Source organism: Grus americana, chromosome 1 (assembly GCF_028858705.1).
Source record: "Grus americana isolate bGruAme1 chromosome 1, bGruAme1.mat, whole genome shotgun sequence".
NCBI lineage: Eukaryota > Metazoa > Chordata > Aves > Gruiformes > Gruidae > Grus > Grus americana.
Window position 1 is genome coordinate 119,884,102 of NC_072852.1, and position 244,271 is coordinate 120,128,372.

The 244,271-nt window shown below is 41.0% G+C and overlaps 8 protein-coding genes and 1 long non-coding RNA gene across 28 annotated transcripts; 4 read left to right on the forward strand and 5 right to left on the reverse strand.

Moving 5' to 3' along the window:
* Window positions 1-3,191: 3,191 nt before the first annotated feature.
* On the reverse strand, window positions 3,192-11,627 carry PSMG1 (proteasome assembly chaperone 1). Its single transcript, XM_054809193.1, has 7 exons — window positions 11,444-11,627; window positions 11,217-11,326; window positions 9,732-9,883; window positions 9,295-9,357; window positions 6,595-6,793; window positions 5,542-5,678; window positions 3,192-4,453 (listed from the first exon to the last, which is right to left on the reverse strand). Exons 1-7 carry the CDS (start codon window positions 11,572-11,574, stop codon window positions 4,379-4,381), a joined length of 867 nt encoding a protein of 288 aa, XP_054665168.1. The 5' UTR covers window positions 11,575-11,627; the 3' UTR covers window positions 3,192-4,378.
* Window positions 11,628-12,314: 687 nt separating this feature from the next.
* BRWD1 (bromodomain and WD repeat domain containing 1) lies at window positions 12,315-74,913 on the reverse strand. 6 transcript variants are annotated; one of them, XM_054812777.1, is made up of 41 exons: window positions 74,509-74,913; window positions 74,266-74,324; window positions 74,025-74,054; window positions 73,788-73,847; window positions 70,448-70,598; window positions 69,100-69,198; window positions 68,377-68,537; window positions 67,529-67,750; window positions 65,476-65,576; window positions 63,847-63,917; window positions 62,585-62,685; window positions 61,178-61,218; window positions 59,503-59,601; window positions 57,923-58,073; window positions 57,209-57,343; window positions 55,683-55,811; window positions 54,141-54,366; window positions 53,519-53,704; window positions 52,594-52,777; window positions 51,672-51,762; window positions 50,603-50,743; window positions 48,517-48,602; window positions 47,432-47,627; window positions 46,308-46,424; window positions 46,080-46,187; window positions 45,579-45,703; window positions 45,386-45,468; window positions 44,826-44,937; window positions 38,973-39,034; window positions 35,009-35,164; window positions 34,598-34,718; window positions 32,870-32,995; window positions 32,118-32,193; window positions 30,945-30,989; window positions 30,169-30,315; window positions 28,889-29,041; window positions 28,450-28,619; window positions 26,556-26,791; window positions 25,199-25,390; window positions 23,757-24,734; window positions 12,315-16,036 (listed from the first exon to the last, which is right to left on the reverse strand). In XM_054812777.1, exons 1-41 carry the CDS (start codon window positions 74,573-74,575, stop codon window positions 14,886-14,888), a joined length of 6,945 nt encoding a protein of 2,314 aa, XP_054668752.1. In that variant the 5' UTR covers window positions 74,576-74,913; the 3' UTR covers window positions 12,315-14,885. The 6 variants fall into 6 exon arrangements, with proteins under 6 accessions (XP_054668752.1, XP_054668753.1, XP_054668754.1 ...); XM_054812778.1 differs by lacking the exon at window positions 28,889-29,041; XM_054812779.1 differs by lacking the exons at window positions 12,315-16,036; window positions 23,757-24,734; window positions 25,199-25,390; window positions 26,556-26,791; window positions 28,450-28,619 and having other exon boundaries at window positions 29,010-29,719.
* A 4,246-nt stretch (window positions 74,914-79,159) lies between these two features.
* Window positions 79,160-87,622, reverse strand: HMGN1 (high mobility group nucleosome binding domain 1). Its single transcript, XM_054812789.1, has 6 exons — window positions 87,297-87,622; window positions 86,798-86,830; window positions 86,660-86,689; window positions 86,486-86,536; window positions 82,582-82,713; window positions 79,160-80,047 (listed from the first exon to the last, which is right to left on the reverse strand). The coding sequence occupies exons 1-6, from the start codon at window positions 87,309-87,311 to the stop codon at window positions 80,000-80,002; spliced, it is 309 nt and encodes a 102-aa protein (XP_054668764.1). The 5' UTR covers window positions 87,312-87,622; the 3' UTR covers window positions 79,160-79,999.
* A 133-nt stretch (window positions 87,623-87,755) lies between these two features.
* GET1 (guided entry of tail-anchored proteins factor 1) lies at window positions 87,756-95,806 on the forward strand. Of its 2 annotated transcripts, none has more exons than XM_054812787.1 (5): window positions 87,756-88,000; window positions 90,053-90,218; window positions 91,632-91,699; window positions 92,537-92,651; window positions 94,158-95,806. In XM_054812787.1, exons 1-5 carry the CDS (start codon window positions 87,911-87,913, stop codon window positions 94,229-94,231), a joined length of 513 nt encoding a protein of 170 aa, XP_054668762.1. In that variant the 5' UTR covers window positions 87,756-87,910; the 3' UTR covers window positions 94,232-95,806. The 2 variants fall into 2 exon arrangements, with proteins under 2 accessions (XP_054668762.1, XP_054668763.1); XM_054812788.1 differs by lacking the exon at window positions 87,756-88,000 and adding an exon at window positions 88,095-88,224.
* A 1,345-nt stretch (window positions 95,807-97,151) lies between these two features.
* On the reverse strand, window positions 97,152-111,346 carry LCA5L (lebercilin LCA5 like). Its single transcript, XM_054812785.1, has 7 exons — window positions 111,040-111,346; window positions 107,382-107,898; window positions 105,756-105,893; window positions 103,719-103,812; window positions 100,046-100,158; window positions 99,615-99,747; window positions 97,152-97,986 (listed from the first exon to the last, which is right to left on the reverse strand). Exons 2-7 carry the CDS (start codon window positions 107,826-107,828, stop codon window positions 97,406-97,408), a joined length of 1,506 nt encoding a protein of 501 aa, XP_054668760.1. The 5' UTR covers window positions 107,829-107,898; window positions 111,040-111,346; the 3' UTR covers window positions 97,152-97,405.
* Window positions 111,347-117,319: 5,973 nt separating this feature from the next.
* On the forward strand, window positions 117,320-147,915 carry SH3BGR (SH3 domain binding glutamate rich protein). Its single transcript, XM_054812786.1, has 7 exons — window positions 117,320-117,502; window positions 125,260-125,445; window positions 132,811-132,891; window positions 139,588-139,701; window positions 144,241-144,270; window positions 146,283-146,390; window positions 147,419-147,915. Exons 1-6 carry the CDS (start codon window positions 117,458-117,460, stop codon window positions 146,346-146,348), a joined length of 522 nt encoding a protein of 173 aa, XP_054668761.1. The 5' UTR covers window positions 117,320-117,457; the 3' UTR covers window positions 146,349-146,390; window positions 147,419-147,915.
* Window positions 147,916-150,902: 2,987 nt separating this feature from the next.
* Window positions 150,903-188,210, forward strand: B3GALT5 (beta-1,3-galactosyltransferase 5). Of its 11 annotated transcripts, none has more exons than XM_054820317.1 (5): window positions 150,903-151,037; window positions 159,589-159,656; window positions 159,773-159,917; window positions 182,361-182,553; window positions 182,988-188,210. In XM_054820317.1, exons 4-5 carry the CDS (start codon window positions 182,461-182,463, stop codon window positions 183,939-183,941), a joined length of 1,047 nt encoding a protein of 348 aa, XP_054676292.1. In that variant the 5' UTR covers window positions 150,903-151,037; window positions 159,589-159,656; window positions 159,773-159,917; window positions 182,361-182,460; the 3' UTR covers window positions 183,942-188,210. The 11 variants fall into 11 exon arrangements, with proteins under 11 accessions (XP_054676292.1, XP_054676263.1, XP_054676272.1 ...); XM_054820288.1 differs by having other exon boundaries at window positions 182,364-182,553; XM_054820297.1 differs by lacking the exon at window positions 159,773-159,917 and having other exon boundaries at window positions 182,364-182,553.
* A 657-nt stretch (window positions 188,211-188,867) lies between these two features.
* On the reverse strand, window positions 188,868-196,930 carry LOC129204423 (uncharacterized). Of its 2 annotated transcripts, none has more exons than XR_008576376.1 (4): window positions 196,749-196,930; window positions 195,918-196,064; window positions 195,407-195,503; window positions 188,868-191,729 (listed from the first exon to the last, which is right to left on the reverse strand). It is a non-coding gene; the product is annotated as an uncharacterized LOC129204423 (long non-coding RNA). The 2 variants fall into 2 exon arrangements; XR_008576377.1 differs by having other exon boundaries at window positions 195,407-195,506.
* An 89-nt stretch (window positions 196,931-197,019) lies between these two features.
* On the forward strand, window positions 197,020-231,247 carry IGSF5 (immunoglobulin superfamily member 5). Of its 3 annotated transcripts, XM_054820259.1 has the most exons (9): window positions 197,020-197,218; window positions 199,951-200,153; window positions 209,131-209,451; window positions 210,499-210,807; window positions 217,274-217,405; window positions 217,919-217,943; window positions 221,084-221,196; window positions 222,255-222,331; window positions 230,544-231,247. In XM_054820259.1, the coding sequence occupies exons 2-9, from the start codon at window positions 200,096-200,098 to the stop codon at window positions 230,610-230,612; spliced, it is 1,104 nt and encodes a 367-aa protein (XP_054676234.1). In that variant the 5' UTR covers window positions 197,020-197,218; window positions 199,951-200,095; the 3' UTR covers window positions 230,613-231,247. The 3 variants fall into 3 exon arrangements, with proteins under 3 accessions (XP_054676234.1, XP_054676246.1, XP_054676252.1); XM_054820271.1 differs by lacking the exon at window positions 217,274-217,405 and having other exon boundaries at window positions 197,026-197,218; XM_054820277.1 differs by lacking the exon at window positions 217,919-217,943 and having other exon boundaries at window positions 197,026-197,218; window positions 230,544-230,613.
* The last annotated feature ends 13,024 nt before the right edge of the window (window positions 231,248-244,271 follow it).

Consider the following 244,271-nt stretch of genomic DNA (forward strand, 5'->3'; position numbering starts at 1 on the left):
CTCTGCAACAAGCCTTGTAGGAGATTAAATTCATGTTCATAAAGATAAAAAATGTGCTTACCACAACACCTGAGTATAAGTCTACTTTTAAAAACCCCACAGATTGTATTATTTTTTGTTTTAAAAAAAAGCACTAAATTTCAATAGTTGTTAGAAGTAAATATTCCTCACATACACTCTCATGCAGCTCATAGAGAAGTGGAAGAACATAAAAAAGTAAAAACTATAAGGGCAGGTGCTGAATCACCTTTTCTACTGAATCCACCCACTATTGCAGAGCATCTCTCCTTGCACATGGCACTATCAGGTTATCTCAAACGCGCTTGCTTCCTGCCACTTGGGAAAAAAACCCCAACCACCTCATGGAGCCACGCTGGGCACTCTTAATTCTAGTTTCAGGTTGAAGAGTTTTGCACCAGCACTTTATAAGTAATGAACAGAAGAACTGCTTGTTTCTGACAGCATCTGCAGGGCTTCTTGCAAGTGTCCTCCAGGGTTTAAGGGTGCAAATAGCCAGGCACAGTATTTTGTACTTGCTCACTGTGCTTATTCTGCACAAAAAATACCTTTTCCAATCCAATGTGGAAGCGAGTTAAGCGGACTAGCACAAAGGCATTCTTTGTGACCCGCGAGAACATTACTCGGAGCCAGCAGGGAACAGTGAACCCGCCTTACACCCTACTTTTATTTCACAACCACCATTTCAAACCCTAATTTTATAGGATGATCAGCGCTAATTTTTTTTCTACTGTGCTCTCAGCTTTTACGTATGGGCTGCCTCTGTTCTCATCCAGCCTTCCAGCTACCACCTTTCTACCCACAGGTTTACTCTTTTAAGCAAGGCTGTGCGTTCACCCTTCATCTGTTTGGCAATCCAACCGCTGCCTTTAGTGATTGTGACTCTATTACATTCGTTCCCCCTTTTGTTAATTCCCTATGAAACAGCAGATTGGCTTTAAAGTCTAGAGAGCTGATGGAAAAAAGACATCTTTCATTTCTCTTCATGAAAAGGGATCCAAATCAGACCTAACAGAAGAATTCAAATATCAACCCTGAACATAAGCAATACAGAGGGTTTAGCGTATGAAAGCACCCTGTAATCCTCTGATTAAAACACATGGGAAGAACCCACGGTCTTTTCAGTAAATGCTTAAGAAACTGCCCTTTGAAGGTCCATCACCATCCTTACAAAACATTTTCTACTTTAAAGCAATTACCCAGCAAGTACCTAACATGCCACACGAAGGACATTCAAACATTTGGTTATATAATTATTTGAAAGTTAAAAACTTGAGACTATAGCCTGCCACTCAACCTGTAACTTTCTTCCACGTCAATACTGTTGCAGGTCTCTGGTGTTCTTCCCTCACTGAAGACATCTCAGGATACCTTGCTATCAAAGCAAATGCTTTGTGTTTTTATCCCTGCGACTTAATGGTTTCCCACAGTATTTATTATACGGAATTCTCAAGTGCTATTCTAGGATATCTGTCAACAGCATCTCAGTGTTTCCTATAAAGTAAGAAAGTCTTACCTCAAAGCTCTGATCTCATTCGGCTAGCTAGAGGTGCCTATTGATGCTGGTTGCTGTTACGTGCAGCAGCTGTCAAAAATATTTAAAGAAAAAAAAATGCAGATCTGATTGCACTGAAAAAAATCATGAATCTCTCCGACTCCCATTCTTAGCTCACTTAGATTTTTCAGTATTTTAGGCACAAAATAGAACACTTAAAAAATCAGAAACATCTGAGGTTGAACAAAATGCTTTTTTTTTTAAAAAAAAAAAAAAATCTTTCTCATTGCTTGCATTTCAAACATTTTCAGGTTTCACTGTAATAATTCAATGTCTAGTTTCATCATCCTGATCCAACCCTGCTCTTTCAGCTCATCTTGTGAGTGCTCAACATGTCAGCAAGTCAGGCCGTAGGTACCTCAGCTTGTTCATCCAAAAAATACACAGATACAAGCTGCATGTTAAATTGTCATTGGCTTGCCTACCATTACAAAAGAAACTCTTGCCTGAAGTTGAGGCAGAAGCAAATTCCTCCTCTTTGCTCCTTTACTTGCTTGCCTCAGTTATCGCACCCTCCAACACGGAAAAGAAATGAAATCACCAATCTCATCCTGAGCTTCCTCCTCTCCTCATTGCCGTAATTGAGTGCCGCCCTTCCTCAGGGCAGTTTTATCCAGGGAAAAGCACCTAACACTGTAATTAAAGATGCAAACGTCATCAGGCACTGGCTGGGGACTGAATTCCAGGATTTTCCTAAATTTTGCCTACTTGACTTCCCAAATGTTTTAATGCAGTTTTTGGCATAGAAATTGTAAAATTACATGTCATAAGTGAGGTTCTTCTTCTGAAGCTGTGGCAACAAAGCAGAGTTTGCAGGGTGGAGCTCGATATTTGCTGCCAGTACGAGAAGGCTGGAGTCTAGGAAGAGTCAGATTGCTTGCTAGAGCCATGCAGTAAGAGGAGACCTTCACATAGGAAGACAGAAGAGATGTGCATCGTGCCTTGGCTTCAACAGTGAATTGACGGAAGAATAAAGCTTCTTTCTACCTCATTTCTGCTGTGCAGTGGGAACACAGAGGTACATGAACAAGGTTCAGGGAGTAATCTTACTGGATAGGAGGCAGGCAGTCACTGAAAGCAACCTTTGGGACGTGAGCTCCAACATCCACTGCTTTAGTGCTACAAAAGGCTCGGGCTCCAAGGGGAGGAACATTCGGGCTCATGCCTCTGTGCACAGTGCCACTGCTTCTGCTGATGGCACACAGGAAGGAGAAATCATGCAGGAAGGAGAACTGGTGCATCATGTCAAATAGAGAAGGAACACAGTGGGATAGAGGAGTGCTCGGGAAGCAGACATGGGCATAATGTTTTCATGCTGGATTTTCAAAAGACCGCACGAATTTTATTACTGGAGAGTAATAAAAATTTCCAAACCCAGAAGTTTGTGTGAAGCCAGGAGTTACTTTCTTCAGGGATGCTGACTAAGCTGACTGCTTTCAAACCTGAAGGGATGACAGTTCTGTTAAAGTAAAACACTGTTCAAAAACATCCACTGGGCATCCAGTGCAAGTCAAAGTTAAACTTAGTAGAGAACTTCGAAGTTGTTACCCTTTTGTTCCAAAAGGATAAGCTACATGCAATTTAGAGAACTCTACGCAGTGACACCACCAGCGAATTACCTGGTAGCAACAGAAATATTACCTTTAATGCCATTTTCTTAAACAAAATGTTAACTTAAACAGAGGATATATACAAGACAGAATTGCATGCCAATCCTAATAAATATTTTAAATACATTGCTGAAATTGTTAGCAACTTTCAGAGAATTTTTTGAGACACTTTAAAGCTTGAACTTTTACTTTCCTCTAAAAATCACATACTCTGCGTCAGAGACCTTGTACTATTCCTACTGTTGCCAGCAACTCAGAGTTTTAAAGCGGATAGATTAGATCTGTTTGCCCTGGCGGATCCAGCTGAAGCAGTTTGCGAGCCTACCAGCCCGTTTCACCAGGAGAGGTCGGAGATCTGACAGCTGGGAATGCTCCTGCGCCTTTACAGCACACACTCAGGGTCTGAATCTGGAACTGCTAACAAAAGTGAGCTCTCAGCAAGGCACTGCAAACGGGAGCTGCGAGCTCTCTTCCTGCCACATCCGCAGGCAGCAGCATCCTCAATGCCTGTGACGATCTACTCAGTGAATCCAAGTCACAGCCCGGCCGTGCAGTTCAGCTCCACATTCTTGCCTCCTACTAACTTGTAAAGCAAGCTTAAGATTATTTGCCACTAGTAAGTCTTTTAAAGATACTGACCATACTTTACTTACTATATTTTGTATCACCACATATATAAAACAAGGTACGTGCACACGTACATATATATGCATCATTCATACATACACACACACATAAAATTATATATATTTATGTATGTAAAAAGATGCAGAGCATGTTTTCTCCATCACAGATAAATCTTTAAAGAGGACTGAATATTAGGAAAACTTTTGCGTCTCAAAGTAAAAAATAGGTGTTCTCATTTGATACAGACAGAATTCCTTAACTGCATTTCCTCTTTTACATATAAAAGGTACACATTTAGATAACACAATCCCTTTGGGAGGAGAAAAAGAAAGTGCTTTTCATATTCAAGATATCTTTCCTAAAATCGCTCCAGAAGAAAGTCTCCCAAGCCATGCAGAAGAAACATATGTGTTTGTAGTCATGAATTTGAAAGTAACCAAAATGAGTGCAGAAGTAAAAATCTACTGGAGTTTATTCCACTTGTAAGGAAACAACTACAATTCCAAAATGTCCTCTACAGAAGAAACCAGAGTTTAGGAACATGCAGTCTGTGTCATAAACGTCCTCTTTAGATATAGATATTATTGTGAGTTTCATTGGTTGTCAGTAACTTCTTCAAAATCTTTGTGCTTTCAGATACATCCTAGGAAAAGGAAGAGATGATGAGCATTAGCTACATTGCTGGTAAGAAAACAAAAGAAGCCTAACTGTCCTCTATTCCAATTTGTATTACTCTGAATATCAGTTTGATTAAAATGTTAACTGTGAGCAAAACTCTTGCGAATGAAAGTATCAGAGACCTGCTAAAGGCTCCATGTGAATTTGCAGTTCAACCACAGAGTGGGATTTGTTAATTTGCATTCCTCCTCACTTGTGTATGAGGAAGAGTCTGCACATTTGCTGCTGTTTTCCTTCAGTTTAAACATTTATGCACTAGTCTGCTTGACTTATTTAGCAGACCAGTATAAGCTGTGATGAAAACTGACTTGCAATTCCCATATTGAAAGATGAAATAAATAACTTCAGTACACACAAACCTCTTCTGTCAGATTTAAATCTAAGTTCAATTGGCAAAACTGAGGAAAGTGTTTTGAACCGTCTATACTTCAATTAAAAACGTTTCAGAAAGAAGCAAAACATACACTTTAGTAGCTATAATGCCATGATTTCAGAGCTGCTTGATTACTGCAAGACTGTTAAGAATCATCTTTAGAAATTCAGCCTTTTAATTCCAGAAAGAAGTTACAGATCAAAACAAATTTCTTAAGAAGCTTTGATGTAAATTTCTTAAGAAGCTTTTCACTAGAAGACAGGTAGATACAGAGCTAGAACAGAGCCATCCTGCATATGAATGTAGAATGTTAAAAAAAAAAATACTCAAAGGTTTTAACAGGACATGCTTCCAAAGAAAACCGCACCGTAAACAATGACAAGAAATTACTCCCTGATACACTAATACCACTACAAAAGCCTGAAAAGTCACAATGAAGTTTTGAGGGAAGCTGTAGATTCATTGTTTCTAAGCAACTTATAAACAGATGTAAATGGTTACAGCAGGTGCTATACGAGAAATCGTTGTCCTCTACCAATAAAATCTGTACATTTCCGTAAATTACATACATCAGCCTTTTCAGGTGGAATCCTCATAGGGGCAGATCAACAGCAGAATGCAAGAGATGAAAGACTAAAATAGACCAAATCTCCCATTAATTTTTAAATATGAAATCTTACCTTGACTAAACTCTTCAGGATTTTAGAAGAAAGCAGAGGCTTGAACGCTTCAATTGTAACTGTGTCCAGTTTGATGACATCAGTGTAACACTGATACAACACTGCAGGAATATGCCATACTTGACAATAACTCAAAACTAAATACGCGTGAAAAGAAAACGTGTGTTACATTCAGCAGAGAAGGAATCTCAGGTTCTGTGTATAAAATCACATTTGTTCTGGTCAGAATTTCAAAAGCATGAAAGTTTATAAATTAACTACTCAGGATCCTGACTGCTAGACCAGTCATCCCTCATCCCTCAAGTACACAAGAAAATAAACCACCAAAAAGTACGAAATGCAGTTGGTTTTTCTTCCTGGCAAATACCTTAACTGGAAACTGTATATTATTGGTAAACAAAAATAATATGAGTTTCTGTAAAATAAAAAAAACCAACCCAAACCCCTAAAACCCAACCAAACATAAAAACTCAAAACAAAATGCAAATGAGATACTTCTTTTCTAGAAAAATCATCCACTTTTAGCTCCTGCCAGACAAGTTTTTCCCTCATGATGCTACCACTAGTTTGGTACTCTATAATGAAAAGCCTTGGGGTTTTATCATATTACATAATAAAACTGTATCTATCTTTTACATGAAGTCGATCAGTAGCACTGTGAAACCCACTTTACCTGTAATATGCAGAAAGGACTTTAAGAGCCTCAGTTTGGATGCTCAGGTGAAAATAATTCTTAATAAAACATATTTAGTTCATAAGTAAAACGCTCAAAAAACCCAATATACAAGACACTTTGTGAGGCTATACTCAAGAATTTGCTAGTACTTGTCCTGCACATAAGGGGTAAAAGGATTTGTGGGTGGTTTTGAAATTTGTCCCTATTTTACAAGGCACCACATAAGACGTCAAACTGTTGGGAATTAATTTTCAAAAAACTAACTTGTTAGCCACTTCACACAATTAAGTAAAAATTCTAATTGCAATGGGATGCTCTTTAAAGTGAATTTTGTGTTGATACCAGCAGCCTCATAAATAATTGGAATTGCAAAATACCAGCAGCCGGAAGATCTCGCACAATGTTAGGTTGTTCCAGCAGTGGGCAGCAGACCTGCTCTTTGAATTCTTTTGTCTTCAAGGCTTTCAGGAATGGAGATGGAAGTGTTAAAGTGGATTCCTGAGTTTTATAATCAGCTACAGGACACGTTGAAAGAATGGTTACTTGCAAGCTCTCCTTTCGCATACAGCCAAAAACCTGAAATAAAAATGTTAATACATAAGCAAAATTTATCTTCTCACAATAGCAGTGTAAAAACACAAAGATTCATTTCAATTTCAGTGCAGATGGCAAACGGCACTTTAATTCAGGTTTGCAGGACTAACTAAAATTTGAATCATAACCTTCAGGTAGAACCTTCACGTGCATTGCTCTTGGGATGGAGATAAAAAAAGCAGCTAATTTATTTACCAAGTCTATTGATTTTCTTGAGAGGCTTTAGGTTTTCAGCACTTTCTGTTCACCTGCAAATAAATTAAGACTTACATTTTTACTAATGATGATTGTAGAAAGAAAAAGGACTCCAAATAAAACCAAGCTGCTTATGACAGGAAGTCAACCTGCTAAGCTGCAAGACATCTGAGATTGAAATCGTGCTCCCCAGATGTTCTACAGTACTTAAAAAGAGTCTTAATTTTAAATACTCAGATTTTATTTAATTATATTCAAGTTGAATTGAGGATTGTGAAAGATAACCTTAATTTTTCTACAGTTTTCCTCAAATTCAAAGAAACAAGTTTCAAAAACATTGTACAAAACATACTTTTGGATCCGTCACATGTCGTCACAAAACACCACCATGCTGCACAGCCTTCTGTTGTTTTTAAGAACGTATGCCAAAACGAGGAGAAGCACGATAAACATGCACCTTCCCTTTACACTGTCCTCTTCAGACTTATGATGAATAAGGAAATAGGGAATTTGGTAAACATTACAGAAACCTCTCTGTTTCTATATATGGTACCAATCAGAGAAGGGAAGCTGACTGTTCCCTCACATCAGCGTGTTACCACTGTAATATAAAACTGACATAACTTTTCAGAAGCACACATATTTTCAATTTACAGTATATTTACTTTGTTGGAAACACTGGCTGGTGTGCATTACTGTGACACTTTAGTCTGTATGTTCTCACTTTGTCAGTGATCACTTCCTGAGAAAACACATACAGAAGTAAAAATCTCACTCATGGAGACTGTGAAGATGCTCAGTGAATCAGAATTTATGAAGCATACAGAACAGGTCTGTAACTCACACTAAAAGCAGCAGATTACCAGCACAACATTTCTGCTGCATGTTTAAAAATACCAATAACCATGAAGTTTAAAAATGCTCAACAACATTGACTTGGGAAAACTGTACACTCCCACTGTTCATGAGTGCCCGCATTTGAAATAACACATATGTGCAAACAGCTGGAAAAACACAAATGGAGAAGACAGCAAAACCACAACCATCTTCTCTTTTGTAATCTTGGTTTAAATGAAGTGCAGGAATGCATGGCATACAGCAAAACCAAAGTGGTTTAGGTCTTAGGGTTTCTAAACTTTGAAGTGAACCATTACCTCCCACCCAAGTGAAATAAACTCTTCAACAGGCCATGGAGCTAAAAAAGACTAGTTTTCTACCAACTTGGGTCTGAAATCCCTGTATCATTCAGTGAAGTTACCCCAGTTTTCCACCCTCTTTGCCTTCCCGTCATCTCTCTGGCTCCCTCACACTGCTCATATGCTTCTCCTTTACAACCAAGTAATCCTTCTCATGCACTGGCTGGGCAACCTGACAGGGTAGACCGAGCAGGTATCACTCAGCTCAGGCTGAGGACTTGCTCTCAGCCAACATGCCACTTCTCATCTCACTCTTTGAACCTCTAGCCACAGCCTTACACAACCTCAGTGTTAACATAATAGCTTTAGAACCTCTGCTTGTTCATCAGATCAGCAGAGATTTAAAGGAAGGCAGGTTAGCAGACAGACACAAGACAAAATAAGCCATACTTCCCTGAGGCTAAGCAGTGACCCAAATCCGTACAGAAAATAAACAGCCAGAACATTGTCCCCTGGCTTTATCTTATTAAAATCAACGTGATGGTATTTGGAGGGACCTGAACGACCCAGCAGCATTCCTGTACCTGAATGATGCTGGGGTAAGGCACTTAGCATATGAAGCCTACGAACCAATGGGACAGATACTGCTTTGGAGGCACCTTCCTGTAGAGTTCCTCTTTGTGAAATGAACAGAACACACCTGTTACTAAAGATACACCTGTTATGAAACTCATGATGGATGGTGTCTGGTGATCCTTTGGCAGTCACACTAATGCAGACATGTTGCTATTTTTTAAGGAAGGATTCTCCCAGAGCTGAAATGCATGTGAAATAAGCCATAGAAAGTTTAAGACAAACAGGAAAAAGGTTCAGAAATTAGTTAAGGGCAACAAAATTGAAACTGTCCAAAAGAATTATTTGCACAGTTGGTAAGTTACAGTAGATACAACTAGCAGCATCTAGAACAGAATTTCACAGAATCTGCAGATAGTAAATTTGTTCATTTGTTGGATATTTAAGAAAAGAAAGCCACGGGGAAATCAGTTGTTTACAACGCTGTCGTGTTTAGAATATCAGAGAGGAAGAGACACTTACACTAAGATCCCCACCCCTAAGACTTCATTGCTCAATTTGCTGTCTTGCCAGTTTTACCTTTTCAAGCCACTGGAACTGTTGATCCTCAGCAACGTAGCAACTACACTGGCACAACAAAACCTTAAAAAAAAAAAAAGTTGCGTATATGGTTTAAAGAGCACAACAACAGCTCACAATCATGTGTAAAGATGATGTGACTGCAGCCAACAATTTGTTCATCTTTCTTGGGCTTCTTCAACTCTATTTCAGCAAGAATTTTTCATTCACAACTGATGTGAAGCAATCGGGTTGTCATACATCATCTTTGTACTGAACTTCATGTGCCACAACCTCAAATAGTTTTAGCAGGTGAAACAACCCTTCAGACTTTTGATGAGATTAATCCACAATACGGCAGCCTTAGTGCTTCATTTGCCCTGGGCGGGGGTGGATGAAGGTTGCTCTCTTTTCCAGAAAGCTAAAAATATAGAGGAATTCATGCATAAGCCACTTACTGTTGGATCTGATATTAATCGGTAGAACAAACAGAAAGAATCTGTTGGGAGGACATTCGTTGTGTTGGATGTTCGACACCACTCATTCCACAGCTTCACAACTCCAACTACTTCCCAACATACAGAATCCAGAATAAAAGAAGACAGGAAAGCTGCAAAAAACCAATACATACTGTTAATTTATAAAGAATAAAATCCCTGTTCTATAAATAAATACCCAAAATTAATTATTTGTTTATTTGCAATCTCAAGTTAAAAAAAGGTAATAACTTATTTTTATCAACATACATTTATTGATCAAATCCACCAAAGATCAAGAATATGAATAACCTCACCTTATTAAGACTTAAAAGCAGTTCTATCTATAGAGAACCCTAACATCAAAAACATGTATTCTTAGGAATTACATCACTATGGTCACCTTTGATTCCTTTAGTATACGCTAAGGATGTAAATATTACATCTCTAATATTTCTTGACACACCAGAAATAACAGATTTTTCAAAAAAAAAAAAAATTAAAAATTACTAAACTAGCAAGGTAGAACTATTACACTGGCTTTTGGAAGCAGTGACAAGAGTATGCATGACTTAGTGGTAAAAAGACATCTGAAATCAAATGTTTGTAAATCAAATTCCTGTCAAAAGTTACTGTTAAACAGAAGACAGATCTAAAATATCTATAACTATTTTTCAAAGAAAAAATCTGAACAAATAAAAAACAAATTAGCCAAGTTAACTTCGATATCGTCTAAATGTCATCTAAATGTGATTCAAATGTAAGGAAGACTTAAAACTTTATATCCACAGTGAAACAGCTGTTAAAACCTCAAGACCTTGTTAAGTGTGTGTGGGAAGGGAAGATGACGTTTCAAGACTCTAGGCCTAATGAGTATATAACCACCTCAAAAGAAGGTATTTTGAACAAGCAAGAATTAGAATGTGAAAAAGGGACTGGCTGATTAAGGAAAAAAGTAAAAAAATAAAAATCACTGTTCATTAGAAATTAAAGAAACTACAGCTTATTGACCCATAATTTTACATCTTTGACAGATCCTTATTTCAAAACACTAAACTGCACTGAGAAACTTGCTACTATTAAAAGGAAACTTTTGCCAATTAACAAACAATCCAGGAAAATCTACCAAACACAAGTGAGAGAAGTGAAAAGGGGGGCTATCCCAGCTAAAATCCAAACCACACTTTTCTTCTACCCTTCAACTGAAAATATATTACTTTACCATGATCTGACAGGAGGAACAAGCAGCTGTGCTTTACATGTACAGACTAACTTTGACTTTCTCCGGACGGCTCAGGGTTAAAGCTCTGCTCCCCAAATGAAGAGCTGGACACCCCTACGGACCATTCTCACGGCAGAGACCGACGTTAAAATAGACTGTGGCAAAGGCAGCGTCCTGTGCCACACTGGCAGCAGCAGCAGCACTTCAGTCTCAGAGGGTTTGTTTTCGCAGCTCGCACCACCTACCTGCAGCGTTATGTCCTATCGCTACTATGAACTTGGAGCACACGAACGGCTCGTCGGCAGAGCTTCCCGCAGACGCGCCCGACTTCAAGGTCCAGAGGACGTCGATCTCCCTGGCAAAAGAGGCGGAGGGCAGTGGAGCAGCGATCCCCCCACCCCACCGGGCCCAGGCCCGGGCCGCACCATCAGCGGCGGGGAGAGCGGCCGGGGTGCCCCGTTCGGGCCGGTACCTTTTCTTCTCCAGCTCCCTGCGGATCTCCCGGTCCTCGGGCGTCTCCTCGCGGGCCTCCTCCGCCGACTCCTCATCGTCCACGCCGGCGCGGGACGGCGCCACCACCACCTCCCCGAAGAAGGTCGCCATCACCGCCGCCCCGCCACTCACCCCGCCGGGCAGAGCGCCTGCGCGCCGAGACACTCTGGTTCGCCGGCACCACCGAGTTCCGCTCCGCCTGCTGGCGCTCTGGCCTCGCAGACCATAGAGCGGCCGCCCGAAACAGCCGCTTCGACTGCCAGGCCCCCGGAGAAGACCGCCCGCCCACTGCACCCCCCGTCCCAGCCCCCGGCAGCAGGAGGCTCCGCTTTACGGGGCGGGGGAGCCCCGCTCCCTCCCCCGGCCGCAGGTCTTCCCCTGCCCCCGCCGAAGCGGCGAGGGCCCCGCGGCGGCCCAGCACAGGTCAGCGTAGGATGGAGCAGCCCGGAGCAGAACCACCCTTCCCGGCCCCAGGGCAGCGGTCCGGGGCACGGGGATGCGTGAGAGGTCGGGGGATAGCACATGGCACGTATGGCACATGTGAAGCACAAATACATCAAGGTTAAACATACGTGTGCAAATAAGAGTACAGTGACAGTTCTGAGAGTAGCTTTACTTTGGCCCACTTCTACGTGCACATCATAGAACTCTTTAATATTGAAAAATTTGAATCTCCTACGTGATGTCCTGCACGTCTAGTTATTTTCCTCTGGTCATGCTGCCCATTAGCCTAGTCACAATCCCAGATTCAGGTCCTGCTTAAAAGAAACCAACCAAACACTCCCCCCCAAAAAAACCCACCCAAAACCCAAACCCAAAAACCCAACAGCTTACACATGCATCACATGAAGCAGCTTTATTTAAAGATACTACTTTTACAGGTCTACTAAATCACTTCCCTGAGTACGGCTAGACCAAATAAAGAATGCTGAAGGAATAAAGTTACCAGGAAGATGGAAGAACTGCTTTCTGCAAGGCTTACATCAGCCAGTTCTGATAAAAGCTCATTTAAATAAATAAAAAAATAAAATTCAAACTCTTAGAGGGTGTAAGAGTAACAAAAGTCCCTTTCCAGTTTAATTGTGTCTCCTCCTACTGGCTCTTTGCAACCTGACTGTATGTAGAAAATTAGGAAATACAAACCAGCATTTGCTTTGCTTAGAAAATAAAATAAGCCAGTAATTCCCCTCTTGGATTTATCAATACAGAGGCCAGAACCTTCTCCCAGCTTTTGGGGTCACCACAAACACATAGTGCATGAGGGCAGTGTGACAGAGAGCACAGCATCTGAAACAGGGCGAGAAAGAAAACCATATTTTTAAATCTAAGCCTGAATTACAAATACAAACCTACCGGCCCAATTTTAGCTATTTAAACTTAAGATTAATAAAAACTCTGACTTTCACTTAAGAGCTATTATACCAATATTTATTCCTATACTGGAGTTTATACTCCATAGAACATTGATCATAAGCAACTGCTGAACAATGTATTAATTTTATGGATAATATAAAAATACCAGTTGACTTACTCCCTTTTAACAAAATTGCCCCTAAAAGGTAAGATACACAAAGCCACCTCGAAGTTTCATCACTAAACATAACCATGTGCATATTTTAGAAACCAACTTAAAGAATTCAGATAAACACGTATCTTAAATTTACAAAATTCTACCATATCATATTAATTAAAGACTATGCTCTAAATAAAGAGAATTCCCGGGGCAAGAATGATATAAACTAGGTTATTCTTGGACTTCATATAGAGGTTTTAAGGGGAGAAAGAAAAAAATAAACTATTTCTCTATACTGAGATACCATTCTAGATAGCAAAATGATGTGATGGTAAATACATCTTTTGGCACATGATGTCAGCAATGTTGTTGTTGGAGAAGTGGTTCTCACTGACTGCTGGTAAGCGGCATGTGGGAGTCCCTTTTCCATTACTGCACTTCCCTTTGTCCAAGCAGTTCTGCCATTAATGACTGTGATTGTGCAGCTGCACTAACTTTTTTTTTTCTCCCTAAAAACCCTTCCAGATGGTGCTACCAGTCCAATCTGCTGGAAAACTAATTCACAAACTTGCTATTTCAGTTAAAATAAGCTGGGTTAGGATAAATCTAATATTCTAACATATCTCCTTTTGAACGAGATCAGGAATCACCAAGTCTTACTAAGTGTGAGAAAGGGAACCAGCAGAGCAGGGGGAGGAAACGTATAGTGGAGAGTGGCGAAGGAGTGGAGATCACCAAGCGCCCGATGCTGGACTGAAGGCAGCGATAGTGGGGCTTCCACCAGCCCAGCTCCAGGGAAAAGCAAGGTGACAGTTGAGAGGTGCTGCGCCTTCTCCAAGTTGATATGGGGCCAACCACGAATTTACACATTTTTCCTGGAGAAACTGTCTCCTCTATCTTCTACGCAAGAATTATTTCTTGTCAGCAACAGCCACTTCAAACATTTCGAAAACAGGAGATGCACTGCAATAATCAGAAACTGATAAGGTTTAATTCAGTAAGTCTAACATTAAAGCACTTAAAAGTTTAAATATGGAAGAACAACAGAAATGTAGCAAAAAGGTCTGGAATGTAAGGATCCTGCACCTCAAGCTTTTCACGCATAAAGAAAACAGAACAAGTGTTTTGATTGTTTTTCTATTTTATAAAGAAAACACACAAAAACCCTTAGGCCCAAGAGTTCACCTGCATTTCATATTCCTAAGTTTACAGTATAGAAGTCACATTAATGAAGATAGTACTACCTGTCAGCATAAACCCTCTCTCCACCAGCACCAATATGCCTTTTTAACTGACAAATACGCTTTTTCACTGGTAACTGGTTCTAGTTGCATGTTATCAATAATGGAAGTACAGAGCATTTAACATCTGTACTAATACAAGTTGTAAAGTTACTAGCCTAGTGACCGTTCATTACTCTTTTGATGCAATGCTAGCATCCACCAGATTTTTATAGTGTATAGTATGATTTATAAGCCTGTTACTATTGTATATGATTTCATACAGCATTAGAGGCGTTTGAAATCTGTTCTTGAACGTCGTTATGACCTAGGTAGTATTCCATTGCAGCACCCATAACAATAATACTCAACATACTGCTATTAACCTGTTGCGCAGTGTTTTAACATTTTTTAACTCTTGTTATATGTAATAAAATACCAGTAAAGACAAAAAATTGCCCCTATAATGAGGCACATTTTGGCATCTGTGCTAAATGCTGCTACATGGGCAGGCAAGTGCAAGTCAAAATATGAAAAGGAGAAAGTCATCATCTAATCACATTCATAACTTTTTCATAGAAAAATATAAATATATTCCCTGAAATGTAGGACAAAGAAGAGCCAGCATCCATCATGAGTTCTAGTGCTATTACCATAAAAAAAATGTGGGCTGGCTTTTCCTTTTAAGGTTACGTTTCACAATCTATATCATCTAAACTTCTGTCATAGTCGTCGTCGTCGCAATCATCGTATCTCACAGTCCGTCTACCACCGTTCCGAGTTCTTATCTTAGAACGCCGATTAGCTCTTCTATATTTGGTGTAATCCAAATCTTCAGAGTCATTTTCTTGGTTAGGTTTCCAACGTTTCCTTCGCTGGGGTCTTCTGGAAGGCTTAGGTGAGTTGGAATTGGTAATTTCTTTTCTAACGACTTCCAATTTCCTTTTCCTCTTTCTTGTTTCTGTGGCATCACTATAGATACTGTTATCGGTTCCAGAGTCTGAATCAGAAGAACAATTGAAACTGGCTTTTGAACTTCCTGCAGTCCCAGGTGCTTCCACGTTCTCTGACACTGAGCTTTTTTCATCTTTCTTCCCCCCTGTTTCCAATTCTGCTGTTTCTTTGAAGTCATCCAATAATTTTGATCTTTTGAAAGAAGCTCTAGATTTTTTATTTGATGGTTCTCTGATATTTTTAGTTTTTTGTTTTGCTAGGTCAGAATCTACCTCCTCTTCAGAGTTGCTCATACGATGGTTGGGGGCTGAAGTCGACTGACTAGAACTTGCCCAGTTTCTCCCATTTTCCATCTTGTGGTTTGTGGAATTCTCCTCTGAAGAGTCATATTCGAGATTTTTAAGAGCTGCAGCACAGACTGCTTTGCCTGCCTGCTTGGGGTTATCATCATTCTGCTTTTGAGTCACTTTTATCTCTGCCTCAGATGCTGTTTTTTCATTCTCAGACTCACTAATGTATTTTCTTTTAAGACTAGATGATTCAGGGCAGGACACGTTTTTTCTGCCAGAAAGCTGTTCTTTCTCATTTTCAGACTTGAAGCAAGCATCCATCTCCCAGTTGCCCATCAGTTTCTTCCTAGATACTGCAGACACATTGCCATGAAGCTGCCTTCTGTTCTTTTTTACTGTGTAAACACTTTCTGAGCTTGATAATTCTTCCTTTGTATCGCTCATTATCTTAATCTTATTAGCTGCCAAAGTGGCACATCTGCGTGGATTTTTCTTCTCAGTCACATTAGACAGCTTTATGTGTTTCTTGTAGTTAATGATACATGTCCTGCTCCTGAGCACTTTTGCACTTTGTCCAGTCTCCTCAGATGTTGATTCTACAAAATATAGATTTAAAAATTCTTTTTAGTAACTTACATTCCTGAAATAATTATTTTATGAAGAACAAACACTACTGCCTTTAATAAAATACACAAAAGCTTTTTTTTTTTTAATGTCATGTGCAATTTATCTTAAGCCTTTAATAAAAATACCATCGGCCAGTCCCAGGCATACTTTTAACTCTCAGGATTACTCTATTGTGTTGAGATAATGAAAGGGTTTGAAAGTAACATTCTTTAGCATCACTCTAGTCATTAACTTAGAAATTACAAATTACCTAACTTAGCAAACACATGCTTTCATATTACTAATACTTCTATCTTTAGAAGCTATCATATTCGTACTAGAATGAACTTTCAAAATGAATTATTACACATTTTAGACCTTTTTATTCTAAAAAAAAAAAAAAAGAGATTAAAATATTGTATATATCCACAAGCCCCAGATGGATCTCACAATTTTGAATTGTTTCACATACATAGAAAACATTTAGACTGTTCAGTTCCTTAGTAACTTAAACAGTAAGACTGCTTCCAACAGTGAATCTTCTATTCGGTATTTTTATTTTTAATATAGTGCTTGCTTCTTATGTTGGGTTTTAAAACAAATATTTGATCTGTAAATAATGTGAACAATGCTACGAAGATCAACAGTTTAAACTTTTACCGTCTAAATAAAACAGAATTACTCATAGGTATCAATAAAAATTAAAAGTAGAAGTTCTTGAAGTAAGTTTATTTGCATAGACTTGATAAAAAACAACAAAATTTTGCTACTTTTGCAGAAATGCATTTTGTAAAGTTAGCTTTCCAAAGATTGTTGTCTGTCTTCAATTTCTTTATAGCTGTTACTGATTTTATGAGCAAAATGGATAAACTTATGCACCATTAAAGCCCTTACATTACATTAGCCTATTATCTCCTGATAACAGCCAATTTTGTTCTAGCTTAGACTCATTACTTTCAATGATTCTCCAGCTGTACTTAGCAAACAGAGGGAAAAATCACAGCACCTGCTGTATATTTGCAGAACACTAGGCAACTAAATTTTTTTTCAAGTAGAAGTTTGGGGAAACGAGAAGTTTCTAGAGGGCATGCTCTCTTGACTTCCTTTACAGAGAGATGAAACCAGCTTGTCTTGCTAACTTTGTAGAGACTGTTTGAACTGCTAAAGGCCAAATGCCTTCTGAGAATGACAGCCACCCAGACCGGGAACGCTAGCCTGCGACTTAAAAGTCAAGTAAGGTTCAATTCCTTGCTCCTTCTGGCCAGCTTAACCAGACACATTAGCACTGCAAGTCATTTGTACTCTCTTGTTCCCCAACTCCTCATCTGTGAGGTAAGGATAGGGCAACATTTTTCCTAAATTCTGACAAGAACAAATGCAATGAAGATTAATTCCACAAAGTAAAAAGTTATGGAGGACAGATTCAAACGTCCAGCTTGAGTACCAATATTAAAATTCTCTTCAGAGACCAAGGCTGGTCATTTTATCAATGTAAATCTTTTTAGGTACTATTCAAGTATATTCCTATTTTGACATTTCCAAAGGCTAATTAATTTACTGTCTTTTCTAACAGTTTCCAGAAATTATACATGAATACTACTGCTGTTACTATTTGTACTTTGTGATTTTACAGTCAAAACATAATACATAATGCTATATAAAAGGTGAACTAATTCACAGATTAAAAAAAATATGAAGAGCTAATGCTTAAATTATACACTGGCCTCCAATACTATCAAGTAGACACGTACACAACACATGGCTGCTGCTCATAGCTGCTATGAGGTAAGCCTGAACAGGCAGGAGCAAAGAACTTTAACATGGTAAATTACACTCAAAATAGGAAAATACTGTAAGTAAATGTAATGATACATCATAACATACTAGTGGTGGCAAACAACAGCACACAAGTTACTAGTGCAAAGAGACATTTTGACCAGCTAGTAAGTGTGGAAATGTATAACCCAACCCTAGGATTAAGATTCCCCTACATTTGGTTTGAGCTATACTTGCATTCTAGAAGGGCAGTTTGGAAAGGTGGAAAAGATTGCCCAGCCTTAATGCTGAGTGCTAACTTAATCCCCTTTGGCCATCTGAAGAAATAAATGTTTAAAACTTAAAGACATCACCTGGAACTATTCCAAGAAAGGCAGCTTAAAAAAAAAATAAATACAATGCACACAATGATTTTAGCTAGTTTTTCACAGAGATAGGTGCTTAGCTGTTTATAGATGCATGTTTTGTGGAAAAAACCCTTTATCATAATAAACAGATTATGAAGTATTTTCAAAATTTCAGCAGCTAATTCGTAAGATGGAATGCAAGACTGAAGCATAAAGGATTCCAGGCTTTCTGCAACACACTACCAGAATATTAAATCTATACTTTGTATACAAAATCTTAAATTGGAAGTAAATTTGTATGAAGCTCATCTTATTTTTTAATTAAAGCTTAATGAAACTACACAATGAACTTCCTGAATTAAGTGCTGCAAAGGTACAAACAGATTGCCCAGGCAGGCAGAGGGAGGATTAAATAAACTCCACTTACCAACAAAAACTGGGAGAACATTTAAAAGAATGGCACCAAGATATGAAGGCCTTGCCCATCAAGTTTACCATTGTGACAAGCGGTCCTGGAGCTCATGCCATCAAACTCTAAACATGGAAGTCCAGGCTGCAACACCAGGTAGAATACCCAGCCGTCCCTCGAGTCAGTTTATCTGCAGGATGCGCTACAGTCCACAAAGTATTTCCCAACCCCTATTGACCAGCTACTCAATTTATGTGGAAACTTTGCTTTAGGTTTTTTTAACATATACAAAACCATACTATGTATCTATAACATATTATACAAAATTTAGTATGCATTACAGTACTAAACTATATTTTATATAGTGTGTGTAAATATATATATAAAAAATACGTACTAAAAAACCCCCCAAAATTTCCACATAAATTGCTTAGCATATATAGTTATATATAAAAAGAACATATATTTATTTGAAAATAGATACTATATAAATACATATATGCCTATATGTATGTATTTAAATAAAAGCATGTATGTACTCCAGCAGTACCTAACAAAAACTTTTAGAAGTACAAACAAGTTTAGCTTCCTATTTACAGTTAACTATCGGACTCTTTAGAAAAGAATGATACATGCATCAGTTTGGCAAACCACAGTAAAATAGGCTGTGCTAACAGTACATCTGTTGTAGCATCTATTCACTGTTGAGGAGAAAAAAATGAGCTGGAAAGGGCACCTGCTAATTTAAAAATAATTGACTACCTGCGGCAATATCTCAAATTAGATTAAAGATTAAACTGAAATGGAAAATAAATATTGTGTTTTACCATAAACATTGTCCAAAGCTAGCTATCAGTTCACATACAGGACAACTCATGTTTCAACAAAAAAACAGGGGGAATAACTCACAACGTAAAGAAAACTAAATGCCCAAAAGTTACTTGCCTATAAGGAACACTGTGTAGGACAATGATGTATTCCACTTTCACATAAAAGAAGCCTCAAACTTGGCCCTATGTCTTTAACCATCCTGGTTCTGAACAAACTGGAAACATTAAGTTTCTTACTAAGTTAACAGTATAGTGAACCCTCTCGGCAGATGACTGTACAACGAGACCCAAACAATTCAAGTATTCATGACTGTATTTTATCCTTACTGACTTTTAAAGAGCACATTTCATGGCCTTGTAAAAATGTAATGATACTTGCTCTTGCTCCATACTTACCTTAAGGATTTCCTTTAGATGGGGTGTCTTAATTTGATTTAAGAGTTTTACAAGGGCATCAGCTTAAAAATTTTGGTCAAACAAAAAACTGACATTCTACTGTGTGTGCACCTCAACATTTGGGTGGTTATACAGGGCAGAGGATGTTAAACATTTTGTATGAAGTAAGACTGTTCCATAATAAATGAACCCTCCTTAAAGCAAAAAGATGGATATTAAAGTAAAAAATGTAACATTTATTTTCTTACTGATTCTCATTAATATCTTTGATAATGCTATTTGATTGTTAAGCAAAAGCAGCCCTAGGCAACTGATAATACATATTGATACTTGCCAGTGTCTGGCTCCAACTGCACATGGAAAACAGCACTGAATTTGCTTTTATGATTGGCAGTTTTACATAGTGGATAAACACTGATTGCTAAAGAAACTATGGACAAAGTAAAAGGATGATAATTATAAAAGAATGAGAATTAACAACAACAACAAAAATCCTCCAAAAAGTTTAAGAGATAAAATGTACGAGGAGTTTTACTCCATGTTAGAGCTAGAAGACAAATTAGCATTTCACACCCATGGGCATAAAAAGTACACTACAGCAGAAGCTACAGCTTAACTAGTGTTAAAGAATTGGCAAGGAAAGAGAAACCAGATTTTCATCAAGCTTTAAACCACTACAATATAAATAGTTAGAACATCCACATTGCATTCAAATGACAAGCTAAAGAGACCAAAAGCTCAATGTTGGCTACCCAGTGTGACAGCTTCCACATATTTCAGGGGAAATGTTTACACAAAAAGTGTAAGGAAAATTAAAATAATTAACCAGTCTTGTTTTCCCCTTAAAAATGAGGCGTTAGACAAGCTTGGTAAGGGAAATGTTACCAATTGCCTAATCCAAAAGCTACAAATTCCCACTAGATGAAGTATTTGTACAAATACCTTGCCTTTTTGCTGTATTAGAAGTCTCTTCAAATCTTCTGAAAGTAATGGTACAAGTCTCCAAAATCAAAACAAAAAACCAACAAAACCCTCAAAACAAAAAAAAGTTTTATATTTGATTCAAGAGTTGACATATGAAATACATTCAAGTAAGATTTTCAATTCTATAAAGCTATTAAAAGATTTTTTTTTCCCCTCCCAATTTCCTGAAGTTTTAGAAAGTGACTATGGCAACATAGTTCTGACAAGTCTAGAGTTCAAGAGCCAATTACAGAACTCAGCAGCTCTGTATTGCTGCTCCTCAGATCCATCTGGCATCCTTTCACATTGCTCATGTTAAAACACTAAGAAATGTCTTCAGTATGTTTAGCAGCAACAAATACTAAGATCTTTTTAGTACAAAAGAAATAAGTATTCCTTGTGGAAAACTGTCAAGGCAGATTCATCTTAAGGGACAATCATTTTCTTCTCTTCTTAAACTGCTACATTACAAACACATATCAAAGCCACTACCTGAGAGGGCACAAAAATGTGAAACGATCAAACTTACAAGGCTGTTAAAAATTTACTCAGTCTGGAAGGGGAAAAAAAAAAAAAAAAAGATGCTGTCAAAAATAATCCTTTCCCCCACATTTTTTGGCAAGGCAGAATTCAGTTGACACTGAACACTGGAAAGGAAGCAGCTTGGACAGAAAGATTTTACTCTTTTATAATGCAGTACTGAAGATGGCTCTTTCTTTTCTCAATTGCCAAATCAAGTGATGTAGGAAGTAACTGAAAACACTGATAAGATTTTTTGCTCCAAAACATAACAGTCTTCAACTCTGATCAACTATTATGTGAGGCAGAAAAGCTTAATTCTGTTTTGTATGCTTGGTATGGAAAAGAACCAGCCAAGCCCCTTTAGCTTGAGTACCTTTTTTTTTTTTTTTTTAATTCCCTTAAAGCCTTTTGGTAACTGTTTGCAGGGCACTAAATTACTGTAAACCCACGTGTTAAGGCTAAACAATGCAGACTGTTTTGTTTGAGGGAGGTGGGTGAGGAAGACCGCTGGGAAAGATTAGTCTTTGCAGCATAATAGTAAAGCAAAAGCTATATAATGAAGTCTTGAAAATAAAAAGAAAGGCTATGTAAAAGTGTGTGCAACAGTTCACATGGTACAATCCTGTACACCGAACATATTCATTTTCCTTTTTAGGAAACCTGCAAGTCATGACACCTCTCAAAGCCTGAAAAATTTGCTTTACTCACTATAAAGCATACTGACAACTTGTACTTGAGGAAAGTTAGATATAGAAAAAGCTAATGATCCAACTGCATCTGTTGCCACTTAATGGTTATTCTCTCAAGTCAACTCTTTTAAGAGTGCTTAAGATCTTTCAGAAGGTTTTTAGGGGTTTTTTTTTGAAAAAAACCACAAACCACCCAAAAACTAAAAAACAAACCCACCAAAATCCCCAACCACAGTTAAAATTCCTAAGGAGTTTTTAGAGGTTCATAATCTGGTCTCTGTGATTCAGTGACAGGTTTGGAAGGATTAGACCAAACACCAACCTCTGAACAGTCCTTCAAATTCTAAGCCAGGACCAATCCCCTAACAATATGAAGACACATAATGTACAGAACTTGTTTTAATTAATCTTAGTATCATTCTAATACACTTAAAAAACCCTGAATCTCCAAATTATAATGTATCAGCCAGCACACACAAACAATTGAGTGACAGACAAAATTACAGAAAAAAGAAACAACCAAAAAGCAAAGAACTAAACGTTTTGAAACAAGTGGAATGGTAAATCTTCCTTCTACAATCATTTGGAACTTCTGCCCTTCAGTTGGCTATTGTTAACTGCTTTACAGAGATCTCATGGAACATCTGATCAGTATGATAATATAGTTAAAGCAGTGACATGGTGCTTCAATTAGATACAACATTGCTTAGACACCCATGAACCTATGAAACTAAAGCAAGCAAGGAATAGGAGGGTCACCATGGTATTGGTAACAGCACCCCCCTCCCCACAACCTCTACACCCAAACCGCTGTATGTTAAGTCTGGGAAAAGCCAGCCATGCATCAGACCACTACCAATACAGCAGCAAAATGCCTCTCTCTTAAGGACACTACACGTCACTGACAGAAAAAAAATCCAAAAATGAAATCAAGTTACAAGTTCCAGTGTGCAACCTGGAAGTAAGAATAATTAAACCACATTTCAACCAAATTAATTTTGAAAGACTATAAATAAAAATAAAGTTACTTGAAGTGAAAATAGTTGTTTTAAGTCTGCTTTAGCACAGAAAATTTCAACAGAAAATTAAGATAATCTAAAGAAAGAACTATTACTTTACCCACAAACTCAAGGTAACAGGAGTACAAAACCAGAGGGTTTTCGTTACTGAAAGTCTCAAAACAAGGAGCATGCCAAAGAAAGATAATGTACTGCTCCTTTTGAGATTGTATACCATAGAACTTTGTTCACAGCATCCTTGTGAACATTGCTTAGTTTTGTGCCAACAACCTGAAAGCCAGTGTTTCTCAAATTTGACAGTCACAACACGCATGCACAGCAATATTACTTCAGAATAGGTATTTTAGCGTTAGTCACTATATACTGCTACATAGATAAGCAAGGGCAAGTTAAATATGGAAAGAACAATCATTATTTAATGACGTTTTTCACAGAGAAATGTATCACCTGAATTGCACAAGAACGGCCAGCGTTCAGTCTGAATTCTAAATACCACAGAACTACACCAAACTGTAATAGTTTTCTCTCAGTGCTGTGTTTGGTAACCTCCCAGTTCCAAACATGTCTAGACTTCTAGACATAGTCATCATCTTACCTTACAGTTCTCCTTCCCCCATTTATAGTTATTTTAGAACAGGGAATACTATTACACTTTGTATAGTCCAAATCCTCCCTGCCATTATCCATTCATTAATGTTACATTGTCTCCTTCATCTAGTCAGTATCAAGAGTGAGATGCATTAACTTTAAAAATTTTACCTTTTCTAATGACTTTTGTTTTTCCCTTTCTCTTCCTCTTTTTCGCTTTTGAAGAAGTTTCACAATAATTACTGTTATTGGAATCGGTCTCAGATTCTGTTTCGGAAGAGTGAATGAAGCTGGCACCAGGTCCAGATTTTGAACTCCCTGCAATTCTAGTTTGCACCGAGCTCTCCGAGACAAAACTTCTCCCATCCTCTCTGTCTTCTGCTTCAGATTCTGCTGTGTCCTCTAAATCACTTAAGACTTTTGCTTTTTTTAAAGGAGCAGCAAGCTGCAGACCAGTTGCTTTTCTGCCATTCTGTCTGTCTGATTCAGAATCCACTTCATCCTCAGAGTTGCTCACTGCAGGCTTATTATGTGCAGATGTTGACTGGTCAGAAATTTTTTCACTACTCCCATCCTCTGAATTACAGCTTTTGGAGTCCTCCTCTGAATCTAGGGTGGGACTTTTTATTTTGGGAGATACAGACTGGACTGTCCCACGTAACTGTTTATGACCATTGCTTTGCCAGGTTTTCTTCTTCATCTCTGTGTCTGTCTCAGAATCCGAAGTTCCATTTTCAGATTCGCTAACAAATTTTCTTCGTGCAACAGATGAACCAGGTTGAGAAAGAGTTTTCCTCTTGGTAAGCTGCTCTTCTAGTTCTTTTTCACTTTCAGACTTTAAGCCTACATCATCCTCAGACCCCTCCAGTAACATTCGCCTGGCTGCGGCCGAGGCGTTTCGGTGAGGCAGTTTTCTATTCTTGCATCCAATGCCAATACTTTCTGAGCTTGAAACCTCTTCCTCCACATCACTCATTAGCCTTAACTTATTAGCAGCCACAGCAGCACTTCTGCGTGGAGTTTTTCTATGTCTACCAGTACTATTACTGAGCGACTCAGATGTCGCCACTGAAGTATTTTCAGAGTCACTTCCATATAACTTTTTCCTGACAGTTTTTCTTGTATTCCCATTCTCCTGAAGAAGTGTTCCTGTAAAAAGAAAGGAGATATTAAAATATAAAAATAGCACCTTCTTAAGTCTTGTCAAATGTGGAACAGGTTCAACCCACAGACGTGGCAAATGAAATATACTCCTAGTAGTAGTTATGTGCTTCTGTTGTCTGCCAGGAGAAATTATTTAGCTATATCATAAATATCGGATTCATTCTTTGATAAAGTTAGGAACTTCTTTACGAATTATTGCTTTTACTTATATTTAAGATGTAAAATGTTGCAAGACATTCCCAATAGGCTCTTGGTTTCTGTCCTCCTCCCCTAAGTACTGAAAAATAATCTTTTAAAAATTGAGTGTAGAATTTTGAAAGCTTCAAAACCACCACCAATCAAAAAATAGTATTTTATGTATACAACAATTTAAAAAATACTATTTAGTTATATATACACACACACGATTGTGTTATTTGCTGTTCACAAGAAAACTACTCAAATCTTACCTATTTGTTTTCTCTGAGCAGCTCGATTTCTAGTTATCCTACGATTGCTATTCTTTCTTCTACATACACCATTGTGCAGTGGAGGTGACATAACAGCCGCAGAGCTTTCTTTGCTGTCTTCCGAGCTACTTGTAGACGATGAAGATGAAGAGGAAGTAGATGAAGAAACCAAAGAACGTTCTATTTCGCTATCTGTTAAAGAAAATAATAATTGTCAATTAGAATTCTAAACATCGTTAGCTTTCAGTTAAGAGCTACATTTTGCTGATTGAGGCAATCTTCAAAGTTTCCTTATGATATTATCTTACAATACATTATCATGCCTTAAAGTCTTACATGTACGAAATTGACAGCTCTACAAAACATACCATTCCATATTTATACTGTGTTCAGTGATAGGAAGCTTCTTTAACCTGTATTTAAATTTCAAGTAAAATAACAGAGCTGTTTCCAAATAACAGAATTAAGAGAAAAGCATGTTAAAAACCAACACAAAACTTATTCTGACAGATCTCTTTTACCAGGGCTTGCATTCTTATTCATTGAATGCAGCTGAATTTTTGTCAAGGTGAGGTGTAGGGGAAGAAGGAAAAGACAGGAACGCTTTTATATCTCTGAACTTCTGTCATTTGCTAATTTTGGATTAATATCTTAAAGGTAACACATATGGGTGTATAACCTTTATTTTATATAGTACCATTTATCAAACACTGCATTTTCCTCTCAAATAAGAGACAACCATTCACTACAACCTCTCTCCTAGAACAGCTGCTCAAAATGAAGAAATTCTATTGTTCTATTTGGTAAGACTTAAGAGCATCCAGTAAGCATGTAGTTAGCAGGTCAACTTTTTATCATCATCAATCTTACTCAACTCAGCTTTGTTGTGAATCCCCATATAAAAGCTACAAAAAAGAATACCATCCACTTGACTGCAAAATGGATATACAACCAAGATGCACTGCCTCTAAAAAGCAAATTATCCTATTGATAGATTTCCACTTAGGTGCAAGCTTTTTCATTAATAGAAGTTAAGTAAACTTACTGCATTCTATGGGATTTTAAAGCAGAAATGTCTATGTTTAGTACACAGATCTTTTTATAACCTTCAATAATGTAGTAAGTGACCAAAATTCATTAAAATATACAAAATTCTGTATTCCACAAAAAAACCAAACCACCCTTGCACTGAAATCTTGTCTAAAAAAAAATTTCATCTTAAAAACGCAAGCCTCATTTTACAATTCATAATGCAATTGCAAATTACAGCAATTATAAAGGAAAGGAAACATTAGTGGACAATTCATAGATAAGACCAAGATGAAAATCCTCATCTGAAACAGAATCCATTTCTGACCTGATGATAATGCAGAACGATTTGTTAGTGTTGTGGATCTAGCTTTTCCATTCCTTTCAAAGGATGCCAGGCATGCAGAATCAGAGGATTCACCCGAGGAACTATGGTTGTAATTGCTAGCATTCATTTTATGGCTTGCAACACAGGCGGCTCTGCTTGAGGTAGGTTGAGTAAAAGAATCTTCCTGGTCAGATTCAATTTTTGCCTGAGACTTTAATGGTTTCTGCTTCAAATTTCTAGTGAAAGGGGAAAGAAGTAAAAGCAACACAGGTTGTAGAACTATGAGAAATAATGGCAATTACATATTTAACAATACTTCTCACTGAAAGCTTAACTAACTGTATGCCATACGATTTTAGATTTATGGAAGGGTAGTTAGATTTGTGAGCTAACATCGTGTGGGACAATTTTAACTTTGCCAAAGATAAGCATTACGTACTTTCATTAAAATCACAGTCTACACTTCTAGTGAAGTTATACAAGAGGAGACATTCTTTCTCTGCTCTGAGAAACAAAGACATTAATACCGAATGCCTTCTAGACAAGAACGTCCTCTTATCGTTTACCAGGAAATTGCAACAGCAGCCTCAATTGCTGTTGAATTCCCAGTCTCTTGTTAATTGCATATAAGCCTCAAACTAAGTGCTATGCACACTAACATTATTCCACAATAAACTGAGTTCCAAAGACACAAAGAAGGTGTATCTTTAGAGAAAGTTTACTGTCTAAAATAAAATGCATGTTTGTAAAGAAATTCACCAATTCTATTCTTCCTTACTATACATGCTAGAGTGCTACATGCAGTCCTGATAAATCACTTTTCACATTTAGAACTACTATTTTGTCAGTTGCTTGCTTAGAGTTGCAGGTTTTCAGGTACTCATCTAGGCACACAAAATGTATATGCTCATTTTGCTAGTCCCAAATCTCAGTCCTGCTGAGCACCACTGACTTGTAAACAAGCCACATACAATTCTTCAGATACAAGCAGAAGTGTCATTTGAAGTGAAAATTTCTGCCTATCCTGATATATGTGTGTTTATTTCTCTGGGAAGAAATGAGAACCCAAGCAATAGCAATACTCCCAGTAAAGCTTAAAACTCATTATCAGGTATACCTGGAGTTTAATCCAACACATATGCATACTAGAATTTGAAAATGTAGAAGCAATCCACTGAAATTTTAAGACAAGAAAACCAAACATGGCAAAAAATGTATTCTTAGATTTTTTTTTTTTTCTTCTTAAAACTCTTACTCCTATTCTTTCACTGCCAGAGAAGGCTGGACAGTAGCAGAAATGTATAAGCTCAGTTTCAACAATTTACCATGTTTAGCTTTTGGTTTTTTGTCTCACTTCATCCCATATGCAAATTAAGAATATGGGAGTTAATCATGACAACCAGCAGTTGTGTCGAAAGCTTGTTTTCCTTCAAAAGAGAAAAGGCATATCTAGCTACCAACAGAATACTACAGTAAGTGAAATTTTCTATGAATTCCATAGGGCTGACTTTCTTCTGCACATGATAAATGACATAATATATGCAGCTTTGTAACCTTTGTAACATACACAGCAAGTAAATCTGTTTCATTCCTCATTATTTCAGTCAGACTAAATATTGATTTCCTGACTGAAATATTTAAAAAAACCACAAAAGCAAAAAACCCAGCCTTTTCTACTCTCCAGTCCCTTCGCTGCTTCACAGCCAGTTTTATACTACAAAAAAACCCCCACCTTTTTTTGTGTCTTTCCTACTGCAAGAGAAGTAATTACAAAAGGTCCTACTGGAGTTAGCTAACCATTTAATAAACTAATTGTTGTCTTCTTGATAGACTAAATATGACAGTGAATATTAGTCAGCTGTGATATATCTCTACATCTTCATAATTTGGTTACCTGAGCATTTTGGTAGGATGCTGCATTGAGCTTTGATTATGAAATCTTCTGGTATACCTCTGGTTTCTTCGTAGTTTTTCATTCTGTTTCTGACCATTTTTGAAATCTGAAACAATTCTTCTTATTTTCTCTTCAAATAGTGCTGACAATCTCAAGGTCATACTATAAATCTAGGTAAGGAAGTGGCTTATATTAAAAACAGAACCTTTCATCCAAGAATAACATTTCTAAAATTAAAAACTGTACAGAAAAGAAAAAGCATGGCACACAATGTAACACTAGATAAACAAGAAATGAACATATCAAATATTTTTGTCACACTTCTCCCCACTATCTATCCAACCAGCAGCTTTATCAAAAGTACTGATAAACAAACTGATTCCAAAATAATACCTCATTTCATTAAGACAAGCATAAACCCCCCAATATTAACAGCTACCTTTGACTTTTTGTTTGGAGTATAAGATTTTGCATTACTAAATATTAGTCTTATATCTTTGCACAGTTCCATTGGAGTGTCATAGTTTCCAGCTTCCAGAGTTTCTTTCACTGTACCAAAGTCCATTGGAGTGTCTATAATATGTCTGTAGTCCTAGACAAAACCCATGGAAAAAGATTCAAGAAGGTAAGAAGGGAAAACAACACTTGAGTTTTATTTCTATAATTTAAGGGCAACTAAGATGACTACAGATTATCTTAACCATCAACTGGAAACAGAAGCGCCTACAAGAACAGACAACACCACTTTTGCTGTGACTAGTTTAAAATCTCTGCTACATTCCCATAGAAACTCTTGCTCATTTTGAAGGCATTGTTCAGAATTTCTGAAGATCATGAGTTGATACAATGTCACATGCTTACACATGCAGATTTCCAGTTTTAATTCTCCTGAGTTTCCTCAATAAAAACTACCCAGTAACAATAACATGCATATCAACGTTTTTATTGTTAATCAAAATGAGAAATGAGACTGCTGTAAATCGTCATATAATCCTTTCCCTCATGCATTTTACTATGAGAAACAAACTGTTCTGGTTTAAAAAAAAAAAACCCACCACAAACAAAACACCAAACCAAAACCAAATCAAAACACCTCTATATTTCTCTCCTGTTAATGAGTTTTAGAGAACCTCAAGGTGTTTTTAAAACTCAAGATATGAAGTCCATAGGAAAACAGTTGCATGCTTGTTAAGAAGATTTTTTTCCTTGAAAGTTTGTTAGGTTTTCAGACAAAAAGAGACCAAAGAGGTAGCAAGAATACCACGAACAGCTAAAAGAAAGAAAAGGAACAAATCAAGTTCATAGCTCTGGCCCAGTGAACAAGTTTTATGGAAGAAACTAGTTTTAATTAAGAACATAGGAATTTATCTAAAATTATTTCCCCATGAGGGACAGTAAGAAAACAAGCAAAAAAAAAAAATTTGAGTGGTTTCAAACCATATTTAAGGTATCAGGATATTTGTAGACACCACCACTAGTCTACAATTGTTTTGTGTTCTGCGTCAGTATTTTGACGGATGTTACCTTGATGCAGTAGAGCATACAGGTCATAGTACTAAGCACAGAGCAAAGCAAATTTCTTTTGATGGTTTGGGACTAAAGCCATAAAAAGAACAAATAGTTCCAAGAGCAATGTGGAGATCTTATTATGGTACCAAATGCTAAAAGAAAAAAAACAAATAATATTTATATCTTACAAGGTTAATAAGAACAACTTACAGGATATTGATCCAAATCAACTGGCTGCCTGAAAGGTTCAGAATCTTCACACTGGAAAATTAAATTCACAAGTTCCATACACTGCTTCTTCCAACAGTTTTCATCATAGCCAGTTTTCACACTTTTTCCTTTTTTTAAGCCTCGTCCCTTGGGAAAAAAATTAGAAAAAAGCATTACTGAAATATAGTAAGAAAAACTAAACCTGAAAATATGTCTGGAATTATTTCTGCAGCAGTAAAATGCACTTCCAAACATATTGTTTTATAACAAAATGGGCATTATACTACTACCAGATTTCTTCCTAACCTCTATTAATAAACTCAGACAGATTATAAGATTTTCTTTTACTATCTTTCAAGGTTGTTTTAAATACTAAATAACTAAGGCACACAAAAATATACCTTCTGATACTAAATTATTCTCAAAAGATTTGAGTAGTATCCATCACTCAAAATATTTATTCCCCAGCATCTCAGCTGAATAATGCTTTTATTTCAGTATCATACAGATAACTGAAAACTGTTACACTGAACAGCACTGGTATCAAACTCGTAAGATTTTCCTAGACAACTCTACAGAAAGAGTATACAAGCATTAAAACAGCAAAGAGCCATTTAAACAAAGCTTTTACTTAATACCATCAGAAAAAATCTGTTCTATGATCATTATAAAACCAAGCATCACTCCCACAGAATTTCAATACAGTCTGTTGACTAATTTTTCCTGCCAGACCTGATTTAGGTATACATATATATGGTAAAGATTAGCCAACTCACTTTTCTTCTTCTATATGATGTTCTTGGAAGACATTTTTCATCATCCTGCACAAAATAAAAATCAATCATTTTAAAAGTTATGTATGAAAAAATAGGTAGTGGGTGCTCAAAATGTCATTAGATTTGATACTCTGGTAAAAATAGATTTTTTAATTCTAATTTCTCTCAATAAGACAGAAGATGAGCATATCAAAAAATACAACACAGCATTGGAGAAGACTTGGAAAGCAAGATCCTAGACACCACCACTCAAGATTCTCAACTCCAACTCTTAATACAAAGCAAAAGCCACCACCAGAAACTGCAACGAGAAGATAGCCATAAGCTTTGAATCTCAATGACTAAAGATTATCAGTAATTCAATTCACTGATAATAAATGTCATTAAACTTTCTGATTTTTGCTCGTCCTGAGTTTAGGAAAAGACATCTTGTGATCAAGTTACTTGTGGTAAAAATGCCACGTTATAAACCAAAACATGAAAAAGACATCTGTTTGGGCAGTTTTAGGTACACTATTAATAAACATACAGCACTGCAGAGAGCATCCACTGCATAACAACAGTGCATATTTACCTCTATCAGATTTAAGATAAGTGCACTTTATTAAATTCTCAATGAGGCATGCAAATCTGATGCATGATTCATATTGTGGTATACAGAGAAATTGAGAGCCAAAGCATCACTGAAATAATTGTACAACTTGTCAGCTTTTAGCATTTATGACTATAAGAATGACAATTTTGACCTTAGAAATAGCCAGATGCATATCATTAGAAATACAATGAAAGATAAATATCATGTACTCTTGAAATATTTATATTACATTACTGCACATTAACATGCTTCAGAAATACAGCGCCACTCACAAAACACGGAAGAATTGTTCTAGTTGATGGCACACAGTCATAGTACAAAATGCATATTCGTTATACTTCTTAACAAATATTGACAACTCAATATTATTTTAATAAAGCATCTCCTCACACCATTCCCCACATTCATAATGTATTCCATGTTTATATTAGCTATGTAAATGTATAAATACACACAGACATATCTATAAAAAACAATTGAGCAATTTTACCAAAAATATTTAAAGGCTGGACATTATTGGAATTGTCCACAAAAAACAACCACTGGACACTATTGGAATTATTCACAAAAAAGCTTACCAGATCAGCATCAAGACAATCTTGTTCATCATCTGTTGTGCTACATAGTTCAAAAATGTTTGTACAGTCCTGATCACTGTAATGCAATTAAATCTCTGTTACTGGAATAGCAAAAACATAGCTATTGTTTCCTAGATTAAACCCAGCCACAACCAAAAGCTACACATAGTTACTGTCTTCCAGTTTAAGAAATATGAAAAAAATAAAAAAATTTGAAAAAATCACAAGACAATTATGATATTAACAAAGTAACATTACATCTGAAAAACTGCAATACTGTGCATTTCAGAAGAAATGAGGGGAGGAGGGGGAAATTAGCATTAGGGATTTGAAAGGGGCCTTCACGCCTGCTCTACCTGCAGGAAGACTGTCTGCCTTAACTTCTTTCAAAAATAAACCTCTCAACTGAACTAAGCCAGACAAGCTACAACAGCAACTTCTACACGTGTGCTAGACAGCACAGAACTTACTTTCACAGGTTGAGCTGCTTTCACGTCAAGTGACATTTTGATACTATAAATACCAGTGAATGCTACTAAGGGAAAAAAGTTAAAGTCTCTATGCTGAACATTTATTTCTCCAGTTAAGATAATACTCAAAAGGAATTATACAACTGTCCTGCAGTGTATTGAAAAATAGTAAGAAATCAAAAGAAGCAGGATTCACAACAAAGGAATATTAAGATGTGTATACTCTCCCCCTGTTTAAGAGCACAAGTATTCAAGTACTGTTTAGACTAAAATGCCACTTACTTGATAAACTTTAGGAGCTGGGTAGTGATCTTTTTTGCAGCTCTAGCAATAGCGCTCCCAGGTTCATTGAAGGTCCTAGCATTGCTTTCAATATATCTTACTTCCCAAACCAATGCAGAGATTCTCCTTGAAATTAAAAAAAAAATTGCAACTTTAATACTAAGATGAAAAGCTTAAAAACTGCCCAAATTATACCTTAGTAATTTTCTGTTCACATTAGATTGATAGATGTCCTTTAAGTCTCATTACACCACTCTCAAACTTTTAATTCACATGGAAAACTGAAGTATATGTGTATGTATACGTATATGCACACACACTCAAGGAAGTAAAACCAACAATGCACATCTTTGCTCACTCGTTTTCAAACTCATTATTGATAATTCATCTTCAGAAAGTTCGTGCAATTCTAGCACGCTTTGGTTTCATTCTTAAAATTCAGTTAATACACATAGCCAAGTAAGCACTAGCATTTGTTACCACGAAATTATCAAATCACACTGAAATAATACTGAGGATTGTGGATTCCCCAGATTCTTTAAAAACACATGCATTTTTTAAAAAGCTTACATTTGATCTTATTCAAAAATGAGGGGAAAAAGTACTATTTAACCACCACTGTAAATTATAACATTTATTCTGGAATGAGAAGTTGCTCATCACAAAACCGTGTCAAATGGAACACAAGTTGTGTAGTACCTTCGCAATTCTTAACAAATAAACACAAGTCACAAGCAATTAAAAAAGAGTGACAAGAACCTTGGTCTAATTATACTGTTAAAGATATCTCAGCTATGATGTTCTTTTCTGTCTTCCCTTGAATACCTTGCTTTGAGTACCAGTCCAAGCAGTGCCCTCTGCAAGACGACCAATTTGTAGAAACTGCTACAAATTAAAATTGTAACTTGATAGAAATGAGCTAGCACAACTATGCAATTTCATTTTGATGATTCATTTTTCCAATTCCTTGTAATTGTGAAGCAGAGATACCCCAAGTTTGCAGCTCTTCACCCAAACTATTCTCAAAGACATTACTTCAGTCTTATGTAGGAGGAAAACAACTATTAATGTCTTTTCACTGTATTTACAGACACACTGAATGCAAGTCCAGATGAAGAACACCCTTAAATTTCTTTTAGAGCTATGGATAACCAGTACATCCAGCAAATCAGAACTTTATCATCGCTACACTTCAGTTTCTTCCCTCCTTCTCTACCGTAAGTTTTTATCATTTAAAACGCCAGTGGTAATATTTAACATTTTACCTCCGTGTTTAAGCCCATTTCTGAAAGTTTTAAGTGCTTAAGAGCTTAACCCTCTTCAAGTTCAAAGTAACTGAAACACAGCACTTCGAGATCTGAATTAAGTCTTCAGCAATGAAGCAACTTCATTTTAAAAAAAAATATTTACTAATTTCAAATAGCAAATTTCTCAAAGAAAGAATGTCAGTGTTTATTGTAACTCTGAAAACAGTACCAATGTAGGCTGAAACCAATTTTCTTAAGAGCTAAGAAACTTAATAAAAATTAATATAATGTTGCAGTTAACAAGCATCAGATCCCTGCTACAAAACACCAGTAATGCTGAATTCAGGTACTGGACTATAGGTTTTCAGAATGTTTGTAAAAGTAATAATTGTTCTTACTAAAAATGTACACACTTTCTACACTTTACACAACGTAAAAACTCAAGGCCTCATTTTCCCTTGTTTCTACTGCTAGTACTAACCTGTAAAATCGGTTAGCCAGTCTTGTCCGAATAGTGTTCAGGTCTGTTGGATAAGCAATCACAGTACAGTACTTGGGATAGGTACACAGGTCAACTGGACCAGCAAAAGCTGCTGAAATGTCTGTTAAGAAACAGGAAGATTAATTAAACTATTTTAAGGCTTGTATGCAGAAAGCAATTGAACACCTGGCACAATTTTTATGTGTAATTATTCTTGATAAAACCTATGATGTAGAAAAATATAAAAATCTCAGTACAGACAAACAGAAAGCTGCTCACATTTTTTATGTGCAGATGTACAGTACTTCTGTATCATAAGGAATTTTTAAAGGATGCCACAGATATTCCAGGGACCTGCTTATAAATGTAATGTTAGGAGAAGACTACCTAAAGCTTAGATTACATGCTCACCAAGAGTCAGAAGCTGATCAATACCACTGATAATCCGTTCACATGCTTCATCACGAGATCTCATCCCCCACTCTCCTTCTTGGGGTTTGTATAGTAGCTTCTCCACCTCTTCAAAAGTCACGGAAACACTAGCTCCTAATTCTTCAGGCTGATCGACTGACGAGTGATAGCAAATAGGAAAGGGTAAGAAGTAAAACCATAAAACAAGATAAACTGTTAAGTACTCATGATTATTAAACACCCATGTGCTCATAACCAACAAAAAAAAATGTCTTAAAGTGGAGTTCGATGCTGGGACTATGGGGAAAAGTAGTACACAAAATGCCTACAACAGCAGGGATATCCTTTATTTGCCTTTTCTAGAGTTCCAGAAGACACTTTCATCTCTAGAGCACTAGACTTAAAGGACTTGAACTCAGAAGAGTTGTTTATATATTTGTTTTAAATGCACACCCTAAACTTCATAGGATTGTAACTTAGTTTAATGAAACAATTTGTGCCCTCGACCTTTAAACATGTGCAAGATAGGCGATATACTTTGTGACATCCTTCCTGGTATTAACAGCTGTGGTCTTTTGGACATTTTAAAAAATATTTGTTTTTAACATGGCAGATTAATCATTTCAAAGCAATAGGAAGCAGTAGAAATAAGAAGCTGCAGTGTATGGTTCTGTGAAGAGAGTCACGCTTCCAAAGACTAATGCAAACTGGTTAATGCAGAATGATTAAGTAGATACTGTATTATCCCTGGATGTCTTTCCCCCTCAACTCCACAGATTGTTTTTAGTACACCTGCAGTTTCTGCACGTTCATTCTTTTTGAAAAGCTATGTTCCTCATTTAATTTGAGCACTTGAAAAGGAACAAGCACATGAAGGCTCCTGATCAGACACTGTGGGTAGGCAACATCACTTCTTTGTGCTGATTAGGACAACGGCAATTAGCAGATAAACTACTTATTAGCAGATAAATTAAACTGTATAAAGCATGTAGGCTTATAGCTAGAAACTAACAGTAATAACTTCTATTAGCGTCCAAGAGTCTGTCCATTAAAAAATTAAAGTAAAAAAAAGGATAGGCTCCTTGTCAGTGCTACGATGACTGTAATCCATGAATGTGTTGCATACAAATTCTAAAATACATCTCAGCAATAAGTACTGCAGAGAAAAAAACCAAACAACCAAGCTTTAGTGGGGGATCTCCTAAGTTTACAAAAATAACTATTTTTTCGTTCACCTGAACAGGGTTAGTCTTAATAACCCAAAGTCATTTCTACGTCATCGTTCATTATTGCATTGACAGAGCCCTAACAGTATTTTTTACCCACTGAAATAATACTAAAGATGAAGCAGTTCTTCAAGAAACAAATGGATAAAATACAAAAAGGTGCTAGGAAAAGCTGAAGGGGCAGAGGTGGCTCACTCAGATGATCCTTCTAACGCATCTTCAAGCCGAAACAAATTCTGCAACCAAACTTGCTGAGAACAACACTAAGAGAAAGCAGCAAGTAATGATTCTGTTCTTACACAGGGTTGTCTCAGTAACTCCTCACTTGGTATCTGGTGTTCCATTGCATAAGTGCTCAAGAGGGATTTTTCTCCTGCAGGAGTAACAACTAAAGCAGAACGACAGACTAAAACAAAACTCTCTCCTTCTCAACAAGCATGTAAAGATCTGTCCTTTGTGTTCTTTGCAGCACCCTGGTGCATGGGACACAGAAGACTTGTCATAACTCCTGGCATGTTACATATAGATATATAGATACAGAATGACCATATCGTCTAATCTTCAGGAGTAAATGGGTTACAGAAAGCTGAACCCCCCAGAAGGAGCATTGCAGTACGTACAGTACAGGTACAGACAGTTAATATATACAACAGCCAGTCCACACCAATACTGGTTTAGTGAGCAGGCTGCTGACAACTGAACTTTCAGGTCTATATGCAACAGCTTTTCCTGGTCTTGACAGCTTTCTCCCTGACAAGAGTTTGACATCCGACACTGGATCTTGATAATCATGAGACAAAACTTATGCTTGCAGCATACAAAAGGTAACAAAGTAAAGTTGTGACCTGCTGGTTAGTCCAACTTCAGTGCTGTTCTTCTCCAATACATCTATCTTAGTAAACTGAATGAAGAAGAAATATTTTGAGAGAAGAGTTGCAAACGCAAGGTGCAATTTCAGTTTGATCTGTAAGTCATTCAATTGAAGAAAGGAAGATAAAGCAAAAGAGAAGGGGTTTAACCCGTTTTATACTATATTGTTAACATAATAATGCTTTCTATAAATGAACAAAACCTTTCTGCAAGGGCTTTACTTCCCTAGAGTGGTATTTTCTGCCTGCAAAGAAAGGTAGAAAATAAGGAGTTACGGATTGTTTTTCAGACAATTTTTGTTCCTCCTTTATCCTAGTGGCTGCTGTGGTATTTATCCTTGACCTGTTCAGAGGATGTTCTTCTCAATTCTTTGACCTTGTCCACAAAAGACACTAGCGTTTTTTTGGTTTTGGTGGGGTTTTTTTTCCTGTCCCTTCCCAGTTTTTCTACAGTAAAGTCGTAGCTCCTCAGATCAATCAAACCTTAAGCTCTTAAAATGGCAAAGTAACGACTTACTAGACGCATGTAATACTATCCAGATTTAAACTGGCATCTGTAGGATGTCTCTGTCATTACATTGCAAGTACAGCAGTTTCAAGAATGCTAGTTCCTTTACGCTATCAAACAAGTGCTTGAGAACACTATATTTCAATCCATAGGAGGAGGAAGTGATGACTACTACATTGATAAAAACAGCAACTAAAACCATAGTACATAGCGTTCAGAAGAAATTGATACAATTTGTCTGGTTAACAAAATAAATCCTGACTTAAGGTCACATGTAAGGCTTGTGAGCCTCTAACATAACATGACAGTCTCTCAGTGACACATATGGGATGCATTAACCTGTTCACAACGAATAAGAAAAGCTTCTGTGTATTAGAAGACAACAGACATTGGTGACAAGAAAATGGAATGTTTCAGTTAAATCTCTGTGTGTGTGTAAAATGAAAATCCTGCTGGTTGTTTTCTATAAACGGAAATGAATAAAGATTCCAATTTCACATTTTGATTTCAGACCATTTTGCAGAATTTGTCATCACAAGATATAATTGAAGCAACCAGCTAACACTTTGAAGATTAGACAGTCCGGTGGCTACTGAGAACATACACGTGTACAATATACTCATATTTAAGAAAAAAATAGAGCATAACCTTTGTTTCCTAGACACCAGAAAGGCTCATTAAGAAAAACTGGTATCTTTTTGACAGTTTTTTCAGTAACTAGTCTCTCAGTAATTCACAAACTTTCCTCCCTCCACCCAGCTGGTACTGACTGACAAGCACTGGAAAACTGAATAGAGTACGACAAACCAGGAATCCAATTGTTTCATTTAGAGTTAATTTAGATTTAAACTTTTTAAAATGCTGGTTTAAAACTATATGCAGTATGGATTTGCTGGCTGGAAATTATTTTACACATATTCTTCCCCCATCCCCTTATACTATAACGTATTATAACAAGCAATTTTTTTTGAAACTTGACATGTTTTTGACCTTGACATTTGGAAGTAGCACGTTTTATTGCATAAGCCAGAGCTACACATTTCAAGCATTTCCTTCAAAATTGCTCTGGAAGATGCAAAGGGAAAAAACAAGGTATTTCACCAAATCTGAGGTAAGACTGTCTTTAAGAACTTTCTTGCTTAGATGCACAAAACCACCCTGCTGACTTTCTCTGTAATTTAAAGGATAACTATTACCATATCAGTTCCATCTGCTAATCAGATATGCACAATGCATACTGTACTCGGATGACTTATTGGCAAGAATTGCAAGAAAGATAGGAATCATCTAAGGTCCACTACGAAGGAACTGGAAAGGAGGAGAAGCACATTAACTGTTTTATTAAGTGAGTTTCTACTTACCATTATCAGGAACTGGTTCCATATCCCATGGGCTAAGCTTTTCAATTTCACCATTGTCCCATCTGATTCATCAAGGTAAAAAATAATAATTTAAAGTTATCTCGACTCAGAAGTATTCCCTCCAAGCATATTTAAATCACATATATTTTTAGGTATTAATAAAATATACTGTATAAACATGTATATAAACAAAAGCATTAGGTAACCATGAGCTGTCACAGTGCAAAAACGAAACATTCCTCTTAATGAATTTCAAATTAAAATTGTGTTCCTGATTTTGGCTATAGGCAACTTACCCAATATAAAAAAAAAATCAATTTTACAAAGCTTGTATACCAAGAAGTTCCAGAAGTAAGTCATACGCTTGGAAAAATGAAATAACAACATCAAGGGGAAGATACGAGAAAAAAAACACAGGGGAGAGGATTTTTTTGCTAACCACAACAGTAGCTGTGCAAGTCTGTGGAATGTTTCAGAGAAAGGAAAAACAGTAAATGAGGTATTTGGTATATTAACATTTCATTATATAATGCATACCACATTAAGGCAAAGAAAAGAGTAAGTGTAAAATGAAGAAACTAAAGTTAAGTAAGGACCAAGAGGAAGCAAAGGCAAACATAGTTGATATTGATAGTGTGTATATTCACTCTGATACTTAACTATTAGGTATGAATATCATTTTGAGATCTCTCCAAATCCTACCACATTTGGGCAGATTTTTACATGTTTTTAACACCCCAGAAAATACCAACAAATTTTGATATTTCAAAGATAAGAAATGCTAGAGCTTAACACTTTACTGGTCCAGCCAGACCAGAAGTCTTTGAAACTATTATTGGGAGATGCTATTTATGGAAACTTTATGATCCTATACAAGTCCATTCTATTTGTACTTAGTTCTTTGGTATCTGCTTATTTTTGTCTAATACCTTTTTGAACCTGCTAATACTGTTTCCACAGCCTCCTGTGTAAATGTATTTCCAAAATTCACTACCCCCAATGTTAAAAAACCCAAATCTTGTTAAACAACTCCCTTATAGATTTCAACACATACCTCTAGTTCTGTCATTACAGAATTTGGTGAATATTAATTCTCTATTCACTCTGCCTATCACCTTTATGATTTTGGGAATTATGAACATACCCCTTTCACCCTTCTCTTCCACCTGAAGTGTCACATTTTTTTAGTCTTAATCCACAAAGCATCTGATACATAATCATTTTAGTTGCCCTTCTCCATACCTTTCCCAAAGTCATTATGTCTTCCTTTAGATACCGAGACCCAAAATGCATTAAGACATCAGCACACCACAGGGCTAGAAAGCAGTGAACAATACTCTTTTGTCCTTGATATTCTTTCTGATGGTGCCCAACATCTTGTTAGCTGTTGTAGCTGCCACTGCACATGCAGCTGACGCTTTGAGAACTGTCAATGACTACCTTAGCATTTCTGTCTTCAGCTGAATCTATGAATGAGCTCAATGTCATATAAGCACAAATAAGTCCATTGTTCCCTCAGATGTCCTACCTAACATTTATCTGCACTGAAAATTATCTGGCACTTTTTTAGCCAGTCAGTTTTATGAGGTCCTTCTGAACTTCTTACCTTTAGGGTAGTATTTGACTACTACCTGAAATAACTTGGGATATTTACAGACCTTGGGTATTTCACTGTGCACACCCTCCAAGAGGCTTAAAAGGCCACCGAGTAAAGCTAGTTCCAGCACCACTTCCTAGGGGAGCCCAACTACTCCAGCCTGAAATACGATCATTAACAACCACTATTTTGCACCCTATCCTTTAACTAATTTTCAACTTAGAAGTATTTGCTCCAATCCTATGTCATCTTAGTTTCTTTAACATCTCCTGAAGAGAAATCCTGTCAAGGGCTTCTTAAAAAAAATAAAAAGAAAAATCCAAATATACCCTGTCCACTGTCCATTTTATTCATGTGCTTACTAACAAAGTCACAGACCTTCAAAAGGGGTAGAGAGGCAGAACTTCCCTGTTCAGATGCAGTGCTAGCTCCTTCTTAGAGCTGGGTTTATCCTTATGCTCAATGGTGTTATTCTTTATTATAGGCATCTGTCAGAAACTGAAGTCAAATTATCAGTCTATAGTTCCCCAATTTCCCTCCAGAGCCTTTTCTGTTGGCAGGAGTTACAATAGCAATCTGCCAGTCCTCTAGTACAGGGTCCATCTGTAGGACAGTTTTCAACTTTGCCAGGAGTTTCCTATCAGAGTTCTTCAAATGCCTAGGTGAATGCTGTCTACTTCTTATGACTTAATAAACTTTGCTATTTGGTATAATACCTCCCGTGCATTTATGTCAAACAAACTGAAAACTGAGATGATCATACTCACATTATTTTATTACTAAAACTCTGCTCAGGCAAGAGCACCTCTCTATTATTTTGGATTACTCATTGACTTAGGAAAACTTGGATCCATCCACATTCAGCCTGTTAGATGGTTACGAACTAACAGAGTTCTGAAGGCTCTGAAGATTCATTTACTGAGTTCTGCTCCCCAGTTTACAATACCTCAGTTGTTGGTATTCATGAATGTATATACTACTTCATAGTGTTGCGTGAAAGACTTATCAATACAGTTTAGTACAGGTTAAACCCCATTTTAGTTCCACTTATGCTCCATTCATCCATATAATGCAACTTAATAATACATAAATCTGTTTCTAACACAAGTATCTGTTTTTGTCTGGCCAATAAAATAACAAAACGTTCAATTTATACATCTTCTATTTATTTATTATCTATGCAACAGTGATGGTGATAATTTGAGATGATTCCTAAGTGTGTGACAACCTGGTTACCGATAAGACTTTTGATTAAGTTACATGGCAATTACTCCCCTTCACGTCATTCAAATGTAGTTTCCCACACTCTCCATCACTGAGTGTTCTGAAGCCAACTTTCAAAGGTGGTTTCTGGTATAAAATAAAAAGCACTTCTATTCCAATAAAGCTCTTTGTCTCAGAAGTGGTGAAGAACAACTGCAGATCCTCAAAGTCAGCTGGATTAGCAAAATTCTACAATCTCAAAAAGCACCATAACCCAAATCCTGAGTGAAGAAGAGATACAGCATGTTGCAGTTTTTACAAGAGTCACAACCATTTGCGTTTAGATGTTTTTTTCTCATTTAAACAGATGTAATTTAAAAAATTTAAAAATCTTTTTGCATCCAATGTATAAAGCATATGAATGCAAATTAGGAAGGTACTGCTGCTGAATTCTTGGATAGACAAGATTTAGGATTCTTGAACAAAGGATTGTATTTACAAAAAGAGCTAAGGACCCAGCCAAGTTACAAAACCTAACTATACCCGCAAAACACTGGAGACATTTTCACATTCATATCTTAGGAATCTTCTCTAGAAGAGTTGTTTGCGAGTCAAAGTAGAACAGAGTCACATTCTCTACAAAAGCAGCACATATCTTTAAAGAGATCTCTTTGGAAAGTGCTCTTTAAAGAACACTGCATTCCTTACCTGTTCAATTATTAAGCTAAATTCAAAGCAGCTCTAGACTTCCCTCAGTTAAAGGCTGGTGCATTAAAATACTGAAATATCCTTTAGCGTTCACAGGAAATCCTTTAGCGTCTAGGAAATTGGCTATCAACTCTTTTTTGTAACTGGAAGCCTGATTTTGAACTGGTCAAGAAAACAACCAAAAACCCCATCTAAACTTACTCTTAAGGAACAACTGTGGTAACATAACCAACCATATGAAAGGTATAACATATGGAAGGTAGCATATATTCCCCATAGTAGCATATCAAAGGGTTTGAGCTATCCAACAGACAAAATTCAGTACTTTGAAATAAAATTTAGTTGTATTTTCACACTAGTATCTGCACTCAGTAGACTTTCAATCCGCACCTCATTTTACAAAACAAGGGAAAATATACTAGCCAGTAACTTGATATTTTTACGTCTCCTGCAGGAGATACGCTCCAACTGTATTATCCCTCATGCCTGGGACATGAGTAATATGTCAGTGAGCATCCAGCACCATTTTAGTTTGTCAAGATCTTCTCTTTAGGTAAGAGAAGAGTCCGAAGGAGAATGAAATGAGGGCAAGAAATCAATGTACAGATAGTCTGCATTTCAGTTTTTCATCTGTACATATTTTCTCATTGTGAGCAATTAAGCAACTGTCAGAAAGAAAAAACAAGTATTTGCTCATACTGACAGATGCTTTGTATGTGGAGCAGTCTTAGCTTTATTAGTCAGGAATGTGAAGAAGTAATTTAAGGTCAGATGATCTGTTGTAGAGACTTAAAGTTGATGACACTTTTACTTAGGGCACATCAAGAGTGTCAGTTTGCTAACTGTAGATGTAGAAGCAAAAGCGAAAATTCACTTGCCAAAAGCATACAGGCAAGAACTTCAATCTGGAAGTTACTTACACCCTTCCACTAAGGAAAAAAATCAGCAGGACAGATGACAAGTAGATGAAACAAGGAACCAAAATACATAACACAATCTTGGCAGTCTCACAGAATTGTCTATTAGCTACAAGTACTTCCTTTCTTTGGGATGAGTGACAGGTTCAAAAGCCTCTGAGTGAAGGGAAAAAAAAAGCCCTCTAACAATGAAACTGAATATCAAATATACTGTAAAAGACATGGGAAGAACCTCTGGTCATGACAGAAATAGGAATATTATGTATTCGCTGATTATTTTCCTTACAGTCCTCCCTTGCTGAGGGACTACAAAGCAAGATCCCAGAACCATTCCAGACAACTTGGACAGGACAAGGACAATATCTTGATTCTGAACACTGAGGTCCAGAGTTATCTTTGTTCACCTTTCTTCTCTTTTGCGTGAAGGACGTCTTTGTTGATATAAAAGAAGGTGCACAGGAACACCACTTCCATCAAACCGTCATGGGGGGATAGCAGGGAGTCATTTTTCAGACTATGCCTTGGTAAAGAAGGTATGGGTCCAACTAACTTGTTACCAGTTTGACTCAGATGTTCCTGGCCTTTCCTGTTTAAGCAGTTATTTTTTTTCTACTGTAATACCCTTGATTTGCTCAATTTGCCATGTTTTGAACAATGCACTTGATATTATGTGCCTTCATCTAAGCAGTATTATCTCCTGACAAGTAGACTGGTCAAAGGGATTTGTCTGTTACAGATAACACAGGGTTATGTTATCTAACAGTTATCTAGCTACATATCACCCAAAGAGGAAATCAGAAGGTGAAATTTTAAGTGGGATCTACACAATAGGGAATATGGCAGAATACCACTGGGCAGTGAAGAGACTCAAGTTCTGTCTTCACATTCATGTGCCAAGCACGAAGAGAGCAACATTTGGAAACATCCTCTACAGGAGTCTCAACTGATAGCATGAGATCATCTTACACGTACACTTGCTCTTGTGGACTATAATGTGAAAGACAGAAGCGTGAGAACTTGACGCACAAGGATCATGTCAGCAACAGAAGAGATTCAGCATGCCCCATCCAAAACCAATTATCAATGAAGAATAAAAAAAAAAACCAAACACAACCAACCAAAAACAAACTGGAATTTGCATTGCTTGCTTTGTGGAAGAGATTCAGCACTAATCATTACAGAAAATGATTAGCAAATGATGTGAAAGAGGTCAATAACTTCTTTTATCATATTACTATTCACTAAAAGTTGCCACAAGTCATTACATATTTACCTAGTGCTAGATTAGCAACTTGAAACCATTAAGAAGTGATAATGGAACCAGTAAAATAATTTGAACAATTTACACATTCTCATACCAATAAGCCAGCTATGTAAGAGGCAATCCACACTACTAACATTAGAAATGTAAAATCTTTTTATACTTACTTAACGCTGTAACACTGAAAGTGACTATCTGGATATTGAGGCTGATATGGTTCTTGACCCAACACTGTTCCAAACCACCATGCATCATCAATAATGGATCGGAACCTATCAGCTAAAGCAAGAAAAGTCTGCTCAGACATTCTACTAAGAAGAGTTACTTAACTGTGCTTCCACATCCAATTAGAAAAACTTTTGATCAATGTATTTCAGTTTAAAGTTCTAAATTCACTGATACTCAATAACACGAGACAACTTATTATACCAAAAAAATACAAGTGCTAAAGTCTAAATAAGTTTGCCACTTAGCTATAAAATAAGAAACAGGAACACTAGAGTCTCAATATAGGTTTTGAAGACCGTATCTTAGATCTATGGTAATCCCTCCAAAAAGCTTAGTACAGCAGTTGTTAGGCCTAAATTTCAAATGGGCAGAGGGACGTTACCGACCAGGGAGACCTCTGAAGTTACAAGCAAGTAGCATCTAGCATATTCAGCAATTAGCCAAGGACAAATTAACAATTTCAAAATTGTTTAGTCAAATACTTAGAAAACAAACTTACAAGCTTGCCAGTTCCTTTGCCGTGCTTCATCATAGAACTGACGTAATATAAGGAAGTCGATAACATCTGGCATATCATGGTATCTAGATAAGAGAAATAATCCCTTTCACGTATGCGGCTTAGGGCGTTAGGAAGAAGCTTAAGAAGAAACATATTTGTAAATACTTTTCAGAAAAATAAAAGATGCACATACCTGATGGAAAATGATTTGTCTGTATGTTTTCCAGTGGCATGATCTATAAAGGCAAGCTTGAGGCAACATAATGTGGGAGGACCAACTTCATATCTAATTCCAACAATTTTTACCAATTCCTGATCCTACAGGTAAGAACAGTTTCAGCAAGTATTACCTTCTGGACTATGCACAAAACTATTAATTTAACATTAGTTAACCAAGCACATGAAATGTACCCACATCCAAAAAGCCAATAATATTGAAACTGTACTTGAGATTTCAACAGAATGCAGTCTGGCAGACTTGGCAATTTTAACATAGGTATTTATATTTGGGCTTCCCGCAGGTAACGCTGAAGATGCTCTGGTAATTGAAGACACTTTCCCCTATTATTACCATAGGGAAACATTACGGGAAATGGCATAACCTCATAAGTCAATATTTTGCAAACAGTGTAATACAACTCGTCATTCACAGACTAGTAGTATTGAACCCACAGTACCTTCAATGCAGACCTACCCTAAGGACGACTTTTCTCCATGGCTCCTTGTGTGGATTCAGTTCATAAATGTTATTTCTTCTAACTGCTTCAATGTAAGCTTCATGTCCTTGTCGGAAATATATTACCTAAAGAAAATCACAAACAAACCAAAAAACCACCCAAACAATAAAAGTTATCCTATATTTAGTAACTATAATAATGTTAGTTAACACAAGCGTTTAAAGATTTTTAATCAGTATTCCTACCTCGTCGCCCATCTGAGGAACAAAAGGGGATCTTCGAAGAGCTGTGTCTGTTATCCAAATGGGAGGATGCAAATCATATGACAATTCCATGTTTGCTGGTTGTGTTGGAGCATTAGCCTTCACATTTAAGAAAGAGCAAAATTAGACATAATGGATATATTGCTGACATGACATCAAAACAACTCATTCCATTTTAATTTGGCAGACAAAAAGCTTAACTTATAAGAGACTAATGTACATTTCTAAAATGTATTAACAAAATTCCTCCAAGGCTTTGCTCGAGTTGTAACTGTATAGGTAGCACTAATATTAAGCATTCCTTCCCTATATGAAGATTTGAGTGAACAAGATTAACTGTTATGCAGGTCTTAAGAGAAACAAGGTTTTATAATTTAGATGGCAGTCTCACTGCCCAATTTAAAAAAAAATATCAAGCTGCAAGAAACTATCTGAAGATGAAAAATTATGAGAAATATTGCACAGCAAATATTCATATTAAAACAATTGAAAAAAATGTAATTTTGAGAATACTTGGAAGAAAGTGAATGGATGGAGAGAAAAACACACCAAAGTTACCCCAAGCACTAAAAAAAACCTCTTTGCCCTTTTATGGCAGAAAACAGCAAATAATAGCTATTGTAACTTAAAAAAGGATAATTATTTAAATTAACTTTAAAAATTCACTAAAAAGTCATTATTGTAACTTATAAAAAATTAAAAATTCAATCCAAGCATAAATGGCCACCATAAATACAGTGACTATTTGCCCTAAGTTTTCAAAAAGATATGTTACTTCAAAGGAGACAGTTTAACAGGGTTTTAGTCTAATATTCAGTAAGCTTATTTAATAAATCACATTTCCCCTTTGATACCAGCAACCTTGAGCACCCTTTTTATTTGAAAAGTGAAAATGACTTCACTTGGAATGCAGATTCTTCCATACAAATCAGCAGATACCTTGTATTTGGAATGGTCTCTAATTAATTAAGGGTACACTGTATGTAGTGATACCAATATCCTTGTCCAATGGCAATAACAATTGCTTTAACAGTTTCCAGTGAAGTGGTCTGAAAACCTAAGAGAGAATTCTATTAAAGAGTGAGTAGAAGAAATTAACTGTATACCTCCTCCTGCTTTTTTGGTTTGGGCTTTTTTCTCCTTTTTCTTCTTCTTCTCTTTGGAGGAGATGTTTTCTCTGCTGACATTTCATCTTCTGAAGTACTGCAGTATCTGACAGCTTTCCGTCGAGAAGTCCGTACGGGAGGCTGTAGGTTAATCCCTGCATCAGCGATCCAGTCAGAGTATCTGCTTGAGGAATCACTGTCCATAGTGGATGGGTTAGGGAAAATACAAACGTAAAACCAAGTCATTAATATTTCAGAATGCTAAGTTCTCTTAGACAAGTATCTAAAGATACAGAGTGCTGTTGAAAGCACTATCAAAAGAACTAAAATTACTTTGACCTGTTGTAACAATTACTTCACTTGATGTTTAACATAATTTTTTGGGAACACAGTAATTCAAAACATGTTTTTTTAAAAACTCAAGTCTGGTGAATTCTAAAACCAGTATTTTTATTCAAGAAAATTGTGCAATGAAATTCTGGACTAGTTAAGAGCCCTGCCTAAAGAACACATTAGCCAAACACTACTTAAATTCTTTAAAGACAGTTATACAAATTTCACAGGTACACATCTGCTTTTTTTATATATCTCTCTTTCTCTCTTTCTGTAATTTTTAGTTCCACTACTATAGAGTTCTAGAAAGAACACATAAAAAAGCACTGTGATTAAAATTATCTATAACTTTAGTTCTAAATAAAACTATAACCTTATCAAAATTAAGTTTTTTTCAAACATTTTTAAAAAGCAAGCAACTGACTGTTGCTGCATTATTAAAAAACAAAACCAAACAAAAATCCCCACCCCTCAAAAAGCCAACAGAACAAAATACACTATAAAAACCGTTCCAAACTATCTTCTCTCTCGTTGCCATCTAGCAAAAAAGCAAAAGGATTTAAAACCACATTAAAAGCCAGAAATGTTTTGGTGAAATTGAACACTAAATAACATTGCAATGTGTCAGTACAGTACCCCACAAAATATTATTATATATGAAGGACAATAGAACTTTCATACAACTTTTAACTTGCCAAAATTCAAGTATAACTCATTACAGTAAAAGCTGGAGTCCATTTGTTCGCTTTTACCTAGAACTATTACTGTTGCTTTTCTTGTCACTTCTCCACTCTTCCTCTTCATCAGATGAACCAGAGCCCTCACTTTCTTCGGCTTCCTGAATTTAAACATATGCAAAGTCAATCCAAAACATTCTCACAGCACATGTTTTAAGGGTTTGAAACATAAAACACATTCTCTATTCATGTCTGCATATTATCAAGTTAGGAAGAAATCTGGTAGAAAGAGTTGTTAAAATCGAAATGGAAGTAGTTCTTTTTTGTAGCTGTTTTTGACTTACCTATTAACCTCAGGAGTGCACTATTAATCATTAGCTTCTGTACATTCACTCACATTTTATTAGCCACATGTGGATCCACCTGCTGTAGCCACTCTTCACAAAGCAACACTTCTATCCCCCTACCATATGACAGTTTTTTTTTTTCTAGTCTAAGTTCACCTTGTTGATGAGAACAAAGTGGTAGGCGATTTTGATTCCTTCAAATTCCACACTCATGATGCTCTAATTAGGTCACGTAAAGTACACAATAAAATCTAGCTCACTAGAACACAAAGGAAGGATTTAAAGATTGCAAAGGGAGCAAATCAAGGAAAACTATCACATCTCCCATTTGCACACAAGTAGATTCTGTTACGGGAGTAGCATATCTATGATTTTTTTTTTCTCATTAGTTATGCAAGTTAGAATCAGGTGATTTTTCTGATTTTAGTATCAGCTGATTGACCAAGTATTAATTGGGAGTGGTATTCATGCCTGTATTTAAATACAAAATTAAACAGTCAAGATACCATCAAAATATATAACTTAAATAATTTCCTGATTATTGTTCAACAATTTATTTGCATTAACTTCATGTTTTAAAAGTGTTTTCCATAACTGAAATGACTAAGTATAATACATTGCTCATGTCTCAAGTTGTATGTTGTCAAGCAAAAAAAAACCAAAAAAAAACCCCCAAGATTTAACTTGCAACTTCAAGTTCGATTAATTCAAACATTATTGAACTGATTATTTGTTTGTCATTTTCAGAGTAACAAAGTTAACAGTCTTCCCCCTAAGACCTGTTCATACAATGTACAGGATGGACAATACTTGCTAAGTCATTTCTTATCTTTTATTGCTTCTTAAAAAATATGGAAGTATACATAGTATTTACAGGATAGTGTGCATAACTCTTCTATTTGCACTTGGTGTGCTTTGAATTTGTCAGGTGCCAGAAGTCTCCTGTCAACTCCCCTTCCACCCTATGCCCAAAATAAGGAAAACCTGAACTTTTCATTGAAGTGATTTATTGTTTTTAAACACATAGGAATTCTTTATCAAGAAGCTAGGAGAAGAGAGTCCATTTCCAAAGAATATAATTCTTCATCTTACTTAGATAATTATCCTATCTCCCCAACATCCCCCATTTTGTTCACCATTCTTCCTTAACAAAGTAAGTGACTAGTCCAACAAGTCCAACCTTCTTTACTCCTTCCAGTTCTTCCCCCTTCCCCAGTTTGGGACTATCTCCTTGCGTGCAAGGCAAGACAACTGCAGTCCAAGCAGTCCTACCACTGATTTACAGCATCTGATAACACAGCTGTCAAAAGTCTGGCTACCCAAAGCAAAGTCCTGTTTCACCCCAAGCCAGGACTCAGCCAGGATAAACAGACTCTGTGGAAGAATCGCATTACCAGGCTGTAACAACGCTTTATCAAGAACCTTCAAAATTTCCAGTTTTAAGCGTGTGCACAAATTTGGAAGGTTTTCGCAGAGAAACTGCAACACACATCTAAAATACAAACTTCACTTTAAGCCAATCTTGGCATTGTACATCAGTTTTTTGCCTTGGGTTGTGGATTTGGTTTAGAAGGTTCTCAGCAAAACCAGTTCAGCCATTTATAAGATGACAGGAAAGATTGCCATTATTAAAGCAACAGATAACTAGGTTTGAGAAGTGCTAACCATAATGATGCTTACAGAAGTTCTTTCCCTGGAAAAACGGAGGTTTTTTGTTTACTTGTTTGTTTTAAGAGAGAAAAGGCACATTTGTATGAAACTTCATTTATTGCTGAGGAACTCAAGTTCAAAATACAGAACTCAAGAGAACTTACCTGCTCTATCAAGCCAAAGCAGTTATCTCTTTCCTCATCAGAAGACTCCAGTTGTTCAATGTTATTCCGTGTTCGGTAATTGCGGTATTTCCGTCTATGCAGTCTACGCTTAGATTGTATTAATGAAGACTCAGAGTCACTCTAAATTATATAAGAAGTGAAAAAAAGAAGTTACATAAAATTATATATGTGGCAAATTTTTAAGGGGGCAAAAAGGGGGCTAAAAGCACTGCTGAATGTAAAAACAACCTCATCACATCACAGCCTGATCACGTCAAAACTCCTTTTCACAGGAAACAATTTTCCTGTAAGCCATTAGTTTTAAATTTGCTGTTCCCAATTTTAGTAGTCGTTCTAAGAAATCGGTCTTTATAAGCTACTGTAAGTGATGGGTCTATTCACATTACCTGATAAATATATTTACAGAATCAAGACATTAACTGCCTACAATGTGCAATTCTGAGGAACAGAAATTCTCAACTCTCCCCAGTGAAGGGGATCACACAGCAGAATTCTTTCATCACATTGTTTTGTACTGCAAGGTACAGCGAATCAGGCTGCTATCTTATAAACACTGTACAGTAACCAATTTTTCCTTCTTACTGATCTCTTCTAAAAAAATAATAAAAAAAAATTCAAAAAGAGGCAAGTCTGAAAAAGTTGCCCCATACACAAAACATTGTCATCAAGAGTAAAATGACAAGGGAATAGCAATATAGTCTGTAATTCTTCAAATACAGGACCTTGAATGCTCTCACTTGCACCTGAATGCTTTAGCATGGACTTAAAACTGCCTTTGAAACTTTAACTGCAGTAAGACTAGAATGGCCTGAAATCAAGCCTGCCTTTAAAAATTACTACCAAATACCTTAGATGGAAGGAGGCAAGACTGAAAGAAAAAAAGAATTCTACGTATTCATAAAAATAAATCAAACCTTGTCCTGCAATAAGTGGAAGCTGAATCAGCAGGAACCTGTGAAGACCTTCAGAAATACCTACTTTCATTTTTTTTAAACCATGACTTGTCCCTGGACACAGAATGCCCATTTTCCTAGAAGCTGCTGCATACCTTTTCCAATGACTCGAATGATTTTTTCTTCTCTGTCGCATAAAGATCTCTCTCTTCTTCCCCTTTTGCAATTCGATATTCTTCCTGCTTCCTAAAAGAAAGTAATGAAAATCTAATTCTATATATGTTTTCACAATGTTGAAAAGTTAAATGATCTGTTCTCTTTACAGGATCTATCTAAAAAACTCTAACACCTAATTCCATTACATTATTAATTTCAGATGTTACTGCTCAAACACCTATAACATATGTCCTTTCATTTCCAGATAGAGTAAAATATTGGCTATTAAGAAAGTCTTCCTTGCAAATATCAGAATATAAAAAACTTTTCAGCTCCATTTTTAATCCACATTTTTCCCTTTGCAATCATTCTACCTCCCAAAACCATGAAAACTGTTTAAAAACTTCAGAGATATGGCAGCACATATGGCTGCACCATTAAAAAGAAATTATTTTGCTATTGATATTAATTATCACAGATGCATACTGATAGCACATTTGAAAGCAGCTAACTCTTTTAGCACTTGAAGTGCTCAGCGCTGCTTCTGATCAAAACACATCACCCCCACAAGGTCTCACAAAAGCACAATCTCTCAGAACTCTTTCATGAAAGTGAATTTAACCTATATCCCTTTATTTTGGAAAAAAGAACAATCTAGGCAATCTAGCTGTCCTTTAAGATGACTTAAAATATTGAAACATGGGAAAATCATTCCCTATTAAACTGGAGAAACTTCCATTTATTTTTGTTGAATAGATTTTACAATTAGAAGGTTTTAAGCACAGCTGACTATAACACTGAACTATTCCAATTTGCACCACATATCAGTTTTAGCTTAGGTCTAATAGCACTAGGTTTAGAAAAAACAAGAAGATGTGTTCTCTCTAGTCGTATCTGCAGCCCAGTAAGCTGTCTACAGACCTGAGTAGGCTTGGTGGTATTTCTGGTACAACAACTCTTCGTTTCCAAGCCTGAAGGTCTCGCTCAGTAGCCATCTGACTTCGTGGCGCATTTTGATGCATCTGACGCACACCTTCAACTTGCCCACTACGTCGTAGACCAATATTGGGAGGAGACTGGATGTCGAAACTTGGTCTTCTAAAAGCTAAAATACACAAACAAAAATATTTTTTCCAAACTACACAGAACTGGAACCTTGTTTCTTCTTACAACAAGATAAAAAAAATTAACACTTTACGTATTTTTATCTCCATGAGTGTAAATACATGACTAGTTATTACCTTCAGGAAATTATCTGTCCTGTAGAAAATAAAGTGAGATTACATATATACTTTTAAAATGGCTATTTCTTCTACTATTTTAATACAGTGAAAGAAAGTATAACGTGACAGAGGTGTTTTTCTGAACTGTTTCAGGCAGCTCTGAGGCTAGTGAAGCTCTAAAAAGCGCTTTTCCTGGAGCTGAGCTTACATAATTAAAACCTACAAGGACACAGATCAGAAGAGTGCCTGGTTTAAATCTGTAAAGAAGGGAGAGGGGCACCCAGTTAGAATAATGGTAATAAACTTTTTTTGCAAACTGTAGAGGAGAATAAATGTAGTTCCTATAAACCTTAGAGTACTCTACAAATATTATTAAATATGTAGCACTCTGCAAGAATACAATTAATGCTCTTTAAATTACAAAACAGTCTTTCACTTTTCCTTTTAATCACAGGAGTAGCAGTGTTTTAATGAGTAAGATGATTTTCACCAGATATCACTTTGTTAAGGGAATCTTCATCCCCAAAACAACATTAAAGTTAAATCCTGTTTGAAAAATTTCACACAGCATAGTCAAAATGGAGACAGAACAATTACCTAAGAGTTTATCAACAAGTACTAACCTCTTCTAGGTGTTCCTTCCCCATTATGTGGGCCAGTTGAAGCCAATTCTTGATCAGCTCCAGTCCTTTGATCTTGTTGTAGTTGTAATTGTCTAATCATGCCATCAAGAATGCTGGGCTCCAAGCCTTGTTCATCCTGATCAACTGTTTGTTGGCCTATAACTTGTTCAACCACTTCTCCATCGCCTTGCAAGTGTAATACAAATAAAATGAATGGGTTCAGTTAACTAAGTGACTATAGCAAATGATTTAATCTCATTGTTCACATCACAGTGAGACATGTTCGACAACTAAATACAATGAAAACCATTCATGATTCCAACTGCTTATTCAAGACAGATTTACAGAGTCTACAACTCAACACAGTTTGTGCATATCAGTGCAGAAAAGAAAAGAATTAAGACATCCGTTTGAACAACTGATTTTCTTTTTTTTCCTTGTTTAAAATTGTATTCACTGCTGGACCTTTCGACATCTTAGTGAACATAAATACACGACAGCTAGCATGTGAGAAAACAAAGGCATTTTTAAATCATCTATGTCCTATCTACTCTGTTGTCATCCAGAATTACTACAGTAACTCTAACTTCTGGATGTAGGTCTTTACTGATGCTGTTCTTACTTGTTGCTACATATCCAAGTTGAGGAATCAAATGCTCATCTGCACAGTTCTCTCTTCCTGGCACCAATCTTTGATACTTTGTTGGATGAGGGTTTCCATCCACATCTACTAAGAAGGGAGGGGGCATGAGATGAGGAGCCTGTTGAGTTTGCTCATCTAGGACGTAATTGTTAGAGTCTCGAATAAGTGGACGATAGTCAGTGTGGAAGAACATCTGATCAGGAATCTAGAAAGAAATGAAGTTTTTTTGTTATCAATTTGAAAAAAAAAAAAGAATATGCTAAAGAACAGAGAAGAACAAATAAATATCTAAAAATCTCCTTAAAGGTAAAAGAAAGGCCAAGTTCCCAATAAGAAGAGTTATGCATAGCTACAATTAACCTGTATGGGTTCTGCAGTACTCACTTTTGACAGTGCTTTTGCAGGCAACAAAATGCTTTTAGAAAACAATAATCTGAGGCAACTTAAAGCAGAAGCACTGCTTTACACTTACAATTAAAAATCTTTATGTCTCATTCTATTTCCTCCCCCTCCCACAATTAAGAAAAGTTTCCTTGGTGTCCATGCAAGGAAATACTTGTCTAAAGTTCAACATAAGCTCTCAAATTGAAATTCTTTCTTAATCATGCAATGTCCACCAGAATCTTTTTCTGCAACTGAAACAGTCTGTTAAATCCATGCAGCTGAAGGAAAACGGTTACACAAGTATTAGATCACAGTCAGAATCTGTGCTCCTAGCAATGATAAGCAAGATGAAGAGACTAAGTTTCAATTTCAGCTAAGAATGTACAGCAAGAAAAAATAATTTTTTAAAATGACAAACATGGAATTACCATTGCAACTTTAAAAAAATTGAGGGGGAAGTGAAGAAAAGCATAGGCCAGAACTGCACTTTTGAGAGCTATTTTGAAAAAACAGAAACACATATTTATCAAAACAAAAAGGAAACAGGCTGATAGATTCAAAAAAGCAAAACACATATCCCATGCACATTTTTCTAACATTTCAAAATCCATAGTGTTGGATAAGTATTTACTTTTGCTTATTTTAATCAAAATACGACAGTGAATTTGGGTTTGAATAAGGAAAGACCTAAAGAACTGCAACTTCTAATAACTGAAACAAACCAACAAATTATTCTTAACATATAAACAGTCTGCTTTTTTTGTTAAGTAGGTACTAGCACAATAAATTTTGTGATACGTTCCCATCTTTAAACATTAAGCTGTTTTCAGAAATCAGAAATGAAAGTAATTTTGAGGTTGCACAACTAACATGCAAATTAGCTGGCTGGAAGATGAAAAGGTATTCCAGAAAAGTTCTTGGGAATTACTCCCAAGGGAATGTTAAGACATTGGTTGTTTCTGCTATGCCAGGACCATACAGTACAAGAGAATTCACGGACATCAAGGAATCCGTTATATTTAGATCCCATAACCATACAAAACTCTTTTTTACATATGATGTTTTAGAGGAACAAATGTAACTAATCTAATATCAGTTAGAAGCTTGAATAAATAATTCTAATAAAAAGGAACTTACCTTTTCATAAGGCCTGCTACAGCCAAAACCAAATATCAATAGATGCCCATGAGAATCTGTACATGCAAAATGCTGCCCGTCTGGTGAAAATTTACAGTCAAAAACAGCACCGTGTCCTTGGCCTTCAATCTAGATTGAAGGAAAGAAACTCAAGACTTTGACCAATTTTTATTTTTATTTTTTTTTTAGCAAACAATGCAGCATCAGAAATTACTCTATCAAAAGCAGCCATGCATCTCTTAAACACCTCCATTAGAACACAAACAATCTCATTACTTCAGTTCATTTCTTTGAATTTAAGTCCCGAATCATACAGTTTGAAAAGATGCACCAAAGGGTATGGAAACTTACTGTTAAAGAAAAAAACAATTAAAAAAAAAGTTTTTTGAGGCTTTTTAGCTGTTAGTACACTGCTTAAAAGCAAATTGCAGCTTAAAAGTAAATTGCAGCTAATATATACTGATTCTGTTAAACCACTTTCAAGAAAAGCACAGGGAATCCTAAAGCTAATGAAAAAAAATATCACTTCACTATTGACTGTAACCAGGAAAAAAAAAAAAAAGATTAAAAAATTAATATGAACATTGGATCATAATTTAAGTCTCAGAAAATAACCTAAAGTGCTAATCATGAACTGTCAAACAGAGTGAGTATCATGGAAGCTCTTGAGAAGAACTGTGCCAATCCACTAACGCTTATGATAATAATAGTATAATTTTTAAGACAGTTGAGAATACAACTATTTGTCCAGAAGACTCTTGAAATGATGGTCTAAAGCAGGACCCTTCAGTCTTTTAGATGGCACCTCATCTCAATTAAGGAAAACAGTTACTCTGAGTTGCAAGAAGATCTTTAGTAACAACGAGTGGAAAAGCCCTGGTGTCAGCTATTCAGAACACCTCACAGACCGAGAAGTCCTTATCAACAGGTGAAGTCTGAAGACCTCAGACATTGACCATGATGAAAGCAAAGTCCTGCTCTGCTCCCCCATACCTCACCTTCCTCACACCCAACTGCAAATTCTCACAATTCATCTTGCCTCAGAAGCTAACAAAGACCTCCCTGACCGAATTCAACTTGGAAGCTCTACAGGAAAGTAGCAGCGGAAGGAAGTGGGGAACACTTTTGCAGAAGATCAGTGCACTGAGTCAGCTTAGTAAAAGGCCCAGTGTGAGGCACCTGATCCAGGGCAGCAAATGGAAGTGGGCCGCTGGGAGCAGACAAGGGAGGCAACCCTAGCTCTCCTTTTCTTCCACATTAAACTATTAAAACTGGCTCCTGGTCACTTTGCACTTACGGTTAGAATAACCAAGAAATTCAAAGGTAAAAGCTCTAGAGAAAAAACAAATTTTGATGGTTTGGGTTTTTTTGGTGGGTTTTTGTTGTTTGGGTTTTGGTGTTTTGTTTGGTTTTCTACCCAAAAGTTGCAGGGGGTGTGCGTGTTGATGACAATTCCCTAAACTAGTATATGAACACACTGCTGTGTGTTGAGAAAAAAAAATAATTGAGTTTAGAAAAGGTCTTACCATGTTAAAATAATGCTTTGTTTTCGTGCCTTTGGTAATGTCCCATATAAAGATGTTGCCATCGTGACCCGCAGACAGCATTATCCTGGAATCAAAAGGATGGGTCTCCAAGACAAATACTTCATCTGCATGCCCCTAGAATTTAAAATTGCACATCATGTGCAAACAAAAGGACATAAATCAACATCAATAGGTTATTTACCGTAGAGCCTAAAGCACTATCCTCATACTCAGACTTTTGGAAAATCAGACCCCTACAAGCTGCCTCCAAAAATACACGGACTTTTACAAATTTCACAGTGTATCTATCTGGACTGCTACCTGTGGCACATAAGTAGGGCAAAACCTCAAGCAGCCAGAAAGACTTTTTCATTCTAAGTTTAATAATTTCCTAGATCCAAGCAAGAACTCTAGAAATATGGAGCTTTTGCCACAGGACAGTGAATTATTCCATGGGAAGTATGTTACTGTGCAAAAATTTTTTATTTATTCCACAGAAGAGGTAAGTTCAACACAGCAGCTAGGGCAAGGATTGTTCAAATGCAGGAGGAAGCAGCTAGTTTTGGTTAAAAAAAATCCAAGAAACACTACACTTAGATTGTCATTCATATAGAGCTTTCAGGACTAATCAGATCTAATTATGAACTCGGCATGCACATGTCATCGCAATTCTAGGAAGACCACCTACTTCAAAAAGCAAGTAAGATTACATACCACCAAGTCATGAAGCAATTGTCCTGTACAGGAATTCCAAACTTTGAGCAGATGATTATTCACAGCCGTAACAACATAGTTATCATTTTGGTTCCAAGCTATCATGGTTACTTTAGGCTTCATAAATTTGTCTTCTTCCGAACACATGTCACTATTTTAAAGAGTTGAACAGGCAGAAGATATTTTTAATTAGCACATTTCAATTTCAAAATACAACAAATAACCTGTTTTCCCACGTTAATAATCAGATGAGAGAAGGGAAGTTAAGAATTAAATTTGGTTTGAAACTTTTTCCATAAGCTTCGTTCCTTTTGGAGCAAGCAACTATAAAGCAAATCTGGATTTCTAGCACATATATTTCACAGGACATGACAACCTCTTTTCCATTTGAGATGCAAGGCAAAAAGGCTTTCCATTTTCATGGAGCCTTGTCTCTTCCACAATTAGAGTCTTAACATAATTCCTTTAAAAATTTGGACTTTTACAGTCAAAAGCTTTCCACCTAACTCTGTTTCAGAAGCTAACCTATACGTTAACTAAGCATTTTTTTCTGATTCCCAATATAAATGTATTAAAGATAATATTTTGTATTAACCTCAATCAATTTCTTCATTTCTCTCCCCAAAATACGTTCACAGGATACTGTAACAACCCCACTCGGCATCTCAGTCAACTGAAGGAATAAGCTTTCTTTGAAACACACCTTCACACAGTATTATCTATATTCCACATCAACTAGTAGCCTCTTTTACAAAGACACTTTCTCAATTATACACAACTATAACTGTACATATTAACCCAGAAAGATGCCACAGTCATATCTCAAATATTAATACCTCCTCCTTTCTTAGTAAAACCACTTTTTTTTTCTCCCCATGGCTGCATCACAAGAGCTTGTGATCACCCTCCAATCAACTAGTATACCCAAGGTTTGTTTTTTGTGTTTGGTGTTCCCCCCTCTCATTTATCACCTACAAATTCATTTCTGCTTAGTGTCAACAAAAGTAGACTGAGCATTCTGTACTACTGTAATTCATCCATCCTCCAGGTTTATCCAGTGCCATGTAATATCCTGATCTTCATCTGTAATGACACTATACAAACTGTGTGCCACCAGCATATTTCATTAATATGCTTTTAAAAAGAATCAAAATAGTCAGCAAGATCAGTCCCTGAAACTCACCTATTACCTGTCATGACCTTTCCTGGAAAGAGGTTATCATCTATCTTATTTTTACTAATCTAAAAATGTTTCTTCTGTGACATGTCAAGTGTGTGACTGAAATCCAGATACAGAAGATCTATTGCACTTTTTGTTAATTTTTTCCTTAACAAAGGAAGTGTAATTAATCTGGCACAGTGTACACTTGAAAACTATATAAATATTTATGCATTTATTCAAGCACAGACTAAAATTTAGCAAGTTACTACATCACCAGAACACTCATTTCACCCCACCCAAACAGCACACCACTTCATCACAATATTGCTAAGGTTTGCCTGTAAGTGTGCTTGATGAGTTTTTCAAACTTTCTGACTTTACAGAACAGATCAAAAAAAAAAGACAACACTTCACCTACCCTGGTAATCGATCAGACATATCCAACAAAATACTCCTCCATTCTGCTTGCTCAAAACGCCAGATACGAGCTGTTCCATCTCTACTGCCACTTATGAACCTTGAAAAAGTTTTAGAAGGTAGTTAATTCATCTTCAAAAGACTTTGCTTTAAAGTATATTCAGAGTTACACACCATCACAATTTAAAACAATACAATGGAAGACTGATAGAAGTGAAATCTTCAATTCGTGTGTGAAAGAATTCTATACAGTTACCTGTCCCTTAACTTTCTTTCCAGAAGCCCAGGAAAGAGAGTTTTTCTGAACTGAAAAAACTGAATATAAGTTGTCAAAACACATAGAACAGAGGAGCAAGTTTCAAAGTTAGACTCAATTCACAACTTTATCCTGAACTCCTTCTCAATTACAATACTTTAATGACGTATTGTAAGTAATCCATTCTGAAATTGTAGAGTATCAGATATGGAAGTAGAGGCACGAACAGCTCAGCACAGCAAAACCTGAGATGTTCCCACCCAGAGCTGTGCATAAAAGAGAAGACCACCAGTGATTTACTTTAAGATACCAAGGTGCAAACCTCGGCAGTTCAGGCTTCCATTTCATGAACTGCTGAACTATCAATACAGCAGAATGGAAAGTCCTGGAGAGAGGAACTGAAACATTCTAAGACATCCAAAGATAATCTCCCTAGTCCATGAATCACAACCCTGAGAAAGACAGCTGACATACCTCCCACAGAAAAAGCTTGTGTGCTAGGTGTATCATGATTGTGCTCTAATTTCATAGAATCATAGAATGGTTTGGGTCATTTGCTATGATTCATTTTAATAATAATTCTACATCTCAAACATCTTACATGTTTGAAGTGTCACCAAGTGAAAGACCAGAAGTTTTGCCTTTTTTGTTTTGTACTGCCTTGAAAAGTAATCCATGCAGGCAACGTAGATGGATGAGTGCAACATGATGGCCTCAAAGACAAGTATAATTGTAGAAAACACATTTAAAAGGAAAACTACAACTTTCTAACTGAGTGTAGATTATTAGTGTTCTTAGTCACAGTTATCTGGCTTTCAAGAAGAGAAAAAATTCAATAAAAATAAAGCTGCAACTTATGGCTGCAGATAAAGTCTACCCTGAAGGCTAAATTCCACATCTTCATTGACTCTATTATGTACTGGAAGTATGGGTGAAGTTTTACAAATGGAATTTACACAATGCTTCGCCCCCCAAATCAGCTGTAAAATTCTGTTAAATACATCTCCTTAGAAAAAAAAGTAGGCTAGAAAAAAAAGTGAAAAGTATTAAAACTTATTTTAGACCATTTGCATTGCATTTCCCTATTTCCTATTTTGATCCAATACCTCCTGAAACTGAAAGGAAAGGAGAGGGAAGAGAAGTTTTATGAAGCCACGAATACATTGGGCATGTTAAAAAGTGGTAACATTCCTCCAGGTAAATAAAATCCCAGCCAGTCCAAAGATACTGGCTAACAAAGATTAACAGAAAGCTGAGACAGCTGAAACTTAACTATGCTCTCCTGGATTAGTCCATATTTCCCCTCTGAGTTCTAAATAAGTAGCATTTTCTTGCTGGAAACCTAAGGTGAGAACAATAATACATTCTTAATTCCAAAATAATGTATTGTTTTTTCACATTTGAGCATCTTTCAACATACCTATCACCACTGTTAGAAAACTGAATGCTGTCAACTTTGTCCTGTAAGAAAAAGTATAGTTTGTTAGAAATTATATTTTTAAACAGGAAATACGGTTTTGACAAATGGGAGTTTAGTAAAAGCTGAAACAATGAAAAACCTGCACATTGTATAATTTCTAACAGTTTTAACTGCAAGGTCAACCAAGTCCAACAAATACTTATCAGAACTCGCTAACCATGTGTTTAAATGTGTTTAAAATGCAAGTTTTAAAAAAAAAGTCCCGATTAAATATGGACTGACAGATGAAATAACTGTCCATTAATAAATTGGCAGTCAACTAACTCATATTTAAATATTTCCAATATCCTAAGCCAACTACAAGCAAGACGAATCTCTTATTCCCACTCCTACCTACACATTCCTTAAAGAAATACACAATTAGTTACTCATTTTTATCACAATAAAAACTACAGGAAAAATAGCACACTCAGACCAGTGTATCTGCAGAGCTGAATGCCTTCTCTACATACAAAATATGCATTGGTCAAGTGTTACCACAATGACATAAATTGTTAAAGTCAGATTCAGTATTAGAAAAAACATACCAAGGCAAACAAAATGAAGATGATGAGTATTTTAAGACCTGACTTTAAAAGACCTTTAAGAGTTAAACTAAACCTAAATTCTCTATAGTAAAACTACAGTTTCTTTGTGCATCAAGTGCTGAAAAAAAATGATTCAATCTTCAGCACATGAACATAAGCCAAGTTTCCCTTAGATTCCTTGGAAAACAGAGTCTGCTAGACTAAGGTACACAAATTAAAAATGAGAGTATTTTATCTAAGAAGTTCTTTTCCTAACAGGTATCAGTTATAGCAAGAAAGCAAGTAAAGACAGACAGCACACATTACATAAAGCACATGGGGAAACAACACTAAACCAGCAAGCTGACTTATTAGTTAGAAGTATGAAGTAGTTTACACAGCCACTGAAGATGTGAATAAAGGTCAAGTGAACAGAAGTAAAATTCTGGAAACTCAGTCCCATTTAAAGATTTAACAAAAGTTGTGAAATGATAAATAACTTGAGTAATGAAATCCACATTCTCAGCCTATCTACTTCCTGTACACAGCACAAAATATGTGGCTAGGCACACTTGCATCAGAGGGAAGCAAACGAGCAAATCACATGCTTTAAAATTAGCGAAATATGACATCCAGTTGAAAAGACAGAATTCTAAATATCATCTTGATACATTTCAGCCTTTAAAGGGGTCAAGTCATATTGGAATGATTGGCTGAAATTCTGCCCAAATTCTAAAAATACCCAATAGAAGAACACTGCTACAAACCCGCTTACAACATTAACTTGCAACTTCAATACTGCCGGAAGTGACTAATTATTAGATTTAACAATCTTACTTACAGCATGACTTTCCAATTCAGCTATTTTCTCAGGTGTTTCAGAGCCAAAAAAATACATCCTGATGACATGGTCAGTGCTTCCAGTTGCTAAAAACATACCACCTGTAAAAATCAAGCAATAATTAAGCTACTGTATAAGAAATTAAAATAGATCACCAACGTTTCTTAGATGCCTAGTTTAAAAAAAAAATCTGAAGAGTGTCATTTTTTTATGCTCTTCCACTGACATGCAGATGTGTAAGGAAATCCCTCTCTTGCCCCAGAAAGCGCTCTCAGCCATAGTAAAAATAAATAGCCATATTCAGTGTAACAAAATTTTAAAAAATATATAACTAGGCAAATGCTGAAACATCAAACACTACTAATTGCACACAAAAGTTTTGATTGTGGGGAATATGGCTAGTTATCATCAGAATTATCTAGATGACTCTTTCACTATAGCATACGTCTCATTTGTGGCATGTGAATTACTTCAAAACTGGGTAAGAGCACAAGTAAACCAGCATTTAGCTGTGGTGGCAGCAATACTAAAATCTGCCTCTTGGCACCTGTAAGTGCTGTCAAAAAAAAAAAACAACAAACAAATAAAACCTCAATAAAACCCCAAACCCAAACATAGCCCAGGGCTATGTCCTGGCAGCGTTAACAAGCTTCACTTTGATTTGTATTTTATTTCTGAAATTCTCAAGTTTTTTCTAATGTTCACGATGTCTAGTAGTGGTAAGCCTTCCCACAAGTCACCCACGTGATTAGAATGAAAAAAGACTACAAGGCAGGAGTGAAGTACATTTATAGACACATTTGTGGATCCTTAAGAAAGGAGGGATCTTAATGACTATCCCTGCATACAACTGGCACAGAATCAGGAGCTCCTACTATTGGCAGTAACCACTTCCACTGCTGTTGACTGTGGTATCTTAGAGAACCAATTCTGCAAATCCCTGACATTATACTAAGGGATTACACAAAAATAAAAATCCAGAAAAGACGGATAGAAAGTAAACAAGCATCAGGTGACTTTTCCTTCTGTAAAATCACCAACGGCAAAAGGAAAATAATATGACTTAGTTCAATAGTCTTTCACTGTTAGCTAAAGCAAGTCATGTTATTTATGTCATAGGCTAACAATACACATATATACAATTAATTACTACATAGCTAGTTTTGTATGTTTTAAAGCTGTCACAACCAGAGTATTATAATAACTATTTATGAAGAAAGAACAGAAATCACAATGTTAAAGTCAACGTGTACATGACTTACCTACACTGAATGAAGAACAAAGCATCTGAACCCCTGGTCTAGGTTTCTCTGTGAATTTCACTGGCCGATTGCTTAAAAAGAAGAGATGCTTGAAACACGACATGCCACGCAAAACTTTCGCTTTTATCTATATTTCAGAACATGAAGTATGTTTCTTCAAACCTCTATGTAACAGGTACTTCTTAAATATATACAGTAACATCTGTAAATCTTGTGCAGGAGGATGAGCAATAAGGTTTACTTTTTAAAATTGCAGTACACACATATATAAATTATATTTGAAGCTCACACAGCTTATGACTTTTTCTGCAAGATGCTATTACGTAGTAAGGATAATATGACATGCCAAAGAATGCTTATTTTCTCTCATCCTTCGGTAAGTATGATTTACCCCCTCCACAACATATCCACGAAGTACTGAACTCTTGCCCTCACATTACAAACCACCAACAGTACATGAAATAAGGCCTACCAAATACCATTACTGCAGAATGCTGTGCAAAATCATAATTTTACAAAAGTAAATAAAAGTTTTGCAACACTGTGCACACAGTGATTTAAAAAACTGGTTTCCTGTTCTGCAAGTCATGTACATACTCTTCCAGTTGACACGGACAGAATCTCAAAGAAAGCAGCTACTAAGAACTACATTAAGGAGAAATCCAGCAATTGCCAATTATAAGCATTAGAAGTTTCTATGCATTATTCTGCTGCTTTTCTGTTTGTTTTCTGTTTATCAAAGGAAATGTTGAGACCTTCAGTGTAAGAATATTTCTCATGTTTGTATGATATACAGCACAGAGATTCAAATCCTAAGAAAGCTGCTTTGAGACCTACCAGTGCTTAAACCAATTTATGTCCATGCTTAAACTAATTTAAACAATGTTTATACCTCATATAGCCCTCTAAATTAATTTTAGAAGGACAATAACTAAGGATCCAGTTTAAACACTCTCCTCCTATAACTTACAGCCCTAAAAGCTTCTTTGGATGAAACTATGCCTTTGATAGTTTTTCCTGCAATTCTACTACCTTAAGATCACAAGGTTGAATTAAAAAGCAAAATAATCTTCTGCTAAAGGACTTCTTTTTTAAAATAGTTGCTCTAATGTAAAATGGATCATTTTATACCAATTACCATTATATGGCACAACACTAGATAGAGACTGATCATCCCGGATCTTTTCTTTCCAATTTTTTTTTTTTTTTAAGAAATAAACAGCAATCACATATAAAACACTTAAAGACTATCCTGAACATACTCTGCATGCAAGTTCTGTAAGAGACATCCTAAAACTACAGGACTGTTGAAAACTCAACACAAACAAAAAGCTTTATTATACTCTTCCAACATATTTATGATTGCAGCAATTCTAGTTGTCCTACATTTGTACTTTTAGTGTAGTAAGAAGTTAATATGTTTTCCCAACTAATTTCCCAGGACAACAGAATAACATAAATTTGTGAAGGATATAGTTAGGGATAGTGCTTTAAAATAGTTACCTAATAGATTATTTCCACATTTTTATTATCATACAAAAAACCAAACTTTTTTAGCCAGTTAAAAGCACTCAACTTATTTTAATCAAGCCTAGTATGGCATAGTTAATCAGCAACCCCTTTACGTACTTGAATTTCATGGAATCCGTATCCCATTGCCAAAAGCAAACAGTTCCATCTGCACCAGTAGAGACCATGTATCGCATGGAGCCTTTCACCATTGGACTAAACTAAAGAGAAGAAAGTAAAATCAGACACATACAAAAAGAGGTATTTAAAAACTGTTTACGAACTTCCAAAAACATTCATGTAAAACCTTGATTCACTTTGGATTTTTCAACTAAAGCTTCTAAAGGAGTTGTTGATAACTGTCATTTTTAATGTTTACAAAATAAAATCTATGGTTTAAAAGAAGTTTGTGGTCTATGTTTCAATTATTGCATTATATAAAACCAATTCATTCACTGCTTTGTTTTTGAAGTCTTAACTAGCCACAGTCATTCACTAAAAATTTTGTCAGTGAATGAACTAATGAGTAGACTGAAAAAAATGGAAGGAAGTTTCATTAGACAGGCTTACTTTTTAAATTCTATAATTAAACAGAGCATCAGTTACGAGATAGTCCATGTAATCCAGCATCACATATGAATTTATAGAAAGTCCTCACACATGCTTAAGACATGGATTTATTGCTGTGCACAGAGCAAGCCTTCAGAAAACTTTACAGAACACAAGTTGATTAAATCGTTCATCAATTACTACTACTACCGTTGGAAACAGCCATATAAATTGCACATATTACAATTATAGCATTATTAAGAACACTTAAAAAAATAATAATCCACCATACTACAATAAAAGAAACACCACAAATAAGTGTTTTGCCATTAAAAAAAGTAAAAAAACCACAGTAAATGCCACAGAAACTCTGCAAATAAGATGATTACTCTCAGAGGCAGCATTTTTGTGAAAACTGCAAAAATACTTTTTGTACTGAACTTCACAGGCTGGCAGGTAGCCACTCTTCACCCCCCAACATAAGCCTGCGTGTCTCACTGGCAAACACAGCAAATTGGGACAACGAGCTACTAGTTCATCTGTTAAATAAGGAATTACAAAGGCCAAAATGAGACCAAATCCAAAGGACTACCAATAGCACATAAAGTATCAGAACACCTTCAAATTTAAATACACAACATATTACACTAAACATCTTTGCACTTTTGAAATAACTGATATTTTTGAGATTAAGACAAATACCCATATCACAGAAGTTGTAAGAATCACATACTGGATCAGCACACTCACCCACATAAACCAGCATATCACATCTCTAGTAACAGACAATAGGAGGACATGATATTTCCCAGAAATTCTCTTTGGTTCCAACAGGTCAAATATTACAGGTAGTGATCTTTTTTAAGTGAAGGATTCCTGTTGCTATCTTCAGTTAAATACTCAGGAATTTCAGGGAAGCAAGGAACATTTTTTTTTAATTTTTTTTTTTTTAAAGTAGGTTTCTCCTGTGGTTTTGACTAATTTTTTACATCAATATTTAAATGTTCAGATTTTAATATGCCCACAGGAAGTCACACAGAAATAATTTCAGACATGTGAAAACCACAGTGACAGGCACAGTGAAAGTTATTTGCTATTCATGTGTCAGCCTTCATGGGAAACAGGCCATCAGTTCCTTGCACTTGGACATGAGAAAGAAAGATGTACACTTGGCAAGTTACTACTTAACCTGGTGACAGCAACCAAAAAGTACTTTTCTCCACAAACAGAAAACGAAGTACTAATCTTCCTTTTCAAGAAGCTATAACACAAAGATAGAAGCCTCTGTTGGTGTAGAGCATTCATGTAGCTATGTTTCTCAATTTCAGTATGTAAGCAAGGAAACTGGATATTTACCAATATGATAACTAGCTAATCTTAGGGTATCCCATCAATCTAAATCCTACTACTAAAACAGACTCTTAACTTTTCAAATCAGGTGCTTCAGCATCTTTTTTTGCCCAAATTATTTCTTGTTTTCTACTATTTGATGAAAATACCTTCAAACATTCCATACCACACTGTCAAGTGAAACTTATCTTTGAGTTTTGTGGACTGGCTGCTTCTTACAATCTGTTTACAGTATTTATGCTTCAATATATAGAAACACTTTAAAAAAACATACCTGTAATGAGGTAATGGACCCTGTGTGTCCATGGAGGACCGCAACTGGTGCACAAGTTCTCAGACACCACACTCTGATCATTTTATCACAGCTTCCAGCTGCAATCATAGTGTTTTCATAATTGACAGCCATATCTGAAATCTCTGCTGAATGTCCACGCAATGTGGCAAATAACCTGCCATTATGAGTTGACCAAATCTTTACCAAACAGTCATCTGAGCCCTAGAAAGAAATATTTATTATGCTCAGCAAGGATTTTCAAAGACATGCAGATAAACGTTTTAGGTTTCCTTTAAAGAACCTAACCATGTTTTTCCATGGCTTGGTAAATTACACTTCTGTTTAAAACTATGTAGGCTACTTAAGCTGAAAGAAATAAAGTCATACAACCAACATTAAAAAAACCAAGGTGGTCACTCATAGTTCAGGATTACACTGCAATCACCATAGATCTATACCATATAATGCAAAAAGTTTGGAGCAAGTTTGAGGTGATTCCTTACAGTAATGGCAAGGGCCAATGAAAGCACTGTCTGTAAAAGCAATCTCCCCTCTGCCACTTCATAAAGAATATGAAAAATGCTTAACATTGAACTACATCACTGAATAAAGCTCCTACATCAATGTTAACACCCAACCAGATATTAAGTACAACAATTTCTTACATGCTTCTGACCTTTAATTACATCAAATTGTTCTACTTAAGCCCAGTGATGGAGCTAATCAGCTACATTTTAACACTACTGATATCCACCTCCAGAAGTTTTAGCATAACATGCATTTCAAAGTTATTTTCCTTGCATCCATCTAGCACTATTTTCAGATTTGGATCTATTTCATCAACTTACCGTAAATATTCTATGTCCAGTCCTATCAAATGCAACGCAATATACAGAAGAAAGATGGCCAAGAATCCGTCTGTGCATCTTCACATGCTGATACATACTTCCTGGAAATGAAGTACTGAACTTTGCATATCCAGTTAATTGTCTTGCTCGATATACTTCCACTAGAACACAAAGAAAACAAAGAGTGAATGTACTGATGTTTAAAACAGGTCTATTCTAAACCATGATTTTATTTAACTTCCATTAATATATTACTTAGGGAGTTTCTAAAAGTGACTTTCAGATTTCATAAAGTCAGGGGGTTTTGTATTTGCAATTTTTGTATGTATAAAACCAAGACTATTTTAAACTTGCTCCAGTTGAAGTTTCAGTCTCTAAATATCATGAGCTAAATGTTATCTTTATTTTCCCACGGCTTTCTATACCCTCAATCATACAAGAGCCCTTCTATCCAAAGGAGAATGATTTGTATTTTCCATAGGTTTATCTACTTAATACAGGGCTTTATAAAAGATAAAGATGTCATCTAGAGGTTACTGTCTCACTAGTGCTATGAGCAGACCTTTGTACCCAATACATAACTCCACTGAAGTCATATGAAGTTATCCAGATAAGCCTCCAGATCCAGTTTTGAGGTGCATTTTTCAGTGTCATAGCAAGGCCAGAATCAAGATACACTGCTGCTGCTGCGAGCAAAGGATATGAGCGTTGAAAAGAGCTTACCAAGATTAGGTGGTGTGCCATAGTTCACAGGAATTTCAGGAGGTCTTCCTCTATGAAGAGCAGCAAATGCAGAGCCCTTCCAAACAGTGTTCCTGCAATCTTTAAAACCAATTGGTTGAAGTTCATTGTAAGTACAAGTTAAAAATGCTAAGAAAGCTGCAGATCCAAAACATGGTAAAGAACATACCCATAGGTGGTCTCAAACACAGTATTAAAACAACTAAAAAAATAGGAACACCAAACATCCCAAAACTTTTCATGAACAGTGTACCATCAGAGGAGAGAAAAAAATCCATTTATTATAGTAACAGAAGAGGAAAAGAAACCCCAACACAACCAACCACCAAACTCTGAAATTAGTCCTAAATGGTCATGCCCCTGCATTCCTGTAACACAAAACTAACTTTTCAACTGAATTTTTCCTACTCATTCTCAATGCAAAGCATTTAAGATTTTTAACATTTTCATGATATTTATTCATAAATATTATAAATATTTATTGACTATTTATTAGTATGAAATTATGTAACTAGATGATCTCAAGAGGTCACTTCCCACACGACAATTCTGCGATTCATAAAAAAAATCCCACACTGAGTTATTTTGACAGACTCATGCTGAAATAATTGCAATCCTGATTTTCAGGATAGAACAGTCACTGTCATTCAGTGTGCGTCCTTTAAAGCAGTTAGGACAGACAACTGAAAACATAGTAGTATCCAATAAACCAGTCCCACATCGTAGCATCTAGCTACCCAACAGAACTTCATACAAATACATGAACACTCCCCTCCCAGAAACAGAAGAGGTAAGTCCAAAGCTAAAAATCTACTTTATCAAATAAAGTATGTGCTTATGGATTTCCAACCATTCCCTTTAAGTTACAGGCAAGGACTTTCTTCCTGCATATGTACAGATTCACAAGTACTAATTCTGATGCCATTTGCATTAACCAAGAAAACTTTCTGAAAACTGGTGTTAGAGTAATACAGCTACACATGCAAAACCAACATGGGCCAATATGCTACTGGGAGTGTCGGGAGATGTTAGTGAAGTAGCACCTGTGTCTGGATGATTCATTATATTGCAATAACACTGAAACCTGGACACGTTCAGCAGCCTCAGCACTCAGAGTAACAATAATTCTTGTGATAAGACTTAAAACCTTCCCTTCACAACAATCAATATATATATAGTTATACCATTAATACACAGATCGCTGGTATTTTGGTTAATTAAACATAGTACAGAAGTGAGGGCCAATTTTGGTGAAAGCTCATCACTTACATTTTCATAAAAATACAGTGAATACTTATCATATCCATTTCAAATAATAAACAAACCATACCTTTTGCTGTACGTAACAATGACTGTCTCCCTGCACCAAGTAAGGAATTCACTCTCGAAATGCTGGGTGGTATCTCCTTATCCAGTATAGGGCCAATACGCTTGCAAATTTGTAACAAATGGTCTGGAGCCACATGTTTGTTAGACAGCACCTGACAGAAATTTAAGTTTTAAAAACATATATGGTACATCCAGAGCAGATGAGTCTAAAAGCATCAATATTCACAGGTATATTAAACATTGTTTAAATAATTTTAAGTTCAACTTCCAAAACAAAACCAGTTCTGTTAAGCTCTGATCTAGTAAATTCAGCAAGTACTCTCCAAGAATGGGAGAGCCGTAGTAAAAATAACTACAGTAAAATTACTTACTGCGCATCAGTGTTTTACAACTGAAAGCCTGTAATGTTCACACATATGGCACCCATTTGTGCAGCACCCTACAGTTTCCCCAGTTCACCCAATTATTGTTATTAAAAGTAAAATTCAAACCCTCATAACTCAAGATCATGGAGAATTTTGTTGTAATCAAGCACAAGAATTTATGCAACTAGTACTTCAGTCATACAGTATTTGTTCAGTAAACTACAGTCTAGTAGGTTTGAGTACAATTCCTCTGGAACTAGTTTCCTTGAAGAACCAGTACTACGTAGCATAAGACTACTCTACTTCCTCACACCAAAAGGATCACAACAGTCATCTGTCCACTCAGGAAGGATCCCCTACTATCTGCATTTAACAATCTAAAAAAAAAAACCCAAACCACCCTCCCCCCCCCCCCCCCCCCCCCGAGATGTCTCAGTCAAGAACAGATGCATGTGGTTTTTGATTAATTTTTCCCCTCTTCTTTCTGGGAGTTCAATGAAAAAAATCCTTATCTAACTATAAAGTCAATCACAATAATGCAGAAGTTAAATATGTGAAGTAAAGTTTACACAGACTCAAGTAAACCAAACCATCAGAATGATAAATTTAAACTATTGGGGAGGTCTGAATCAGCAGGCACACAAACAGCCTTCACTCTCTGATCTGGCCACGTAAAAACCAGTTAGACTCAGAAGCCACACTGCTACTTCAGCAGCCAGACTATTCCCAGGGAATACATCCAGGAGAGGCAGAGGGCCACACCAACACAGGTATGTGGCCTCTTGCCCACGTTGCTCAGAACACAGGCAGAGCTAACTCAAACTTATGATGCTATTCCCTTAGCCTACTGACTGAACTTAGATGAGGAAAGTCCTGACAAGGCTGATCTCATCATCAGAACAGTGGGAATACAAATACCACCTGCTGTCATGTAAAATCTGTTCAATAAAAAGTTGCCCAAATGCACGCTGAGTATTGAGAGCACACAGTTTAAGCCACAACCTAATACTTGTTTCAATAATATAAATCCAAGTAATGTATAAAGTTTGTGGGGGTATAGGTTGTATTCCTGGGGGGCGGGGAGGTGGTAATATCAGTAAAATAGTTAACATTGCCACAGAGCCAAATATATCCAAGCAAATCAGCTCATTAGATGCTTAAGGTTGATTATAAGAAATATATTTAGTAGTCCAAAGATTACAAAAATGCACTTTTTCATAATTTCTTTATAAATTTTGCTTCTTGAATTGGTATAGAGAGTACCAGCCACAACATTCAGGACAGAAAGCTCAGCAAACGTCATGCGAAGCATTATAAACCATTTTGTCTGCATGCCATCATCAGAAAGTATATATTCCAAATGCAATCCCTGATAGAAGCACGCATACAAAACCTTGCAATTATTTTCCCTTTTAAGTGGTTTTACTCAGATTTTGGAAGGAACAGTTATTTTAAAGTCTTGCTTCAATTCCATGATGAACAAAGAGGAAAAGAAAGAATTGCACCACATGATTGCATTTGTCTGTGGTCTCTGCAAATTCAGACTGAGACCAGTGGGACAACAAGAGGTTCCCAAAGCCCCTCAAAAGCAGAAGCTAAAACCTTCAGAAGAATAATTTGGATGTTCTGAAATACTATTACCCTATATAGATATTTCTTTTAAATTTTGTAGGAAAAAGAAGTAGAAGCAGCACATATTAAAGAATTAATCTGACAACTGTATAACAAACATAGTTAAAAAAAATGTACTGAAGTCAGAAGAATCCACACATGACATCTCCCAACACCATCACTTTTTGCCAGAAGAACTGGGGTCAAAAAACCCCCAACCAACCAATTAAAAAAACCCCACCAAACAATCCTTTTTAAACTTAATACTACTTTCATGTTTACTAAATTCAAGTCAGAGCTTGAAAGTATTCCTGTTTAGCAAGACTACGCTTTTTAGTGACTTAAAGCATTAATTCAAAACCTCATTTGCTCAACTGACCACACTGACAAGTAGAAGAAATGCAATCCAATTTATCACTTTAAGAAGCATTTAAAAAAATTAAGAAAATGTTTTAAACAGCAATTAATTCTTTCTCTATGCAAATATGATTCTGAGATCTTCAAGTGTTACACAAGAGGGACAAGGGCATTTAACTATAACAACATACAAACTGATGGGTACAGGAGAAGTCAGGCGATTAACCAGAATGCCTGAGTCTTAGGAGGGGAAAAGCAAGAATAAAGATTTGTTTAAAGAAAACAAGATCAACTACAATAAAGCAGTATATAACCACACTGGTCAGGCACCACCAGGCCATCACTTCACAAGATCCAACTGCCAAATATACTTTCCCATTTAAGAAGCAGTAAAATAAAACACCAAGAGAAAGACAGCTTTCCATTCCAAAACGGATATAAGTTAAAGAAAACATTTAGAGCAAACTACATCAGCGGCAGAAGGCATAAAGCACACACTGTTGAGAGATCACTCATATCTTTCTAATAGTTAGAAGCAAAGCTATGACCAGTGAGTAGTCAGAGATAAAAAGCATACTCATAGGCACCAGAACTGCCAACCCTTGATTTCTGAACAGCGATTTCATTTCCTAATCTGTTGAAGGGGACTGATGAAGGAAGCCAACCAGAAAATAAATACCATCAAATCAAAACGCACTTAACAAACTTGCTCATGAAACTCTGAAATGAAACCTCGCTTCAGATTGGTTCTTCCCTATATGTAGGCAGTGGCATGTACCAATGCACAACGCCAAGCTCCACCTCTGCTATGTAAACAATATCCTCAATTTAAAACACCACTTGTGTTTTTGTTAGTCTAATGTAAAGAAATTAAAGGCTCTTTCCAAAATAACTCCAATGTCTTAATAGAGCCGGAATGCAACTGCGAGGTAAAACTTTGGGCCTACTTTTAAAGGCAAAACATCATCATCCCAATTAAAAGTTTTTTAAAAAAAAACCAAGTCTCACCAATTCTTCATAACTTCTATAATGCTCATTTCCTTGCCAATCCAATCTTTTAGGAAGCAACTAAAGGAAGAAAAAAAAAAGTGAGCAGTTAAAAGGAAAGGATAGATCACATCCAAACAATGTGTGTTGAGGGGAAAAAGCTGGGACAGTAGAGTGGAACAAACTTGAATGACTTGTAAAGTAAAGGAAACTTTTGACTACAGCAAGAGAGATGAAATCATCAGAGCTCACACAGACCTGGTGCTGCTCCAGCTCCTGCACTAGCACCTGCAGGGAAAAGAGAAAAAATACAGAGTTAGGGACGAGCAAGCCTCTGGCTTCTCAAGCGGCTGCTGCCGCAAAAGGGCTCGGGAGGGGGAGGGGGAAAGGGGGACCGGCTGTTCACACCTCCCCTTCAATCCTCTTTGCGGCGGTAGCGAATAGCCGAGGGGGTGCGAGCCTATGCGCCCAGGTGAGTGTGCGGCGCCCCTGTACTCACCTTCAGCGCTCTCCTGCAGGGCCCGGTGGTCAGGAACCGAGCTATGAGGAAGTAGAGCTCTGCAAGACACACAGGGAGAGACGGGGGATGAGTCCGGGGCTGGCTGGGGCGGGGGGAGGGGGGAGCCCCCGGGGTGACTGTAATTCATAAGCACGGTCAGGAAGATGGCGGCAGGGAGCGGCGGCGGCACCGGCAGTAGCTCTCGCCCTGGCCCGCGGCCGCTCGCACCCCGGCGGTTTTTACCTGATTCAATGAGCGGCAGGGACACGCCGCCGCCGCCGGAGTTGGAAGAGGCCGTGGGCTCAGCCATGGCGGCCCCGGCCCGCCGGCTGCCGCTCTGTTCGCTCGCTCGGCACAATCGCTGCTGGCGGCGGCCGTTGCTGCCCGGGCAAGGATTAGGGCTTAGGCAGCGCCTGGCCCGGGCAGGGCCCGGCTCGGCATAGCCCTGTCAGCGCCGCCCCTCCCCCACCGCCAACCGCCAGCCAACCGCCCCCCCTCCCCTCCCTTCTCCTCCGCGCGCGGGAGCGAGCCGCCCCCGCCCCCCGCTGGACGCCTCGCTCGCGCTCGCGCTCCGGCTTCCCTCCCCCTTTGCGCTGGCGCTTAGCGCAGCCTCGGCGCCGCCGCCATCGCCGCCGCGCGACCGGCCACGGCGCCACCGCTGCCACCTGCGCCGGGCGCGCCTGGGGGAGGGCGGAGGGAAAAAGTAGTCCCTGGACTGGGCGATCGGGGACCGGCGGGCGGCAGCGGGAGAGGGTGTGCGTGTGGCCGCGGAAAACTTGCGGGGAAGGCGGCGGGGCAGGCGGCGGGGGGCGGGTGGAGACAGGAGAAGGCGTCCGGTGGGGGAACGAGAGGCCCGGGCGCGGAAGGATTGCGGAGGAAGGCGGTTTGTGACGGACCGTTGGTGGGCGGGGCCGCTCAGTGAGGTGCGGGAGGCGTCGCGGGGCGCGTTCGGGGGCGCGCGGCGCGGCCGTTGGTTTGCTGTGGAGGGGGCCAGGAGCGCGCGGGGCCCGCAGCTGCCGCCGGTCGCCCCGGGAACCAGCGGCGCGGCCTGCGCCCCGGCCCGACCTGGCCGGCCCGACCTGGCCGGCCCTCCCGCGGACCGGCCGGGACTAAGCCGCAGCAAGGTGCCGAGAGCCGGACGCGGGGCCGCCGGTTTGCCGGGGCCATGCGGGGACGAAGTATGCTGCGGGGCCCAGACCTTCGTGTTAAAGCACGCTGCCTTGCGCGCTCCCTCGGCCGCCGGAGAGTTGGGTACAGCGGTGCCCCTCCCGAGTCGGTCGGTGTAGCTTGGGAAGGTGTCGGGCAGCAGCACAAGTGCGTTTGCTACCACCGCATGGCCACAGTGTTTTTACACAGGATCGGTGGTCTTGTGGCTCCTGTTTGCCACCTGAGGCGGATCCCCTCCTCAGGCTGACGGGTGTGCTCCCGTGACACCGGGGATCCGTGGTGCGATGCGCGGGGGCACCTCAGCTACCCCAAACCTCAGTTCAGGGAGGGGTATTTCCCCACCCCTCTCGAGGAAGGCATTTTACCGGCATCACCTTCCCAAAGCTGGCAGCTTTGCCCTAGTGCCCTGCGCTGCCTCTGCAAACAGGTGCCAGCCCCACCGCCTGTTTACGGGGGGGGATTTTATTTTTTTCCCCTTCTTACAGTTGTTTCTCACCTCTGCCCAGCGTGAATTGTAATATAAATGTAGCAATGGCTATAATCGTGCTGTATCTGAGCTGTTCCTTTTTTTTCTTCTTTTTTCCCCTTCCCCACCTGTGGCAGCTTGCTACATATTTTTAGAACCTTTGAAGTAAAATATCTTTACATATCATTGTAGAAATATGTGCGTATTTTATTAATCTCACTGCCTCAGATGTGCTTTCAGCTTTTGACAAAGAGTTTTTGTACACCTGAGGTGCAGACCCAGCAGCAGGCAGTTTCCCTAGACGTGTCCTGGAAGGTCGCCTGCTGCCTCTGCTTCCCACTCTTCACCACCTCCTGCCTGGTTAGTCGCTCCTGCATCACAGTTCAGATACAAGAGAAAAAAATAGGTACCCTGTCTGTTAAAAATCTCTCTTTAAAAGAGATCCAGTTTTCTGCTTCCTATATTGCTGCAAGCTTCAGTCCCCTCATTCTTAAAGGCCACCTGCGTTCCTCTAGATTTGATTGCCAAACAAATCAGTGTTCGTTAGCTAAACTTGGATGCACTTCAACGTCCTGGCTGCGTTCGTGTTTTAGAGCTGTGATCTAGTTGACACTAGAAAATTAATTCCAGAGTGGTGCAGCGTAAACATGTATGCACCAGCGCTCCCTTAACCAGAACAACTAGTAGCACACAAATACGATTGAGTAACTTCAAAGAAACTTGTTCTCTTCATGTTGTATTTTGAGATGGATGGTTCTCCATTAGGTATGCGTTCTGTGGTGCTGTGTGCAAATTTTCATTAGCCATCACTCCTTTCCTTAGTTGCTCAGAGCAAATATAGATCTGGTATTGTACAGGAAAGAATGCTTTTTCTGAAGCATGTCCATTGCAGTTCTTGTCAGACAAATTTAAATGCCTTCCAAGGCAATTCTCCACAGGCAGAATTGACAGCTAGTGCCAATATATACAATTCCTCATTCCCCCAGTAGCCAAAGTGGTAGTTTTTTTCCATGTTGGCAGTTCATGCTATGCGGAGAAGAGCAACAGTATCTGTCATTTATATAACCTTATTCTTTATGGGGTAACATGTTTAAGCTTGAAGTTACATTTCTTTCTCCTCAAGTGAGCTGCTTATGGTTGCTGGAGAATCCTGCTTTGAGAGCTTGGGGTGATTTTTTTCCCCTCTTCTCAACGGGTGCCCAAACAGTAGGTATCTTTACATTAATTAAGAGAATCCTTTCATGCCTGTTACCTACACGCATCAGCTCTGGAGAATCACACATTCAGAGTTGTGAAAGGCAACCCCATCAACTGCAGAATCCATCAGAACTCATAGCGGATTCACCGTGGTATTTACTGGGCACCCTTTATGCAGTCAGGAAAGCCCATTTCATTCTGGACTGCATCAAGCAGGCTGTGCCGCTCAAAACAGATGTAGGGCTCCTGTGCTCCCAATGCAACTACCTCAGTCCTTTCCTTCTGCCAGCATGGAAATTCCTCTCCTGCGAGAGAGACGCTGTCACTGATTTACCCTCGTTGCATCCTTTCACTTCCACCATAAAGTAAGAAAGAAATTTTTGTCCCCAAGAGTAAATATTAGGGAGCAGTTACAATAAATTATACAGCGCATAATAGATGTTAGAGAGATGATGTTGACAGTCAACATGATCTCAACGTCAGAGACTCAAAACTCATGAAAAGCAGGCATTCACTAAAAGGAGAGAAGAGGTTATGTCAGGGTATTTACCTGCAAGTTTATTAGTCATTTAACTAGTGTGTCTGACTTGCTAAAAACACAAAGTAAGGAATGTCATGCCACTACTAAATTAAACCAACAAGTAAGGTAACTGGAGGTGGGGGAAGGGATTAGATAAAGTGGCATAAATTTACAGTTTTGGAATATCTGAGAACTGAAGCCAAAGGCACTGCCAAAGCCAGGTGCACTCTGCTCAGAACGCAGTTGTGGTGGAACTGGACCAGAGGCGTATCGTGGCCCAGTGTTGGAGGACATCCTGTATGTAAGCTAAAGAAAAGTTAAACATTGCTTAAATAGTGAAGAGGTAAAAATGGTAAAATGCTTTCTCAAATGAAAGCATTGTTAAAGCAAGTAAGTTAGAGGTGAAACTAAAGTGTTTTTTAGAAATAACTGTATGACAATTTGAAGAAGGCACCAAGACTGTACAGGAAGCAGATACTGTGCTTGCAGGTGTTGCTTAAGAGCATAAACAAGTTCTAGGTCAAGGGGAAAAAAGAAGAAACAAAGCAAGAATGTTACTTTTTGATCTTGACTCCTCCCAAGTGAAGGCTAACAGTGTCTGACTGGCATCAAATAGACTGGTAAGAGAAAACCATGCTACTACCTGCTGCAATACAGTAAAATAATGTGAAATGGGGAAAACAAACCCAAAACAACCCTGCACTCTGTGGGAGAACTGAAGTAATGCTGTACTAGATTTGATTTCTTATTTTAAGGTTAAGTAATATATAGTTAATGTGCCCCCTTCTGATGAAAGGCTGTTAAATTTTCAACAAGATGGGTTTAGCTTTCTCAAATACAGCAAGGAAGAATCGGGACAGTTTTGCACTACATGAATTGACTCTCAGCACAGGTTATGTTTTATTTGAAACAACGCTCTGTCAACCTGCAACTTTATATAGCGGTTACACTTGCTCACAGCACAATAACCTCACCTAACGGCCCATCGGCACCAAAAGGGAACTTTTCTTGTGCTTCCCTCCCTGCTCATGCCCAGGCTGCTCCACAGCTCGTACTCTGTGGGTTCTGTTATATACACTCAGCTACCTGGGGAAGCTGGCAGCCCAGGTTCATTTCTCCCCAGACGTCTGAGGCTTTATTGATTTCCAGGCAGGATTTGGGCAAATTCCAATACAGTTCCAACACAACAGCAACACCATCTGATCAGTTAACGTTAGAGAGGATTGCTTTGCGCATCTTCCTTAAAGCAGTTATTTACACATGAGCACATATGCAAACTCTTAGATGCCGAACAGATGAAAACATCTGATGCTTACTAATTATTGACTTTTTTTTTTAAGGTCATAAAAGCAGCACTAGGCTATCAGCTTTCAAACTGGAACTCCAGCTTAAGACTGCAACTAGTTTCCTACTTGCTACTCCCTGCATTACCACCTATCTCTTGAAAAGTACATTTTTAATAATATTAAGAACATTGTTAAGAATCAAAAACTGCACCACTTAGATTATGAGTTGTCATAGTCAATGCAGAAGCTACAGAAACATCCTTTCATAATCAAGATTTATTCGGCTTTTGCTTGGTGATCACAGACACTATTAACAATTCTGCAATTGTTTTTATTCACGTAGGTTTTTAAATCTAAAACTATAATGTTGTTTTTTTCCTATGACTATTTCAAATATTTTTCATTTGATCTTTGTAGACAAGCTGTCCTTTAAAACTGGATGTGAAGTTCCAGTATCTCAAATACTGACAACAAGTTACATCTGCCAAGCAGAAAAACTTTTATGTAGTCAGTATTTAAAGATGTAATAAAAGTTTCCAATCTTTCGCATCACAGCTACAAAATTGTTGGAAAAAATAAAGCTGCAACTACCAAAAATAACTCTGTCACAGATAAACATCACTCAGCAAGAAATCCAACACTAGGGAGCAGTTTTATTAGATAAGCAATACTACTGATGATACAACCATAGATAAAGATAAATAACTAAGATGTTAAGACATTCTTAACATGTCATTATGGATTTCCAAAGCCTGTGTTATGCTTCATTTAAAAGGATAGAAAAACTGTCCCTCACAGTCTACAGCACGTGAAGCCAAGTCAAGGCTTCAAAGCCCTCTCCTTAATGTAACATGCCATTAATTTCTGGTTTCATAGAAAACAGACAACCAGTACATGATTTTACCACTTAAAAAAAGCATTTACACTTATCTAAATATGTAAAAAAATGGGTTGAGTTGGGATTCTCTCCTTTTTAAAAATGTGTTTTCTAGAACTACTAAAAAACTTGCATTTACAAAATAGTTGATAAAAATATTCCTCTGAATTGTACAAGAAGAAAGATATAAGGACCACCAATCAAAGACTCAGTACCAGACATTACTCAGACTTAGCTTCTTTCTCGACTGCTGCATCAGATGCTGGGGTCTGAAAAGATGACAAAAAAAAAGCAGAACACTTCAATGCAGAAAGTCTCTAAGTGAATCAGCCTCTTAGTTCATAGTATTTTTAATGCACAAGTTAGTTATCTTGACATACTGAACAACTACGACTTGTTTCTACATACTGTGCTTTAGTCTTAATAAATTGGTGTCATGATCTGCTTATTTCTCTTGGATAATCACCTACTAAAACCAAGCTGTCTTGAAAAGGCTTCTATCCTCATATGCATCCCTGTGAATTTCAGAACGTTGCTATTGTTACTACTCAATACACACTGCAAAGGATTTTTATTTTTTAAAAAGAACAAAGCCCATTACAATAATTACTGCCTTTAAGACAGAAAAAGAGGGCTTTTAACCTACTAAGCTAAAAATCCCTTCACATAGGGTGTTTTTTTAGAAAAGACGCTAGAGATACACTTCAGGCATTTCAATTTCAGTGCAGCACTGGTAACATATTCTCAAATCTTACCATGTTTTAAAGTAACTAAGACTTAGAAACACAGTACTGCATTAAACATAATTTTGTAAAAATATATTAAGTGAAATGGAACTGTAGCAGCAGAGCTATACTGTTTTCAAATCAAGTCTCTATATGCTGTACCTCAACTTCAGAACAAGTTCACACAAACTCAATTAAAATTACAACTTCATTTAGATTGGAAAACTCACTGCATTTGCAATGTAGGTTAAAAAAAGGAATGTAGCATACGTATTAACATAAAAATTATACTTAGTTATTCCAAAGCTTTGCAGAATAGATTGTTTAATGACAGTAGTACCCAAAGAGGAACCCTAACACCATCAGACTTTACTGCCACCTGGGGGAAGCTTTTGCAGGATGAAGTACTGTAGCCATTTCCATTTGCAGGCATCAGTCTCTGCGAGCGTCACCAGAAGTTGTCACTGGCCCTTCCCCAGATCGTGGATTAACAATAGCATCGCTGACACTATTGTCCTGATGGAAAACAGGAATGTCCAACAGGACAGACTATACCTCTGCTGCTGCTAGACTTAGGTAGTATATTAAACCTGCCATTTTGGCTGGTGTGACCAACATGAGACCAGCATGAAGATGTGCCCCAGGAGTCATCACCCAGTCCTCATAAATTTACATTGTCTCTGCACTAGTGTACTAAATAGATCTCAGTTCACAAATACTGCCAAATTTAACTTTTGCTGGTATGGCTGAAATACTACACACACAAATTAAAAGACCACATTATGTGATAGTAATAGCCAGAGCTACACAGACAGTTAAGCCAACTAAAGAATTCCTAGTTATAGCACAACTTTTTCACAAAGATCACACTGTAACCTTGCAAATGAAGAACTGTTACCCCAAAGTAAGTTGTCCTGTACACTCGAGTACCATCCTGTACCTTCCTCACCCATCATCTACCTAAAACCCAAATACTCTTTTCCTGTACTTGAAGATCTATCCACACACTGACAGATCAGCGTGATAGCATTCACGTAGACTTTTTTTTCCTATCTAAAAAACCCTTACTTTTTTCAATGCAACAACCAGACAGGAAGCATGAATCACACATTTAAATTAAAAAAAAAAATCATCTATCTGATCAGCAAACTCCACTGAACTAATTAAAGTAGGCATTCAATATTACAGAAACCTGAAACTAATTCTAGGCCTGTTACCACATGAAAACTTGTGTTTCAGCCAGCTGTTAACAGCTGCCCTAGTAAGAGGCACCGCTTCTCCCTACAGATCTTGTCCTAAATTTGAAACTAAATTATGTCCACATTCCAGAAAAAGAATGGAGCATGGAGGATGTTTTAAGTTAGATGATCAGTGACTTCAAAACCTTCAGCAACAAGGCCATTTTAGCACAGTATTACAGCCAAGACTGATCTGGCACGTTCATTTCTTCAGCAACAACAACTACTAGTGGTTCTTGCACTTTCTCTTCCACCCCTGCACCAACCCGTTCCTTCTACCAGCAGTGTCTGCATCTATGACCCCTATAAATGTTATCTCAACTTCAGTTAAATCATTTCAACTCGGGTTTTCAGTGAAAACTGTTTCCAGTCCCAAGAAAATAAATATTGCATTTGCCAAAAAACTTTTGTAGCAAGAAGGAACCTTTCTTCCAGTAACAGCAAAGGCAGACTAAAACTCAAACCAAACCCTCTGAAAACAGACACCCCTCCACGCACACACAGAGAGCAATATCCCCTCTGTACACCCTGTACGTACTATTTTGCCAAGATCTACCCGCAGGGAAAACAGACCCTCACTGAAGGACATCATCCTGTATCGGAACTTTGGTAAAACTCACCTTTTTCCTTAATTTCAGGGACTGTTATCACATCACTGCAACTCTTATTGGGGCATCCAGAATCTTCCAGGCATATCTACTGATGTTTTAATAGCCTACATCTTTCTTTTGGCGGAAACAGGTTCTGTTGTAAGAACTGTGTATGTTTCTTATAGATATTTGGATAAACCAGTACAGTAAGTTATCCAGCTACTTTGCACCAAAGAATACAAAGCTTTACCTCTTCACTTTTAGCTTCCCCATTTTCTGCAGGCAAGTTGTCCTTTGTCTGTTCTTGGTTTGCCTCTTCTGTCTGTTTTCCTTTAGGCCCCTTTTTCCCCTTTGATTGAACTTTCTTGTCCTCAGATTTATCCTACAATGAAATAAATTTCCAGTAAGTAAATTTCTATCACCTACCAGGTGAACCTTGAAAATAATCAAAACCACACAAAACCAAGATGGACTTGCTAAACAGCAAGAGCTACTACCAACAACCAATGAGCTAATATATGGTTCAATTGCCAAACAAGTTTTCCAAACTATATATAGACAAACCATCACAGTTTCAGACAGTCAGTAAAATGAGAGGATCAAACTGGGATGAGAAGGTAACTAGATTCTAGTGGCTAGGCAGAGCAATTTGTAATACATGATTTAAACTCGTGGTGCATAAAAAATTAGCAATGCAGTCCTTCCACTTTGTAAATACAAAGCACTTCAAACACTCTTTTGCCTCATATTGACAGGCAGGAATTTCAGTAACCTAACCTAAATAAATGCACCACTTACAAGTATCATTTTCAGTGCTCCTTTGTTAGTATCTCAGTCACATCCACTGCACCTACGTAACTGTTGTCAAATGGGTAGACAAGAAGTATTTGTTCAAGAGCTACTTTCATATAAATATGTAATACATCCTCCCAGGCATTCCGTAGCAACCAAATGCTACAAAGTTTGCCTGTCCTCCAGCTGATCGCCCTATTTACACAATGTTTCTATGAATTTAGAATTACATAAATGCACTGGGTTTGACAGCATCTGTGAAACATTATAAGAAAAATTTCCAATAAATAACTATAACCCTTTTTCTGGGCAGGTACAATGACAATAAGCAGCAAGAGAATGTAATGCATTTATACCTCTAAGCATGAGACCACTACACTGGTCTGCCTTAAAATGGGTCTAATCTCATAAAAACATTGTGTGCGTTTCATAAGTATGTTCTTCAAATTATGTCCTAGTTTGTTGTCTCTGACCTAAAATTCACTCCAAGAAATTAAGTTCTCATTTTTACACATTTTAAGTACTGTAAAAATGTGTATCTCGGATTACGATGAGAAACCATTTGGTCAGAAGTATTCCATACTGTCTTCACTCCAAGCATTCTTCTTTACAAAAAACATGCATTTTCCTTACTTCATACATGCAACTTTTTAATAGCTATCTGAATACATTTCCTATTTTGCATAAATGCTCTCGTAAAGTACTGTCTTAATGAAAATACGGGTTTGTCAACCAATTGCAACTATTGGGCAAAAGTTCCGAGCGTTTTACGCCACTGGATACAAACATGCAGTAAGTTACATTGAAGAGATTCAAGGTAAAAAATAAATCCTGAAGCACCTTATGTCAGGTAACTAAATCATCAATGTCCACAAAACTTTAGAAATCCTTTGCTCTCATTTTTAGAAGATATTTTTTTAAATCCTCAACAGCACAGAGAAAAGAGTTGAAACTAGTTCCATGATAATGGAAAAAAAATCCTTTAAAAAAGTTATAAAGGCTAAACTCAGTATAACAAATTGCAATCCCAAGCACAACTACAGGCTGGAAGGAGAATGGATTGAGAGCAGCCCTGAGGAGAAGGACTTGGGGGTGTTGGTGGATGAAAAGCTCAACATGACCCAGCAATGTGCACTCACAGCCCAGAAAGCCAACCGTGTCCTGGGCTGCATCAAAAGAAGCGTGGCCAGGAGGTTGAGGGAGGTGATTCTCCCCCTTTACTCTCGTGAGACCCCACCTGGAGTACTGTGTCCCATTCTGGGGCCCCAACATAAGGAGGACATGAGCTGTTGGATCGAGTCCAGAGGAGGGCCACGAAGCTGATCAGAGGGCTGGAGCACCTCTCCTATGAGGACAGGCTGAGAGAGTTGGGGTTGTTCAGCCTGGAGAAGAGAAGGCTCCAGGGAGATCTAATTGCAGCCTTCCAGTACCTGAAGGGGCCTACAGGAAAGCTGGAGAAGGACTGTTTGTCAGGGAGTGTAGTGATAGGACAAGGGGTAATGGCTTTAAACTGAAGGAGGGTCGATTTAGATTAGATATAAGGAAGAAATTCTTTACTGTGAGGGTGGTGAGGCACTGGAACAGGTTGCCCAGAGAGGTTGTGGATGCCCCCTCCCTGGAAGTGTTTAAGGCCAGGTTGGATGGGGCTTTGGGCAACCTGGTCTAGTGGAGGGTGTCCCTGCCCATGGTAGGGGGGGGTTGGAACTAGATGGTCTTTAAGGTCCCTTCCAACCCAAACCATTCTATGATTCTATGAATTTCACAACATGTAGACACCTGTGTTTTAATAGTAAAAAAATATTTTTCTTCATTAATATTTATTTTTTAAAAAACCTACCAACTCACTCCATAATGAGCAAACTTCTCCCAACCTGAAAAAATACTGTCAGAAAAGTTTTTAAAAGTTACAAAGTTGATGCAAAGAAGCATCTTTTGATGGATAAAATACAGGAAAAAAATCGTAATTTAAAAAAAATAAAAATCATTTCACTGGTATGCAACAGTGAAATATTTCTGCAACTCATTAAAAGAAAGTACAGAGATACTTAATATGAGAAAGTAGTGAAGCTGGAGAAGTGAAATGCAATCAGAACAAAAGAGATTTTTTTACATTAATGATGAGAGAGTTTCCAAATGACAAAAGATTTTAGTGACAGTATGACTTTTAGAACAAAGAGAATCAAATGTAAAACAAGTTATTCATTTATTTGAATTGCTGCTGGTAATAGCGATTTAAAAAAAAAAAAAAAGATTGTTCACATATTCACAATACAGCAGCATTCCATGGAGGCCTCATGCAAGGTGTTCTACTTAATATTCTAAGACGACAATTGTTTGTAATGTACTTGGTTTACATGAATATGTTCCCAGCAATGAACTGTGGAAATGTTTCTTTCTAGAAGTAGCTACAGGCAGCATCATGCATATCAGTCAGCATCAACTAGCAGCACTAAGAATTAGATGCATCACACAAAGTCACCGGAAAAAAAAAAGAGAATCAGAACTGAAGTAAAATTGGAAAGCTTCCCCAAATTCTTTAGGCTTATAACTTTGAGAATGGGAATGCACTGATATTCAAACCACTGGAATGAAGGTGCATTGCTTTTAAGTAACTGTTCAGTAGGATTAACAAAATGAAAACACCAAAAAGTCTGCAAAGCAGAGATCTACAGTAGTGTATTTGAAATGCTCTTAAATCCATACGTTAAAAAGAAAAGCTTGTAACCAGAAAGGAACACTTAAAAACACATACCCACAAACCAACAGATACACAGCCTCTTTTATTTCTCCCAAGAAACAAAAAAAATGTACACCTCTGTTACTGGCACTGTGAAGGTGATACTGAAAAACTGAAAGATTGTACTAAACTAGGCTTACTTACATAGACATGTGACGACTGAAAGCTAGACTACACGAATGGAAATTCAGATCCTTTTCAGTGGCTGCCTAAGCAATTAAAATATTTTTTACTGTCCTAACACACTGCTTTAAATTGTGAGTATGTTTTATCCCCTTTTGTTAGACAGCGATGAAATACAATCCTACAGTTGCTTTGACATTCAAGTAGCTCTCCTCAGTACCAAACTACCACATAACACCTATGAATCAGTGTCCGCATTTCTACGCAATACTTTGAATGCTTAACAAGCATCTACTCAAACAGTGGTGGAAGGTACCTGCGGATACTGGGAGAAGCATCTGAAAATGAGACTTCAGCTAAATGAGTGCTCCCACAAGGAACACACAAAGACGAGTAAAAGTGTTCCGACACTGTGCACTGATGACACGAAACGGGACACCACCATGCAACTGCACAATGAACTCGAGCACCTCCTCTCCCTCCCCTCTTCCCAGTGACTCACCTTTGCTGCTAGCTTTTTTGGTTTCGGCTCTGCTTTGGCAGGAGCAGGTTTCTGAGAGGAAACAGCAAGTAAGGTAGAGATTCAGCCCTCAGTATATCCCCTTTTTGGGAGAGGCAGACACACCGCTCCGCCCCAGCCCAGCGGGGTCACCCCCCCCCTCGCTCCCGTACTTACAGCGGACAGCCGCGCCGATCGCCTCTTCGGCTACAGACGGGGAAAAAAGAGAGAAGCGGCGTGAGAGAGCGGGCGGGCCTGGAGGGGCCCGGAGCGGCCCGGGGCAGGCCCCGCCGCCCCCCCGCCGTGGGCACCTACCTCCTCGGGGGCCTCCCCGTCCGCCACCGTCACCTGCCAACACAAACAGCGCGCGTCAGGCGGCGCAGGCGCCCCAGGCCGCCGGCGGGGCGGGATGGCGGGCGGGCACGTGACGCCGCCGCTCGCCCGCCCCCCCGCCCGCCCCTTCCCGCCGCTGCCGCCGCCGCCGCTTTCGGATTTCGAGTCCCGGAGAGGCGAGGCGCTCAGCGAGTCCCCGCCGAACCTTCCAGTACGCCGCCGCCACCCCCCCAGCGGGGCCCCCGTCAGGGGGTGCGGAGCTGCCCGGCAAGGGGAAGGCGCCGGCCCCAGTCACGGAGCGCTGGCGGCCGCCGCGCCGGTGTCCGCAGAGCTGCCGCTTCCCTCCGAGCCCCGTTCCCGCGCGGTCAGACCGCCCTCCTCCCCCGCACACACACCCGCCCGTCCCTGCGGCGGTGGCCCGGGGCCGCCGCGGGCAGCGCGGTTCCCCGTCAGCAGCTCCGCTCGCTCCCGCCCGCTTCACCTTTCTCTTCGGCATGGCGAGGCTGCGCGGCGGCGGCTCCTGGCCGCGACCCCCGGAGCTGCGGCGGCTCCCGCCCGGCTGCTGCGCGCGCTGGGTGCCTCACGGCGAGCCGCTGCGGCTGCCTGCGAGCCAGCCTCGCTGCGCAGGGAAACCACCCCCCCTCCCCCCCCCATCCCAGCAGCGCCAGCGGCACCGCAACAGGATCCAGCCGGATTGGGGGGGGGGGAGGGGGGAGAAGGCGGGAGGGTGGTGGCAGGGGGCGACGGCGGGGGGACGCTACCCGCTCTCCGGCGGCCGCCGGCACCGCCCCTCCGCCCGCCCGAGGGGCGCCTCCGGGGGGCGGGGCCGCTGCCGCCAGTGGCCCCGCCCCTCCCCTTGTCGCGCGAGGCGGAATCTCTCAACTAACCACTGCCTCCCCTTGCCCGGGGGGGGGGGGAGCGGCCTCTTGATTGGCCAGCCCCTGTCACGTGGCCACACCTGTCCCCGTTTCCCCTCACACAGAGGCAGCCGGCCCGCCTGTCGCCCCACGTGCGCGGGAGAGTCGCCCCGACGCGGTGCCGCCCGCCCGGGAGGCTCGTTAGTGCTGGGGGGGAGGGGGCGTGCCCGCCCGCGGCATGGCGGAGAGCGGCGCCTGGCTGCTGGTGCTGAGCTCCGTCTTCCTCTGCAACGCTCTCAAGATCCTCCTGCCGTCCTGCTCATCCATCGTAAGTGACGTCACCGCTCCCGCCCCGCCCCGTGCAGGACGGGGGAAGGGGGGCGGTGGCGGCCGTTACTAAATCGGGGCCGCGGCCGGGCGCCCTCTGCTTTCTGCCCTGGTAGCGGGGCTGCGGGGCGGGCCTCACCTCTGCCCGCCCGGGCTCTGCCGCCGTCCGCCGAGACAAAGCGGGGTCGGGGGGAGCCGCCTGGCCCTCGGATGGCTGAGGAGGGGGTGAGGTCGCGGGGCAGGGTGTTATGGAGGCCCTCGCGGAGCTGCAGCCGTTTTGCGGAGGTGGCGGAGACATGAGGTGAAATGGAGAGGCGGGGGGAGCGGTGCCGTTTCGGGAGGTACCCGTAACGCATCCCCAGCTGTGGCTAGCAGGGCCTAGTCCTGCTCCTCGCCTTGGAAGAGGAGAACTGGAGGTGGTGAAAGCGAACAGGGTGACAGTGGGTGACTCTCGCAGCCTTGATTAAGCAGGTCTTTGAAGCAAAGCTCTGGATAATGAGTTATCAGTGTCTTAAACCGTGCTCCTGAGGCTCCAGCCCTTAGGACATTGCGGGGAATGTAAAGGACAGCTTTGGTCAGTCTTCCCTGTTTTCATCAGATGAAACAGCTGTGTTGTTGAGAAGGGAGATCAGTGGATACAGAGATTAAGGAGTTAAGCATCATAGGAGAAAACTTTAAGTCGCAAGCACTAATCAGGATGCCCCCTGGTCTGATCATAAGCATTTCTGTGAAAGCGTGGATAACAGCGTTATGGACCAATAAACTCTGTGACTGTGAAATAAACTTACATGTGAGCAAGCATGCTAAAGTACCTACTGTTCTGCTCTTTCATGTAAATAACTTCACTGTCACACAGATCCGTGCATGCTGTTCAATAAAGGATAAAAATCCTGTAAAATGTGAATTACTTTTACCAATTTGGGAAGCTGAACTCAGTGTTTCTATCGATGACTAATGAAAATCTCTGCTCAACTTTCTGCTGTGGTTTGTGACAAAGTAGTGTGATGTTCTTATTGTCTGCAGTACTGAGAACATCATCTGTGAGGAAAAAATGATGTGTCTTGAGAAAGCTAGAAAGGTTTGCTAAGGAACAGCAAGAATAAGATTTTATGTTCTTTGTGTCTTCATTTCGATGGTAAGAAGAGTTCATGAACCAACAAGCAGGTGGTGCTTCATGAAAAGAAAGTAGGAAAGTAAAAGAAAGGGAAGAAACATTTGCTAACACAACGTGTGATTACCTTTTTACATTTCTGTCAATAGGAAATAATTTTGGCCAAGAAAACAGTAAGCTGTTATAGGAAAACCACATTTAAATGCATGGGTAAGATGTAAAAAAAAAACCAAAAACCTCATAAAAATTCGTGTTTTGAGGCAGTAGTAAGATACTGCCCTAGATGGATTACAACTCTCAGCCAGTATGGGTCTAAAACTCAGGGAATTATTCAGGTAATAAAGTTTCCACATTTATTAGTTTAGACCCTTGTAGAGGCTCCTGGAGCTGGAAATGGGAATGATGAATGAGTGCAGGGCGTTGCTGGAGCTGGAAAGAGTAGGGATGAAAAGGAGTGCTTCCCCAGTCCTTCCTCTCCTGCACCTTGTCAGGTGCTTGTCATCCAAGCAGTGCATGATGAGAATTGCAAGGAGGGAGGACAGCAGTTTAGCTCAGGACACAGTGGCAGGCAGGGCCTGGGAGGTTTGAAAGGTCTTAGCAAGCAGCATCATGGAGAGTGGGGAGATGAGGAGATGAAGGCAGAAATAGAGAAGGAAAAGGCAGTTAACCATTATTAGAAAAGTTGAAAACCACTGCCCTACCGGGACGATTTTCTTTAACTCTTTTTGGTTTGCTTTAGTCAGAACAAGAGAGTAAAAAAATCTTTGGCTTTTAGGACATGTTGCAGATATTAAGCCAAGGTTTTCTTCCCGTGTCTTGATGAAAGGGTCTTGCTTTATGGGCGGCTTTTGAGCACGTAAACATATGTATATGCTTTATACATCATAAAGAACATCAGTGAAATTCTGGATAAATAACTGATGCTATGTCTTTACTTCTTAGATATCCAGATTGTTACAAAAGGATGCAGAGCAGGAGTCCCAAATGAGAGCTGAAATTCAGAACATGAAGCAAGAACTCTCAACCATTAGTATGATGGATGAGTTTGCTAGATACGCTCGTCTGGAAAGAAAGATTAACAAAATGACTGACAAGCTTAAAACTCATGGTAGAGTGCAATGTTTACTCCCTTTTCTAGTTTCTGGAAAACATTTTTCCAATTTTAAGTATATTTCTCCTTCAACTTTTTTCTTCTTCCTCTCATCCATTTGCAGTGTGTCCTTCCCTCCCCTCTTTCCTTTCTTTCTTTCTTTCTTTTTGTAGAGCTTGCTTTTGTCTTTCAGTTGTACGTAGTTCTGCATACACTGATAAGGGAGTGATTTAGATCTAATTTTTTTCTTACAAGGAATTTCCTGGGTTTCACTGTGTATTTAATCTTTCTCAGTGATGCTCATCACTGAATCATGTTTTGAACAAGTTGAGGAAGTCCTCTGCTGTTAAAAAAAGGAGTAACGCAGTAAGGCTGCCTGTCTTCACTGCAAAAGGATGCATTGCTTGGTCGGGGCTATTTGGTTGGTGTACTACAAAGTGGTAGAGAGAAAGCGTTGATCTATATACAAGGTCACCAGATGAGATCTTTCCTGTCATTTTGCAATCTTGTTTGACCTTATGAAGCAGCTTTTGTGATAAAGCTGTTGTGCTTTGTCTCAGTTAGGATTTTACAGTAGTATAATCCATCCTCTTGTGGTAGAAAGTAGGCGTAAACCTTTGGCACCAGAGCTTTTGCTCTTGCCTTTGCCCAAACTCACTAACTGATCCTAACGGGATAGGAGACTGCTTGCTTTGCCTGCCTCCTCTGTGCAGAAGGGATGGATGTTTATGTGTTCCTTGCTTGGAAAAAGGACGATGTTTACAACTGGCAGTTTTGGATTGCTTTCAGTAGTATTATTCTTAACCCAATAATTTCGGTTAAACTAGATTTGAGTAGTTCACTTAGCAACCAACAATGTTGTTTTAGAAAACTTTAGGCCACCATTATGTTTGAAGATGTGCTGTCTGCACTGGGCTGCTTTATATTGGTCTGAGGTACTGTACCAGAGAAAAGTAGGCGCAAGAGTTTTTAATACTGAACTTGACCAAGATTCATTCAGTGAAGGAATAGTCTTAACTGTGTTCCTGAATGAAATGGGGCAAAAAGTGCATCTGCTAAAGCCATCATTCTCCCCTTTTGGGAAAGGGAAAAATTTACTTTATGCTTCATCTGAAGCAGGTTCTTAAATTAGTAACCACAGTGACTATTCTCATTTGGGAATAGCGTTCTTGATTACGTGTGACGTTTCTCTGTCTAGGACATCAGTGGTTTGCAACTTTTCATAATAGCGTTAATAAGAAACTACTGTGTGATACGAACATAGCACCTTCTTGGAGAGGGGTACTTTGAATGTAGCTATGAGTCATTTGACAAGAGATTTTTAAACAGCGTAATGTCCTGATTTGAAGAGTGAAATATTAATAAATCATTTTATGTAAGTATCAGTCACTATTATAAATAATGCAAAGTAATATTTTTTTCTCTTAACAGTGAAAGCACGAACTGCCCAATTAGCCAAAATAAAGTGGGTTATAAATATTGTATTCTACATCTTACAAGTAAGTAAATATTTTATTATGAATTCAAATTACTAAACCAAATCCTCAGTAGTGTTATGATGCTCTCCTGCATTTATTGGCTGCCGTCACACACCTGTGTTTGATGTTCCAATGACAATGCATGCCAAACTGAAAGAGTTTCTTGAAACAGGAGAGATGTTGCTGATAAGGTCTGGTAATTGTAGATGGAAAGAGTTTTGAGTTTCATTTTACCTCTGTGTTTCTGGTTTTGAGATAACAAGACAGGAGTTTACCTTAGCTCTGTCATCACTGTTTTTTTTAAATTTATATATGGCACTGGACCCAGGAAATTTCTGATACCTGCAAATATATTTTGCTTATGTTTTTGAAAACAAAATATGCTTTTGATGAGGATGCAAATTTCCACTTAGAGCTGCCATACATTTCGCCACAGTGCCTCATCAGATTGTCCCTGTCGTTCAGACTTGATGCAAAAGAATTATCTGCTAATAAGGATGACAGTGGTCAGCCTGAAGATATCTTTGGGGTAACGTTAAAGCTAATTGGATTCCTAGCAGGCAAGGCTTATGGCTAAAAAGTCATCAGAATTTAAGTTACTATTGCTATGTTTGTGTATGCTAGATTGGAACCAGGGTCTCAAAAGAAATCAGTATTTTCTCACTGATACCTCATAATATTGCGTATAAAGTTAAGGTTATACTAAGTTGAAAAATATTTTGAACTTGCTTAAGAAAGATATGACATAACAAAGGAACTATTTTCTTTAATTAGAATTTGTGATGTGCATTGAGAATAGCAGTGGAAATGTACTTTGGTGTGTATTATTATCCAAGCTAATAAAAATTTCAATTCCAGGCTGCTTTGATGATCTCTCTGATTTGGAAGTACTATTCTGAGCCAGTGACAGTGCTTCCAAGCAAATGGCTTGCTCCACTGGAGCGCCTAGTAGCCTTTCCCACGGGGGTGGCAGGTAAGGACTGTATATACGGTAGTAAAAAATACATTTCCCAAGCCCATGCAGATATGGAATAGATCCTGGAGAAGATTTCAAATCAGAAATATTTTTATATGGAGGAGTCCACTGAAATAGTGGAATTGGGTTTAAAAACAGGCAAATACTTCATGGGTCTGTATCGCTTACATGTGTTTCTTATAAACTGCCGGGGTTTCATAGTAGTGTAACTCCAGAATGATTTAGGTATGCTGTCTCTTGGCATTTTGTCTTGTCTGTTCCCCACCTTTTTCCCATCACAATTCTGTTGCATTTTTACCTACTTAAATCCTTTTCTTTTGGGCAGTTTAACGAATTAACCATCACAAGGGCATCACAAGTTGTAGATAGCTGTTTCTAAGTGAAAAGTGTACTGGCTCTATGCTGATGGTATAAGTAGACGGGCAGAATGACAGGACAATGTCATGTGGAAATTTACCATCAAGCTAAAGTGCTGCTGGTGAATCTTCGTGTTAGGCTTGTAAGTCCTAACTGCCTTAGCAGGAATTGTATATTGTTGTATCTTTAATAGCTGTCTAGAGAACGGTTTGTATCCAGCACAAGTTCTGCTTCTGTGGAGGGTGGGGGAATAGTCCTTGGAAGACATTTATTTAAACAGCATTTGAAGGGATTTAAAAAGGTTCACATACATGTCTGCCTCCAAATCTCCTTTTTTGCCTTGGCTGATAATCACTTTACTGAGGAGATCGCCTTTGCATTCTAGGTGATAAAGTTGAGAACACAAAAATGTCTAAAAATCACCAAAAAGTTAGTTTCTTCACCTGTGTGCCATGTATTCTACTCATGAATAGCCATGTATTCTGTGATACTATGTGGCATGATTCTGTGTAGTCTGCAGTGTGGATGTGCTGTGTATTACAGTCGGGACACACCCTCTATTCTGTCACACCAACACAAATTTCTGTGCTGCTAGTTGGAATGGCAGGACCCTTTGAAACGGCAGTGGAAGGCCCCTGGGTCAGCAGCGAAGGTCGTGGTAGCGTTTTTCTGTGTAGCTGTATGGGGAGCAAGGGGAAAGGAGAGAAGTATGGATTTAATACTTCTAAAAAGACCGATTTAAAAGTTGGAGGAAATTTACTTTTTACCTCTCTCAAATCTTGACTTTAGGTTCTAGCAAAGTATTCTGTTACTCGCCAAGCCTTTAACTTCAGCACCTTAGATGTTTTCTGTTAGGCACACAGTGAATGTTTTTAGCTCTGGGTTGTATAGACCACACTTTGGCTCATACTCGTGTTACTTAGTACATTTTTTCCCCAGACAATCTTCAGGTTTTGTCAGGATCAGCATGGAGTTAGCTGCCATCCCTTGAAAAGAGACATTTATATATAAAAGAAAGATGTTTTGTTCCTCTTCATCTCGTAACTCTTAAGTTTCATTTTTTACGCTTCCAAACTGTTTTCAGATGCTTGTGTGCTTCAGGGTTACTGATGCAATGACTTAAATCGTGTTTTATATCTCTTTCAGGTGGTGTTGGAATTACATGTTGGCTTGTGGTTTGTAATAAAGTTGTAGCTATCATGCTACACCCTTTCAGCTGAAGGAATCCCAGTAATCCATGGAGTCTTCAACTACATTTTCATTATCACTGTTTTAAATGAATAGAAAAAAGAAAAAAGGAACAGTTGTCTTTCACGAGGTGTGAGATAATCTTTGTTACTTCATTTGGATATCAGTCAGTATTCTTTTTGATTTATTTTATCTTTCCCTAGTTTGTTTTTTCAGTTTGGTGGTCAGTTTTCAAAGAGTACCATCACTGTAGGACCTCATTTTGTGTCTATTTTGATTAAGTATGAACACTGATTCATGGCAGAACCGTAAGGCTTTGTCATGGCATATTCACCAATATCTAAAAGCATTGGATTTGTTTTTAAGTTGGAAACACGCTGGCGTTAGGAATTAATTTGGGAGCTTTACTGTATAATATGGCAGTTTCACCCAGAGGTGGGATTATGTTTGGTGACAAGCAGTACTAGAGGACAGAGGTGTAGGTGTTGTGGTTGGCTTAGTGTAAAGCAGAATTAGTTTCCTCATTGTTATTTTTTACACTAGAATTGGTGTATTCTTGGGCTGTCTCAGAAAATGCAGTATTGACATATGTGCAGAATCAACCTTTTATCTCTTAAGAGACTCACTCAGTTGCCAAATACAGGATGGCTGGCTACTTTTTCCTCCCTGACTTTTAAAATTCATTGAACACTTGAATTTTTTCCTATGTTCCTTTCCTTCCTTGACATTTTTTCTGCTTCCCAAACTGAATGAGCATGACTGAAACTATTTCTTTCCATGTTTTGGGAGGAAAGGTCTGGCCATTTTTCTCAAGCTGCATGTTAAGAAAGAGAAGGTAGAAGACACCTTCGGAGGACTACGTTCCTAGGGCTTTAGCATATATTCATGACAGTCTGGGATAGCCTGAAACAGCTATGGAAATGTAAAAAGGCAAATTAGCCATTTAAATGTCTGATGAATGGTAGCAAGTAGGAGCAGGAGGGAAAACAATTTTCTGTTTTGGACCAAATCTTTCTTGCTCTATTTAAGTACAGGGAACAGTCACAATATTTTGAATTTAAAGGTGAACAGAATTCTTCCTAGTACCGTGCCTGTAGAACAGCGACAAAGTTGCGTTATCTTCCCTGCCACGGTGGTATCTGCAACCCTGTCGTTGCTGCCCCGTAAGACAAATAGGTGGGTTTATAAAGTTCTTGTTCCACACCTCCTTTTTATTTTTGATGTGAGCCTGAACAAAGCTCTGAGCGACGCCTTTCCCTCTTCTGCTGGGCTTTGGCAATTCTGGTTCCGCTTCCCACTTTGTATGGCGGAATCCGTTTGTTACGTTATTTCAGGTCCTTCAGCTTCCTGCAGGAGCAAAGGGGCTAGGGCCCCTCTGTGATTAGCACTGCATTGAGAAATTAATTCAAAAGGTCATGATACATTGTATATATGCATTAATTTTATTTTTTAATGTTAATTTTTAAAAAATGGTTTTATGTTAGGGATGACATTTAGCCAACATGAAAATGGATGCATTAAGTATCATCAAGAAAAAAAATGTTGTGATTGAATGTTATGTATAATTGTGGTTTTATTAACTAAATAAAGCTTTTCAATCCATCTCAGGTTTTCTAATCCATTTTTCAATGTTAATTAAAATTTTCCTAAAAAAAAAAACCCAAACCAAAATCAGCCCCCCGTGTTCTTGCATAAGGAGATACTGTTGGAATCAACTGATTTTTTTGTTTTTAAAGTATTCAGGACAGATTATTTAACTATGACATTGACATATTTCTGAATCTAAAGATGTGGCTAAAGATATTTCTACTTAGCTTGTCACGGACTTTACCACAGCGAAGTCAAGAAAAGCGGCAGCATTTAAAGTCTTCACAGTGGCATTTGCCGTTTATCCACGCTTAGCATGGGGTCATCAAATAGGCAGCTTGCTGGCTGCTCTAGTCAACCCCGTGGATGAGTGAGGGCAAAAAGGCTTTGGGTCATCTAGTCACTGCAAGGCGGGGTGTTGGATTATGTTGCTTCTTTGCTCTTCGCTTCGGGACAGCAGTAAAGGCATTGTAGAAGCATTAATGGTTCATAGAGCAGAAACACCTACTCTTCTGGCTGCACAAAGTCATTCTTAAGCACTACTTTAAGAAAAACCTTCGAAATTTTGAAGAGAAACATGCTGCAAGTTGGTTCGGATCTAAATGTCTTAATCATCTTTGAAAGCTTTTGCAGTGTAATTTTTGAAGCTTTTTTTAAGTGCTACTGCCTTTTAAAATAAATAGAATACACATAATTTCCCCCAACTTTATATTTTAGCAAACGTTTCATGAATTGCTACGAGGAACAAAACATAATCCTCCCACCCTCGCTTACATAACCTTAAACACGGGATTTTTAAAGGCTTTTTGAGAACTGGATATGCCTGACTTCTCCAAAACAATAGTTTACTTTTCACATTTATCTTTGGATGTCAGCTGTGGAAGTTACCAGGCAAACTGCTTTGATAAGTTCTAACAGTGGAAAAGAATGAAGCTTTAGAGCTTTATAATGCTAGTGAAAACAATGTAATAGCAAATTATTTTTATTATGTGTGAATTCTGGAAGCTAGTTCGGGAGGGAAGAAAATAAAAAATTATTTTATTGCATTGTTGGTACTAACCTAACAACCTTACGAAAGCAGATTGCTTGCTTCAGCTAGCTAACAAAGAATCATCTTCAAAATTCACACTGCAGAGGGAATGCAGAAGACTGGAAATTACAAAACAAGGACTAATTTGGACACCTGATAACAGGTAAAAATGTCATAATTGTTAAGGCACTCTTACAAAGATGCGTATGTGTGCACATGTGTGCACACGGACCAAGGAGAGAAGAACGTTCTTTTGTGACAACTGATTTGCCTATCATTTTTGAAAAATCATTGAAAGAAATTCTCAGTACTTGAAAGATTTAATATGCATTTAATGAAGGTAAAAACATTGTTTTTAAAAATATGTTTTGAACAATCCATATTTCTAGGGTAAAGGTAAGTTGTTGTACTTAACATCAAATAAAAGAACTAGTTTGTGTATTCTCATGAGGTTATTTGTAGCGATTTCATTAGTGTTGGATGCTTTACATGATGAACTTGTGGTGGTTTGAAACGTGGCTTGTGTAATCCCGTGTCCTTTCAATTCTCTCTTCATTCCTCTCATGTTAGAACTTGAACAGTTGTCTCTTCAAACACAGCCTCGTCCAAAGAGTTCTTTCATAAGACTGTTTTTCCTTTCAGCCAGTGTCATATGAGCGCAGCCTTCCGCTTCAGTTGAACTGTCCTTCTGCCTTGTCTTGGTAACTTTCCCAAAAGACAGTTCGTATAGCCCAAAGGAATTTTTCACTTTTGATTCGGCTGTTTCACCGCAGTCCCGACCTGTGTGTCTATGGTGGCAAAGGCTGCCTTTTCGGGGTTTTGTACCTGATGTAGGAAGGCCGCGATGCAAATTCTCAGTGGCTTCTGAAAATACGTGGGGGTTTTTCAGCCTAATGGGTGTGTAGTTTCTTGGACCTGGAGTTACACGTTTAGTCCTTGCCTTCTCACTGTTATTTAGCTGTTCACCTGGCTTTTTTCCTTCTTTTTCATAAGCTTCCACTGCATCTTCTTCTTTATTGTTCTCTTTTACACTGCCACTTAGAGGAGTTTGTTCTGTTTTCATCAGTTTTTTTAGCTCCTGTTTAAGCAAATCTGTCTCTTTTTCTTCTTCTTTCATAAATTCGAAACCAGTGTACTCTTCCCTCAGTAGTCTGCTGTCCCTTAAGTACTCTAAAATGAAATATTGTGGGGTTTAGGAATGTTCTTAAATTGCCTAGGAACATAGAGTCATGAGGCACTAATGAGAGCAAGTTTTACTTCCTTATTTCATTGCTTAAGTTGTTACTGTTGATGGTATTTCAGTCTTGAGGGTTATGACAATGCTATTTAATAATAAATATAACAAGATGGGGTGGGATTTAAACAAGATCATTGTGCCATGAATTCAGGTACATATTTTTATCTTTTTCATTATGTTTAATTTTAGTAAATGAATTAGCATGCAAATATAATCACTAGTGGCTAAATATAGGGCCAGAAGCGTCATGTGCAATGCAACAGAGAAACCACATGAGATCTAAACTCTAGTTGTAATTTTCTTGCTTTTAAATGGAACTTAAATATATGTATGATTTTCTCTCCCTTAATTGACAGCACAGTTGCTTGTTGCGTGGAGCAGAATATACTGCAACTCTAACCTATAAATGAATTGGCTCCACTTTTTAGTAGAAAAAGGTATGTGTATACTGAATGCCGACAGTAAATACATTTGTCTGCTAGGGGAGAAATTATAATAGGTTCTGTGCTTTGGAGAGACTCAAGAGTACCTCCAAAATGAGAGAGTCCAAGCTTAAAGGAGAAGTATGAAGTTGTTATAATTAAAATAGCTAAATAAGACTTCAATAAATAACTCTAATCTTGGCAATGGAAGAAAGCCAGAAGAGAAATTCACAGGCAGAATCAGAAGACCTGTATTTTCTGTTCATTTTAAAAGGGGGTTTCAAAGACAAATGGTGACTTCAGTTATCTGGCGGGGTCTGGAAAGGCTGAAAAGGCAGAGTACAAAATACAGGAGTTAACGCTAGATCACTAGCTCTGTTACTGATCCAGTCGGTGACCTCAACAACCTGTTTCACTTCTATAAATGCGTGACCTTTAGGTCATGTAATGTCTCCTGCCATCTGTGAAGTATTTAGCATGATGGCATTCAGATCTTGCTTCTTTCTACAAGCCTCACTATAATGAAAATAGTGTGAAATAATTTTAGAAAGAAAAACCCTGATAAAGGAATAGATGCATTGATTCCTCTGTTCTATAGAATCTCTTCAAAATAGAGGTGCCTATAGATGAGCCTCTTGCATCTAGCCGCTATATGAGAACACAATCAATGGCTAAGATTTACGTAAAATCTATTTACAGTGATCATTGTAATGATTCTCAGCCCTTGAAGAAGTCCTTTTCCTTTCTCACCAATAGATCCTGAGCCAGAAATATGTGTAGACATCAGCTATGATGAAGATTCACAGCCAACAATTTGAGATCAGTATTTCATTAGTGTGGAATTAACAAACTGTTAACTGAAGTATACTTTCACAGATAAACAAGCGTGACCAGGAACTCCTTTTAGAAAGAAGTACAGCAATAGGAAGATGCCTTATTCTGTAAAGCTGCTGTGCTGGCAGTGCAGCACCGCCAGCAGCTGGATTTCAGTGACGCTTAATATATTCTTTTGTTGAACTAGTTCCTGTCAGTCAGGTGCCAGCTAATGGCTGTCAGACCCATGTAAATGACCAATACCAATGGTTCATTCAACTTTTGAAAAGATCAAATGAGTTTCTGAGAAAAATAATAAAATATACCTCTATGTGTTCCATTAAAAGTTTCTGGCTTTGGTATTTTCTTGGTTGATTGCCTTTCTGTTCTACATTGGGCATCTGTGTATGCTTCATTTGCTTTAGCTTTTTGATTCTTATCTTCGGAAGACTTGTTCTCCTATAATTGGCAATTAAAGGTAAAAATAATGAGGGAATACTTCTTTAGTGACTTTTAAAATTACACAGTCAGTGCAATACTTATAAAAAATCAGTAATTTCTATTACTATTATATTCTTATTTTGTATCACAACATTTGTCCTACATATTTTCTGTAATATAATTACATTCACAAAATCCACATACTTGAAAGTTAAGACGACAGATCAGGCTATTCAGGCATATTACTGAAACTTCCGGAATAACATACAGCTTAGTTGAGAGTTTAAACAAGAGATTGGATCCAGATCTTCCATACCTTTGTTAGCTGAACTGAACTTTTTTCTGTTCCCTGAGTTTGGTACTGTGACAGCAGCAGTGATCTAAAACTCTGTTTATCCACTTGCACTGATCGATTTATTCTAAGACCTACTGAAAAAGGACAATCGTTAGTAATACTGTAGTTTCTGGAATTACATTGTTGGTACAAACAAAAGATATCTTTGATGACTGATAATACTGGTATGTGGCCTAGGATTTAAACATTTTTTTGCTCCATGTCTTAATGCCCTTTATTAAAGAAATTCTTTGTTCTGCCTGACCTGTAAATGCTGAAACTAGAACACAACCATAGCTACCTGGACTTTTCAGTGTTTCCATTCATATATTGGTACATCATAAATATACTTCAGTTTTAGATCTACAAAGTCCTGTTCAGATAGAACACGCAAAGCCAGACAAATTTGTCTCTACCCAAGAGCCCATGTGGGCTCAATTTGTGTGGCAACATTCTAATGTAAATTTAAGAGGTCTAGTTTCAGGCCTCAGCTTTGAGGTTCCTAAATTCAGATCCTAGAGCGTCTAACATGCTTGCTTTTATGCCTTCTGACTTGGTTACTCACCTTTCTCAAAGTTAAGCACTTATGTAAGGCTTTATGGAACCAAACTCTTCAGAGGAAATGCTTAACACTGTTTGAAGGAGCTATGGTCTTTGAAAAGAGATTCCAAGGGAGTGATTGAATGAGACATTTAAAGACAGAGTTGAATGGAGATGGGATGGGGAAGGTGAGTATATTGTTCTTTTAGTCTATTTTTAGAACCATTTTGACATGAGTACAGTAGCCGAGAAAGTTGCTAGCACAGCAGCAAAAAATGTGATCTTAACTATGTCAACATTCAACCTTATTCCCAGTTTTGATCTCTGAAAGGAGAGGAAGACTCTCCATAAAAATGGTGATTTTCAAATGTTTATGTGGTAAAAAGGATGTTGATAACTAATTTGAGGGTTACTCTTGAAGGAATTGCTCTGATGATGTGGAGGGAATTAGTTTTCCCTTTTGAAAGGGAACCACCAGCAAGTAGTTGCTTAGCTGCTTTTTCCACAGAAATCAGCGGAGCATTCCTCAGATTCAGAACTAGGGGGAGCTGTACCTCTAGAAGAGCTGGTATCACCTTCCCACAACTGGGCAAATTTTGCTCTCATGAAGAGCTCATGAAATTAATGGCTTCATTTGATACATCAATTTTGTTTAGGTACATAGAGCGTTCTGATAACCTAAGCAAGCCTACCTTCAGCTATTTATCAGGAGTGTTAAAAAATGGACCCCCACATTTCTTTGTTTCTTTCCTGCTGGGTAAGATTTTTTGCAAAACACAGAATAGAAAATAACTACTTGAAGAATTAGGTCTTTCTGTTATAGGAAAATTCAAGTCAGTAGTGAAAAGGAAAAACAATTGTCAGTAATTCCAGTTCTAGATTTCTAAATCATCTGTTTCCATTAACTGGCAAAGAATGAAACTTTTATTGGCCAAAAATACCAAAAGATCAGAAAACTTTGCTTGGAGCCTGTTCACTACAAAATATCATGTCTCTCTCTAATAAAGCTCCCTTATCTTGCTTAAAGAAAAGAAGAACTTAAATAGTAAACAGTGATTTAAGTACTGTAATTTAAATAACAATATTGCACAAATCCATACATGAGTAAAAATAAAAAACCCGCAGCTAGTTATGTGATGTAACTAAAACTGGAATTCAGAGCTTCATAGAAAACCATGTCTGACTTGGAATGAGAAGCGGGAATTTGTGTTTCTTAATTTTACAACTTGAATTACCAACCTTTTCCCCGTAGTCCACTCATAGCTAAGGCAGAGTAATGGATTTGCAAAGGCAACAAAGAGGAAAGAAATAATCAACTGACTACAGTAAGACTTTGTACTGAAACTGTAATTTGAAGAATTGCGTAGGCATGTACAATATTTCCAGCAAATATGTTTGCTACCATGTAAATTTTAAGTGCTCTTCTGTACCCATCTGAAGAAAGTTCCAATTCCTCCTTCAGTTTAGGAGCAGGAATATCTGACCAGTATTTTAAAGAGGTACTTAACCCAGGAAAGTCAATGTTCAGATCATTATTCAAAATCAAAGGTGTAAGTTTGTTGTGCAGAAAACTCTCCTTCAGAATATTGACAGAATGTTTATGATCCTGAGTAGAAGGCAAAATATTACTTTCAATGTGGGGAAAGTACTTGAAATCTGTTTATTAGTTTCTGCATAAAATAAATTTATTAGTAAATTCTAGACACTACATCTAAAGCAATTAGAAATTTGTAAGTGCTTCAAGAAAGCTATCATCTTCAACATTTTTGTCCCTGATGAGTATAGTGAGCATGTGGGCAACATAACAGTTCTTGCCTTGTATGATTTGTAATTGTTTTTAGCTGCTGCTCCCTGAGTTGAAGGAGTGAGATCCACATGTCTGAACACAGGCGCCTGATGCTATTTGAGATGACCTCGAGCATTCAAGGTATCTACGTAAGGCTGGCCGACATTACACGGGACCGATGGGACGCCCATGTCCTTCTGGAACAACAACTCCAGGGCCAGGCAGAATGCGCTAGGGCATCTCAAATGGCACTGGATGCCTATTATTAGGCAGCTGAATCCCACACAAGGTAGCTGCTCTTGGAATGGTTGATAGACAAGGTTGCATATAACAGATATTTCTCTCTGATACCTATCTGAGCATCCATGTGAAAGAAATACTCTGCTAAAAAGCTCTTTCTTCCTCAATAGAATTAACTTTCTAATGTTCTTATCTATCATTCTACTACATTATTCTAAATAACATCAATTCTGTTGATAGACTTAGTTGAGAGGATATACAATAACTGGGTTATTACGATCTCTGGTAGCCCACTTAAATTTACTTACACTAAACCCCAAAGGATTACTAAGGATAAACATTCTCTGCTCCAGATAAGCTGACAGTATGATGATCACACTGGCCTTTAAACTTCCTAAACCTTCTATCTGAAAAATCCTCCTCTTCTTTCACCCCAACAAAATGCAAGTCGCAGAAGCTTCAGTGATGGACGTTGAAGCATCTCTGCTATAAGTTACAGGGTGTAAAGATTTTAAAGAAGAGAAAACAGTTTTTAAAGACCCAGTTAAATTCATTATTTTTGCTCATATAAAAGCACTCTGAAAGTCTGTACTAAAACTAGGAACTTGCTACAGGACGGCTGTTTGTGAGGTGCTTTGATTTAGTGAGCTGTGTTGTGTGAGTTCTAGGTCTAGGGTGGCCACTTTCTGGGCCAAGTCAAAGGGAAGAGCCTGAACAAAAATTAGTCTGCAAAAGCATTGTGGACTGATAGCTTCACCTCATTAAAAACCAAATAGGCAAACAGCTCTTGATGCAAATAATAGACACTTAAAACAGCAATGCTGCTTCAGCATTACTGTTAGTAAACTAAAACTATGTATACCAAATGTTATTCATGATGAAAGTTGGGTAAAATATTAAAAACAAGTCATGTATTTGTATTCAGAAAATAAATGAGCAAAACAACAAGCACTTCTCTATATGTGCCACAATATTTTTAGCCCATATAAAAGTACCATACTGGGTTTTATTTTGGAATATATGCTCCAGTTTTAAAACAATGTAAGTTTCATATAATTAAACAACAAAGGAAAATGAATATACACCTACTTTTTTCATAAGGTTCTGAATCACCTTTGTCTTTTGGGATTTTAGGCATCCGATTTGCATAGATATTTTTTATATAAAGTTGCCGATCCTTTTCCTAAGAAGAAATAAACACCATTAAACTTCTAGTATGCATTAAGAATTACTTTTTACCAATTTAATTTTGGGAGAAGACTGTCAGAAATTTTGCTTTGTGCCAGGCCATGTGGTGACTTTGCCATTTACATAAATAGGAATCTGTCATTTTCTTCAATGAGCCAAATCAAAATTCACCCTTTTTAAGGCTAAGAGCACACCTACGTGATCTTTTTCATAACAAAATGGTCAAAAGATGAAGCCTTCCCTAATGATTTTTTCATTCATTGTTCTTAGTTATTTTTTCAGATTAAGTAATTTTTGGCTTTACTTGCCCTTTTTTTTAATTTTTATTTATTTGCTCAATGCCCTTGGTTACAATGTGCTCAGTTCTGGCTTACAACCTATTGCTTGGGAGATGGCATAAACTTCAGAGGCATACTTTTAAAATTTATTTAGCAAGAGTCCTCTTTCCTTACTGAAATCTATGTTAAACACAGAAAAGAGATTTCAGTAACACTCTCACCATATCAATTTTTAGTGTGACCAATAGGAGCTGCATTTAATTTGGAGATACAGGTTGATCTGAAAGGGGATTGCGTGTCTAAATACCTTGAATGGTCTGACTAAGCCAGGTGCCCAAAACTATGACTATGTAAAAATAAACTCTGTTCTGGCACAGAAATAAGGTTAATAAGCATTTCTGGACTTCTTTGTGGTAAAACAATAGAAGGTTTTCTGAATCTAAATATAACATTAAGAGAACTGGATACACATAGAAAACTGTGTAGAAAACACATGAAATAGAAATATTTTGGAGAAGCGTTAAGGTGAGAACTGTGCTTTAGAATAATTTGCATTTTGGAACAGCTTTACATTCGTGTTCCTGGGACTGTAATTATTCCCAACTCCCAGACCTGTGCATACAGGAGGAGGTCAGACTCTGGCAGGGAAATAGCACTGCAAGTGCCGCTCGGGGGACTTTGACAGAGGGCCTGGGAAGAGCACTGTGCTGCTGTGCTTTCCCAACAGCTCTCCAGCTTTTGCAGCTGGGCAGCCAGGCTGCTGCCAGATATCAGGAGGAAAATTTCTGCACCTGATACATAGGTAAGAGGGAAATACACAGAAATACAGATCTCCACGAATCCTCAGTAGTTGCCTGTTTTGCTCTTCATGATATCTGGGAAAACTCCCCATTACAACATCTTTCATAAATATTTGATTCCATACAGAAAGAGAAAGCTTCCTAGTGGAATCAACAGATGGATCAGTCACTTCATATAGAAATAAAAAGAAGTATATTTCAACTGTGTTACAAACACAGTTTAAATTATTCAAAAGCCACAAGGATTTTCATGTTTTCTGGAATATGTTCTGGTTTTCTTGTTTACAACTCATATGACATACCATTCATGATAGTCTTGTTTCTATTTGTATTTAGTGTCACTTTCAGGTTTTCCTTTATGTTGGTTTACAAGCATTCGGTCAGTGTTGAACTGGACATATTTGTCCTGAAAATATTTGTCTAAAAACCAAGCTGGAATTTGAAACAAACTATTGAAACATTTACATAAGTTTTTCAGTTAAACTCTAGTTTTGCAGACTGTAATATTTGGCTCATTTTGATTTGAAAGTGTTTCTCCAAGGGAGCTCATTTAAAGTTAGCAGATGAATGTATTGACCTAGACCTATCGCAATGGTAACAAGTTGTTGGGGATTATTTGTTCAAATTGTGATGCATTAATCTCCGTTTTGATTAGTTGTTGAACTACTTGGAACTTTTGACAAATAGATGCTACAATAATTTCATCATTTTATATTTTGACTTTTTTGTGGTAGACTAGAGACTCAACTAGGAAACAAAAATTCCATTACTAAATGGTATAAAAGAGGCAAAAGGAATAGATAACATTAAATACTTGAATCTTCTTGTAGGAACAGAAACCCATTTAAAATCTTGAATACCTTAATTCTTTGGTGAAGAAGGTTAATTTCCATTTGCAAGTTCTTTGTAATTATCCCAGCTTCCACAGCTTTTTTGTTCTCATTTGCCAACTGATGACTAAAGGTGCTATTGTTCAACTTCAGCTGCTTTTCTAGGCTCTTAAAAAAATTATGTATTTTACAATGTGAATGTACTCAGTATGACTGTTGAAAATCTCAGTTCTTACCAGATCTAAAACATAAGCATGCTAAAATAATGAAAAGTAAACTTCTAATTATTATATTCCATTTTAAACAATGTGTGAAATTATGAAGTATCTGAAAAATTACTTTAAAAATGAGCAAAACCTGGTTTAAAATCTAATTTTACTAAACAGAAAAGTATATTTGTCATTCAAACATGAAAAATAAGGCTGTTCATTACCTTTCTGATGGATTAATAAATACAATAATCTTTGCAAAATGTTAAGACATTTCTGTTCGCGCTGAGATCTATTAACAGCAGCACAAGGAGGCTTAGTGAAAATGAAAACTAGGAATTTTATTGAGTACTTTATCAAGTACTTTATCAACAGAACCCAGTGCCATGCACTGAAATTATAGTTACTAAAATTGTAAGGTGGACACCCAATCCTGCCAGCTTTTTATAGCTTCTCACTAGGATTTCTGTAAATAGAAAGATTTCAAAAGAGTCTGAATTCAGCTTTTATATTTTCATTTTCTTTCGTGTACTAAATGTACTTCAGATCTGGCTGTTCAGATGGTGAAATGCCTCTAAGATTACCTGGCTCTTTCTTTAATTATATGCATAATGTACCCCACAGAAAATAGAAATTAATTCCTGGAGGACAATGGAAATTTCACTCTTCCACTTTTGTATTAAAAACTGTATTTCTGTCTTTTTTCTGAAAGGTTCAATAAGAGTAGAGAAGCATGAGATATTCAAAGGAGCTGAATTATCTCCTCTTAAACTCCCACCAGGCTTTTACTACAGTTGCATAATAAAACAACAGTAGAACCAACCCTAAAATCTAGGACACCTGACTGCTGCCCTACAGCCAACTACAGTGAGCGACAGTAGTTCACCAACAGAAGATGCAGGTATGTCCATACTACCCACCAGCACCATGTAAAAATAATGGTGCTAGTTCCAGATAAACCAGCTTTGGTTGTTCAAGGTAGCAGATCAGCAGCAGCCTGGTGGTCTCCATGTGTGACTACTCCTGTGCTTTGCCAGGGTAAATCAGGGGCCGTGCTATTGTGGCTAGACAGCCCAAGCAAGCCTGGATACTCCTTGCTGCTGGCTGGGACCAGAGCAGACACTCTGCTCAAGATTGCTCTCCAGCGATATGCTATGCTTCTGACCTAACAGGGTTAAGGCATATAACTTAATTCCTAAAAGATCTTTATTGCCAAGTTTAATCCACTCATAAATTTCTCCCAGTTTTTGAAATATTGGAAGGGGATACGACTGCCATTTTTAGTACCTTACACTCAGGACAGCTCTGGATTAAAAAGAAAGTTCAATGTTACAGGATTATATCAGAATCATTAATGTGACAAGAAGCAGCTAAAAACTTTCCACTACTCTTGCACAGAAACCTCTCCTATGATTGTTCCACAAATACAATGATATGCACATATTACCTGTACTCTCTTATTATTCACTTCAATTTTTTCCGTAAGGACTGATAATCTGTGATCAAGTTCGTCTCTCTCTGCAAGAGCTTTGTCTTCTGAAAGCATATGCAAGGCCTGCAAAGCATCTTTATTTTTTAACAGTTCTGCTTCAACTTTTCTGAGCTTCCTGGATGTATTTCTCTCGTCCTCCTGAGACATCCTCAGGAGTTTCCTTAAAGCTCTCACCTCATTATAATGACTTGCCAAAAGATCTGGCAAATTATTTTCCAAATTTTTGTATCTACCTATTACTTTTGAGTGTCGGCACTGAAGTTGTTTCAAAACGTGATTTTCTAAGCTTGATGCTTCTAATTTGTGCTGTAAATCAAATATTTCATTCTTCAGCTCTTTAATTTCGTGAAGTCTTGCTGATGATATTTGCTGAGCCACCACACTTTTTTTCTGGGAAATCATACTTCTCTGCAGGCTTAGAACTGAAGAATTCTTATATGGTATCTTCTCATCTGGCAATTTTTTTTTCCTCCTGCATTCAAAGCAAAGTAAATTGGCATTGATACATAGCAATCATTTGAGACAGCAAAATCACCGTATGTCTTTACTGCTCACATAAGCTCATATACTGCTCACCCAAGCTACTTAACTGTGATGTATTTGACAAAATGCCCAAGATCTACATTAAGACTCCAATATTCAAGTATTTCACAGATAAATCCATTTCCATTAAAGATTTTATATCCCTCTGTGTGCATTTCTGTGGCTGCACTGGGCCATAGCTAAGTCTATAGGAGGTCAAGGTTCCCTCTTTTCATTCTCTGAAGCCATTTTAATTTGAAACGGCCATCATGCCCACTTTCTGTTAATAAGGGTAACTACATAGATGGCATCTTCTGAGGCAAACAGCAATAATACTCTGGGAATAACTTAGGAAAGTATATTTATGTTAACACATTACTCCAGCATCAATGGAAACAAATTTTCTTTCTGTAAATCATGCAGTTCACTAATGTAAGCGTGATCTGGGGACTGATGAACAAAATTCACCCCATCTAGAAAGATTCCCAAGAGGGAGGACCTACACCTTGAATAGCAGCGTGATAGAAAAAAACCCCCAACATTGTAACCTACAGGTCTGCAAGAATTAAAAAAAAAAAACAGGTGATCACAATAGCAGATGGTTATTTTTTTCTGCAGCTAGGATTTCTAACTAGCTTTCTAGAATTTTCAAAGTCAGCTTTGAATTGAACTACATTTTTAACCCTTACACGCTTATTAGAACAGTTATGCAGTTGTGTACAGTTTCTATACAGCAATTGAAAAAAATCTTTATGACCTAGCATTCTAAGTGTATTACTGCCATTTGCCTTGCTTTATGGCCAGCATTCTGAGTGAATTACTCTCATTTTCCTTTCCTGAAACATAATTAGAATTTGAAAATAGTGAAGACTGCAAATCTGAGCATGTCTCCCTTTTTCAGGCATATATTCAATTTCACTATAGCTCTCAAGACATTTCAGGCAGTATTTTGCTACAAGTTTATTACAATAATTTATAGCTCACATAATGTTTTATGGATAAAATAGGCAAAGTCCTAGCCTAAAAAAGACCGGAGGAAAAGGACAAATCTTTTCAAGCACTTCACAGGAAACAACATCAAATCAGCGGTAGGAAAAGTAAAGCAGGACGCTGCCTAAGGCACCCCCATGCCATGGCCTCACTGCTTCCATGACCTAAGTCAGAACAGTGGAAGGCTACAGAAAGACTGTTCTCTAGGAAGACGGAGATGTGTGGGGCAGTGGGTTCAGTGGGGAAATGGCTCTTCCCTGCAGCAGCAGCACCTATTGCTCTCTCTCCCCTTCCCTGCTGGCAGCAGCCTCAACAGCCTTCCTGTTCTCCACAGCTTCAGCCCAGCTCTGCTCCTCCCCTTCCCAAAGCAGAGCCTGCAGTCCAGCCTGGGCCCTGACACTCATGTGCCTCGCGTGCAAGGCAGCAAGTTCAGGGAAAGTATGAAGAGGGTCAGTTATACAATTGGGCACAATAAGGTAGGACCAATGATAACAGAGTGAAGTTGGAATAGCATGGAGGAGAACAACCACGCTGTCTGTCCGTGGCTCTTACTCCTGAAGTACCCCAGGTACTCCACCGTTTCAGGATACAAACCAGATGGTGTTAGTTCTGATGGCCCTGCTGATAGAGGAGAGAAAGCAGGGGCAAGCTGGTAGGACCTTGTTCACAGAGAGCCACAATGGAAGAACAAGACCATCAAATTCAATGTGACAGCAAAAGGAAAGGATAGAAAGAATCTGAGATTAGGAATCAAAAGGAGGAGAGACTGTGATTTGGGCAGGGCGGTTATTTTTTTTTTGCATATGTTTTAAAAGGATTAAGAAGAACTATCATGGAGGTTCAAGTAAACAGAGAAGAAATTACAGCAGTCAGTTGAGGTCAGAGAGTTCAAAACCTTCTGCAGTGAGCAAAATTAACGGGTGCTGTGAAAAAAACTCACTGGAGGTAAAAACCAAAGCAAACAGAAGGTAAGTAAGCATCTCATCTCCATGTTCTTTGTCATACGATTCCACTGCAGGAAGAGTACAATATGACCACAAATGTTGTCACACAAATATTTGCAAAATGAGAACAACCATTACATTATTATTTTATTTTGCCAGAGTGGAATGTGAGGATGTAAAAGAAATGGGAAAATACCTTCCTGCAAAAGCTGACAAAAATACTCTAAAGTCTATACAGGTTGAAAACGTAGGTTATAATGGTGTTCCTGGGAAACTGATTATTTCAAGTAGCCATGAACAAGCAAAAATAACCACTTAAAATATCCAACGCAGCTAGTAGCCAGTGATGATTCTTCTGTTAAATAGATTTTTAAAAATGTGGTTATTATTTCTGGTCTGCTAGCTGCATGCCAATATGACTTCTTGATAGCAGCATATAACATACAATAGAAGAGATAATTGGTGGTTTCTCTGTTTTTGGTTGGTTTGCATCTTGTAGATTTGGTAGATCTAGATGAAATTTTGAAGCTCAGCAGGAAAAGTCATCGGTTTTACACTATTTTTTTGACACGTTACGGTGGGATTTAAGAGAGTATAGTCTAGATATGAAAACATGCAGACATGAAAAGATTCTTTACCATTAACAATTACATAAAGGGAATATATTTGTGCTATATGGTCATTCCATTGAAGCACAAATTTAATTATACATGATACGCCATGACTAAGTTGGCCAAAACATGGCTTTGTTGTCAAAACTGACACTTTTGTGCAGACATATAGTTTTTGAGTAACTTTCCTCTAGAAAGGCTTTTCCAGACTCATCATGCAATCCATAGTCAAAACCAGAAATTGCAGTATATGTGGGAGAGCCATTTTCAAATCCTCAGATTAAAACTGAGGAATAAGGATTGCAAAGGTGCTTCCACATCTCAGGCGATTATTCTGCCTCTTGGATCACTGACTATTGTGGGATAACACAATAGCGAATCTATCTTGCTTCCCTCCCATTCCTAGTGTTTGAAACATGATTTATTATTTTTCTTCACTGAAAAACTGTTTCCCCGTCTTCCTAATTACTGAAAAAATGCCAAAGAAAGGGAACAGCTGTATTTCTCAGGAAAGTCTCGTTTTACTACTACCAGAAAACAAAGTACCTTTTTTATCATCTTGGGGGAAGAGACGCTGTCCTCTTTTCTTCTTTTCCTTTTTTTCCTTTTCCTGTGTTTTCTTCCCTTCAGTTCCTGATATTTCTAAACATTTGCTGCTTCTAGCTGTTTCAGAGCAAGCCACTGACAAAGCCCTCAGAATAGTTAGCGTGAGAATTTTCACTTCTGTGTTCTCTACTGCGTCACCTACAATCATTATCTCTGCTACAGCTGCTTCTTCTGATACTTCTGTGCTTTGGGGAATCTTTAGTATCCTTGCTTTTTGTGCCACGTTCTAACTTTTTATCTTCTGTCACTAAATCATCTGAGTTCACCACTGTGTTATGGTAGAAGACTTAGAAGTTGACCTCCATAACCTATCAGAAATCAGAATGTTATTGAGTTGTTTACAGTTAACATAAATGATACAAAACAGTGTTCAACTATATTAAAGGATGCTAAGAAATACTAAGTTACCTTTAAAGAAACCCAGTTGTTACTCTTTAATCCATTAAAATAATTGTGTGGTCTGTAGTAAGTGGATAAGTTTGTTTCCAGAATGAACTGCAGTATGAAATATCTAGTTTTTATCTCGGAATTTATTATGATACTGGCATGTATTTTCTGAAGATTTACAAGATACTACCATTTAAATGTAAATAGATACTATAGTTTATTTCCTGTAATGTATACATTTGCTTCACGATTAATGTAATTTAAAAGAAGTGTAATTGTGCTCAATACCTACAAAGTGCTTTACAATATTAAAATACAATTGTTCAAGTCTCTAGAAACTACATATTTCTAACTATTTTTAATAGTATTTTTAACTTTCCATTCATGTCATAAAAATCTCATTTAGTCCTATTTTTCAATAATTAGATCACAAATCAAATCACAAAATTAACTTATGCATTAAAATAGAAAACCAAAACTCTTAGCTGCTATATTAACATTATAGGTAGAGGATATAGCAGCACCTAAAGCTCCACAACAGAGCACCTGATTTAGAGACTGAAATAACGGTTTTGTTAAACTTTTTGGATATTGTTTATTTTATGTCTTTTCAAATCAGAATTGTTTGTAAAAACAAAAAGCTTGCTAAATAAAATCTCACAATGTAATAAAAGTGTCTCTGCACAATTTCAGAAGAAACATTAGGGAAAATGTCACTGTTTTTTTAAAGAAAACAATTTTTTCATAACCTCACCGTACTTAGCACATTTGTTTGCTTTTGAAAATGCTGCAAGACACTTATCTGCATGTCTTCACACCTATACAATTCTAGAAAATATCACCTGTAATGCACTGTTGTTATCAGAGATGTGGTTCTCTGATGAGATGATGATCTCATTTTGTTTGATCAGGTTCTAAGTAACATTGCTGTTTCCTCTGGAATTGTCTTTTCTCAATAGTCTAATTTTCAAACAAAACAAACTCCTCTAATTGTTTGGCTTTCTAAAAAAACCATATTTAACATAAAATATAGAATGCTGACTAATTTTCTATGTCTTTGTAAATATCTGTTAAACCTCATTTTTTTTTTCTCTACTTGAGGCTACTGGAGAGTGGAAGAATAGAATACTTCATACTCCTGGCAGCATTATTTAAACACTGTGGTTCTGGTAAAAAATATTTCTTGGGATATGGTTCAATCCACTTCATTTTCTTCATATCACATGAAGACTACTCAGACCATAGTTTTATAGATGCAGAATTCTACTACCCAGTAGTAGAATAAGTTGTATATTTGGGGGAGTCTAAAAGTGGCAGAGCAATTATGTAAAAGAAATTTGAGGGGGGTTAAAATGATATTTTAGTTCAGATGGATTTTAACAAGAAGCCTTCAATAAAAAAAATGAGAAGATATTTTTAGAACATTCTAACTCCTTTGTTGGCATTTTTGCTTTGTGGTAGCATTTTATTTTAAATTAAATTACATTTCTTAAAGGGAAGAGGGGAATCACATAACTCCCAAAGAAAATGAAAAAGTGTAATTTAGGATTGCACAAAATGTTCTAGGTTGAATCAAAACAGTTTCATTACTCTTCATTCCCTTACATGACCAACTCTTCCTTGTGGAAGACTGAGGAATGCCCAGTGTCCTACTAAATTTGAGCCAGTGCAATAACCCCTAGGAGATGGGACCTCGTATTTTAAGACGAGGATTAGGCAAAGGCCAGCTTGGTACATAGATTTGTATTTCTGTTTAAATTTGATTTAGCACTGTCGACACTTTCTGGCCAAATTGTCTTTAAATCAAAATAGCTTAAACTTAAAACCACTGCTTTAATTTGTTTTGATGAGAAGTGTGGGCTGAACCTCACCATCCAGCTTCAAGAGCAGATGTTGAGAAGTAAATAAAATGGAAAAGGAGAAGACAGAAAAACAAAAGGTGAAGGACAAGTAACAGAGAAATGAAATGAAAGATATTACTATAGAAATAAAAAAAAAAAGCAGTAGCTGAAGGGGGGCTGAAATGGACAAACACTAGGAGAATGTATGTTGAAGGAAGAAATGCAGGAACAAAAATAATTAAGGTCAAATCATAGAATCATGGAATCATAGAATGGTTTGGGTTGGAAGGGACCTCAAAGATCATCTAGTTCCAATCCCCCTGCCACAGGCGGGGACACCCTCCACTAGGCCACGTTGCCCAAAGCCCCATCCAACCTGGCCTTGAACACTTCCAGGGAGGGGGCAGCCACAACCTCTCTGGGCAACCTGTTCCAGTGCCTCACCACCCTCACAGTAAAGAATTTCTTTCTAACATCTAATCTAAATCGACCCTCCTTCAGCTTGAACCCATTACCCCTTGTCCTGTCACTACACTCCCTGATAAACAGTCCCTCTCCAGCTTTCCTGTAGGCCCCCTTCAGAAACTGGTAAGCCGAAATTAGATGTCCCTGGAGCCTTCTTTTCTCCAGGCTGAACAACCCCAACTCTCTCAGCCTGTCCTCATAGGAGAGGTGCTCCAGCCCTCTGATCAGCTTCGTGGCCCTCCTCTGGACTCTCTCCAACAGCTCCATGTCTCTCCTGTACTGGGGCCCCCAGAGCTGGACGCAGTACTCCAGGTGGGGTCTCACAATAGTGGAGTAGAGGGGCAGGATCACCTCCCTCGACCTGCTGGTCACAATCTCTCTGTCAAAGATGAAGTGTCATTTCAAGCACCCAGAAACTGCAAAACTGTCACTAATTGTAGTCTGTGTGCAAAACCAGAGTAAGTAAATGAAGGGGGAGTCCAGGTAGAACACCCTCTGACTTCCCAGCCAAGCCCTGAGCCTCATGGGAACCAAGCCGAGTGCCAGGGCCCACCTGCTCACACAGGAAGGGTGAGGGCATATCCAGGGCCCTCAGACCTGCCTTCAGGCTACTCCAAGGGCCCCAAACAGCTCCCTGGTGTGGTCCATGCAAGCCAGAGCTCCCTCACCACTCTCATGAGTGCAGGGCTCCCCAAGGTGCTGGTGGGGTCCAACTGCCATGCCACTCTCCCCAACCGTGTCAGAGGCCTAGAAGCCCTGCAGCCCCCCCACGATGCCCTGGCACCCCACCCCGACAGCCAACTCAGTACCTCAACTCCCAGCCTCAGGCCCTGACAGCCACCTCGAGGCCCTGGCACCCAGCCCCACGCCCTGCCACCAGCCTGACACTGCCCTGCTCTGCTCTCCCAGTCCATAGCGGGAGAGCAGCCCCTTGCCACTGGGCACCCCCTGGCAAGGAATCCCACCTTCCCCTCTGCCCTCTCAAGAAATGTCCTCCATCACTCCCCACCTCCGCCCTGCCCTGGCCCCACTGCCCACCCTGGCCTGCCCCGTCCTCTCCCGGCCTCCCGAGCGTCTTCCCCTGCCGCCGCCATTACCGGCCTCCTCGGCCGAGAGGCGCGTCGCCGTTGCCATGGGGACAGGCGGCGGCCGCGGGGCACCCTGGGAGCTGTAGTCGTAGCCGCTGCGGCGGCCTTGCCCGCCCGTGCCACCGCCCTCGTCCCCTTCCCTCGCCCCTCACCCTGCAGCGAGGTCTGCGTATTTCCACCCTCTTATTTCTGTACCCCACCGGGGTCTTAATGGGAATTTGACAATGTGATGTGCAGGTAGCTGGTCCCTCCGTGCCATGAGCTATAGGCCACCTCATGGTGCCCGTAGAGGCACCTCACGTTGGTCGTGTCCTCTCGCATCACCTCGTGTGGTGTGGTGCAAGCCCTGAGAGCACACAGGTTGAACCCAACAGGCTTCGGGTTTACACGAAACATTTTTATGCTGAAAAAGGGGAATGGAAGCAGCTGGAGCAATATTTTTCTTCAAGGCTGGAAACAATGAGAATTGTGCCCTAAAGCCCTCACCTGCCACGGCCTGGGTGGGCAGAGGATTTGGGCAGCATCCTGTTTTTTTCCTGTGTAGTTCAGTGGGCATTTCAGCTGTGAAGTAGAACAGGAGACAGCATTAATTGGTAATTTTGGGCCAGTCCTGACCGTGGATGTTTGATCATAGAATCACAGAATGGTTTGGGTTGGAAGGGACCTCAAAGCCCATCTAGTTCCAACCCCCCTGCTGCGGGCGGGGACACCCTCCACTAGACCAGGCTGCCCAAAGCCCCATCCAACCTGGTCTTAAACACTTCCAGGGATGGGGCATCCACAACCTCTCCGGGCAACCTGTTCCAGTGTCTCATATTTACCGCTTTGAGTATTAATTACTAGTATCGCTATACTTGCATGGCTTTGAAGGCCACTACATCCTTTGTTTGTACTTCTTCAGAGCACTAGTAACCAAATAAATTAATTTGGAAACGGTATGTTCCAAATGGCCAGTCATTGCCATTGAATTTACTAGGCTATACCTACATACAAAATCTGAGAAAGAAGCATGTGTAATAACTTCTGGCAGTAATTTATATTTTTGCACCAAGGTGAGGTTTGGGTTTGTTTTTTTTTTCTTTTACAGGAAAATACTCTGAAAATACCTAATTCTAAGAGGCTTTTCTTTTTGCTGGATCTCCTATTGCCTCTCAAAAGTAAAAAGAAATGACAGATGGTGAGCCGCAGTAAACTGCAAACTACCCTTACTGTTATTCTTAGTTTTCAGTGAGGTTTTTCAGGATCCCTGTTCCATACATGGAATACTACATTTCCAGCTTCACACAATGGTTTGCACAGACAAAAAACTTACTTTTGAGAGCATCTTTACTATTGTGCATTAGGTCCTACCTAATAAACCCTTGAAAGAATGTATTGCATTCAATTCTAAGTATTTTCAGGATTGGACACTACTATATTCAATCTCAATGTTTGAAATGTTTGTCAGCACTTTTTAAAACCTAGGCCAGTTTCACCTCTAACATAGGGTCAGCTTTACTGAGCTCAGTGGCATGTTGCTTACAGTAGAAACAAACTTGGCCCTTAAAATTTCAAAGTAATCTGTTACCGTTTAACATTCTTAAAATACCTCTCATGCTGAGAGACCTCCTTAAGCAAATACTTGCAGGCAGCCACTGAATTGTCACCATCTCTGGGGCAGAAGGCGGCAACCAGAAGGAAAAAGAACATCCTGGATAACACAGTAGAATGGCATATTTTTTGCCAAGTATTCTGGACCTTCTCTTGCACTTTGTGCCCTGGCAATTTTCACTGATGATGCAAAAAGGACGAGAAAATACAATAGGTTCTGGATATGTAGAGTCGGCCAAATCACCTTCCTCAGTGTTGGGAAGTGTACTGACACATATTTATTTCTGAGAAGTCCCTGAGCCCTGCAGAGAGGATGATGATCTGAATTCTTTAAAGCTGAGAGCGTTTGTAACCGAGGCTTATTTCAATATGATCTCTGCTATAATTACTCCTGCATCTGTGGTCCCCTTGCCCTCCCATTCCTCCTTCCCCTTTTTATCATGTAAAATTTGCAGATACAACTCCCAAGCCTCCTTGTTGTGGTCAGGGAGAGGGCGCAAGCCCTTTTATGCAGGAGGTATCTGTGACAGTGCCCATGCAACATTAAATGTTACCCGACAGCTTTGTGATTGCCCCCAGCACTAAGTTGCCTTCTCCCTGTCCCTTCTCCCTTCTCACTTGTCCCTTCCCCCTCTCCCAAATATTTCTCGAGCCCTGTCTCATTGGTGCACTACTCTCCTTTGCCTTTTTTGGACTGCCACCCTGTCAATCTAATGCAATAAGGCCAGGGGCAGGTGCAAACCCCTTGCTATGGCTCCTCTTACTAACCAATCCTCTACTGGCCCCTCGTCCCAAAATACCTAAGAGCCAATGGAGTGGGAAAACCCAGGACCACGGGGAGAGGGAGAGGCCAAAGCTGCTGAGGGGGGGCATCCATTTAGGACCCAGCTTAGCCCGGGAGCTGCTGAACGCTTGGATTCCTCTTGGGACTGTGGTGACTTGTGGATAGCAGACGTGCTCTGCTGATTCATTTTCATCACTGTCAACATGGTGATCAAAGTCTTTGTAGCCACATCTTCGGGGTCTACAGCGGTAGGTGTCTTATTTAACATACTCCTCTTTCTGCTGGGATCAGGTTGGTAAATTAGCCTAGAAGATCCCAGGACAACCTGAGTTTGTATAGGGAAAAAACCCCACTGAATTTCTTGTAGTCTGCATTGTGCACCTTATTCTTGAAAGCTACTCAAGATGTAGAGAATTCATATTAATGCAGGCTTGCTTGCATGCGAGATTTTACTACAGGTATAACATTTACATATAAATTATCTGTCATTTAATAGATTTACTTCTGTTTGAAAAAGTATATGCAATATATATTCACTGAAGAAGGAAAAAGTGGATATGGTATTTGCACAAAAGCTAAGGTAGATAGTTTACAGCAGAAATTAAGGTATTTGTTTTTAAAAGAGATTTTAGGACACTGCTTCTGCAAAAGGGGAACTCTGTCTAAGAAAGATCCTGGAGCCAAAGTAAGCTGAAGAAAGGTATGCAGCAAAAAATTCTTTCCCACTCCCCTCCCTTTCTCTAGGTTTTTCTGGGATTTTTTTGTGTTTTGTTTTTTCTTGGGGTGGGGTTGGATTTTTTTTTTGGGTGTGTGTGTCTCTTGAAATGCTGTACTTATGATTTTTAGTATTGAGATCTACTGCTGTAGCTGTCAGCATAGTGTATCAGCTGAAGAGAAGGGCATGTGAATAGTAGGGAGGTTGGAAGTCCGTGGGAGGTGGGAACCGGGAAAGGACTGTTTCCTTTTATATCCAGTTCCCAGATGAGCTCAGATTGCAGTTTTCCTTTGGCAGTCACTCACTCCCAGTGACATGGCTAAACAAACTGGCTGGTGCTTGCACATATCTGTAACTACATCTCTGTCTCTCTGACACCAGCTCCGTGTCTTTAAGAAGCTTCCAGAGTTGACAAGCTCCACAAAACACCCCCCTGTTCATGGGGACATCATCTCTAGAAAATGAACCAAGGGTCATTCACTAAAATTCAAATTGAAATACGGCAGAGGAAGTTTGCAGTTCTCTCATCAGCTTGTCTCGCCAGCCTATCACTAAGCCTGACACTCCCAATTTACTATTGACATTTTAGCATTCCTTTTTTTTTTTAAATAAGAAACCTCAGATGCAAGGGAAAAAAAGAAGAGGGGGGTGGAAACTGGAGGTTTGGTAATTTGTAATCTAGCAGTTACTGCTCAAGTAGCTTTATAAATTGCCATATGCTGTGCATTGGCAGTCTTTTCATAGACTCATAGAATCATAGAAGCATAGAATTGTTAAGTTGGAAAAGACCTTTAAGATCATAAAGTCCAACCATTAACCTAGCACTGCCAATTCCATGCCACTAAACCATGTCCCTAAGCGCCACATCTACACGTCTTTTAAATACCTCCAGGGTATCCACTCAACCACTTCCCTGGGCAGCCTGTTCCAATGCTTGACAGCCCTTTGAGTGAAGAAATATTTGCTAACATCCCATTTGAACCTCCCCTGACACAGCTTGAGGCCATTTCCTCTTGTCTTATTCCTTGTTACTTGGGAGAAGAGACCAACACCCACCTGGCTACAACCTCCTTTCAGGTAGTTGTAGAGAGCAATAAGGTCTCCCCTCAGCCACCTTTTCTCCAGGCTAAACACTCCCAGTTGCCTCAGATGCCCCTCATAAGACTTGTTCTCCAGACCCTTCACCAGCTTTGTGGCCCTTCTCTGGACACACTCCAATGTCCTTCTTGTAGTGAGGGGCCCAAAAGTAAACACAGGACTTGAGGTGCGGCCTCACCAGTGCCGAGTACAGGGGGACCATCACTTCCCTACTCCTGCTGGCCACACTGTGTCTCATACAAGCCAGGATGCTGTTGGCCTTCTCGGCCACCTGGGCACACTGCTGGCTCATATTCAGCCAGCTGTCGACCAGCACCCTCAGGTCCTTTTCCACCAGGCAGCTTTCCAGCCACTCTTCCCCAAGCCTGTACCGTTGCATGGGCTTGTTGTGACCCAAGTGCAGGACCCAGTACTGAGCCTTGTTGAACCTCATACAGTTGGCCTCAGCCCATCGATCTAGCTTGTCCAGATCCCTCTGTAGAGCCTTCCTACCCTCAAGCAGACCAACGCTCCCGCACAACTTAGTGTCGTATACAAACTGACTGAGGGTGCACTTGATCCCCTTGTCCAGATCATTGATAAAGGTATTAAAGGGAACTGGCCCCAGCACTGAGCCCTGGGGAACACCGCTTGTGACCAGCCGCGAATTGGATGTAACTCCATTCACCACAACACTTTGGGCCTGGCCATCCAGCCAATTTTTTATCCAGCGAAGCGTATACCTGTCCAAGCCATGAGCAGCCAATTTCTCCAGAAGAATGCTGTGGGAAACGGTGTCAAAGGCTTAGTACTAAAGTCCAGGTGGACAACATCCACAGCCTTTCCCTCATCCACTAAGCAGATCACCTTGTCATAGAAGGAGATCAGGTTGGTCAAGCAGGACCTGCCTTTCATAAACCCATGCTGACTGGGCCTGGTCACCTTGTTGTCCTGTACATGCTGTGTGATAGCACTCAAGATGATCTGCTCCATAACCCTCCCTGGCACCAAGGTCAGACTGACAGGCCTGTAGTTCCCTGGATTGTCCTTCTGACCCTTCTTGTAGACGGGTGTCACATTGGCTAACCTCCAGTCAACTGGGACCTCCCTGGTTAGCCAGGACTGTTGATAAATGATGGGAAGTGGCTTCGTGAGCATTTCTGCCAGGTCCCTCAGTACCCTTGGGTGGATCCCATCCAGCCCCATAGACTTGTGTGTGTCTAAGTGGTGTAGCAGGTCACTAACCATTTCCTCCTAGATTATGGGGGTTTCATTCTTCTCCCTGTCCCTGTCTTCCAGCTCAGGGGGCTGGGTACCCTGAGAAAAACTGGTCTTATTGCTGAAGGCTGAGACAAAGAAGGCATTAAGTACCTCAGCCTTTTCCTCATCCTTTGTCATTATGTTTCCCCTCGCATCCAGTAAAGTATGGAGATTCTCCATAGCCCTCCTTTTGCTGCTGATGTATTTATAGAAACATTTTATTGTCTTCAATGGCAGTAGCCAGGTTAAGTTCTAGCTGGGCTTTGGCCCTTCTAATTGTCTCCCTGCATAACCTCATGACTTTTTGCTCCTGTTTGGTCTCCTGGTTTGGTCTCCTTTGGTTGACCAAAGAAGCGATGTCTCTACCTCCTTTGCCACTCATCCATTTTCTGGGGACATTTGTGACTGTGACTGAAATCCCAGTGCAGACATTCAGTATGTGCGTGTTGGGGCCATCATCACCTTGTGTGCCTCAGGTGCAAACTGTTGCCCCTCCAGCTATAGGAGTAGTTCAGTAGCTGTAGGCTGTAGTTCAGCAAGGCAGTTGTACGAGTGTACTTTGATTAAACACTGACATTCAGAGGTGACTTATGCAATGAAAACTAAGCGTATCATGTCTTTAGCACTAGCTGAACCGAGATCTTCCCTCTGCTATACGCATTCCTTGTATCTCCTCCCAGCTAGCAGCTGTAACTAGCTCCTTTCCTCTTGGACTGCAGTGAAGGGATGCGTATGCCACACTGAACGCTGAGCAATAGGCAAGCTTTATCCAGCCATTTCGAGCTGGTAACATTGCTACTGTGGTTTATTACTGCTAAGAAATATAGCTAATGCCAGTGAACTGTAATAGGTTTTAAGCTTAAGATTAACGCCAGTCTCCGCTGTATGTTAGCAGCCCACAAAAGCTGTTAGTGAGATCCCAGACATATACTGGAAAGAAGGGTATGGCATCTTTGCATGGCAATATGCCTCCATATTTCCTCCTTTCTGGCATGTTGAGTGTATGTATAGCTGTAGCAATCTCGGAAGGCAGCATGTGTTCAGATTACTGATACATAACTGCAATGCCAAGTAAACACAATGTTCAGCTGGAGTAGTTTTCTACATTTACTGATTAAAATGGCTGGAAGATATCCTTTCAATGAACCTTTAATGAGTTTTGGTATATATAAAATAAAACTCACTCATGCAAGGAGCCAGCACAAACCCCAATATATCACTAAAATCCTATTAAAACCAAATTCTGTATCAGCTTTGTACAGTTTTTCCTGAGAAGAATTAATTTAATTTAATTAATTAAATTAATTTAATCCCTGAAGAGGTCAAAATTGTCCTAGTAGTACTGGTGCTCTCTTCAATGTGGCTGATCTCCATCAAATGCATGTTGTTCATTTTGAATTTCAAAATAAGATGGGCCCAGCCTCCTCTGGTGTAAATCAGCAGAGGATCATTAGTAAAGAATGAAAAAATTTTCTATTCTATGTATTACACAGTCACACTACTATTTCAACTGGTTATCATGTTAATAAATAGTTTTTAAAAGTGAATGCAGTGAACCCAGTAACATTCTGGTGCTCTGGATCAGATGCTTGAATGATATAATTCACTGTGGCTTTAAAGCAAATCTGCACTCTGTATTTTTCCCCTCAACAATTCAAAAATTTATTTTAAATAACTTCAGCTTTATTATCTTTCTGCTCCAAACTTAGCTGATATTGAACTATGCATTAAAGCAATCAGAAGTGGAGACACTTATTTATAGTGCTAAAATGTACAAAATGCTTGGCTTGAAGCAAGCAGTAAAAAAATAAAATAATTTTGTTGCTAGCCACAAAGGTGTTCAGAAATGGGTTCTTCAAGGTTCTGTGGTACCATGAACCATAGGAGAAAGGGTTCATGTCTTACACAGAGGAAATCTCCCAAAGTCTTGCTTGGTGCTGCTCATGGTTAGGACACCTCTAAAATCCTTTTATTCCCAGCATTTTTGGTGACATTTTATGAACTTCCCTACCTTCAAATCTATAGGTCTCAGAAAAACTGAGGAAAATGTAGACTATTTGATTTATGTCCTCTAAAATACAGGGTAGGGGGTTGACATGCATGACTATGAATCTAGCCATATATAAACCTGAGATCAAATTTCAAATCAATTTCAAGTCAAATCAGAGGTTAGGGGGTGGTAAATAAGAATAATTATCAGGAATAGATTGTCCATGTAGTGTTAGAACCAGAATCTGCAGCAGCTCTGCCTACCAACATTAATGTTCCTCTTGCTGTAAATTGTTGACTATGTACTGTTTGCTTCCGCCATAGGCAGCTGGTCAACATGAATGATCTGGATTGTGAGGATATAGATGATAATATTTAATTATGCATGAGGTGAAGCTAATATTATCTGTAACTCTTACACTCTAGCTAGATAAAATTTATTTTAAACAGGTTTGGGTTTTTTTCGTATTTTAAAGGACTAGCAGCTAGGGATGGTAGAACTTAAGCTTTGTTGAAAGGGAAAATGACATTGATGAAATAATATCCTGCTCACCACCACTTTCCAGGGAATCTATGCCCAAGTAATCTGAATTCTTCCCATGCCATCAGACACAAGTGAGGGCACAAACAAGCTCCTGCAATCTCATCCATTCTGGGAAAACCTTTGCATGTCCTCTGTGTTCTTACGTCCTGGAAAATTTCCCTCTTTGAGTGCTGTTTGCTGGAGAGATTCTTTTGGCTGCCCAGCTACCTAGTGCCAGCCACAGCAAAGGTTTGCTTCATGGTTTCATACTTCGCATGCGTCCCAAGTGTTTTGCTCTACCTAAACCCTAGTAATTGTAAGCCTTAAGACACAATACATCTTCTGCATAGTTTATTGTTGCTATCATAATGAGAAACATCTTGCCTTTTCCTTATGCAGGCATAATTGCATATAACTTTTTATTTTTCCTCAGCATTCCTTTTTCCCACAACCCTCTCCTAATTTTTGCTTTCAATCCTGGTTCTGTCTGAGCCTCCTGTGTATTAAAAACCTCAAGCTGCAGAAAAATTGTTTATCCAGGTTTAATTCTAAAAGTTATAGTGACAGCCATAACCGAGGGAGCAGAGTCTATAGCTCAGTTTGCATTATCTCCTCAGAGGCACTACGCATCGGGGGCACTAGCTGTTCCAGGAGCCATATCTACTTCAGTGCTTGTGACCAAAGAGACAAGCTGACGCTGAAATTGCAGCTGACAGCGCCTGAGTACACTGGCTTTCAGAACATGTGGTGAAACTCTTAGTACTGGCTCATGCAGATTTTATTAACCATTTATACAAACACTATGCTGCCACTTCCTCCAATGAAGTGTCCCTCAAGCAATCCTTTCTGCAACCTGATGAATGTGTTCTGCAAATAACTGTGCAGCTAAACAGCCATTAAGAAAATGACCTCTGTTTAAAAAGTGAAAATAAGAATATAAATAAGCACCTTCGATATCTGTTGACTGCATGGCTTTTGAACACTTTGGATTAGTGTTTCCATTCAAAGTGATGTACTTTTTTTAGCTCACCATAAACCTCTGTTGTTGTCATAACAATGTACAGCATCTTATGTTTGTTATTTTTTATAAGCAAGCATAGCTGTGTAGATAGATACTTCCTTATTTAAACAAGAAAAAGAAATTTTATCCTTAATCATGAAAATTCATTCTTCTGATGTAATAGGCTATCACTCTACTTCAGCTTTTCAGGTTTATTAGATTATAGAAATACATAATCCATGAATTATTTCTTGTCTCATTGTCTGTCTCAGACTGATTTACGCTAGCCCGGTGTCACTTTAAATTCAGTTGTTCAGATGTCTGACTAGTGGAAGACATGGTTTCAAATCTTATGATGGCTGATATGTAAATATTACCTTGATAGAGCATCTAGCTGTCCTATAGCAAAATACCTTGATACAGCATTCTAGGTACCATCTATACAGGACACTAACTTGCTGCATGGAGTAGCATAACTGGGAGGAGAAGAGAGTCGCATCCGGAACGTGATTGTGCTAGATTGTAATTTAGTTGCCTGTGACCAAAGAGCAGCTTGAGAGAATGTCTACAGATCAGTCCAAACTGTGCACTTCAAATGCTCCAGTACTTGTAGGGCTAAAGTTTGGCCTTGCAGACAAGTTAGATGTATACAAAATGGGGAAGTGCTTTGAATGTTGTTTAGGAGTAGCATCCTTTTAGTAGAGAAGCATAGTGAGTATTACATCCTCAAAGTAAAGGGATAAGTTATAACCTTGAAGCCTGCATCCTAAGTCTATACAGAATTAGCATAAAAGGGAATAAGGGCCATGACTGAATTTTAGGTGGCACAAAAGCTGTGTATAACAGGCTTTATTTGTATGTCATATGTTCTTCACGGTCCAACTAGAACATCATTCTGTAATGTGGGAAATGTTCAAGCACAGGAGTTAAGCTGTACTGGATTTTCATTGAGCTTTCACTCATATTTAAATATGCCTAGCATTAAAGAACAGGGACAGAGAGAAACATGTGGCTCACAGAAAGCTAAATGTCATATTTCATGAGTTCAAAAAGGAGACTGTTACATGTTGAGGAGAATATGTACAGTCTCAGACCTGTGCTGACTTTAGGCAAGATTAGCTTAGGTATCTGTACACCACACTCAGAGATCTGGGAACAGAGTAGGAGGCTTCCTGCTGAGCCTCGTTTCTTAGATGGAGGAATCACTGCTTCCAGGGAGGAAAGAAAGAAGCTGGTGGTGGGGGGTGGGGGAGGGAGGTAATGGCGGTGCTTTGGGTGCTGAGAATCTGTGTCAAATCTCAGCTTCAAAAAGTTTGGGGGCTACTGGAGTAGTGGATCCCACTTGACATCCTTGCATTAGTTCTGCTTGTAATAGCAGTTGCTTTTAGAAAACAATTTTCTTTCTAAAGAAGGAATTCTGTTTTTTCTCTTTCCTAACCAGATCAAAAAGAAACAGCAAGAAGTAGTGGGCTTTTTAGAGGCCAACAAGATTGACTTTCAGCAAATGGACATAGCAGGTGATGAAGACAATAGGAAATGGATGAGAGAGAATGTCCCGGGTGAAAAAAAGCCTCAAAATGGAATTCCCCTCCCTCCACAGATCTTCAATGAGGAGCGGTACTGTGGGGTAAGAAGCTGTTTGGAAATTTAAATACCTCCAGAGAGTCTTCTTTCACAGAAAGTAACTTTTCCATTAGTGGGAAGTGTCAAACAAACTCCTTAAGACAATCTGATATTCACTTTGAAAGAACAATTCTTCAAAAGCATTTTTTAGGCACAGAAAGGCAATGAAACAAGAGATTATTCCTTTTTAAAAGAAAAATACACACGGAGGGAAAACTGACTAGAGAAACTCTGCTTAACAGACTATATGGATTATCCCCTGCAGACCCAGAGCCTATGCAGGACCCAGAGCTGACTACAAGGCGTGGAGTTTGCCGCGTGTGAGGAGCTCTGTGTTTTCCTCTCACATTCTCCTGCCTCCTGCTGTGTGGCTCACTCACACGTTGTCCGGCTGTTGGGTCTCTGCCTGCACTCTCACTTTAGCTCCTGAAGACCACAGGCAGTACCGTCTAGGTGATACTATGGCTTCTTCACACAATATCTCAGGATAACCAAATGTAGACTATGAGGACAGCTCAGCTGCACTTGGGGTAGTAAATGCTTAATTACGTGGTTTGACAATACAGAGCTACTCAAGACTGGTGGGGTTCGTAGCAAGGCTAATCTGCTATCTCTAGCTGTATTACACTTTCCTTCTTGAACTTTCAGTTAGTTTTGCTTGGTGAGTGTTGATACTTTGTCTGACGCAGACTCATCTGGGCTGCTAGGAAGTCAAGCAGATGTCTGAGGCACCAGGGGCTGTGAACAGGAATCTTTCTTTTCCATTATACTATAGAAATAAATAGGAATTATAGTTGACTGGAATAGTTCTAGTATGTGGTTTGAATTATTGAAACTATATTGCTTATTCAATAAATATCCAACTCTTCATAACAGAAATTGTAATGCTCATCAGATGCTTTTATATTTTCATATATGCCTGTAACAGGTTATTTCTCTTGAGAGAGTTTGTTCAAATCAATGATAGATAATACTGTACCAGCATGAATATTAGGATCGTGAATCAAGAGATATCTAAGACAGTTTTTTTCTCATAGTCTGGATGGAAATGCATAGTCTGGAAAGTACTTTGATATGGTCGCTGAAATGAACTTGCAAAGTACTCTGAAACGCAGATGACATAGTGAGCCCAGTTTTAAGTTACTCCACAAATCCAGTGTGAACTACTGCAAAGGTTGTTTTGAGAGAAGGGATTTACATGCCACTAAGTTTTCAGAACTAACTTCAGTGCTCTCAGAGCAAAAGTTGCTAGTATGAATAACAGAGTGCAATTGTTTCCTCACTTTCTCAAAGGAATCTTAAAAGAGAACTTAGTCGGTTAGAGTTCATGTGCATTTCAACATCCAGTCTGCACCAATAAAAAGTATAATTTGATATATCTTACTCTGGATTTTGTGGCAGCCAATGTTGCAATAAATATTTTTGATATTCCTTGGAGAGGTTGTATAGTGAATTAAAGAGTAATTGCCTTACAAAGTGTTGCAGCTGGTCAGCCTTTCCAGTAAATGATAAATATACAGTTTTAACTCCACGTCTGAAGCTATTTCAGGAAGACAAATAATCTACATTTTGAAATAAATTTAAGCTAAGAAAGACTCCTTTGCAAAGACACCTCCATGTGGAAAGGGGTCCAGAAATTGGTTGCAGCTACTGATTTAAAAACTAAATCAAATTTACAATTAGTCTGTCAGTCTCCAGAATTCTAATGTATCCAGCTCTCAAAGTTCATAGCTAATGATCCCAGTGGGTGCATAACAAAGATTAATTTATAGCATCATTATTTCCAAATAAATAAGGTAGGGACATCCATATCAGTACATGAGCTTTACCCTTCTCCTCAGTGGAAGGTGTCTTAAGGGAACTGCACAGTAATTGTGAAGTGGGATTATGTGGGCTGGTTGAGAACATGGCCAGGGCCTGCGAACTGGTGCAAAATTCCTCCAAGTGACATGATGTCTTCTGCAACATGTCTGCATTATATAAAACTGGGGATTTGCATTCTACTTCCCTGCATAACCTGTGTAGGTCCAACAGATCCGTCGTTCTGAAATCTGGAACTGGTTTATGCTGTTTAAGGTTTACGTGATCTATCTTAAGTCTTCCCCTGTGTCCCACTTCCTTTGTCCCCAGCCACTTTATTAAAAATAGGGCTGAGAATTGCAAAGGTCTGTCTGAGTCATGGACTCCAGTCAGTATCTTGAATTCATGAAAGTCCCTTTAAAATATGTTGCTCTTGTTACTACAGTCTTCAAGGGTCTCAGTCTCGTGACATCTAGAAACCTTCAAATTTGTGGCTTGGGTATATGCAGCCAGTTTATACCCATTTCCTAGTATGCCAAAATCACCTTTTAGCTTAAACACCTCTAGTCCAATGTAGTTGTAAATGGGAATCATATCTTCTATTAATCTTCATTTTGCTTTGCTAAACAAGTCAAGTTCTTTACACCTCTTTTTTTTGTAGGACATTTTCTCTTTCTCCTTCCTACTAATTCTTTTCTTTCCTCATTCCCAGGTAGTCCCTTGTTTTTAGGTCAAACTTGTTACATTTCATTTCTGCTCATTCTCCTTTCTGAGATCACTCTTTTCTCTCACTTCCTTTCCTGTCGATTGTCCTGTATGTTTGATTCCCATTCACATGTGTGCATGTATATACACATTAGCAGCACGCTGGCCTGGGAGCACTGGCCTTGGAAGATGAAAATTCAAGATAAAAGGTTTCCTTCCTCACCCTGAGAAAGAGGGATTTGGAGAGAGACATGACAACCTTCAAATATTTTAAGGGCTGCAGTGAAAATGAATTCATTATTAGTCTGAATTAAGTATTGACCCTGCTTAGAGCAGGAGGTTGGGCTAGATCTTCTGAGGTCTCTTCCCACCCAAATAACCCTGTCTTCTAGGATTTTTCATTAAGGGCAAATCGTGCCTAACAAGTTTGGTGGCCTTCTGTGACAGGGTTACAGTGTTGGTGGATAAGGGAAGTGCAACTGATGTCATCTACCTGGACTTGTGCAAAGCATTTGACACTGTCCCACACGACATCCTTGTCTCTGAATTGGTGAGACATAGATTTGACAGATGGACTGCTCGATGGATAAGGAATTGGCTGGATGGTCGCACTCAGAGTTGCGGTCAATGGCTCAGTGTCCAAGTGGAAATCAATGACGAGTGGTGTTCCTCAGGGTATTGGTTGATGAAAAGCTCAACGTGAACTGGCAATGTGCACTTGCAGCCCAGAAAGCCAACCATATCAAAAGAAGTGTGACCGGCAGCAGGTCGAGAGAGGTGATTCTTCCCCTCTATTCCAATCTCGTGAGACCCCACCTGGAGTACTGTGTCCAGCTTTGGCGCCTCCAACATAAGAAGGACATGGAGCTGTTGGAGTGAGTCCAGAGGAGGGACATGAAGTTGATCAGAGGGCTGGAGCACCTCTCCTATGAGGACAGGCTGAGAGAGTTGGGGTTGTTCAGCCTGGAGAAAAGAAGGCTCTGGGGAGACCTTAGAGCAGCCTTCCAGTACTTGAAGGGGGCCTACAAGAAATCTGGAGAGGGACTGTTTACAAAGGCATGGAGTGATAGGACAATGGGTAATGGTTTTAAACTGAAAGAGGGTAGATGTAGATTAGATGTTAGAAAGAAATTCTTTACTGTGAGGGTGGTGAGGCACTGGAACAGGTTGCCCAGGGAGGTTGTGGATGCCCCATCCCTGGAAGCTTTTAAGGCCAGGTTGGATGGGGCTTTGGGCAACCTGGTCTAGTGGAGGGTGTCCCTGCCCATGGCAGGGGGGTTGGAACTAGATGATCTTTGAGGTCCCTTCCAACCCAAACCTTCTATGATTCTATGAATCTATGATTCTATGATTCTGTGTTCTGCTCACACCCACTGGAGGTGGGACAAGATGTAATGAGCAAAAAATACAGCAAGGAAAGTTTAAATCAGACATCAGGAAAAAAAAAGTAGTTTTCAGGAGATTGTCTCATTATCTCATTAAAGGTCATTACCAATGGATTAGAGAAACACCTATCAGGTATAGGGTAGTGGTTCCTGCCTTGGAGAAATGGTTCTTTGAGATCTTTTCCAATCCTCTATTCTGCAGTTCAGTGAAATTTTGGGGGTGGGGGTAAGGAAAGGGGATACCGGGGACAGGTGAGGAGGCTTCCTTTTCCTGCTGGAATAGACTGACATAATAAGCAAGTAAATGCAGTCCTGTTGCTAATCTTCATTTCTGCTGATAGGTAAAAGCATCTGCATCTTCTGGCTGACCCTGAACAGCTGCTTCACTTCCTAACTTGTACTGTAAAATTGAGGTTTCTTATGGATGCATTTATGAAAATATACCAACTGGGAGCAGCTTTTCCACGAGGGCAGAGAAGCTTAAGTCTGTCTTATATATAGTTTGAATCTTATTTTTCTTTCAGATCTTTGGTATTGCCACTTGAAGAAACAGATTAGGAATGGATTCACTTTTATGTGCCTGGCTATTTCAAGTATCCATTCTAATCCATCAGTGTTGGCAATTATGTTCTTATTTGATCTTTTTCTTAATCTGCTTCTTTGCTCATGTCTAGACAGACGTCTGCATCTGTGTCACTTTCTAAATATATTGAGCACTCTGTTGCTCCTGTCTTTGCTTTTGCTTAACAAAAAACCCTAGAAAACTAGGAAAGAAATGGAATTTAAACTACTGGTTTTCTCTGTAAGCTGAAATCTGTGCTTTTCTCTATAAACTGAAATCCATAGAATAAAATAGCCATGTACATATTTTTTAAAGAATCTCTGAATTATTAGGTAAGATTTTTATTAGATGCTTCATATAGCTGCTAACGTCAAATATACAGAAATCATAGGGACCTCTGGAGGTCTTAGCCCAGCCTGCTGCTCAAAACAGGGATAACTTTAAAGTTAGCTTATGTTGCTTGGGGCTTTGGCCACCTGAGTTTCAATAGTCTCCAAGGATGGCGTTGTCATGCCACCTCTGTGCGCTCTGACCTGGTGCCGTATCACTCGTGTGGGGAAGAACTTTCCTCTGACGTCCAGTTGGAGTTTGCTGTTTTGCTGCCTGGCATTTCCATAGTGGTCATACAAAGGATGATAGTGTAGAGTGTATGCATATGCACTCATATCATAAAGAAAAACTTGGGGAGTATTTAAAAATAATTAAAAAAAATGTTTCACTGTATTTTTCAAAGACTAGTTCCAAAGACAAATGACACCACTACCCTCTGCCTGGACCATTTATGTCTTCTCATACAGATGTAATATTATTGCTTTCCTGAAATAAATTGTTCCTGCTCATTTTTCTTACTGCCTGCCTTGGGAACAGTTATCATTGGTCATTCAGTGAATGGAGATGTGAACAAGTTGCCATAAGAAAAGTAAGAGTGCAAATGTACAATGCAAAAACTATTCCTTGATCACTGTAGTCATGCTTTAACCCCATGCTAAATACATAATAGCTTGCTCCTCAGTGTAAGCAAAGTAAGTCACCTTCATTTACTGCGAGATACCACATTTAGTGTGGGATGTCATTGTACACTACCAGTTGCCAAGGAGTACCTGGTATGATAGAAGGTTCTATCCTTTTCTAATAAGGGGTTCATCTGGTCATTCACACATCTTGCTTGTGACCTCAGGTCTGGTTATCTACAAGGCAATATGTCTCTGGAGATTTTTAGTACATTTGCTGTCTGCTGCTTTTCCTCTGGGGAGGAACTAACAAGACATAAAATATCAAGTTCACTTCATGGCCCTTCCTTGTTATAGTCTTCTCTTTGTTTCCCAGCTATTGACATGTCATACCATAGTTTGCTTAGACTGTTTCATGAGTATGTGGTATGCAGGAGGACACAAGTTTCCTGTGTTCGTATGGCCTGTCAAAGGGCCATGTCAAATTCCAGCCCTTCGAATTGCAGAAAATCCTCGTGTTCTTCATTGCTGTATTGATCCCAAGTTTATGGGTTAGACTTCAGACACTGGCTTTCTTAAATACTTAGGGCAGACCTGAGTTAGATAAGAAGGGGAGCCCCACAGCAACGTGAAAACAGCAAAGAGATGGTTTGAGAAAAGGGTGGCCTGGAGCAGCAGCAGGTATTCTGCCTGCTCAGGGCAAAATGTGCTCTGGGCCTTCGCCCAGACTGGGCAGTTCCCACTGCCTGTGATTAGGTCTGTGTGAAAGCTCATCTGTCCCTTAGATAAATCAGTAAAATGGGCTGTCATTTATCCTGTCTGTTAAGCTATGTTGCCTCTTCAAAACATTGATGCCAGTCTTGTTGATATTAAGGTGACTTCTAAACCATCCACTCTGACCTTTCCCTAGGATTACCCTTGGCCAATAATTTATTCTCTGGAAATACTAAAACAGCCCAATAAAACAAAGCAGGTCCTAACCCAGCTTTACAAACAAGTCTCAAGAATGAGTCAGCACCTTATTCTTTACAGGTTTCTATTTTTGGAGTTATTTGGGACGAGAGGGAGGATGATAACATGATCAAGGCCGTAGTCTAGACTCAGCAGACATGCTTTCAGTCCCTTGTCCTACACAGAGCTGCTGTGTGGTTGTGGGCCAGTCACTTATGACCAGAGTTTCTATTAAGATCTTAAATATGTCTTGATTTTTACCTGTGTAAGATGTGAGTTATGAACTTCCCAGTAACAAACTAGTAATAGCAGAGCTTCCTTAATTGATGGGAAAGTTGTACAGGTGAATACAGTAAAGATCATGCAAGTTCTAGATGGCAGGATAGGAACCATCCCTCGTGTCTTTTCAGTTATATTAGCACTGAAGAGAAAATGGGCATTTAACATAAGGATTTATAACTTCAGTTCACATGTGGACAAGACATTTTGGCTGGTACACATATGTCAGAGGGAACAACACAGTTTGTCTGAAAAGTAATTGCATTTTCTAACCAGAGTGCCTTTCTTTAAAATAAACAGTTTCCTCATTATCATTTCACTTGTGCTATTATGTTGACTGATGCCTTTTGTTCGCCATAAACCTGCCCAGGGTTTTTGAGGGCCTATTTTGTGTTCTTACTCACTGCAAGTTTTATTTTAACATTTTAATGGGAATAGCTTTGCTTTGGTGTGTACAGCTGGGGCGCATTAAAATGAGATGCTTAATTTTATCTGATTCTGACACAGATGTGATATAATTAAAGTGTAAGTCTCTGGAGAGATTTGCCCATTTGTTCATTTTTCCAGCCAGTGTGAAACTCTCTTTATCTGAGTTTTCTTCCTGGGGCTTAGATAATGCAGACACTTGTACAAATGCATAGTCATTCTCATCAATATAAGAAAGATTTACTTGGGCTACTCTCTTCCTCTTTGTGCTTTTTTACCAATTCTCTTTCGTTTGTTTGTTCCTTTTTTAGGATTTTGAATCCTTTTTCTCTGCTAAAGAAGAAAATATTATTTATTCATTCCTGGGTCTTGCTCCTCCTCCAGGCACAAAGGTATGCACTGCTGTCCTTCCATGGGGGCCATTTATTTGATTTTAATAAAAGATGAAGAGAGGCAGTGACTCAGCATGTCAAATAAGGGCAGTGACAAGCATTATATTAGATGCTGGTGCAGCAAAGTGTTCTTAAGGGGGAAAAAAAAAAGTGGCTGGTTCAGTAAATACTAGAAAATACTTCTCCCTTCCCTTCTTTCACTGCAGGCTTGTTACCATGCCTCCAGCTGATGATTTTTGTTGTTGTTGTTGTTGACACAAAGCAGTATTTTATCATGTTCAGCTTTTAAATGACTCAGGATTTCCTAATGCAATTTATAGGTTGTGTTAATTACAAGAAACCTTCACTTCCCCCTGACTACATCAAACCTCGAGCAAACAGGGTTTGTGCTGGCCACCGACAGAGGGGCTGGGGTGTGGACCCATTCCATCCCCTGTGTGTACCCACAGGCTGGACCACAGTGTTTGATCCCTCTGCCTTGAGGAGATAATTTAAAGTCTTACCCAGGATGTCATGTAGTCCCTTCGGCAAGTCTACCCATTGTTTTCCATCCACTGTATTTTGAGAGTGTTCTGATATATTTCTGACAAAAGAAAAATATGTTTCTTTGCTTGTTTCGTTTTGTTTTTTCTTTTACAGAAAGCAATGTGTTTTATCTTTAACAGAGTCTTCTTCTAATGAGAGGTTTTATAACTGAGAGCATTACAGCTCTCTTATCCTAAGATCACATTAGATGATAATCAAATGTTGCCATCTTTAACATGGGTGATTCAACAAAAGAAATTAATCAAGACAGTGATGAGCCAGAGTGATAGCAGAGAACTCTGCTGCATTGTGGTGACCTGGCTGAAGACCTGCCCTGGAGCATGAGATCTGCTTTCTGGTCCAACTCTGCTGCCAAAACTGTGCAGCAGCTTTGAGTGAAACACTGTTGTAAATGTCTGTTTTTCCTCTTCCGCAAAAGCAGAGAGAAAAAGGAGCCTTTGCTAAGTGCCTTGAAAGCTACAGATGAGGAAATACCCAGGGGAAAGCCACAGTTGCTATAAATGTCTTTGACACTGAGTCCCTGTGCGATAAGGAGCAAGTGATTTAAACTTTGTGCCTTAGCCGTGCCGTCTCCCACCAAGGGAAATAAAAATTATTTGCCTACCTCACAAGGGTCTTGTGAGAATTCATTTAATTAACATCCACAAAGCCATGAAAAGCTTAAAGGACTGCAGGTATTACGTATTATAATCATTATGAAAGATACATGGAGAATCAATGAGATAAAGAAAATTGCATTTTTCCATCTTCCCACTTCATATATTGTCTGCTCCTTCATGCAAGGTTCTGTTAGATAGCATGTCTATGAAGCAAAGTAGCAATTTTTCAGAATTCATTCATTCCCAGCTGTCAGCAGAGGCTATTACAGTTTCTACTTCGTGACAACTTTGTAAATGTTGAAAATAATATGTTCCATACATTCTGCTGAGCAGATAAGTGTTAGTGCTACTGGTAGCAAGCAAGTAAGGTTTACGCTGATTAACTGCTGCATTGGTGGTGGTGGTGATTGTTTCAGTCCAAAAAGTGGAAATAAGTGAGAGTGTTCTTAAAAAATCCATGTAAAGAGTGGAAGTATATTTACATCATCTCCCTTTTAGAATCTTTTCCTGAATTTGAGAGAGACAGATACAAGTGTTTTAGCATTTATTGGCAGAGGTGTTTCTCAGCATCTTCACTGCATGACAGTCTGGCTGTGCTTTGTCATACAAATAACCTTGCTGCACTGCTGCTGCTTTCCTTTCATTAGGCTGTCAATTCAACCTTAGCATGAAGTACAATGGGTGGCTCATGACATTGATTTCCAGCAGCATAAATCTGAAATAATAAGTCCGGTGTGGAAGAGATGGTGATGCTGACACATATGACAGAGTTTCTTACTAATACTTTCTTAAATAATTGGATTTTTTTTCTGGAATGTGATGATAATTTGTAAAAGAAGCAAACTACAAAGCATGGAAACACCACAAAACAGTCAGTAAGCTTTTGCTTTCAAGGGGTTTTTACCCCACTGAGGCATTATAAAGATTAATATGAAGCTGATACATGTTTTACATTCTTGCCTCAGAAGATTCTCTTTCCTTTTCCTTCCATCTTTTGTCTCATATTGCACTAGCAGTAGAGAAGCTCTTTAATGACTGTGATGCTGTTTCACAGCACAGCCCACTAGGATCCTGACCCAGGACTGTTTCAAGCCTATTTTCTAGAGCAAGCAGAGGAGCTTTTTACTACTCCCTCAAAAATTACAACTTGCCAACAAAATGCTTGTACTGAAATCCATTGCCACGTCAGCCTGCTGAGTGCAAAATGCATGTTTCAATTTTGCAAATTTGCATTTTTGTAGCCCTGACTTCTGTCAATGAAGTATTTAGATGCCTGGATGGCATATGGAAACTTCTGCAGATCTTGGTGGAAAGGCCAAAGCTCTAAATGCTATTTGTGTAGATCACTGAGGGAGTCAGGCAAAGATCTTCACACTTTTTTTCCTATATACCAAGGACATTTTTATAATTAAAGGGTGTTATGTGGCCATAAAACTCAGTGACACTACAGAAAATCAATACTTATTTTTGGTACTTCAGAAAGGGTCAATTAGCTCACATCATCCTCTCCTGTTGCCTCTCCATTGTACTGGTTATCATATTTTCTAAAGCATCATTTAACAGGGATGAGTTGCACAGTTTTCTATGCCTAAGAGAAGAAGCAGCCATAGGGTTTGTGTTAATAAGTTCTTTAGTCTATTAATATGAAATACCTTCTCACTTGAAGGAATACCTGGTCTTAAATACTTCTAACTTCTAAACACGTTCCATGGCAGGCTGGGATTTAAAGGACAGCAACGCTTTGTGCCTGACCCAAAGATCACTGCAGTTAGTGATAGATTTCTGAATGATCTCATTTAATCTTGGATTAGTGGCATGAACAGTGATGTGCCACTAGCATACATGTGTACATTTGAGCTATACTCAATGTATTTTGTATGTCTAGGGTCAGGTGTCTCATTCTCAGCTGCCCCCAAACTTGGGTCCGTTTCTTTTTTAAACCCCCCTCATTTTTATGCTTAGTCTGAGACTGTTCTCAATATTCTTGAAAATGCTCTGAAATATTGGTGATGTATGAACAGCCCATTAAAAGCTCCGGCTGCACTGCTTGTTTTCTAAAATGGTACAGGTGAATTGTTTTGTCAATGAGATGCCTATTACTTACACTAAGATGACAAACAGTATGCTTAGCATGCTGGTTTTAATGCAGGTAATTAATTACTTTTTTTTTTTTCAGGGACAATCAGTTTTTTTTGAGATCTTTATTAACTGCTGTGGTAAATGGCTGCTGTTTCCCAGAAGTCCAGAGAGCCAGTAGCTTGTAGCAAGATAATTTAGGTTTGCAATTGCTCTGTGAACTCAGTGAAGCTGATTTACTTGAGCTGAAGGTCTGTTTTCAAATCATGTATATACTTAAATACTTAACCTTAGTATTCTTGGTCTTAATATCCATAATCTTGCTAGACCAAAATCCACAGATACTTAAGCTTTAGTCTTTTACTTGAAGAAGACTTGTACTAAGACTGCTTTGAATTATAAATTTACAGAATGTGCATTTTATTTAAAGAGAAAATTACCTGTCAGACAATCTTTATAAATGGTACTTCATTTTAAATTAGTTAAAAATTAAATTTTGTGTTTCTATGGAGAGCTAGTATAATGATGATATTCTAAACATCACAGTTCTCCATGTAATTAACAAGAACTCCGTATGTGTGTGTGCACGCGCATGTGTTCTGGCTGATAACACGCTGCTTCTAGAGTTTAGTTCTTTCAGCTACAACTTTTTTTTGGCCTTATGCTCTGAGTAAGTATATGATTCATCTGAGATAGTCTTACACAGTAGGCTCATTTTAATTAGAATGCCATCTTCAGTCTTTATGTATTTTATGTATCTGCCAAAAATATCGAGTACATAGATTTAAAAATGAAATGTTAATACACATGCTGAAAATAAATATCTAACCAATTTAGTTTTTATTAACACCATCCTTTTCATTTTAGGAACTGCTACAAAGAAAGTATCTGTAAGGAAGTTATCATTTGCTTAAGAAAACAATGTATTAACACAATGTTGCAGAAGAGAATTTCAATATATATCTGTGTTGCTACATATTTTAATCTTAAAATATTTTGTTAGCTTGTGGGGGAAAACTAAAAGATAAATTAAGCCAAACAAATGTCTCTGTAGAACTGTTTTTAATAACAGTGCCACCAGCATCAGAGTGCAGTGAGCCCACAGTTTTATGTGCACCTGAAATGAGACAATATTGCCAGAAAAACAAGTAGTCTTTTCTCCTTCCTCCTGCCTCTGGCTCCTTCTGCTTACTCCCAGCTGCTCATTCCTCCCCCCCAAGCATCCCCCACATGCTGGCAAAAACATCCATACAGCTGTGTAATGGAGTGTGCAAATTGTGTGAGATATAGAAATGTTTTTCTTTTTAAAGCTTTAATCTTGATCAGCCTCCCACTCCAGTTCACCATGCAGCCCTGGAAAGGCTTTTGCTGCCAGGAGGGCAAGGGCAGCGCGGTGCTGGGAAGGACTGCAGGGAGGGCGATGCTTGCTGCTGATCGTTTTTGCTTTTGCTGTTGTTGTTTTTTTCCTGCAGAGAGGAAGGGGAATTTATGAGCCTATGTGCTAACTCTCTTTTCATTGCAAGCTCCTTACATATAAAACATATTTTCCATGATTCAGGAGAAAATTGCCAAAAGGGCACCAAATCTTACAGACCGTAAAGTTTCAGGAAAAAGATAAAACTGCAGAAGTATTTTGTCCATCTTCATTCTGTCATGGTATCTGCTTCCAAACATTCCTAACCTCCTTTCTATCACTTTTGTCCCCATTGAGCAGAGCATCTCAGCTGGAGGGCTTGTCTCATATTGCACACCCACATCATGTGTCCCACATGGGACAAAGATCCCTAAGTCAGCACTCACCCGAGTCAGCTCTGGGGCTAAAAGCCAGATAGCTATGCTATGTCACGCTTCTGCAGGCTAAGTACACTGGCTGAAGAAATCATATAAGATGAGGACGCTGGAGGAGGACTTGTGAAGCTTAAGGGAGAGGAGATCGTGACTGGCGACATTTGTTTCACTGTAGAGACAAATGAAATCACAGAAAAGCAGAAAACCCCGAACTGACTAGGTGGATGAGTTGTAAGGGCTTGGTCACAGGGATGAGAAAGGAGCTCATCTTCTATCAGGGACATGCTGCTCTGCCCAAAGCATGTAGGACTTGGGATGAGATGGGACAGGGTCTCCCCTGAGCCCAGTTCTCTGTTGCTGGAGGCAACCACACCAGATAACGCCTCTCAGAAGTGGTCAGATTCCCTTTTAATGAATTAGGTCCTTTGCCTCCGCTTCCCTACTGGAAAGCTCTTCCAAAATTTCACACTGCTGATTAGAATTTTTATTTACTGCCAGTTTGTACTCATTTAGTATCTACCTCAGTGCTCTTCCTTATCCCGTCCCTCCCTGATGTTTACTCTGATCTATTTTTAGAGAGCCATCATATCCCCTCACAGCATTAATTTCAATAGATTAAAGTAATGAAGCTTTTTTGGTCACCCTTTCATAAGACAGGCTCTCCACACTCTCAGATATTCCTGTAGCCCCTGTCTGCACCTGTTCCAGTCTGAATTTCTCTTTCTTCAGCCTGAGTGACCGGAACGGTACAGAGCGATCCAGAGGAGGTTTTGCCTTGGCCTTATGCAATGGCATTAATATTCGCTTTCAGCTCCACCAGCTATACCGCACCTCATGCATCTGAGGATCACATTTATTACCTCTTTCACTATCGCATCACATTCGTGGCTCAGTTATTCTGTGATTATTCAAATACATCCATCTTTTTCTTCTTTGAAGATCATCAGCTAACAAGCTCCCAAAGCGCAGTAGAAACATCTGTTTCTAATCTCTGTCCTAGAACTACCTGTCCCAAATAATGTGACTTTGCACTTCATGCTATTGCATTTCATCCTATTTCTGTTGTTCCACTCGAGGCCATACAGGTCTCCTTTTATCTGACACAACGTGTGATCCAGTGTGACCTTTCACAGCTACCTAGCTGAAAGTACAACAGCACTTAAAATAAAGAGCCTTCTAGGAGGTGCTTGTTCACGGTGCTGGAATAAATAGATTTGATAGATTGGTGTGTGAATTGAGGAACAGTTTCCGGATTTTAAATGAGAAAGTTAAGAGCCTATCTATGAAATCCTTTATTACTTCTCTTTTTCTGTAGCTTCTTGATGAAGTTTAATTGGAATGCATGCTGGGGAAAAAGGCTTTTTTTCCTGAAGCTAGAATGTGCCAGCAGGGTCAGTATCAGTTCCTATTAAACTTTCCACAGAAAAGTTAGAGAATCTACTGTGCTCTGAAGAGGAAGAAGTGCTTGAATTCATGTTTTCCCTACACAACCCCATGCCTTTACCAACAGATCAACATGCCAACAAGCATTCTTTTCACAGGAAAATGTCCAAAAGGGTATATTTTCATTTGAGTGCTGAAACAAAATTAGAAAAACACCTCCCAAAACTGTAAAGTGAAGAATTTTATAGAAATGAATTGTGGTTATGTGCCCTGAGGCTAACAATGACTTCTCCTTTGCTGCCAGGAGACCGAAAAGTCTGATGCCACAGATGAAACTGAGGCACACACGGAAGACAAGGCAGATGAAGGGGCTCATGAAGAAGCTCGGTCTGATCAGTCACCATCAGAAGATCAACAGGTAATTTTTCCTTTTTCCCTTTGTGATATGAGGGTTTTACCTGTCCTAAGCACATGAAACAAACCCGCAGGCCCTCCTACTGTGCCTCAGGGTGGAAAAACTGATTGCAGAGTGGTCCTGCTTGTCTTTCAGATGCATTTTCTTTGGCATTACAGTGATATGAAACCTAGATAAATCTCCAGGGAACTTGTATAACAAGAGCTGTCTCTAACAGTTTCCTTTTGCCATTTGTTACCATAAGCTTTTTTTTTTTTTTTTTTTTTTTTAAAGGCTCATTTGGAACCAGACTCTAGTTATGGAGAATAATTTAGGACTGAACATGAGAGTCCTATCTGTGTGGAAAAATTTACTGCTATTAATGACCGGCATCTGCAGTGCTGATAAAACTAGTTCTTAATGTTTGTTGTCATGTACCAGCATTGACTGTTGTTGCAGCAAGCCAGATCTGGCTGTGCCTTCTCCAGGCCATGCAGAAACCCTTGGGCAGTGCAGAAATAGAGACTGTTGTTATCCTTTCTGCCTGCATGATGGTCTGATATGGGCAGATCTCAAACTGCAGTGCTAAAGGTTCTTGTAAGAAGCCATCTGAGTTCCTTCAATTCCCTAATATAATATGCTGCAGTTAGCTAACATCAGTAAAGTACTTCTGGTTGAAAGGGTAGATGGATTTTGCAAAAAGGGACCATTCTGTTGTGTGCCGGTGTCTTCCTCAGTGGGGTGTTTATGTTACCAGCCAGGTTCTAGACCCAGCAGAGACTAAGCAAAAATGAGTCCTGTGTCTGGAGATAGGGATCCAGCTGTTTTGTTTCTCCTGCTGCTTGGACAGTTTGGCATTTAAGGATGGGTTTATTTTGATATTGCAGTGTCAGGTGACTCTCTTCCCAAAGAGGCAGGCCTACTGCTGGATCAAGTGCTTACACTTGTTGGTTTTTTTTGTGGTTTGGAGATCAGATGGTCCCAGTGGAATATCTGTCACAAATGCATCATCTCTTTCACTCAAGACCAAAACAAATGTGGTTTGGTTTTTTTCCATCTAGCTGCAATGTTTTTCCAGAGGAAGCACCTCTCTGTAAGCCTTTCCCCATTCCCATTTTTAACAATGACTGAACCAGTCAGTGTTAGGCTGGAAAAGCACCCTTTTACACAGCCTCACGCAAGTCTCAGGCACTGGGAAGTACCATTTAAAATTTCAAAATGGCGATGAGGAGAGACAGTCCTCAGTGGGAACTCAAATTTCTCCTTAAATTATATCCAAGCACCTTTTATGTCTCTATGAATTTCAGCCAGCACACGAGTGCCATCAAATACCTCTTTCCTCAGTTCTTAAGAGAAGGCCAGCATAAAACTGCAGTGCATCCCCTGGCTGGATTAGGTTACTTGCCATTCTGGCTGGCAGTCTACTCTAATGTTTTTCAAATGAGAACAGAATGCTGGAACACGTCTGCAAATGTGTCAAGCAGCTGTGTATGAGAAGTTTTGTAATGACATAATGCAATACCACTCCTTTACTCCTATACAACAAGCACCTTGCTGCATTTCGCACAGAATGGATTGGAGCTCTAAGTGGAAAATATATTCTCCTCTAGTTTTCCAGGGAGAGGAGTGGCAGAGGAGAGAGCAAGACAGTGTGTTTGAACAGATCTTTCTGTGGTTATAAAGGCATAAAATATGGTTAGTCTTACAAATCCTCCCCTTTCTTGGCAGTGTCAAAATGTTCTTACATGGTCTTACATAAGGAGGAGGAAAACTCTTCCTGAAATCGTCCAACTCTGATACCCACCTTCATCATGCCAGGTGTATATTAGCTCCTAGGGGAAGGAAAAAGCACTGTTTCGGTTCCTGTCTCACTCGTTTTTAGAGAGGGTGCTCACCACTGCAGGCAGCAAGGTACCAGAGACTCCTGCTGGGGACACACAAAAACCATTTTTCTCCCTGTTCCACCACCCGCTTCCCATGTCACCTAGGACAAATCACTTCAGTGACGTGGCATCTGTCCACCTTGCCACAGTTCATCCCAATTATCACTTCTGTTGGGATGGCATGAATCATTCTGTAGAAATTCTGGTATTCTCATTCACTACAGACAGCACACAGAGGATGAGTTTAGATGAGAAGAATAACTTTGAGGCAGCTACAGTGAGATTAATTCTGCCTTTTGTATCTGTATCTCATTCTACCCTTATAAAAGAAAGCTAGAATAACATTTCCTTACCTGGCCAGGGTTTTATGAAGTTAAATACGTTTCAAGACTGTCAGGTTGCCATTGGAGTATCTCCACTGGATGTTAGGTCCTAAAGGATACGTGTAATATCAACACAGTATTTTCAGTATTTCCCTCTCTTCCTCTCATTCTGCAGCCCAGCACACCTTGTTTGGCCACTTAACCACACTGAATAGATGTTTTCCGTGTGGTCTCCCCACACGTGTCTTTTTTCTTCTAGGTTATTAGGAGCTGGTCTCTGTATACTGGGTTCTGAAAGGGTGACCTTCTTATCAGTGGCCCACTGTGCATCTTTTGAACAGCAGTCAGGTCCCTTTTGGAGTGTCAACTTACTCTTTTGACAAACCCTCAAATCAAAATACCATAATTTAAACATCGCAGTTTTATGTTCTGCTTCTGAATTAATATACCAGCGGGAATCTAGTATTGGCATTTTGGCCTTATTTAGCACTCAGTTTCAAACCAGCTTAAAAATGACTCTCTGATGCGGGGTGTAACCCAGCCAGCTTTTCTCCAGTGACTGTGCAGGAGAAATGCCAGTGCTATAGAAAAATTCTAGAAGAGTCTTGGCGAGGTAAAGATATCTTAGTCTTTGCCAATGAGCATAAGACAGATAAGAAAATAAACTGTGACTGTCTCAATTGTGGAGCTGCATGGAGGGTCCCAGATTTCAGAAGGCTCCTCCAATGCCTCAGTAGCAGGATTGGCAGCCAACAGTCAATGTGGGTAAAGTGTGGAGGCTGCAGCCCTCCCCTACTACTTCTGCTGCCCTTGCTGGGAGATGCAGGAGTCCAGAAGCTCCAGCTTTTTGTTTCAGGCCGTGGTATGACCCTGAGAAAACCAGCAAGAGACCCCCAACTCTCTGAAAAAAAAACTCTTAAGTCAGCAGCTTCCTCCTGAAAGTGGCAGGGATAAGCGCACAGTGCGACAGGTCGCTCCTCACACACCTCACGTTAGGCTGCCTAGGCTTCAGCAGCTCCAGCCCCTCCTTCACACGAGCATCCAGGAAAGCCCAGAGCAGATGTTGAAATAGAAAGTCCATTACACAGACCCGGTAGTAAGTAACAGGAACAGCTTTCAGCCTGCGTCACCAAGGGACAGCTGCACTAGGATTTCTTTAGATTATTAAATTTTTTTCACCTTAAACCTGTTGCACGCTTTTCTTCCCGAATCAGTTCATCAAGCTGATCCTTGACTTCTTCCTAATCTTTTTTTTTTTTTATTCCTAATTCCCATCCTCTGATGGAGAAGGTTGAGGAACCATTTTGTTTGGATATAGTGTCCCTTTTTTCTTGCTTTGTCTGTCCCTTTGTTTTTGAGTTTTTTGAGGAAAAGACTGTGACCTCCTATGCACGTGGCACAGCAAGGACTCTGCTGGTCACTAGATGTGATGGTAATAATTTTTCTTTATTTTTACTATCTGATTTTAGCTTTAGATTTTAGCTTGGGGGTTAGAATATTTTATAAGTGCTGTCCCAGTTAAATCAGTTTGCAGTACAGATTAGGCTTACTTCAGGGCAGAATTATTTTAGAAACATGTTCAGAAATCATATTATAACACAAGTCTGTATCCTGTCTCAGCAATTCCCCAGGCCATATATAAACCCTGGCACTGCAGCTCACTTCCTTATCTCAACTCATTCTATTCAAATGCATATCAACTGCTCATGCCTTCTGCATGGTACTGTTCCATTTGCCCTTTCTCTTTGGGATTTTGTGTAAGATTAGCTCTTCTCTACAATAACCAGCTTGGTAGCTTGGTATTAAATTCTATTCACTGTACATTTCCTTTTTTCTTTTTTGCCTCTCTTCTCTTCATGACTTCTGCTCAATCTACAGTCTAAAACCAGCTTGTATTATTTCTTATTCCCCAGTACTGTTGAGCCAAGGCATCTGTTCCAGCCTACAACAGTTAACAGAATTGCAAGCCAGATTCTAAGTGATGATATATAACATAGATAAGACTCTGTATAGTTCTGATTTAAATTTTATTTTGCAGACCAGCTAATGACCAAAAAAACCAACCCCAAAACACCCATAAAAGCAAACAAAACCCCAGCTCTAATGCTTTGCTTGTCAATGAAGCAGATTTGATTGGAAGTAACTGAGAAAAAGGGAGCTGTATTTAATGATTTTATAGCCCTTTTTCAAAGTAAAAGCTTAGCTTAAATGTCCTTTGTGAGTTAATCTGGAGGACTGAATTCCACATAATTTTCCTAAATTCAGTGTGTAATTTCTGCTGTGTTTTGCCTGTATGACCTCTGATATTCTTTGTTTGGTCTACCTTTTAAACATTTTCTTTTGTATCTCTTATGCAGGAAAGCAAGGAAGATCATGCAGCAACAGGGGTATAGTATATCTGGACATTTTGCCTCCATCTTTTGTTTGTGTGCATTTAATTCCTTTTCGGTCTCATTGCTTCACTCAGAAGTTAGTAAACTCTTATTCATGAAACTAAATATAGTAGTATTATATTCTGCTAGAGATAACTATTGGTCATATCATAGTCTTATTGTTTAGGAACAAAGATAGGCCCTTCATCATTAAAAACTGTAAATGGAAGAGAAATGGTCTTTCACAGATTCTTTAATAAAATTTGCCAGGGACTCCCAAGGCATCTATATCTTTGACAATCGCTAACTGACACTATGCTGATTACATTTTTAGTGGTGTGAGTGTGAAAGAGTCACACTGACAATTTAGGCAGTTGTGCCTATAAAGGAAATATTTTCCTTGCCAGAATTGATAAGACCCAGGTGCAAATCCTTATACACTTTTCTGCTTTGCCCAGCATTGCAAGTTTATGCCTTGACTATTTTTTCAGTGTTCCCAGTAAAAGTAATGATTATTTTAGGCTATTTTCCACTACAAACCTGCAATTAATAAGAGGACACATTCACATCCTCCCACTTCCAAACTGCAAGACATGCATATATACATGTGTATACATACACATGCCCGCTGTCAGAGTTATGCATTGTGGACCTGGCAGCTGAAATGGAGCTCCTGGGCCCATGGGAAAAGCGTGGGGGCTCCTGGTGAGGCTGGCGAGGGCTGTTAGGGCTGCTTAGTGCACCCTGGCACCACTAACTAATGCTTCAAGCAAGAAAAATACCCAGTTTTTCTGTAAAAGCTAATTGACTTGAGTTTTGAATGGAAGTTGTTAATATCTGAAAGATGTTGCTTGTCCGTGGGCTTGCCTGGCCCTGTTTCAAGGAGTGCTAATGAAAGGCACTTTTCCTGGGGAAAATGCTGAAAGAAGCAATATTCCTTTGGCACAAGAACTTCTAATCCAGCTGATCTGTGTGGACGTTCGAGTTACATTTCTGGTTTTGCAGGGTTGGTCCCTTAGTGCAATGGTTTTCCCTGAAAAACAATGATTCTAAACCAGGAATCTGATTACACAGGTCCATTCCCAAGCGCGTGTTTAAACAGGATTTTACTTCAGCGACTCAGGTGTGACTGTCATACAGACAGTATGTGTCTGAGAGGAAAACCTAGGGTCTGTGCTGCTCATATACTACCTGCAGTCCTGACGGAAAACTAATTATGTGTTCTTTGATTGGTTGATTACGCCGGGAAGAAATTCCCATAATTTTTGTAGTCTAGGTAGTATATGAAGGTATGACATTTTGAGATAAAGCTTGTTTATACACACAGAAGGAGTGCCTTTGAACAAGAGCTTGCTGGAAGAGAAGGAGCAGAGAAGCCTACAATGCCATTTTCAGTTGTTTTTCAGAGTACGACTACACTTTAAAGATTCATTTACTAGCTCTTAAAAGACAAACACAGATTGTTGTCTGTGTTACATAAATGATATCTTTCAGATAACTGGTTGACTGAAGGAAAGGGTTATTGCCTTTAAATTGTGCCATTTCTCTTTATAAAAGAGAGAAATAAGAACTTTGAAAACAGAAACAAGGCTGTATTATCTGACTCCAAATGATTTTTAGATTATTCAAGGGTCTAGTTCCTGTGCCATGCTTCTTGACTTGTTTACTGCTCCAAGAAAGCATATAATTAAAAATACTAAACTTTGTGTCATATTTACATATATTTCATATTCTTATTTTGATCTTGAACATCTGTTTACAGCTTAACCACATACCGTGTTCTAACCTCTGTCAGAAGAGGGGTTCTTATGTTCTTGCATTTGCCTATTAACTCCACAAAACTAGAGCCCTGGCATGTTAAGATTACAAGCTCTATACATTACTTCTCTCTTCTATTCTATTTTTTAAGCTTTAATAATATTGCATTTACTAGGAACATAACAGTTGCAAAAGCAGAGCTCTGCATGTCAAGACTTTATTTTGCTTCAATTCCTACGTGATAATTACAACTATTTTCTATAAAAAAGGAAGAAGAAGAAAAGCAGGAAGAGGGAGAAGAAAAGGAAGAGGAGGAGGAGCAAGAAGAGTCTTAATACACTTCCCCATGACACATTCGTTCTTGAACAGGTTTTCAGGTAACTATTAAGATAGCCAGCACACTTTCTAAATGTTCTTAAAGTAACATAAACTTGAAACTTTTGTACATATTGTTGTTATATGCAATGACAAGAATGGAAAAAAAGGACCAAAACAGAAAAAAAAAGGTATTATGCAGTTGACACATAACAGTTAGTCACAACTATTGCCCCTAATGAGTTTGCTAGTATTCCCCATTTCTGTGGCACCAATGAATCTGACTTTCCTACACAGCTGTCTCTGTGATCCCTAATACCCACCAAATACTGCAGGCCCTTCGATCCATTCCCCATCGCTCTTACAACCTTCGCCTCCCCGCCAGGCTTCTGATACCTGCTTTGGGCACATTCCTTCGCATCTTCCCACGGTGCCCCCGAGCTCACTGCCACGTGAGCAGTGCAAAGAGCAGCACACTGGGTGTGTAATGCTTGAACGGTCAGCATATATGCACAAAGTGCCCAACTGATGGGCCAAAAGTACGCTTAGCTGTTAAACTCATTGCAGCTAAACCAGGAAGCATCTGGAAGGCAGAATTTGTGCCTGTATAGACGTATGACCATCCAGCATCGCTCAAGTTTTGCCAGCATGTGGTTTCAAATTTAATTCCAGATTTTCTTCTTCCTCCTACTGTATCTTCTCCTCTGCACAGAAATAGAGATCAGACAATCAGTTATAGCGAAAACCTGTTCACCTACAATAAAACTGGAATTTCTAGCAGATTTTCCCTTGGGTGGCAGGACTCTGCCCCAATTGCAGACACAGAGTGTGAGACACTAGAACTCGTGGGATTCCCAGCTAACTCTGCCTCTGAGGTAGTTGCCATAGGTTTCACCAACCGTATGCTGATGTGGAGACGTCGTGCCTCAACAGGACAGAAAATCCGTCACTTCTTTCACACTACCTCTCCCAAATCTGGGTTCCTCTGTTGCATGAGAATTAATTCATCCCAATGTTGTCCACTGTCCAGACATGTAAAATCACAGAAGGAGTGCTAAGTTCTAATTTAATTTTCCTTATTTTTGTTCAGGAAGCACAAGTTGGAGCAGCCCCGCCAAAGAAAATAAAATCATTCTTTTAAGCAAATAATCACTACCTTTCGTGCCTGAACATATAAATACATAACAGAACAAAGACACCACCCTGTCCTACCTGTGGCCTTTATATATATATTTGGTATTCCAATTGCTTGTTAAAATGGATCTTCTTATACCTGACTGATGGTATTTCAGTTGATTGTTATACGTTGGAATAGTGTTGTCCATGTCACATTTTAGATTGTAAGCTCCTCAGGGCAGGAACCATGTCTTTCTCTATGTTTATATACTGCCAAACACATTGTTGCCACTCAGCAGAGAACTGCATTCACACAAGTGACGTATTCAGAGAAAAAGAAATTCAGCACTGAAAACTGCAAAGAGGCTTCCTGTATGCAAGCTATGTGAGTCACTTCTCCCTCAGCTGGCTTTTGAAAATGATTGAGATTTCCATTGTACAGCAGTTTAAATAAATGCATTTTCTGTCTTATCTGTTCTTTGTCTGCAAAAGCATTAATTTAACCCTAGCAAGCTGCTCTAAGATCTGTAAAGTTAAGTTTTTTCCATCATTACAGTTGTAGGCTATGCAAAGTACTTCACCTCGCCTTACGTTCCTGCTGATGTTTCTGGTGCTGTGTATAGAACCCCAACCACGAGGATACGCAGTCTTCATTGAAGGAAAGAGATGTCCCAGTCCATTCTACTGAAGCCTTGTCAGCCTTGGATGCTGTGGTGGGTTGACCCTGGCTGGAGGCCAGGTGCCCACCAGAGCCGCTCTCTCACTCCCCTCCTTCACTAGACAGGGGAGAAAAGGCATAACGAAATGCTTGCAGGTCGAGATAAGGACAGGGAGAGATCACTCACTAATTGTTGTCACGAGCAAAACAGACCAAACTTAGAGAGGGAATTCATCTGATTTATTACTAGGCAAAACAGAGTAGAGGAATGAGAAATGAAATCAACTCTTAAAACACTTCCCCCCACCCCTCCCATCTTCCCGGGCTCGACTTCACTCCCGGCTTCAACCTTCCCCCACTCAGCGGCACAGGGGGACGGGGAATGGGGGTTACGGTCAGTTCATCTCACGGTGTTCCTGCCGCTTCTTCATCCTCAGGGGGAGGACTCCTCTCATCGTTCCCCTGCTCCAGCATGGAGTCCCTCCCATGGGGTGCAGACCTTCAGGAGCAAACTGCTCCAGCGTGGGGTCCCCCACGGGGTCACAAGTCCTGCCAGCAAACCTGCCCTGGCATGGGCTCATCTCTTCACGGGTCCACCGGTCCAGCCAGGAACTTGCTCCAGCGTGGGCTTCCCACGGGCCGCAGCCTCCTTCAGGTGCCTCCACCTGCTCCGGCGTGGGGTCCTCCACGGGCTGCAGGTGGAATCTCTACACCCCCTCATCCTTCCTCCATGGGCTGCAGGGGGACAGCCTGCTTCACCATGGCCTTCACCACGGGCTGCAGGGGGATCTCTGCTCCGGCGCCTGGAGCACCTCCTGCCCCTCCTTCTGCACTGACCTTGGTGTCTGCAGAGTTTCTTACATCTTCTCACTCCTCTCTCCGGCTGCAAAAGCTCTCTCTCTCTCTCTAAGTGTTTTTCTTCTTCTTAAATATGTTATCACAGAGGCGCTGATTGGCTTGGCCTTGGCCAGCGGCGGGCCCGTCTTGGAGCCGGCTGGCATTGGCTCTATCAGACACAGGGGGAGCTTCTAGCAGCTTCTCACAGAAGCCACCCCTGTAGCCCCCCCGCTACCAAAACCTTGCCACACAAACCCAACACAGATGCATCTGTATTCAGTGGGCCAGGGAGGCAGAGAAAATTAATCCACATTCATGCTCTAACTTTTGGTTAGAAGTTCACTGAGGAGGAAGGAGCTTGGATTTCAGTCCCTTGTACAATTACTTTTTATGAGATTTATAAAAACTGCTTATAGAGGAAGGGAGGGGATGAGAAATGCTTATTGCCAAAGTAGCCCATAGCTTCATAGACAAAACGACCTCCAAAGGAACCAAGAGTTTATGTTTAACTCTGATGAAGAAGAGGCTAGCTTTTCAAGCTGAGACCTCCTAAACTATGAGTGCTTGAACAATGACTGAACAAATAAAGTGGATGAAAAATTTGTGGAGGTTTCCTGAATGTCCTGAGTGAGTACATTCTTTTCTTCAGTACACATCTAAAGTTGCAGTTGTTGGGACGGGATAGATGGATGGATGGGGAAACAGTGCTCTGCCTGCATTGTTCTTACACTCACAGGCGATGCCGAGCTCAGAGCTGGCAGGTCCAGCTGAGGGAAGGACCTTGGAGTCCTCACCTATGGCTCGCCAAAATCATCAGCTCAACGTGCAGCAGTGGCCAAGACCCAGGAAAATGCTAGGCACTGTCAGGAGGACGGCATATGACTTTGCTGCCATAAAAAGCTTTGCTGATTTGACATCTTGAGCACTTTGTGTAGCATGGCCTCTGCATCTCAGGGAAGATGGAGTGGCGTTAGAAGAGGTACAGAGGAAACAATTATAGAGGATGAAACAGCTGCTCCATGAGGAGGCTGAAAAGAATCTTCAATTTGGAGAGGAAGCCAAGGAATTTACAAAAACCATAAAGGCTGTGAATAAGATGAATGCAGGACTGTCAGTCAAAAAATCCTACAATACTATAATGAAAATTAGTATACACAGTTAGTATACACAATGAAATTAGCAGATCAGCTTAAAAGAGATAAAAGAGAGTACTTTTTAACACAGAAACTTCTGGAATTTGTTGGAGACTGACAGTGTCAACAGGCCCAAGAAGATATTGGGCAATGTCAGGAACAGGAAGCTGGTAAGTGGATACTACAGCCTGGGATGTGTCCACCAATACCCCTCATCTAATGAATCATGGATACTGGGGACTGGGGCAGAAGAAATTGAAAATAACATTGCCCATTTCCACTTTCAAAGTCTCAGTACTAGGTTGGGTGAGCCACCGATTTGACTGTTTCTTATGCTCCTGCAGGTGATTACTCTTCTTGGGGAAAATGTTCTCCATCTCACCGGCAGCCCAATTGGAGTGGCAGTCATCGCTGCAGTAGTTTTGAGCAAAAGGCTGGACTTTTGGAAGTATGGTAGGCAAAATGAAAACAGAACTGTTAATCACCCTGCAAAAGTGGTAAATCCAATGCAGTGAGCTCATTTTGTGCAACAGCTGGCGTGTTCGTGGTAGCCTCGACGTCTCCCCAAGCTGCCTGAGCTTCGCATGGCTGATGAACCATGAGCTCCACGTTCCCCCCGCACTGATGTGCAGAACAAAGAGGGCCACGGGCTTTACACTCGAAACAAAACCACCGCACCTTGCACGTTCAGGTATTACTTGCTAAGGCAGAAATATGGCAACCATCTTCTCGAGAGGGTCTAATCTGGAAAGCCCGTCAGGGAATGTGAGGAATGCTAAGCCTCCCGTGTGGGAGTGACGCGCTCCCCTGGTCTTCAGCTGGTGACTGGGGTTATGCTCAGTGTGTAGCGAAGAAGCAAACGGGGTAGCGGATGGTCATACTTATAACAGAGCTCTTTGGTGCGCCTTGGGATAATGCTTGTTAGCGTGTGCTGATCATCTTTGCTGCCAGACGAAAAGGAAGTTGTGAGTATGCAAAGGATAAATGGAAAGCTGACAGCTGCTCCATGATTTTAGCCATAATGCTTATTCTGCTTACATAACTTTACTGCTTTCTGCAGTAATTTAGTGCAACTAGGCAAAGAATCAAGTCTTTTCTAACTACAGCTGAACAAAAATCAGTAGCACAAATATGTGAGCTATTGACATAAATGCATTTGAAAACATACTGTCTGCATTTTTATGTAATTTACATTTTACTGGGAGAAAGCAAATGCAGTCAGTTAACAGGGCGTGCCTGGTACATGGCATTTCACATGCTTCAGGAAAATGTGGATGCAAAATCATCCCGCTGCACCACAGTTAAACACAAAACAGCGTGCTGCTTTTTGTGACGCTTTGGTATGTAAAGTATTTTCCTTGGATGATTGATGCTAGAAACTTCTAGTATACTGAAACAAGCTAAAATTAGAAAGACTTCAAGCTATGCTTCCTACAGATCCATATATGTCATAGGATGGTGGCTGTTCACACTTTAAAACGATTGATTGTCAAGTTTAACAGACTGCTGAAGTGTAAAAGAAGAGACTACAAGTATCCTCGCAAAGCAACTAAGTAGACAGAGCTAGTCTAGAGGCTTGTTTTCTGGGAAAATGAATATTAGGAGCTTCATTCCATTGCTAGTAGTAAAGGGTTTTGAATAACAGGTTCAGAAGGCAACCTGGGCCGTGCTGCCTCTTGCATGAGAGCACTTCTGAGCCAACAAATTGTGTAAGAGTTTTTCTTCTAAGAAAACCCTAAGGGAAATTCATTGGAGAGAAATTAAACTGTTTGATAATTTTGCCAATACAGCACCAGCCCCCAGTCAGTGTTTCTGGTCACCTTTCCAGCCACCTCATCTGTTCACCTGCCTCCCAAATAATAAGACTTGTTAATAGTCATCTGTTTACTGTGAGAATATCAGTGTTGAAGGAGATAAGACCATTTATCTGCATCCTTTGACAACTTCAGAAGGCTGAAAATACGCTTAACAAACAATCTGGGAAGCTGAAAATTCAAGATAGCAATTTCTTCAGAAGGCAGATTGGCAGTTTGTGGTTTGATGTCAAACATCTGGAAGAATGCTTGCTGTTCCTCTAGTTGCAAAGTCATTGTCATGCATAGAGCAAACAGAGGAAACAGCAATTCTCAGCTGAGACTTTCATTCTTACTGAGTTACTGTCTCCATTTTGCTCATGGGGAAGTAAAGTGCAGAGGTGGGATGACATGCTTTGTACCACAAATCAAGGGCACTGGAGTCCAACTTAGATGTGGACTACTTGCTGTGCATTCCCCTGCTTCCGAACATACCAATCACGGTTTTGCATGTAGTGATGGCTTTCTGTCACTAAAGGTTTTGAACCATTCAGGTTGGAAAAGGCCCTTACAATCATCGAGTCCAACCATAAACCTAACACTGCCAACTCCACCACTGAACCATGTCCCTAAGCACCACGTCTACATGTCTTTTAAATACCTCCAGGGATAAAAGTAGGAAGGAACTGTGGAGTCCTTATTTCCGAGGGACAAAGGATGAATCTCTGAGAATACCTGTGACAACAGTTTCTATGAGGATCGGTACTTTCCCTATGAAAGTGGGAAAATACTTGTAGAAAATGTATGGGAATAAAATCAAAGTATCAATGCACTGATCAAAAGATGAAAGTATAACTGCATCTTTTCTCTTTGATGAGCTTATTTGCTTCTGAGTTGTCCATTCCACATTAAAAAATGTTAATTTCTACTTTTTTTTCCATCATATTTTTACCTGACAGCTATCAAAACCACTTCCTCCTTTCCATTATATCTTCGCTCCTTTCCAAAGATTTCATCACCTAACTCTACTATTAAGCAGCCTACAGAAGAAATGGCTGAAAAATGGTCACCTTTCCCTCTTCATTGCTCATTGGCCTAGACCAGAATTGTACTTCTGAAACAGTTCTCTGGGGATTCCTCTTAAAAAATATCAACTGTGTCAGTGTCTCCACTCTCTCGGAGTTTAACAAGCTTGTATCTACACACACCTATGTCACAAACTGGCCTCCAAAATAAATGTTTATAGTCGTTTGATGAAAGTCAGATTCATATGGCTTACACATTTACTAAGTAATGTATTTTGAAGCAGAACAGAACTTATCTGGGTTTCCTGCTTTACTGAAAAAGTTTAGAACATATTTCTGAAATTGCAGAAGCTACTTCTTTATATAAGTAGAAAAGGATGTCACACAGAGTGCCTTCCTGTTAGCTAGCTGTGATTTTGCTGATAGGTGTGGAAAAAAGGCGTTAGCATCTCTACGTTTTCAGCAGTGTAATCCTTCAGGAAAATGTAACCCCAGAAAAGGAAGCCTGGAGGCAGAAAACAATGAAAGAACCTAGAAGAACTTTTACTTTTCTTTCCTAACGGCTTAGCACCCGAGGGGGGCTTGGCAGATCAAAGACCAAAGAGAAATCTTGCCTGGATGGTGGGCCCATTGGCGACCCACCTCATGCTGACGTACAGCCCATGTAGAAGCCCTGTATCTGCGTGCTAATAGAGTCACTAGCTCAGCATCTGGCCGAGATGGAGCAAGTCCCCATGCACCCCCCGGATCTGCTGTCCCCACCTTGGCACAGCAGAAGGGGGCCCCTGGGGAGGGTCAACCTCCTCAGTCCTATCAAATGGCTGGGAGGTACCCATGGCTGGAGGGGAGCCCAAGGAAGCCTTCCTCCCATCACAGACACAATGCACCTGCAGCTGGTGAAGCACATCGCTGACAGCATTAAAATAAAAACTATCCTGTCGCTCCTGCAGACAGCTCTGGACAGCAACACTCCATAGTTTAAGTTGACTTGATGGTGGCCCAAGCTGGGCACCGGAGACCCGTTCTCCTCTTTGGGCTGGGAGGACTTAATCTCTCCCACTGCAATCATGTGCTGCCTGTCATGCAAAAGCAGCCTTGGAGGGGTGGATGAGAAGGGGGAGTCCCGGTGAGCATGGGAGATGACTTCAGAGATAGATACTGGGATACAGTGGAGCCAGGACTGCACAAAGGTAGGGTGAGGGCAGCTGTCAAAGCCGGAGCACCGACTCCCAGCTGGCTGCCCGCGCGGAGCGGTTGCTGTGGAGCTGGTAGCAAAGCGCGGCAGCTTCTGCTCCACTGGCTTTAAGGATGAGATCCTGGATGGACACCATTTTTCTGTCAGTTTGTGGTGGGTTGACCATGGCTGGATGCCAGGTGGCCACCAAGCCGATCCACTGCTGTCCATCCTTGGCAGAACAGGGAGGGGAGAAAAATAAGATGGAAAAAAACCTCATGGGTCAAGATTAAGGCAGTTTAATAAAGCAAAAGCAAAGGCCGTGCGCATAAGCAAAGGAAAAAGAAAAGATTTATTTTCAGCTTCCCATCAGCAGGCAATGCCCAGCCACTTCCCAGGAAGCAGGGCTTCAGTATGTGTAGTGGAAGACAAATGCCATAAATAACGAATGGTCCCAGTTCCTCCTCCTTTCTCTTAGCTTTTATTACTGAGCAGATATCATATGGTATGGAATATCCCTTTGACCAATTGGGGTCAGCTGTCCTGTCTGTGCCCCCTTTCAAGATCTTGCCCACCCCCAGCCTGCCGGTGGTGGTGGGGGGAAATGTTGGAGACAGCCTTGGTGCTGTGCCACTGCTCAGCAGTAGCCAAAACACTGGTGTGGTATCAACACGTTGCTGGCTACCAATACACAGCACAGCACTATGAGGGCTGCTGTGGGGAGAATTAACTCCATCTCAGCCAGACTCAATACAAGCTCCAACTTCCAGCTTTCTGAGGAATATTTCTTTTTATTTCTTTTTGACCTTCAAGCTTTTCAACATTTGAGCAGCAAGGTTAGAATAGAGTTTATATAAGGTATTCTTAATAGTGGCTTACCATGCTGGAGGAGCATTTGTGTGTGAGTGTGTGACAAAATCCACCCGCAGCACCCACCAGCTCCTGGTGAGGCAGAGCAGAGGCTGCAGGTGAGTGCAGAGCCAGAGCAGCACGCTGAGCAATGGTGAAGCTTGCTATTGCTGGCCTCAGCTTTCAAAATCACATTACCCTGATAAAGTTAGCACTCCCAGGGCTTGCCAGGCAGCACAAAGCACACGAGCTGCCTTTTTTCTTGCTGCCCAGCCTGTATTTCCCTCCCCCCCCGCCCTGCCCCCACCCACCATGGGGACTTCTATTTCTTTTTTCTTTTGATTTTTTGTTATTTTAACAAAAGCAAATCACCTCCGTAATAAGCTCCAAAGAAACAAATAAAGCAGATGCATCCTCTTCTAGCATCCCTCTGGCTGGGGAGAAGATAATCCCTGTGGTGGCAGCCCCGGCTGATGTGCTGGGCACAGCAAGCAGCAGGCAGCAGGGCTGCGGGTGGCAGCTGGAAAGGGCTGGGCTGCTGGTGGTTGCTTCTCCTGGGATCCCAAAAAAAGGGGTGCTGTTCCAGCCCTTACAGCTTACTTAGCAGCATCTTGGGTGTGAGTGTGGACACTAACTCAGTGATGTTTCTTACCTGGTCTGGAGTGGAGGGAAGGAAAAAACAAGAAAAGTGAGAAAGTAAATGGGGGCAAAATCCCCTTTGGGCTAAGAAGCGTCTTCTGGTTGTTGCACATGAGCAATTCCCAGCAGTCCATGATGGAGCATGGTGTGTTAGAGGAGTTTTGGCTTTCTATGTGTTCCAGTACTTTTCCATAAGGATTATAGCGTCACTAGATTTTAATGATGTGGTGTGCTGCATTAATATTGTCTACATCCCACTTAAATGGGTCTGATACTGAGTCCATGTGCTCCTAATCAGATTTTGATGAAAGCTAGAGGCAGTAAAAGAAAATGATATTCGGCTTGAGGCCAGCCTCGGGCTGCATTCAGAGCAGCCGCTGCTGTGGCCCATCATGGACGACTGCGGGAGCCAGAGGAATTGGCTCTGGCAGGACCTCGGGGGTCTGGGTGGCCAAAATCTGTATGGGGAGTCACCCAGCAACGCTGACTGTGGTGGGGTGGGTGGTGCATCGGGGTGGGTGGTGTATCGGGGTGGGTGGTGTATCACCTGGCTGTTGCTGGAGGTGGCGAGGATGCCTCTGCCTGATGCCTGGCACAGGGAGAGGATAAGGCGGTGGGGAAGGAGGGGCAGGGCAGCCACCCATGGGCTGGAAGGGATGTGCCCAAGGTACCACAGACCTCCATGGATGGGTCCTGGGGACTGTGTTTAACCAGCGGCCCCAGGACAGGATGCACGTGCTGATGAAGTTTGGCACTGGCGAGGAGTTGGGGAGCGTTGCCAGTGCAGAGGAGAACAGTACGGTGGCCCAGAAAGAAATGAAAGACCCTGAAGTACAGAAGTGAGATAAAATTTGGTGGTATGGAGTACCAGCATCGTGTGCTATGGTGGCAAATAATTTCTGCTACAAGCTGCGAGCCTGTCCTCCTAGGATTGGCACAGGAGGAGAAAGGCTTGTGTGCACAGGTTCATCTCCAAGCCACGGGGAGCTGTAACGTGATGCAGTGGTGGCAGAGAGAAATGTGATGAGTAGATGCGCTAAGGAGCTATTTTCAGAAGTGAAGGGAATTCTGAGTAATGCTGCAAAGCACTGCAGTGGCACCTCCGTTGGGGCAGGTACTGTGTAATGTTTGAACTCCTAGTCAAAAAGGATAAATTCTCACCAAGAGACTCGGGAAAAGCTATTCCAGGTATCAAGGCCTTGCACTGTCCAGTTTATGAGAGGAGGTGACAGGACCTTGGTTGGTGTAGTCCAGCAAAATTTCCAAATGTTCAAATTTGGAATTTCCAAAAAATGCTGGATATTGAAAATTGTTTTGTACTCGGGAGTAGAGAAAGCATAAAGCTGGAGAAAGAACTTACTCCAGAGGAAGGGGAAATAATGTCTCTTCAGCAGATGCACACTGCAAATCGTACATTACATGTCACAAGGAACTAACTACATGAAAAATAAAGCGAGGAGAGAGTATGACTGTACAACAGCATGTACTGAACATACAGGACAGGCTGCCTGGTACACTGAGAAATAACATAGCAACAGGAATATTTCCAGGATCTGGAAACGCCTCTCACCTGAAGAAAAGAAGCAGCTGTTGAGCCAGGGAATGACAGGTCCCCTGCACACTGCTGCATGGCTTTTCACTGTGGTGACACAGCCGAGACGTTGCAGGTCTTTGCAAGGAAGCTGGGAACTTCCCTCGAGAAACTGGCAGCTGTTGGCAACCAGTTTCACTGGTGGAAATTTGCTACCTAGAGGTGCCTGTAGTATATTAGAGGTAGCTAAGAGAGTGAATTCAACCAGTGCTATATATCCTTAGCAAAGCATTCTGCACTCCTGTTCTTAGCAGTACATTTTTAACCTGTAGTGGTCTTTGCCTGACTGTAACTATTCCTAACGTCAGCATCAGCATCTTCTCTCAAGTGACTTATGCTAAAAACACAGGTACTTTGGTGCACGGTGCCTTAAGGGTGCATGTTGAAGTCTTGTCTGCTGCTATTCAAACATCACGAGAGCCTGGCAGACACTTGATCCCTGTCGGCGTCAGCAAGCGGGACTCAGAAATGCACGCCGAGATAATCCCCTGGGAGGTGACGAAGGCTCTTTGGTTACAGACAGGCCCACCCGATAGCCACCCACAGGGTGTGTCTGAGTCCCAAAAGCTGGCAGCAGGGCTTAATGACATGCTGTAGATGAAGGTCAGAGACTTCTAAAGGGTGGCCTGTCAGGCTGTATTTTTCATTTCCAAATTGGATGCGAAGCTGATGGCAGAAACTCAGCAAGTGCTTCTTCCTCGCTTGGTGCCATCACCCAGTGGGGTGGCACCTGGGCAGCAGGTCCTGCCCCACAAGGGGCAGAGGCATCTCCAGGGGTGATAGCTGCCACGTCCCTTTTCTCAGTGTCAAAACAGCAAATGCCTCTGCAAGTGTGTGGTGGGTTGACCCTGGCTGAAGGCCAGGTGCCCACCAGAGCCGCTCTCTCACTCCCCTCATTCACTAGACAGGGGAGAAAAGGCATAACGAAATGCTTGTGGGTCGAGATAAGGACAGGGAGAGATCACTCACTAATTGTCATCACGAGCAAAACAGACCAAACTTAGAGAGGGAATTCATCTGATTTATTACTAGGCAAAACAGAGTAGAGGAATGAGAAAATAAAATCAACTCTTAAAACACCTCCCCCCACCCTTCCCATCTTCCCGGGCTCAACTTCACTCCCGGCTTCAACCTTCCCCCCCTCAGCGGCACAGGGGGACGGGAAATGGGGGTTACGGTCAGTTCATCTCACGGTGTTTCTGCCGCTTCTTCATCCTCAGGGGGAGGACTCCTCTCATCGTTCCCCTGCTCCAGCATGGAGTCCCTCTCACGGGGTGCAGACCTTCAGGAGCAAACTGCTCCAGCGTGGGTCCCCCACGGGGTCACAAGTCCTGCCAGCAAACCTGCCCTGGCGTGGGCTCCTCTCTTCACGGGTCCACCGGTCCGGCCAGGAACTTGCTCCAGCGTGGGCTTCCCACGGGCCGCAGCCTCCTTCAGGTGCCTCCACCTGCTCTGGCATGGGGTCCTCCACGGGCTGCAGGTGGAATCTCTACACCCCCTCATCCTTCCTCCATGGGCTGCAGGGGGACAGCCTGCCTCACCATGGTCTTCACCACGGGCTGCAGGGGGATCTCTGCTCCGGCGCCTGGAGCTCCTCCTGCCCCTCCATCTGCACTGACCTTGGTGTCTGCAGAGTTTCTTACATCTTCTTACTCCTCTCTCCGGCTGCAAAAGCTCTCTCTCTCTCTCTAAGTGTTTTTCTTCTTCTTAAATATGTTATCACAGAGGCGCTGATTGGCTTGGCCTTGGCCAGCGGCAGGCCCGTCTTGGAGCCGGCTGGCATTGGCTCTGTCAGACACAGGGGGAGCTTCTAGCAGCTTCTCACAGAAGCCACCCCTGTAGCCCCCCCGCTACCAAAACCTTGCCACGCAAACCCAACACATGCTGTCTGACCTCGAAGGCGGCAGGGGAGGGTCACGCTCACCATGCCCTCATCAGACGCCACCATTGAGGGTGGTCAGTTGCTAATGCCTCAGATTGGGCTAATGGAAAATCACGTATGAACTATGTGTCACCCGGTAAACTCTTCCTAATCTCAGCGAGACTAGAAAAGGTAAAAGTTCAATAACACGCTGTACTTGTTGATATATTAAAAAACCCCACACCACTGGTGTGCCAGTCAGGCTGCAATTGAAGATGGCAGGGCACTGGAGGGCAAGAGCCTGGCAGAAGAATTTGCCTGCAAATGCTGTACCCAGGGGAGCAGGGGGGAGGCTTTTGTTTCTCAGTGATGTGGCTTGCTCGCAGAAAAAAAACCAGCTACCTTTTGAACAAAAATAATGGCTCCAGCAATTCTTTTCCATGAGTCAGATGAATTTTTTTGTATAAGTCATTTCCTATAAAGAAGTTTGACAAAAAAAAGTTTCACAAGAGCAAAGCTCAATGACCTGAAATTTTTCCTGCAATTTTGTTAAAAGGAACTGTTTCTTCTTTTTCCTGGGACAGGAGCCTGGAGACACTCTCCGTGGTGGGATGCTTTTTCCTCGAAAAGGGAACTTCTAACCCTAAAAGAGGTGAGGGGTAGGTTTTGCCTTATGGGGTATTTTGGGCCCCCTATGCAGCAGAACAGCGGGGGGAGCAGAGCTGGGGTGTGAGAGCTGTCAAACACAGCCCCATGATGCTTCTGCAGCTCCGCAGTGGAAGAGGACCCTCTGACGGGGAATTTGGAGTTCCCTGAGCCCGTCAGCTGCTCTGAGCCACCCGTCTGGAGGAGCTGCCCTGCCCTGCCCTGCCTGCTGCCTGCCGCCTGCCCACTGCCTGCCCGCTGCCCCCATGTAAGTCTTTGTGCTCCTGGATGCAAAGTTTGGCCCACCATTGGTGAACTATTTGGTTTGCTGTTGTTTCAGCCTGGATGATTGCGCTACTGATTTGCATTTGTCATGGTACCATTATTTAGGGATAAATTATCTCTGAATCTGTTGGTCTGGTGCCTGTTGCTGTACCCTGATCCCATAACTTGCTTGGGGCTGCCCTGAGCCCTTGTTCTGTCTGTCTTGGTTTTGTGGCTGGCCATAATGCTATCAAAGTTTGCTGCCTAATGTGTGAAATTTTAGGGTGGGCCAAGGGAAATAAGAAAGTAGATGGATGGCTGGTGCTTTGTATAGGGCAGATGTGGACGGCAAAATGGCTGACTTGCAGAGCGGGGTGGAAAGTGATAGATGGTCCTAAAAAGTCACTTCATATTAATATGCTGTGTACTAAGTACATTGCAGAGGGTATAGGTTAACATTCAAAATATAGCAGAAAAGTGCAGTATGTATCTATTTAAAGCTGCTGAGCTATCTATTTTTGAAATGTTCAGTCATTAAAAATCTTCTTAGACATCTAAGAAAGTCCATCAGCTTATTTTTTTGCTTTTCTTTTTCCATACTAACGAGTAGCATGGCTTCATGATTGCCTCCAGGAGCACAAGAAATGCAACTCTATGGATTTAAAAAATTTGGGGTGGAGATGAAAATGCAGGCATCCCAGTTCAATGCTCTAAGTGGAAACCTTACACTAACTGAGCTAGAGATACTGCAGTCTCCAGTTGCTTAAAGATTTGACGGTTTAATAATTGAAGCCCAATACTGATAATTCAGAAGTACACATTTCTGTCAGGCGTTCATCACGCACTGCTATTCCGCCATATGTTTTTGTTGCATTTTATTAGTTTTTAATTTCCCTGGGATGACTGTGCAGACCCTGGGGCGCGGAGGCAGCGAGGCTGCTGTGGGTACCCCACGGCACAAGCGTGGGTTCATCTGCCCAACCACCACTTTTCCGTGCTCGAGTGGGCGCCGGTGGTGGCAATCCTAGGGCTGGCACATTTTTGATCCCGGGGACCAGAAGAGGAAGATGTGAATTTGACATACTTAATTACGCTGAGACTTTTAAATAATGCCGTCAGAAGGGGTCTGTGTCCTGAGTGGCTGCGTGCAGGCGAACGCCCTCGTTGGGCAGAGCAGCGCTTTGTGGAGCTGCGGGCTGAACCAACCGGGCAACATCCATTTGCTCGGTAAAATGCTGTGGGGTATGTTTTGCAGTGGTTAGGGTGTGGACTGCTTCCAGGTAGAAATAATTTTTCCTTTCTTAATTACAATTCCGTTTCCTGAATCCCAAAAAGCAGGGAGTTGATTTAATGGGCAAGAGGAAACAAGGATAGCTACATTTATTGCTCACTTGTGTTTTACTGTGCTGTGCGAAAGATCAGTAAGCTTTGAACTTGTGGGCAGCCAGTTTTCCTGGCCTGACCCGTGCAAAAGAGGAGCTTGTGGGGGTGCTGACACCCCCATGTCTGGGTGCGCACAACACACCCTGATTCGAGGCAGATCACGGTTTTGTTCTCTTGGAAAAAGGAAGGTTGAGAGTGGGAATATAAACTAGAGATAAGGTAAAATGCTTATAAGCAGAGGAGGTTGAAAATATCTGCATTTTTTTTTTAATATCCTTCTCATGATTAAAAAACGCCATTCATAAAAAGTCACCTGGCAAGCAAGCAATAAGAAATATATATATAAATACTCAGCTGGACACAGTATGCTCCCATGATGTCCGCATCTTCAAGCTCGTCCTTCATGGGCTAAAGCTAAACACGCAAGTCATGACAATTCTGGCTGCGACGAGACCTGAGCTCCATGGCTGCCATCGGGCAGAGCCGAGCTGCGGCTGCCAAGGGGGCAGAGGATGAGGAGCGGGGCTTTTTGGCTTGGTGTTTGAGTGTCTGCTCCCTGAGGGTCTGCTCCCTGTCCCACCGGCTACTTATTCTATTTAGTGACTCTTAAATACGCTCAGGGTGCCCCTTATCAACAGTGAGTGCTGCGAGTGTCAGCCTAGCATACAAAAATAAGGGAGACCCCCACCCCAAGCAGGCATGCCTTCAGAGAAAGGAGAATTTTAGTGACAGGTGAAGGACAGACTGAGGGCACCCGTTGGCACAGGGGGGCTTCAGTGCTGCAGCTCCTGGTCCCAGAGGAGCTGCCTCCCACCAGCCGGGAGCAGGGAGTCACAGCTCCTGCCCCACAGGCTGGGTCCCCATCCACGGCTTCCCCGCTTCACGTGCCGGACAAGCCTTCCAGCAACAAAGAAAAGAAGGTGGGCATGCAGAAGGTCAGTGGCCAAGCCATAACCCCTAGTGCAGGATGAGAGCAAACCTTTTGTGCCTCCAGGTCAGGCTGTCGAGTGGGGGGGCAGAAACCCCTTCCTGAAGGGAAATCAGGGCATACGAGCAGGGCACACAATCTCCATATAGGAGATGTCAAGTGTGAAATAGATACCTGGGAAATCATGGGGAAGGTGAATGTCTGGCTACCAATATTCACTGTCATTCACCTGAAAAAAAAAACCATCCAAAAACCCAATACGGAAAAAAGCCTGTACACTTTTTAAAGTATAAATGTTTAAAAGGCTTTGATAAATATTTGTGGAGCCAGTGGTTTTCTTCAATTTACTAAATCACTGCAAATATAATACTCTTAGTCAACAGAAAGTAGTGTAATAGAGCAGGGTTGCAGGCAGGTGGATGGAGAACTATACTGATAAACAAGGTTTCCCTGAAAACAAAAAAAGTAAAATAGTTATAATTTCATTTCAGATGCTGACAGGGCAATGCATTATAGATCAGTTCCAGGTTTTTGAAGAAATAAATTTTCACTGAATGGCCTTTTTTTCTTTTGTGAAACACATGTTTCGCTTCTTGGAATTCATCTTGAAATGAAGAGGAAACATTTCAAAGAGGAATAATGTAAAAAATTATTTCATTTCTGTTGAGCTTTTAGGAGAACCTTTTTTGAATTTTCAATCTCTTTGAAGTTAACATTGAGCCAGATTTCCCTTGCGTCCCATTTTATACCATTGTCATGCCCAACAGCAGATTAGCTTGTTGTGTTCAGCTGGATTCGGTGCCACCTTCTCCAGGAAAAAGTGGTGTAGGAACCATTCCTGCTGGTGTCGTATTGCTCTAAACGCTCCTTTAAAAATCATGGGTATGGGCTAGCGCCACAGCCTATATCAGCCACCATACACTTGTAATGATGCAGGCCTGTTGCCTTCAGCGCCAGCTGAAAAACAGGTGAAAAGTCTGAGGACTTAAATTGGGCTTGGTTTTCATTTCTGTTGTGTTGGAGCAGTTCTGCTGGTCTGACATAGGCTGGTGATATCAGGCTGTCCATCGTAACGGCAATGAACAACCCCAGGCTTGAGTCAAAGCCGTCTGCTAAAGCATGCTTTACCCATCAGGATGAACGTTTAACAGTGCACCTGAAGCACCAGTGAACTTTAAATTTGCCTCACAACATTATATGCCTTTGCTGGCTCTATAGAGGACTCCGCAGGACGTGTGCAGGGCAGAGTGGGCAATTGCCCACGAGACAGGCTCATCTTGCCTCCCAGGCTGCTGCCAAGGGCTGTGTTTGCAGGATGGACCTCCCATGGCTCCCGACGGTGCGTCTGCCAGCCTGGGTCCTGCCGAGGTGGGGTGCAGCCCAGCTGCAGGCACGTGCTGCCACGCAGGACTGAGCTCGCATCACCATCCCTTGCCCTGGTCCTCACCGGCCGTGCGAGGTGGCCCCTGGGCTGAGCGCTCACTGGCAAATTTGGGTAGGTGGCTCCGGATCTCTCCTTTGCTGATGCTTTGGGGAAAAGCACCCTGCAAGCTTTCTAGAAATGTGCTGGAAGTGTTTCAGGAACTAGTTTCCCTCTGAGAAATACTGGTGTTTCTTTAAAATGGAGAGAGAGGAGAATACAGTGCTTTGGTTTTTAAATTTGGAAGATTTGGTCTATTTGGTTTTAACCCAAATGACCTGAAACTTTCCTGTTGACAGCTCTTGTTTTGAGCCAGATCAAAAATAGGCTATTTGGACACCTTCCCCTTGACTTTTGCTCTCTCACCGGCCCAGAACAGGAGCATGCTGATAATAAATAAAAAAACCCCAATACATTAAACTCAGCAGCTCAGAGGGATCCATTTGTCAGAGCTGAACTGAGTGAACGGTTTCCTGGCACTCCAGTCAAGCTCCATCAAAACCTTCATCTCAAGCTATGTACCACATAACGGTACTCAGATCAATCAGCACTGAGAAAATATTTGCAGGCAGATAAGGCTGGAAGGGAAGGAGTGGGAGTTATATTAAACCTGTTTTTCAATCATTATTTCCTGGGGATCACATCCTTGTCTAGGTGATGTGGTTCCTTCAGGAGGCAAGGAGATGTGAGCTCTGCCCTGGCTCGCCTTGTCTGTAGCACATCCCTGCGGGGAGGCTGCAGATGCTCTCCATCCAAGGAGGGGTCCCAGGCACCAGCTGCCCCACGCTGAGCCTACAGCCAGCATCCCAATGGCTGGGCTCCATCCCCCGGACCTGCACAGCTCCATGGTGACTCCTGCCCATCTCCTGCGCTTTTCACGACTGCTTCACTCCTGACTGGTAGAAGATAACGCGGTACTATGCAGGGAGAAAAAGTAGTATGTGCCCCGCAAGCTGTCGTTCAGTTTTTCCTGCAAGGGGGGAGTAACGAGCTGCTCAGGATGGGAGCGCTGAGGACGGGGCCAGAAGGCGGGTGGTGGGCATGCAGAAGGTCAGTGGCCAAGCCATAACCCCTAGTGCAGGATGAGAGCAAACCTTTTGTGCCTCCAGGTCAGGCTGTCGAGTCGGGGGGCAGAAACCCCTTCCTGAAGGGAAATCAGGGCATACGAGCAGGGCACACACTTTATGACTTTGCAGCCGTTGTGGCCCAGGGTCCTGTGCCCAATTGTGAGTATTTTTCTTTTTTTTTTTTTTCTTCAAAATGGGGGACAAGGCAAAGAGACACAAATAAATGAAAAGCCTCCATGTATTTCCAATTAATTGTGCAGTGGGCAGGGGCCAAAAAACCTGCTTTCCTTATTCCTGCAGGCCAAAGCCCTCAAGCATGTGATTTGATTATCATCATTGCCGTAAGGCAGTGCTTGGCGCCTGCTGTGAGAAAGGACATTTCTGGGGGGCTCAGGGGGTCACTGGTTCCTGCGGCAGACATGGTGACCCCTGGTTCTGTCCAGTCCCTGCCCCTCCAGGCTGCTCCTCTCAGAGGTGTGTTGAGGGATCCTTGTAGGAGCGACCCGACACGCCACAGGCAGCGAGGGGGAGGCTGTGCTGTACCTTTCTGATGGCTCCGGCATTTCATAACCTGCCCTGTTCATTTAAATAAGCCATGTGTCTGAGTTAAAGCCAAAACAGCTCGAAGCCCAGCCTCCAGATGCTGTACCGGGAGGGATGTGGGAAGATCTGGTGGCACTTGAGAGCACTGGTGGTACGCTTTTGTCCAGGGTAATCTATCAGACCCTGGCGTCATGCTCGAGGAGGGATCTGGAAGTGATAGGAAGAGTTAATGGGACCCAGACTCTGGAAAACAGCCTGGCAAACAGGGGATGTAATCAGCTCAGATCACTCAGCTGAGCAAGGGGGGGACCGAGGAGTGCGCTGGCAGCTCTATGTAGGTCACCTTTGTAGGCCAAGTCTTTGAGCCCTGGCCAGCTGTGAGGCCGGCAGGGATGCAGACAGCCAGTGGCCGAAACCCACAGCGCTGTGGCCGGCAGCGCTGGGTCTGGTCCATCCTCAGAGGGCAGGGAAGGCTGAGAGCCACGTGTAGCCACCCAGCCAGTTATGCCATCATAGAAGGCTATCAGATCGGTCAGGCATGATTTCCCCTTGGTGAATCCACGTTGACCACTCCCAATAATCTTCTTCTCCTCCACATGCTTAGAACTCCAGAATGAGTTGTTCCATCACCTTTCCAGGGCTGGAGGTGAAGCTGACTGGCCTGTAGTTTAGTCATATTAATTAATCTGCACTGCTATTAATACCTTTATAGCATAAACTGTGCCCATTGAAGGGATGATGCTGCTATGTCACCAAAAGTCCTCCTCCTGACTGAAACAAATCTGTGTAGATTCAGCGTAGAAAAATGTTGAAAACTTCTATATGAAAGCTGGATTTAATTTTGCCTTAAAGTGAATAGCCTTGGAACTTCCAATGCAGTCAGGTAATAAAGCCGTTAAAACATCCCGTACTGACACCAAGTATACAGCCTGTAAATCACTTATCCTCTACAGCTGCAAGGGCTTCTCTGCCTCCCCCACAGCTGTCTTATCAGCACATGCATTCAGAAAAACCCAAGGACGGAGCTCCTGTCACATTTTTCTTACTGCTACAAAACAAAATGCAGCAAATCTACACCCAAACCAAACAATGGCATCTTTTGATGGGTGTTTGCATTCTGACCTTATCTCTGGCTGCCTTATGCTTGAACAAGCTCGTACGTTGAAATATTAACTGTCACTTAGCAAGGCCACATCCAACCAACGTTACTTGTCAGGGGAGATGACAATATAGAGCCACCAATGCAAGCGGTGTTTCAAGCTGCCAGTTTCCTGCTTGAAGGGGAAAGGAGTGATGTGGTTGGGGGTGCTGGTGGGAGCTGAGTTTGGGGGTGACTCTGGTTTGGAAGGCAGAAATACCCCTTGGTTCAAGCTGAATATCCTGCTCCATGAGCCCCACCTCCTCCTCAGCCAGCTGAGCAGCATCCATGCTCTCTTTTTTTAATTTGAACTAGCCTCTTTTGATGACTAAGGCAACAGGAAGATTATAGTTTAAGAATATAATTTTCATTTGATGTGACAGGTTAAAGCTCTGTGCATTTAAAGAAGGCTTAGATTATTTTAGTTCAATTACAACACTGATTTAGGCCCTGACTCACTCTTTGAGGCCTGACTTCATGTAGACATATGTTGACTCAAATTTACTGCTAATGAAATATGGGCATATGTTTACATTACTCTGCTTAAATGTTTTGCTGGTGTAGGGGTGGACATACACAGCAAGTGCAGTCTTGAATCAGAGGTATAGAGAAGTAGATTTTGCTTGTTGTTTTTCTTTTCCAGCACAGAGGCTAGGTATTTCAGAGTTTCATTTTCTTCCCCTTCTGCCCGTGTAATCCCCAAGTGCAATGCGTGCTTTTCAGTGTGCAGTCCTGCCGGAGTCCCCATGCCCTCAAGTCCCCCTGGCTTTAACAAGAGCTGGGCAGGCTAAGACCTGCGGAGAAGCAAACTGCTAAAACTCACACAGCAAGCTGGGAGCAGTGACCTGTCACTGGCACCGCTCGAGGGAGCGCAAACAGGTTTAATATGAAATGGCAATGCATTCCCATTTCAGAACGGTCCTTGGCTAGGACTGGCCCGAGGGCAGCTGGTGAGCAATGCGATGTGCAGGAGACGTGCGGGCAGAGGCGCGAGCCCCAGCCCTCCCTCAGTTTCCCGTTTTTGCACTGATCCTGCCCATGTCCGGGTGGAGGGCAGGAAATTTGCTTGCAGTTTTTCTGTGTCCAGTATCTCTTGGATCTTTGTCACCTTATGTGACAAAGAAAGTGTTAGCAGTTTCCCAGAACTAAAGGAAAAGCTTTTTTAGGAATTAAAAAAGAGTACAAAGGAGGTAGTTGTGCATGCAAGTACAAGCATTCTAGGTGCCTTAGCTAATGCTTCCTCTTTAGAGGAAATTAAAGCTACCTGGGTTTGTTTTTCTGTCTCAAAAAAAAAAAAAAAAAAAAAAAAGGCAGACCCCCATGCTTTTTGGAGCAGTCCTCTCTGCAGCAATTTGGAAGTGGATCTGAACCTCTCTTCTTACTTGTATTTCTCCTGCAAAGTAGAACAAGCAAACAGCATTTTGTATGTCTCCTTCACAACATCTATCCATCTCTAGCCTTGGAGCAGAGGGGGAGGAGAAAGGGAGCTGCCAGCAGCTCATAGTGACTGATTCGTCTCTTGTTTTTTATGCTGCGCTAGAACAACCTGTTTCAAAAATGACAATGACAAATCAAAGCAAATACATCTTGCTAGAAATTCAAACTCCCCAAATTGTTAGTGGGTATGTTGCTATTAAATGGGCTGTTTTATCTGTAACATTTATTTAGAAGCATTCTTTTCTGCTTGAGCTTGCAGCCCTTAGGAGAGAAATGTATTTCCCCAAAGCCATTTGCTTCCATAATTGTTGTCACGTGAAACTTTCTGTCATTGATTGCTATCACTGGGGAACAGTTCGCTTATATACAAAAGTAAAAATGCTGCACTTCTCCACGTGCACCAAGAAGTATGGAAAGTGGCCCTGCAAAGGGACCGGGCGCCTCTCCCAGGCTCGGACCAGCCCTAAAGCAAAGGCTTGGCTCTGCCCCGGGCTGAGCGCTGTCCTGAACATTAAAGTGTCGGGGGTCATGCAAACATGAGGATCCGAGGAGGGGGGCGATGGAGCTATGGGGCAGAGAGCGGAGACTGAGGATTGGGGAACAGGTGTTACCACCCCACCGATGCAGCTGCCCGGGGGCTCGTGCAAGGTGGTATTTGCTCCCCTTTGCCCTTTTCACCAGGTTGTCATTCCTCATCAGGGAAAAATCCCATGACTCCGAGGGTGCCTCAATGCAGCCTTTTTAGCAGAGGGAGGTTTCTCTCCCACTGTGCAAATCAAGGCAGTATCGCTCTTAATTGGGAGCGCGGAGCTGAACTTTCCCAGTGCTGGGGAGGGCTGGCTCTGCTCTGACATGATTTCCAGCTCCGTGAGCACCGCTCCCGCGCCTGGGAGGCCATCGCCTCCCCCCTCCCATCCAAAATATCCAAAATAAAAACATTTGCAGGCAGTTCCTAACTTTCCCTTCCCTGCCGATGGAGCTGCAGCGGTACAGTTGGTCTGTTACCTACGGGAGAGAGAGAGGGAGGCAGGGAGAGGGAGGGAAAGAGGGAGGGAGGAGGGAGAGAGGGAAGAGGCAGGCAGGGAGCTCAGGTTACCGGTGCCGCATCGCAGCTTTCCCTCGCTTCTCGCTCCGGAGACACGGAGGATCACGCACCGCCTGGCTCGGGATGGCCGGGCTGCGGGGGGATCGGGGGAGACTTCACCAACTGTAGCCGGCGCCTCCCGGTAGGAAGGGCATCCCGCCTGCCCGCTGCAGCTCCCGTGCAACATGGCCAGAGCCGCCGGAGGATGCATTGCAGGCGTCTGAGGTGAGGAGGTGCCCGTTTCTTTCCATAACTCCAGCTGCGGGTATGGCTGTGGGCAGGGGAGTCCGTTCGCTTACGGTCGAGCCCTTGGACCCGCATCACTGAGTTCCCGAAACTCACCAACCGCTGCGGCTGGGTTAGGAGAGGGAGATGAGAGGAGGTGGCGGGTGTGACCCCACTTTGAATATTGGGATCAAAGTCCAGACCTCCTAATTCGGGGAAGTCACTCACGCGAGCCGAGGGGCATGCTGCCCCATGGCAGTGTGAGGTTCGACTGAGGGCTCTGGACTGCCACGCTCATCCTCTGGTAAAATGGGTGATGGGGTGCATCGTGCAAATTGGCGTGAGGGGTAGACTGATTTGATGGTAAGAAGGTAGTAATAAGTAATCTTGTTTGCCAGAGGATTTAGCATGTGTTTTAACATGGGGAAACATTTTGGCAGCCTGTGAACCTGTCCCCAGATAAAGACCAGGATCAGTTAGGACAAACACAGGGCAACGTTTTCATCGCCGTCCTGCGTGTTTGCTGAGACCTTGGATAAAATGCTTAAAAAGAAGACGACCCACAGGGTACAGGTAAGTAATTAAAAACGCAGCCGTTGGGCCTGATCTTGCACACACTAATGCGTACGATCAGCACCTTTAAAGCCAAGTAGTTATTTACAAGGGATTTGCCACCTTTAGGGCCCCGTGTTAGGATTTCTGTTCCTCTGCTTTCTGCCTTAGCCCTGCTAATCAAAAGAGGAGCTGGACACTGTCCCTCCCGGTTAGCATTTGGCACAGGGCTGGGGTGGTGAGGAGAGCCTGAGTGGTTGCCCTTAGGCTGTCTCTGCCCTGGCTGGAAACTATATGATGCCCAGGAACACTATCCTCCAAAAATACCAGATTGCTTCTTTAACAGATGTGTAAATGCAAAGATTTAGTTCAACTGTTGTATTGATAAAGGAAGAATGGAATGGAATGGAATGGAATGGAATGGAATGGAATAGGAGTTGGATGGGATGGGATATTTCAGTTGGAAGGGACCTACAGATAAAGCTCCAAATGCTAAAAATTGACTGTGCCAAGAGGCAGCATGAAGTGAAAGGGCAGACAACAGTGTGAACACCGGACTCACCTACTCCATGCAAGTGCTGCCCCAGCTTAAAATAGGGAAAAGCCCCATCTGAAAGGTATCATCCTGACAAGTTCTCATCCTACAGTGATATTAGCATCGCTGAGCAGCACTCTGTGAAAGATTTAAGAGTGACATTGGAATGTCTTTATTGGTAATTTTTCCCATTTTGAACATTTTTTGTACAATCTGCATATCTATCTCTTCTCTGCCAGTGGTCTTACTTTTTACCTCATGTATCTTGAGATTGCTTCTGAGGGAAAAAAGCAAGACCCTCATCCTGTGTGAAATACCATTTTCATGTTTATTTTTCTTTTTCATTAAGATGAAAAATCCAACATGTAAATGAAGGAGCAATAAATAATTTATTTTGGGGGACACGGACACATACATATCATTTTTGAAGCACGGTGCTTCTATAGCTCAGAGAACCAAGCTTTTGGAGTCATAGCATTGACAGTGAGAGCTTAAAGAAGCATTTTTCTTGTTGCTTTATTTGTTTATGAAGATAAGAGGGTGGCTGTGAGTTGGATTTTGTTCCTATCCAGCACAATGAACCACATGGGTTCATGCTGGTTAAGGCTGCTCTGATTCATTGTGGACAATTTCTTACCTTTGGTGAGATCTGGGGTTGGGAATACAGCAAGTAAAATAGTAATTGTAGTAAAATAGCTGATTCATGAGGCAATTCTTAAAAGTTAAATATGCTCATTAGCATCAGCGATAAATGGAAGCTGGGGGCATTGTAGGAAGAGAGGGAGCATTAGAAGAAGTGAGTCTATTAGCAATGAAGAGAAACCCAGAAAGGGACGTTTGGTACACAGGGGTTGAAGGGAAGACAGACACAGAAAGAGATGATTTTCAGGCTGAATGTTTGGCAAAAATGACTACCAAGATGAGAAAAGATCCTTCTGGGAGAACAAGGAGGGAGTGCCTCAGAGGCCCTGCCGTTTTCTCTGCCTGCCAGAGAGGATGCCTCTTTGCTGGTTGCCTGCCAGCTGTGTTTGGATCACCTGTGGAAGCTGATTAAGTCAAAACCCTCTGAATATGCTCCTAAAAAGGACAAAAAGCACCTGCACTGGGAGGTGGACTCTAATGGCTTTCCTCTACAGTTTCCCTGTGTCAATAGTCTGAACTGTGCAACAGGGTGCCTTACAGCCCATACTGCAACCTCCACTGCAACATCTTTCTCTTTCCTGAAGAAAGGATCTGGCCTGACTAAATATCCAAGCTGACATTTTGGTGGGCTTTTTAGGGCCAAGATAATTTTGCAGGCAGCTTGGGAAAGGAAAATGATATTTTAAAATAGAAGTAAGCTTTCTTGACTTGGCTAAAGTCCCTGAAAATACATTTCTTTCTAACTCTTCAGATGCAGCACTTCTTTCCTGTGACATTACAGGAGCAGCTCCACCTCCTGCCAAACTTTTTGCTGCTTTTGAGAGCAAAACTGCATTTTGGTCTGAGGATGCTGTTTGGCTTTTCCAAATGAATGTCATGAGGAAGTGGTCGTGGTTGGGTAGATGAGATCAAGGTGCATCAAGAGCTAGCGACTCTTGATGATTTTTTTAATAAAGAGGAAGATGCAGTCTCTGATTCAGAAGATCCCTGTGCCACAGATGCCTTCCCTCTGTGAGAACATCCTTGCCATGATCTTTATTCTCCTTTAGGCATCCATTGCCCCATTGCCTGGGTACTCTCAGGCAGAACGCAGAGGCCACATGGACCACTGGACTGGGCCATTGCAACAATTTTAGTTATGGAAATCTCCTCACCCAAGGTGACACTTCATTATCTGAACTAGAAAGACTCTGTTTTTGAGTGGATGAGACCTGCAAATGTTTGCTCTTTCCCTTGTAATAATAAAGACACACCTTTTTAATGAGTGAATATCACATACCAAACTCCTCCTATAGCTGTGAGCTGCTTCTGAGAGAGCTGCCATGTTGAGGTTATGTTTATAGGCATGGGCTGGTGCCGTAGTTAACCACCAGTACATTACCCTCTGTAGCACAGAAAACATGACTTGGAGGAGGAAAGGGTGGAAATTTTTCTTTGAAGAGATAAGGTTAGGGAGTTACAGCGGGTCAGGGGACTCTTCTGAAACTGCCAGAGCACAATAAGAGGAGGTCTGGGGTAGGGAGGTGAAACTTTCAGGGACTCTTACTCAGTTTCTGAATTTTAGCCAATTTATGTTTTAAAGTCTCTTTTTTTTTTGGTCATGTTTTTTCTTTGATTACTAGGAAAAAACCTTCTTTGCTTATTATAACTACAGCAGTGTTTAGGCTGTGTTGGTCACGCTGCTTAAAACAATACAGTTGTATGCATATATCTTTATGCATCTGTATTACGTATATATGCATGGGATTTCCTCGGGATAAATATTAATCTAGAATTTAACATATTGCTCTAATATGTTTTTTTTTTCCCTTGGTACTATTTAATTCAAAAGTTGGCTTGCTTATACTCTTCATCATTTTTTTCCTTTTCTTATTAAAATCCAAATTAATAAATAAAAACAGCACAATGTTCTACAAAGAAGATTCGATCTGCTGTTAAAGTTCCAGGGTCAATCAGCTAAATGGGTATTAGCAACATACTGACAGAACAGAAGACGGGCAACACAGTAGGATTTGCAAATTAGTAACAATAATGCTCCTCTTCTATTTGTTGTCTAATTGATGGCTTACAGCATTTGGTCCGGAGATGGGGACTCCTGCTGCGGGTCTGCGGCCATGGGCGGATGGCTTACCTGCTGCCCAGAGTCAGCTCCCCGGCCATAAAACATCGTGGCCTTTCTGAAGAGCCTGAGCCTTATTTTAAGCAACAATATCACTCTTGGTCAGAGCCCCTTTCCCCACGCACACCCTGTCATGGCAGGCTGGGGACAGTGCAGAGGTGCCCAGAGAGGAATTGGGAAAGCTAAGCCTTCCAACAGCATTGAAAAAACCCAACAAACTCACCACCACCACCACCAAAAACAGGGGGGGAAAAAAAAAAAAAAAGGAGAGGATTTGGCTGTAAATAAAGTGCCTAGCAACTCGGTGCTTAAATGACAGGAACTGGCATGTGTGAAGCAGAGGAACAATATTTTGCTTTGACTCACTGATGGACTGACAAGGAGAGACAATCCCGATAGCAGAGGCCAGCAAGAGGTAGCAGAGGGAAGGTTTTCCGTGGTTCCTTGTCCTTTACCCTTTTTCGGTTTTCCATCCTTCTTGCCTTTCAGTCTTGACATTTGGTTTGGCTGAGGACATTGTTAATATACATTGCCATAAAATCCTCCCTCTAAAAAGTGACATTTTAAAGTGCCAGAAAGGGGACACTTAGCCTCATCACCTGGGTGGCTGTTCACATGCAGTTCCTTCGGTTGGAAATGGCACCACTACCACGGGCTCGAGAGGCTCCGCGGGACGATGCCACCAGGCAGACAGGGCAGGAGGAGCCAGCTGGTGCTCCCAGGGAACGAGGCAGGGTACTCGGTCCCTGTGCGACCCTTTATTGCAAGTGAGGTTCACCACCGCTGTTTTTGGCAGCCCTGTGTGGGACCTGAGTGGGCATTGCTGTTTCTGACAGGAAGGTCTGGTAGGCGCTGGGCAGCATCCTGCTCTGGGAGCGAGGGGATGGCTGAAACCTGCTGGGCCAGGGGTGCCCGCTCATCCCTCCCTGACTTCTGAGCTTGGGCTAAGGGGGAAACCTGGCCACCCTCAGGATGAACAATTTTGTCTCTCTGTAAAAACGGTGGCCCGGCCAGTGAGCCCACTGCCTTGCCAGAGACATTGTCTTGGAGAGCTCCAAGCTGGCCCCTGCCTGCATTCAGGAAAAAAATGTTTCCTCCTGTACTTGACATTTTCCTATTATCTGTGTGTGTTTAATCCCTCTTTGTGTCCTGCTGAGCTTCTGAGAAAGCAATTTAGAGACTTTATTCCGAGGAAAATCAAAAGTTAGCAGGTATTATTAGTACTTATACCAGGGCACATGTTACTTTTGATTATTAGGAAAGGAAAATGGGAATTTTCCTGAGTCTGTGCAGTGTTTGAGGTCGTAACTCCTGTGTGCACACCTAAAGCATGTGTCTGCTTTTGGGTCTGCCTTGTTGCAGCTGCTTGCATCTCTGTTTACAGAGCGGCAACTCTTGCAGATGGTCAAAAGCATTTCAGTCGCTGCGATTCGGGTCGTTACCTGGCAGATGTGTGCGATATCAATGCAAAGGCAACACCCATCACCCACTGAACTCAGTGGCATGATTGTAGCTTTGCCCCAGAAAAATTAAGAAAACTTTAATTCTTTAAATTGATATTTTGAATCTGTTTCTCAGGGGGACTCTAGACCTACTTACCTCTTTCAGCCTTGGGCCAGATTGCTTTTCTTGATCTATATGGCATATAGTCTTGATCTCTTGGTGCCGTTTAGATAATTATACTCATTAACAGACCTAAAGGAGGTGTCAGACTAATTTTGATAGAATAACTAGGCTTCATCACAGGAGTTACCACGGCCCTGCCGCTGTGCAACATGAAGGAATGATGCAAGGGTCAGTGGTGTGAGCAGGAAGACCCTATAGCCAATCTGCTTGCCATGGCAGAACGCAGGAGGAAGTTCGTGCCACTGGCGGAAACAGGTACTTACAAAGTAGAGGGCTGCAATTTCGCTGTTTGGGATCACAGACTTTAACCACCTTCTTCTTTTCTTCATGTTTTCATTTCAGGTGTGTGCGAGGGTGTGTCAGTCAGTCCCACTCATTATGATTGCCTCTCTTAAGAAAAAAAGGAGGGTAATTGTCATAGGCGATTCCCTTCTGAGGGGAAGAGAGGGCCCAATATGCTGACGAGACCCATCCCACAGGGAAATCTGCTGCATCCCTGTGGCCCGGGTTAGAGACGTTACCAGGAAACTCCTTTGTCTGGTATGGCCCTCTGATTATTACCTGCTATTGATTATGCAGGTTGGCAGTGATGAGGTTGCGAAGAGGTCCAAAAGCAATCAAAAGTGACTTCAGGGCACTGGGGTGATTAGTTGAAGGATCAGGAGCACAGGCAGTGTTTTCCTTAATCCCATCAGTGGCAGGGAAGAATACTGAAAGGAACAGGAAAACTCTCCTGATTAACATGTAGCTCAGAGACTGGTGCCATCAGTGGAATTTTGGTTTTTTTGATCACTGGGAAGTTTACAAGCCACTGGGCCTGCTGATGACAGATGGAGTTCAGCTATCTCAAAGGGGGAAAAGGATTCTCGCTCTTGAGTTGGCGGGGCTCATTGAGAGGGCTTTAAACTAGGTTTGAAGGGGGAAGAGGATATAACCAGGCTCACTAGAGAGGAGCGTAGGGGTGGCATGCCAATGTTGGGGGTGAAATCAATAGGCCAGCTCAAGGGCATCTACACCACTGCATGCAGCATGGGCAACAAACAGGAGGATCTGGAAGCCACTGTGCAGCAAGATAGCTATGACTTAGTCACCATCACAGAAACATGGTGGGATGACTGTCATGACTGGAGTGCTGCAGTGGATGGCTACAAGCTCTTCAGAAGGGATAGGCAAGGAAGGAGAGGCGGTGGGGTGGCTCTGTATGTTAGGGAATGTTTTGATTGTATAGAGCTCAACGATGGTGATGATAAGGTCAAGTGCTTATGGGTAAGGATGAAGGGGAAGGCCAACAAGGCAGATATCCTGCTGGAGTCTGTTATAGACCATCCAACCAGAATGAAGAGGTAGATGAAGAAAGTGGCTGGCAGAAGTCTCACAATTGCTAGCCCTTGTTCTCATGGGGGACTTCAACTTACTGGACGTCTGCTGGAAATACAACACAGCAGAGAGGAAACAGTCTAGGAGGTTCCTGGAGTGTGTGGAAGCTAACTTCCTGACACAGCTGGTAAGTGAGCCTACCAGTGGAGGTGCCTTGCTGGACCTGCTGTTTACAAACAGAGATGGACTGGTGGGACATGTGGTGATCAGAGGCCCTCTTGGGCTTAGTGACCATGAAATGATAAGAGTTCTTGATTCATAACAAAGTAAGGAGGGGGGTCAGCAAAACCACTACCATGGACTTCCAGAGGACAGACTTTGGCCTGGTCAGGACACTGGTTGAGAGAGTCCATTGGGAGACAGTCCTGAAGGGCAAAGGGGTCCAGGAAGGCTGGGCATTCTTCAAGAAGGCAGTCTTAAAGGTGCAGGAGCAGGCTGTCCCCATGTGCCGTGAGATGAACTGGCAGGTGAGATGAACTGGCAGGTAAAATGACTGGCCTGGCTGAACAGGCAGCTTTTGCTGGGACTCAGGAAAAAAAGTTTACCACTTCTGGAAGAAGGGGCAGGCAACTCAAAAAGAGTACAGGGTTCTCGTTAGGTCGTGCAGAGAGAAAATTAGAAAGGCAAAAACCCAGCTAGAACTCAATCTGACCTCTGTTGTAAGAGATAATAAAAATGTTTTTTACAAATACATTAACAACAAAAAGAGAGCTAAGGAGAATCTCCATCCTTTATTGCATGTGGGGGGGAACATTGCCACCAAGGATGAAGAAAAGGCTGAGGTACTTAATGCCACCTTTGCCTCAGTCTTTAATAGTCAGACCAGTTGTCTCCAGGGCATTCAGCCCCCTGAGCTGGAAGACAGGGACAGAGAGCAAACTCCCTATAATCTAGGAGGAAGCAGTTAATGACCTGCTATGCCACCTGGACACTCACAAGTCTATGGGGCTGGACAGGATCCACCTGAGAGTGCTGAGGGAGCTGGTGGAGGAGCTTGCCAAGCCACTCTCCATCATTTATCAGCAGTCCTGGTTAACAGGGGAGGTCCCAGACAACTGGAGGCTTGCCAATGTGACGCCCGTCAGAAGGGCTGGAAGGAGGATCTGGGGAACTACAGGTCTGTCAGCCAGACCTTGGTACTGGGCAAGATTATGGAGCGGTTCATCTTGTGTGCGCTCACCAGGCAGGTGCAGGACAACCAGGGGATCAGGCCCAGCCAGCATGGGTTCATGAAAGGCAGGTCCTGCTTGACCAACTTGATCTCCTTCTATGACAAGGTGATCTGCTTAGTGGATGAGGGAAAGGCTGTGGATGTTGTCCACCTGGACTTTAGTACTAAGCCTTTGACACCGTTTCCCACAGCATTCTTCTGGAGAAATTGGCTGCTCATGGCTTGGACAGGTATACACTTCGCTGGATAAAAAATTGGCTGGATGGCCAGGCCCAAAGTGTTGTGGTGAATGGAGTTACATCCAATTCGCGGCTGGTCACAAGCGGTGTTCCCCAGGGCTCAGTGCTGGGGCCAGTTCCCTTTAATACCTTTATCAATGATCTGGACAAGGGGATCAAGTGCACCCTCAGTCAGTTTGTATACGACACTAAGTTGTGCGGGAGTGTTGGTCTGCTTGAGGGTAGGAAGGCTCTACAGAGGGATCTGGACAAGCTAGATCGATGGGCTGAGGCCAACTGTATGAGGTTCAACAAGGCTCAGTACTGGGTCCTGCACTTGGGTCACAACAAGCCCATGCAACGGTACAGGCTTGGGGAAGAGTGGCTGGAAAGCTGCCTGGTGGAAAAGGACCTGGGGGTGCTGGTCGACAGCTGGCTGAATATGAGCCAGCAGTGTGCCCAGGTGGCCGAGAAGGCCAACAGCATCCTGGCTTGTATGAGACACAGTGTGGCCAGCAGGAGTAGGGAAGTGATGGTCCCCCTGTACTCGGCACTGGTGAGGCCGCACCTCAAGTCCTGTGTTTACTTTTGGGCCCCTCACTACAAGAAGGACATTGGAGTGTGTCCAGAGAAGGGCCACAAAGCTGGTGAAGGGTCTGGAGAACAAGTCTTATGAGGGGCATCTGAGGCAACTGGGAGTGTTTAGCCTGGAGAAAAGGTGGCTGAGGGGAGACCTTATTGCTCTCTACAACTACCTGAAAGGAGGTTGTAGCCAGGTGGGTGTTGGTCTCTTCTCCCAAGTAACAAGGAATAAGACAAGAGGAAATGGCCTCAAGTCGCATCAGAGGAGGTTTAGATTGGACAGTAGGAAAAAATTCTTCACGAAAAGAGTGGTCAGGCATTGGAACAGGCTGCCCAGAGACGTGGTGGAGTCACCATCCCTGGAGGTGTTCAAAAAACATGTACACGTGGCACTTTGGGACATGGTCTAGTAGGCATGGTGGTGTTGGGTTGACGGTTGGACTTGATGATCTTAGAGGTCTTTTCCAACCTTAATGATTCTATTCTAAGGGCACCATGCTGCAGACTCCTGTAGTCCACGTCACTTGGGTCCTGAGGCTTTCATGCAAACCTTGTTTGGATCTATGCAGAGCTATAAAAGACCATGCCAGGCAGCTTAAACAAACCACACTAAGACATGAAGCAGGTAATTTTTTGGCAATGCCATACATAAAATATTTTGCATTTGGGGGAATAGAAGATGGAAAAAGCTTTGAGATAATTACAAACTACAGTTTCTGATGCAGATCAGAGAGAAAACTCAAGTATAACTCAATGCGAAAGGATTTTCTATAAAACTGAAAGATTTGTTTTGATGCAAAAATACTGGATGCTGTTCAAAATGACCTCTAGAAAAGAGATTGGTTGCTAGTAAGTCTCTGATACTTTCTGGATCACTTCCTGTAGACTTATTTTTCACTTCATATTAACGTCTCCAGGACTGTTCCATGGAGATACGTGGTTGCAGGCTGGAAATCTTGAATCACAGACTGTATTGATTGTCAGGTGCAGGCAAAGGAGAAAAGATACAGTGACAGATAATTTAGAAACCACAGGCTTTGTCACACCTAACCTGTGCTCATATCTCTGTTGTAGAGCAAGATACTTTACATTGGACATTGACAGTTTTGCTAAATGCAGTCACAGCAATATTGTCCTGTTTAAACATGACAGAAGCCATTGATCTCCAGTCATCCTTCATACACAGCCATTCTCCCAGGCACTGGGGAGACAGAGCGTTTGCTTCACCCAGGAAGCTAAACCTGCTGTTTGCAGATGGGATGAGGGATGGGACAGAGGCTCAATGTCCCAGGGGTAATGAGCCAATATCAGGGTGATTTAATTCCCAGATCATAGAATCACAGAATGGTTTGGGTTGGAAAGGACCTCAAAGATCATCTAGTTCCAACCCCCCTGCCATGGGCAGGGACACCCTCCACCAGACCAGGTTGCCCAAAGCCTCATCCAACCTGTCCTTAAACACTTCCAGGGAGGGGGCATCCACAACCTCTCTGGGCAACCTGTTCCAGTGCCTCACCACCCTCACAGTAAAGAATTTCTTTCTAACATCTAATCTCAATCGACCCTCCTTCAGCTTAAGGCCATTACCCCTTGTCCTGTCACTCAATGCCCTTGTAACCAGTCCCTCTCCAGCTTTTCTGTAGGCCCCTTCAGGTACTGGAAGGCTGCTATAAGGTCTCCCTGGAGCCTTCTCTTCTCCAGGCTGAACAACCCCAACTCTCTCAGCCTGTCCTCATAGCAGAGGTGCTCCAGCCCTCTGATCATCTTTGTGGCCCTTCTCTGGATGAGATATGCCAACTTAAGTTGTCCAAGGAACTGACCTGCCTGTGTTAATATAAAGTGCTTTTTAACGTTCATAATTTTCCCTATTCACCTGATAACAAGAAGGAAAATGATGTTTTTTAAAAGAAAAATGTCCTCAGCAAGAGGAAGCTGGTCTTGTTCTTTCAGAAAATGCCAACCTTGTCACGTATTGCAAAGCTTGGGTGCTTGGGACACTGAGGCTGTACCTGCGCAAATGCTTCTTTTCCAACAGCCTCCCCCATTGCACCACGGGCTCCAGCTAGCCTTGGGAGTATCCGGGGCAACTCTTCTCTTCTTGAGCTCTGAAGGAGAAAAAGTTAAAGACAGGGCCACCAGATGAGACACCTGCGTACACTCCCACGTTTGCTGAGTTTCCCTGGAGAGGGGAGTTTGGGGAACTGCTGCTATACTGGGAAAACACCATTGCGAGAGTGAAACAGGGAAGCAATGGGATTGTGACAGAAAACAGGGCACAGTCCTGTATGGACAGGAAGGCTGAGACTTCTCCTCTGCACCCAGTCCAGGGGCTTGCATGGGTCTGCAGGGCTGGGGGTCGCGGTGAGGAGCTGCAGCTGGGGTGAGTCCCCAGAGCAGGGTGCAGCTCTGGGATGTTATCTGGATGGCTCCCTCTTACACGCAGCTGGGGACGTGGAGAGAGCTGAGACACCAAGCTGGGAACGCTCAAGGTGTTGGTGCGATCTAGGTCCTTGCAAGCCTCCCCCCCAATCCCCTCCACAAATACGTCTGGGGATAATTGCAAATGTTTCATTCGAGAGAAAAAGAACATCATTCCTACGAGTTCCGGATAAGCCCAAATTTGCTCTTGGTGATTAAACCAATGACAAAAGCAGGGGCTTGCTGTGAAATCATACATATACATACATGTGATTTGGAAAATTTATAAAATATGTTTTACAATTTACACAAATTTACAAATGTTTGTATTGCCTGGGTGTGTGCATGTGTGTGTGTGTGTATGCGTATTTATATATCTGCATAAAGTATGCTTCTTCATACATGGCCTGAAAAACGAAGACAGTCTGGCTCTGGATAGCCGGTATGGTAAATACATTCCAGAACATAAGTTGGGAGGCTGCCTTCCCAGTCATCCAGAACAGGGACCTTTTTGATTTTTTTTTTTTTTTTAAGATCTGTTACCAGTGATCAAACCCAGAAACAAGAACTAAATATGGTCAAGCCACATTAGTCTGATTCTGTTGAAATCAGGAAAAATGAGTATGTTATGTTATGGTTTCTTGCTCCTGAGTATTTCTGAAAAGGTTTTAATGGGTTTAACAGAAAATTGCTCTCAATTGCTTTCTTAGTTCAGTATTGGAAGGGCTTTTTTTGTACACGTTCTGGAAATCCTGCAACAGAGAAATGTCAGACTCTCAAACAGTGTCATGAGAGCCGGCAATAGGAGCAGACCTCTTCTGCAGCTCTGTTGTCAACCTCAGAACATCATCCTTTCCTGAAAACACTGTTTTCAGGAGATTCATGTGCTTCCTCCCAGGCCGCTGAAGAGCATGAAAACAGATGCAGAGCAGATTTTCATATACTCTTTTGTGTATATGTGTGTGTGTGTATATATATATATATGCATATGTATATTCTCACACAATTTTACATATGTATTTAATTAAAGCAATTTTTAAGTTAATCACAAGACTACTGTGAGCTATACATACAAGAAAAAACAGATCCAAGGAATACTCTATTTAAAGATAAAGCTAATTTAAATATAAGACGCAGAAGAAATGTGAACTTTTGAAATATTTTCAAATTTCATTAGTGAATCATTGCAAAAATACATTTCACTGTGGGAAGAATTTCAGTAAACTAGGACTCCAGTTCTACTTGTTTCATGCTTTTGAAAATACTGACTGAAGTTAATGGGACTATTCTTATGTGTAAGATGAGCTGCATTTGGTCCCAGGAACACCTGGCTGGACTTTAAAATGTACTTAAACCTGCAATGCAAAACCTTTTCACTGCTTGGAATGGGGAATTTGAGCAAAAGGAGGGCACTAAGGTGGTTTTGGGGAGTCTAAACAGAACATTCCTGGTTGGAAGGCAGAGATCAAATTTCCATGAAATCTACAGCTCTGGGGACTGTAAAGTTGGTTTGCTGTATTTTCAGATGGGAAGCCAAATCCAATTCTTTGTTAAGAAGGGAGGAAGTGAAAGGCAATGCACTTCCCTTGGTAAAAATTCTCTCATCCTACTGCTCTAAAACAGTAGCTGGCGGGCCCGTGGGTTAATAGAATGAGTAATGGAAACATTATACTCTTCTCACCGGGTTAATTTATGGAGGTGTGTAATTTTTTTTTGGCACTGTGACCTTTTTGGGCTTGCTTTGATAATTTTTTTATCTCTCAAACTTTATACTTGATTTGTAACCAGATATGCAGTGCATTAATCTGTTACAAGGATGAAAGAATGAAAATTATTGTTATTGTTTGGTTCTCTTTTACCTAGACAGGAGAGGGGGGTATGCACAATCCCCTTCTCACCTCAGCATGCCCTAGTGAGTAACCTAAACTCTGCAAAAGGTGAAACATCCAAGTAATCTAACCCACTGTTGTTTTTTTCCAAAGCAGCTGACCCAACGTCAAATATGTGACTCATGGCCCCTCCAGCAAAAAGATCGGGAGCAGTTTCTGGGTTGGTGCAAGAACCCCACAGGATGCAAAGAAGATGAAGATGGGAGGAACCTGTCTGGGTCTGCCAGTTGGCCAGCACTTGCTGACTCTGGGACACAGGCACTTTTCAAACAAATGGAGAAACATGGTATTTAAAAAAACCCTATTGCTGTTATTCTCTGTCATCTGGCATGGGCACATATCTGCTGCTTCTTCACTCTCTGGCTTGTGAGAGCCCTGGTGGGTCAAAGCCATGGTTAGTAAGGTGCTGAAAATGGGGAGGAGGTCTGAAGCATCAGCCAGGGTAACCCGGTATCAGTGGACACGCTTGTGTGGATTTCTGAGGATATGTTGGCATGGGGGGCAGATTCAAGTAAGCATGATCATGAATTTGATTGCCAGCAGAACATCTTGTGGGAATGATGCTAAGAAAAATGCGTGTGGGTGAGTCCCCTGAAATAGGTAGCTTTCAATTAGAGATGACCTGGCTTTAAATCCCTATGAAGGGAGTTTAGTGTACAGCACTGAAATGAAATTAGATTTTTTTTTTTCTAATGTGCTGTTCCTTCTTGTTTCTTTCAGATGGATTTCAGAAAATTCAGACTGTTTGTTTGCCTTGTAGGGCTCAGCTGTATTAGCTTCTGGGTTTTTTACAACAATTTGACTGAATTCTGTATATTCTGTGAAAACAGCCAAGATTACATATTCCCCATAGAGACTTTTAGGAGAATCGAAGGAAACTTCTCACATCTCCCAGATATAGACTGCCGTAAGAACCCGCCTTTCCTTGTCCTGCTTGTGACATCCTCGTACCATCACATTGACGCCAGGATGGCCATCCGGCAAACCTGGGGGAAGGAGAGAATAGTTGCTGGCAAGCGCCTGGTGACATATTTCCTCCTGGGAAGCACTGTGAACCTCAGCCAGCAGGCTGATATTGCTGCTGAAAGCCAAAAGTACAAAGACATTATTCAAAAGAATTTTACAGACACATATTACAATTTGACTTTGAAGACCATGATGGGAATTGAATGGATTCACAGATTTTGTTACCAGTCCAGCTTTGTGATGAAAACAGACACAGATGTGTTTGTCAATGTTTTTTACCTCACTGAGCTTCTAAGGAAAAAGAGGACCACTAGATTCTTCACAGGCTTTTTAAAACTGCATGAGTTCCCCATACGGAAAAGAGGGAGTAAGTGGTACGTGAGTAGAGAAGAGTATCCAGGAAAGACCTACCCGCCATTTTGTTCCGGGACCGGATATGTTTTATCCACTGATGTTGCTAGTCAGATCTATAATGTTTCAGAGAGTGTTTCATTCATGAAACTGGAGGATGTATTCATAGGACTGTGCCTTGCCAAATTAAAAATTCAACTGGAGGAGCTTCATTCAGAGCAGACATTTTTTCCAGAAAGGATTAGGTTCTCTGTTTCTCACTTTAAGAAAATTGTGATGTGCCATGAAGTAGAACCGTCTGAGCAGCTGAGCTACTGGTATCACTTAGTGACAGAAAATTACGGAGGAGTGCTCTAGCACCTTCGCTGCTCGAATTAACAAACTTAAATGCTCTGCATTTGCAGGGCTGCTCTCGACTCCAGCAAAACTCCCAATTAACTCTAGACCCATCATGTTAAAGGCTTTTTTAATGGTTATTTTAATCTGCATTTCTGCCCAAGAACCCAAGAACACGCAAACTTCTTTCTCTTCCATTTACTCCCACCTCTTTGTATCCCTTCTCTACACAAGTTACAATTGTTATTTTTTTTTTCTGAAAGATGCAGGCCTGCAAACCTGCCCTTTCCATGGACCAGCTCTCCAAATTTTGCTGCTACAGGACTGGGAACATTTCTGCAGTGCCAAACTAAAAGTCAAAGTACTTTTGTTCAGAGCAAAAAATGTGCACCCTCTTCCTGGTTCCCCTTGATAGATTACTGCATTTGCACCCATCTGTGCAAGCATTTATGTAAAGGTGTTTGTAGCTGTCAGGACATTCCCCACCTGGCAGCCAGCTTTGTGTGGGCAGAACTGCATACTGGCACAGATCCCTCCTTCAGTCCACACAGTTTTTTGCAGAGATGGGAGAATTTGCCCATGCAGCGCTCCTGGGACAATCTTAGGTATCACTGGTCACCTGGTGAATGCGTAAGGCTACTGCATTTGTTTCCCTATATGTGCCTCCTGCCAAAAATGATATGTGGTAGAGCCGGATCTGTGCTCAGTGGAGAGTGTCCTGGTCTTTCTATTAAAATAGACCCCGGAGACATCTTTTATATTTGTGTCTCAGTTTGATTGCTTGAAAGCTACTGTAAGTGGTTTGCCAAGGTTGAACTAGAGTCGCTTACAGTGAGCTAAACAGTACATCTGATTTAGACATTTTTCCCTATAAGGAACCAGGTGTGTAAGGCAGAGAAGACAGGAGGATTTTTCTCTTTTAAACAAGACCTAGTGGGAAAATGTGCCCAAATAATCATTCTGACTGGGAGACTCATTTCTTGTTTTATTTCTAAGAAAAGACTCATGAAATCACTAGGATGTTTGTAGGTTTCAGAGATAAGGAACTGAGTCTTTACAGGAGATGCTGTGAAAAATATATTTGGGCTATCAGGAGGGAAGAGGGAAGTTCATAAAATCATGTCTTATGCAGTATTCCTATTTGATTTACTTTCACACAAAGAAAAGATCAGTTTTACCAGCAAAGAAGTATCAAATACCTATCCTATGTGTGAAATGTTTTTTTCAGAGAGCAGTAAAAGCAGGGCTGCTCCCTAGGGAAGATGAGCCGGGAGCCAAGGGGATCTGACTGCCAGCAGGGCTCAGCCCCACACACCCATGCAAGGGAGCAGGACAGACCCACAGAAGGTGGCCAGGTCCAACCAAGAGTGTCCCAATCATAAGGAGGTATCGTGGTGATGAGGTAGGTCTGAGGTCAAGCCAGTAATGGCCAGGCCCTGGTGATGACAGCTGGGGGTCAGGCCCAGCGTGGGGAACCAGGGCCAGGCGCTGCCCCAGGATGGGGTGAAGACATATGCTGAATGTGGTAAAAAGCATGGAGGAAAGACAGGGAAAGATATTTTATTACTTTGGGGTTATTTATTGTTTCTTTTCTTTTTATTGAAGTTTGTGAGGACTGTCCAAGTGTCTCTTTTTACTTCCCTGTGTCTGAAGAGCAGAATAAATACTTTCAGCAGGACTATGCCTCATCCTGAAAAGTGTTTAATAGTGGTAATAATATATTATTTCTTTTCTTCTGATGTAGAGTAACCTGAGCTTATGCACTTATTTTTGACAACTCATGATGAAAGAAATAATATTTATTTCTTTGGTGGAAGAATAATCTTTATTTTAAGTTTCCCATTCAGAAAATAGCTGTGTATAAGGTGTTTGCAGGGACATGGCTATCCAGGTGGGCAGGTGGGTGATAAAGGAAGCGTTTGCCTTTCCCTAGCGCGTACCCTGTGCCAGGGGGTGGGCAGTCCAACTCCGCGTTGAACAGCATCTTTCTGCCTCCCATCCCAAATTTGCAGATGTATCTGCCCTCGGACACAAAGCCCTGCTGTGGCACATCTACTTTTGCTGCTGCCTTCAGTGTGATGGGTCAGGCTGATAAAGGCTAGCAACGGCATTTTAATCACTATTCTTTCCACGTAACCTGCAGAAATGTCTTTTTGCCATTCATTGTTATTGCATCCAAGGTGCAAGCTGACTATTGCTTTAATTTATGAAGAAATGTTGAACATAAAGGAGTGCTTCTTGGCCTCTCCTAGCTCCCCCTCTTCTGGGGCAGAAGGTCTGTGAGCTGTGACAGCATAGTGCAGCTTAATGTTCATCCTGGCCTCTTTTCATTCTCAGAGAAATAATCCCACAGTCCCTTGTGGGTCTCAATTCCACCTCTGTGCCTGGTGCCAATCTCATCCCAGCTGGCAGGACCAGCCCAACCATGTAGTCCCAGGGAGCCTGTATCTCTGCAGAATAGCTATTCGTTTACATATGAATGGGTTGACTTGTTCAGCTCCACCAGATGTTGAGATCCAAGAAGCATGGTGGCACCTGGCTCCTGGCATGGTGTAGCTGCTGGTCTTCTGTCAAGGCTGAGTTTATGGCCAAAGGGTAAAGACTCCCATCAGGAGAGAGTATTTTGGGTTGCTTCCCTGAATGATGGCTGCTTGTGAGTGGCATTAAAATATGTCTTATCTGAGCAGTTTATGGCTTTGTATCATAAAAAAAAGTTACCTTTGAGGGCCAGGTTCTGTTAGACTTCTTGACTGTCTTTTATTTTAGTTCAGGAGTGCTCTTAATTACTTGAATATAGATACTAGCTGGGAAGGTGGTGCTATTCTCTGTTAATCACATTTGCAGATGCTACCCCTATATTTTTGGGGCTAAATTCATAGCTACCGTGCCATTGGGAAAAGGTCCTCAGGCATGTTTTAAGAAGCCATCCCATTCTGGATACTATTCCCAGGGAGTCTATTTGTAATTTCAAGTGACTCGTGCAAGATGCTTATCTCTTTATTACTTCATTTGAAATATTTTGTCCCCACTGAATATATGTTGTTAAGCATCTAATGGCCTGCCTATCTGAAGCATTTGGCTTATCACTGCTAAATCTCCGATAAGGAGCAAATGAGAACAAGTTGATATGTTATGGATTCAGATAGCCTGTTCCTTTCCCTTTTGCAAATTAGCTTCCCAAGTGAATGCTTTAGGTTGCTGCACATTATTTTCCTCAACATATGATTTTCTTTGTGCTCACATAAATTAGAAATTGATTTCATACTTCTCCCCATTCAGTAGGCTGCTTTGAATAAGAATATAGTAAATGAATAATTAATTACTTAAAATAAAAGGTTATCCTGCTGGAAAAGGTAATTTAAGAAAAGTAGCTCATTGCATGTAAGGCAAATTCATTTATTTAAACAAAGCCACTGTGCTAGTTAGTTTATATGTATCAGTTAAATAAAATCAGCTTTTGCAGCGTAGGCCTCAGATCATGACTTTTAACACAATCGGCATCAGTGGCCTTTTGCCAAATTATGTGTATTTTCCTATGAAAGACCATCACAGAAAAATCCAAAATATAGCTAGAATTGTAAACACAATACTGCAGTGTACATATACTTATTTTTAAAATTTTGTATAGGCTAATAAAAGATTTTAGGTAATTTTGGGGCAGTTTATCTGTAAAAGTAGTGCACTAGCCTAACATTTTTATGCCTTCTGGTTCAGATGATCATTAAACCAGTTTTTTATTAATAGCTTTGGAAAGTTACTCTGAGAAATTACTCCAGTGCTTCTCATCTAGTAGGAAGGAGTGTAAAAATCAGCAGAGCTGATAGTGTCCTAGAGTTGGTTAGAGTTGTGCATTTCAGCATACTCTATTTCTTCCAACACAAGATCACTATTTGAGTACAGAAAAATGAATACATTTTTCACAATTCTAACTCATTAACTGACATATTTGTAGTTTAGGTTAGGATTTTAAAAAATGTCCATGACTGATTTGGTCACATATCTCATCTGATTCAGTATTACTGTGGAAGTATAACTCTTCTAGGCACTTTTGAGAATATAGAGTAGATTTTTGTAATGAAACATTTGCCTTATGTAAAAGCTGAACAGAACACAAGGGCTAACTGTCTGTAATGGATCTGATAGGAATGCTGCTCTTTTGGATTTGTGAGGGTTACTATATAATGTTAATATAAAATGCGTGACAATGTTTGCATTATTTGCATAGAACATGAGAATGTTGAGCTAACTATTCAATGTATGATATTTTAGTAAAGCATTTTGTTACCACAATTTTGTGTGTTCGCTTATGTTTTTGGTTGTGAATGTATTAACATTTTGGGATGTAGTCAAATTAGGAGGCTTGCTCTTTTTCCAGTTAAAATGAATTTTCTCCCCTTCTTTAAAATGCCTTAATATGTACATCCTAAAATGACTGTTTGGTTCCTCATCTAAGGCAAATACATAATTCCCATAAAAGAGAGAGATCAAAAATGGGAGTGCTTTCCCAAGTATTAAGCATGTAATCCTGCCACATTAGCCACTCTTGCCATTAATGGTCTACACATGGTACATGTTTAAGCCAAAGGCACATTAAAATAGAATCTTATGGACAGGCTGTGATCTGAAATCAGAAATTTTTTTTCAAAAGGACAAGAGTGTCAAGTGCAAGATTATTAAAACATAGCAAAAGAAAGGATAAAAGACAATTTTAATGCCAATCAATACCTTTCGGAAGATCAAGATCCAGAAATCGACAGGCTGAGAGTGTTGGGATTTTTCAGCATGGAGGAAAGGCAGCTTCAGGGAGATCTAATTGTGGCCTTCCAGTACCTGAAGGGGCCTACAGGAAAGCTGGAGAGGGACTGTTTATCAGGGAGTGTAGTGACAGGACAAGGGATAATGGGTTTAAGCTGAAGGAGGGTCCATTTAGATTAGATGTTAGAAAGAAATTCTTTACTGTGAGGGTGGTGAGGCACTGGAACAGGTTGCCCAGAGAGGTTGTGGATGCCCCATCCCTGGAAGTGTTCAAGGCCAGGTTGGATGAGGCTTTGGGCAACCTGGTCTGGTGGAGGGTGTCCCTGCCCGCAGCAGGGGGGTTGGAACTAGATGATCTTTGAGATCCCTTCCAACCCAAACTATTCTATGATTCTATGAAATAACACAACCCTAAAACATGAAACAGTTTTGCCATAGCCAGCACTGTTTGACTGTGGCTGGCTGGCCTGCTCCTTGGGACCTGGAAGCACAGCGCTGTTCCCCATCATTTGAAAGGGAAATGTCAAATAGCTGAAGATGGTCAGAGTGTTTGCAAAGCACAAGCAGTCATGAACTAAAAACCATAACTAGAAAAGGTCTCCCTTACTATCTTTATCTTTTATCTTTCTTTCTCATTTACCTTTCTGGTGTATTTTGCTTGTTTGTTTGCAGTTGAACTTAATTTGTTAGTTCATTCCACCAATATATTTCCAAAAGTATCTACAAATATTATCACACTGGATAGAGGAAAGCATCTGAGTCATAGGACTTAGATACTTAGATATATGCAGTACATAGGAGATCCAGCCTGAAAAACAGACTTGAATCTGCACATGTTCTGGCTGAGCAAACAGATTTTTTTTTTTTCAAAGCCTAGTAATAGAGTGGTTTAAGGCTATCATTCTAAAAAGTTCACTCAAGTACATTTTCACTGAAAAATGTAATTGGACAATTTCAGTGGTTGAGAAATAACCTTGTTGTTGCCTTGTGTTGCACAAATTCAATAATGCATTATTTTTGTGGGAAAAAAAATCCAAGTCCCTTTTTAGAATGTCTCCAACTGTACACAATATTCTTTGCATTCAGCTACTGACCTAACCTGACCTCAATTAATTTATGACTTGGGGTGCAGGGATAGAGATCTGTGTAATCAGCTTCCTATTCTTCCATCACTAAAAGCACTTAGAAATCACAGCCGTCCTTACACTTACAAATCATCAATGTACAACTGTAGGTGTAGAATGTCATAAATTAGTTATGTGGTGTGATTTACACCTCCAGCTTGTAGATCTTCCAGGCAGCTCTATTCCCTTCATGTTTAATTTAATTGTTATTGCTGGAACAGCAGTTGTAAGTAAATGTTTGACTCCAGCACAAAAAGGGACCTGCAGCTTTTACATGTGCTTCTCCTAGTAAAGGTTCAACGAGGGAATTAAAAAGAAGAGTGAGCTGAGCCATGAGGCAGGAGTAGGAGGGAGCTGCAGGGTGTGTGAGTAATGTAGCTTGCTCCTGCTGGGGGTGAGGAGGCGGCAGAATAGCAGCGCTTGGTGCTGGCACAGAGTTCAGTGCTGAGGGCAAGGGTGTGTCACACATCTCCGTGCTTCCCATTTTGGGGATCCCATCCCCTTATGCTGAGGCCAAACCCTGCATGCCTTGCAGGTGTAACTCTAGTGGCAGGAGGTTTGCTGCTGGAGGCCACTGTAACTGAGCAGTACTGCTTTCTCCAACATTGCTGAAGAAGTGCTGGCTGCATGGGCTAGGGGAGAAGTGGGGACTGGAGACTTTACCCTATAAACATATCAGCCTTTACTATGTTCTTGAGAATTTTCAGTACTCATCAGTTCCCTCAACTTTTAGGGAATCTTATTTTGTAAATAAGTGTTGCAGAGGAAATGGCTGAATATCAAAATGAAGTTTACTGCTCCTCTATAAGAGAAAGCCAAAATACAGCAGTGATCATGAGCACTTCCATTAGTCTGCCATATAAAGAGAAATTGAATATCTGGAATGATTTCTGCCAGGGACTTATGTTCTCTTACTGCAAAAGGGCAGCCCTCAGTTACAGACTCGGTATCACAGGTACAGTGCATAGGAGACATTCATTTCTAAGAAAAAACCCTGCCATCTCTACTTGGTGATCATAACTGAATGCCCAAAGGGAGCAGTAAGATGTCAGTCATACAGGCGTATTGCATGAAAATGCAAAAAAGACATAGCTCTTTTAATATAATGCCTACTTTTATGGTGATAATCTGCTCTCTCATCATTGCAGTGTCACTGCAGGTCACTTAGGGAATATTCATTAATATTCTATTTTCAGAGGTGTAAGTATTAACATTTCTCATAACGGGCAACCTTGCAAAATCATCAGGAAAGAAAGAAAAGGAGTGTAATTTCATACTGCCATGGTAGTTTTCCTGGCACTATCAGGGAAGTCCTGTGGGATTTGGAGCCCTGGGCATAGTGCTAGTGTGTGCATATCACTGACAGGTCTTATGCACTGACATGTCCAGAGCTGGCCTTACCATGCATTGGCGGATAGGTGTCGACCACACCTGTTTTAAAAGGGCTCTGGATAGATTTGCACTTTGCCTGAACTCCTTGAAGAATCTGGCTGTGCATATAAAGCTCAGGAGGGAGTCTAAAATCATGACCCTAAGCAATAATGAAAAATGTAATAGTGATTATAATGAGTGTAGAGAATGATGTTTACATTTTCTTGGCATGCTATCGTACATTGAAAAGTTCCTTAGAATAAACTGAATGATAACCAGAGCAATTAAGCTAACTGTTTGGACCAGAGACAAAACATTTCTAAAGCTAAAGAAAGTGTTGCCAGGGGAACTGATGTATTAGAGAGCACTAAACATTTCCTTCTTAGATTCATACTCCTCCTAACAGCACCAAAGTTGCATCTTCTTTCATTCTGTGACAAACTTATTGTTGCCTGGACTCCATGATGAATGTCTTCATCTACGTTTCTTGAATTGTGACCTTTTCATTTTACCAGCTACGACTCATCACCGATTTCAGCACTGGAGAGGAGGAATTCACCTGCCAAAGGGGAGACATGGAATGCTGTTCAGAAGAAGTGCTGGCAGGAAAGTACTGGAGAACTACATTCCAGTTGTGCAGATTTATTAACGTCAAATAAAAACTGCAAGGATATTCATGCAAATAAAGTGTTTAATCTTGTAGTCTCCTGCGTGTGAAAGTCTGGAAGAAGATTATATCCAAATCTTTCCTCCTTAAGGGCCCACAGCAATTCTTCACAGAGATATTGTGGCTTTATAAAAACCAGCAAGAGAACATTGAAGAAAAAACTCTGAACAACAACAAAAAAAAATCAGATGAACTATATTCATGTTACAAGGATTTTGAGGATTTACCCAGGCCTAAATTCATGGTAGCATCACCTCATGAATCTTTAGGTCAAGACAAAGTAGACCTGCCTTCCTAGGAAGGAGATAAAACAGGATTCCTCAGATCAACATGAAACATCTTCTGTTGGTGGGGTTTGTCTCAGCTGACTTTTGCAGCCCAAAACAACATGTCCAGTCTAACCCAATCTTACAGACTACTCTGTAGTCAAAACAATGAGGCAGACCTAACCAAAGGGTGACATATCTTGCCTGCCGTAGACCCTCGTATCAGGATAAGTGATGCATCATCTAGCAGTGCTTTCCTCTCATTAACGACTACAGAAAAAATCCTTGATAAATAGTTTAGGCTAGATGCCTGTGTCTTAGCTGACTGGCAGTAGCTGAGGAGCAGGTCCTGCATGCTTTGTATCGTTGCTGGTATTCATAAGGATTGCAGCTCGTCTTTGTATCATGTCAGCTATTCAATGGGGATGTCACAGGACACCATAAGTATCTTTCAGATAATTAATATATCTGTCCCGTAATTCTTTTTTGCTCAGCAAACCATTTCTTACAAACTGAGGTTCCATTTAAAATATAGAGACAAACATTACACTACTGTTTGTGCAACAGAGGGACATTTTGGGTATCCTGATTTTTCACATAAATATATATGTAGTAGACACCAATGACCCCAGCTTGCACTGTCTTCACTGTGCTTGATGTTGAAAGCAGAAATGGGTGTCCAGAGTTCTCATACCCTACAAAGTGGAAACAAGGTGGGGAAAAATGCATCTCAACAGCCACATAGGTAATAGAAAGAGGAAATGGCATGGCCATGTTATTTCTAGAGCTTTTCCTCTAGTGCATTTTGGTCCTGATAAAGGAGAAATGTGACTCAAAGCTTAAAACTGTGATGAGTCTTCAATATATTAACAGATTAATGAAAAGATTTTAAAAACTAAAGATTGTGAGAGAAGGAGAGGGATCTGTGTATCTCACTTGACTTCTATAGCTGACACTAATACAATCTCTTTTGAATGAGAAATGTGCTTTTCAGAGTACCAAATATTTTGGCCAACAGTAGAGGAAATGTGTAAGAGCATAGGAAGAGGGAAAAAAAGGGAGGCAGAGTTGGAAAAGTTATAGCTTAGCACCTCTTTGGCCTGATCAGCTACTAGAGAGAAGTATCTTGCAGGCGTCAAGATAGACAGCTAATTCAGTCACTAGGTCAGCTTGTCTCCCACTTTAGCCTTCTCTAGATGTTTCTATTCTCCTGTTCTTTACTAGAGAAAAGAACATTTATTTTTTTAATAGGGAGCCATTTCTCAAAGTCTTTGTAATGTTCAAACCCCTTTTCAAACCAGTTTCCATGGGGAAATGAAGAATTTTATTCCTGTTTCTAGCACTAACCTCAAATCAGGTTTAATGTATTCGTAAGTGCCTCTTCTCTGCTATTTTAATGCTCACATCCTCTGATCATATTTTCTTTGACGCAGCTAAATAAGCTAATGTACAGCATGGAAGTGTAGGGACTGGCAATTTCCCCTACTGTGTTCTCACTCATTAGAAGTAATTTACAAATGAAGGTGTCTAAATGCTCTTCATTTTCCATCATGACCATTTCTCTTGTGAGAAAAAAAAAAAATTACACTTTTTGCCACAATGACAATGACAAAAGGCTTCACTAAGTGACTCTCAGAAAGTCCATTTCACTTGGAGCTTCTTGTGGGGGTTTGCACAGCAAACTGTATAGACATGTGTTTCAGGCTAACACACTCCAAAACAAAAAATGTTGAGGGTTGCTCCAGCGGTTTACGCAGTCTACACACCATACAGAAGAAATTATATGGTGCACAAAAAAAAGTTTGGAAGGTTGAGGGGAAAAAAAAAAACCTAGGCAAAAGATTTTCCTACTCACAGGCAGAAGAAAAAGGAAGAATTGGAAAGAAGTGTCTAGAGAAACTGGAGTGGGAGGTAGGAATCTGCCTGGTATGCAGGCTGATGATTCACAAAATTATTTTCCATTTGCATCAGACTGGTAAACTTAGGACCTGATCTTTCGAACACCCATGAGCATGGATAGTCTTGTATGTGCATGATGTTCTCAGCGGTTGGGGATTTGGACATTTTACCATGTTGTTTAATGTCTTATCCCACGCACATCCTAACCAGCGCCAATGGTTGTATTCATCATGATATCACAGTTCATTAGGAAAGTCAAAGTACAGAACGAACTAACAAGGGCAGTGAGAAATAATTAATAAAACATTAATACATGTGTTGGTTGCCTCAGCAGCCCCAGGGAAAACAAAGGACATTTGAATCCAGTCACTGTGCACCAGATTCACCCAGGAGGATTTCAGCTGCTGAAGCAAAGCCAGCCAGTGTGTGGGTGGAGGTGACAGGTGCTCTCCTGATGACTCCCACTGGGGTCAGATCCAGAGCAGGACGTAAGCACGGTGGATGGTCTAGGCCACAACGCACTGAGTTCCTGCTGGGGGCTTCGAACAGTCCTCTCTGCTTTGGGGGGATAGGAATGAAATGGGCCAGCAGAGCAGTGTATGCATCTTTGTATGTGTATGTGTTTAAGGATATAGCTAATCTCCAGACCATGACAGACCTCAGTGTGGTGAAGAGATAGCTGATCAGCCTGTAATTAGCTAGTGTTTTAACAACAGCTGTAGCACAGGTGCAGCAACATGACATGCAAAGGGACCTTGATAAGCTTGAGGACTGGGCCAACAGAAACATCATGAAGTCCAGCATGAAGAAGCACAAAGTTCTGCACATCAGGTGCAACAACCTTGAGGTATAAGCTGCTGTGGTACCGCCTAAGTGACAGCGGGTAGAAATCATGATGAAGAGACCTGGGTGAAATGAACACCAGGGTGAACAATGCCAACAATGCCCTCTCACCGCAAATGTGGCAAACCATGTACTAGGTCACATTCAGAGAAATGTTGACAGCAAATTCAGAGAAACTATTATCCTCCTCTACTAAACACATCTAGAAATCTGTGTGTGGTTTTGTGCCCCTTCGTTCAAGCAGGATGTAGAGGGTCCAGTGGCAGGACATTAAGCAGACAAGGGTCTAGAGCACAGCACTGGTGAGAAGATGCTAAGGGAGCAAGGCTTTAGCTGGGCAGGGAAGAGCTTAAGGGGTGATCTAATAGCAGCTTAAATCTTCCTGAAGAGCAATTACAAAGATGACAGAGCCAATCTCTTCTCGGTAATGCCAAATGATAGTTTTGTAAGAGTTTTAAAAGCAGCTATTATCCTTTCCAAAGAATTTTTACAAAGAGTTATCTTTATTAATTCAAGCTGAAAATCCAGTCAATCCATTTTAACCTTCTGCATTTTTCTTACCTGCGAACCAGAGATGGAATCTACTTATTAGATGTTCTCCCTTTTCTTCCTCTAGCTTTGTTTGGATGGAAATCAAACTGCTGTTATGAAAGTAGAGCTGCTGGTTGAACAAGAGTGTGAGATTTTAGACTTAAAAAAATGAGATGTTTGGAAAAGCAAGGAAGAAAAAAGAATAAATTATAACTGGTCAAAAATTTTCCTGGAGTTTTCATATCTTTTTTTTTTTTAACAAGTTGGGGTGATATTTTCTAATAAAGCAAAGTTTTTGAAATTTAATTTTGGAAATTGATCAAAATTCCCCAAACAGAATGTTTCATTTCCCTTTGCTGAACTGAACCTTTTGATTATGAGTTGGTGTGGCATTAATTTCTACTTGCTAGAACTGTTGCCATGCTTAGTAGGAAATATAGTTCAGGAAAGTCATATGTCCCTTCTTTATGATTTAAGCTTCTCAGCATATGGACTCATCATAAAAATCTCCTGATGGGTCACATCAGTTCAACTCACTGACCAATGATGGTGTAATGTGGAGGATGCAGTTCAGCTTTCAGAGGAAGATGAAGGCTGTAGCCATTGAAAGAGTATCTCTCATGAGGCAGCATGGCAGCTTTGGTGAACGCACACAATTGTTGAAGTGGCAGGAAAAGGTGTGATTTAACTGAGCAAACAAACACAAAATATTTCAGAATTAAATGAAACGTTTCAATGAACATTTTCCTGACATAACATAAAATATTCCTCAAAATAAAAACTGAAAGAAGGAAAGGAATATGAAAATAATAAAAAAACCCCAAACCTGGGGACTGTATTTTCCATTAAAAGATGGAAAACCAATTCAGTTTTCTCACCAGTTGCTTATAAAGTTGCACTTCACAGTAAGGGCCCTTTTTGACAGGGCGCTGGAGGGTACCAGCGGGCCTGACCCTCCTTTGTCAGCCGCCCTGGGTCTCCCCCACCCTGCCCATGGCCCACGGCCCCACATCAGCCCCTCAGGGCTGTCAGCCCCTGCCCCAGTGACGCTGCAGTCTGCCCCATCTCTGCTTCTGGCCCTGTTCCCTGCATGGGGCCCTTGGCGCCATGTTGTGGCCTTGTATCCTGCTCTCTCCCCAGTCCCAGCTCCTGACTGGACCCCCTGGATGTTCCCTGGCCCTGGCTCACCCCCTTGCCCTGTCAGGGGCTGCCGATGGATGCCAACAGCCCTGGCTGTGGGTGACAGCACCTGTTGGTGAGGGCACAGCTGGTGCAGAGCCCACAGGTGGGTGTTTCTGCTCTCTGCCATGTTGCCTGCAGCGCTGCAACGGCAGGACGAGCTCCAGCCTTGGCGCGGCGCACCGATACTCACCTGTGCAGTTATAAACCGGGGAAAATAAATCCTGCACCTCCCACTGTGCCCCGTCTTGCATTCTGGCAAGGTGGCACAGCCGTTTTCTGCCGAGACATCAGATGGTGGCACCCATCCAGCTTTTCGGGTTGGGATGGTGCAAAGTTTGCTCTCACATGTGTGTGTCATCAGCTGTGCCGTACTTCTTCCTGCAGGACCGGTTAAATATTAACACAGCGATAGGCGTATTTGGGCGGGGGAGGGGAAAGGGGAGAGGCAATCCTTACCTCACCATATCGTGGGACAATGTCAGGGTGGGCGGCCCTGCTGCCCAAGGGAGGTTTCCTGGGTGTGAGGAGGCAAGGGCTCATCCGGGGTTCCTCGCTTTGAACGCCGCCGGCCTCCTCCTCCGGCGGAGCATGTGAGTGGGGCTCATCATCAAAAGGAAAGCGGTTGGAGACACCCTCTCAGCGCCCAGGGAAGCGATCCAGGTAACCCCTCCGGAGTCATAATTCACTTCCCGGCAGAAGGAGCTGGCTACTGAAAGGCAATTTAACCCTCTCTCCTGCTCCTGTCACAGTGGGGAAGTCAGCCCTGGGCTGGCAGCAGTGGAGTAAGCAGGGTTGTTTTGTGACCCTTGTATCCTGTGGTGCTTCCCCACCTTCAGGGTGGGTGTCCCCTGCATCATGGGGTGCCCAAAGCATCCGAGCCCCACTCTGTGCTGGCCCAGATCTGGCTGCAGCTCCTTTAGGGCGATATTATCAATATTATTCCCTTGCCTCTGGTGCGGAAGTGGGAGGGAGCAGGCTCTGAGCAGGGCCGCAAGTTTGGGAGCAGTGTGTGCTCCTGCATGGCAGCGCTGGTGATCTGAGTCACCCACCCACCTGTGAAGAAGGTGAAAAGCAGCTCAGGCCAAACCCCAGATATTTAATTCATCATCGGCCAAAATATCCTGTTTCATCTGGGGATCGGGTAATATTTCCTGGCCCTTTCAATCTCCATTTTGAAACAAAGTAAACCAAAACGTTATAGATTCTTTCCTTTCCCTTCTTGCTTTACTTCACCCTAAGCTATTTACTGATTTTGGCCTGAATTTGAGCATAAGTTTCTAGCAAGTTTATTCTTCTCCATAAAACTTCCCTCAGCTCAGCTTGCGTTGGTGCAGCTGGATTTGTAAGTGCAGGTATGAAGGCTGCTGCCCTGACGGCGGGGTCCTCCCCAGGCCTGTCCATCCTGCCTGGGATCACAGCATCCTGGGAAAGGAAGCTTCATGGCCCTGACTTTTGCATTTGTTTCCTGGTGCTTTACTTGGGTTGTTTCACTTCATATGACAGATAATGCTAACTCTTAAATACTACTGACTGATTTGTGTACGTACTGAGAGCTGTCACAGTGACAGAGCAAGGAGAAATCCCTCTAAGCCATGCATGGTGACCCTCCCACCCCAGCTGGGGGACTCCTTTACACATGAAATGTGGAAGTGAGAAAAAACCAAAACCTTTCAAAATGCACTGGGCAAACCCAAACCAACCTACAGACTAGCCCCCCTCCCAACACACAGGTGAAGAAATTGGCTCATAGGTTCGGCTTAAAATGTTGATTTGTTGACAGGGCTGTCTCTTAAGTTCGCAAGGTAAACTGAAAGCTTGCAAGATGGGAAAACGTGGAGCAAGCTGCCAGCTAGTCAGGTTGCAACTGCTGCAGTAAACTCAGCATGACCCTCTGCTTAAAGCACTGAGCAGTGAACAGAACTCCAGTATAGCTTGATGTTGCAGCTGAAGATGTTTGGAAAGACAGTAAAAATGTTTTGGTTTTGTTTGCAGTGGTGCAGTGGGCAGGGAAGGTCTGGGCGTGGGGCGTTCCTCCCGCACGGGCACCCTGTGAGAGGCACTGCCACCCACTGCTGTGCCATCCCACCACCACTGCTTTCACAGAAGCCCTGCTGGGAATTAATACGGGGTCTTTGCAAAAAACTGCAAAACGAACTGCTTGCTTAAGGGCAACAAAACTTCTGTGGTGTGATTTTGGTTTTAGCAAAAGGGCAGTTAAAAAAATATGCTTGTTATCGGAAACTCAGGGTGTCTCTGTGGTGATACTAATATTTATGCATTGCACAGAACTGCCACAAAGAACAGCCCTGAAATCAAAACCACTTTCCTGACAAGAAATTTGGGCTGGCCACAAAACCATATCCTCTGGCCCGTGTCCCTTTCAAGAAGGCAAGCTTCAATTTCCCAGCTGAGAAGTTTGTAAACCAAGCAGCGCAGTCAAACTCTCTCCCACATACTTTGAGGGGGAGGAGAATAATATCACACAAGTGAATCACAAGCACTGTAAAAGCAGAAAATGCAGAAGTAAGGTGATGGTTCCTACCCAAGCTCTGTATCTTATCTCTGACCATGGTGGAGAGCTGGTGGAGTTTTATTTTGGGGTGTAAGAGGCACTCTCAGGTTCAAAGAAATAATCCTGGGAACCCTCTTTGCTCTAGCAGCCTTTCTGAGCACTCAGTCCAGAGAGCTGGGGGGAGATTTGGTGTTTCTTATCCTTGCTCCAGGTGGGGTGGGATCAAGAGCCCAGGGTGGCAGGAGCCATTCCTCCCATCCGGGGTGGCCCCTGTGTGGCGAGGGCGTGATGGGACTGCTGCAGCAATGATGGTACCAGGCTGTCCCTGGAAATGTGTGAATAGGAATCCTAGTTTTGGAGTAAAGCACACAGAAAAACGGCAAAAAATTCCCACTTCCTCTCCCAAAGGCTGCCTGGTGCAGGAGGCATCAGTTTCCTGGGGGGGTGTAACAACCCCTCCGAATGGGGGCCTGCTCCCCTCTGACCCCAGGGGAGTGGATGGTGCCCTGCACAGTTGCCCTGCATGACAGCCAGTGATGGAGCACAGGGTTCATTAGTCTACCAGGATGCCGCTGGTGGCACGGACGCTGCACCCACAATATGCATGTGATTGCGGGAAGCTTGGAGAATTATTTTTCCCAGCTGCTCATGATTAACTTTAATGATGTGGATGGAGCTCCCCGACACAGTCAATCCTGAAGCAGTAGTGTTGTAATAGCCAGGAGGGACTAAGGGCGTGGGAGATGAAAGGTCCATACGGGGAGGTTTCTCTGTGATAGAAAGCTTCTCTACTTCTTTTGAAACAGTTGTTTTGAGAAAAGATACCTCTCTCCTTCCAAAACTGACCTCATTTAATCTTCTTTCTTTGTTGGTAATACAGGTCACATAAAGTCACATTTTATCACAGGACGCAAAACGGCAGCTGATTACCGAGTTTCTTGATAAGTTCCATTCTTCAGCTTCTTCTCAAGTATGCAGTGACCGCTGGTGGCTTTCTGCCTTAGGGACCAGGAGAGAATGCTCCAATGGAGAGGCTCCAGAAATTAATTTTACTTCCTCTCATCTTAACTGCCTCACTACCAGGTAGGACACATTCATAACCCATGAAATGAGCCACCGCAGATAAAATATGTGAACTAATTTTAAAGCTGTGTAAATGTCAGTTATTGGTGATATCAGATTGAACAGTCAGTCCCAGAGAGGGAATATTTAAAGTGTTTGAAATGGTTAAGTTTGCATTTCAAGCCTAAATGATCTAATGGCTTAGAGTAGGCTTCAGTATGCAGGAGTGAGCAGCAGATGGAGTGGGGAGGAGATGGGGAGCTACCCCCTCTCACTTCCAGTGAGCAGGGATGTCCCACGTATTTCTTCCTTCCTTGTTCTCATCTTTCTCTTGTCTGTTTGGGACTGCTTTTGAGAAGGCATCTGTCATGAGTGCAATATCAGCAGCTGATTTTGCTTCCAGAAATTTGTGCAAATTTTCATTTTGCAGGTTTGCCACAATTTTACATTTCACATGCCTGAGTTTCAAAATGAATTCAGATAAAAGATATCTTGGTGACAGAGCTTTAAAGAAAATGTGAATATAAAGTGACTAGTTGGGTAATGGAGATGAGGCTAATTTTTTTTATTATAGTCCAGCTGGGGTTTTAACAGGCTCTGAAAGGAGGGAGCTGCAGTGAGATGAGAAGGAAGGAATTGTCATGGTTTAATAACTGGTGAAAGAAAACGCAATGCAGGAATAAATGTTGAGTTTTCTGAGCAGAGTGGTGTTCCCAGTGGATTTGCACAGGGATGTGTGGTATTCAACAAGCTCTTAAACAACCTAGTGAAGAGGAGTAAACTGTGAGGTGGCAGACTTTGCAGGTGGTGCAAAATTACTTAGGGCAGACAAATCCAAAAAGAGACTAGGAAGATTTGCCAGAAAATGTCACGATGCCAAGTGAGCAAGTAATAAAGGAGCAGAAAACATTCAATGCAAAGCATCACTTAACTGAAGATGTCTAGTGGGAGAAAAGAATAGATATCTTGGAAAGAGAGCAAATTGCTGAAAAAGAAAGAAAATTTCACCACTTCATGTCTTCAGTAAGGGAAATATAATGAAACCTGACATTATATAAATCCACAGAAAACTTGTATCTTGAATACTGGATGTTTTGTTAGCACTTCCATTTACAAAAGGACTCACTAGATCTGAGAAAGGTATGAAGTGTGACAGAGGTGATCAAAGGTATGAGGACGCCTTCATTAGACTGGGATATTTTCCTGCATGTGAAAAAGAAGAAATAATGAAGATTTATAAAATAATTAATTATATGGAGGTGAATGGTAAAATGGTTATTCACAATTTCTCATAACAAAAAGAACTAGTGGCAACCAGGAAAACTATCAGAAAGAAGGTTTAAGGCAAACCGAAGAATGTACTTTTCCTCACAGTACGTAATTGAATAGTAAAGCTCATGGTCACTGCATGTTATAAATAGGCTGAGAAAAGCTAGAAACAAATATCATGGAAGATAGATCCATAGGTGCAGATGCAATCATTGGCTCAGGCAGCCCCTAGATCTCTTAATTTTGGATGCTGAGAAGTTATAACAAGGGAGCCTCAATTTTTATTTTTCTGATTCTTATACTGTCTTCCTAAGCATCCAGAGGAGAGCACTACATGGTTTAGAAGGTTTCTATTACCCTTTGCTAATGCTTTTAGTCAAACACACCTGCAATGGATGCTTTATTGCCCCACCTGCAAGCTGTACTGGTGTAGCAGGCATTGCCCACACTGTGCAGTGCAGCCATGGGAGCACACCGGAAAGCAGAGAGAAAAAACATATTGCTGCGAGGCAAGTATTGCTCTTGAAAGAAGTATTGCTACTCTTGGGATGTCGGGAGTCACAAGGCTGGGTGATGTGGTTCAGCTGCCAAGATGGCTGCATGGCACAGCCAGTTCGAGCATCCCTGTGGGTGGGCACGGCATGCCCTTTGGCAGCGATGGCATTGCAGACCACAGGGCTGATATGCAGTGCAGGGTCCCAGCCTGCCACCACGATATTGGGGGTGGTGCTGCTGCAGTTCTCCCAGCCTGGGGACCCTCACTACTGGAGATAAGGCAGTGCAGGAAGAGAGGAGTAGTCCAGCAGCAGCACCAAGAGAGACTGCAAGGGACAGCTGTCAAACAGTGAGTAAGAGAAGAGATGGGAAGACATACTTGGGGGCTGTGGAGACGTTTGTGTGCAGGTGGGTGGAAATACGTGTTTCTGAGTACCAGTAGATCAGTATTACTTGACAGAAACATCCTATAAGCATTTAAAAAGTCTTGTTAACACAAGCAAACAAGCTAGTCCTTCTCTGCAGGCTTTGACAAGCTGTAACCTATTTTGGTTTTCAAAAAGCTCAGCTGCAGGGCTGTTGGTTTTTGAAATAAACTTGAGATGTGCTGAAGAAAAATCTTACCAAATCCTACACAATTTATTGCAGAGCTGTTGCTGGAGCAGTGGGCCAGTGATGAGGCAGGGAAGGCAGAAGACAAGGTGGGGTGAGCAAAAGAATAAAGAAAGAGTGAAAAGAAAAAGGAATTTAAAACAGACTGGAAGGGAAAAAAATGTAAAAATCCAAATAGAAATAGCAGAGAAGGAAGGGAGGAAGACAGAGACTAGACACAAAAACTAAAGGATAAAAGGCAGCATTTATGGAAGGGTGATACGGGTATAGAGGGGGAGATTATTTTGAAATACGATAATGAGGCTGAAAAAAAGGAATCATTATGGCAAAAGGACAAGTCCATCCTGCCCTGCACTGCACTGCATCCAAACAGGTCACTTATAAAAGAGGAAAGACAGAGTAGAGGAGAGAAGGGAAGGAAAAGAAGGTAGCCATGTCTCGATTGCTGTTGCTGAAATCTTCAGCATGAAAACGTGTTCCATTAGAGTTAGTGCAAGCAGGGAAAAAAAACATTGGTGATGAAGGGCAAGGGCAGTTCTCTGTCAAATGAGGTTCCCTCAGTGCAGGTGTCATCCAGAGAATGAGATGCATTTTTGTTTCTTCAGAACCCTCAGTGATGTGACAGTGAATTTATGTGACAGAAGAGGGAATAAACAGCTCATAAAGAAGTTGGTATATGCTCTGCATGCTGTTGGGAAGGACTGAGAAACTGAAATACCATAAATACTTATCAGTTTAAGCAAACTTTCATCACTGGTGTCTGCTTTATAAACATGTGGTGATGTGCCTCAAAGAAGGTGTCCTAAGTCAGCTTTGTTCTTCAAAAATCAAGGGGTAATGCAATATCATGAAGACAGCCTAACATTTCCCTATTGCAAAGATGGTATTTGCCTGGGTGAGATTTCTTATTGATTGTGTGTGGGGAAGCAGATGTTAAACCAGCTGTTAAAAGCCGAACACGTAATTCCTGTAAAGTGCAATAACAATCTAGCCTGAGGCCTTAGTCTGTCTAAAAGCAACCATCTGCAAGGTATTTTTAAGCAGCATGTAAATTAAACTAGCAGTAAAATTTTCTCCTTAGTGCAAGAAGCAAGGCCCAGCAAAAGGATTTACAGCACTGGCTTAAAGCATGGGTAACTGGGTTTAGATCCCATTTCTGTCATGAATGTCCTCTTTGACCTTACATGAGTTACTTTATCAGAGTTTGTACCTGGGTTGGACAATGGAACGCACTGTTGGTTCAGGACTCCATGTGCTATTGCAGGACAAAAAAATAAAAGCACAGAGATAAAGAGGCAAAGTTAAAACCACTGAAAATGTTTTGGCAGCAGGTGGAGAGGCTCATGAAGCTCCTTTTGTGGTTGTGTTGGGGCTTTACAGAGATCTAAACGGAGGGAAGGTTGAGCTATGACCTACTCTTCAGTCCTCCTGCCACCCATAGGATCCCCATACAGGGTTTATGGACCTGTTCCCTAGCTCACAGCAGTTTGTGAAAGACCATCTATTGCTCCAGCAGATATGGTTGGTGGAAGAAAATGTAGATCCTACCATACCTATGGACTGTTAAAACTTATTTTATTAGATAAATGAAGGAATAACTCATACCTACCTGCCCACACTGTCCTGACTCTATGAAGAAATCAAAAGCAATATTAGCCATGTATTTTTAGAGTCAATGATCCCTCATTATTCATGTTTAGAGATAAATTTCAAGAATATACTGGAACTCAGAGACATGGTCTCATAGCAAATCATTAATTAACAGCTAGCTGTGTAGTGAAAGTCACTTCTTATATTCAGAGCCATGGCAAACCATGGCCTCTTGAGAAAGTAAAGTGTTTGTACAGACATAGAAATAAATTACAAATGCACAGAGATCAGTCTGCATTAAGAGGAGCAGTGGGAATAAGTACTGCAGCTCCTGTTTCATGAGCAACTAAATGCATTTTGGTGTTAACGCTAAGGAAGTTTGTATATGACTGGGTCTGTCATCATGGTAGCTGTTTATGTCCACTTCAACCAGTCAGAAAGAATTCAAACAAAGTGTAAAAATAAAAAAGACTCAGCATGTGAACATGTTATAGACACCGTAGATGTACAGGGAGTGGCATTGTAAAGGTTGGCTACAATATAAGCCAAGAAAAAATAGATAATTCAAAGACATGTTTGAGCTTAGAACAGTGTCTCAACCCTGGTGATATAAGTTATGAATAGAAATCATGACAACTGAATGTTGAATATCAGGGAAGAGGGCCATCTTACATGACAAATGGCCTCATTAGAATGCACTTCGTCAGTGCACGTTCATTAGAAAACCAGTAGCTCTGTAAATTATGCCATCCACAGACGTGTAGCCAATCCCTAACAGTCAGAAAGTGACAAATAGAAAAGAGAGGAAATGTCTTTTAGGCATTCTGTTGGGTTAACTCTATGTAAAGCAATGTATTAAAGTGTGCACATAGATTTGATAGCTGACTTCGTCTTCAAGATGTTTCATGTTTTAAAGCATTTCAGTTCACCTTTACAAGTCTGAAGAGAGCTTTGACTAAATGCTACTGGAAAAAATGAGCCATTTAAGTTGAACAGAAATATGCTTTACTGTATCTTATCTGGCTTTATTAACTATCAGTGGAAGAGAAGTTTGCTTTTCATTTAATGTTTTATTGCTCACACACAGATATACTTTGGAGAATGAGGTGCAAGGCAGAGGTAACATAACCCAGGAAGGTGGAAAATTTTTGTAAAGGTTTTTGTAAACATGAGAGAACTCAGAGTCAATCATACAAAGAACCAGGGAGAGCTAGGTTTGTATAATCCTGCAAAACAAAGGATGAAAAGGCTCTTGTCTGTAAATACATGCGGCGGGTGGGAGGAAAGAGAAGAGCTATTTATATTAAAGAACAATTCTTGGCACAAACCTGGTTAGATATACAGTGCCTAGGATTCAATGTGAGCTGGGAATGAGAAAATTATGTTGACATCGGAGCAATGAGATTACAGACCCTATGCCCTGGGTGCATTCGCTGAGGCTCTGATTGCAACATTATAACTGAGATTGGACTCTGATTCTATTTGTACAACTATCAAACATCTCTTTTGTGTGAAACAACACAGCATATTCTCCTCTACTCATGCCAGCTATTGACTGAATGAAAAATGATTTTTTCAATAATTTATAATTAATCCATTAATTAATAAATTACCTAAAATGTACAAAGCCTGGGTTGAACGAAACCTTTAAAAATCACTTCACTGTCCTGAGTACTCTTAGCAAGGGAGTAATGGCCATTTCAGACTTTTCTTTCTCCTGAAAAATAATTGAACACAAGCTCAGGCCAAATTTGCAGACACAGGGTTTTAATTAGACTTCTATGAACTGTAGTATGTAATTGCTGTAATTATGCAGGCTACAGCCTGAATTGTTAGGGGTTGCACTGGCAGTCTTGGTGCTTTCTCAGATGAATGTTTCCCAGTAAGTGATGAAAAGCATTTGACACTGTCCCGCACGACGTCCTTGTCTCTAAATTGGAGAGATATGGATTTAATGGATGGACCACTTGATGGATAAGGAGTTGGCTGGATGGTTGCACTCAAAGAGTGGCAGTCAACGGCTTCATGTCCAAGTGGAGATCAGTGATGAGTGGCATTCCTCAGGGACTGGTATTGGGACCAGCACTGTTCAACATCTTTGTCAGCAACATGGGCAGTGGGATCAAGTGCACCCTCAGCAAGTTTGCCAATGACACCAAGCTGCATGGTGTGGTCAACACACTGGAGGGAAGGGATGCCATCCAGAGGGACCTCGACAGGCTGGAGAGGTGGGCCTGTGCAAACTGCATGCAGTTGAACAAGGCCAAGTGCAAGGTCCTGCACATGGGTCAGGGCAATCCCAAGCACAACTACAGGCTTGGCAGAGAATGGATTGAGAGCAGCCCTCAGGAGAAGGACTTGGGAGCATTGGTTGATGAAAAACTCAACATGAGCTGGCAAGCATGCTTGCAGCCCAGAAAGCCAACCGTATACTGGGCTGCATCAAAAGAAGCATGACCAACAGGTCGAGGGAGGGGATTCTGTCCCTCTGCTCTGCTCTTGTGAGACCCCACCTGGAGTACTGCATCCACCTGTGGGACCCCCAACATAAGGAGGACATGGAGCTGTTGGATCGAGTCCAGAGGAGGGCCACGAAGGTGATCAGAGGGCTGGAGCACCTCTCCAGTGAGGACAGGCTGAGAGAGTTGGGATTGTTCAGCCTGGAGAAAGAAGGCTCTGGGGAGACCTTCCAGTCTTTAGGTACCTTCCAGTACCTAAAGGGGGCCTACAGGAAAGCTGGAGAGGGACTTTTTACAAGGGCATCTAGTGATAGGACAAGGGGTAATGGTTTTAAACTGAAAGAGGGTAGATGTAGAATAGATATAAGGAAGAAATTCTTTGCTGTGTGGGTGGTGAGGCACTGGAACAGGTTGCCCAGAGAGGTTGTGGATGCCCCCTCCCTGGAAGTGTTCAAGGCCAGGTTGGATGCGGCTGTGGGCAATCTGGTCTAGTGGAGGGTGTCCCTGCCCATGGCAGGGGGGTTGTAACTAGATGATCTTTGAGGTGCCTTCCAATCCAAACCTTTCTGCAATTCTGTAAAAACTCACTGGTGAGGTAGATCTCACTGGCAGGACTGCTTGGTCTGCAGAGAGCTTATAAAATTTCCATCCTTGGAGATATTAAAAATTTAACTTGACAAGGCCCTGTGCAAATGGCCCAACTATGAAGTTAGCTCTGCTTGGAGCAGAGAGTTGGTCTAGAGATTTCCTGAGGTCCCTTGCCACCGAAAGTTTTCAGTGCCCCCATCAAGGAGCACCTCTGTCACAGTGAGGTGCGGGAAGCAGTAGGCCAAAAGGGAGCAGACCTGAGCTTAGAGGCACATGAATGGCAAGAGAACAAGAGACAACAGGCATATTTTGAAACAAAAGACGTTCACAGTGGACAAAAGGAAAAACTTTTTCCCCATGAGGACAGTCAGGTAGTGGAGTAGGTTGCCCAGAGAAGCTGTGCAGTCTCCATTCTTGGAGGTTTTCAAGCCCTAACTGAATAAAGCCATGAGCAACCACGTCCAACCTCAGAACTGATCCTGCTTTACCAGTAGAGCTGAATTGGAGACCTCCTGATGTCACTTCCAACTTGAATTACTCTATGTCCATTTGGTTAGCTATTCCTCCTTGAAAGGCATTGATAATACCTCTGCCTTTGCTGTACTGCACATGGACACAGCATGCTCTCGGGAACTGAGACAAAATCTAAAGGGATTCACAAAGAACAAAGACCCAGAGGTTCCTAATTTCACACAACACTGCTCTCTCAAGTCCTGTTCCCTAAGATATCAGCCAAATAATCTGGATTGTTCTCATAGTTTGAAGTTTTGTCCCTCGTGAAGACTTAGGGTGTATGATGTTCTGTGTCTGAGAAATACTTTTAAGATTTATCCACCTTCAGAATCGCACCCGTTTCCCCTTGCTATTTCAGAGTCTGAAGTCACAGCTGCTACTTTATAAAAAAAGGTCTCTGCCTTCATCCTTCCTTCACTTTCTGGTTGGTAGAAGCGAGTGCTTCTGCCTTCCCATGTGCAGGGGATCCACCATGTGCCTGGGCAACAGCTGCACATTCATTCCTCTGAGGGCAATGGGAGGCCCTGGGTCTAGGAAAGCAAAACAGAATGCCTTCATTAGAAATGAGCTTTCAGTTCTTAAAAATAGTAGCCAAAATTCATACTACCTTTTAAGGAGAAAAACTCGTGAATTACAGCAGCTCTGGCTAACAGAAAGCCTGAGAAGGTGGGGAAGGGTGTATGTGATGCATGCATGAGAAATAAGGGAAGAGACAGATGAATAGGCTAAAGAGCATGGAAGGCTATATGCTGGGGCTGCAAAAAATCCGTGTCAGTCTAAGGTATGGTAAAGGGACAAGTTACATACTCCTTTATTTATTTAAAGCCTAGAGAACTCATGTATTTTCTTGTTTAAAAGCGGAACATTCTTCCTTCAGCAAAATGATAAGCCTTCTGTTTAGTGAATCACTGAAAAGAGAAAAGTGATTTCGGATTGGGAGGAGGAGAGACCAAAAATCAAATGCGTCTTTAAAGAAAACTATTTAATCAAAGCTGGATCTGAAAGATTAGATTGTACATCTCCATCTCTGAGCTGGTTAAGATCTTTTAATCTATATAAACCTGTACTTCTTGGGTTTGTAATGATTGGCTTGGGGATCCATTATAACGAGGTAGCATTTGACCACTGTTTACTGCTGTGGGATTAACATTACTCCTTTGCAATTTCAATTCACCATACAGATCTTTTAACTACATACTGACAGGCATTGTAGAAAATGAGACAAGAATCTTTTCCTGAAAGTATCAGGTACTGACCACAGCCAGAGGTGAAGTGCCAGCTCAGCTGAATCAACAGCCTTTCCACATACATCACTAAGTGCTTAATACCGCAGTGCTCTAGCGAATAATACTATTTGAACCAGGGTGCCTGGCTTTTTAGCCTTAAGTTGCTGGCAGTAAAAATTAGGTCAAAGACTTGTGGTAGTGGTGTTGTATATGTATTTACAGATGGTGTTTTTTACTTTCTTCCAGGTCTTGGCTTTTGTTACTCTATTATAAATGGCCCTACTAATGCAACAGTCCTTGCTGGTTCAGAAGCCCGCTTTAATTGCACTGTGTCAGTAGGATGGGTAATTCTCATTTGGCTGTCCAATGGAAATCCTGTCCTCACTGTCATCAATTCTCAAGGAGCTGTTGAAACATCAGACCGCTTCACATCTCAAAATTATACCAGTAGCAATGGGTTTACCTCAGAGCTGATCATCCACAACACACAACTGAGTGACTCTGGAAAAATTGAATGCAGCACCCAGCAACCTAGTGAGAGCAGCTTTGCATTTCTTTCTGTTCAAGGTGCGTATAGCCATCAATAGAAAGCTATTTTATTATTCTGCACTTAAAGGAATCCTCTGATGGATTGCCCAAATTATCTGTCTGAAGGAGTACATGCTCTCATTTACCATCCTTTGCTTCCTGTCCTCATCTCAATTTTACTGTCTAAGCAGGTTTCAGAGTCGCATTCAGTGTGCCATTAACAAAGGTTTGAACTGCCCTTGTTTTTTCCTGTTACATATCTTATTCTTTATTGGCTTGCATTGATGTGCTTGAAGGGTATATCAGGCCCACCAGCAGTCAGTCAAAAATGATCTTTTGGCTAGAAACAGTATGGATTACACCATAAACACATCTTTGTACATGAACCTTCTGCTGTCTTTAGGGCAGATCTCCCTCCTGATTTCTGACTCTCGAATCAGTCTGTATTCAGCTTTTTTTGAGTTTGATTTAGTGGCATGTAGAAGTAAAGTCCTTGAGACAAGGTGATACTCTTCATATGATTGCTGCTGCAAGCTACCACTTCCAAGGAACAAAAAGTTCCTGTGTATCAAGCCCCTGCGTATGAGACTTCTTCCTCCTCTCTAAAGCATCAGTAGTGACAGAATGCAGCCAGTAAAGCAAGATCTAACTGCTAGACACTATGCATTTGTCAAAGAGATGCTTCATGCAATGAGAATATCTCATCATGTACCCACAAACCTTTCCTGATAAAACCCAAGGATACTTAAAATTTAGAGAGAAACATTGTCATTTCATTATGTTGTCCTTCAGCTGGAAATATATCAGGATGGCTAAAATGTATAATTTCCTGCTTTTTATTGGAAAGGTACTGAAAACTGAGACTTGTGCTTTAGACCTACTGAACAATGTGTCCATGAAGTTCAGTTGCAATATCTGCAAGTTTATATCATGCATATGGTATATCTGTGTTAATAATTATCGGTTTTGACTTCATATCTCAAGGCATAGCTATTTCTGGGTAGCAAGATAAGATTTAAAACTATCAGCAGAAAAGCGATGCAGTCAAATATTCTGAAGGAACAAAACATCTTTTCCCTCCTACAGTTAATGGAACTTTATTCATCAAAAATAGCACCTTAACAGTAAAAGAGAACAAAACAGTTGAAATTGTTTGTGAAGCCTTAGGATGGGCTCCAGCTCCAGACATTACCTGGATGACAAATGACTCTTTCATTGATAAATTGAGGTATGTTACCCAGCAAAGTCAAGGATCTAATGGCCTCCACAATGCCCTGAGCGTCCTAACTTTGACTCCAACAGACACTGAGATTTTGACTTGTTTAGCTGACATAGAAGCACTCCCTAACCCTCAGAATGCAACTGTTACTGTTATTTTTGTCAACTCTACTACAGGTAAGTGAATGTTTTTGTACTTTGCGTATACCGTTTTCTCAGAACTGTGCTTTTTGTTTTGTTTTACTTTGTTTTATTTTGAAAAGTCTTTTATTTGCAAATGAAATACCATGAGATGTGCAAAGGTGATAGAATTAAGACCCAGTAGTCACAACCTGATGCATAGGTTAAATTCACATCTGTGAGAGGGCTGGTACAAGTCTAATGAATCACAAAGTTCAACTTAGGACTGAGCAAGACAAATGAAGCAGTACATCTGCCACTGACTCCTACTGTGGATTCACTGCTAAGAAAGCTAGCCGTTGCTCCTCGACCAAGTAAACATCTAATGAATTTACATCTTAAATACCTTTGATTAGGCCATGTCTGTCATATTGACAGAATTTGTTAGACCTCACTTACTCAAAGCCAAACCCTTAGGTGAAATTGTTCTCCATAAGATTCAATACCAGTTTTACCACTGACTTGGAAAAAAACCCTGGATTTTACTCCCAGTTTCTGCACACAACCCAGAACAGATTCTGTACTAGCACTTCAGGTGCAAGTAGAAAGTTCTCCATATGAGCAGTGACCATATGAGATGTGATGGAGCTGTTGTAGCATGGTGGTAACGTCCCCAGGGTTGCACTGAGGCTGGAACCTAATTGCAGACCTACATATCTATGCAGGAACTTCTATACCGTATACCTATTACAAATCTACTATAAGAAAGCCTTTGTACTTGGTGTATTCACCCATTGCAAAACAAGAATCAGGTCATCAAGAGAAGTTACTTATTCATGGGCCTTATCCCAAACTAGATCAAAGAGCCATTGGGCTTGCTTTCCTCTTCCCGGCATGGTCTCTTTCACATCTTAGAGGAAGGTAAAATTGTCCTCCAGCAGCATATGTGGAATTCTTTGGACGGTGCATTTGGTTGCTTTTTATTGCCTGTTATTTAAGGAAATTCAAGGTTACTTTAATCCAAGCCTGGATGTTGAGCAAATCTCTCAAAAACAGTTAGCACAACCTTGGATAATCCTAAATATTTTTGCTAACCTTGTCAGCATTTTTTGTAATGCTGCTAATCTTTGGCCTCACTTGACATCCTATGAAAATAAAATTCTGTAATTTAACACATTCGCAGTACTAGGAGGTTCATCAGGGAAAGGGTGATTTTATCTGGTCTGTGCTGCCAGTGTCAAACAAAGCAAGTGGGACTATCATTACAAATCTGCCTCACAGTCTAACAGAATCCTATGAAAGTTGTTTTTCTTTTCCAAACCATAACACCATAAGAGCAAGTAAGAGGAAGTATCTCCCTGTGGGCCTTGAATCTATGGCTTTTTTATGATGTGGTGAGCATTATGAACTCCTATAATCATACTGACAGCTTTTCTTAATGAACTGATTTTTCTGTAATGGGTGAACATGGCATATAAAAAGACATTTTTATACTGGATTGATGAGGGGTTTGGTATAGAAGTTTCGACATACAAACAACTGAGGAGTTTGAGTACCTGTGCCTTTTATTTTAAGTATGAGTCATCATTAGCAAGCCTTTTTCAGAAGTACTTGCTTTGTAATGCAGTTGAAAAAGGTCATTTCACCATTCTTAATATGACTTCTTTGTAGTTAGATTGCTCCTAATTACTGACTAAGCAAAATAGAACTATCCTGAGGAAATTAATAAATTCCCCTGCCTACTCATTTGTGAAGTACTGAGGTATCCACCCTCAGTTTCCATAGCTACTCATTGTAAATCAGAAGAGGAGAAAAACAGATGTCATGAAGCACAATTAGTGTATAATTAGTGATTGTATGGGACCATCATTCATTTCTCTTTGGAAAAATCATTGTGCAGCAGCAGAAGACTAAAAATTTGTCAGGATATGAGACTATGAAGTCTTTAAATTATTAGAATGAAATAAAGACATGGCATTTATGACAGAGGAAGATATATAATGTATATATTACACTTGAAATCTCAGAGCTTGTCCGACTTTTCATGTACAGACTCAGCCTTAGCTGGCTGTTGTCAGGAAAGAATACAGCTAGCTTCAAACATCTAAGGGGTCCTTCCCAAAACTACTGCAATATCAATTTCAGCCTTCACCTAAAAGCTTGAGGAATAGAGTTCCTTCATGTTCTTCACAAGCAATACTGTCTATTCACAAGAACTGCATGCAAAAATCTGAGCCCTCTGCAGCCATCCATTTCCTGGTCCATGACTGTCCTACCTTCCTGCACCTCTAGATCAGTCTTAATCTCAGACCTTTCCCTACAAGATGATGCATTTTTTTATGTCAGCCACTCCTCCTCCAGAGTAACCCCACTCACAGTGGTGTTTGTCTGAGCCCCAGATTTGGAAACTCCTATGGAGTTATCCCGGCAGATGCATTCACGGAGCTGTGATTGGGAAATGGCGTCCATGGCAGAGTCCCTTAGCTGGGCCCAGGCTCTCTTTGGCATCAGTGATGACTTCATGTGGCCATTGACCTGCAGAAGATGAAGATAGGGAATATGTGTCATGGTTTAACCCCAACCGGTAACTAAGTACCATGTAGCCGCTCACTCATCCCCCCTCCAACAGTGGAGTGGGGAAGAGAATGGAAAAAAACCCCTTATGGGTTGAGATAAAGACAGTTTAATAGGATAACAAAGGAAGATCATGATGATGATGATGATGATTATGATGATGATGATGATGATGATAATAATAATAAAAATATAAACAAGTGATGCATAAATGCAATTGCTCACCATCTGCAGGGAAAAAAAACAACCCTGATGCCCAGTCTGTTTCCAAGCAGCAATCCCACCTCCCAGCTAGCTTCCCCAGTTATATAGTGAGCATGACGTCATATGGTATATAATATCCTTTTTGCCAGTCTGGGTCAGCTGTCCTGGCTGTGTCCCCTCCCAACTTCTTGTGCACCCCCAGCCTACTCACTGGTGGGGTGGGGTGAGAAGCAGAAAAGGCCTTGGCTCTGTGTAAGCACTGCTCAGCAGTAACAAAAACATCTTTATATTATCAACACTGTTTTCAGCACAAATCCAAAACACAGCCCTGTACTAGCTACTACAAAGAAAATTAACTCTATCCCAGCCAGACCCAGCACAACGTGCCATAAACCTAATCTTCCTTTGCTTTTTAAGTTAGCCAGAAAGCTGCAAACTGTCCAAGAAGTGATGTGCAGCTTTTTCCAGTTTCTTGTTTCTCCTTGGTCACCAGCATGTGCCAGGGAAAATCCCCTTTTCTGCAGGTACTTAGCCCAAGTAAATTTGTGGACAGCTTTGTGAGGAGCCAGAGGTCTGGATAGCAGCAGAGGACGGGTCCTATAGAATGAGGAAGTGGCTTTGTCCACACTAAGCCTCTCATGTAACTTGGTGTGGATTTACTAATGGGGCTAAAAGGGGTTTAATGCCCTCATGCCTTAGTGCCCCTCTCTTGCACACCTACTTGTGTGTTGAGCTGGCAACTCCTGCATTCATACCTGCTGGTCCCAGCTCCAGTTTCTGGATCCTCCAAAACTGGGGAGAAATTACAATGCTGAAGTGCCAGGAGTGTTTGTGTTGTATCCCGTTCTTGTCACTTCAGCTCCGTAGATCCTCTTTTGCAATGTAACCTGAACCTGACAGGGATCAAAATACCTTGGTGTGGCAACCAGCCTGGAGGTATGGGCCAGTGCAGGTGTGTTTAGCTCCTCCCTTCACACTAGGATTGAGCTTTCCCCTTAGCTAAATAGCTGTCTTTCATATTTTAGGCATCTTGAAATCCCTGTGGCATGCATTATGGAACAAAATACGATAAAATATAGATATTTCTTGCCATACTTCTAGATAAAAATATTACAAACAAGATTATCTTCAATTGTAATCACAACAGATTACAGACTACAGAATTAACTACTAGTATATAGGTTACTGAATGCTTGTGTTTTCTAATAGTCAGAAGAAATTAAAAACATGCCGACTGAGCACTAGGATTAGAGAAGACTGGAACAAATTGCTTAATCATAATGACCTGAGCTTTGGAGAATGCAGACTGCTAACAAGAGGTTCAAGCTTTGTAGGAGGCTCTGGTCCTGTATCTTTGCAGTCTGAGACCTTCAAACTCCAAACATATGCCCAGGCAAATTTGTAGATAGAAAGGATTTACTTTATTCCCTGCCATAGGTAAACTGGCTGATACTCCGGTTCAGACATCAGGGGCATAGCCCTGACACTGTGCAGCTACCAGTCACCTACAGTGCTGTGGTACTTTTTCAAGAGGCTGTCAGCTAAATGTGGCCATGCAGTCATTAACTGGGACCTCTAAGGAGGAGATGACAATCATAAACCCAGTGTGACAGAATGGGTTTTGTCAAGTTTGGATGTGTCTCACACCTGGAATTTGGATTAGAAGCTTGTTTCTAAACAACTGTCAGAATGATTTTGGGGCTGCTTTTCAAAGGGTTGCCAAATTAGAAGTGCTTCTGAAATATTTGGTCAAAACAAAAGGGCAGGATGATGTCACAATCAGAACCAACATTTTCGTTGTGCTATGTGAGAAATACGAGGTGTTTTTAAAATTCCGTGCACGTGGGAGCTCTGTAGGAAAACTGTTTGGTCATAGCAACTGACTTCAGCAAGACGCTGAATTATCTTTAAATCAACTCATTTAACTTTGTCGATTACAGCAAAGACAAAGGAATAAGTGAATGTTCATAGAATCGTTTTGGTTGGAAAAGACCATTAAGGTCATCAAGTCCAACCATTAACCGAGCACTGCCAATTCCACGCCACTAAACCATGTCCCTAAACACCACATCTACTTTTAAATACCTCCAAGGATGGTGACTCAACCACTTCCCTGGGCAGCCTGTTCCAATGCTTGACAACCCTTTCCGTGAAGAAATTTTCCTAATATCCTAATATCCGAACCTCCCCTGGTGCTACTTGAGGCCATTTCCTCTTGTCCTATTGCTTGTTACTTGGGAGAAGAGACCAACACCCACCTGGATATCATCTCCTTTCAGGTAGTTGTAGAGAGCAATAAGGTCTCCCCTCAACCTCCTTTACTCCAGGCTAAACACTCCCAGTTCCCTCAGCTGCTCCTCATAAGACTTGTGCTCTGGACCCTTCACCAGCTCCATTGCCCTTCTCTGGACATGCTCCAGCACCTCAATGTCTTTCATGTAGTGAGGGGCCCAAAATCGAACACAGGACTGAAGGTACTGTGGTCCCTTCACCCCAACTCTTTGGGTCTGGCTATCCAGCCAGTTTTTTACCCAACCATCCAGCAGCCAGTTTCTCCAGGACAATGCTGTGGGAAACAGTGTCAAAGGCTTTACTAACGTCCGGGTAGATAACATCCACAGCCTTTCCCTCATCCACTGAGCAGGTCATCTTGTAATAGAAGGAGATCAGGTTAGTCAAGCAGGACCTGCCTTTATAAACCTATGCTGAGTGGATCTGATCACCTGGATGTCCTGCACGTGCTGTGTGATGGCACTCAAGATGATCTGCTCCATAACCTTCCCTGGCACCAAGGTCAGGCTGACAGGCCTGTAGTTCCCCGGATTGTCCTTCCGACCCTTCTTGTAGACGGGTGTCACATTGGCTAACCTCCAGTCAACTGGGACCTCCCTGGTTAGCCAGGACTGTTGATAAATGGTGTAAAGTGGCTTCGTGAGCATTTCTGCCAGGTCCCTCAGTACCCTTGGGTGGATCCCATCCCACCCCATAGACTTCTGTGTGTCAATGTTGGTAGAATGCTGGTAGAGAAGATGGGTTAGTAGCTGCGTATTCCCAAACAGTGCTACTCTTTACAGGTTTTGCCCTTTGCTGCTCTTTAACTGGATAACAGATGCCCTACCAAGTATGTCCCAAAATCAAACACCTGCTGATATTAGTGAGAGAAATCTCAGGACGTGATTCATCAGAAAATCATATCTACAGGCTAGAGATCTCCATTTGTACTAGTCACCTAAGACTGTTGCTATGGTCTGTGGGGAGAAATGGACACTTTTTCAGAGCTGTTCATCTTATGCAAAGGGACACATACACATTTGGCCAAATGAATTGTAACCCAAAATACCTATTTTCTCTCCACTAACAAAAGCAGCTAGGCAAGACGCTTAATATCTACAGTATAGGCATCTACGTTGAAACTTAACCCCTCTGCCCAACCCCAAATGTCTCCCATTTGGGGAGACCCAGCATATCAACAAAATAAAGTTTAGGTTGGAAGATTGCAACCCTGTTTTTTTCAGAAGAGAAGTAGCTGTGGGAAAAGTTACAATTGCAATAAGAATTTGCATTTGGAAACATTTTGAATTCTTGGACATCCTCCATAAATACAGAGTCTGTCATTTGGAAAACACAGACTCCCTGTTAAATAATCACCAGAAGCAGTTAATAGCTTCTCACAGAAAAGGTAAAAATTCTGAAAAGGATGTTTTGAGGCTCTGATAGTACACTATTTCTCCATTTAATTTAACAGAAAATGATTACAGTGAAGACAGCAGAAGCACTTGGGTTATTGTACTAGCAGTTGTGCTTTCACTTGTTGGTATTATTCTTCTGATCATTATTATTGCGGTTGTTGTACGCTGCTGCTGCCTAAAGAAGAAAGGTAAGTGGACCTTCACAATTGGTCTATACATTAAAAAGTTTCTTAAATTAGATATAAATCTCCCAGTTATGTTAGCTCTGGTGCCGTGCAAAGACCTGTAAGTAGAAGTGTGAGCAGACAGATCCTGCTCTTAACTGTGACCTGGTTAAGCTGTTCCTTACTTTCACCTTGCAGTTTATCTTATAAATTAGTTCCAAAGTAATCAGTGTCAGCCATTCACATTAACTACAAGGAGGTCATGTTTTTCAGGAGTACGTTTACTTTCAATGACGTTTAGTTCCTATGCTGAGGTTCTTTGTTGAAGCGTACCTTAGGTGCTATGATGTGCCTAATTTGCAATTACTGTGTAAGCTATTCTACAGGAATGTTGCACAATTGTGTAAACAGGGAGGAGAGATGCCTCTGTGGTAGATGGAACACAGTGCATGCTCTAAGAGGAGCTCTCTAGTAGGTTACATTTTATTTTCCTGCATTTTTAACAGAATCTTTTTTATTTATTTATTTATTTCCCAGGATCTACGTACCAAAATGAAATAAGGTAAGCTGGATGAGGTGGGAGTATTTTCGTTTGAACTCTTTCAGGGTGCTGCAGGATGGTGAGATGCATGTGCCAATTTCCATGCCCCACCACGCAGCACTCAGGATGTGTGGGTGCTGCCCTGCTATCTGATGTGACCCATCGGCATCCACAGCAGGGGAACGGGGGACAGGATGCAGGGAAAGGGACTGATCTTAGGGGCAAAAAGCGAGGGCCACAGCTCACAGCAGGTTGCAAACTCTGGTCCCACAATAAGCTGGGTGAAGAGAATCAAAATCCTGCAAACGCTGCCTCTCTGATTCAGCAAGCACGGAAATTACAAACTGAAAAGACACTCCTATTAAAGCTGACGGGCAAAGCGAATCCTTAAAACTTGGCTATACCCCCGGGTGCCCCGGGGAAGGCAGGGGAGAAACCCTGCCTGCACCGGGCTGGCTGCCTGCAGCCTGCCTGGCGATTGCCCGCGCCGCCACAGGAGGTCACTGCGAGCCCAGCAGCTCTGCCGGGGCTGCCGCGGGGCGGGGAGGGGCGATCCCCGCACCTTCCAGCGAGATGCCTTGCCGCAAGCTAATTGGGATAGATTGGCAGGCAAATTAGACGGTCTCCCCGGCTCTTTTAAGGTTCGTTAGCGTTAGGCTGATAGATAGATAGATAGATAGATAGATAGACAGACAGACAGACAGACAGACAGATCTGCCCCGATGATGAGTGTCAGCATTTAATCAAGTGATTATCAGATGCACTTGAGTACAAAGCTGTTGGTGCATTATTGCATTGAGTTGGAAAAACTTAGAAATCACGAGCTCTGATGGTTATCAGCATTAAGATCCTATTTATCAGTGCCAGTGTGGCTGTGACAGCAATGTCAGTGGAGTTATTTGGAGTTATTTTTTCTAAGCTTCTAGGGAGCATTGTAAATTCATACTCTGCCTACGCTTGTGGGGCTTTTAACTCCCCATCTCTTAATGAGTTTACGAAACGTTACACCACCTTGCCTCACATGTCCTTAAAACCTAGATTCATTAATGGCCTCTTGTGGGAAAATTTTGTGAAGATCTGTTGACAGATTTCCATTTATAAAGCACTTTATTGATATGAAACAAAATAAGGAAATTAGGGAAACACTATTTCCTCCCGAGAAAATGATGCTAATTATGCCATGCCATACCAGTAAACTTCCACGTGATTAGTTTGTGATGCTAAATTGATCATTTTACTAAATGCAGCTATAGAAATAGGGCAGGACTAAATCAGAAGGGAACGGGATGCCAAAAGCAGGTACAACTTGCATATCGGTTTTGCTATGAATAAAGTCCTGCAAAGCCTTTTGACTTGGATTCTGTCTTGGTTCTGCCAAACGCCTTCTGCAAAGGTCAGCCTTGCTAAGGCAAAATCAATTGAACACGCAGGGAAGAATCTGCCTGCAGTGGGGACTGGTACAGCCGGGTCCGTGTCCTTCCCAGGACCCTACCTCGCTGATGCAGGTCTGCACAGTGCTTTCTTTCAGACAACCTGAATAGGTCCAGAATAGGGCATAACAATACTTTCCCCTTATGTCTTTGAATCTGGTCTGGGCAAATACAATTCTATCTTCATTACAGAATGTGTGCTTTTAGATCTCGGTACAGTAAAGTTCCTATTTCCCCACTAATGTTAAACACGCTGACTTCATAAATGTTGCTTACACTTTGAAAGTAAAGCAAACACTTAAGCAAATACTTAAGCACTGGGATGAGTCCAGGCTCTGTGTCTCAGCTTGGACTTAGAAACTCAGTGTTGACAGTTGTGCAAAGTTTTAGCATGTATAAACAATGACACTGAAATCACAGGAATTATTTATGATCACTTACAGATTTTGTAGGTTCAGTGTTTTGTTGGGTTTTTTTCTTGGGGGGAACCTACTTGCAGTACAAAGAATTATGATTGTCCAGATTTTAGAAGCTGCATTGTAGTAGTAGCAGTGAAGAAGTAGTGAGACCGAAGATATATTGTTTTACTTCCCACATTTATTTTTAACTTAGCTGGTTATCTTTTCTGTACCTCCCACACTTTTTTGTAGCTGCTTTTGATTTGGCTACTACACTGAGTTTGTTGAGATCTAAGGATCAGATAAAATAGACTATACAGTATGTATATGTAACATGTGGAGGTGGTATTCCTAAACAATTGCTCTTGTCTTCCAGCAACCGTGACAGGTTTCTTAGTGGTATCTAACATGTTTATCTCCTAAAAAAGCCACTTAGTCATAGCTGGCTCATCAGATTTACATGTGCACCAGTAATGCTCATCTGAAGCTCTATGGGCCTGCAAAGTAATTCCTACTAAACATAAAAAAGTAAATGCAGCAGTTTCCACAAATGTTGCTAACTGAGAATATTTTCCCCTTTCCCTACAAATCCCTGGGTTATCATAGTCCTGCCATCAATTTGTGTTTGCCACACCAGAAACCTAGGCAAAGATGGAGCTGGGACTATCCTGGAGAGGAGTCCATGGCAGGAAGAGATGAATAGTAGCATCTCTTCTAACATAAGAGTTTTGAGTTAAAAGGCTCTCTTTACTTGCTGTGCAGCTATGCAGGTCCCCGTTCTGCAAATTCAGAGATGTACAACTTTAACCAAGGAAGTTCTGTCAACTTCACTGTGGCTATGCTTGTAAAGTAAATTTCAAAGTGAAAGATTAACTTTGAAGTGTACAGATTAATCACTTGGGAGCTCACTGTGGTGATGTGACATAACATGCTTTGTTTTTGCAATTGGGAGGGGGGCCTAAATTACAAAAATGATGAGTGACTTAGCTGGTGTTCCATTATTGGGCCACTGAATATCCTGTAATTCAGAATTAGAGATCAAAATTAATTTCCTACAAAGCCTATGATCTGCAACAGAGTCTTCATTCTTTGAAGATTGCTCACTTTATTTTCCTGCTTTCTGATAATGCAGCTGATGCAAACTTTCTAAAGACAATTTCACAGGTAATACTAACATGGGACAAGATTTGTACTAGCTAATTACTCGGAAGGCCCAGATATGTTTTGCACCTATTTTTTCAGAAGAAAGACATATAATTTTTTCTCTGTAGCCTACTACACATGAATTCTCATATCATAATGAAGTTCTAATGACAGGTCTTTTTGTTTCTAGAAAAGTTTCAGCTGAAAAGAAAAAAGATGGCGATTTGGAAAACAGGCAAAGGCATGGTAGTGAAAATCAGGGATACATTCCAGAGGAACTGTGGAACACAGAAGAAATCCCAAGTGAGTTTAAGCTGGTGAATCACATGTTGTCAAACTACTCACCGTAGGCATTTTGGACGTGTCAAGCAATTACATGACAAGATTCCACAATACTTTGTGAAGGACTTGTGCTTGGCCTGAACCTCTTCAGAACATTTTGGATTTTCTAGAGTATGGTCCTTCAAAAGTATTGAGAAAACATCAAAGTTCTTTGCAGTTGAATTTAGTTTTAGTCCTGGGTTTGTGTTTTTAAATGCCTTTGTTCTTCTAAATATCTTCTGGGGCCAGAGGTGGGAGTACTGGATTCCCGTACGATAGTCAATTTAGGCAATATTTTGCAGTTGGTCTGTGAAAACAAAAAAAACCCACCACCACCAAATAAGAACAGGAAAAAAAGAAGGGAAGAAAAAAAAAAGGCAGTTAGTGAACTATGATTTTACTGATAAATGACTAAGGCATTATAAATTCTAGTCCTTAAGCACAAAGACTCTTCAAAAGCAAATGTAAATCTCCACCAAGTTGTTACCCCCCACTTGCATTTATAACCACATTATTATCAAAACGTTTAATCAAACACTTGATGACATGAAATTATTGTGCAGAGTCTATAATCCAGACACACATCCTTTTCTCTCTAACAAATAAATTGTGAAGAAATAAGTGCAGTGAAAAGATTTCAAGAGCATGTGGTAATATTAAATGTAGCAGTTATGAAAAATAAAAAGAAAAACTAAGTAAACCTGGACAAGTTGATTCTAATGGGTCCTAGATGGGTTCCTTTCATATTTGTTAGTGTGCTGGGATGACCATGGCTGGCCAGCTTTTGCCAGGAGCAGGACTGTCTTGGAGCCAGCTGGAACTGGCTCTATCCAACATGGGGGCAGCTTCTGGTGTCTTCTCAAAGAAGTCACCCCTGCAAGCTCCCCCTGTGCCTACAAAAACCTTGCCATGTTAGCCCAACAAGTTAGCTAGAGTTTGGCTCACAACATCAAATCATATTTAGCTGCGTTCCTGATTGGTTTGTGGTTCATGCCATGGTAGACACCGAATAACAGTAATCTTGTATATTCTTGTTACAGGAATTTCCTCTCTTCCCCCAATGTCTTCAAAGTTGACTGTCCCTGCTGCAGATTTACATACCAGTTCTGTACCAAAGGTAATTCTAATGCTGTTATCTTGACCTTTTTTTCCCCATAGTGTCTATTGTACTATATCCAAACATAGATTTTGGGTGGAGGTAGACATTTATAAGTCAATTAAAGTTATAATGGGTAAGTGGAATGATGCCTTCAGCATTCCTGAATGTGTGATTTATAAGGACAAGTGCCCCGGGTGTTAGTTTCGGATTTAGATTGATTTTTTGGGGGGATGGGAAGTGAGGGAGAAACAACCACCCCTGATATTTGGAAGAAAGTCTAATAAAGTTTTCGTCACACATCTGTTCCCCTCAGCAACCTGCTACATCTTCCTCCCACCTCCCAGGCTAAAATTACAAAGTTACAGACTTCCCTTCATACAGTCATAGAATATCTCAAGTTGGAAGGGACCCATAAGGATCATCGAGTCCAACTCCCTGCTCAACACAGGACTGCCTAAAACTAAACCATATGACTAAGAGCATTGTCCAGATGCTCCTTGAACTCTGACAGGCATTCAGTTAGTGTCTGCTCTTTCCTTTCCATTGCTTTTCATATCTTTCCTCCTCCAAATGTCAGCTAGGCCTTTCTGCAGGCCAGCAAGGTGGATAGCCCTGACTGGGACAGACTTCCCATAGGTAAAGTCAATTGTCTTTTCATCATTCCTGGGATTAAAAAGTCTCCTCCTCTCTCTCCACAAGCCCACTTATTACCATTAATTAATTCTTTCAGCCTTGCCAGCCAGCGTAACTCTGGCTTGACTTTTGAGAATTCACCTCTGCATGTATTATACATTAAACCATTACAATGTGGAGGTTTGCTGTGCTCTGGGCATGTAATAATTCTGCTATATAGGTGCCTTTGCCAAAGTGGAGGTCTGCAATGTTTTTGTTGTTCTCCTCAGTTGCCAGACTGGAAGAAATGTGGATATAAGATGTTAAACTGTTGAAGGTGGGGTTTGAGGTTCCTTTGCAAACAAAACCCAGTGCAGATACAGTAAATAAATATGCATTTTCTCTGGATCATTTATTGATTGTATTTTCTAATTACACTTCCACATTGCAGAAGTTGCTTCAGTCAGGAACTTTACGCTGATCTTGGAGACCTTTGGTATCTCAGCAGTAAATGATGGAAGGGAAAGCATGGAGATGACACCACATCCACCCTAGAGCTTTGCCCCCTTTCCAAATGGCTAACATGTAAAGAAGCAGAGCTCAATATTTATTCCTTTACTTGTTCTGCTCTCAGCTACCTTCATTCTGAAGAGTGGTGCTGGGCTCTCTTAGCTTCTAGCACAACAGCAATGTGGATCTTAATTTATGCCGTATATTTGTAAAATACATTTAGCACCACCATGACGTTTTTTTGCCAATATTCTCTTGGGAAAGTGGCAGTGATGTGGTACCGAGTTCACTCCTCAACACAGTGATAACTCATTTATTTTTGAAGAGCTGTTTCAACATGTACAATGCAGAAATCTGTCTTGGGATGACATTGCATATAAATCATAGCAGAGTGTGTCTAGTTCTTTTGGCACACAGTGAAATTTAAGAAGTACTCAATCAATGATTAAAACAATGATCAAATAATAACAGTAAAAATAATAGCAATGATACTGATGTATTTGTGGCTGGTAGTTATTATGTTTGACAAATTACTTGTCAAACAAAATACTATCAAAGCAAAGCTGAAAAGAGTGTACAAAAGAGCTGAGGGTTCAGCGTGGAACTATAACCCCGAGAAACAGTTTCAGACAGTGTTTGATACACTTATGAACAGGATTATAAGGCACTGGCTATGTTTACACGCACAAGACATGGCACATTACCGTCTGCTCTGAGAAGCAAAAGAGCTTGCAATGGCCCCATCTTATATCAACAAGAGCTGATATAGGTTGATGAAGGTTTACCTTAAATTGTGTACTTGTAGTTTGTGATTTAAGTTTATGGGATTATATGCAAACATAGCAAAACATTTCCCAGACAAAAAAGTGTTTTTCTTTTACAGTCGTAACCTTCCCTGTTACCAGCATAATAGAAGTTTCCTGACAAAAAGCGTTGTTACTGGATGCATTTTAACGAAGTTCAGTCACCACTGTTGCCAATATATTGCATAATAAACATTGTGGTGCTCTTTTGTTAATATATTTCTTGTCAAGTAGGAGAAATCAGATGACAAGCCATTTAACTGTTTGCTGATTAGTGCTGAATCAAACAATTTCTTCAGAAACCACCTGCTTTCCTGCCACTACATTTTCTAAGCACAGAAAGTTGTGTTTCTCAGTTGACTTTCCCTGCCTGGATACTGGAAACATTCCCAAAGGTTTTTCATCTTTATTCTTCTGGACTTTTTAATGAGAAATAGGGGGTAAAAAAGCAGGAGGAAGACAAGTTATCCAGAGAAATTTTTTTCATAGTGAAGGAGGTCATAGAGAGGTGGACTCCAGCAAATTGCCTCTCTGTCCCTGGATAATCAAGAAAAATGAGCAAATGTCCTTGCAGTGCTTCTATGGAGGTCAAGAAGAAGGAGTGAAGAACCCAAGTCCTCCCTCAGGATCAGGGTGGGGAAGGAATGAGGAGCCCATGTACTGATGGAAAGAGTCACAGAGACTGAAGAGCCAGAGCCTTGTCTCTCCACCTCTGCAAGGCGAAAGAAGTTAAAATTTCTGTGGTTGGCTTCCTTGTCACCTTATGGGATCAGGATTAACTACAGCAACAAGGTCAGAAAATAGGTCCATATGGGCAAAGTTTGAATGGAGACTTTTAAAAGTAGCTCATGGATGTGGGCATGAGATTAAAAGTAGGGCAATTGCAGTGAATGAAGATTTTTCAAGTTAGTATTTTGACTGGACAGAGATGATTGTACCTGCTGCACAGCCCATTCCTCCCGCTCCCAGGAGAAAACTGGATGGAAAGTTTCAACACAGGTCAGAGGCATTAGGCAGTCTCCCTGCATCTCTGAGGATATCAGCTTCAAATTTGATCCCTTCTGTTTCATATGTAAAAAGTTACAATTTTAAATTATTTGAGAGATTAAAGGAGACTTTGTATCACACATTTTGTTTCCTCAGTAGTCCTTGCCTGTGGACCCAACCAGCTACAAAGCCTGAAATAACTGGTGGGTCTCATTGTAAAATGTGACAACAGAAAATCACTTAGGTCAGCTATTGGCCATTCAAAGTCTTTGAAACAGAAACTAATGCAAAATGTTCACAGAAGATAAATGTGGCCCAGCAATTGCACTGATCAATTCACAACATGAACAAAATATTTGGAAAATCATCTTAGGGAAAAGTTATACCTCAGCAAAGAAGAGGGGAGGGGAAAAAGGTGTGCAAGACATTTAAAAAATGATGAATATCGAACTAAATTATTGAGCTGAGGAAAAAATCACCAGCCACTGGAAGAGGAGGCCAGGAGCATCAGTCAGGGGTGCTGGAAGGAGTTCATTCTGATTACATTAGCCGAGAAAAGGTCAAATGGAGAGTAGAGTTACAGGCTTCTGTTTAATTGCGTATTTTGTTACTGTCAGTGATGAGAGGAGAGTGATCCTTGCTCCTAGTCCCAGGGCTGAGCTGCAGGCCAAACTCGTGTTGGGGACCAAAGTCCCATCTGAGGGACTGTTTCTCATGCCCTGACCCATTGCACAGAGCTCCTTCCAAAATCCAAGTGCAATGAGGGGGATCCCTTACCTTGGCTCTGGGAGATTTTGGGGCAGTCCCACAGACAATTTAGCCTGACAAGGGTCATAGGGCCATTTCTGCCAGGTCCTGAGTGCCATCTCCAAGGAAATGCAATTTTCAAGTGTCACTGGTACAAAAGGAGCTCTAAAGCCTCAGCATCTGGCAGGACTGGACAGTCTCTTACACAAGCTTCATAATTAGTCCATTTAATATGCCATAACTGTCTCTATGATAAATCAGAAGAACATTTCATAGGAGGGAGTGCTCATTTATACACTCATCCCTGGTGTAATTCAGCTGACTTCAGCACAGCTACATGAGGCTTGCACTTGCCACCACAGCCACACTCCTCCTCTCCAATCCAGAGTGAGTCATGGCTCCATTAATGGGGAAGGATCTATTTTTCTTCTTAACTACTCCGAATGGCACTCTATAAACTGGAAATATTATTTAGTTGTGGTTGTGGTTTTATACTGGGAAGGAAATGAATGATGAATTGTAGCTCCATTTATTGCACTGTATATAACTGCTCTGACTCTGAGGATTGTTTGAAAAGAAAAATTAAGCTATCAAAGTCAAATTAAAAGGTCAATAAAATAGAAATATAAACCAATAATAATTTTATCCCTACTGATGAAATGTACTCTAGAGTATGTTGTGTTATGATATTCAGTGGTCAGCATATCTTGATTAAGAAAGTAATAAATGTTGATGGTACAGATATAGAAAAGGCAGGTGCAGTTTATACTATATTTTTTCCAGGTGTCTGTGGAAGATGGGGAGGAGTGAAGTTATGTGGGTGGGATTAACCCATGAAGAAATGAGAAGGCATTTCCAGGCTATATGTCTATTGATGGACAGCAAAATGTGCTGAGTTTATGAAAAGTGACAGGATGGAATTGTTTTGCTATTTGAAGAAATAGTGTATCCACATTATTTTGAGGGTATCCAGAACTTCTGGGTGGGTGTTTTCCTGTAAATGAAGTGAATTTGGAATGAGAATTAAAAACTGAGGGCAGGGAGAAAAATAACCTTCAGAAACAGAAAGCTATGCCTCCCTGAGATTTTGTTCTAACAGTTAGCCAAATGTGTGATGCATGCAGACACATTTGGAAGTACTCCTACCACATTAATTTCAACAATTTGTTCTAATGCAGTTAGACTTGGATTTTTTTGGCTGGCTAATAGCAGGCAAAGCCTTCAGTTTATCACACGTTTCCACAGCATCAGTGTCTGAGGAGCTGCCATCTGTCAAATCAATTTAAAAATCAGAGCCCTGTTTCATAATGCCAGATGTGTGTTCATCATTCATATCACTGATGTCATATGGGTTGCAGAAATGACTACAACATACTCGTAATAGCAGAAGTCCTTCTTTCATTGACTGAAGACAGTATTCAAAACATCACTTGAAGGATTCAACCCTGAAATCAGCTGATAGACACACTCATTTTACCTTCCGATTTATCCATGTATTGCTAGCTCTCTTTTTGTCTGGTTCAAGAGCTGGAAGGGATGGAAAGATTTGGGCATCTGTTTCCCCAGCCAAACCAACAAACTATGCAAAGCTTTTCCCAGTATCATAGTCCCTTTATAGTAATCCCTGTGAAAAGGCATCCAGGGCAGATGATAAGTCAACAGGCAGGCTTTGAAACATGTGACTGTCAAATATCCATGGTTAACTAGATGCCAAGCTGACAGTACAAAGAGATTTAAAAGTACATAAAAGAAATGCTGACGATATTGCATCTTTACTGACAGAGGGGACCACCTTAGAAACTTGCTCCTGTAGTGTTGGGCTGTGTAGCGAACCACTAGAGCTGTCTTTTTTCCTTCAATGTGTAGGATTTAATGAATAATGAAACCATTTTTTCTCAGACTAGGACTGACAGGGCTAGTAGAGCACTGAGTTAATCTGAAGAAGAAACAACTTTGAAATCAAAACCAAGCAGAGGCTCTAGCAGCACTAGCATATCAGGGTCTAAGTATGAAATGGTTGTAGTGGTCCTACTCCTCTGCATGTTGTACTTTCAATGTGTTGTATGAGATCTTCTATAGCATCAGAAAATGAGTTTTAAGTCACTGACCAGCAGCCAGCAGCCTCCATTTCAATGAAGTTATATCCAGTGAACTACAACCTCAGTGAAGCTATGCTACTTCAGAGAAAGCTCCACAGAAAATGGGCCAGTACACAGCATGAGTTGATTGAAATTCATGAAATTATTCATTAATTGATATCAGAGCACAGTGAGAATGAAATATAAGTAACCCAGGGCATTTACTCTAAAGCAAATAACTGTGAAAGATACAGCAGGGCAGAGGTGAACCATCGTGGGCACAGTCCCCACTCCAGGAGCAAACTTGCTGCTCGGTTCCTCCTTTGATGGTGAGGAGAAATGGCATGACTAGGTAGGGGCTGGATGGCTCACTCCTGCAGATGAGATTTTTAATGCAAAAGAGGCATGCTTGGGTTACGTTTTCCCCAGTGCTGTCAGGGAAGAATAGGGCAGTCTAGATCCAGCTGGTGCAAGTCCTCTGGCTCCCTCCTATTCAAAACCACATGCAAACCATTCTGTACTATTGCCTACTAATGTTCGTAAACGTTCCCACCCCAGTATTTTGATAAACCTGGGATTCAAACAATGACTTATTTCTGGAAGTTGTGGAGACAGCGTTCAATGAGGTGCTCTTGGACTCCCTCTGAAACTTCCTGGTTACTCAGTATGCTAACTAGTTCAGTACACATACTCAAAGGACAGTCCACAGTACCTGGGAATACTTGCTTTCCACAAACATAACACCTGCCTTCAGCTTTTTTTTTTTATTCTTTTTTTTTTCTCATTCTACTTGTAAATTTGTTATTTTGGGGGGGGAGCAGTAGTAGAGAGCTTCTCAAAACTTATGTCCTACTGAAAAAGCCTGCCATAACAGAACTGTAATGGAATGATTAAGAAATGCCAAATAACCGTTCTGCCATAAATGGAACAAATCTTATCATATATTAATCTCCAGGATAAGACAGACCAGAGGAAACTTCTGATGTGCTCTGGAAATGAATGAGTGATGTTTTTGTTGAGCACCAGCAAGATCTTTGGGCTGAACTGCAAGAAATTAAGTGCAGCAGAGATATCTTGGAAAAGGTCTCTTGAGCAGAGACAGGCAATCCTGTTACTTCCCAGAGCACCTCTCTCTGCAGAAATAAACAGTAAAGAAGAGTAAATTTAGAAAACAGCAGTATGTTCTAGCAACAAAAAGGGATGGGGAGGCAGGGGGAAGAGAGTTGTGTTTAAAACAGAAGGCAGCTGTCTTATGAAATGTTTCTAGGATAGTTATATTTATCCCATGGTTTTCCTTGAGGTGCTGGGACTCATTAAATACCAGAGACATGTTGTCCACATTTGTTATCTAACATTTTCCTCTATGGCTTATTCAATAATGTATATGTACCAAATGCATTATTTAAAATGTTTAATACTGGAAGAATACCAAGGCAATACAGACTGTACATGATTAATGCTCCAGAAACAAACCACAAGAAGATTGGTCAATAGTTAGAAACCAGCTTAGGCTTGATAAAAAGATTCCACTGGGAAGAACAGAATTTCCAAGGGCTTGAAAACAGATGGGGAAGTTGCAAGGAACAGTAGCCAGCCGATAGCATCTACTTGGAGGTAGATAAAACCAACACTGGGGATGGCTGCAGCAACCCATTCGGCTGTAGTGTTTCATTTAGGAATTTATGTGAAGATACATGTTTATAACTTTGGGAGAAATTTTCATTCCTTGGAGCTACTTTGTAACTATCTACATGAGGTCTCACTACTACATTTAAATATCCAAAGTGTATGTTTCTCTGATGCATTTGAGAATAATTTTTTCTTTGTCTTTTCCTTTGCAATGATATTTTGTAAAAGCACATAGGTAATTAGAACTGGAAATCCACTGCACTGGTTTCAAATGAGGATAGGGTTTTCAAAACTGCTGAGCATTTGCCCTGTGCTGATCCCACTGGGGTCAGTTTGAAAACAGGCTGCTGTCGGTGGAAATGGAATCATGCTAGTCATGGGAACTTTAAAAAAAAGCCTGCCTTGAATAAACACGGAGATGTTGAGAGCGGTCTTTCAGATACATGAAATACTGTCGTGCTTATCGTTGCAGTTTCTAATGTGTTTGGAAAGCAATATGTCGGATGTTAAGTTCTTCTTACAGCTTCTCATAGTTTCTTTAAAAGAACCAGAGGAGAAATGCCCAACATCATGCTTTGCTTAAAAGAATACAGACTGCAGAGTCCACAAGAAGTTCTCAGATAGTATAAGACCCGTTAATGCATTCCCAGAACTGCCATCAGTGTGATGCATGTGAAGCTTTTGTTTTGTTTTGCTGTTCACCCTTTCTTTTGTATTTGGGTTTTGAGTGGGTTGCTGATGATAGATTTCATTTTGCTATAATGCTTTGGGATGAGGGTTTGGCAGGTAACCTCCTGAGAACCCTTGTGGGACTGCTTTTCTAGGATTTCTTTTAGTTCTATAACTGCTTTTACTCTTCCATAGGTGCGACCTCAAAGACGTACTGATTATCTGATCAGCCCAAAGAAAATTAGAAACGTGACACTTGTTTAGGATGTGTTTCTCCAGGAAATTGCTCTACCAGTTGCACTTTACATGTTTGGATGGCTTCCTGCAACAGCGAAAGGTTAACACCAGTTGTCTCATTTTAAGCTATAAGTTATTTTTCTTTTTTCCTCATGTAATGAAATAAAATTGTAACCTTTATAATGTAGCATATGATATCTCAGCAAAATAATGGACATAAATGACAGCCTTAACTTCAGAGACAATGAATTTGAGGGACTCTACAAGAACAAGAATCTGTACTTTGGGTCCCAAGGAAATCAGCAAAATTCCTATCAGACAGAAATGTTAGGTTATCCACAGCAAGATCAAGGACTGGAGCTGCAAGAGATTTATTAGTTCAGAAGAACTGGTTGATAATAATACTGGTTAATACAATATCTACTGCTTTTTAAATGTACTTTATGTACAGCTGATCGTCTTGAGTTATAGATCAACAATATTTTTCATTTTCTGTTCTGTAATAAAATCAAGGGAAGTTTTCATGAGGACCATTTCAAAATTTCTCACAAAACTATCTTTGGATCAGAAATGAATTTGTTTCATATTAATACATTCTTTTGTTAAAGGTATTTGTCTTAAATCCGATGTTCCAGATTTAAATAAAAAACAATCACCCACGTGCCAAAAAGCCCTATTTTGATTGAAATGCAAAAATCTTAAGATGAAAAATGTGGATTTAAAACTCCTAACTTTTAAGAGTTGTTGTTTGAATGTTTTGTGTCTGTGTTCTTCTTGTGGGCTGAGTTTGGCAGCCAAATGATGGGTCACAGCAAATGGTGGCTTCTGGTATTCATGCTGGACCCTGTAGTTTCATCAGGGACAGAGTTGATAATGACCACGGGAAATGCACTTTAGCTAGACAACCTTGTCAGCAGAGCAGATCTGGCAGATGGACCTTATATGTGACTTCCCAATCTAAAAATAATGATTTCTAGCTAAAATGTTTTCTCTGAAATTTTGTATTTCACAATAAAAAGTTCAAGCTTATTAGTTTTTTACAAAAAGGCAAACTTCTTCTAGAAAAACAAGTTATTTTCAGTGTACTCCTCTTTCTACCCACTCAAAGCATTCTGAATTATTCAGTGTTTTGCATGTTAATCTTTTGTATGAACCAACGCAGGTGCTCTTTGAGTGCTGAAAGAAGCTGCTACATAGAATTACTTTCAGTGTTAATCTGTGCAATAAAAATAAGAAATTTGAAACCTGATCTCAGGAAAAAGAAGTTGTTTTGCATGTTTAGCATTTGGCATCTCATTAAACTGTGACAGATTTTGCACTGCTAGTTGCATTTTCAGTCAGTCTGTCAGAACAAGTGCTGAGATCGATTCACGGTCTGCCATGTGCAATTGTATACAAAGCTGCTTCAAATTCTGACCATCTATGCTCTTTCTGTATTGGTTGGCTATGGAGGACCTTTGAAATGCATTCTCATTGAATGCGGTTATACCAACAGCATGGTATGCAAATAGCTATAGCATTATACAGAGAAAATATGAGCCACTTACATTGTGGAATATCTGTGTTTTTTCCTTGAAATAACCATGCACTGAGAGAAACATCTACCTTGTTCTGATACAAGTATTGTCATTGCTGACATCTCCTAGTTAGTGCTGTAGCTTAATGCAACCCAAACACAAACAAAAATCCACTTTGTCAGAGGAAGGTCCATTGCTTGAGAGAGATGGCCCAGGGTAACACCAGCCAGTGACTCGGGGATAAAAACGCCGGACCTTTGGCTTTCTGTGCACATGCATGGTTAGCAAGCCTTCTGGTTGTCAGAAAAGTAACCCTGCAGTACAAAAATCAAAAGTGCATGGAGGCAGTGGTTTCTCAGCAGAAACTGTTGACTCATTAGAATACATTTTGAAAAGGAGTCGAACCATCCTGTGCTGTTTATCTCAAAGCCCTTGATTTCTAGCTTAGCTTTGACATTATTTGGTATCATATTAATGCAGCCAACCTAGAAGTGAAGAAAACCTTTCCCTCCAATTAATCTATATCCTCCAAGCCATAGTGGTCAGACATTGGGGCGTCCAGCCAGGTCACCCTCCAGCTGTGCATCTTGCCTGGGAGCTGGAAAGTGCTCCAGCGTGCCACACTTACCTCGGGGACCACTTGCCAGCAGATGATTGCCAGCGGACAACACACAGCAGCAACAGGAATTACACCCCACTGACTGCACATCCCACTGACTCGAACAAACGAAGGGTTTTCGCACAAATAGGTACCACAGCCATGGAAACATGCACATTAACCAGAGTCTGGAGCTATTTTCCTTCCTGCCAGCTACAAGAATGCATCCCACACAGCTATGGTATACTCTCAACAGCATTAGCATGAGGTTAAAAATTCTTATGGTGTTCTTGAAATTTATAGTTGGGGGCATTTGTATTCTTTCAGATTTGCTTTCTTCAGGCATGTTTTACAGCCTGTGTATCATCTCCAGTGCTAGCTGTTACTTATGTTTGCAAATAGAGCTCCACAAACAACAATACATAAAATACAGAGACAATTTTTAGCACACAGGGAATATAAAATATGCAGGCACTCTCAGAAGACACAGTAGACTAAAAATATTGAATTTCAGGCACTTTATGGAGACACCAATCTTTTGTACACATGCATATTGATTTATAATTATGACTTGAGGGACATTTTAGTAATCTGGAAGTATCTAGTTTTTTACTACTCACAGACTGTGCACAGTTTGATGGTATAAAACCCTTCCACATTTCCTTACAAAATGTTCTGATTTGAATTCCATACATGTATATACGGGAAAAAATGCATTTGAGATAAACAGTGTTTCGTTCTACAGTAAAGTTTCCTAAAGTTGTCTCACTAGTTTTCTATTTCACAGAAAAATTCAGGTTACCTCTAATACAAAGCCACTTAAAAATACCCCTGGCTTCATGTGGAGTTTTCTTTTTACAACAAAAAAGCACCTCAGGTTTGTGTGGGCTGAGCAGAATCAACAGATGAACTCTTACTGAAGGTACTCACAATATTGACTAAACATTTGATTTCTTGCTGATTTGATTGAATAGAACCTCTATTTTCAATATTTATTTGGCAGAATATATAATACATGGTGCTGCTAATCTAAAATACACCATTCTCAAGCGTTTGGGCCTCCCAGCGACAGAGATAGGAACTCTTTGGTTGCTTGCCTTGCTATCTCTTTCCTCAGAAGGATCCTGCATGAGGCAGGAAGGACACAGCATCCTACAAGCTTCCCCAGCAGAAGCTCCTGTCAAATCGGAGGATGGTGACCTCAAAGTGTTGCAGATAACTCATTATCCTTTCCTCTCTACCCGAATAGATCTTACATGTCTAAAATGGGGCCCACCCCCAACTCTCCTTCCCTGAATTTCTCTAAATCCCACAACCACATTCCCCAAAATACAATAAAATTAATCCAGTGGCCTCATAGTAACTGTGTAATTAAAATGAAGCAATTGGTATGCGTCAAAATGATCTCATATGGTCAAGCTATGATTAAAAAACCCTAGCTGCCAATAGGGGAACATTTCTCCCAAAACTCCTTTGGCATCTTAGTACTCTTTTTCAGAACAGCCTCCAAAAACCCCCTCTAAGGATGCGGCGGAGAATTGAAATTCATAAAGGCACTTGATATGGGGGAGCATGCTCTCAGTAGATGTGACTTTTATGATTAGACTCTCCTCCTACTTACCACGATCCACTCTTGTTCCCCAGGCTATAAACTACCTGTCTCTTCTTCCCCCTAGGTGACAAGCGCTTCATTTAACTTTAACGTTCTCTGTCTCTCACTTTCCTCCCTCTTTACCATCCTTTCTTCTCCACAGCTACCAAATATCTTTTCTTTAAACAAAGGCCTAATTGATACATACCTAATTAACATCTGAGCATTTGTTCTCAGCTTGTATTTAGCTCTGAAAAGTGCTGCTTCTATTTCAGACCTGAATAAGGGCTTGCATACCTGACAGTTTGCCTAATGTTTCCAGCAATACCAGCTGATCCAGTAAAACATACTACCTGTACCTGCAAACTTTCTCCGGCCTATGCATGCACACTGACGGCTGTGTATTTCCATCATCCCACCCATTGGGACTTCAGGAGGACACTACGCAAATCTCAACTGACTTTCCTGAGCTGCTGTTGGGAAAAGCAAGAGAAGCCAAGTCAGGTCCACACTAATCAGCAGTGTGCCCTGGTGGCCAAGAAGGCCAACGGTGTCCTGGGGTGCATTAGGAAGAGCCTGGCCAGCAGGTCAAGGGAGGTTATCCTCCCCCTCTGCTCTGCTCTGGTGAGGCCACATCTGGAGTGCTGTGTCCAGTTCTGGGCTCCCCAGTCCAAGAAAGACAAGGAACTACTGGAGACAGTCCAGCGAAGGCCTATGAGGATGGTTAGGGGACTGGAACATCTCTTATGAGGAAAGGCTGAGAGAGCTGGGTCTGTTTAGCCTGGAGAAGAGAAGACTGAGAGGGGATTTTATCAATGCTTATCAATATCTAAAGGGCAGGTGTCAAGAGGATGGGGCCAGGCTCTTCTCAATGGTGCCCAGTGACAGGACAAGGGGCAATGGGCACAAACACAGGAAATTCCATCTCAACATGAGGAAAAACTTCTTCACTGTGAGGGTGACCAAACACTGGGACAGGCTGCCCAGAGAGGTTGTGGAGTCTCCTTCTCTGGAGAGATTCAAAACCCACCTGGATGCCATCCTGTGCAACCTGCTCTAGGTGATCCTACTCTAGCAGGGGGGTTGGACTAGATGATCTCCAGAGGTCCCTTCCAACGCCTACTAATCTGTGAATCTGTGAATGTCTGCACCAAACCACCTCAGGCAGTGGAAAAGTTAGCTGTGTTGTTGTGAAGGTGGGATTTGATGGGAGTACTCTGCATTGCTGCAGTCTGTAGCTCTGAATGAGGTTTCTGCCATTCTGCCCTGGGGAATTCAGTTTTCTCTTACCCCTTCCTCACTCTGGTCTCTGCTCTTTGGGAGGTGCAGGTTGGTAACAACTCCTTTGCATTATCTGAGAAGTCATGGATTATGTATGCTAGATTAGCACAGACAGTTATTTAAATGAATATGGATATTTGCTGGCTCAGAGGAATATTGCAATAGGCTATTCCTTTTCAGCTCAGAGAATTAATGTCTGGGTGCTTCCAGTGTCACTCGGCATTAGCTTTCATAGCAGAACTTACATCACACAGATGTTATTTGTATTGTTTATTTTCTACTGTGGTATGATCACTCACTCAAATGAGACTTACACTAAGTACTTTTTTTTTTTTTAAATCATGTTCCAGCAGAACACTCTGTTTATTTTTGTTTTGGGGAAAGAATGCCAAAATCTAAGGAAAACAATGCTGAGAGGTTTTTTATTAGAGAAGCCAACCAGATCCATCTCAGCTCTGCCTCCAACTCATTAGCTTCCCATCACAAAAAGCCCAGGGGCTGCTCTGACCTTGGATTGGCTCATCTGTGCTATTGATCCCCTTAGTCCCAATGACTTTCCAGTCAGATACTGATGCTGTGATCTCAGCTCCGCTTGCTCGGAACATGAGTTCATGCGCCCTGGGTTCACCGCTGCAAACACCAGAGCTGCTACCACCCATTTTAGACCTACTGCGAAAGGACGAAGGGAGACTCGTGGGTCAGACCTTCTGCCCCGTGGCTAACAGTCTTTCAGAGATGGTGGCAGACTGTATTTTTCTTTCCCAGAAGAGTAAGGATTCACAAGGTGCTGTGAGCTGCCAGATGCTGGGACTGTTCCATACCACTCTTCAGAGACACAGAGTTTCATTTAGGTGTTACCCTACTGTGCTTCCAAAGGACAGGCAACGAATCCCCCTTGATGAGGCTATACATTTATTTGGTTTTACTACAAAGCCATACAATTTGTTAAAATGATCACTATGCCTTTAGGTTTGTCACAGCATTTCTCTTGCATGTTGCAGCACCTATGCAGAAGCCAGTAATAATCTTGATGATTGCTGGTCCACACCAAAAGAGTGGTGAGACAGCAATTCCTCCTTGAAAATTAGCCTTACGTACTCTGGATTGCGTAATTTTTCCGTATAGAGCAGTCAGACACACTCAAACCATGCAAAACAGAGACTGTTCTGTTAAAATACAAGAAATGTAGCAGCCATTTTTGTGCAGATTTGTGTCTTGGAGATTTGCAAGGCTGCTCCCTGATCCTCTAAAGACATCCTCGTTAAGATCTACATTATCAGCCAAGCCCTTTGATGCTGCCTGTGAGGAGGCGGTACCTCAGCCTGAGCTCAGAAGAGACTTCAAATTTGAGCACTGCTTCATAGTCTTCATTTGCAAAATGAACAACTCAAAGAAGACAGAGAGAGATGCAGTGTCTATGCTGAGCCATCAAAATTCATTGGGGAGGCATCCGAGCTGGCAGAGGAACAGTTACTTTCCCCTACTCCTTTTATCCATTGCCAGAGCAGGGGGCAAACACAGACGAGTGACAAGGATGGGACTGCTGATCACCAGGAGTCCTCACAGCCGGTGGCAGGACAGTGCGCTGCTCCCCAACTGGAACAGGGCAATATACTTTGAAGAATATCTGTCACTGCAAAACAGGCTAAAATAAAATTAACCCCCTTTTTTCCCCTAAAATTATGTATGATGGTTACATCACGGATTCTGTCATACTGGGGCTATAGCTGAATCGTGCAATGCTTAGAAGCATGAGGGAAGGTTATACCACGGCACTGTGCTCCTGTGGCACAGTCTCATAGTGCTTTGGTGAAGAAACATCACCTGAGTACAGTCTACTGAAATATCAGCATTATGAACATCAGACCTAATTATTGATTACCTTTCACCTTAAGATCCTGAAAAGAATTGTGACATTCTATATTGTACTGTGCAATCAAATCTGAGGAAGTTTTATAACTTTGTATTAAATCACAAGTCAAGATTCTGTTCCCTTTGTTCATGCAAAATCTTTGCTGATTTCAGTGGGGTAAGTCTATTTTAAAATTAAAAGACCTTTCATATTGGGTAGGACTATTCAGATTCACAAGTAAACATACTTCTTCCAGGGCTTCCATATTTTACAATTTTTTCCAGTGTATAAAGATTAGCTGTGTGTATTAAATGTGTTTACAAGATGCATGTACTAAAGACGATGGAATACTGAGAGGTGAAAGGGCTGGAACATGAGGAGGTGCAAGGGCTGGAGGTTGTGGTAGCGTCACATATATTTCCACTGCTCTGAGCCAATACCTAATAGCTGAGGTCTTGGGAGATCTAATGAAATAACTTAGCTTTCATATGCAATCTTGATAGCATTCATAAGAAGCTTGTCAGGGCCTTGAGCACGTCAACAGGCTCTGTAGCCATCTTTCTCTGCAATCCTTCTCTGCAGCCTCTTCCAGCCCTTGCATTGAAGGGTTTAGCTGCCTGCGTTTGTGGTCTGCTCTGGTATGGTGATGCTGTGTAACTGTCAATCACACTTCTGTGAAAACAGCTGAGTCGTGAGAAAGAGCTGCGAGAACCCTCATCTGGGGCCTCTGCTCGTGCCTCCCGTGCTCCCTGGCTTGGGAGATGCAGTACCCGCCCTGCAGGCAGGCAGGCAGGGAGGCAGGCAGGCAGGGAGGCAGGCAGGGAGGCAGGCTGCCCAGCCCTTGCACCTCGCTGGCCCTGCCCCAGCTTCACTTGCTGGCTGGACCTTGAACCATCTTGCCACTACGGACCTGGTGGTCACCTGGGCTTTTGGCTGAGCGGGTGACAGTGGCTGGAGCTGCTCTGCTCTTTTTTCCTGGGTGCCACGGGGCTGCGCCCCTCGTTATGAGGTCCTGGCCCCTGCCTGCGCCCCTGTCCCTGGCAGCTCGCAGCATGCCGGCCTTGGGGAGCAGCCCCACGCTGCCGCTCCTGACACCACGTGCTGCTGCCGGGCCCTTTCCGAGCTGCGTAGAAGTCCTCAGTTTCCTGGCAAACAGCAGTAGGTATTCCCCAGGTTGTAAGAAAGATAATTCTGAAGGCAGATTTAAAGGCTAGGACACCTTTTGTAGTTTCCTATTGGTTGCACATTACAGCAATGAGCCTCCATCCACCCATTTAGGAACAGAATTACTTCCAGATTTAAGTGCAGCCCCACCATGAGGCAGTGAGGCACAGCATCGCCCTTGGGTGGTCCTGCCGTAGGGGCTCTTTCTGCAATGACCACAGCACTGCCGCTGCCCTACATCACTCCCAGATCACAGGTGGGAGCATCCTTTACCCAAATGGAGAAGCCAGGCAGCCGCTCTCTTTGGCACATGACATGGGACTGCAAACAAGTCTGCCAAGTGGTCACACAGGGAAGAGGGAGACAGGCCGTTGGTCTTTATTCATCTGTGCGCATCAGTACAGGAAGGCCAGAGCCACTCGCTCCTGTCACACCGTGGTACTGCCCCTAAGCAGGTGCCTCAAGAAAATTTGTTCTGTATCCAGAAACCTTTTCGGTGCAAGTGCTCTCCTGCTGAGCAGCTGCAACAAAGTCACGTCTGAACTATGAGTACCTAAGCTGCACCACCGCAAATAATGTTTTATTTCCCTCCAGAAAAGTTTTCTTTTTCCCCTTCTTTGCAGGCGCTTCTTTTCTCCCCCTCTGCCCTCAGTTTGTTGTCACCTCTCATAGATTTGCTTGTTTAATCAGGAACCCAAATGCCTCAGAGCAGGTGCCTTGACTCCTCAGCTGGCTGTGAAGCTCCGTGAGCAGCCACGTGGCACCGCAGAAATAACAAGGAAGGAAATCTATATCCCTTTACCCTCAGTGGCCAGACTGCTGACAAATTTTGCCCTGCATTGCAGATGCAATTCAATTATTGCAATGAACCCAATCAGAAATAATTAATGAAGACTTTCTAATGCATATTGGGAAGATCATCCACCAAAACAGGGAGGTTTTCTTTCTTCTCTTGCTATATTGCTACACTCAGCAGCTTCACAGCTAATAAGTTACAAAGCCTTAGTTTCCTTAGTTTCAACCGCTAATCTCTTTTGATAGGGCAGAGGTAGATACAATTAATGTCAGCTGATTATGAAGTCATTGACAGTGCTCTGAAATGGAAACTGTAAGAAGAGCCATGAGCTATGGTTACCAAAGTTACATTACTTAAGTCACTCCTTTGCTTGTATTTGTTAATTTTGCCGCTGGGTTTAGCAGACCCCTGTGTCCTCTGTGCCCTTTGTAGCTGCTTAATAATAAAAGTTCACGGTTGGCAAGTGAGTGACAGTGCATGCCATCTCTCATTTTCTGTGTGTTTATCTTCCAGGGAAGCACTGCCTTCAGACAAACTTGTGGGTCATTGACCAAGTTAATTCAAAACATCAACTAAATAGCCTGTAATTGCAACGATTTACATGTAAGTGCTAGGCTGTAACTATACTATTTTTCCTACCGCAGGTGCCCAGTGCAGAGTATTCAGCTGACGCTGCCTGAGTTGATGTTATGCTGGAGACCTCATAGGTAAGAGTTCACTGAACTCACTTTGCTCCATTTGCTGTGTTTTCTGCTTCGCACACACAGTTGTCAAATGAATATAATTACTAGCACAGAGTTGTTGTTTTTGTCCTGTCAAGGGGCAGGAGGACTTTATAAAGGCTTAAAGATCTAACGAAAAGGTCAATTGGCATAATCAACAATTTAAGTAATAAATCTATTATCACACTTTCAATTTCATTACTCAATTAATGATTCTTTCCCCTGGGTTAGTATTGGCATTTCAGTGCACAGAGCATGGTGTTTCTCAATAGGTACATTTTTTAATGTACTTTATGGCCAAGATAATTTATAACACAAAAACTCCAAAGGACATAATGGTTACTTTGTTCTCTAAGCATCAGTCATGTCCTCCTTTAAATTAGAAATGTGTATAATGGAAAAGGGGGAATAAACATCTAATACGGAAATGGACTTGAGTTGGGATGTTTGTGTGCTTGCACATCTTTTTGCATGATATTTAATGAAACTAGCAAGAAACATATTCTGGCAACGCTCGTGGTCACAGCCCCAAATAGTTCCCCCTCTTGCATCAGTGAGGGAGGAAGGAGAACAGGGAGGGAAAGGCAGATTTCAGTAGTAGAAAGAAGCTTTCATGTCTTCTCTGCTGTTATAAGTCCAACCTCATTCATTTGAAATGATTTTGTTTAAAGACACTGCATTGAAAATCCTCTGGAGTGACTGAGGCAAGATAGTGGCCTATTCTGCTAACCGCTCTCTCAAGAGTCAAATCATGCATTACTTGGTTTCCAGTTTTATACTAATCATAATTGCCTTTTCCCACTGAACCCCATACATTGCTGATATATGGAGATTAGGTTAGGGATAGCTTTTGTCACGGCTTTTTAATACGGAATTTAAACATGGTCTAAGCAAATAAGTAGCAAACTGTTTACAGATGCAGAACTGAGAGTGTAATTAACCATCCTGCTTAATGAGGTATTTATTAGTGGGTATCACCCAAGAGCTTGAGGATATGTATAAAATATGCTTTCACTTACCTTTCAGTCCTTGCCCTAATCAGCGCCTCATCAAATGGAGCTCTCAAGAGCAAACAATAACAGCAAATCCCTTTAGGAAGTAAAAATTCAGAATTCGTTAAAGACCCTGAGTCACCAGTACTGGGTTGCGCAGGACTGCCAGGGTTTTCCTCCCGCAGCAGGGTAAGAGAGATCCATCATTAGGCAGCCCTTGCCCTCAGGCCCTGGATTTGAAGGTTTTCTGTCTCCCAGAAAACTTGGGCATACTTCAAAGCCCAAGAACTGCTGTGGCCTCTAGAGATGCACCACTAAGCGGCACTTGCAGGGGGAGATTGGTACAACCATGTTCTGATATAACTCCAAGTAACTACACAATTCGTTCTCCTCCCAAGGAAGGATTTGTGACCAGATGACAGTGGGAACCCCGATAGTGTGCGTTAGGACTGCTGAGATATTCCTGCAAAGACAGAAAATGTGCTAGAGATAGCACACTGAGTTTATTGTATACATGGAAGCTCTCTTTCTTCATCTGAAATTTGTATAAAAATATTTTGACATGTCTAATTCCCCACGACCTGGCAACATAACAATGCATTACTGACAAAGATAATACACGCACAAAACCAGTCTCCAGGCTCTAGGTCAGAATCCCTTGCACATGGTGTCCAGAAATTTATATCAAAACATTGCGCTATGTTTCCTTATGTGGGCTGTATTTCATAGCTGTTCCTGGGGCAACATAAGGATCTCACTGATGCTGGCCCTGCACTCAGCTGGGGAACCTGACAACCTCCAGACATCCTTTTTGACCTAAATTATTCTTTGATTCTGTGAATCTGTTGGAAACATAAAACAAGGATGATAAATGCTCACCAAAATGGCAATGATGTCCTCTGTAAAAGAAGCTAGCATGTTTTCGGCCTTTCCTGAATAAGAGGTATGTTATTTAATACCCTTCCCTTCCTCAATATCAGGTGAAGTCATCTATTTACAGTTGCATAACATCATTAAAGTTTCAGCTTCTGAAACTTTAAGTACAAAGAGATGATAAACTAAATATTTAAGAGAATCTGGGATTAGATTCCACTGACCTTCACAAACTCCTTCGAGTAATTTATGTAAATGAACCTACTTATTATTCATAAAACCAAAATGCCTGAAAAAATGTAAATCCAGGACTGCTCCTGAGTTTTGCAGCTGAGATCAGAGCTAGTCCATCAGGGCCGCAGCCATTATCTCATCACGCTGCCAAGTCCACTGCAGTGCCTGAACTGCTTCTAATTGTCTCAAAATTATTTTCCTTCTGATCATTTGAGGGAGGACTGGACTTCTGTTTTAGTCAAATCATAGTGTACCAGGGTAAATGCTAGACTCCTGCATGCTTCCTTGCGTTAGAGCTGCACAGGGACAAACGAACTACACAAGAATGCATTAAATCTAACTGTGCTTTTTTTCTAGTCCTAAGTTACACGATGCAGCTATTTTTAATTTCTGTGCAGCAGCAAGTGTTAAACAAGCTACTTGTGACCTAGCTTGCATTTTAAAGAGGGAGGATAAGAAGAAAAATTTGTAAAAGCTGCGCAGTGCCAGGCACACAGACAGTGAGGCTGGAACCGGGGGATCCCACGGCTTGGCCTGGTTCTCACCCTCCCCCGTTGCCATCCATAGAAGATTGTCCTCTTTTAGAGAAAGGCTTTCTGCGCCAGCCCTTAGAGGTATATCCACAATGGTTAAAAAAATTGCTTAGAGTACCTTCCTTTTCCTCATCTAACTAGAAAATCAAAGGTGGAGCAGTGGGGGGAGGAGGGGAGAAAGAGAGAGAGTGGGATGCTTTGCCAGGACACAAATCAGGGTGGTCAGCGATGCCCTGAAATTCCCCCAAGGGAAACTTGTCCTTTCACGGTCTGCAGAGAGATCCCCAAAAGCCCGGCCCCTCCAAGCTCACCTTCTGACGGTGCTTTGGTAATACCACCAAGGAAAACTCCGTGCTGAATAAAATGGCACTGCAGAGAGTCAGGACAGAGACCCACGTCTCTTTCGTGTTCATGAATCTATTTTAGAGTTACGCTGACCTTTACAAGAACCTTTACTTAATAACACCTCAGTTAAAGACACTGGGTCAGAGAGAGAGCGCTTTCTAGCAAGGATAGAAGGTGGACAGGGCCCTCGGAAAAGTCATCAGCCATTAAACTGAAATGTCACCATTAGCCCATAGGAAATAGCTAAATGAGGTGTTATTATTGGTAACACGGACATTGTAGAATAAAGATGAAGGAAACAGAACTAAACATTTCTTCTCTGTTAAGTGTGGTGCTTTTAGTGAGGAGTCCTCCATTCCCATCAGTCACCTGGGAGTTGCTTTTACTTCCATCTCCATTTTATAATTTCTTAACAGAAAAAATGCAAATAATTTCATTAAAAAAGATTCAGCCAAATTAGCTATACCTATTCATCAGCTTAGATATTTAGATGTTGAACATGCATAGGTGGGTTTTTTTCGCATACTTTATGCCTCCTTTCCTTTCCATGCCTCATATTCCTCTCAGCAAACTAACCGTTGCTAAAAAGAGAGATTTAACTTGGCGGCACAGAACAGGCTGTGTTAAAGTGCCTGGTTTTGGGTCTCTGAGCGTGGCCATTACTAAGTGGGTATTTCTAGAAGCCAACACGATCTGTCTCAGTCTGTTGTTGTGCTTCACAGCTCAGAAATTACAAAGTGCTGATCTTACGTTTTCTTTGACTAGCTCAACTTCTGAATGTTAAGTAAATATCTTTACCTTGGTAAGTGGAACAGATCCGATTTTGTGAATAAACTAAATGTAGGAAATAGGCCTAGAAGGGACCTCTTGAAGTGTCAAGTCCATATCGTGCTTCCTAACTCCAGCCAATGTTATATACAATGTCAATGCTAACCAGCTCCATTTAAAAACCGGGTATGTAAGGGTCAAAAGGCCCCAGAAGCTGAGGTTGAGAACTCCAAAGCTTCACCTATCGATACACATATATACTTCTAAAAAGATGTTTAGCAATAGAGACAAATCTTTCTTCTTTTTAATGACCTTCCTATGTGTGAGTCCTGGCATTAATTAGGTTTTCCCTCTCCAGCTGACTGGCTGGTCTTGATCCGTGCCCTCATCTGGTCCACCCTGCGCAGCAGAGGCAGGATC

Bases quoted from the DNA above. Each gene is read 5' to 3' on its own strand.
- HMGN1 (XM_054812789.1), bottom strand. The intron at 86,690-86,797 runs GTAGGTGCCCAC...CCCCGTCTGTAG, and splicing joins ACGGGGAGGCCCCCGAGGAG to CCGAAGAGGCGATCGGCGCG. The intron at 82,714-86,485 runs GTGAGTCACTGG...ATTTCATTGTAG, and splicing joins CAAAAAAGCTAGCAGCAAAG to GATAAATCTGAGGACAAGAA.
- SH3BGR (XM_054812786.1), top strand. From the start codon at position 117,458: ATGGTGATCAAAGTCTTTGTAGCCACATCTTCGGGGTCTACAGCG. The intron at 117,503-125,259 runs GTAGGTGTCTTA...TTTCCTAACCAG, and splicing joins CATCTTCGGGGTCTACAGCG to ATCAAAAAGAAACAGCAAGA. The intron at 144,271-146,282 runs GTATAGTATATC...TCTATAAAAAAG, and splicing joins AAGATCATGCAGCAACAGGG to GAAGAAGAAGAAAAGCAGGA.
- LCA5L (XM_054812785.1), bottom strand. From the start codon at position 107,828: ATGATTTCCCAGAAAAAAAGTGTGGTGGCTCAGCAAATATCATCAGCA. The intron at 100,159-103,718 runs GTAGGTGTATAT...GTCCTTTTTCAG, and splicing joins TTCAGAACCTTATGAAAAAA to TAGGTCTTAGAATAAATCGA. The intron at 99,748-100,045 runs GTATGGAAGATC...TGCCAATTATAG, and splicing joins GTTCAGTTCAGCTAACAAAG to GAGAACAAGTCTTCCGAAGA.
- B3GALT5 (XM_054820317.1), top strand. From the start codon at position 182,461: ATGAAGATGGGAGGAACCTGTCTGGGTCTGCCAGTTGGCCAGCACTTG. The intron at 182,554-182,987 runs GTATTTAAAAAA...TGTTTCTTTCAG, and splicing joins CAAACAAATGGAGAAACATG to ATGGATTTCAGAAAATTCAG.
- IGSF5 (XM_054820259.1), top strand. From the start codon at position 200,096: ATGGAGAGGCTCCAGAAATTAATTTTACTTCCTCTCATCTTAACTGCC. The intron at 217,406-217,918 runs GTAAGTGGACCT...TTTATTTCCCAG, and splicing joins CTGCTGCCTAAAGAAGAAAG to GATCTACGTACCAAAATGAA. The intron at 217,944-221,083 runs GTAAGCTGGATG...TTTTGTTTCTAG, and splicing joins ACGTACCAAAATGAAATAAG to AAAAGTTTCAGCTGAAAAGA.
- BRWD1 (XM_054812777.1), bottom strand. From the start codon at position 74,575: ATGGCTGAGCCCACGGCCTCTTCCAACTCCGGCGGCGGCGGCGTGTCC. The intron at 45,704-46,079 runs GTAGGTCTGCAT...TCTTACCTGTAG, and splicing joins GGAGAAAAGTCGTCCTTAGG to GATCAGGAATTGGTAAAAAT. The intron at 44,938-45,385 runs GTAAGTTTGTTT...TTCTTGCTTTAG, and splicing joins GCAAAGGAACTGGCAAGCTT to CTGATAGGTTCCGATCCATT.
- GET1 (XM_054812787.1), top strand. From the start codon at position 87,911: ATGGCGGAGAGCGGCGCCTGGCTGCTGGTGCTGAGCTCCGTCTTCCTC. The intron at 90,219-91,631 runs GTAGAGTGCAAT...TTCTCTTAACAG, and splicing joins TGACAAGCTTAAAACTCATG to TGAAAGCACGAACTGCCCAA. The intron at 91,700-92,536 runs GTAAGTAAATAT...TTTCAATTCCAG, and splicing joins TTGTATTCTACATCTTACAA to GCTGCTTTGATGATCTCTCT.
- PSMG1 (XM_054809193.1), bottom strand. From the start codon at position 11,574: ATGGCGACCTTCTTCGGGGAGGTGGTGGTGGCGCCGTCCCGCGCCGGC. The intron at 9,358-9,731 runs GTAAGTGGCTTA...TTTTTTTTTAAG, and splicing joins GATTAATATCAGATCCAACA to GTTTTGTTGTGCCAGTGTAG. The intron at 6,794-9,294 runs GTAAAACTGGCA...TTTTTATTTCAG, and splicing joins AGTTCCAGTGGCTTGAAAAG to GTTTTTGGCTGTATGCGAAA.